General features: G+C 46.0%; 10 protein-coding genes and 1 non-coding gene across 12 annotated transcripts; 5 read left to right on the top strand and 6 right to left on the bottom strand.

Moving 5' to 3' along the window:
* Window positions 1-16,946: 16,946 nt before the first annotated feature.
* LOC8029458 (ragulator complex protein LAMTOR3) lies at window positions 16,947-23,525 on the bottom strand. The gene is made up of 6 exons (XM_029980304.4): window positions 23,496-23,525; window positions 23,185-23,219; window positions 23,037-23,095; window positions 20,574-20,707; window positions 17,906-17,969; window positions 16,947-17,073 (listed from the first exon to the last, which is right to left on the bottom strand). The coding sequence occupies exons 1-6, from the start codon at window positions 23,502-23,504 to the stop codon at window positions 17,000-17,002; spliced, it is 375 nt and encodes a 124-aa protein (XP_029836164.1). The 5' UTR covers window positions 23,505-23,525; the 3' UTR covers window positions 16,947-16,999.
* A 12,217-nt stretch (window positions 23,526-35,742) lies between these two features.
* Window positions 35,743-59,323, top strand: LOC115320196 (protein spaetzle 4). Its single transcript, XM_040498604.2, has 6 exons — window positions 35,743-36,187; window positions 52,541-52,671; window positions 53,547-53,864; window positions 55,577-55,972; window positions 57,401-57,523; window positions 59,052-59,323. Exons 1-6 carry the CDS (start codon window positions 36,131-36,133, stop codon window positions 59,248-59,250), a joined length of 1,224 nt encoding a protein of 407 aa, XP_040354538.2. The 5' UTR covers window positions 35,743-36,130; the 3' UTR covers window positions 59,251-59,323.
* Window positions 59,324-84,774: 25,451 nt separating this feature from the next.
* LOC115324963 (piwi-like protein 1) lies at window positions 84,775-133,203 on the bottom strand. The gene is made up of 18 exons (XM_040222929.3): window positions 133,017-133,203; window positions 132,551-132,670; window positions 130,067-130,289; window positions 123,789-123,939; window positions 121,803-121,874; window positions 120,628-120,832; window positions 119,677-119,876; window positions 118,852-118,965; window positions 116,235-116,423; window positions 115,564-115,642; window positions 111,581-111,676; window positions 110,823-110,963; window positions 110,226-110,339; window positions 102,358-102,546; window positions 101,091-101,690; window positions 96,484-96,554; window positions 90,920-91,097; window positions 84,775-85,181 (listed from the first exon to the last, which is right to left on the bottom strand). The coding sequence occupies exons 1-18, from the start codon at window positions 133,017-133,019 to the stop codon at window positions 85,095-85,097; spliced, it is 2,832 nt and encodes a 943-aa protein (XP_040078863.2). The 5' UTR covers window positions 133,020-133,203; the 3' UTR covers window positions 84,775-85,094.
* Window positions 133,204-133,368: 165 nt separating this feature from the next.
* On the top strand, window positions 133,369-137,697 carry LOC115320194 (cytochrome c oxidase assembly protein COX18, mitochondrial). Its single transcript, XM_029980306.4, has 5 exons — window positions 133,369-133,829; window positions 134,573-134,720; window positions 134,790-134,914; window positions 135,003-135,113; window positions 137,409-137,697. The coding sequence occupies exons 1-5, from the start codon at window positions 133,392-133,394 to the stop codon at window positions 137,589-137,591; spliced, it is 1,005 nt and encodes a 334-aa protein (XP_029836166.3). The 5' UTR covers window positions 133,369-133,391; the 3' UTR covers window positions 137,592-137,697.
* A 2,806-nt stretch (window positions 137,698-140,503) lies between these two features.
* Window positions 140,504-147,439, top strand: LOC8050965 (H/ACA ribonucleoprotein complex subunit 1). Its single transcript, XM_029980311.3, has 6 exons — window positions 140,504-140,865; window positions 141,929-142,194; window positions 144,173-144,321; window positions 144,395-144,454; window positions 145,752-145,842; window positions 147,143-147,439. The coding sequence occupies exons 2-6, from the start codon at window positions 141,933-141,935 to the stop codon at window positions 147,346-147,348; spliced, it is 768 nt and encodes a 255-aa protein (XP_029836171.2). The 5' UTR covers window positions 140,504-140,865; window positions 141,929-141,932; the 3' UTR covers window positions 147,349-147,439.
* Window positions 147,440-149,635: 2,196 nt separating this feature from the next.
* On the bottom strand, window positions 149,636-159,274 carry LOC115324960 (la-related protein 7). The gene is made up of 10 exons (XM_040222927.3): window positions 158,988-159,274; window positions 158,723-158,801; window positions 158,543-158,643; window positions 157,704-157,949; window positions 154,499-154,598; window positions 153,273-153,507; window positions 151,914-152,214; window positions 150,865-151,015; window positions 150,287-150,381; window positions 149,636-149,788 (listed from the first exon to the last, which is right to left on the bottom strand). The coding sequence occupies exons 1-10, from the start codon at window positions 159,111-159,113 to the stop codon at window positions 149,723-149,725; spliced, it is 1,500 nt and encodes a 499-aa protein (XP_040078861.2). The 5' UTR covers window positions 159,114-159,274; the 3' UTR covers window positions 149,636-149,722.
* A 4,969-nt stretch (window positions 159,275-164,243) lies between these two features.
* On the bottom strand, window positions 164,244-176,607 carry LOC8051070 (dynactin subunit 4). The gene is made up of 14 exons (XM_040222925.3): window positions 176,460-176,607; window positions 175,889-175,959; window positions 174,445-174,623; window positions 173,922-173,965; window positions 173,297-173,398; window positions 172,495-172,553; window positions 171,531-171,643; window positions 170,786-170,895; window positions 168,390-168,463; window positions 168,198-168,252; window positions 167,815-167,913; window positions 166,180-166,274; window positions 165,526-165,601; window positions 164,244-164,505 (listed from the first exon to the last, which is right to left on the bottom strand). Exons 1-14 carry the CDS (start codon window positions 176,586-176,588, stop codon window positions 164,362-164,364), a joined length of 1,350 nt encoding a protein of 449 aa, XP_040078859.2. The 5' UTR covers window positions 176,589-176,607; the 3' UTR covers window positions 164,244-164,361.
* Window positions 169,732-169,813, top strand: Trnac-aca. The gene has a single exon. It is a non-coding gene; the product is annotated as a tRNA-Cys (tRNA).
* Window positions 176,608-176,770: 163 nt separating the features above from the next.
* On the top strand, window positions 176,771-179,230 carry LOC115324964 (putative bolA-like protein K11H12.1). Of its 2 annotated transcripts, none has more exons than XM_029985659.3 (7): window positions 176,771-176,832; window positions 177,009-177,135; window positions 177,224-177,274; window positions 177,373-177,424; window positions 177,516-177,580; window positions 178,268-178,336; window positions 179,074-179,230. In XM_029985659.3, the coding sequence occupies exons 2-7, from the start codon at window positions 177,043-177,045 to the stop codon at window positions 179,161-179,163; spliced, it is 420 nt and encodes a 139-aa protein (XP_029841519.3). In that variant the 5' UTR covers window positions 176,771-176,832; window positions 177,009-177,042; the 3' UTR covers window positions 179,164-179,230. The 2 variants fall into 2 exon arrangements, with proteins under 2 accessions (XP_029841519.3, XP_029841520.3); XM_029985660.3 differs by having other exon boundaries at window positions 176,822-176,903.
* Window positions 179,231-211,666: 32,436 nt separating this feature from the next.
* LOC8052364 lies at window positions 211,667-224,953 on the bottom strand. Its single transcript, XM_042292581.1, has 5 exons — window positions 224,688-224,953; window positions 222,842-223,080; window positions 220,945-221,067; window positions 217,170-217,430; window positions 211,667-211,834 (listed from the first exon to the last, which is right to left on the bottom strand). The coding sequence occupies exons 1-5, from the start codon at window positions 224,752-224,754 to the stop codon at window positions 211,667-211,669; spliced, it is 858 nt and encodes a 285-aa protein (XP_042148515.1). The 5' UTR covers window positions 224,755-224,953.
* Window positions 224,954-246,148: 21,195 nt separating this feature from the next.
* On the bottom strand, window positions 246,149-264,206 carry LOC121837115 (barH-like 1 homeobox protein). The gene is made up of 3 exons (XM_042292584.1): window positions 264,141-264,206; window positions 247,323-247,438; window positions 246,149-246,497 (listed from the first exon to the last, which is right to left on the bottom strand). Exons 1-3 carry the CDS (start codon window positions 264,204-264,206, stop codon window positions 246,149-246,151), a joined length of 531 nt encoding a protein of 176 aa, XP_042148518.1.
* Between the last annotated feature and the right edge of the window lie 4,524 nt (window positions 264,207-268,730).

Raw genomic sequence — 268,730 nt, forward strand, 5'->3', positions numbered from 1 at the left:
AGCCGGAAATGGGCGCCTAAGAGCTGCGCTCTAAAAAAATTAAAGGAAGGTTCCCTGATGGATCCTTAGGGAATGCGTTAACATGACCCTTGAGAAACGCCAGGCACGTCCTCCTTTGGGAAACGCTAACCTGACCCCTTCTCTGCCCTGTTTTGACTTTCTCTTTCCTCTATTTTTTGCTGCCTTTTTTTGGCTTCGTTACGGGGTCGGTGTTAAGCGCCGTTCACACTCTTGCGACCGAGTACGACCGAGAGAGACCAGACCGGTTTTTAAGCCTTTTGGGACTTTTTAGGACCGGATGGGCTGCAGCGGAGCTGGTCCTTAGAGATCGCAAGAGGCTTAAAAACCGGTCTGCATGGTCTCTCTCGGTCGTACTCGGTTGCAAGAGTGTGAACGGGCCTTTGGCGTTTCCCAAAGGGGACGTGTGTGGCATTCCCCGAGGGTCATGCTAACGCATTCCCTAAGGATCCACCAATGGACCTTTCTTCCATTTTTTTTCCGGCCTTGGGTGTTCCCGTTTGCCCGCCTTGCACACTTAGCAGCGGCATCCGCTGCCTGGCGCTGCTTTAACTGTTAACCGGTTTCGGCAGCCCGCCTTCTTCGTTCACCATCCTTCTTTTGCCGCCTACTTGGACCAGCGCTAGTACTTGGTTCACACTCCATTCTGTAGCACATACCAAGGCATACGAGCTCCGCACACCTGCCAGTTACGACTCGCCCCAGCATCCGCACGCGCATCGGCTTCCGCCCAGTCACGTCGCCTCCCTCTCGCCTTTGTCCTTCAGTACTCTTCTCCTCTATACACGGAGCGCTTCCCTTTCCATTGTTTTGTCCACAGACGGACGCAGACAGCGTTTCCCTGTCATGTATGTACGAATTCTAACGCATGGATAAAGATGGCTATGCGGAGATCAAGTCGTCTGCTTCTTGCACAGGGGTTGCGGTGACGTCAGAACGACGTCGAGCTCTGATTGGCTTTGATTGAAAGGATAGTGGGTAGACCTGAATGCTAGATGCCTTGGGGTCTACCCACTATATGTTTATTGATCTAATTAGAGCTTAGCATTCGGACATCCTCGCAACCTCTGTGCAAGAAGCAGACGAGCTTGCGCTCCGCATACTTAGTTTCAGCTTAAAGCGCGAAACACATGTACGACGAAACCTTCCGATCCGACGTGCGGACTGCCGGAATGACCTTGGAGGGGAGAGGGTTTTCGTAGCATCGGAGAGCGTTGAAAACCCTCGCCTTTGACCGTCGTATTGCGCGGTCGGACGTCGGACCGGGGACGGTTTCGTCGTACATGTGTTTCGCGCTTTAAGCGCGAAACACATGTACGACGGTCGGAGGCGAGAGTTTTCAACGCTCTCCGATGCTACGAACACCCTCTCCCCCCAAGGTCATTCCGGCAGTCCGCACGTCGGATCGGAAGGTTTCGTCGTACATGTGTTTCTCGCTTAAAACGCGAAACACATGTACGACGAAACCGTCCGATCCGACGTCCGACCGCGCAATACGACGGTCGGGGGCGAGAGTTTTCAACGCTCTCCGATGCTACGAACGCCCTCTCCCCCCAAGGTCATTCCGGCAGTCCGCACGTCGGATCGGACGGTTTCGTCGTACATGTGTTTCGCGCTGTAGTCCAGACGCAGCCGATGCGAGCTCCGGGCTTTCAGCGTTCCTGTAAAGCACGCGCGCTCGTGTAGTGCAGGCACTGTTCATTGCCACATGCTCACGCTTGTAGCCTTGGCTGCGACTTAAAACCGTCATGAAATGAGTTTTTCAGTTTCGCTAACTACTACTCAGAATCACTACCTAACGTTAATAAACAAATAAGCTTGTCTTATAGTTTTTCTTTCTAAGCAATGGCAGTCGGCAAATAAATTCGAGAAATATGAGCATCGTTCACCACCTTAACTCGGAGCCAGAACAAGCGGCCACTTGGCCTGGGGGGCTAAGCTCGGCGCGGCGAGATCGAGGCGAGTTCTCCGCCAAACTCGCCGACCACCGCGATTGGTCGGCGCCGTGCATGACGACACGCGCCGACACTCCCTAGATCGTGACGTTAAATGGAGGGTTTGAGGCGGTCGGAGAGTTGCATATTCGGAACTCGCGGCGAGATGCGGTGACGTCATTGTGACGTGGCCGAAGCCGCCGCGGATGGGAAAAGCTTGCCGGCTCCGACCTAGGCGAGTTTGGGCGAGTTGGGCGCGAGATCAGGGAGAAGCGTCCAAAATGGCAGCGTTTTCGTTCGTGTTTTGCCGTCGGCATAGGTATTTAAACCACGCCAATGTGTTGGACATGGACGACGTTCATTTTCAACAGCACTATCGCCTCTCGAAAGACGTGCTAAGGTGGCTGTGCGATGAACTGCGTGGCGAACCGGGCTTGAGGCGATGGAGCGTTGAATAGACCGTCGTCCCCGTCGTGAATCCCACATACAAATTCTACAAAGTGAATCCTAAAAACAAATGTGTTTTTACGGCAATCTGCAACCAGGAACGCAATTTAACATTACCTACAGGCTTTTACAATTATTTTGATGGGTTGCTGCGCTGCGTAGATGCAACATAAACGCACTTGATAAAATTCAAACTTAAACAGATGATAGAAGAAAAGCAATACATGAATGGCGCAGACTAACAACTGTGTAATTTCTTTCTCATCTTTCTTCTTCCACACCGTATTTTGACAAACAAATTGGCCGTTAGTTGTTTATACAGCAGGAGAACACGCCAGAACATTGCGACATTGTCACCTACTGTAGATAAGCAATTTAGCCAGTGCAGTATGACTGCTAGCCTAGGGTCTTTAACGTGCACCACGTATTAGTGATACACGACCGCATGCCGGTACGATGCTCATCAACATCGAAAAGGGCAAGGGTGGGGGTGAATCCACGATCCTGGGTTCTGCAGCGCGAGCTTTCGCTCCACGTGCACCCAATTCTGAAAAAAAAATAAAAAAATATTGCGGCTGTGTGGCGGTGTGGGGGGAGAAAGATGAGAAAGAAATTACACAGTTGTTAGTCTGCGCCATTCCTGTATGTTGTTTTTCGTCTATACTCTGCTTCAGTTTATACCTTTATCAAGAGCGTTTTTCTTGCATCTACGTGGCGCAGCAAACCATCACAATGTCTAGTCAACTAGCCCACATCCAAGCAATGTTTGTATAATTAGCATCCCTGCTGTTACCTATTCTTGTTTGTCATTTACGATTTAAATTTAAAAAAAATTGGGCTCTATGTACAGGGTGTCACAAAAGAAAATTTACACGGTCTTTTTTGCCGCAAAAATAAACTAGGCATCGCCGAGCGCTCATTCTCCGCCCAAAGGTAGAGCTAGAGGTCACAACCTGATGCTAAAGTTTCAGCCCAATCCGATAAATTAATAAAAAGTTATAAATGATTTTATGAAAATTTCAATGGAAAAATGGAGCCCATTTTTGCCCGTTTTCGGTTTCTGGTGCCATAGAGCCCCATGTGTTTGAAAACTCCGTCGGCCGCCATTTTCCCATTGACATTTTCAGAAAATCACTTATAACGTTTGATTAAGTTATCGGATCGGGCTGAAACTTTGGCATTTGGTTGTGACCTCTAGCTCTACCTTTGGGCGGAGAAGGAGCGTTCGGCGATGCCTAGTTTATTTTTGCGGTAAAAAAGACCGTGTAAATTTTCTTTTGTGACACCCTGTATATTGATACTGCCTAAAACTTGGTCTGCCTCAACGGGGAAGATTTTCCTAGCTGTAGATGAGAAATTTAGCGATGCAGTGCCGTACAACCGCTAGCCTGGGGTCTTTAACTTAAAAAAGAAGAAGAAGCCACCTGGGCGTAAGACGTGTCTTTTCGATCGTCAGAGAGCCAGCCAAACCGGTGCCACAGACCATGTCTTCGATCGACAGGGGGTTCTCCCGCTGCCCAGTTACAAGCTGGACCGCAAGCTGGGACACTCCAAGGCCCGCTTTCGTAAAGACCGCCGCCTGGCCAACACCGGCGCCAACCCCTGCGGGGGTGCTGGACTCCCTGCGCCGCCGGTAATTCGGCCGGCTCGTATGCATGTATGGCACGCGAAGAGCCCTCTCCAGGCGCTTGAGACCGGCCTACCAGAAGTAAGCAGCCCATGGCAGCACCGCGAAGATTGCTGCTAGGCCTAACACACCATAACTTTCATCTGTACATTACATCATCACATAATCACCATTACTAGACACGGCACCGCGGGCCTCCTTGGTACGGGCTCTTGCCTTTCTGCGGTGCCGCGGCTCTCCTGAGCAAATAAAACATTACATTACATTAACTTCCATCCCGCAGTAGTGTTACACGACTGCACGCCGGTACGATGCCCATCAACATCGAAACGGGCAGGGGTGGGGATTGAACCCAGCATCCTGGGTTCTGCAACGAACCTTTCGCTCGACGTGCTCCGAGCTGGTGTGCGCTAGCCCAGCCGGCCACTGATCCCCCATTTAAATAAAATAAAAACCCTTCATTGCGGAGCGTAGGGAAAAATCGGAGCTACGCTGGGGAACTCGCCGCCGCCGGGGGGGTCGGAAATGTAAGAGGGGGAGTGGGAAACTCGCCGGGGCGGAGTCAAAAGAAGCTCCTCCCCTTGCTCGTGACGTGGCATCGGAGAGATTCCCGCCGGAGGCGAGCTTAGCCCCCCTGGTGCCTATTATGTGCCGCCAACGTTAGCCATAGTCACGCGCTGGGGTTAGTAGAAAACGCGCGCTGAGCTCCTTGCATTGTTGAAGTTTGGCTATTCTCATCGCTGCAGTGGTTGGACACGACCCCCAACCCGAGTGTCCGCCGAGGCATTGATCGTTACGAGCCGAAGTCGAGTGCTCACGGAGTTCTCGCGTCCAGCCCATGAGCCGCGCTCGACTGTCGTGAGGCGGGTGGTTTCGATCCCACAATTACGTCTTCAAGCTTTGCGAAGGCAAGACTGAAAGAAGTAGTCCCCTTTTATTCTCGCAATTTCACCGCAGCAAAGAAGCATCTGAATCAGTGGCGGTTTGTGCGAGTATATTTGGATCGTACTAGGACCAGTACGCCTCTGCAAAGTCATGAACTTTCCAACCCGATATCGTTTCATGACCCCTTTAAGCTGAAAAGAGCGTGTGGCCTATCTGAAATGCCAATCACAGCGCCCCTTTGGGAACGCACGTCGCCATATCGCTGAATAAACGAGTTAAAGGCAAGGAATTATTGACAACGACAAATATTGCAAGCGGCTACTGCTTAAGAAAAACGATACATTCAGAGTAACGAGAAAATAACGCGTTACTTTCAAGCTGAGGTAACGATTTCCTTCCGAATTGCACTTACGATAACGGACTTCGTTTCTTTTCGAGCGAGTAACGAGTAAAAGTATTTAGTTGCTGTGTTTCAGTAACGCGTGATTCTCTACCCCAGGGTACCTCGCTGTCCTTCTGTTTAGGGTGATTCATAAAAGCCTGGTCGCAGAGTGACCGGTCGCAGATTTGGAGCGCGAGGATCTAGTAGCACAGAGCATCAAAGAACTATCATTCGGGAAACCTGGACGTCAGCGCACAGCTTTTGCAGCGACGAGGACCCGAAACACACTAGTTCGCTCGAGAGAAGTATGTTTCGGCGTCTCGCCGCAGCGGGGCACCAGTCGCGTGGCTCTTCTCTCATCCGTTGTCTGCCGCTCCACCTTTTCCATTTCGGCGGCCGCTTCCCGTGGCGACCTGCCAGGCTTTGGGATTATTAGCGGTGAGAGGTTTCGGTGGCGCCCTCGTTCGGTTACCTTTCGTGACGTCATTACCTTGTGAACAACTAACTCGATGGTGTTTGAAATGAGCATTCTGGAAGCCTGAAATCATAGCGGTCTCAAAGCAACACTGCCAACACCGTCAAAAATTGAAGTTCTTACATTCCTCTTATTTCCGTCGATGAGTCATCCTTTGCTGACTTCATAGTCAGCATTCGGTCTATTGCGGTGGGCCGACCACAGCGACACTTTCGATCGCTCACGGCGCCAATAGAGAACATTATGGGTGATGATATCCTTTGTAGTACCCGGTGCCGACAGCTCGCGCTAACAGCAAAAAAAAATGCAGAAAATAAAATGCCGTCATAGCACAGTCAACGCCAAGAGCGCGTGCAGGGAGACGCTTTTTCAAGTGCTCCAGAACAAAAGAAAGAAAAGAAGCGGTCGGAACAAACTGGCGCTATGTCATCACCCTAAGCAAAGCGCACATGAATGCAGCTATAGTCTGCCCACGCGCGGAGAGCTAGGTCAGCTGTTGAAGTGGAGGCGGTCGATTGGACCGGCGAGCGCGTAGTTCCCACCGCGCTGTCGGCTTAGGGGTGATCGGTGTATTTTTTTAGAGCCTGGATCCTCTCTCTGAAAAGATTAATCATTTCGAGAGCTGATTCCCGACGCGGGGCTATGAGCTTGTCGTTCCGACCACCATTGCCCGAGAGACTTTGCAAATCAGTTCGAGGAATGTTGGGAGGGTACCTGAAATATCCACGTTATGAAATCGCCATTCAGCGCCATTGTAAACAAAAAAAAATATAAAAAAGTAAAAAGAGATTGCTTTTTTTTACGTACTGATGCTTGAATTGAAGGGGTAACTGACATTTGATCAATTAAGCTCTAATGGACAATCTATTAAGCGCCGTTCCATCGAATGACGTGTCTACGTTTTATCGAATCGGTTGTCAACGTTTAATTTAATTTGTTCTGCCTACTGTTAAAACATTACCTTGCTTCTTAAGTTAGTCCAGAGAGCCTACCAAATAAAAATAAAGGTATATATATATATATGTTTAGAATGTGTTACACAGCATATAGGGAGGTTCAAAGAAAGAAGTGCAGTTCAGCGACTTGCAGTACTTGCCATCATTCACTTATTGGGTGTAGTTATCGTGTGGGTGACGCTTTAGTCCGGCCTCGCTGAGTATCTTCTCACCGGTGGTCCCGGAGCAGAGCCACAGCAGATGATGAGCATCCACCGTATATAGCCACAGGGGCCGGACAGCTAGGGCAGGTTCCCGGGTGGGCAGGTGTGTGTCCCCAGGTCCAGGTAACGGAAGGTGTTTGGACCGCCCAGTGATTTTCCTAGTCACCCCCTATGGTGTACAATCCCCCAACCCTTGTTCTTCTGAAGGCACCCCGTTAATTCGCAGCGACTCCTCTATTCTTAATGCCCCCCCCCCCCCCCCCCCCCCTCTTAACCCCCACCGCCCTAAAAATGTAGACACGTCCCCTAATTTCAAATCCTGGGAAAACTCCTGGGGCCGCCCCAGCATGAAGCCTCCGGAGAGAAACTTCCTGCACCCGCGAAAGGCTACGGGGAAGAGAGTGGACACACGGGTGAATTAACGCGCGTGTGTCCCGTCGGAGAAGGTTTTTCTGGACTATGAGGTCGCACCGGGGATCAGAGGGGAGGGAAGCGGGTGGGAGGTCAAGTAAGGGCCGATTGTGGTGGGCATGGTGGTCAGACAAGAGGTTTGAATACTCCCGGCTATGCCCGTGCACCCAGTGAACTTTTATGTTGATGGTTGTCTTCTGGTGTAGTATGTGTATGTGCTGACGTATTTGTAGCGTCTGGGTAACTTGTTATTTTTTTGTTTATTGTAATTTTATTTATTATAAATTTATTTTTCATATTAATACACAGGAATCACACCTTTTTGCCAGGTCTGTGTATATTTTGACAAAACGCCTGATAACAACTTAAGACGCCGAGTGGGGGCCTCTTTGCCAGATGCAAGCGTGCCATGCTCTACTTTTGCTATACAGTGCCATGACCCGACGTAGCAAATTAAGTAACGCTAGAAATGTATCGTCATGACGCTCGTCGTCTTTGTTTTTTAAACTTAGGCTAGATGGCGCAAGCTACCGCCTGTTACAAAGGGTAGAGCCATTAACCTCCATCAGAGACTTATATGTAGAAATTTTGGCCATTCGTTGGGATGTATACACGTTTGCAAGTCCGGTCTCAGGGCGCCGCCATCTTCCTCAGTGGGGTGCGCTCTCGGGAGCGGCCATAATCCGATTACGACGCCTTAGCAAGGCTTCGTAATCGGATTATGAGTGGGCCAAGCGCACCCCAGACAGGCAAGATGGCAGCGCCCTGAAGCCGGACTTGCAAACGTGTATAGGAGACAAATTAGGAGGCGCCATTAGCCGAAAGCGGGTTGGGCGTGTTCCAGGGAGGTCTTCACAAATTCGAATGTGGCCAACCAGAAGCCAGAAATAATAACCTGGCGGTGGTCGCGAGAAACAAACTTAATAAGTGCATCGGAGTAACTTTCGGTGACTGAAAATATGGTGCACGTGATGTTTCAATCATGTTCATTCAAAATCATGGTGCAATACTGCGAATAGGGGAACGGTCGACATAATCCGTACGCCAAGCACCAAGGGCCGGAAATCGGCCGTCCGAGCGGTCACACACTGTCCGAGCAAAACAGAGTTGAGCGGCACATTCGTTTCTAAAGGCCCGTTCACACTCTTGCGACTGCTTGCGACCTCTTAAACCTGGGTTCCTTAAAACTTCTTAAACCAGAGAACACACTGGCGCCATCTATTGGGAAGCAGTGTAAACTCGGCGGTCCGGCATATTTTTTTTTTTATTTCTCGCGCAATATCCTTTCTTTTTTGGCTCGAAAAGCTTTTGTCAATGTTATAAACGAGCCTTTCTATGGGTATTACGCACATTTGACCTCGGAAATCCCGCAAAACCTTCGCTTTTGTGAAATGCAATTCTAGGGTCACCGCATAGATGGCGCCACAATGTCAGTGCGTTCCCTCATTCTAGAAACATTTAAGAAGTTGTAAGAGATCTCGTCTCTCTCAGTCGTACTCGGTCGCAAGAGTGTGAACGGGCCTTTACATCTTTCTGCATGATCATGATCGAAACATCACCTGCACCCTATTTTCAGATTAAAACCATATGCTAACATATACCTTTGATTAAAACTGTTTCTCGCTACAACCGCTAGGGGATTCTTTTAAACTTCTGGGTGACCAAGAGAGCATGTCAAGCCCACTTTCTGCGTCTGGTGCAGGCCCTGCCTTTGCCCGCACCTTCCATTGTCCAAACTCTCTCTATACACGGCTCTGACCTCCATTCATCCATTGATCCTTTGTGTGTTTGCCTTCACCGGTTAAACCAACCGTGTGTTTGTGTGTGTGTGGGAGCGCGCGCGCGCGCGTGTGTGTGTGTGTGTGTGTGTGTTTGTGTGAGAGAGAGAGAGGGTTGGGCAGAAACACTCAAAAATGTATATGGAAATTTAAATACTGGGATACATTAAAATAGTAGCTGATATACTGATACTGAAATAGCCGCCTCGGAAGCTCCGAGGCGAGAGCGCTGGCCTACGGATCCCCATCTGGCGGGCTCGAACCCCGGCCAAGGTGCCCGCAATCTGACGGAGGCTTATTGCGGGAAAGGAGCCGTGTAACCGAGCTTTCGGTTGCACGTCAAAAGATCCCCAGGTGTTCCAAATTAACCCTCAGTCCTCCGCTGGGGCGTGCCAGATGCCCGTCGTTGGTTTGGCACGTAAAAACACCAAATTTGACTTTGATTTGATTGATACTGAAATATATCTGTAAAAGTGTTTCACCACCCTCGGAGGCGATACCGGCGGTTCAAATGCGAACAGCGAATCGTCTAAAATCTGCTACAAATCCTTAAAAAAAGCATATGTTGCTAATTTGTTTGACTAAGCCAAGCGTGATGACTCATATTTAATTATCTCCCACGGACGATCGCGACAGCCTTCTTACTTATTCCTACGCTGGGCGAAACAGGATCAAGCTGCCCATGTGCTCATGTTTATATATCTGAGGTCTCAACAAGATGGCGGATCAGTAAAGTTGCAGGTTAGTTTCGGTCATATCGTATTTCTGCGATTAACAATTATAATAAAATTTAAAAAAAAATCCTTTGGGAAATCTGTTTAGCGTTTTAGGCTTAGTTTCTCGTGCTCTTTTAGAAAATACCTCAAGAACCGCAGTAAAAAAAAGTGCGGCTCTTCGCGGAGCATTACTAATTTCCTCCTTCATGCTGATAATTAAGATATGGGTAGGTACAATTTAGTTTAGATACATGTTATCTTATCAAAACGTACAAGCTCTAAACTGCAAAAGCATCGCTTTTTCCTCCGACAAACAAAACAAGTAAGAACTGCCTCGCACCGCGTATGAACAATGCGCTAAACTTGCTTTTTTTCTTGAGGTGAAAGCGGGTATAGTTGAAAACGTTTAAATTAACGCCTCTAATTCAGCGGAGAAACTTAATCGGTGATTGCATATCGCTAAATTTAGCGGACGATCATGTGACACTTCCAAGCTCCTCCGTCTGGAAAAGTACCGTGAACCTCCTCTCCACACGGAGTCTTGGCTCAATGAAGACTTGTTTCTGAATACTACCGCATTAGTTTTGCTTTGCAGCGTTAGATATCTACCGCCTCACGTATCTTTATTTTATCTGAAAAGTTCCAGCACTTCTTTCGAAAGAATAGTTTCATCATAAGCAGGAATAGAATCAGGTTCCAATAGAACTGTTTGCGACGAACGCGCGTAAACAGACATAATTTAGACGGGATAGGAAACGATTACGGCATAAGCTGTGACAGTGACACATCCGAAGAATAAAGATGGATTTTCCTTACAATTGGGTGTTCATCTCCAGAAGCTGAGCAAAAGGTTTTGAGATTCGTTTGTTTTGCGCACTACTTTTACGAATATCTCACTCCATCACTGTCATGACTGCTAATATGTGCATCTTTGGACAAGGTCATGCAGTCATAAGATTATCAAATGACAAGAAATTGAAAAAAAATTTCCTGGCAGGTTTTTTTTTTTTTTTTTTGTAAATATGTAATATTACACGGGTGGATTAGTCACCTAGCCCAACATAAAGAGACCTACCCCTCTCTCTGGGTGTAAGCACTTGATGCCAACAATGTCACAGGAACATAATCCCCCTTCCCTCCCTCTTCTCCCCTTTCCTATTAGGTCAAAGAGCCCTTTCTTTCGAAGTAAATTTCATCATCATCATCATCACGATTCACTTAAAGGAGCTGTGCAACAGTTTCAGGGCTTTGCTTAAATAATTTGGGAGTTGGTGTCTCGACCTTTCTGAAGAATAACAAACCTCTTTTGCCTGCATGTCCTAGTTTTTATTTTAAAAATGGACCCCCAAAGATCACCTCTCAACTCCTTCGCCATCTTCCGAGTCACGTGCGCTGTGACGTCAATGGGGGTTGCGCGGGGTTCCGGTGAAGCTCTTTCTCTGGAGCCATCAGTGAGCAGCGAGAACTCATCCGCTTGAGACCGCGTGACCACGCGCTGGCGGGCGCATCGCGAACAATATGGTGAAAGGAGGAAAGTCTCATCCGGGTCCGGCCATTCCCGTCCGGCCAGTCCGGCGCTGTCCCCCTCCTCCTCCGGCTTCTGGCGGCTGTTCGCTGTAGCAGATAGAGCTGACGGTTTTGTGGGCCTATGATAGATGGCGCCACTAAAACTCCGTATAATAAACGTTTCGTCGATGATACCAGGTTTTTGACGCATTTATATTTATGTTGGAACAAGATTTATAGAAAAGTTACCTTTTATCGAGCAGGTATTTGCACAACTTGCTATCTTTCTACAAGACCCCCATTTACGTCACGCCACGTGTTTCTCATGGCCGCTCGCGGCTGCAGGTCGGGGAATATTCGAATTTTTGCCTCGCAATTACGCGGCGGAATCGCAACATTTCGAAGAAGGAGGTATGTTTTCTGTCGTCTGTATCAAGATAAACAATGTCAAAAGTAGAAGATGCCAATTCTTTCAACGTTAAAATCGTTGCAAAGCTCCTTCAACAACTCGAGCTTCTTGGCAAAGTTCCAAGCGTACCACTAAATAAGAGAATGCATTGGTACGCAGCAGTGACGAGAAAATCTACTCGCAACTTCACTGTCAACAGATTTGTCACTATTGAACGCGTGCTCCCAATTGGCTCCAAACAAGAACAAAGTGTCTGGGAAAATTATTTTTTTTTTTAAATTCTCGACTTTTCCAGGTTTTTCCTGATAATTTCAGGTGAAATTCCCTGACCACTGTAGGGACAGTTAAATATATAATACAATTATAACACAAGGCATTGAGCATTTAGCACTGTGAGGATCATTTTGCACGGGCTTAATCCAACTGGAATATTCCGAAATATTCGGGTTCGTCCAGTCCGGATTAAACGAGCGCTTTCTTGCTACCAACATCATCAGTGAGGAGGCCACTCCTGGAAAGGAAACACGACAAAAACACAGCGCTCAAGCCCACATGTCAATAACCGAATGACAGCATGGCCGCCAGATGCACACTTTCGGCTTAAGGCTTGGATTGGGGTCTGCGGCTTTCTTATTTGTTACTAAATCTAGTGGCTCTAACTAGATCTAACCTAGTGTCGTGCCCTCAATCTAATCCAAGGCTTGGACTGGATTTTTCGGCTGTTCCCTTTGCATCCTGTAGCACATTCGCCATCAGGTGAGCAGAGCCCGTGCTCCACTCTAAGCAGAATTTATTGCCTATTTTTCTGCCGCCAAGTCCTCAAGTCTTCGCTCAGGGCACTCGATGGCATTTCCGGCTCATTTTCCCCGACTGGGCTCGCTTTTTGACAACATCCCTGACAATTCCTTGATTTTTTATGTTAATGAATATTTTCCTGACAATTCCACGTCACTAGACACCCTGAAGAAAGATGCTGGGCTGCAGATAACGACGCAGTGTACCACCGCCATGCGACAGGTCGACCGGCGGTTGCAAACTACGACACTTGCCAAGATATTCAATTTAAAGAAAGAGTATTTCCAACAAGACTCCCTTTTTTTCTTTTTCTTTTTTTTTTACTAGAATGAGAGTGAGTTTGCAGCCATACCTATGGTGTAGTAATGTTATATTTTTGTTCTAGAATGGTTGCTGTCAACTCTGCCCAGACAATCTGATGAGTACATTACAAGACCGTACAAACTTTTTCCTTGTTTTTTTTTTTGGGGGGGGGGAGATAGAGGGGGGGGGGGGGGTTCAAGATTACTTATAGCTGTGCGAGCTGTTATCGCATTTTATCAAGATGAAAATGCAATTCCCGAAAGATGGCGATAGCTAATACCCAGAGGTACTCTGGGACCAAGATTTGTCAAATTTATCTCTGCAATGTTTGATTTCTAACAGGTGTAACATCCAGGTAAGACATCAGCATTTGTTACGCATCTTCAAGCAGACTGACAAAAGGAAAGCATTCCCCTCCACCGTCCCTGAGCACACATGTAACATGTTTTCCAAGTATGAAGCAAAGAGTGAAAGCAACCACTGCCATCACACCTCATGCATTATCAGTGTTGTCAAGGGTAGAAATGCAGACATCTGTGAAAACTAAAAATTTATGTTCACTAAGACAAACTTGTGCCTAAAACTTAAAAATGAATGATATTTCGCGTTCTACATCAAAGACAGGTCCGAAGCAGTGCATTACATTTGCTTTTATGCGCACATTACATTCAGAAAGGTTCTGTACCAGAACATACGATGGCAGTCAAGAAAAAAATTGCAAGCAAAGATTGATAAAAAAAAAGAAACAGGTCAAGCGAGATTACAACTCCTTTCCTGAGAATGGCAGCCATGTGCATTGCCTGCCCTGCCACGCACGCAATAATATTCAGACACGAGAGCAACTTGTTAAAAGAAGTTAGACACACACAACATTTATTGCAGTTATTTTGTACAAGCAAAGGTAAGGCCTTGGAAAAGAAATGTGCACTGCCCTTTCTGCAACAAAGAGAAGAAAACAGTTGTGCGGGTGAGCAGAATTACGAAAAGAGCATGAGTATTCAGCATGACATTGTCCACCATGTACTACTGAACGTCGGCTTCCATGGTGATATATAATTTAAGGGGGGGTTTCATCTCAACTCAGGCATGGATCTGGGGCCGAATTTTTAATTTTGACAAAAAAAAAAATGTCTTGGGGAAAAGCCTTCTCTGACAGGGAGTGGCAACTGCAAGTTCGAGCAATTTTTAGAGCGCAGCTCTTAGGCGCCCGTTTCCGGCCTGAGCGGCGTGGGCGTCGCCGTCGGCTAACCGTGAGGTCACGTGACCCCCCCCCCCCCCAAGGTTACTTGACCCACCTCCCCAATACCGTTCCCTCCTCCTCTTCAAGAGCTCACTCTAATTCGGCGTTACAGGGAGTTGTAAACGGCTTTTGTGTTCTCGAGTTAGGGACATCTTAAGCAGCCCAGTGCAAACTGACCTTTTTCTCGCCTGTCGGAGGTGTCATGTTTCACCCCTTTCTACTTTCTGCCTTTTTTCGGTAGTGCAATACAACTTTTTTCGGCCCCTCTCAGAATAGAGATTATTTATGGTCAATAATTTTATCGTGATTATTTATCTTCCCTCTTGTTTTAAATATTGTCAAAGTGTGTCCCTTTGAGAATATTTGTCAAAATTTGATCAGCTCTTCTGTGTGACCTATTTAAGATATAGTAACATATTTAGTATTTTCAGAAAGCTGAGTATACTCTTTATATTGATAACAAGTTTAATGTCGTGCATAAAAGAGAAAGGGCAGTGTATTCTAGTAAAGCAAGGACTACGTATTTCAAATTTTTTGCAAATTGGAGGTTGATTTTCTAAAAAAACTTACCTTTTATTTGGCTGACTTTTTTTCCCTAGCTAGCTATTGCAGTGCTTTATAAGGTAATATAGATAGAAAATGTAATATTTTTTGTATGGCGGCTATAAAAGCTTGAAATCTGATTTTGTTTGACTGTTTTGGCAGTAAATAAACTTACTCGTAAAAATACATTAATTCAAAATTGGTGCCTCTTATTTTTTTAATAGATACCTGTGAACACACTCATTCTCTGATAAATAGTTTTAACGCGATTATAGATATGAAATAAATTTGAGAAAATTTGCCAATATGACGCTTTTGGACGATGTTTACCAGCTCTTCCGTATGACCTATATGAAGTGTCTTAACATATTTAGTATTTTCAGAAAGCTTAGAGTATACTCCTTCTAATGATAACAAATTTGATGTGTACAAAAGAGAAAGAGAAAGGGCAGTATCAGTGACGTCACTAGGGCCAGCAGCACCCAAAGCGGTGGCCCTCGGCGACACCCCTCCCCGCTCGCCGCCTGCCGCGACACCACCCGGAGCGTTGCATCCAGGGCGGTGAACCCCGTTGCAATAAAATCATACTCAAAAGAAAGAGCTTAATTGGAGCTTTACGGTGATGTAAAGAGCATAAAAATATGTTGAATAGGTCACACAACACAGCTTGCTGAACTTCGTCAAATATTGTCACAGAGAGGCGCTTTGACAATTAAAACAAAAAACATTAAGGATCTTATGACCTAGACGCTTAACTAGCATAAATAAGCATACCTCAAGAGTGTTCCCAAAAAGTTATATTGATGTAGCGTAAAAAGTAGGGAAAAGGGATGGGGTGAAATATGGCACCCCGATAAGCTGGAAAAACGTCAGTTTCCACCTTGGCCGCTTCAACGGCCCATAACTTGAGAACAAAAAATTCGACGAACTCGCCGTTTGCGTTTTCTTTTATTATGCGGAGGGCAAGTTCGTCTGCTTCTTGCGCAGGAGGCAGCGGTGACGTCAGAACGCCGAGCCCTGATTGACTGATCGCGACCCCCCTATCTGAGCGTCGTCTGCTCCTTCGCAATGTCGTCTCCTCGCAACGTCGTCTGCGCCTGTCTTACCTTTCCTGCGACTTTCGGAAGTGCAGAGGCCAGATTCACGAAACAATCTTACGCCAACAATGTGCGTAAGACAAAACTTAAGAACAAATTCGTATTCACAAAACGAAATTTTCGTAAGTTTTGCGCAGGTTACAACGAAATCCTACGACAGCTCCGAAGCTGTCTTACGCACTTCTTACGATCAAATCAACACGGCCGACAGCGTCGCGGTCGCGACGACCCACGGACGTTTATTTTTCTATGTGCGCTTCTCACGCATCCCGATTTCAAGCAGCAAGAAAAAAGTAAAAAGTACTTGAAACAGACCACGACGAACCAGAACGCTGGATCCACAAACACCCGGGAAATGCTCCAACGGCCACGATTCCACCGAACGCGACCAAGCGAGTTCCACAGTTAGGCCTAGCAGGCACTCCGCGACTCGGCGACCGTCTGCCCACGACCGGCTGGCGTGCTGAATGGAAGATGCCCGCGCGACCCTTGTGAACCTTCCCGTATTATACTTTGATCGCTGACCTCAATTTTAGATTAAGAAGTCAATTTCTTCCTCTTGTTATCTCCTTGTTTCCGAAGGCAACGGTGACTCTCGCCGGTGAAAAAGCGGTGAATCTCCGACAGACGCAGGAAAGGTAAAGCAGCCATCGCTTTGACTAGCAGACGTAAAGCAGACGACGTTAACTGCGCCAACCCGCCGACGCCGTTAAAGAATGAGGGGTTTCACCGCACATGAAAGGAGGAAAAAAGTATTTGGGAGGGAACTTGCGGACACTAACACGCTCACTCTCGGTTCTTAGCAAACAAACCTCGGCGCCTCGGGACACCTTGCCAGTGAGACCTTTGACTTCCCTCCTTGATGCGCGTCTGCTAGTTGTTAGACAAAAACAATGTACCGATAGAGTTATTTCGTCTGCCCTCTCTGAAAGGCGAAGTCGAGCTCGCTCGTAAAGACCTGCACTTCCGAAAGTCGCAGGAAAGGTAAGACAGAGGCAGACAACGTTGCAAGCAGACGATGTTGCAAAGGAGCAGACGACGCTGAGATAGGGGGTCGCGATCAGCCAATCAGGGCTCGGCGTTCTGACATCACCGCTACTTCCTTTCTCATGCGCAAAAGGCGAAAATGAGCCCACTTGCGAGGCGTATAGGGATTGTCCCAGAAGATGTATATTTTTTTAAGAAAATTAAAAATTCGACCCAAAATTCATGCTCGAGTTGAGATGATATCACCAATAAACAATTCTCGTCAGTCACCTGTTTCTGCACAGGTGCTATGAAGTCTCCACCACACTCCGCAGGCTCTGTGAGATGGTAGTAAGGTCCTCTTCAAGGTTCAGAATCATGCCTAGCAACCAAGTGGTAAAAGACCTTGGTTAGACATAAATTACATGTTCCAGTTCATATACACAAGCTATAACAAACTCTGATGAAGCCAGGCAGTGCAAGCAGGCAAGATTTTAGTAACCATAACATCACCCCTCTACACATAATGGAGGTCTATTGATGCACGATACTTGTAACACAAAAATTATGGGGTTTATCTGATTCATGTGGTCAATCCTAGAATCTTGTGCACTAAAAGTAAGTATAAATAAAATTCTAAAGAATAAGCTCCTACCAAAACATACGCCTCACCCATGATATTGTTCAATCATGATTACTGACAAGGTACTGCTGACTACACTTAGTTATTGTCCAGTTTGAAAGACAAGTTCCGCAAATTCGGTAAGGAAACTCAAATGAGTATGAGTTACGACTCTTGTACAAGTCATCTATTGATGTCCATCATGTCCCTTGCAACAGATTATAACACCCAACAGAAGACACCAGAAAAGCCATTGACCTTTGCTGCCTAGTAGTATTAGTCCTGAAAGTACCAACGCTACAACAAGACGACAGCTCACATAGCCAAATAATAACACACTTTAGAATGAGATTGGGTCCAGATGGTAATCATGCAGGCATAAGGAGTGTGCTTATAACTGAAGGTGTAAACACCATAAAGAATTCATGTAGAAACCTGGGCCCACTGACAGCCACCCTTTGCTCCTTTTAAAGCAGCAGAAATCACTCTAAGCAAGTCAAGCGCCCAGAGCAGTCGTGTTTCTGCTAATCTCAAGATGAACTGAGACGGGACATAGCTCAGCAAGATAGCAGAGCAAAGCTGAGTTTCTCACCTGTATTTGCAGTACTGCTGGCGACAAGGGTAATCGTTAATGGGTGCCTGTTGAAGCTGACGACCTGTAAAATGTTCAAAAGGAAAGAGAAAATACATCCTAACATTATAGCAGAAAAACAATTTTGGATTTGCCAATGCCACCAGTGAGCACAGTGGAAGATTTTGGGAATAATGACATGCTTTCCATCCTTGCTCACGAATGCAAAGAGAATAAAAGAGACCCGCATACTGCTTGCTTCATGAAAGACGTATCTAACGAGAACAGTTTGAAAATCATATGCATGCTTCATGCAACACCTCCACTGGTTCTTAATCTTTGTGCAAGCTCAAAAGTCTAGTTTTTAGTTAAGACTAACTGGGGCTGCATTAGCCAAGGTAACGATATGACAAACAGTAAATGCCATTGCCCCTCAATGCACTCCAGATCACTCAAAAAGCCTATGAAAAGATTGTTCACGTGACCCAGACAGCACACTATTTTCTTGCTAATCACGCGTCATCTGCTACAGGCATCAAATTTCCCCACCCGCAAACTTCTCATAAGTGTCCAACTTTGCCTAGCTTTTTTCAAAGTGTTACTGACTTATTGTTCTATCAACTTCAACTAAAGATAGCTGTGAAAGCATAAGGGCCACTTCACTCCAAGGCTGCCCCATGCACGCCGCCAAAGGGCATTGTTTTGTGACTGGTTACACGGGGATTCGACCACCTTGCAAAATCGTCTATTCACCATGTAACCAATATTCACAGAATTCTATAAGGCTCACCATAGCAATGTCGTCGAATACCTTTTGCTTCTGACAGCCAATCAAGCATCTGACACTTCTTTGCAGAGAAGGAAACCTTTGGTTTTGCATGTGCGAATCTGGGCCTTTGAAAGGTGCTGTTTTTTTATCACAACTTTTGATGGGGCTAGTTGGTTTGTATTAGGCATGATTAAAATACCGCGTTGGTTTGTATTAGACATGATTCAAATAGCGTGAACTTGGAGAGCAAAGCACAAGACAGAGAGGGAAATTACAGAGACGTTATTTATCAAAAAAAGCAAGAGACAAGTGCGTCAGCATGCCATCAATGTGTCTCAGTGACAAAGGATTATCCTTTCTTGATGCTTTTTATCTGAAGATAAGCATGTGGTATATATGTAATCTTAATGTATAACTATTTTTGTGTTTTTTATATTTGCAGGCGATGGTATATACTGCTTGGTTGGATGATGCAATTAACTTAGTTGGAAGTCAGCTCCAGTCCTGCCATATGTGTGCTTTTTTGTCCTTGTCAAGCTCGCGCTATTTTAATCATGTCTGTTTTTTTTTTATTTTAGCTTACGTTCATACACAGTGCCAGCACCAAAGACACAAATAGTTGCGTGTCTTTGGTGCTGGGTCGCAGCAATAACTTGCAACATAGCTTTCTATGCATATTTAATGCTATGGTAATGGTATGAAATCATTACTATGAGAACACAAGACGAATGCATGTGGCTTGTACCAGCTGCTCGGCCGTAAGCCGAGAAAAATTTGGGACATGGGCCGCCCCCCCCTCTAAGGCCTGCCCTTTTCTTTCTAAGATGGCCTGTAGACTGCAACACCTTCAGCCAGCATGTAAGCAGTACGAAAAAAGAAAAAAATCCACATAATAAACAGTATAGACGACATGGTGTCATCTGCGTTGGCTTCTATATGCCTCTATAGTTTTAGTATTGTAGACACCAACACACTCAACCATCCAAATAGATGCCAGGGTTATGTGCAATTTCTATTGTCCTTTTTAATAATGTTTGTTGGTTTGTACGGTAACAAAGAGCTTCAATTAAAGAACCTCTCTTTTACTTCCAGTGGCAGTTTTGGGGAACAAAGGCTCTCCAAAACTAAGCACAGAACGAAGCACTTACATGGAAGTGCCTAAAGGTGCAACCGAATATTGCCGCGAGCGCAGCTGACCAAGCAGGCAGCGCGCTCGTGGCCTAACGGTTATCGTGCTTGCCTTGCAAGCAAAAAGCCAAGGTTCATTTCCTGGCCGCGGTTACACATTTTTGTTGACTCTGTCATGTGATGTTGAAATTCAAGAACTGTGTTGATGATTCGAGGTTAGAATGTTCTACGCGCCAAACCTTCTACACCGATTGTTCCAGATGCCCACGCGTGTACAAAAGGGGCTCCGCGAGGCAAGCCGCAGTCAGTCTTGCTCCAGCGCTCGATCCTGCTGTTTCGCCAACATTGACGCCTGCGACGCTAGTCTTTCTCCATTTTGTTTTGGGAACAAGTTCACCTCATTAAACGTTTGGTTTCTTCAGTTATTTGAAGCCTCATCCTTTGTCACTTGTGACAATATCAAAGATCAGACAGAATTGAGCGACGGCTTGTTGAATTGACTTCCACCGACGCTGTGGACCACATTAATATCAACAATTATTGGCTAGCTTGACTAAATGAGGTAGAACCCATTGGACTGATTATTGGAATAAGTATGCCTAAACACGAACATACTGTTTACAAACAGGCCCGCATTTGCCCACACCAGGCGCGGGCACTACGCATGCGCAGAAACCAGATCCGCAGTACCAACAGAAGCCCGACCGCAGTGGCGTGCATCACTGAGTGGAGTTGGTATATAGGTGCACTCATTCTAAGAATGCTCAGAAGATTTTCAGTGTGCATATGTACCTGGTAATTTCCATAGGAGGACACCATTTTGTTGCACTTCCCGAGGCCAAGCTTGTTGCCCTGTGACATCGCCATGCCCACCGTGGCCAAGAAACTCCCCCTCAGTGCATGTTCTGGAGCACTTTCAGTACAAGCTGTAACGGAATCGTCGAAGCTGAACGCTCAGAACACATCCACAGTCTCTGCGAGCAACGAAAACGACATTTACGATTTTCAGTCAGGAGGGTATTTTAAGGGCACAAACAATGCACTAGCATTTAACACCAATTATGAAAAAAGACATTGCAATGGCCAAGTCTAGCAGTCCTATATGAGCATATAGGGGGATTGTTTTAGTTTTGTCTTTTTTATTTTTTTTTCGGACACTACTGCCAACGTGCGAGACCAAAGGCGTCATTGCGATTGGCTTTCAATGATTAACCAAATGCTCGCTATGACGTCTTTGGTGGGAGTAATTCTACTTTCATCAACGAAAATAAGAGTGATGTCGACTGTTAACTGTGAAAGTGTTGGTTTAAACATGGGACATTTACAAGACCACTGGACATTACATTTACATTAATAAGACCATTACATTTATATTTACAACACTGGCCATTGAACTCGTCGTCCCCAACTATGATAAGCAGCCAGGATCACAACTCGTGACATCCCGGCGAAGTAAATCTGGATCATGACGTCCCAAATAAAAACCTTAAAAAGCCCCTGTAAAAAAAAAAAATTTTTAAACAACCTGGTTGGGACACGCATGTCAAAAAAAAAATTATGCAAAAAAAAATATCTTTTTTTTTTAAGAGCAATATTGACGGCGAGAAATTTATTTGAAATTCCGCACGCAAAGTTCATAACGTCGCACAATGGTCATTCGCTCAACGAGATGGTCATTCGTTCTATCCACTTCAACGTGAAGGCAAAGCCGATCCATTTCTCCTCCACGCGCCCGAAATGTCGACAAAGGAAACAAGAGGAAAGGAGGTGACTAACAACTAAATCGCATCTCGTGCCGTCAATATTGCTCTAAAGAATTTTTTTTTTTCACATAAAGCTAATTTTTTGACACACGTGTCCCAACCAGACTATCTAAAACATTTTTTTTTTTTTTTTTTTTTTCAAGGGCCCTTTAAGGTGTCACCGAAACCTTTTGACACAGGCAGTCACCGACAGGATGGGTCACCAAGAGGATAAAAAATGCTTGGTTTGTCTTCAACTCATGTGGAACGCAAGTTCGCCTGCTTCTTGAGCTGGGGCTGCGGCGTGGCAGCTAGCATTGAGGTCTACCCACTATCCATTCATCAAAGCCAAACCGAAGCTCAGTGTTCCGACGTCAGTGCGCAAGAAGCAGACGAACTTGCGCTCCGCATCGTTACTGGTGTGTTTACCGGACCCTCAAAAGTGGTCCCTCGATTTCCACCCGATCACGTCATAGCAGTGTCATGCTGTCGCCGACCGCAACCCTGGCGGTGTCGTGGATGTGACAGACGCCCGTTCTGCTCCAAGTCTGTCTCCAGCTTGACAGTCCACGGAAGTTTCAACAGCCAGGACGTTGCGACAACTGCGGCACTCACGCTTTTTTGCTAGAACTTCTACGGCTAACTGTTACGCCCAGGTCCCACTTGAGCGACAAACAGAAACAACCGAGAGCGACAAGCCGCAAACCAGATTCTTTCACGATTTGATAGGCCTTGTAGAATAAAGGAGGCAATGCTCAAACACGAGCATCGTGCACCCGAGAGTATCTTTTGCAGGCTTGCAATTACTCGTACATACTTCGCAAGCACCGAACGACTAAAAGCCTGCCATTGCGAGCATGCTGCATGTGTTGGAGGCTTGTCGGTGTCGGTTGTTTGTGTTTGCCGCTCTAGTGAGACTCGGGCATTAGGACTGTGACATTTGTCGCAGTCCTAATGCCAGAGTCTCCTAATGCGAATGTTTTGTTGTATTTCTAATGCCTAGTGCGAATGTTTTGTTGTATATTTCTAATGCCTAATGCGAATGTTTTGTTGTATTTCTTATACGAGAGTGGCTTTGTGCAATGTATGTTTTTCCTGTGGGTGCATTTCATGTGTTTGCATTCGAAAACACTGCGGCTCGACTTTGTTTTTAATATACGTGCAAATGATTCTTCCGTGTAAAAATAATGTTAATTTTCTTTTCTCATCTTTTTTTTTCTCTCTTTTTTTTCGCTGATCTGCCGCTGCTGATGTCGTGATGTCGTGGGGGCTTGGGACCAGTCAAGCTGTGCTAACAGCTTTTTTTCCAAGCCGCCCTCCAACCTGTACTTTGTTGGAAAATAAACTCCTATTATTATTATTATTATCTAACAGCATGACACGCCGGTGACGCCATTTCTTGCCACTTCGGGACCATTTCCGATACATGGCCGGAATAGGGCGACAAAAACGCCAGTCGTAGACGCCAGTTAGGCACAGCGATAGAGCCGACATGGCCAAACAAAACATGCACCTTTTATCAGAGGTACGCCCTCGCGGTCCGTGAAAACGATGGCTTGAAGGCCTTGAACTCTGGAACGAATCGCCAATGAAGCAAAATTAACCGCACGATCACCGGCACCACTTTCTGGCATGAAGATTCAAACCGAAAAATACCGTACCGAGACATCAGCTGAACAAGGTGCTTCTTCATTTCCTGTTATAGCAGAAAGAATATTAGCATTTGGAACTGTGTATTCACAGAAAACCCGATAATCGCAACGACGATCCACACTGCGTGCGAAATGACACTCCCAAGATGTCCCGATAAATCGCTCGTAGCGGACAATAAATGTGAACGCTTGTTCCATTTGGCTGGTACAATTCCATAGTGATATTATTTAATTACTTAAAATCGGCTAATCGTACTAGCTGTGGTGAGTAATGCATCAGGAAACCAGAGATAGGGAGGTGAGACAATCATATGACTTACGTCCGCCATGATGTTTACAGTTGTTTTGGGCCTTTTTTGTTTTTTTTCTCTCACTATGCGCTCGAGACACCGCCAAGCGGTTTTTACGAGTACTAGCTCCTGAGAAAAATGTCTTCTGTTGTTTCTTCAGTCCTTTTCTGTTTGGCTCTGCTCGTTCTGCTGGTTGCATGATCGTAGCTATTTATCGTCGGTGACATGTTCAGAATAAAGTGGAAGCTCCTCCCAGCTCTTTCCACTTTAGCAGAGCGAACGCTAGAAAGGAGGGGACCTCCTCTCCAGCGTACTCTCTGTTAGAGGACAGTGTAGTGTCGCTAAAGTGGAAAGAGGTGGGAGGAGCTTCACTTTACTTTAGTAAATCATTGAAATTATCTAATCAGTAATAATTTTAGTATAGATTTTCTGAGTTAACGACAAATTCTAGTGACTCTAAATTAATTATATTTGGCAGAAACCTGTGACTCAGATCCATATCTTGCATGATAATCACTTTCATCGCTCTGTTTTTCAACATGACAGATTAATTGATCAATCCGTTCGATCACGGAAAACAATACGGAAGGGAGGGTAACTTTACAGTTGAGCTTTTTTAAAGTACAGTTTAATTTGCAACTTTTTTTATTGATGTTAATCCGACAAACTAGAACAAAATCTGCATTTGTTTGTTTTTCGCGTTTTGATTTGTTTGCAATAGAACATCAGTTTTCTTGATGTTTTGCTGTTGCCTTTTTTTTTTTTTTGCCTTTATATTTGTTTGCAGGAGCTACATTACGTAGCTGACAAACAAATTGGGACGCAGAAAAAAAAAATAAAAGCTAAACGCTTTCATTTCCGCCAAAGGATTGTGTAAGTGTACTACGTACTTTTTTTTTTTTTAGCTTGACAATGTTCTTGTTTAAATACAAAAAAAAACAAAAAAACAAGGGCATATAGAAAGTATCAAATAATAGACAAGCTGTAAATAAATAAAGTATTTCGGGGATTATCTTTGTGGGAAAGGCTCGATTTAAATCATCATAGTAAAACCGGAGTAATTTAAGTCAGAATTTAAAGGGACAATGAAGACGATTTTATTTAATTTTTTTAAATGGTGTTTTTATGCTTCTTGGGAGCATAGCATGCTGCCCAATTTTTTGTAGCCATTTGTGACGCTTATTTCTGTGCCTACGAGAAAAGTAAAGAAACCGAAACTGAACCATCTCCATTCTCGTTTCTCGGCCTTCAAAAACGGAGGTGACGTAGGGAGTGACGTCAAGTGTGAATAGTCGGTATCGGTAGTATTTATGAGATCGAGATTCTGGTTACCGCGGTGGGTGGCGCGGTGGCGCGTTCGTTTCGTCGAATCTGTCAACATGGACGGCAATGCCGCTATCGCGAGCGAGTTCGAGCTTCCGTTCAGTAACCCAACACAAACGGAACGGGAGTACGTGTGTGGCGGCCTCCGCCGTCACCCGACGGAGACCACCCAGCCGGTAACGAGCGGCTCGTTGGCCGTTTCGCTTCCAGCGTAGCAAAGAAAAAAACAATTATGCTGCTTTATTTACGGGTTAGTAATTCTTTTCGGTCCGATTTATACTTTTCATGATTATTCAAGCGGAAATTAGAACAGTATTCCTAAAAATCGAGAACCAAAACGTGACCTAGGGCGCGTCTCTCGTTTCGACCAATCGCTGAAGCGTCTCTTGTGACGTCACGCTTCTTGGCCTCGCATCGGTCACGTGAGCTCCGCTTCTCCTGGCTTCTCCCGCAACTCTCGGAGCGTCGCCCCAGTCGATTCCGGTATGATTATTACCGCGACTGATTAATTGATTTGCGCGGCACACAAGCGCCGGTTTCGGATGAAATTTGGGCAACGTGGCCTGAGACGTGCCTGGAACCCAGTTCAATCGCCAAAAAGATGTCCGAAATTGCCTTCATTGTCCCTTTAAATCATTTTTTATATTCTTCCCCCGTAGTCCGCAGATATTTCTGTCATCATGCCTGCAGCGAACGCTGTCTTTTGTATGATGTGTGGGCAGTGGGACTGCGGCTTTAGCAGTTTCACATTCTGAATTACGCTGACCCGAAACATGTTTTAGTCAATGTAATAAAACTGATCAATGCCGTTTACAGCGAGCCTCCTCATGGCTAGGGTTCCGTGGATTTTTCGTGTGCGTCAACAAAGACTCAAGTCCCGAATTTGATGCAAAATCGCTTCATTCTACGCAAAAGTTTATACGTCTCATCACTTGGATGTGCATTTCCAGTAGATCTGTTATCTATCTAGGCTACATTTCTAAGATCAGCAGACTCTCAGGTAGATAATAAAGGTTTCCCAAAGATATGCCGCTGTGCGACCCGCGTCGGCCATGTCACGGCCGCTGGATCTTCTTTCCGCGCGCTCCCTTCTCCGGCCTCCCACTCCGGTTCGAATACAATAGGAGGACCGTGAAGACAAAGTTTCTCGACCCGGCCGCTTTTTTCCCGGGCGGCGCCACAAAGCGCGACGCCCCGCGTCCCGTGTCCCCTCCGTATCGGCGAGCTCTTCCTTGCTCTCCCGTCGTGCTGACCTCTCAGCGCCGCTTTTCCTTGTTTTTCTCCCGCGCCCACGGGCTGCTGTCATCGTTGTTTTTACTCAATGTTCAGATGTTATTATTTATTCTGCTATTACGCCCTGTTTACGTGACTGTATCTTCAACGCCGTGAAGGATCGTCCGTCGTCGCATCAACGTGCTACTATCATCGTTGTGTTGTGCGCCTTCAGGTGCAAGGTTAGTCACGTTTTTTACTGACATCTGCAATGTCGTGAAGGAACTGTAGAGCCTCTTCGGTTCATGTGCGCACATCATGCCTAAAAGTTGTTGTGTCCCCCTTTGCCCGTCGACTGACCGAAACAGCCCCAGCGACCACTATTTTGAAATACCAAGCAACGTGGAGCGGCGAGCGGCTTGGCTGAAGCGAATATCAAGGCAAGGCACCGCTAAAGGTAGCCCGTGGCAACCTGCTTCGAGGTCGGTCGTGTGCTCGCGCCATTTTACTGATAAAGACTACCGAGAAGGCTGCAAGAGAAAGCTCCTCCGGTCAAGCGCTATTCCCACAGTGTTTCCGGAATACCCCTCCTACTTGCAGGGCGGTGACTGTCCCAAACGAAGAAAGCTAAGTCGGCAAGAAAACGACGAAACACAATCAGATCGACGTTCCAACCAGGAGCGTGCCAATGAGAATGACAGCCAACATGCAGATGACAGGTCTGATCGAGTGGATGAGCCCCCGGCTGAAACTGATCCCGAGACGGAATCATCGGAAGAGACGACAACAACTGATCAAGAAAGCCAAACCGTGCTGAACGTTGCCGCAATGCTTGAAGAAAACAAAAGGAACACGCACCGCTTGCAGGTGAAGGTGAACAGACTAAATTGCTCGATGCAGAAACTTCAAGAAAAGTGCGATGAGTTGAGCAGAAAAGTTCAAGAGTTTGAGCAGAATAAAGCGGTACAAGCTCTCAAGAACATCTTCGCTGCAGCAGACCGAGGGGACAAAACTGCCACTTTTGTGAGACACCAAATAATGTCGTTTGGAAAAACAAGGCCCAGCTATGAGGAGCATGTTCTCCGTGAGTGCGTCCTTTGGAAGGCATGCTCAAGCAAGGGATATGAGCACGTCAAGGCTCGGAAACTGTTCAAGCTGCCATGCCGTAGCACCCTCCAAAAGTTTGTTGGGCGTTCCACCGGAGAAGTGGGCGTCACAACTCTAATCAAAGACCGTCTACGTGCCGAATTTCGGGCATTGAAAATTGACCAAGAAAGGCACTGCTCTCTCATTATTGATGAGATGGCGATACAGCAGAAAGTCGTGTATGACCGTCAAGTGGACAAGATTTTCGGACTAGTTGACATGGGTATAGACTCGTCCGAAGCATCCAGTTCAGGCACGCCCCAAGTAGCAAACAGGCTGCTATGTTTTGTAATTCGTGGGCTTTCGACAGCCTACATTATCCCTGTCGGTTATTTTTTCACAAGATGCCTGAGGAACGACGAACTGAAAAAAATGACATTGAGTGTCATGCAGGCCATTGAGAACGCTGGATTTCACGTCACGAGGATTGTCACGGATAACCACAAGACGAATGCCGCGCTCTTCACGAGCATGTCAGAAGACAAGACACTGCAGCATGTAATCGCACATCCTTTTCGGGAAGACGACCCTTTATTCTTATCGTTTGATCCCAACCATCTGATCAAAAATTTGAGAACTAATCTGCTGGAGAGAAGCATGTTTGATGGAGATGAGGAGATCCAAGGGGGTCTTTTCCTCAAAGAACTATACGACATCCAGAGTGGCCTTTTGGTGAAGCCGGTAAGGTTTCTGACACGGGCACACGTCGACCCCAGCAACCTCGAGAAAATGAAGGTGTCTAGAGCAACACTCCTATTTTCTCCAGTGGTTATTGGGACTCTTGAGTACCTCAAAGAAAACCCCAGCTGCCATGAAAGGGCGCCTATTTTCGAAGGCTGTGGAGCGACCGTCCGCTTCATGAGAGCCATAGGGAAGTGGTATGCTTTGCACAACATTGCTGGGTGGACCGATCGACATGACCAGGAGCAGCCCTTCATAACTACAGATGATGAGAGACTGTCGTGGCTCGAAGTGGACTTCGTTGAGTACATGGAACATCTAAGAACTTCCGGCGATGGTGCACGCACTCGCTGTATGACGAAAGAAACATATGAGGCGACTATGATGACGACAAGGTCCACAGTGGCCCTCGCCGAGTACCTTCTTGACAACATAAAGTAAGTCTATTATTCACATATAAAATTTATAGCAATATTAGTAACCGTATGCATAATCTCAATCCCTTTCATATTCTTTCCACAGCTTCCGGTACGTCCTAACACGCTGCTTGAACAGCGACCCCGTGGAGTCTCTTTTTAGCTGTTTCCGGCAGTTCAACGGTGGAAACGACAAGGTGGACGCAAGGACCGCTGTGTTCACTGCAGAGAGGTTGTTGAAGGTATTTGAGCGTGACTACGTTCAACAAGTACTAGATCATTAAAACACTTTTTTTTTTTTTGTCAGGTCGGAATCATCGAGGCAGCAAAATCTGGAAATGCGCCAACAAGCTACGATGCCCAGACTTCAGTGCGATCGTCCGCTCCCCAACGTCCTGGCGACAACCTTCCACCAGTCATAGAGATGGCAGCGAGGAGGCTCATGAAGGAGCTGAGGTCACCGGACGTTTGTGATCAAGTGTCAGAAAGCCTGGAACTCGCTCCACTAGCCTACGTGGCAGGCTACATAGCGCTTGCTTGTGATGAAAAGGTGAGCCACGTGTTAATATAGTCAGCACCACTAGAAAAGATAAAAAAAGTTCAGTGAATATGTTGAGTGGCCACATATTTTATTCACGTGAAGAGGCGAAGTGTTTACTTGAGCGCTTTCTAAAGTTTCTTTAATTTGTCTCAGGTCACCTGTCCTTCTTGCAAGACACTACTTCATCAGCCTCGCACAACGGACAGCCCCTTCAACTTGCTTAGAATTCTCGATCGTGGAGGACTAACGTATCCGACGTTAGATGCTCTCTGGGTGTGCAAGATCACCTGCAGGTTTGTGCAGGACGTGCTGCAGTCCTCTGATGTCAGGCGAAGCAGTCAAATATCGAAGATGTTACTCGCCGCGTTGATTCCTTGCATGATGTCGTGCCCACTGATGTGGTGCAAAGAAAGGGATTCCCAAGAACATAGCAGGGAACTTTGTGAATTGTTTCTGCGGAAGCTGCTCAGGCCACTCTTGGCTAACTGGACTGGAAACGTCAACGACTCCCTCGACAGATATGTGAAGCTTTATCACAAGCCACTCTCACGAAAGGTCTTACGGTTGTAAGGTTGTGTTTAGTGTTTTAACGAACACAATTCTCGCAACGTTATTGCGGTGATTACGTTAAAGTTTTCTGCATAATAAACAGATATTTTCATTTCTGATCTGTTTTCCTCTCAATAACTGCATCCTCACGGAGCACACGAGAGCTGAAGTGGCTCCGAAAGACGGGGCCAGGCACGACACGCTAGTACGATCAGATAAGGCACTGGGGGTAGAACAGGCGCGCGAAAAATCCGCGCCTTTAAAAAAAAAGAGGACGAGGCTGCTTTTTTTTTTTTTTTTTTTGCAGGGTGACACAAGAATAGAAGAGTAATGGCCCATAAAAATGTCGCGTGGAATGGGTCTACCGAAATCGAACCAAGAACTGGGAAGGGCACTGACGTGTCGTGCCGACTCAACCCGCAAAGCACGCAGCCGTCGGCCAAACGCGGGCGGACATAGCCGCGAGCGGCCGGGAGGATCTCCTGGTACCTCTGCCCGTCACGCTCTCCAGCGCCCTCACCAGTAACGCGGCGAATAACGCAACTAGCTCGGTATCTTCATGGCCTCCGAGATCCCGAAGCGCGCGAACGCCTTCGCGCGCGCGCTTCGGGATCTCGGAGGCCATGGTATCTTCCTCCGGAGGGCGCATCGGCAGGCCGGAGAAGGGAGCGCGCAGAAAGAGGATCCAGCGGCCGTGGCCATGTCTACGCTCGCACCGACCTCTCTTTAGGGAGTTTTCGTAGATCGTTTTCGCCGTCCCGCAAGGCCCTCCGCAATCCGCTACGATAGCGGGAACTCCACAGTCAAGGCTATCGGCGCGCAGGCGCAGTAGCGACTTCTTCGTTGCGGAACGCTTAGCGGAGGGGGTAGCGCGGTCTACGAAAACTCCCTAATGTCTTCAAAATCCAAGTCCGTTGCAACCTAAGAACGAAGGGCGAGGGTAAGACGAGCCGGGGAGGAGAGAGCAGACGGAACGCTGCAGAAGAGAGAGGGAAACCTCCTTCCCTCTTCAGCGTTCCGTCTGGTGAGGGTAAGACGGGCCGGGGAGGAGAGAGCAGACGGAACGCTGCAGAAGAAAGAGGGAAACCTCCTTCACTCTTTAGCGTTCCGTCTGCTTCCTCCTCCCCGGCTCGTCTTACCCTCGCCCTTCGGTCTTAGGTTCCAACGGACTATAGTTTCCTTTCCTTCCGCTTTTCCGGGGTGGCGGTCCCCTCGCGCGTGTCTACTTTCCGCCGGGTAGCGGTTCCGTCGCGCGTGTCTAGTTTCCTCCGACTCCTCGGGGCGGGTCTGTGTCGTGTGCTAAACAGCTTCGCTGGTCATCCACCCTCACAAAATAAAATGACCAACGCATGATTTTTTTTTTTTAGTTAGCAAGTAATGTGACAGTCTCGCTGGAGCCCCGTTTTATTTATCCCGTGTGGTTTCATGGATATGGAAGGAAAACCTCCGATATGGTTGAGTAAGGAGAATTGATAGGTAGCGTTAGGCCGGGGCACGTTGGCCGGGGTCACACTGTTCATACATCATGCAAAAGACAGTCTGCAAACACGAGTGATTGCAATATCCGTGGTTCGAATGCCGTGTGCCAAGTTCCCACCTTGAACTGAATGCCATGCGGCATTGGAAGCACGGATCTCGCGGTGACTCGCGCTCGAATATGTATGCAGACTGTCTTTATGATGTATAAGCAGTGCGACCCCGGCTTTACTCCTAGATATAAGCTGCCATAAAATGTGTCACATCCTGCGACTCATTTGATGTACTTTACGAAGGTTCAAATTGAAACAAGCAGCGAGAAGACGCCCGAAGGCGTTCACTACATGCGCTTACGTTTGTTTATTTTATTATTTTTTTTTTATATCGCGTTTCGTGATGAGCTATGAGCTAAAAAACTTCTCCGGCGTTCTTTCAAACGCAACACGCGGTGAGTCGTTGTGATCCAGACCCCGCCTCCCCCCCCCCCCCCCCTTTTTTTTCCCCTAAAAAAATGGCATGTGTATGCGAAACCATGACATCGAGTATGACGCTTCATACTGACGTCAGTGTGGTTAGTGTCGCGTCGAAGAGTTATGTGAGGATCGCGTACATGGGTCCAAGCACTGAGTCCAAGCGTATAGTCCTCCGGTACATTCGCTATGCTCCCTTCGCCAATGGCATTCGATCTGTCCCTGGAAAAACGGCCAGATTACAGCCGTCATTGCTGACCATCTGTCGTCTCACCGAGATACCGAGCCACTGAAACGGGCGTTGACGGGCCTCCACAAAGGCCAATGCTGGGGACAAGGACACATGAAGAGGAAAGAAAAACTGAAGGTCGGTCTTGGCGGCGCCTAAGCAGCTGCTTAAAAGCTTATATATTGTTTTTTATTTACTTGGTCGATAAGTACGGCGTCATGTTCGTCGAAATCTTAATTCGCTACAAAGAAGACCAGCTACGCAATGTTTAATGTGCCTAAAAGAAGAGGTCTGGGTTCTGAATACATTGATGCATGAAACTATACTCCGTGTCACATAAGGAAAAAAGAAAAAAAGGTTTTGAGGCATTACTCATGCGCAGCGCGAAGTAGCCATTACAAGATTGGGTTGTCAAAGAAAAGAAAAACGATGGTTTTGGCGTTTGAAAGCTGTATGTATCGGTTGGTGCTTAGCACCAAGTAAAGAGAGTTACGATCGTTGACAAGGCGGACAAGGCTCGAACTGGTTGTGCCGGTCGATGCGCCACTTATTGGTCCCGTACTCATTGGTGAATGCGCTCCTGCAGACGATGCTGTTGCTAGCCAATTACCGATACATCCCCTTTTTTGTATCTTTAAACAAATAATAAACAGGATAATAAAGTTGCGCGAAAGTCCTCGACTTTTCGCGCTGTTTTTAATTCCGAAGTATAAACAGGATACACACGCAACACACAAACACACCCACTCACCTAGTATATAGAATAGTTTTTCTCAGTCCTTTGGTGCGATACAATCACCCCTCTTGTTTCTCATCATAAGTCAAGCGCTGTGGCGGGATGATCACCTGAGCAAAGGTGGTGATGGTGGCGATCTCGTATTCTGACTGCGGTAGTGCTACTGGTACTGTTACCTTGAACTGCTTGTTTCGCTGGTGTTCCTACATTATCAGTGGCACTGTGTCCCGGCAGTGAGGATGCGGAAGGTGGCACACCTTCGCCGGCCGTGTAATATACCATCAGTGTCGAACTTATCGAGAAAGCGGATGCCTCTTCTGTCTTCAAAAGATGCTAGCGGTTCCTGTGCATTTCTCGCCCCTGATCTGTGCGAATTCGATATTATATCGGACCTTCGCCACCCACAACTTGCGCTTCTGTGTCCCAGGATTTCACCCCTCTTAATCGAACGCTGTCGCCTGTTTGTAACGGAATGATCGAGTTGATGTGCACGATCCAGGTTCTGGGCGTGCTTGCGTACGGAACGTGCTGAACGGGTCGCAAAGTCTGGCAGAAGAGCACGGGGCCTACGACCCATAAGTAGCTTTGCTTGAGCTGTCTCATACTCGAACGGCGTCGCACGGTAGTTAAAGAGGCCAAGCCAAAAGTCTTCGCCCGAGTGTTCGCATTTTTTTCAGGAGCCTTTCGACAACCTGCACACCTTTCTCGGCGAGGCCCTTGGATCTGGGGAAGTATGAACTGGAGGTCACAGGAACAAAATCAAGACGCGCAGCGAAATCTGAAAAGTCTCGTGTCGAGAACTGTGGTTCACCATCACCGCATACTTCAGTGGGTATCCCATGTCTAGAGAAAATGCCTTCCATCGCGCTGATGATCGCCTTTGAGGTCGTGTCCTGCAGTTCCAAAACTTCTGAAAAATTTGAATAAGAGTCATAGATAACCAGATAGTTTTTTTCCCGCAAATTGACGAAGGTCTGCTCCCACTCTTGCTCAGGGCTGCTTGGGCGTCTCTCAGAGCAACAGCGGTTCCTTGGGATGACGACATGTGAAGTGATGTCTGCGGTAATTCCTGGCCAGAACGTTAATTGTCGCGCGCAATACGTTTTTCCCGTCCCAGATGCCCGCAATGTACGCTCTTGAGTCTTGAGGAGTATACCGTCGACGGAGTTCCGATTGGGATGGCTTAAACTTGCCTTGCGGCACCGCTTCTCTCATCAGGCCATGAATGACGTTATGAAGTTCACTGTCTAGTGCTGTTTCTTTCACGAGACGTCTTTTGGTCTTATCGCTGACTATAGGGTAGACAGAACAGCTGTTACATGGACATCGTTAGTAGCTGAAGCACTGCTCCTGATCCTTATGCGGGACTTCGCATCCGCCAGTACCAGTCGCTTACCGGGGACGAACTGCAAGTTGAATTCGTACCGCATTAGACGCAAAAAGAGTCTCTGGAGCCGCGGTGGCATGTCCCCAATAGCATTTGTAACGTGAGCTACACTGGCCGAGGTTGAGCAGTTTCGCGTGGCTCGCATAATGAGCCGTGCTCCGTGCTGTGCAGGCGCGGGGAGCAGTGGCGTCACACGGCGCACAACTGGCGCGCCGGAGCCGCCGCCGCCGCGCCCACCTCGCCGGTCTGCGCATTCAAGAGGAGTGACGTCATAGCCGCGGCAGACGCACTGGCGCCGCCGCGTGCTTAGCTGTGCGCCTCCGTTGCGCAGTAGCCAAGTCTGACGCTGCACCGGAGCCGCTTGATAGCGCCTCTCATCCTGGCATAGCCGAGCTAAGCCACCACATTTTTTTTTTTTTCTTCGGCTGACGCCAATCGCTTCTTGCCCGGCTACATAGAGGAAAATCGCAGCCTTCTGCTCTTTTGTTCTCGTACCTTTAGTATTTCTGTAGCATTAGGAAATCACACATATATCTTGACTAGGGACTAGTCAAGTCGTTCGCCTGGGTTGGGACAGTACTCCGTTCCACCTTACGTCCGGACACAGCGGACGCTACGAGCTATCCTAGCCAATCCCGATCCGTGGACGTAGCCCGTGATAAGCTTTCCGCGCATCGCTGTGCACCCTCTCTAAGGTCACGTGTCACTCACACGGCTTTAGATTGGCTCCGATGGCTCGTAGCATCCGCTGAGCCCGAACGTAAGGTGAAACGGAGTATCATTAAGCTATTTTCAGCAGTTTTTTTTTTTGTCCCCACTGTCTCTACCAATCTTCTATTGTTTCGCTCGAAAATAAAGGGTGTCATTGTTACTATTATTTATATTATTATTATAATTAATCCGTGGGGAGAGGAGTACCGCGGACAAAAGTAATTGAGTATCCCCTACCCAAAAGTGTCCCCTCATATTAGAGTTTTAGTAGATCGTTCCGATACCTCCGATAGCCCCGATAACGATTCTATGTATGCGCAAGGGAGGCGGTGGCGGAGTATCGGGTATCGTTATCGGAGACATAGGAACGATCTACTAAAACTCTCTATTGTTGTCATCTTTAGTGGAATGATCAAGGCAGTGAAAAGCATCGTCTCCCCAATGAAAGCAGCGTACTTTCGGTGTAAATAAAACATGTTTTTTTTTTATTTTGTTGAAAATTAGGCAAGGTCGTTATGCATAGGTACGAAGAGGGAAACAGTGCCAAAAGTACGCAGGACCAAGAACGTGGAACACACAGAACGAGCACTGTCTGTTCCTCGTTCTTTGTCCTCCGTACTTTTGGCGCTGTTTCCCTCTTCGTAACTATGTTTTTCATTCCTTTATTTGATTTTTTTTTAAATTCGAAGTGCCCCGTGATTTTCAGCCTTGCGGTCATGCGCCTTCATCCTTTCCCTTAAAAGAAAGAGGGGAGAGAAAAACGCATCTTACGCCACAGAAATACGATCAGTTACGTAGATCTACGCCATAAATTACGATTATAAAGAACGAAAGACTGGAGACAAAATAACACGTTACGCCACGAATTACGTCAGAGATGTTTTCATGCTCTCGTTGATCTGAAAATAAAAATAAAGAATAGGCGAAGAGGATGGACACAGACATGGGGCAGAGATGAGGCAAGTCGCTCCTCGAAACTTTTCGCGTCACACCGATGTCGCACCGTGCCAAATCGTGCGCCCAATACAACCAACAGCAAAAACCAATCCTCATCCATAGTAAATCCGAGACAGAGGAATAAATAAATCAAAAAGAAAAACGATCAGAACGACTAAGACTTATTGAAACTTCATTGTTCTGACTGCTTTTTTTTATACTTTTTTTTTTTTCTGGTTTACTACAGATGTTACTTGCCAGACCAGCTCGCTTGCGTTTTTTTTTTTTTTTTTTCTTTTTTTTAGTTTTTATGCTGATAACAACCCTTTCCCTCAAAATCGCTTCGTCCCGCTGCGCAGCCGTCATCGCCATCAGCAAAAGAGTGTTATCAGCAGGTCCTTTGGCTGCTCGACTAATCCGGGGGTCGAAAAAAAGGGGGAGGGCACACGCGACGTTAGACCGGGAAAGGGATGGGTCCGGCCGAAAACAGGGTCACCAGCGGCGCTGGGCCGATGCGGACGTCCCCTTTCTGGCACCGTTTCTTCCTCCTCCCGCTGCTGAATCAACCTCCTCGCCGTCCGCGGCCGGCCCTTGCTCATCCACGGGCGACGCCGAAGCATCGGGAGGCCACCAGCCCTAGCGAACGGTTACTGGGTTGCCGCCGCCCGAAGCCGACTGACCGAGTAGCCCGGAGAAGCCGCGTGCGTCGTCGCTAAGCCGTCGTCGTCGAAGTCAATCGCCCGCGGAGACCCCAGTATCCTCGCCCCATGTCCACCTCGGTCGGGGTTCGGACGCCGGGTCGCTGTTGCGTCGTCGGCCGCTGCTGAATCGGATCTTGTTCCTGGCCCAAGGATGTTGCCCGAGTTCCACCATGCTTCGTCCTGGACTGTGCTGGGTGTCTTGCTCTGGGTGAGTGGGGAGGTTTCAGCATGTTCAGCTTTTTGGGTGGGACTGGTAGTACGGTCGTGTTTGGCTGAATGGCTGGTCGGGTGAAATGTTTCGAGACCAGATGGTTATGCGCATGCCGCTGGGGGTTTGGATGGCGTCGCATAAGGAGGAATCTAGGAGGTTGTTGAGTTGACGAAAGTAGACTCCTGAGATGTGTCAAAAAGGTAACAGCGAACACGACTCAAAGAGGTGTCAGCTTTCTCTGCCCGTGGGAAAGAAAAATTGACAGACTTGAGGTGTTTGAACTTGATGCACGCTAGTTGACACTGTCACACCTAGATAATTTGGAAGATAGGTTGCTCATCGCTTCTTCGACATTCCCTATTCTAATGCCCTCAAAAAAGTTGTTTAAAAATTCGTTTAAATGTTCCTAATTTCTGACGTCTTTAATATATAAATCAGCTATACCCCGGACGACTTTTGTCCCCAACGAGAAATAGGCACTCGGGTGTCGCGAAAAAGGTCCCGTTGTGTTTCGCCCTGTACCCGCTCCGTCTGCAACAATGCGACCTTTCCGCTTGCGGTCCCAAGGTCGTTTCGCGGGCGGCCCACCTTGTTTTTCCCGATCTATCTCGGTTGTCTTGTTTCTAACTGGGCCAGTGCGGTAACGACGCCAGATAAGCTTCCAAACTTCCTCCTCGCGGTTGTCGCGTGCGCGGGGAGCAAGGGCCTTCCCTTTCCGGCTTCCACGGCAGTGTTCGTCCTCGCCCTCTTCCGTGTCCTAGTCGTCCTGCGTTCGTGCACGTCCGCACATGTTTGATCTGTTCGATGCAATCGAAACGCCAATGTCAAGTCGCGCGTCTTTTCCTTGTGCGCGCATTTTCTGGCTAGAGGAAGTGCCGTTTTCAGTCGTCCGTACTGTGGTTGAAGTTCGCTGGACTTCATTGATGTCCGTTTCGAAAGGCAGCTGCAAAATCCTAATATTCGACGTTTCAAAGCTGCCGGAATCGGCTGAAGGACGTAATAGACCATTGCAGAATGCAGGGATTAGGTGTTCCACACGCGCACGCCTTTCCCGTATAAAAGATTTGAAGTAAATAACCAAAATAAAGCCTTGATGAACGCGCGTGCAAGATGCCATTTGTTTTAGGTATTTGCTTTAGAAAAGTTACTACTGCTGAGGCCAGCACGTGCGGCGCGTGGAACACCAATCCCGGCATTCTCCTTGATGCTTGGTTAATAAAGCAATAAGTCTATTTTCTTCCGCTAAAAAGGAGCGTGCAAGCGAAAAAGTGGAGGCACGCGCAATGCCGACAAACAATGCAGGCAGAAACGCGTCCGACACGTATTGGCGACGTGCGCGACCGAAAGCGTCGCTGTGGTCAGCCTTCCACGATTGGCCCAAAAGCTGACTATGACGTCAAAAAGGGTATACCATCGACGAAAATAAGAGGAATGAAAGAACTTTAATTTCGACAGTGTTGGCCGTGTTGCTTTGAGAGCGCAATGATTTCAGGCTTCCCCCATGCTATTTACGAACACCATCTAACTTGTTGTTCGCAAGGTAATGACGTCACAAGGGGGAACCATAGGAGGGCGCCACCAAAACATCTCGCCGCTGATGCTTTCATATGTCGTCTGCTGGGCCATTCAAAGACATGTGCTACAGCAGTTTCCATGTGTATTTTGCTTTTATTTAGTTTATATATGTACCAATGCAAGTTTTGCACGTGACTTGGCGCATGCTGACGGTGGTTATTCTCGAGAAAAGCATATATGATGGTATCCAATGTAGCACGCCGAAAAGGTACGTAGTACGCGCTCAGCGGTATGGCCGCTGAAGCGAAGTTCGTGCAAGCAGTTCGTTCCTTCTGTGATTTACCATTATCAATTGGTAACAGCAATTCGACGCCACGTTCTCCCTGTCGGTACATTTCAGTGTCGGGTACTGACCCGTCGCGCGCCCGTGCCGCGGCAGGCCGGTGGCGAGCTTGCGCAGCGACCTTCCGATAGCCGGTCAGGAAGCCCATCACCGACGTCTCGAGGCGGTCCGCTTCATACGGGCCATTAACGTGAGGAGTGCGGGGACCATAAAAGCATGATTGCGACCCGCGACGTTCGTCCCCGCACGTGGAGCGATGCCACTCTCCAACCCGTGGGGTCAGCCGGTACTTGCTGCGCTTTGCTTGCACGGCCTTTTTGTTCCCGGCCTCGAACCGCGAGGAATTTGTGACCCGACCGCGCTCCGGGGACGGATGGAGGGCTCCCGGTACCGTTTCAGAGAGCAAGATTACCCAAAGCGCCAGAGAACAAGGACTTGAGCGAAGAACCGCTTAAGTCCCACCGGAGCAAACTCCATGTTCTGAGGCAGCCAATCAACTGCTGCGCTCTTTCAGGCATCTGCGTTCGAGGTTGACTGACTGGAAATCAACGCGTTCAAAAGGCTCGTCCGATCCATTTGTACATTCGCAGCATTTCTCGTCGCAAATCTTCGAGATGAGTAAATCTGTTTCGCGTGTGTGGCGGACCACGGAGTCTTCATTTCCCAAACCGCGTGAACCTCCCTCCCAGGACCGCAGAACTTTCAGACAAACCTTGCGTTGCTGCGGCACGGGTCCATAGGGTGTATTGACTAAGGGCCATAGTGGAACTCATTCAGTCAGATCGGTCGACGGCGGCCTGTGCACGCTCATTTTGAGGACGGCTACCTCGCTTTGCACGTGCAAAGTGCTTCCGATGTCTGCAAACTTAGATCTCACTGAGTTACTCCCAAACTGCTCTCCATACGCGTCAGAGAGCAGAGACTCCAGACGCCCATTGGGACTAACTTCCATCTGTCTAAACGTGCACTCAACACACTTATTACACTGAAGAGGTACAGTGACAGTCCGCCAATCGCTTCATGTATGTGTACACTCTTCACGTCTCGTAATGTCCACTCAATTTTTTTTTTTTTTTTTTTTTTTTGGTGCTTGCTCCATCGGTCATGCAGGGACAGCTGAGTCAGGGAAGGGAAGTCTGCAACAAAGCGAAGCCTGAAAAGTGGGACACTTCTTTATTGTGGTCCTCCATTATGTGTCGCGAGAGCGAAACGCCAAAATGTCAGCACTCGCTCATGCCCCAGTCATCGCGAGGAATGTTCGGGCGTGTCCTTCAGAGAGACCAACCAGCGCGATGACCAAGCCGTTCCAGTTTCATTTTTAGGCTTCGCTGATTCACCGATTCGGGTGCAATCGCGCACATCCGAAATACAAGAAAAAAAAAGGGGGGGGGGGGGGGGGAGCAGCTTTCAGTGACAGGCGTCAGGACGATGCAAAGCGACAAGAAAAAAGTAAAAAAAAAAAAAAAAAAACCAGGATGGAGAGCCAGCTGGGTCAGTCGCGGATTCGTCACTGCCAAAGTTCGTGTGAATGCCACCCCCAGTTCTTTGTGTTTTGCTGTGTTTTCCTCTGATCGTTGAGATTGTGCAAGGGTTGCGTCACTTATTCAAATCGTAAAATGGGTTGCGTCTCGAAGTGTTTCGTTTTCATTGACGTATATTTTCTCTAGGCTATCGCTTTTATTCCGTCTGGATTACTTGGCACGTGAGCAGTTTTTCAGAACACGGTGATTTTAATTCAAGTGGACATATGGGGCGACACTGCCTTGAGTCCTGCGTGGGGTAAACGCAGAGCACCTTTTTAGAAACATGGGCTTGTAAGTAAATGGGTTTGGTACCCTCACTCTATCCCTGCTGGCCAAGCAGACAGCGTAGATGGCTCCTTTGTATCTACTTTGGGAACAAATATAAGCCGCAAAGGCAACAAAAGTGATGTTTGGGGGGCCGTATCTCGTCTCAATCTGCTGATAAGATGTAGCTAATGTTTTCGGATACAAATAGCGTGGTTGAACAAATCAGAGAAGCCTTTCAAGCACGTTGTTTTCTATCCACACTATTGGCTCTCTCCTTTCCCCCCCAACCTCTATTACAGCGCTTCTCCTCCTCCTCCCAATCTGGAACTTAAGTGGCAGCACTTGTTTGGAGAAATGGTGGATTCTTCGTAAAGCGGAACCGATTGTGGGATGAGAAACTTGGCCCATTTGCACGGCCAGCACACGGTCCTTCGCAATCCGCGAATCAGCCAGCGTTCTTGGGACGCGAGCACATGTCACGTGCGCAAAATCGCCAGCTCATTCGCCGCAGACTATGAAGGTTTCTTAGCTAAAGAACCCTTTACGATTTTGTAAATAAGGTAACGTCGCTTTTTAGAGGCGAAGTTCCTAGCCATGTCCGTCCGATGTACGGCGTCGGGTGCTCGTGCTCACGAGCACGTGCTCCCGTGCTCGTGTATGACAAAAAAACAACCGCATCTCTAGGTGGTGAATGATGTTGATTGGGGCAAAGCTCTGGTGGTGCTTGTCTGCGTAGACGGTGAGCCGCAGCATGCCGAGCCTTTCGTTCGTTTTCATCCATGTCAGAAAGAGAATGTGTGATATGGAACGTGGTTATATAGACCCGTAGCTCTGAAGTTTTGAGCAGCGCTCCAAGCGAGCAAAATAGAATATTCGGTTCGCGCTTCGAACATGCGTCAATAGGTTTCCCCACTACAGTTTTTTATACTCCGTTCCATTGTAAGTGCCAGCGTAGCAGAGGCTACCAGAGCGAGCTCCGAGCTTTCAGTGTCCCTGCTAAGCACGCGCGCTCGTGCGGTGCGAGCATCGTTCAGGGGAACATGCTTTAGCAAGTATAGCTTCGGCTTCGCTATCAAGTAAAGTGAAACCTACGGGCTCACGGACGCTATGAAAGAGAGTTGTTATCGCGCGTCTATAGATGCTGACAGATGTTTGCCATAGCGTTATTATAATGTACGCTAGAGGTTCAACTGGCGCTAGCGTCTATGCGACTTCCGGGAGGCAAATTGAAGCAGACAGCAAATAGTCTACTTTTGCGGTGCTCCCGTGCATTCCTATGGGAAAACGGGCGTGAAATTTGTCTCTTCGCCGGAAAATAACATGAATAACTTTTATTATTTCGGTTGTACCGGATAGTATGTACATTTATTAATATTGTAAAAGTATAATTGATTTAATTACAGCCTTTTTTCCTTTATCACTGAACGATGCTAAACTTCGCTGTATTTCAGGCCCAAACCTATGTTCCATGGCAGGAATGTAAAAACGAGCGACGATTCTAAGCAAACTAACGATCGAAAAGATTCGCTAGCATTGCGGTGGCGCTTATATATATTGCTAATATGCCCGTTTTGTCACTCTATGAAAATGACTCCTGCGTGCATTCTTACGATCGGTTAAAAAACATTTGAATGTAAGAAATAAAGTGCGTGGACTACGAAAGGTGCGCCTTTTTATTATTTCCTATGTCGGGCAGTTCTTATCGGGCACCTTTTCTCTGACTTCTGCCTATTTGCAAAGATTTGGAGCGTGCGGTTGATGATTTGAACCCAGAACATGTATCTTAGCACATATTCATGAGCAGAAAGAATAAAGCAGTACTTATTTATTGCAGATCGGACTATATTACGTGGCATTCAATTTATTTTGATCGCCTGAATGCACAAGGAGTTACTTGTCCAGTGTTTCTGCGTAGTTTTTGCCGTCTCTTTTGGTTTTCCACATGGCCTTCGTTCGTTTGACACGTATATCCCCCATTGTGGAAAGCGCCGATGCCGTGTTCGCGCTAACAGTGTCCGACAGTGGACGTAAATACATGTACAAAGCGGTTTTAGCATCGTTTTTCATGCCACGAATTTTAAATAAAAACGCCGTAACTGACCAATTATTTCGTCTGCGTGACTGAGAAATGTTCCAATGTGCCAGTACGTACGAAATATTCGTGATATTTGCTCTTATAATCGAGCGCAGCGAGAAAATGCACTCGCTTTTCACCATAGAAATGCATTACCGGAAGTTAATTTCCGACTGGTTGCTGTCTGCTTTAGTTTGCAGCAGCACACTAGCGCCACTTGAACCTCTAGCGTACATTGTAATAACTCTATGATGTTTGCACTCGAACGTGGCACGTGCAAAATCGAACGTTACAGCGCCGCCTGGATGGTGTTGCCAGCATAACATGGCAGCGTCTTGCGTAAAGCCCCTTGATAAAGGTGTTTTCACAAGTACCGCCAACCATTGTTGTGGAAATGCGCAAGACACGTGCCACGAGCGGGTGCTCCGCCGCCATTCGCTTCCAAGGGCGGCTCATTTCAGTGCTGCGCCGCCATTTGCTTCCAAGGGCCGCTCGAGACCTGGGCCACGTGCGCTCGCGCATTTGGCGCTACTTGCAAAGACAAACGAAAACATATCGAGGGGCTTTAGTCTTGCGGACGCGCTCGCGCCCCCTGCCCGAGAGCAACGGGTCTATACGCAATTTGAGCATTCGACCGCAGCGTGACATGGATAAAAACGAACGAAAGGCTCGGCATGCTGCGGCTCAGCGTCTACGCAGACAAGCGCTACCAGAGCTTCACCCCAATCAACATCATTCACTACGTGGAGATGCGTTTTTTTTTTTTTTTCCGACCGCTTCTTCGGTAAATATAGTAGAATCCTCCAAAACCGGTGACGACAGAAAAATTGTACCAGCTCACTTACACCCTGCCGTTTAATTTGTTTCTGCTGCCGGAATTATAGTCGCATCACGCACTCATGGTCGAAATATCGTTCTATAATTTAGAAGTCCGTTAAAATACCCTCCGTGTTGATCGCAGTCGTATTCTTTGTTACTGTATTCTCGATCCTTGGAACACTAAAGTGAACTTTCAGGTCCTGTTTAGCAGCGACTTCTAGATTGTGTGCCTCCCCGGGCGCGTGGAAAAAGCAGTTCGTTCAAGGGGACACATAACCAAACATCGACATCGGTGTTATAGACCCGTAAAATCTATATTTGTGCGTCTGCCTCATGCTGGTACTCTATGATGGCAAATTTAATTAAAAGAAGACCTTGTTCAGAGCCTCCACTTCCACTAAGATTGTACAGGCCGCAGAATTTGAGAAGCATCTCTGGATCCCGATAGCGGAATTGTCACGGCCGCGTGACTCGGCCTTTATTCGAACGCACGCTCCCGTCGACGTGTAACCCGAAGAGCCAGACCGGTCTTGCGTAAAACCAGAATCGTCGAGCAACCACCGCCGAAGGAAGGAGGAAGGCCAGCCCGCCCCCGCTGTCATTTCCAAAATGGAGGTCAACGAGGCTGCACTCCCTGACGTTTCGCGTGCTCTCTCCAGAATTTTCGCCGACCTTGACATACTGGCCGCCACCCCGCAAAGCGAGGGACTGCGCCAAGACGGGTCAACGCCCGGCCAGCGATCGCCTCTCCCTGCGACATCGATCTGAAGAACCGTAGCCCTTTGGACTCCGTTGCGCCTCGACGAACCGCAGCGGGCGCTACGGGCCATCTCAGCCAATCAAGCGCTGTGAACGTTGCACGCGACTACGCGTCACTGCGCCCCTCCCCGAAAGCCTCGTGACACTCAAGGCGTCGAATTGACTTTGTTAGAGTGCCTCAGTGCAGCTTGCTGACTGCGCCAGCCCAGCAACATTGAGGAGGAGAAAGCAGCCATATTGCGGCGCCAAGAGGCATCTATACTTCGTTTCAGCTTAGGTCCGAGCGCGGCAGATGTTATGAGCCGAAGGGCCAATCAATGGAGGCGGCCACAAGAGAATGGGATAAGGCAGAAAGTAAGGTTCCAGCAAGTACAGCGACGGGTTCGTGGAACTCATAAAGACACTAGGAAAAACAAGCAAACTGAAGCTATAGCATGTGATTAATCAAATAATTGTGGGAGAAGAGGTACCAAATGATTGGAAACTAAGTAAAATGAGACTAATATATAAATGCAGAGGAAACAGACAACTTTAAGTCATATCGCCCAATAACGCTAACTTCAGTTCTATACAGACTACCTAGTAAAAAACCTAATATGTACAAGCAATTTTTATGTCCAATAAATGCATTTGATCATATAAGAACATACAAGAACCTTATAATATTATATAAGAAGTTATAAGAAACTTCTTATCAGTTTCTTATATACTGTATTTATTATATTGTTGTGTGTTCATATAAGTTTCTTGCATGTTCTCATATGTCTTATCTGATCTTATGCGTTTATTGGACAAAATTTCTTATAAATATAAGATTTTTTACTATGGTTAGCTATGCAGATAGTAAAGCGGAGGAGGGGGAAATGGGCAGAAGATATGCAAATACTGGGCGAGCTCCAAAATGGATTCCGAAAAGGTAGAAGACTGGAAGATAACTTATTCGTCGCCAGACAAGGCATAGAAATACAATAAAAAAACCAAACTCCTTTGTGGCTATAGCTTATTTAAACATCAAGGGGGCATACGATAATGTAAGCCAGGAAAAACTCTGGGGTCCGCTGAAGAAGTATAGTTTAGAAGCAAATTCGGTTAGGTTTCTTCAGAAATTTTTTTTTACTATTTGCAGGTTGATATGTTCTAACACGTTTTCGCCGCCCATACCGGATATGCCTGCCAGGTGGTTGGGGACGTAAGTAATCGAAAAAGGTCTATAGCACAGCAGAGGGACAGGTGGGACAAAGAAAAATTGGGACTCCCTCCCGCATGGCTCCGGCCCATGAAATCTCAGCACTGTGCCTCAATAGGTCTTGTGTTAGGTGACGCTGACTACGTTTGACCAGAGGAAAATTGGCGATTCCCTCGCCGGAAGAAGAAAGCGGAGGGTGATTTGTTTCCCCCGATCTGCACTGCTTAAAATGTCAATAGAAAACAATTAAAACAAAAGAAAAATACAAGCTGGTTGTGAGGTTAGACTCCCGGATACGAACAGTGGCTCTACGACGAATAAGCTGTGCATTCTCGTCACTGCAGAGAATCTGGAATTAGTAAAGTGGTTTGGCATTAGGGCTTACAGAAGGATTGATTCACAATAGGGTAACCACCAACCAGACATTTGCTCGCTTTCTTTTTTTTTTTAACATTATTACGATTGGGAACTTGACTCACACTAAACCGCCAGATACAGACAAAAAATAGATCATCCCGATGCGTGAGCAATGGACCCTTTACTGGTTGAAGAAGTACGGCGGTCACGTCACGTTGACTCGCTGTGTTGCAGTGACTGAGATAGAGCTTCCCTAAAATAGCTGGTGTCCCCATCGTGTATTTTCTTCGACCGGACTTTAATGGGAAACTTTCTTCCCTGAGGGGGTAAACCACAAAGAGGCTGGTGAAGTATCTTGATAATAAACCTTAGCCTAGGAAAGCCAAAAATAGACAAGCGGACAATCTCCTTTTGAGATGCATAGACCGTTTACTAACAGTGGGCGAGAGAGGAGGGGAATGGCTACTGGCATTTCCCCCTGGCTGGTGCGTTTGAAAGAGTGAATGTCCCGACTCCCCGATGAGAGGCTTCGCCGGCGTTGGGAGGATGCAAGCACGATACTTATTGTAAACAATACCCTTTCAGAGCCCATTCATATCAAATCTTCAGTTAGGTAGGGCTGCACTTCCGGTCTGTGGCTGTGGGCGGAAGCCGCCATGGCGCACGTGTATTCCTGTGTTAATTTGGAAGAAACCGGACAAAAACCTGCCTTCTCGTCGAAACGCCGCGACTGGTGCTTTACCACGGTGGGCTTTACCAAAAGAGTCGGGAAAGGTTTGAGGGTCAGTTTGCATGCGTTTTCTGCCTGCTCACGGTTCGTCCGACAACGTGAATAGGGGCCGTGAAAAAGGAAAAACAGACGCCGTCGGACCACGATAGCTTGGGCGGGAAAGCACTTTGGATCGAATTCACGGATACTTGTGGTCGTCAGATTTATTTGTTTTGTTCCAACATGAACGCGGGAAAACCGCCAAGTTGCACGGACCACCAGCGGACTGCGTTCAGTGCGTCATCACGTTCAAACGACAGCGGCCCGTAGACCAAACGTTGACCCGGTAATTGCGATAAGAAGTGCAGATCTCAAAAGACGTCTAAGTTTGAAGGTTGCTTCAGGTAAGTAGGCTCGGTGTAAACAGTGGATATCAGGAGCCATCACCGACTTGTTATGCTTGATTCGCTCGGTCTGATTCTGCTTGCGATTTTCAGTATCGACGTCGACATCTCAGCTACAGTTCAGAGGCCAGATTCACGAAACGATCTTTCGCCAAAAATGTGCGTAAGACAAAACTTAAGAACAAGTTCGTATTCACGAAACGAAATTTTCTAAGTTTTGCGCAGGTTACGACGAAATCCTACGACAGCTCCGAAGCTGTCTTACGCACTTCTTACGATCAAATCAGCATGGCCGACAGCGTCGCTCAGTTGGTCGCGACAACCAACGGATGTTTATTTTTCTACGTGCGCTTCTCACGCGTCCCGACTTCAAGCAGCAAGAAACAAGTAAAAAGTACTTAAAACAGACCACGACGAACGAACAAGAACGCTGTATCCACAGACACCCGGGAAAAACTCCAAGGGCCACGAGTACGGACTCCGACCGATCGGCAGATAGGCCTAGCAGCTAGGCACTCCGACTCGGAGCAGCGATGATCTGACGGTCCTTGTGGAAGTCCGTCTGCCCACGACCGGCTGCCGTGCTGAGTGGAATACGCCCGCGCGATTCTTGTGAACCCTTCCCGTATTATAGTTTGATCGCTGACCTCAATTCTAGATTAAGAGGTCAATCTCTTCCTCTTGTCATCTCCTTGTTTTCCGAGGCAACGGTGACGAACGCTGTCGTCGAAAAGGGGCTCTCATCGATTCTATCTCTGTTTTGTGTGATATCAAGCTCAAATAAACGCCGTATGGATTACCTTCGCAACACGGTATGTACACTTTGTTATTAGTATTCCATTTTATTCTGACACGACTGCACCTCACTGTCGATCGCTGTAACAGTTCGTGGGTCGCAATGCCGGTACAACCTTTCTTCGCCGGGTGTTACGTCAGCATCGAGTTGCAATTGTAAAGGATCGGTCCCGAAGCGCTTATCAATTCGCGGTCCAACAGCGAAATCCAGCACTTCGATCAAACGCGCGCGTCCGCTTCGTAGTGTGAACAGGCATTTACGTGGCTCTTGGTTACACTGTCGTAGTTCAAACGTATCTTTTTTAACGTCGGCTCGCTCCTGCATCTACGAGGCCGTGAAAAACGCCGCGGCAATTTGATCCCATCTACGTCGCTTTGCAAACGACTGCGGGCCGTCTTTTACCAACGATGACAGTTCTGTTGACTTGGTAGCGATCGAGTTCGTAGCAGTCAATGGGGGTGGTTACGCATCCCGGCCTCGGCATTCGGGCGAGTTTAAATCGTGTTAGCGTCGACATATCACTGCACGGATACGAACCCCAGACCAGCGGTGGCAGAAAGGCCGCCTGTGTTTGTTATGAAAAATCCACGTGCTCCGAACGGCTCCGAACAAATGCCGAGCTCTCCGATTGGTTGTTCGTGCTGCCGAAGACGCCGTCGCCATAGCAACAGCACCGGTAAGTTTTGGTTTTTCCGTACGACAACGTCGCTTTCCTCCTCTCACTTAAGAACGCGTTCGTGAATACCGATTTCTCCTCTTCTTACGATGTTCTTAACTTACGAACTTCTTAGCTAAGTTGTCGTAAACTAAGAAGCTCTTCATGAATCTGGCCTCTGGCTTTTGCAGCCCGAGCGACGTCATGACTGAAAACAGCGAGCAGAACCTCACCATGTGAACCAGGCTTTAGCGTCCCTTCTGCAGCGTTTATGCGGAATGAATCGTCGCACGTTACATTATTCACGTCGAGTTTTGCGGTGTAACAAGCCTCGTTAATTTCGCTGAGGCCGCTCAAGTAGTCACACATTTCATGTTGGAATCAACAATTCCAACATGAAAAAGAGCGCGGGGATTCGCACCGACACCGACAACATCCCATTCCAATGGTTTGTTTATGGGTGACGGCGAGCTTCTTGCCCACACCCCCATCGCGCATGCGCGGCGTCGGTGGCGTCCGCTAGGGGCGCTCCGGTTTTTTTGTAAACATGAGTTGGTGTATACATTTAACATTTCTGCCTTAGCATTATTACAAATGACAATATTCATGGCTATAGCCTTTGCTTCACAGAGGCAAAATTACTAGAATATGCGAATGACGTGGCGTTTTTCTGTTCGAATAAGAAAAGTACGGAGAAAGACCGTCATGTAACAAGGAGGTATTGTAAACTAACTGGAGCGAGGTTGAATACCGACAAATCTAATGACTTCTGGATATGTGCGTGGGCAACCATGTTAGGACACTTTGCTGAGCTATCGTGGAATTGTACTCCCTTCAAATATCTTGGCGTTCCTCTGGATCAAACACGATCTAATAATCTATACTTGGATTCTTTCGTAGCCAATATTAATCGAAAAATCATTGGCATGGAGAGCGCGAGATCTTTCAATTTTCGCAAAAGCAACAGTGTGTAACATTTTTTTTAATATAAGTATGTATGTTTTAGAAGTAATATATTGTGGCCGTTCAAATGTACAAGCCTTTCACATAATGTGTGCGACCTTTATCTGGAGCTCCCCTTGGGAACGGATGAAGCAATCCTAAACTGGAGGCTTGGGTCCGGCAAGTCTATTCGTCCGGCAGCTGGTTTCCTGACCGTTTTTCTTAGGGATTTATCCCATCCTTTTCTGCTTACACTCGTTCAAAAAAAGCTAGCACATCACTTGCCCTTCTTGATTATTTGAACTACGCAGATTCTACCCCACAAACTCTGGAGCTTTTGAGAAGAGTTAATAGATACCTTCATGCTTCTAAAAGTCCGCTTCTCAGAGTATTTATTTGAGGTACCACGAAAAAGACTAACACAAGCCCTAATTGAAAGTTTATTCCCTATCCGTTATATAGGACACGGCTTAGTGACTATGAAGGACACGATGTTTTAAAACGTGTAAAGCGAATGTGCAATCTCCAAGTGCTAAAACATTTTTTCTTTAAATTTCAGAGATCCGCACTTCCAGTAAAATTATAACTCCAAGAGCGTTTCTTTTTTTGTTTTTGTTTTGTACTGTGGTTAGTTGGCTGCCGCTGGTGTCAACGACTAGAAACAATAGAACACTGCTTCAACTACTGCCCAGATTCCGTTGTCTTCCCGGATGTCCTCCAACGATCACTTAAATAAGATAAAGATTACCGACCATAGTATTTGCTTTTTACACGTCTCCACGGAAACACACATTCCATATGATTTATTCATGCTGATAGGCCTCCACGGCCTTTGGAGATGCCGAATGATTGAAGGAAATACCGACACACCACGCAGCACTAAATCCATTTTTCAAGAAGAAATTTCGAAAGTAAGAAGTGTTTATGAAGCTCATCCACCAGGACTGAATGATGCCTGCTTAAGACTACCAGATTTGTAATATCTGAAAATAGTAGAGATTGTGGCGTGCTTAGAAACGTAGTCTGTGTGTATGTGATGTGCCGTGAGTGAATATGTGCTCCTGGACTGTGGCTCAAAAAAACAATCCTCTAAACGTCTAACCTCATTAATACCACTGTGTGTATAACCATATTTTTACCTTCTAACCTAAATTACGAGCTAAATTTTCCATGCCATAAAAAAAAGTGTCAACGAAAAAAAAAAGGGTGTGTGTATGTTTATACAGCCTAGAACTTAGTCTGCCTCAACGGGCGACTTGTCTCCCAGCTGTAGACGAGCACTTTATCCAGTGCAGTACAACCGCTAGCCTGGTGTCTTTAACGTGCATAACGCAGTAGTGATACACGACCGCACGCCGGCACGATGCTCATCCAGGTAAAAAAAAAGCGTCTGCGAGCTTTAGTCGCTAGTGGGTGTGGCTCGCAACCGAATCGTGGGTTCGAATCCCGCGTCCGCCTAAAATTCCTCGGATTCTTTTTTTTCTTTATACAAATGAATTACTTTACAAAGTGAAATGATTTGAGATATGCGGTGAACTTTAATTCGCATTACATGTCTGGTTTAATCACTTTAATTCCATACGTCACGTGGCGTTTCACGTGAGCGTTGTGACTTGGTTTGAAATTCCCGCGCGAGGGCATGTGGCTGTGACGTCATAAACCTTTTGACCAATCACGATTTTTCCATCCGACACCGACGCCGGTTTTTGTGCGACACGAGCACCTTAAAGCTGTCGCTTTAATATCGTTTCTTCTTATTGGGGGAACAACGAGTACTAACCTTGACGTGGTGTTCCTCTTGCAAAAGCAGCGGTAAGATGTATCGACAATTTAGGCTATACTGAGCACACAGCGCCCTCATTAGGAAAGTACAAGCTTTTGCCCAATAAACACGTTCTCTTTATAAAACCGGCCAACGCAATTTTTCAACAAATAAAGCAAGATGAGGCGTACCTCTTCTACACTTGCCTTCACAGGCTTGCGGGTTACACTCTGACACTTATTTAATAAAACCAAGCGTTAGAACAAGCTATGGAACTCAAACTTAGTTACCAATTATTTGATCTTCTAAACAACCATTCCAATACAGTTATAATAGCCCGCCAAAGTCGAACAATCCGCATGTTCAAGAAAATAGTAAAAGCGTATATTTTTAGCCACCGACTGACGTGTTCCGTGAAATTTTTTTTTTTTTTTTGTGATTGTGATATTTTTTTTAATTTTTGTGTCTGCTGATAATTGGATTGCTGAAAAAGAAATGTACTAATGTTTCATACTTTTTTTTTCGTTCGAATACTGCAAAAGTGGATTATTCTAGATTAAAGGCCCGTTCACACTCTTGCGACCTCTTAAACCTAGGTTCCTTAAAACTTCTTAAACCAGAGAACACACTGGCGCCATCTATTGGGAAGCAGTGTAAACTCGGCGGTCCGGCATATTTTGTTTTATTTCTCGCGCATTATCCTTTCTTTCTTGGCTCGAAAAACTTTTGTCAATGTTATAAACGAGCCTTTCTATGGTTATTACGCACATTTGACCTCGGAAATCCCGCAAAACCTTCGCTCTTGTGAAATGCAGTTCCAGGGTCACCGCATAGATGGCGCCACAATACCAGTGTGTTCCCTCATTCTAAAAACATTTAAGAAGTTTTAAGAGATCCTCGTCTCTCTCAGTCGTACTCGGTCGTACTCGGTCGCAAGAGTGTGAACGGGCCTTAAAGCGTACACCGACATTGTACGGTAATGAATGCAATCTCAATGATGTTGATCTGAATAATTTCGACTTGAAAAGTTTGATGACGTTGATGTTAATTATTTCGACTACGGTGCCTAGCTAATCCCGATTTGATAATTTTTGTATATTTGTTTTTATGCTCACACAAGTTGACTGCTGTAAAAAAAACGGGGGGGGGGGGGGGGGGGTATGCCTGGAAATAAAGGCTATTACTAAGTCTTGGGGTGATCGCATTGTTGATGTTGTGTGTGTGAACAGTGCGGTACCCAGGATTTTGTCAAGCTTTGCGATCTCCACGATATGACAATATTGGGCACTCCGAGGATTTTTTTCATGGTCGCTGATTTTCCTAAAAATAGGCTCAGCACACCAATAGACACGGCTGGTTCCCCAAGTATTGCGTGAAAAGGAAAACATTTCGCGAAGTTATTGAATTTTCGAATTTCGTTTTCATCGTGTTTCTCAAACTGGCAACATTGAAGTGTGACGACAGAAATGATACAAAGTGGGCAGTAAGCCATCTTCCTTACTGATTATAATGCGTTTCATGGTGGGAAAAAAATGCTTAATAACTAATTCACCAAAAATCACGCAAAAAAACAAAAAAAAAAAACTTGACATATTCTGTTTAAGACTACCTGCACGACCTGAAAGTCTGTACCATGTGTGACGTCACACCACTGGAGAGCGCTCGGAAATTTGAATGCTGGTTTCGGCATCATCTTCATTTAGAGTTTTCTCAATTGCTATTTTAAATTTCGACAAAACTAAATGGCGTACCGTGAAGACTAAAGTCCGGGTAGTCAGAAAATGCAATTTGTATGGGTAGCTAAAAAACGGCCGGAGTACTCTTTTTAATACGGCTCGTACTGTGGACACGAGCACTACGTGAGCAGTCGAGTTCGACTTGCGTCAATCAATGCCTGGACATGCATTCGGGGCTCGTGACCGATCGCTGTGATCAATGTAGAACTCGGAGCGTGCCCTGTGCTTTGATAGTCCTAGCGCGTGGCTATGGTAAACATTGACAGCATATAATCGACTCTAGATCACGCGGACCCTTCTTCTGGCTGCGAGCCGAGAGAATAAACGTTGCACGTTTTCATTTTTTTTTTTTTTCTCGTCAGTTATTGCCCGGAAAAGGGATTCCTTTTAATTACGAAACTGTATTTGCGCCAAGTACAAAAGTCGTTGCACCGAGCCTTTAGTGCAGGATTTACTTGGGGGTGTCGCGGGTCTGTTTTCTTACCGCGCCCTTCTGGCCCCAGGCGTGGACGGACACTCGAGGCGTCCTGGGCCAGAGCTGCGGACCTCGGGTGTCGGCGCGATTCCTGCGCGACATTCCCTGCGACATGAGCAAGAGCGACTTCTGCAACGTGCCCGGGAGCGGATACCCCTGGTGAGATAAACACGCGCGCCTTTTTTGCGTCGCCGAAATGCCACTGAAGCGGTTATTGCAAGTCAGAGGCCTAGGCTGGAAAGAATGACATTGTAGCATCAGCATCTAAGAAGGGAATTACCCGTACTTTTGTCAAAGAAATTAAGTGAACACATTGAGTGAAAACTGAAGGTTCCGTTACAGCAGCGCACACGCACATTTATTGACATTCTTAATACGAGGGGGTGTCTTCCTTTGCGCTATTCGAGAGTAACAAAAATCGTATAAATAGACAAATTAGCGGAGGGCATTGAAACATTTCACAGATGCCTTTAGGTAGTTCACTTGTCATACTCAAATTTTATAAGCGCAAGTTTCACGGAAAAAAAATGGTAAAAGCCGCCTAGTTGACGCTGCTGCTTACAGATGGTACCACACACGGTAAGAACTGCTGGATCTGCTCTCAGGTGCTCATCTCAAAGCACCATTCACGTTTTAGTTTTATGCTGTTCCATCTAGTGATTAGCAGCTCAACCAGAGGCAGCATCCACATTAGCAGCTCAAACGAAAAAGAAAGCAGATTTGTTTTAGGTTTATTTTTTTTTTAAAGCTTACACTTATAAAGTTTGAATACAATAAATGCACCACAAAAATAGCTTTCGTGAAAGGTTTCATTGCACTTCGTTAATTCGTTTATTCGTACGAATTTGTTCGCTCCTGAACATAGCGCTCAGAAACGCCGTATACACATTCCTAAAGCAATCTGCACAACATGCGTACCCTATTTTTAGATGCTAAGCCACTCGGCCAGCAGTTTAACGTGGCATGTCCAACGCCAAGTGCGCGCGACCGGTGCCCTTTTTGTTTTTCTTTTTTTTTTTGTTTTCGATTCGCAGGCATGCGGTGCGGCGGTACATCTTCGAAAATCAGGGCCTGGTGCGGCGGATGTACGGCGACCAGCGGCACAGTCTGATCGTCGTCAGCGAGCTCGAGGCCCGCAGACTGCGCTACGACGACGAACCGAATCGAGCGTTCCGTACGGACGGAGGGCGGAATCCGCATCGTGTGCGACCGAACAGTCGCTACGCGGCCAGGCTCAAGACGCCGCCGGCGGCCTCTCACGAGGCCGAGGACTCCGCAGAGACTACCACGGTGCCCATCACCCCGACGGAGGCCACGCCGACGACAGTTCGCGTTCCCGTTCGCACACCAGGGTTGGTAGGCCGCCAGGCCAAGAAAAAGTAAAATGTGTTGTATGTGAAGAAAGTAGCTCCACCTCGGCAAGTCACGCACAACGCTATCTCTGTCATGTGATTTGTGCCACTATACGTCACGCGATCACGTGACCCACTCCGGCACAATGCCGTGACCCATAGTGGCACAACCACGTGACCCAAAGTGGCACTACCACGTGACCCATAGTGGCTCAACCACGTGACCCATAATGGCACAACTACGTGACATGACAACCACAGTGTTTTCTTTTTTTTTCTGCTGATTTTGTATTGTTATATTGATAGTGCGTTTCGCCATCAGTCCGAGGTGAGACCCGATCATGTTCAGCTCCTCCCGTCGTGATGAGTCGCGGCGTGACACCCGGGTGTAGGAAAAAATGTTCCCGGGAGAAAAGTCCCCGGACAATATCTTTCTGGAAAAAAAGGGCCCCAGGTGGGTAAGTAGGAAAAAATATCCCCAAAGGATTCTCTATCTCTGGGTTTCCCGGATCCTCATGGCCTCGGGCGGTCCGGTCATCCTGTGGCAAGTAGGAAAAACCGGCCCCCATAAATAAGGACATATACGATTCCCCGTACACATCGCGACACTGTTAGCGCGAACACGACATCAGCGCATTTTCTCATTTTACTTAGAAAGAGTATAAAGGCCTGTTCACACATGCAGCGGAGCGCTACAAGCATAGCGTTGACCTCGCGCTAAGCGCGTGCTGACGGGAGCGTTCAACAGCTCTGTATTGCACCGTCAAAATGGTAGCCCATGGCAGGCGATAAGGAGCTGACGACACGCGAGGAGCGCCTGCATTATATCCCCAAATGAGCACTTTCAGAACCTCTACATATCTGGGGAACACGGGATCGCTTGCTGCTTTTACGGGGTTGCGGTGGCGTCGGGGCGCCGGGTCCTGGTCGGCTCTGGTTTGGGGGTTGTGGGTGGACCTTGGGACGACATGCCCTGAGGTTTGCCCGCTGGCCTTCGGTTGGGACCGGGCGGGGGTCGGCGCTCTGGTGGTGCCGCGGCCTCTGTGGTCGGGCTAAATCCTAGTTTGGTAATTAACTGTTCTCTGTAATTTGTCCTTGTCTCAGCTGTTTGTATATATTTGTGCCTTATAATTTTGTGCTTCTCGTCAATAAATTTCTCTTTCCAGTAATAACTTTGATGACAACCTTTCATTTCTAAGAGAAAAATAGAAAAAAAAACAAAAAAACTAGCGATCGCTTGTTCCTGCTAACAGTGTCGCGGGTTTTGCCTATTTTGAATTGGTACACAAGTACCTCTCAAATTTCCCCAAACACAATAATTTGGTTTTGGCTAAAAGTGTTATAAATGTTTATTTCACAATAGAAAAAAAAAACTCGCAAAAATACAATAATTTGGTTTGGGCAAACACAATGTTTTGGTTTTCAAAATACCCCACAATAGATTACTTCGGTTTCTTTATGTGACTTCCAGTCTCCGTTTCTACCTTTAGGTGGGTCAGGTCATTTGTGACCGGGTAATGACAGGACCGCCCGAAGGTCATGAGAATCGGGGAAAACCAAGCGATATAGGGAACCCTTTGGGAACATTTTTGCTATTTTCCACGTGGGGCCTCTTTTTCCGGGGACATTTCTTCCGAAACCCGTGACACCCGTAACCTGCCGATTCTGGTCTCGCTCATTTTCAGTGAATGCCGCGTTTGCATGCGTTTCAGGATTATGACGCAAGTTGTGTACCACGACGAACCCGCCGACGAGCCTTCGCCGGAGCTGGCCACGGACGCGAGAGAAAGGCCGGACGAGACCGAAGCTAACAACGCCACCCAGGACGTTCCCCGACCGACGACGGAGAGCTTTCAAAGCACAGCCACGACGGTGGCCCAGCCGGCGAGCGACTTCGGGCCTTCCTACGCTGCCGGCGAAGCCTTCACGCACGAGCCCCAGGCACTCCTGTACGCGGAGTCTACAGACCACACAACGAGTCACCTTCACATCAGCGTCCTGGACCACAACAGCATTGATGCAGCAGACGCCGTGAGACCAAGCACGGAGAGCACCGAAGCGCCCGAAGTGTTGATCACGACCACGGAAACACCGTCCAAGAAGGGCATGTGAGTACGGCCCTGAGGTCAGGCAACAATGAGCTTGAGACTCGGGCGGACAACATACTATTTGGGGAGTTTTAGTAGATCGTTTTACTAGCCCCGATAACGATACTATTAACATGCGCGTGCAGAGCACCGGCGGAGTATCGTTATTGGAACCATAAAGTTGAGTTCAGGGCGAGGGTATGGAAGGCTGCAGGGAGGAGGAGGCAGGCGGACTGCTGGAGCGAGGGGGATGTTTCCTCCTCTCGTCTCCGGCCATCCATCACCTTCCTCCTCACCAGCCTTCATTTCCCTCGAATTAACCTGTCGCCGACTATAATAAGAGGCCTATACGGTTAAAAACAAGATTACGAAAAAAATAGTTCGAAAAAAGAAAAGAAAAACCCTCAGAGGAACCTTATTCGCATTTATGCAAAAGACAGTCTGAGACACTGTCCAAGGAGTGTCCTGTACCATTGGTCATACACGACAACAAAAAAATAAAGCTAAGCACACACGCTGATCTCTATTGTAGTAGGCTGGATCGAGGCTTCTCTTGCTGGGGTCAAGTGGCACCGCCGACCGCCATGACACGACACCAGCTAACGCATGGGACTCTATGGAAAAAAACGAGAAAAAGTTCCGCTTCTCCCGCTTCTAAGCTGCTGTCGGCACTGAAACGTTTTTTAATGCTTTCCGGAAAGCATGCCAAATAGCTTGTGCACAAACATTAAAACTGACAGCCCTCGAATTTCGTATAAATGAGTGTTTTGTGGTCGAGAGCGACTCCGCTGGGGCGAAAGGTGTAGTGCAGCTCAATGAGACGAGAGTTAGCGCGGAGTCGGTGGTGGTTTCGATAAGTTGGGTGTAACAGACAAGCTCAAAGACTTTGCTACGCGGAATTTGCGCACTCCCGGAATGCCGCTGTCAGCGTGGAACATTTACGACATTCATAAACTTTGGGGCTTCCTCGAGGACGCACGTTTCTTTGTTTACTCCACGAGAACGAGCTTGCCAGCGCAGCCGTGGGTGCTCCGGCACGTTTGATTTTTTATTTTTTTTATTTTTTTTAATGTAGGTTTTAACGCTTAACAAATACCGATTCGATCTTCAAATACCCGATATAATGATCGCAGCACATCATAAAATACTCGCCTTCGAGCACCACGTAGAAGCTTCAATATTCCTAGCTTTGTTTCTCCCAGACTTGCGTGTTTTGCCAGGTGTCAAGTAATGGCCGCCGGTGGTGCCACCGACGGGCTCTGCGACGAACACCGTTAGTTCGTATGAGCAGCGCATGTGACTGGGGCTTTAGCAACACGGGGGCTACCATTCCAGGTTTCTCTTCCTGTACTTCGCACCTAAAATCTTTTTTTTTTTTTTTCATACAATGGACGGGAAAGGTTTCGGCACGCGTCATTTGTCATTTCGTAATTTCCTCTCTACCCTCAGAAATGCCTGTCCCGTGAAGCAAGAGGTGCTGGCCCCGTACTGGGCCAACAACACCCGGGGCGACGTCCTCGCTCTTCTCAACGTGTACCCTTTCGAGCAGTACATCCACGCTGAAAAGTGCGCGTAAGTGATCCAAACCTCGAGTTCTTTCTCACAAATATGACGACCGCTTTGGACGTTCCTGGAAGCGAGTAACGATACATTCGTTAGTTTGCAACTTCCGATAATCACATTCCATCGCAATAGAATATATCTTGACCAGCAGAGCAGGCAACATTCCATGTGCAATGACCCGTGCGTGCGCGCGTGTGTGTGTGTGTGTGTGCGCGCGCAAGCATACGTATCACTTATATCTCGAGGCGAGCAAATCCTTCCCGTAGAAAAAGTACGGTAGTACTCAAATTGTTTTTTTACACTACAATATTCGATTTGTTTTTCACAGGAAAGCTATTAAAGCATTTTCCGCGTGCGCGGATTCAAATATTTGCTTCTTAAAAAAATTAAAATTTTGAATACAGGCAAGAACACTTGATTCAGACGCATGAAAAAAAAATTGCGGTAGCTTAGCTCGGCTATGCCAGGATGTACGTAGCGTGAGCTTATGCGCACAAAATGAGGCGCTATCAAGCGGCTCCGGTGCAGCATCAGACTTGGCTACTGCGCAACGGAGGCGCAAAGCTGGGCACGCGGCGGCGCCAATGCGTCTGCCGCGGCTATGACGTCACTCCTCTGGAATGCGCAGACCGGCGAGGCGCGCGCGGCGGCAGCGGCTCCGACGCGCCAGCTGTGCGCAGTGTGAGGTCACTGCTCCTCGCGCATGCGCAGACCGGCTCTTTGACAGCCACGCGAAACTGCTCAATCTCGGCAAGTGTAGCTCACGCTACAAAATGGGCCGAAATCGCCGCTGCCGCCACGTTGATTCTCGAAGAAATGCGAAAGCATTTCGCGCGGCGTAGCAGCAAAGCAGGATGAATGCAATTTCTCGGCACTTTTCCGCGAAGTGAACATTCCCAAAACCCCTCTTGTCCCTGGTGCAAGCAGGTCAGGTCACTTAGCGTGTGCATGAAGGACGGTGACCGCACAGGATTACGGCGTGACGCAACACCTAGCAACCGAGGTGCAGTGGGACAGCGGGGCTAATGCGCGAGACACATGTACGACGAAACCTTCCGATCCGACGTGCGGACTGCCGGAATGACCTTGGGGGGGAGAGGGTTTTCGTAGCATCGGAGAGCGTTGAAAACCCTCGCCTCCGACCGTCGTATTGCGCGGTCGGACGTCGAATCGGACGGTTTCGTCGTACATGTGTTTCGCGCTTAAGGCTTACTTAGGCCACCTGCGGGGCGCCACGAGGCGGCGTGTACGAGTGGCCGAAGGTGGGTTAATATTTTGTATGGAGCCATCCGCCGACTGTCGCCCCAGTGATTCACCGGTCATCCCTCACTGCGCGGTGCCGAAAGTGACGAAGGGGGACGTCGCTTCAAGTTCAGCGCATGTACCAGGACACAAATGCTAACGCTTTAAAACTTTGTCTACTACGTGTCCTTTGTTTCACCGCTTTTTTCTACGTTTTACTAATTACCGAAATTAATGCTATAATACATATATGTAGTCGTTCTATGCGCCCATTGGACTTCTGTTCGTTTTGCAGATTTGAAAACCACCAGATGTTCTGCCGCGATGGGTGTCGGTGTGAGCAACAGTTTCGCCTGCACCGCCTGCTGGCCTTCGATCCGCGCAACGAATGCCGAGGCATCTTCTCCGACTGGTTTCGGTTCCCGTCCTGTTGCGTCTGCATCTGCTACGACCTCGGAGCGGCGGGTTTTCGAGCTGGAAGGTTCAAGTCATGAACAACACCACTGAGCGTCGAGTGCCATGTAAATTTGTATTTATTTGGAGAATAAAAGTGTAAATGTGTGTGTATTTGGAGAACCGAAAGATAGCTTCCAATGTAGACCTACACATAACTCAATGAAGAATTATGGCTTTGAGATCGAACAATCGAATAAGTGCAGAAAATTATAAAATGCCCCACTGTGCTTGTAGTGGTAAACACCCGACGCGTATCGTAGTGTGGGCAGCGAAAAGTTGCGCATTTCTCGGACAAAACAAGTGCCTGTTCCACTGTTCTGTTTGAATTCGAAAAGATTCGCCTCGTTCGTAAGGAGCGTCATCTTTTCAATTGTAGCAGCGTCGTCGCTCTGCTCCCTGTCCAGCAACATAGGCGGCCGTAGTACGGACGCCCCCGCAGCGTCCGTACTACGGCCTCGGTATGTATACGTCGCACTTCCTGCCAGTGAGCACGAAGTGCGGCGGACATGTCTGTAGCGTGTCTGGCTCGCAACCGAAGGGTCGTGGATTCGAATAATGCCGAAAACAAATTTTTCTTTAAATTAATTATTTCACTGAGATATGCGGAGACCTTTAATTCGCATTAAATCACTTTTATCCAACGCGGAAAGTCACGTTTCACGTGAGTGTTGTTGAAATTCCCGCGCAAAGTCTGTGACGTCATGACCTTATCGACCAATCAGGATTTTCCCGTCACGACGCCACCGACAGCGGCTTTTCCGAGACACAAGCTCCGTTAAAAATCCGGCACCACGGCCGTTGCGCGTTGTAACTACCTATTCGACTCCTGGGTCTGCTAGTTCGGTCTAGGGTGCCTTCATGTGCGCTCTGCTTAGGGTGGTGGCATCTCGCCATTTTGTCACACACGTTTATTTTAATTTTTTGTTCAGAAGCGCGTGAAAGAGCGTTCTGAGCGCTTGTGGCGCTGACTGTGCTATGGCGACATTTTGTTTTCGTCGATTTCTTTGTATTTTTCCCGTGAGCGCGTGCTGTCGGCATGTGGTACTATAAAGGGTGGCATCACCCTAAACAGAATGACATTGAGGCACCCTAGTTCGGTCCTCCTTTTTGAGCGCCGTTTTAATGCGAAAGCATTAAAGGGATAATGAGCCAAATATTGCAGTGTCCATAATAAGTGGCGCACAATCTTTCCACGAGCCAGCGGACACCGGTGTGCGCGAGCTCACGCAACGAAATTGACGTCAGTGGCGTACTAACTTGTTCTTGAATAGGGAGGCAAACCAACCCAACCCCCCCCCCCCTCCTCTCCCCAGGCGGTCAGTGTTTGCTCTGCCCAGTGGCGGCTGTTTCAGGGGGGGAGGGGACACATGCCTTACCTACCCCCCCCCCCCCCCCCCCCCCCCCGGGTTGGTACGCCCATGATTGATGTCATAGACTTCCATTCACGCTTAAGATGACAGTGAAACGTATGGTATCCGAGTAAAAGGAGAATAAAGACAGGTTTTTCATCCCCGCAAGTGAAAGACCGCTATGTGCTTGTTAGACCAATTAATCGCCTACCTTTTACACCAAACTCCAATGTGAAGATGTGAAGACTGTCTATTCTTTTTTTCCCCAGAGCCCGCACATTTCACTGTCATCGTAAGCATGAACAGGGCACTACGACGTCAATTTCCTTGCGTGTGCTGGCTCGTGGAAAGATTATCCGCCACGTATTATAGACACTGAAATGTTTGGTTCAGCATCCTTTAAACTATCCCATGGGGCGGAACCGGCAGCGTCTGTAACCGCAAGAAAAAAAAAAAGAGTAAGAAATGCCCATTTTCTCATTGGCTAAGCAAAACGGCTCCTAAATGGCCATTGGCGGCCGCTTTTCTTTCGGAGTAAGGGTAGCTGACATCGGGTGCAAAGGGCGCAACGGGCCTGCTATACAGTGGTGGCACGTACCACAATTATCACACGATAACCGCCGTTGTTTGCATTGTTGCCAAAAAGAAGGACGAGTGGAAGCGGCTGTGGCAGACTGCGGCGCATCTTTAGCTGTAAACAGTGACTGTATACGCAACTCAACTCATCGAGCTGAGCCCCCTGCGAAAATCAAACTTCAGGCCAGCAATTGCCTTGCGTGCGCGCAGAGTTACTCAGCTCTCGCGTCAGGTGGCGTGTTGTGCGGTGAAGTGGCGCTAAGAAACAATGCCAGGTTGCGACGCGGAAGCTCAACTTCAATATTTTCTTCTCGATTTAGACAAAAACCATTTTGATTAAAATTTCAGAAACGAAAGACAATAGACTCTTCGTATAAAGCTGTTTTGTTTCGTATTTTTACTTGGACCACCTCAGGGTAGAATAGACGGCTGTTCAGGCAATAAAATGGACTTTTTCTACAACTTTAAAATTAGTTTCATCTGTGAGGTATTTTCTTTTACAGCTTCAAACATTTTTTATTTGTAATACATCTACGAGGCTTCCAAAAAAATTATAATTACCAGTTGCAAAGTTGCGAATGACAAAAGTGCTATGACAAAAGTGCTAATTTTTTAGCACTTTTGACAAAAGTGTTATTTGCAAATGACAAAAAGTTGCAAATGACAAAAGTGCTAATCAATTATCACACCATGGCAAGCTAAAAGCCGTATTTCAAGAGTAAATTGTGAAGCGTTTAAAAAAAATTGATTATTACTAAATTATTGGTTGATGCCTAGTTTTACGCCCACTTTAGCCATTCTTTTTTTTCGGCGAAACGTTTTTATGGGAAATGGGAAAGTTTAAGGACCCTGGGGTATTATTTCTTTAGCCATTAATTTTGTTTGAAAGATCGAAGATGGTCGAGCGCAGCGTCTGGGACGTTTGAGATGGAATGACCCCTGGCTGAGAAATGGTTGTGCTATGTGCCATTCTCAAAAGACAGTAATTGCACTTTCTGAAAGTGATCCCCAATTGCAATAAATTACTTTTGTGCCATAGTAATTATATCTGCAATGAACTTTTTGGAGCAAAGTACCTTCATCAAATTTCCGAAGTAATTTGCCCATACAACGCAGTGCATTTTCAGTTGCGGAACCGTAACATCTGGTGGTGTTACGGCTCGGGTGTTTTTTTCTCATATGTAAAACTGCTTCAGCTGGGCACATCGCAAGTCCGGCTTCAGAGCGCTGCCATCTTGATCGGCTGCGGTGCGCTTGGGCGTGTCATAATCCACTTACGAAGCCTTGCTACGGCGTTGTAATCAGATCATGACCGTGCCCAAGCGCACCCCAGAAGCAAGATGGCGGTGCCTTGAGACCGAACTTGAAAACCTGTATACTCCCCGTGCATTTTATGCCATGTTGAATAACATTTTTCTCGGTAGATTATTAGTATTCCTGTCGTACATATATCATTTTGTTCCAAATTTTGTGTATTTTTATACTTTTTTTTCTATCTTAGCGTCGGGTAAAGTCACTATATGTTTAGCTTTCTCTAATGCTTATTGGGCACTCACACGTTTCTGCTGGCGGAGTTTTGTCGACAAATGTTGAATTTTTCACCCACACACGGATGGCGATAAAGATCTCGGGGGCCGCTGATGCGTTTTTTCTGAGCGCTTCTTTAAAGGGGCAATGCAACGATTTTTGTACTTTGCGCAAATACCGCTTAGAGCGGATCCCTGACGTTGATGACTAATGAAACACCCGTTCGTTTTTTCACCCCACGCAATAGAAGTCCCAGAAAAAAATTGAAGAAAAACGAGCAGCGTTCACCCCCTCAACTCGCAGCCAGAAGAAACGGCCACGTGATCTGGAGCCGATTATATGCCCCCAATGTTGATCATAGCCACGAGCTGGGGTTGGCAAAGCACAAGACACGCGCTGAGTTCCAGACATCGTTATGGCTCGGCTATTGTCGTCGTTGCAGCGATTGGACACGGGCCACTACCCGAATGCTTCTCGAGCTAGTAATTATCACGAGCCCAAATCGAGTGCCCACGCAGTGCTCGGGTCCAATCTATGAACCGCATTCAAATATCGTCATCGGGGTGTACTGCGCTCTTCACGTTACGTCATGAAATTTTGCAAAGGAGAGATTGAATGAAAATTATCGCTTTTGTCCTTGAAATTACACCGCAACAAAGGCGTTTCTTGGCCAGTGGCGTTGCGTGCGAGTATCCTTGATCCCCACTAGTGCCAGTAAGCTCGTGTAAAGTGAAAGACATTCCAATTGAATATAGTTGCACCGCTCCTTTAAGGGGTATTCACACGAGGGAGAAATCCCGGGGATTTCTCCACGGCACGGCGCATCCAGCGACGAAAACGTCAGGCTTTGTGATGTGCAAAAGCCTCGCGTTTTCGTCTCGTGATGCACGCGTGCCGGGGACAAATCCCCGGGGTTTCTCTCTCGTGTGAAGATCCCTTTACGCGCTGGTATATTTCAGCGTCTGTACGGCAACAGAGCGACTTAAAACCCGCAAATAAAGCACGGTTTGTCAATTGCTTCCTTCATAAAACTGCAGACGCTCACAATTCAAGGTCGCGTTCGATTTCGTTGCCCGCGGGACGCGATTTCTATCAGAAAATCTACCTTCTTTTCCTTTCGGAGCCGCGACACATCGTAGCAGGAGAACCCTCGTCGCCTGCTCCCGTCCTCGCCGGAGCGAGGCATGACGGGATTGCATTTTGGCGCACTCCCGATTTCCTCGGTGCAGCGAGCGCATGCACGCGTGGGGTGCCAGCGCTGAAGCGAACTCTGAGAGTGCAACCACTCGTGGAAAGCCGGCTGAAACGAACCTGCTCCACGCTGCGAGTGGGCACGCGTGGGCACGAGTGCCGTGAAACGAACTCGCTACAAGATATATTTAGGTGCATTTCAGAGTAGAAATATGGTTATCTCATCAAGACGTACACGGTGTCACAAAAGAAAATTTACAAGGTTTCTTCTTTTTTACCGCAAAAATAAACTAGGCATCGCTGAACGCTCATCTTCCGCTCGAAGGTAGCGCTAGAGGTCACAACCAGATGCCAAAGTTTCAGCCCGATCCGACAACTTAATCAAAAGTTATGTGATTTTCTGAAAATTTCAATGAGAAAATGGAGCCTATTTTTGCCCGCTTTCGGTTTCTGGTGCCCATAGAGCCCCCTGTATTCAAAAACTCCGTCGGCGGCCATTTTCCCATTGAACTTTTCAGAAAATCGCTGGTAACTTTTGAATAAGGTAGCGGTTCGGGCTGGAACTTTGGCATTTGGTTGTGACCTTTAGCGCTACCTTTGGGCGGAGAATGAGCGTTCGGCGATGCCTAGTTAATTTTCGCGGTAAAAAAAAAAAAAAAAATCTCAATATTTTTTCTGAGACACCCTGTACAAGTTTCAAACGCCAAAAGCGTCGCTTCTTCCTCCCACAACAAAGCCTTGTAACTTCGCGCGGCGTATGAACGCGCAAAAAAATCCGGCAGAGTCTGCTTACGTGTAGGAATGCAAACGCATTCTAAACGCAGCGCATTCCTACAAGCAGTGAGCCACATCCTCCTTTTTCACACGGCGCGCCGACGGTTACAACACGCTCTCCCACTGCGCAGGCGCGGCGAACCCCACCGGTTTCACGACGGCTTCCATGACGATGCATCTGCATTGCTGTGCTTTTCTTTGCGTTTTATTTCCGAGGCGCGTCCGCTTTGACCTTGAGCGCCCCGCCGGCTTCCGCGACTAAGCATCTGATCTGACGCATCGCAATGGGAATTCAGCTTGTGGCTGCCGTTTTTCTGCTACGGACGGTTATACACAACGCCGACTTCGGTCCATGGGACAGTTAATGCTTTCGAATTAAAATACTTTTTTTTTTGGTGAAAACGAGCAGAGATTTATTAACGTCGTTGACACCGTGACGTAACATGGCCTCAAGACTTTGCACAGTCACGTCACACCACGACGTACGCGATTTCCATAACTCCGAGTCGTGTGCTCGGGTTCATGACAAATAGCATCGCCAAACATTCGGGCAACGGCACGTGTTCAATCTAAGATGACTACCCAACTCTAACAATATCTGAAGCTCAGCCCATCCCCAGCGCATGAATAGGATGAACATCGACTGTATATAATAAGCGCCAGATGGCGTGGCCGTTTCTTCTAATTGACCCCGTAAGTGATGACGTCACAACTTGGCGTCTGGGTCCAAACAAACCGTTGCTAGGGGCGTTGCTATGGACTAATGCATGGAGACTCCACACGAGGCTAGATTTTCGCTTGTAAGTAAATCATTTTTTGTAAGCAACCTAACTTCTTGATATCTAATTATGAAGATGTTCTTGTCATCTCAGTGTCGTATTGCAACGATGAAAGCCATTTCTGAAGTACTCCACTCCGCTTTGCTTTGGTAGCAGACGACACGAAAGATTTGCTGGCCTCCGTTGCAGCGGGCGTCCGCAGAAGCCTCCGCAATGTGCGTCTTTTTTGCTGTGAAGAACCCAGCTTAGTTCAGAGGGGCGAAAATTCCGTAAAATCAAACCACGTCATGCAGATCAGTTACGACGACGACCTGAAGTGCATTACCGGCGTAGTGCAGGCCAGCATGAGAAACAAATCGTTCGCCGTCGAGGTAAGTCGTTTGTTGTTATTATTGAGGTTGTCAGGTTATTAAAATATTGCATGTCTATCGCAATTTCGCTTTTTTTTTTTTTTTTGGCATTAAATTTAGTGGATGTTCTTTTTCGGTGAACATCTCCATCGAACCCGCGATGAGAGTACAATCTGTAATAAACTCACCTTATGTTTTTTATCCAGTTCTTTCGCGTTTAGGGGTTTTGCGGAAATCTGAAGAAACTGCAAGAATCTTTCTCCACGCGATGGTTACAACCAGGTACGAAGCTCCCTCCCATAGCGCGAGTCCGCAAACAAAATTTGGGATCTCTACCGATCGTCTGAAGTGCCTTTCTCACGGGAGCATTGCGATCTTTTAGCAGACGATCATCTCGATCGACGCCCGGACTTCCGATAAACCATATTTTGCATCGCACCCCACTATGAATTATTATAAGTGTCTGAAACTCCTTATATTAAAAAAAAAAAAAATGCAATATCAGAATATCGTCTTTATTCAACCGATTCAGTCGCCGGCGCGGGCTTGGCCGGCGGGCGTGTGGCAGACGGCATTCTTGCATTCGTCGTCTGCTGCAGGCATCTTGAGGACCGGAAGTTGCAGTCGTAAATATTTCAGAAACAAGCGATTACCGGCACACTTCTGTCGAAACATGTATGACATTCAAGCTTTCTATATCTGTGATTTTTAGAAGTTTAAATTCTACTCCCGATTTTTAAACGGTCGGGTTTTCGTAGCGAAACCTAGCCGCATGTATTTGTCCATAACAACGACCCTAGCAACGGTTTGTTTGGACCCAGAAGCTATCATCAATGTCAGGGATTACTTCTTAGTGGTGTTTACTGAAAGTACAAAAATGTTCAATGATCCATTTTACATAATTGAGGCACCCAAAACATGTTTTCGTTGTTGCTGAACTGCCTCAAAAAGTTCTCCCCAAGACTGAAAGGGCCAAATGCGTCTTATTAATACGACATTACATATAACTACGTGTGTACGGGAGGAATACCTGAAAAGAACCTGGTGGCCTCAGAGGGACAGCCGAAGGTTGGCAGCCGCTCTACGCCTCACATTAGCGTCGTTCAAGTTCTTCCCCAAGTTTCAACCACCTCTGTATTTTGTTTAAACTACACAGTTCGGTGCAAAATGAAAGCAATGGAGGCTTACTGTTAACACGTGACAAATATGATTGTCGAACTAACACCCCCAAACGGAGCAGGCAGTCCTCAGGAATATAAAGTACACTCTGGAGGAGCAACAAAAAAATTTAAAAAAAAAGGGGGGGGGGGGGGGTGTTTTAAAAACATACTGTGTTGTAAAGGTACCTCAGCGTCGTATTTTCGGCGCAGACAAGAAAGTGTGACCCCGGAAACTACTAAGTTTGCAAAAATACTCTTGCCAGAAAATGTTTTCGTTGTGCCAGACGCTCGCGCCGTTCCCCACGACGATGCACTAATAATTTGTGCCTTTCAAATACTTGGCTTACACTGAGTGCGAACATCCTGCAGCGTGTGTTTTGAACCACCAGATTTGACTTTCTCAGGAAGAAAAAAATCGCAGACCACCAGCATATGATGATGCCACGTGCATAATGCATGTTACAACAGTTCAGCATTCTGGTGAAACGCGATGTTCGCAACACTAGCATAGATGTCCAAACAGCAAAGTTTTGCAGTATTTATAGCAGTATTACAGTGATATAAGGCAGCCTAATAAAATGTTAGTGCGGATTACGGGTGAAAGTAGGGTGGTAAAGTGAGGGCAGAAAACAAGCGCTTGCAAGACCAAAATAAAATCAGCCTCTCGAGGCAGTATTTCGCGAAGTTTCGAGCTCATGGATTTTGATGAAATGTGATTTATATTAGGATTTTAAAATCTTTGTCTGTCCCTCACACTATTCATGTATAATTAGAAATTTCATTGCATGCATCACTATGCATTTTTTTTTTTGTAGTAAGGTGTTGTGTGACGGATTATTTAGAAAAATAAAACGTCCCTGTCTGCCCTGTCTGCCCATTTCATGTAATCATGTAATAATAAGTCATTTTTGGCATACCTTGCAACCCATGTATCACACTGCGAAGCAGCAAAAAAACGTTTTTGCAGATTTAATTGGCGTAGTTTCAAGTATCGTCCTCCCGTGCCGGTCTCAAACGGTTATTTGAACTTCATAAAATCAAATTTATTGGTGATAATAAAATATACTTATTGCTGACTAAAGATTTAACAACATATATAAACATTCAGCCTAAAGACATACATCAGGTAAATGCACCCCCAAATTATCTGAACGATGCCCTGCAAATATTTTCCGGCGTTTTTATCCCCGACATGCATGTTATAAGCGATTGGGGAGAGCCTTACACAGATTTCTGATTTTGAAGCTAATTCAAATATCTATGTGTTGCTGACACATCTAACTTCCCAAATATATTGAAAATTGTTTTTGCCGCTTTTATGTGGTGAACAAAAACGAAGCACACGGGGCTGCATGGCAGAACTATGATGATTACGCATGTAAACCACCAGAAAGTGTCAAATACTTGGTTTAATTTAACATAAATTAGAAAGGGCAATTCTTAATAGACTACTTGCATAAAGCCCTGCATGCAACACGGCGCGCGTTGCACTCTGGGAACTAGTTGGCCAGGGAGGAGGGTGGCATGGTTTCGGTTTCGATCGACACGTCGACAAGAGATTGTTTTCTGGTCCCGAGAGCGTCATTTGTGGTCTCTAAACTAACCTAAATGGTCAGACCTCGAAGCTTTAGCACAATCCCGAGACGTATAGCCTGCAGTATTTTTTTTACTTTAGCCTTCCTGTTAGCGTTGCAATCGAGGTATGTGGACGAGCCAGTGCTGGGAGTCTCGAAGCTGCGAAGCTCGGGGATCTTGCTTGTGTACGAATCAACAAGCTGTAGCAAACAATAAGTATGCATACATCGAGCTCGCGCCTTTACATTAGTGTTGATCAAGAAGTTTGTTTGTTTCGTGCGTTCATAGACAAAATGTTACTTTTTGCAATTACTGTATTTCTTAATGTGCCTGAGTATGCGAGGTAAAACTCGGAGGCTCCATTGAAAAGCTTAATTTTAACACACTTCTTATCCCTTATCTGTACTGACCCGCAGTACTGCACGAAGTGAAGTCCCCGCCCGATTGCATTCCACTAATATTTAACATTGCGTATGCGCATAAAGTTATCCTGCAACCATATAGGCAAATTCGCGCATACAGACCGTTTTAAGAATGCAAAAGTCGAGCACTTGTGTGAAGAATGTCGCACCGTTCGCCGGAAGTGCGTCAGACGGGCATAAACCCCTATGCGCACCGCACCGCATTGGGGTTCATGCCCGTCCGGCGCACGGTGCGACATTCTTCACACAAGTGCTCGAACAAATTCAAAGCGCATTTGACGGTTGCTAATGGCCATAATATTTGTTATGTGTTTGCTTTCTTCCTGCCTGAGCATGCCGAGATAATTTCAGACACACCGTTCCCGGCACAGATCTCGGGCGTTAGTAAAAGCTCGTCCAAAAAGGCTTAGCGAGTAGGGGACGCTTGTTAGGGCCTCCGTCGTAGCTAGCCGATCTCAGCGTTTGCGAAAAGTTAATCTTCTATCAGCCTAAAATTTTAGTGGGAGATATATGATGACACGAGGAAGACATCATAGTAACTTTTGTGCAGTAGTGAGGTCGAATTTATTGCGTTTCCTTAAAGGTTCATACGTAAACGCTGGCCTCAACTTTGATACTCCTGTGAGGATGTGGCTAGCTTTTCGCCCAATGAACAAGAAGCGGACGTTTGGCAAACAAAATGCGTGTAAGGCTCCAGACGAACAAATTTCAGTTGTAGTTCACTGGTACTGGACGGGATTACTGACATTGAGCTCAAAGATGCACTCGTCGGGTGAGGTGGCTAAGCCACGACTTACTACGTTCGCACAATATCCGGTGTATCGGGAACCAAGGAAAGTGCCCCGGTCTTCGTTTTGTATCGCTCAAGAATGAGTGTATTGTACGTTCGTGAAAAGTCAGATAATTGAAAACGCAAACAGCGCGTTCGGTCGCGGCGTGATAGCATGAGATGAAGCTGCTCAGTCGAAACCGAAACTGAGTGGCCAACTAGTTCCCAGAGTGCACTGCGTGGTATTTTGCCGCGATGGGGCGCGTCGGTTTTGGAAGAAGTCCATTGCAAATTGAATTTGCCAGTATCTTGTGAAGAACAAACCTCAACAGGTAGGCAGGCCAGTCTCTCCTGTACAAGAAAACATGCACTCGGGCAAGCCATAGCCTCCTCTATACGGAGAAAGCCTGGCACATCGACGGCAGAGCCATAGGGAGCGCGGCCGCAGAGAAAAGGAGAGGAGGAGCGCGCGAAGCGGCGACCAATATGGTAGCGCAGAGCAGAATGGGCAGAGATAGTCCGCGAGCGCTTGGGTAGTGAGCGGCCGCTCCCCGAACCACGTTTGTTTTCGTGTTTTCGTCACCGTCGTTTTCGTGCTCCCGGAGAAGGGTGATTTCAGATAAGATCGAACAGGGGGTGGCTGGTCGACCTTTTTAATTTGCTTCATAATTTTATATGTTGTTTCCCGATGTCTAAAATAAACATAATCAGAATTATTTTCACCCAGAAAAAAAATTGTCGAACGCAAAAAATCGTACATCACGTAGAGGTGGAAAGTCGCATTTGCTTGCATAGCCGGAGGGGGCAACTTTGGTGATTAATAACTAAAGTTATACTTCTTATGTGAGTTTCATAATATTTTAGTATAATCTGTATGTATTTAGCAATGCGAAAAAAAATATTGTTATTGTTTAGTATGTTTTAAAAAATTAATAAAAAACATCAATTTCGGCTCCTTGACCGTTTTTTCCCCAAATTTGCAGGCCTGTATCTTAGGAAATAATTTAGTCAGAAACGTCATATTTTCATTTAATACGCTACTCATAAATGGAAGTACATTCGCTAAAATTCAAATTTATTTAGGTGCGGGTTGGGGAGATTTTGGCAAGCAAACACGAGACAAGCACCAAAATAAAAAAAAAATCTTAAGGGCGATTTAAAAAAAAAACCCGTTCTCGATTTTTTTTAAACTCTGACCGGTCAGTCTACTCTATTTGGGGGTTAATATCCATTAAAAACATGTTGCATTATATTGATGGTGTAATAGATACAGCACCTCTACCGAGCCACTTCTGCGAAGCTCGGCACGGTGTACCCCTGTGGTGCGACGCAGTTATTGCGACTTCTTACTTTGAGAGAAAAGTAATTTTTTTATTCATTCGAGTATAGCCAGTAATAGTTTGTCACATCTTTTGCACGTTATAATAAATTGCGCATTATATAGAATAAATTACACAACAAATACAGGGTGATTTTAGACACGATCGAAACGAGGGTGGCTGGTCGACCTTTTCAATTTGGGTCATAATTGTATATGTTTTTTCTCGATGTCCGAAATAAAATAAAAAAATAAGATTATTTTCACCCAGAAAAAAAAATCGTCGGACGCAAAATGTCGCACATTACGTAGAAGTGGAAAGTCTCATTTGCTTGCGTAGCCGGAGGGGTAAAATTTGGTGATTAATAACGGAAGTTATACTTCTTAGGTGAGTTTCACAATTTTTAGGCACAATCTATGTGTACTTAGAAATAGAAGTACAAAAGAAATATTGTTATTGTTTATTATGTTTAAAAAAATCACAAAAAAACATCAATTTCGGCTGTTTGACTGTTTTCCCCAACTTTGCAGGCCTGTATCTTAGGAAATACTTTAGCCAGAAGAGTCATACTTTAAATCAATACGACACTTATAAATGGAAGTAAATTACCTAACATTCAAATCTGTATTGCGTGGGTTGGGGGAATTTCGGCAAGCAAACACGAAACAAGCACCACAATAAAAATATTTTCAGTGCGACTTAAGCAAAAAAAAAAAAAGGTTCTTTATTTTTTTTTTAACTCTACTCAGCCATTCTACTCTATCTAGCGGTTAATATCCATTAAAAACATGTTGCATCATATTGATGGTGCAGTGGATACAGCTCCTCTACCGAGCCCCTTATCCGAAGCTCGGCACAGGGTGTCCCTGTGTTGCGACGCAATGATTGCAACTTCTTATTTTGTGAAAAGAGAGAATATATATATATATATATATATATATATATATATATATATATATATATATTCGACGTTCATGTGTTTTTAAAGGGAAGCTACGGAGCTTCTTGAAAAAAAATGAGTTAGAAGTGAATTCTAGTGTATTCTTACCTCGTGAACCCGAATACCAAAACCATTTTCCGCGCAAGTATTGTTAAACGCGAGAAAAACGCGAAAGACAGTCGCTGTCCGTGACGTCATCGACGGATCTTTTGGCTTGCCAAGGCTAGGGAGGCGGGGCTTCAGCCCTATTTTCAAATTGCTCTTATGGCTCTCCGGCGCGTCGCATTGAAATATAATTGTGATATCTGTTATTCTGAAGGTCAAATGAACGCAATTCAAGCGTTTTTTCTCAAATGTAGAAGTGCCCCATCTTCCCTTTAACCTTTGGGCATCCACTCTTTGGCGGGGATTATGTGGGGTGTTGCTTGGTTTTGTGGACGCAGGAGGGTCAACATGTGTTTGCTTAGATGTAAATCTGGTTAAACGTTTCGTTTTCTTTTTTTTCTTTTTGCTTTTCTTCAGTGCCGTAAAGTGTAAAAAAATGTAAAATGAAAAAAAAAAACGACAAAAAAAAATTAAAGCATACAAAAATGTGTTGTTGTTATCGCAGAGAGGGTGAATTATTTCCAGATATCCGGTGTCGGTATTTTCTTGGAAGGGCAAGTTGGGAGGTGGGGAAGGACTTTAGGCTGCCTGTGTATGTCGGGAAACTGTTTTGGGGACGGGGAGGGAAAGGGGTTGGCCAGCTTGCTTAGTGATGGGCGTCTTGGCATGTGGAGAGCCAGCAAAGGGGAAGGGGGGGGGGGGGGGGGGGGGGAGGCGAGGCTATCTATCGGGCGTCTGAAGGTCGGTGGTTAGGGCTTCCTAATAAACTGGAAGAGACAACAATCTTTCGGCGCTGAGTTGGTGATCGTTCTGTGTTGCCCTCTTCGTCCTCCATCTGGAGTCTACCAAAATGTTGGGAAGCAATAAGCGTTGCCGCCAAGTTGGACGGCGGTGATTAGGATCTGCTTGGATGTGGACAAACCCTCAAAGTAAAAGGGATTAGTGGGAAGCAGGGTTTTGGGCAGATAGCGAAAAGGCGGCGTTTCTTTTGGGGAACCGATACGAGTGACGGTGTGACTCAAGGACGCCTTTCAGCAGAAAACATAGATATCTGCATTCGACCCTGAATAGTTTCGCCGCTGTCTATTTCCTTTGCCCGGAGACTTTCTCTCTTTCTTTCTTTGCGACGATTGGAGCTTCGTTGCGGGAGTAATTTGTGTAGTTCTGTGTATAATTGTGTGCTTCGAACGAAGGAGCCTCCCTGTTTCAACTTGTCACTAACCTGCGTTACTCCAGCTCAGCCACAGTTTAAACCCGCAATTTTGTTCCTTTACTTCGTGTTGACTTTTTATTCATAATGAGCTCGTTATGGCGACAACACAGCTTGGAGCGAGTGTTTTGCGCAGATTACCTTGCAAAGCACAAAAAGAAGATCCCGATGCAGCGAAATTTTCGCAGTGTGAGAGAGCTCGATGTGGACTGTTTGAAGCGAATTCTCCCGTCTGGCAGCTCCATGGAAGCGAGCAAGCTGGACTACCTGTGCTACAATTGCTTTACGCATTTCACCAAGCAAATATCTTTGCGAAGCTCAGAGTTGGGCGGTGACAGCTTTATGCCTCCTGAGGAGGCCATTGAAGACCTCAACCGCAGCGTACGTTCAACGTTTGTGTCACCACTAAGACCACCAAGTGAAGTAAGAAGTCGAGACAGGCCTGCCTATGTAAAGAGGAAACAGACGGAGTTGGAGCAGGTTGTGACTGAGAATTTGCGCTCCAGGATGCGTCTTGCGTACGATGAAAACGTGGCATCGGGGTCGTCGGAGCAAAAGTGCTCCACATGCACCGAGTGGGCGGACAACATTCGCTGCGCCTTTGCGACCACAGCCTCTCCCCGGGAACGCTGTCAATTGCTGACCCTCCTGCCATCAACCTTGACAAGAAATGAAGTCCAGAAAATCATCCCAGAGGCATCGATCTACATCATTAATAGGTCCCGGAAGCTGAGGGAGGACCACGGCGTGTGGTATGTGCCCGATCCCTATTAGCCCCGAGAAGTTCGCGTGGCGCCCCCTTACGGCAAACCGGGGTGACGTCACGGCGAGGAGTGAATTTTTCCCCGACTCGCGCCGCTCGCCCTGTGTAGCCTGTGACGACTCTAGCTGTCGGCGCGCTCGTTTCTATATTTTTTTTTTTTCTGGCATGTTTTTCGTAGGAAGTATAACCGTTTATATGTGCCTTTATTGAGGTATGGCTTGTAGCTACAGGTGAAACTTCAACCAACATTTTAAGCATGGTAGACAGGGCAGGCAACGCATGAATCGGAGCTGGTATATGAAAATACAGAAATATGGCCACAATTGCAGGAGCATCACTATAGATTTACATCTCACACAATAAACGCTGCTGATGGTTTGGATGAATTGGCAGGTTACGTATACTATTTTTTTTTTGTGTCTCCATTTTTAAACAAGATCGCCGAAGCAGAAAAGCTGCATGCTGCTCGAGCAACATGCTAAATACAGTCTGGGCCATGGGGAGAGAATCACAAGTAAGACAGCCCAAGTGCAGGGGCAAAGGAAAAAAAAACAAGGAACATTTATTATATACATTGCTCGCATTTGACCTTTGCTGGATTTGGATAGTATTTCAATGGAATACACGGGTGGTATCTGTGGACTTGTTTATATCAACCCTCAGGTAATGTATAACAAACGTAGGCGAAGGTGTCTAGCTCGTTATTAGTCCATTAAGTCCTAAAATTGAGATTTTACTTAAATCGAAATGTACTGAAGCTAAAATACCAGAAGCTTTTCTCACGCAGACTGTCGCCCTTCACAGGTTCCACATTTTATGCTACTAGTACTGCATCTACCACTGGACAGACGTTCGAATCCTTGCTTTTACTCCTGCTTTCCTCTGTTGTCAGAGAGTCCAGCTGTAGGGAGTTTGGAGGCTGAGGAAGCTTTTGGAGACCTGCAGCAGTGTCTCTTTTAATTGGAAATGACAATTCAGACTAAACGGTGTATTTTCTGAATACCCAAGGCTGGAATAAAAATGTCAGGAAAAAATATAAACATTCCAAATTACGGCACTATTGCTGTGCATTTTTTGGGCAGTTCAATACATAGCATACAAGCAACTGGAGGCAATTCGGCCGTCTTTGCTGCTACCATACAAACTAATTTCCAGTAATTGGGAATCTTTTAAGAAATATGCCTGCATACATGTATAAACTATATAATTAATTCACGAAGAAGCTACATTTATGTAAGACAACCCTGTTCCATGAGCACTTCAAAGATAATCAGACACAGGGCCTTTGAAACATCTGCGAACCAGCGCATGCAGAGTGGCAGCGCAAAGTCGGAGTCGCGAGCTCATTTGCCGACCACCCAAAGGCCCATTATATAAATGCCACTTCAAATGCCTTGAAAGCGGGATGTGATATCGTCCTAAATGATGAACGTGCAAGGAACAGAATTCCAGCGTCTGAAACACTTGCGGCACCGCTTCACCGATCCCTCGCAAAATTGCCTCCGTCGATTGCTTTCGGGATTTGTAACCCAATTTTAAAGGTAAAAGGGACGAGCAGGCTTATAAAATGTACGGGAGCACGTCAATATCGGCCTAACTTAACGTCTTGTACACCGGGGAAAACGATGTCCAGCTCCTCGAAGAGCTTGCGGCGCACATCGCCAAACCAAGAAACCGGTGCTGGGAAGCGAGCCGATGCGAGATCGCGGAGCGGGGTACTCGCCCTGACGTCACGGTACGCCTCACCCAATCAGAGCGCGGCGACCGCAGCGACGCTTGTGTTCGCTCTCGGGGCTAATACAAGGTGTAAGGTGAGCCCTGAAAACATATCTGCAGCGGTTGAGTACTACATGAAAGACGAGTTAGAGTGTTCTAGGCAGAGTCCCAATCAGAAAGACGTCATTTCCGTTGTGCTCGATGGCCAGAAAACGCTCAAGCCGAAACGTTTTATGACACGGTCAATCAGAGAAGCGTTTCGTGTATTGAGGAGTTTCAGCGACGGTGTCACCGCCCTGGCGGCCGGTCGCCGAAAGAGAACGAGGGGGATAGGTTCGCTGGGCGTTGGCTTTGTGTAAATGCGTTGGCCGCGAACGTAGGCTTATAAACTTCGGCAGCAAGAATATTACGCGGCTCTAGTGTTCCGGTACGGGCAACAGAGATGACACGAACTGCTACGACGAGCTACGACCACCCGCCGCAGCGATGCAGGCGTCGAAGGAGCGCAACCTGTGTACTACGCAGTCAATCGCCGTCGCCCGACGCAGGTCGTTTGGCATTCAGGACTTTCCGTCCCGGGTTCTTCGCTTACACTTGGAACCGAGTATTATTCCCTGTGCTTCTGTATGTGCTCAGTGGCTGGATGTGGACCTCATAGAGCAGAGTTCTTCAGGCTCGACAGCGACTCAAAGTTGACGGCGGAGGGGCTTGCAGCAACGCTTTCGGTTGGTGCACGGGTGCGACGACTACACGGATAAATTTTAAGATTGCTGCTAGCAAGGTGGGCCATAGTCGCGTTATGTTGACACGATTTTGAGTGTAAGTACTCCGTGCAAAGGCGAATCTATCGCGTTTCTAATCCACCTTTGTTTTTGCGCTCGCACGACCGATTGAAAATGCTTCTGTACCAATCACGGAGTGAATGTCTTCGGCCTACATTGCGGAACGCCCAATAAAAAGTCATATTCGTACAGCGAGCAAACTTCCCTTTCGAGTGACCTTCTTTGATTGATGATTTCGCCCGTACTTGAGTGCTTTAATCAAAACGATCGATGAAGTTTGCTTCCCTAGTTGGGACATTTTTTGTGCCACATGCGGCACTAATGCTTGGCACGATGTATTCTACTGGTGGTATTGTGAATTGGTTTACTTCCAAAGCTAACAGTATGACAGGTGGGACCATTCAATTTGCTAAAAATGTGATATGGGAATGTCGTTGCATAACTAGCGTTTTACGTTTAAGATTGATAAGAAACATGCTCATGTGATGACGCACGTCTACAGCATAAGCTTTGCAGATCCAGAATGGATGTGCTACAGGCTCAAGACTTTTAATGGACCAAATTGGTGATTACATGGCAATAAATATTGTGGAAAACTGCCCATTGACTCGGTGAGTTTTGATCGTGACCATTGGCGTGCTGTTGGCAAATTAAAGGGACGTTGCATCTAGATGTGCTTAAATATCTATTTCAAGGTTCAGTGGACCCCTCTGCATCATTACAGGAAGGCACTCTCAAGCCACAACAAACAGCAGTGAATATACAATGCATAATAACGGGCACCAGTGTCCAGGCGTATAGTCCGCAGAAGCCAATTTGAGCCTAAAAATGTTTTTGTTTTGTTTAGATAGTTTGCATTTGGTGTATAATTCGCAGGGCCCGATTTCCGCGCCCAGTGCATAGTCCGCCAAGCTGGTGCGTTGCGTCTTTGTGCTTTTTTTCCTGGGTGGCATTTTCTTCAGAAGTTCTTCGGCGAACGCTATTGAGCCTGAAGAACTGCTCTTGAGGCCCATATCTAGGCACTCGGCACACACGCAAGCACAGAAAATAACACTCGGTGCCAAGTACAAACGAAGCACCTGGGCGGAAAGCCGTGAATGCCAAACGAGCAGCGTCCGGTGACGGCGACTGACTGCGTTGCGCCCCTTCGGTGCCTGCATCGCTGCGGTGGGTGGTCGTAGCTAGTCGTAGCGAGATGATCTTCACTTCAAGCAAGAAATCTTGCCATACCATAGTCAAGATATGTGTGCAAGTGTTCGACGACGTGGGCTCTCTCACGTTGGTGCAGTTGTCATCAAGAAAGGTACATAACAATGTTGAGTGTTTGAGGCTGAAACTATGACGCATACTTATCTAAACCTAAATTTATCGGTCTGTGGCTACAAACATTTTCGTTGACGTTGCTTAGATCATGTAACCATTCAGGCCTCAAATTAAATGGTGTTTCGAACTCTTCGGTTGTGTATGAAAACCTATTTGCTCTAATAAAAGACATTTTGAAAAGGACACATGTCTTCTGCTGATACATATCTTCCAATTTACAATGCAGAAGCAAACAGAAAATCAACTGCATACATCTACCACTTGGCATAAGCACCTTTTGCAATTCCTTCTTGAGCACACTCAAATATCAGCTAAGGTTGCTCTTGTTTTAGAAGCTTTGCCCTGTTCTGTAAAAAGAAAACAGTTAAAAAAGCTTTACCTTCGTTCTCCTCCTCGCATTTAATAGACTTGTTTGTCAGCAGATCACACACAGCAGATATCACCGTGGCACATACAACTCGAATGACCGATGAGACTATTGCTATTACAATAAAGTTTTCCACAAGAGCCGAAATGAGGCTTGTAGGGGTGCACAAGCACATGGAAATGAGATTGGCGCTTCCGGGGCTTGTTTACATTATGCGTAAAAACAGGACGATCGGCGACCAGCTGATCGCAATATAACACCAAGGATACCGATGTTTCGATACATAGAACGCAGGATAAAGACCTCAATCGTCCCTTGTATGCTGTAGTTGTCATACTTTCCATCCAACCGCTTTTTAGCACAATTAACTAGAACAACCGAAAAGTTCGCAACACCTTCTAATGCGAGGCCTGAATGGTTACATCATCTAAGCCACGTCAACAAAAATGTTCGTAGCCGCAGACCGATAAGTTTAGTTTGAGATAAAGTACGCGTCATAGTTTGAACGCGCGAACATTGTTGACATGTACCTTTCTTTGGACCCGCGTACATTCGGTTCAACTTGATGACAGCTGCACCAGCGTGAGAGCTCACGTCGAACACTTGCACATATATCTTGACTATGGCAAGATTTCTTGCCTTCGACTGGCTTGAACACTTTATCTGTAGCATCACGGTAGGTCTTGGTTGAAATGATGATCGTCTCGCACACGGCAACAAACAGAGAACGACACGCTTTGTTCTATTTATACGCTACCGGTCTACGGGCGTCGCAAATCTATCCCCCTCTTGTCCGCCATGTTGGATCTATCGGAGCGCCCCCTATATTCGCTGAAACTCCTCAATATAAAAGTGACCATCCCGACTCCGGCATCGGATTGACGAAGTTTTACTCCCTGCGACCCCGATGGGTTAAATGCAATCCCCAGCAAGAAGCGTGCGTTTGTGTGTACTGCACGAACTACAACCTCTGTGTCGCCTGTCTACAAAACGCTTCTGGCTCACAACTTGACGCAGCGGAATTGAACTCTGCATTCATTTGCAACCCGCCATCGCGCCAGTGCCTTTTAGGCGAATGTGACCATTGTCCCAAAGGCCAGTCTCTCACACTCGAAAAACTCAACATTTCCGAGGATGAAGAGATAGTTTTGGCAGCATGGGAGTCAGGCGAGCTCGTGAAAAAGACTTTAGATCCGGTCACTTTTCTGGAGGAGCTTCGTGTGTCTGTCTCAAGGTGGATCATTCACAACCATATCAGACAGACGCAAGGCAAAGCCATCTATGAAGCAAAGCAGTGCGCGCAGCGTGGTAGCATTGTCTTCCACTTCGACTTCGCTGAAAACTGGACTGTTATCCTTCCTGACGAGATTCAAGCGTACCATTGGAAAAAAAAACAGGTCTCAATATTCACGTGTGTGGTGACTACTAGAAAGTCGACATACAGTTTTGCCGTCATCAGTGACGACTTGCACCATGACTCCGCTCATGCCTGTCTGGCTGTACAAAAAGTGAGAGAGTGGGTCGATGACAACCTTGCTGTGTACTCCCATTTGACTTATGTAAGTGACGGTGCCGCCAGTCACTTCAAGAATCGCTTCCAACTTCATGAATTCCAAAAAAATGTTTTTCCCAAAGCACAATGGCTATTCTCAGCCACTGGGCACGGAAAAAAACGCGTGTGACGGAGTTGGAGGACTCGTCAAACACCAAGCAACGCTTCACAACTTGAGACAGCTCCCAGGAAAGGCCATACAGTCTGCAAAATGCATGGTGAACAGTCTTTCCCAAAAACTAAAAGGAGTGAATTTCACACTATTGGACAAAGACGAGGTTGCTGAATTCCGTCAGCGCAAAAATGAAGAGTGGGTGGGAGTGCGCGCCTTTCCTGGTATTCAGTCGTGGAATGTGTGGCTATGCAAAACATCAGAAGCTTCGACCTGCGACTTGCAAGTGGCACGGACTGTCGGATCCCCTTGGAAGAAACTCTAGGTGCACACCGTCAGAAAATGTTTGCGCCAAAATCTGTTCATTTTGAAACCTATGAAGGCAGGAATCTGTTGTATATTATGTGCAATTTATTATATTTAATGTTCAATTTATTATAACGTGACAAAGATGTGACAAACTATTACTGGCTATACTCGAATGAATAAAAAAATTACTTTTCTCTTGAAGTAAGAAGTCGCAATAACTGCGTCGCACCACAGGGGTACACCGTGCCGAGCTTCGCAGAAGGGGCTCGGTAGAGGTGCTGTATCTATTACACCATCAATATAATGCAACATGTTTTTAATGGATATTAACCCCCAAATAGAGTAGACTGACCGGTCAGAGTTTAAAAAAAAATCGAGAACGAATTTTTTTTTTAAATCGCCCTTAACTTTTTTTTTTTATTTTGGTGCTCGTCTCGTGTTTGCTTGCCAAAATCTCCCCAACCCGCACCTAAATAAATTTGAATTTTAGTGAATGTACTTCCATTTAAGAGTAGCGTATTAAATGAAAATATGACGTTTGTGACTCAATTATTTCCTAAGATACAGGCCTGCAAAGTTGGGGGAAAAACGGTCAAGGAGCCGAAATTGATGTTTTTTATTAATTCTTTTAAACATACTAAACAATAAAACTATTTTTTTTCGCATTGCTAAGTACATACAGATTACACTAAAATATTATGAAACTCACCTAAGAAGTATAACTTTAGTTATTAATCACCAAAGTTGCCCCCTCCGGCTATGCAAGCAAATGCGACTTTCCACCTCTACGTGATGTACAATTTTTTGCGTTCGACAATTTTTTTTCTGGGTGAAAATAATTCTGATTTTGTTCATTTTGGACATCGGGAAACAACATATAAAATTATGAAGCAAATTAAAAAGGTCGACCAGCCACCCCCTGTTCGATCTTATCTGAAATCACCCAGAAACGGCTGCGGCGCAGAGACGGCGAAGGGAAAGGGTTGACGTCGAGTTTCTCCTCTCCGCAATTCCGAAAAAAAAAAAACAAAAAAAAAAAAAAACTGTTTCTGCGTTTGTCCGCTTGCTCTTGTGTGGCGCTAGCAAAGAAGGTTCCTCCGCTCCCGATTCCCCGCCCCTCCTCTCCTACTCTCGGCGGCCACTTTTTTTAGCGACGTGCCAGGCTCTTCCGTACAGAGGCGGCTATGGGCAAGCGCTATCTTAGGCCAGACTCGATCCGAGTACAAAGGTGCTTGTAAATTAAAGTGAACAATTTTTATCATTCCTTTATGCATGATTTGTCGCCTGCATCATGGTACTAAGTGCAAATAATGTTTGGTCAGAAAAACAAACATTGCAATTGCCGCTCAGGTGTGTCAACATAAATATATATATATATTGTAAAACATATTTCGTAAACCATAGTTCATGATATATATAGCGACAAGGTGCCCATTGAATGATTTCACACACTGCAGTTATTTCCTTAGTTCAAGGGCAAACCTGCGATTTAGCTTTTAATACTGCAACGCAAAGCTGTACCAATTATTGGTATTTTAGGGGACCTACCACACTTCGCATCGACATTTTGATACTTTAGGCGACCTACCACACTCCGCATCAACATTTTAATACTTCTAAGTATATCAGCTTGAACTTTAGAACAGTACTTAAACAGGAGGAAAGGACAGGAGATGGCAGCACAGTTTCAAAGTTGAAGCTGTATCTACAAACAAGCTCAACCCTTTACTGTCGCTTAAATATATTGATTCGGGCAAAATATGATTCTGGCAAACAAAGGGATGTTGAATTCTATAAGTAATTTTCTATGTTTATGTACGTTTTTTTGTTTTGTTTAATGTTTGCGTTGAATTTAAATAACGGGTTTTCACATTTTTGGTAGCTGAAAATAAAAGTGAATTCTATGGATGATAGAAAAAAAAACTATATAGTTGTTTCACGGCATAAATAGTGCCTATTGTCAGAACACAAAAAATATATTCCCAATTTAGCAGTTCAAACCGGTTTGAACAGCTATTTTTGCTCCCCGGAACTGAGCCAGAACAGAACCAAAAGCCTCGAACCCGAAGAGATAAAACTTTCGGTTCGACACTCTGGTCAGTAAAAAAAAAAAACAAAAAAACAGGTGAATAACAAATTGTTATTGGCACAACTTTGGTGTCATTTCTTCAATAGCCGCCAGCTTGGTAGTATGTCTTTGCTTTTCGGCTTGACGCCTTGCTTGCCGGGCCTCTTTTGTGATCTGTCGTGTTGCGCAGTCCGCAAAGTATATACGACTGTGGTCAGGCTCTCTCAGCCACTTGATGGTGTTCCACCCAGGGTTCAATCCACAGGACTTCAAAAGATTCGCTCGTGCAAGGCTATCAGCCTATCACGATTGAATGAAAGAACAGCATCCAACGACGCCATTTTGTCGTTCACAAATGCAGACGTTTGAAAGTACAGTCAGCACGGAATGAAACCTGAACGCCAGAACGCGTGGCCATCGACACAGGCTGCTCCACCTGAGGGCTGGAGAACTAATGATAATGCGCCGGGGTGCGAGTCCTACTAAGATGTGCTCGACCCTCGCACGGTGCGTCTTGGACTTCAGCATTTCACCGGTGGTCACTCGGAGTGCTTTTGTGATGCCGCACTGTCGCCCGGTCGACACTGCGGCTTGCACACGGCGCGAGAAGGTCGATGCTAGAAGCAGCAGCAGGCTGCCTGCGCGCGCACCAGCATAGCACGCCCATGGTATCTTCTCCTCCTGGCATGCAGTTTTCATTGTTATACGTATCGTAATTTTATAATTAGCAGTACTAATAGCAAAACAGCACGACATAAAAGACAGAACAAGTTGGGACACATAACAATTGCTGACACCCAACTGAAGGTTGCTACTACAAATATTTAGTAAACAAAATACGAGCACATCCATACGTCCACTCCCAGAGCTCGTTCATTAATTTCTCGTTCTTCAGGCTCGTATGCCTTGCTGTGAATGCCATAATGCAGGTCTGTCTACCAACTCGCGCACTCAGCAAACATTCCCTTGAACAATACGTCATTCTGTGCAGATTCTGGTCCGATCTGTCCAGCGCACCCATTAATTATCGCTTTGCGTATCGGATGCCCAACGATATCTCTTCAGCGCTGTCATTAATTATTGATGCGTACATGGTAAGGGTGAAATGAAAGTTGCAACATTTCAAGCACAGAAGACCTGTAGTGCTTGATGACGTGTCACCAAAACCATGCAAAGGCTCCGGTAAACAATGTGGCACACGCGATTTCTGAGAAATAGTGAAACATCATAGATGCAAAATAAATTTATTGGCACAACCATACTATTTATGAAAAAAAAAAAAAGAAAACGCTGCAACAGACTGACGCGTATGCCTCGGTTTTTATAAGCAATGTGCATGTTTTCGAGCAAGGTTATCAGTCGATTCTTATAAAAAGCAAGGACTTGCTCGCTGCCGCCCTCTTTAGTAACCACCAATATGCCAGGCGTGTCAATTCTGAAGCGTAATAAATTTGTCACCCTGTCTGAGCAGGGCCTATAGCAAAGCGCTGTTTTGCTACGAGTACTGCTAAATATAAAAATATGATACATATAACAACTGATAAAAACTGCGCATGTCAGGAGAAGACACCATGGGCATGCTCTGCTGGCGCGTGCGCAAGCAGCTTGCTGTTGCTTTCAGCATCGACCTTCTCGCGCAGCGCACAAGCCGCAGGTGTCGACCGGGCACTTACAGCGCACCACCGGCGAAACGCGGAAGTCCTAGACGCGCTGCACGAGGGTCGAGCACATCTTGGGAGGATCCGCACCCTCGCACCCCCGTGCATTTTCATTAGTTCTCAGGGGCCCTCCTGGTGGAGCAGCCGGTGTCGATGGCTATGCATTCCGCCCTTCTGGTTTCATTCCGTGCAGACTGTACACACATGGAAAAAAATAAAACGTGCAAAACGTGTCGGGATTGTCTTGGTTAAAAAAGAACTATGGAGTAGTTGCCAGAGATTTTTTAAGATGTAACTCATTCCAGACATGCTGTTAGATCCGGTGAATTTTTTTTGTTGGAAAATTTATTGATAAACAGGAAGCATATCCCACAAGGGGACGTGGTCACCCGGTACTTGCTATCGGAAAAAGTGTTTTTCAGCCCGAAATATGACTTGATGAAAACAGTACGACACTGGAAGATGTGCAGAAATAAACTGCTCAAACTGCAAAAAAAATTGAATTCAATTATTTTTTGTCTTTTAACTTGTGCAGTAATATTTGTGAAAAGGATCTAGCTTTATTGCCCAAATGCAGTGAAATCACACATTTTTAGACAATTATGAAAAATTTCAATGGATTGTGGTGAAACGAACGTCTAACCTCGTGCCTTTCTCCCGTTTTCTGTCCCCCTTGCATTCTTTTCTTTAGGATCACAGATTACAGGCTAACAGTTTCCCCCTCTCCACTACCTTCTTTGCTCCCCTCCGTCAGACATTACAACCAGCAAGGATGAGCCATCTTCCAGGACTGATCGCGACTCCCAGCATGTTTGTATTAATCTGATGTTTCAGCAAATCAAACAAGGAGTGATCCCGACATCTAATTAACTCTGAAAGGGTGGAATTTATTTGCACTTTCATGACCTTACAATGCCAATTATCAGGTAAAAAAACGAAAAGATGTTCAATGCTTAAGAGAAGAAAAGAAAACACAGCATTTTACATTGGTTTTAGCTCAAAACCTTTGTACTGCACTTTCAAGAGCATGACATGAATAAAACGTAAGCATAAACAAAAAAAGTGCCAGCTTTGGCAAAAGAACAATGTTCTTCATATAGAAAAACAGGAGACCAGACATAAAAAAAAAGGAAACTTTAAGCAACACTGGATGCGTAAAAACAAGAGGCAGTGAACAAGCAAACAATTATAAATAAAAGAGCCGATCAGAAAGCAAAGGACTGGGCTCTTTATGTATGCTGTCGCCCACCAGGTTGGCCAGCTTGTGGGCATACTGGAACAAAACATACCATTTTAGCAGACTTCGTTGCATGAAGCATGTTCACGACAGAAATTCAAATAAATGCTCGGTTAAATTACTGAGCACTAATCAGTTGCCTTTTTTTTTTTTTTTATTAAATGCACCGACTTTCCTGCTACACTAATTCTCAGTAATTCAAAGCAGGTGTGCCGTCCCGACAATCACACATACAATGTGAAAAAATGCACGATAATTTGAAGTTTGGCATCTAAACCTAGTTAATTTGAAAGATTCTTTTTATGTGCTCAAGAAGTCCGGCAACTCTGGGAGCATGAAAAAGCCTAAAGGCCCGTTCACACTCTTGCAACCGAGTACGACCGAGAGAGACCAGACCAGTTTTTAAGCCTCTTGCAATCTCTTAGGACCAGCTCCGCTGCCTCGCATCTGGTCCTAAGAAGTCGCTCTCAGTCGTACTCAGTCGCAAGAGTGTGAACGGGCCTTAAAGCTTGATCAGCGTAAAAGATAATGCTGATAAAGCTTAAATCATACCCATGCACACTTCATCGCTTTTATCTCCTATTAAAATCGGCAAAAAGAGGGAGGGAACGAGCATGGCGCACGACCAACCGCAAGGGGGCAAGCCAATTAAGCGGCAATCCCAAGTCAAGCCAGCATGGCTGCAGGCACGCGCATCATAACACCGTTCACATGGAAATTTCTAAAGCGATCGCTGCCGTGCGATACGTACAGTCAACAAAGCTTGGTTTGAGGTATTACCCAGCCCTAAGAGATATTTTGTTCACAGACTATATTAACGACCAGAAACCCGCCGTGATCTGTGGTTTGTTCTGGGACAGTGACATTGTGCAAGTAGTTAAGCCTAAAAAACAAGCAGTCCCGTGTTAATCCACAGCATGTGGGTTCAATTGGCTTTTTCTCACAGGCATGCACCTCACAGTCTTCTCTGCAAAAAATGGCTAGACGCGTCTGCGTCGCTGCCAGTGAGTCTTTCAGCATCTCACAACAAGCGCGATGCTAGCACGTGGATGGCCACACCAAGACAGCCGCGTCTGCCACTTTGCGCTGTACTCTTGTCGAGTTTCAGCGCACTTGCTGTTTGGAACTGCTCAGGAATACACTAATGATGCCTTTCTTTTAGGTAGTATTGGACAGAATGGATATGGCTGAACCCTTTTAAATCTGGCGGCGGCTTGCACCATTCAGAGCCGTATATGTAGGGAGTTTGGTCATTAACTGGTAAGAATAGGGCAAAAATTAAGGACATATTGGCCGAAATTGATTCAATGGCGCCGCCGCTTTCGCTGCTTCACCCTGGTTTCCGCCAGCTCCACCCACCAATGACCACTCTCTCTATACACGGCTCTGGCGCCGCCTAGCCAAAGCTCTTAATTTCAACAACTACAATTAAGATTGGAATTAATTAAGAATTACAAATAACTTTCTACCCTGACGTCACAGCAACAGTGGCCATCTAGTAGGCACTACACAACTCATACTCTATTATAATGCAATTAAATGCAAAGGTGTAAGTGAGCTGGACAAGAATGACGAAAATAATCCCTGGAGAAGGAGAAGAGGGACAAAGGACAAACACAAATCTCCAAACACAGCTAGGTGACTGGTGAGCGACCGAAAAAAATCTGCCTGGTCCGGGTATAGAACCCGGGACCTCTCCATTACAGGTGGAGCGCTCTACCAACTGAGCTAACCAGGGGTTAGACGTCAGTAGAGCAAACGCATACCTGCCAACCTGTGGACTTTCAAATTCGTAAAAGTTCCGCAAAGCGATGTGCAGCTTAATGTCAGCCTGGCCAGCGTGCAAAACGCTTACATCACACGTGCACGTGCTACAGAATCCAAACTTCTCTCGCATTTTGGGCGGCACGAAGCACGGAAATTTCGACGTGTAGGACTTAAGGGGGGATATGGCCTGGGAGGGTCAACTTTTGAACCGTTCCCTTAAATTGATTCAAACTTACAGGGTGAATTGAACCCCATTAGGATTGATGACATCTAAAGTTTCAGTCTTGTAGACCAATTCTACTACACACAGTGCTTAAAAAGCTCCAGAAAAAAGTTACTTAAGGAGGAAATGTATTTAAATATTATAATAATTGCAATCCACAAAACATTTGTTTTAATGTGAAGTAGAATACCCATAGTGCAAGTTAAGGTAAAAATTAATTGTAGAAAATGCAATTCTAAAGGAAAACAATAACACCCAAAAAGTGCAAAAGATTTAAACAAATTTCCGTGTTTTAAAATATTCAGTTTTTGTCTTGAAGAAGTTGGCTTTTTCAGAATATCAGTACCTTAACTTGTTCCTCAGGAAATTTCAGTCCAGGACACCACTGAATGAAATCTTTACACTTTCAAAATGTCAAATGATACATTTCCTCATACCACATTTCCTGCCGAAAAGTGGAACTGAGAAAAATACACTTGAAGTTTAAACTTTAGGTTTCTTTCCTTTCTATGAGCCCGAGGTAGGCGAAATTCACCCGGGACATTGTTAGCACCTTCCTCTTTGAGACTTAGTTGTTCCCCTGGCAATAGCTACCAGTTTGTGTCGTTTGTAGGCAAGCTAACTTTTGTAGCAGGCATTCCTTGACAGATAAACTGGCAAGAACAAAGAGGCAAATCATACTAAGGAGGAGCAGCAAAGCAGGAATATGATCTGAAGTGGAAGATACTGTGAAAGGGTGTCACTGAAGATGACACAATATCACATCACTGGGCACGACCAATCGTAAACCCTCTTTCGGGTCTCAACCAATAAGATTGCTCATATTAAATTTTCAGGATTTCTTCAGTTTGGATGTAAAGGCTGGCATTGATACTTGTAAACTTTGAAAGTCTCTACGGGCTAAATCTAGAGTAAATGGCGCTTCCAATGAGGGTGAGATGTTCTGGCTAGGTTAAACGAGTATGAAGCAGCGCTAAATAAAAAACACAAAACTTGCTCCCTGCTGACTCAAAGGGCTGCTGATATGTCGAAAATAATTTATTGTGAGATAAATCTTGCATGTATAAAAATGAAATTTTCTGAAACAATTCTTTGCAAGTTAATAACCATAAAAATATACTTTTTGAAAAAAACATTATTTCTGAAAATTTGGAATTCCAAGGCCATGTCCCCCCAAGGGGAAACACGGCTCCTTGAAACAAAAAAATGAAAAAAAAAAAATCACATTTTTGAAATTATGTTTTTTAATATCTACAGTTATTTTCGCATCTTTTCTCAAAGTATTATCGCAAAATACGCTCTATTTATCTTGGGGTATTGATTTGAAGTATCTAAACAGAAATGCTTCCTCCGAAAAAAGCAAAAAAAAAGGTACAATTTGACCGCCGGTAGCTCGAGAACAACGCGATAGAAGGGGGGCATCTTGGTCTCATTTGAAAGCTCCGCTCCCGCTCTTTCTTCTCCCACCATTCACGATGCTAGACGGCGATTGGCCGCCGAGAACGAAGCACAAATAAAAAACTAAATTTTGCCACGCGGTTTGCTGTTTCGGATCACGTGTGCAAATGGTGCTTTCTCATTGGCCGTTAGGGTTACGAAGCGTCTGCTCGTTGTTTCCAATCCGCCATCTTGTTTGATTCTCGTGCGCGTCTCTGACCATGCCGATCACAACAACTCCATGGAGAAAGTTTCGCACAGCCCACAAGTTCAGAAAAAAACGAAAAAGGGCCCAAGGAAGCTAATCCACGGCGCAGTTCAACTTCCTGCGAGCCCGAACGTCGACGACGAGGTGCGGGAGCCCGAACACGAAGATGTCGCATCAACGGCGCCGTCGACATCCTGACTTCAAGCGAGCGAGTGCGGCTCGACACGGTGATGCTCAGCGCTTCCGAGATCGACGAGAAAGAAAAAAAGCCGAGGAAAAACTCGAAGAACTTTCGTCGACGTCCGCTACGACGCGGAAAGCTGCCCTAATGGCCGGCGTCTCGGGCGCCGATCAAGAAGCTCTGAGAGTACAGAGAGTTTAATTGTCATAAGCCTCGACGTCGTGAACTCGCTTCTTCAACTCTCAAAGTTGCGGCGATGTCGAACCCATAAAATGCGATCACGAGTATGGACTTGCAGTAGAACTCAAGGTATGTTGCAAGATCTGCGGGGATGTCGCATCCAAGCGGAGTTCGCCGCGGGTAGCAGTAAAAATCTGTCAGTGAACGTTTTTTGCTGTTTTCTCGAAATTAACTTTTTGCGCAGTTTGCTATTTTGCGGAAGCTGTATCTCGGCCTGTAAACAACCAATCTTCCTAATTCTTTCTTTCTTTGGTAGGTGTATAAGTGGGGTATCCAATCAGGGGTCTAATTGCATCAACCTAGGCATCAGTAGTTTTTGTTAGCACCTCCAATATAGATTGTAAAAATTAATTTATAAACTGAAAATTTCGAAATGCCGTAAAAATGATATAAATAATCATGGAGCCTTCATTTATACCTTATTGAATTCTGTAGACCTTCTAGTTTACAGAGATATATTCCTTTTTGAGTTTTGTCTTCATAATTTTTTGGAATCTCGCCCATAAAACGTTCAAATAAAATAGTTAATTTTATCAAAACTAACCAAGCTATCTTAAAACAAGGTACATATTTGTCATCTAAATGGAAAGATGATTATGCTCCATAAATTTCATTTGGATTGGACCATAAATAAAAAAAAAAAAGCTTAAGAAGCAGTGTTTCCCCTTAAGGAACACCTGAAAGTACCTCTTTTGAGGTTTGGAGTTTGGCATTGCGCCGCAAAGCCACAGTGACCAGGAGAATGCTACAGTGACACGTGCAACAAACACAGACGCCATACTTCTCGCCTCGAAACTGGCCGAAGCAACGAGGCCCAACAACGTCCGAGCACGCGAGCACGTCGAACCAACGTGCACCCATGCACCGCCGAAAACACGAACAAAGGCTTTGAGCTCTGGATCGGTTTTCGATCCGTGGCCACCGGATAGACGGGTAGTAAAAACCACGACGCTGCTGTGGACGGTACCTACCGTCCTCTTGTGGCGGTGCAAGATACCGCCAACAACAAAGTTACAAAAACGACAAAAAAAAATATATATGTTTTTCGTAAGATTTGAAGCAAGGTTCGTAAAATCAAAAAAATTACTCCCAATTCATACATTTTACAAAAAATTCGGAAGAGCTGGCAGGTATGCAAACGGGTTATATCAGCCGCCACCAGTCTAACACCAACAAGGGTGAGGCTTGCAATTTAAGGTTATAATTATAATGCAATTAAATGCAAAGGTGCAAGCGAGCTGGACAAGAATGACGAAAATAATCCCTGGAGAAGGAGAACAAGAGGGTCTAACACCCCTGTCGGTGTTAGACTGGTGGCGGCTGATAAAAACCGTCTGTTCTACCGACGTCTAACCCCTGGTTAGCTCAGTTGGTAGAGTGCTCCACCTGTAATGGAGAGGTCCCGGGTTCGATACCCAAACCAGGCGGTTTTTTTTTCAGTCGCTCACCAGTCACCTAGCTGTGTTTGGACATTTGTGTTATTTTCGTCACTTGCACTCATGTTTGTTCCCCAAAAACCCTATAACAAAGCGTAGCACCGTGGTAATGCACCCCTTCACTCGCAACGAACCCAGGTTTGATTCTCGAGAGCGGCAGGCAATCTTTTTTTCTAGCAGTTTCTCGCAAACAATTGCTCCATAGTGCACACGCCAGACGAGAGGTCTATATTCTGCAAGTGTTACTTTGCGTGAGATAGACATGCCGGGAGCGGGACCCACCTGGCAGGGGGCCGGCACCCGGATGGTGCCAGGCCAGTTGTAGTAGAGGTGCGTGAGCTTGTAGGCCAGCCGCTGCATTTGGTCTGGCGACAGCTCTGTGGTGTTGCGCACCACAATGTAGTGCGTCGGCGACACCGTGCCCTGACGAACCTTCTGCGAAACTAAAAAAAAGTCACACCTGCAAAAAAAAAAGAAAAGAAAGGCAGGTTTTTGAAAAGTCGTTTACCAGACAGCTAGTAACATCCGGAGCCCTTAGGTAACTCGGACACTGCTTCCCAAATATCAAAGAGGGCACAGCAGAGTGGGCCAGAATAGCCAAAATAGCTTCAAACTGCTAACTTAGTATTGCCAACAGCATTTAAAATGTGCAGTTACGACAGGACAGTGTTTTTAACTATTTCGATCGGAATCACATGGAGTATGGGTCGTATCTGCAATACGAGCTGCAAAGAGGTGAAGAGCGCGTCAATTGTTTGCAAGCGTGTCCACCTTTCCGCCCCTTTTCCTCACCACAAAATGACGCAACGCACAAGTGACCAATCTGCGCAAGCACCTACCATTAAATTGCAAATGCTCTCCATGGTTTGAGCTGGCCCCTCCCTTAAAGGGGTACGGAAACAAAAATTGAAATATTCAGATTTCGTTCGGAAATGAGTCAAGCATGACGTATAATAACCGTAAATGATAATCGCGCGTTTGTATTTTGAATGGTTGGCCATATTTTTCGTTCCAAACAATGCACTCGAGCAAGTGCTCGAAGAGAAGCGAACGGAGAGCGCGATGCGTTATGGGATTTCCGGCGCAAACAAAAACAAAAAGAAAAGATTTCCCGCGTTCGTGGAGTAGCAAGGCAGGCGTGGTTATGAGCTTTGCCCTTGGTGGCGTTGTTAGCGTTGTGATGGTGTCAATAGCGTCGGCGCGTTACAACCGAGCCGCTCGAAGTGCCCGTGGGGCGACGAGCGTGTGGCTGGCCCAAGGAGCACGTAGCTTCCACAACACTGTCAGCTTAGGGCTGAACGAGGTGGGGAAAGCAACTTTTGTTCGAGTTTTGAGCGACGTGCTAATCTTCTAGGGGGAGAATGGCTATGTCCGGTTGCACAAAGGAGGGTCCGAGAAAGAGGGGAGTCCTTCCTATCCATCTTCTTGAACCGTTTGGTACAATGCGCGACTTGTGAGTTGAGGAGGAAAGCTAAGAAGGAAAATGTTGAAATACCAAAGAGCGGCGCTGCTCCGAAGGAAACTGCTACGTCACGACTACGTAGCAGTTTCCACAACGTTGCTAGACTACCTCCCAAATAGGCTCCGCATGCATCCACCAGGTGCACATTGAAGATCGTTTATTTAGCTTTAAAATTAGTTTTCTTGTGCTTTTCAACGGAAGACTGGTGTTTTTCGGGTTAGAGTGCAACATGCAACACATTAAAGCCAGAAAATGAGCGCTGAAATTTCGTTTCCCTACCCCTTTAAATGTAGACTCTCTCTGGGATAGGAGATGTTAATACTTCGTACAGGCAGCATCAGTAAGGCAACTTAAATTTTTACTGCCCGAGGGTGACACATATACAGCTGAACCTCGATGTAACAAACTTCAATGTAGTGAAATCCACGATTTAACAAAGTACCGTATTTTTCATAACTTCGTGGGCATAGAACACAATGTATTTTAGCCTCATTTAACGAAATCATTTTTGCAGCTATTTCAATATAATGAAGTGCCATCGCCGTAAAATACCAAAAAAGGAGGCCCTAAAGGAATATTTCGCAAAAGGAGTGAAGAATGTAAAACCAATTTTACCGCGACCGCGAGTGCTTGAATGTAGGGAGTTTTCGTAGACCGTGTTTCCCCCTCTGCTAAGCCCCCCGCAACGTTGAAGCCGTTACTGTGCCTGTGCGCCGATGGCTTTGACTGTAGAGTTCCGGGTACCGTAGCGGGCAGTGGATAGAATTGTAGGAAGACAAAAACAATCTACGAAAACTCCCTAATGTTACTTCAAGCGGACGGACCTCCGAGCGTGGCGCGGGCAGCACCGAGAGCTCCTTGACCGGGAGGCGAAGTCGCGGAAAGCGCCACCGCGGAGAATACCCGCGAGGTGCTCTCTGCTGAGTGTGGCATGCGTGGTGTTGAGTGAAGGCAAGTGTAAACTGCGCGTGTGTGTGCATTTAGTGCGTCTGCATGCATTCCGTGCAGGCCCGGGCATTCCAGTCAGTCTTAAGGCCTTGTTTCGTTGCTTTGCTTTGCTCGTCCGACTGTACATACTTTGTCCGCTCTCACATGCTTTGTCACCATTAATGGTGGTAAACGCAAAGTGCTTTCACTTTAAGAGAAGTAAAAAATCCTGCGAGCCATTTCAATTGGCGAAAAGAAGGAGGATGTCGCAGCCCGATTCGAGATAGTGCAGAGCTCGCTTTCGACGATTTTAAAAGCAAAAGAGTATCCTCGGTGCTCTGAAGAATGGCATAAGTGCCCAGCGAAAACGGCTGAAGCCCACCACGTACCCAGATATGGAGAAGGCAGACTTCTCCTGGTTTATGAATACCCGGGCACGAGACGCTCCATTGAGTGGTGCTGTCGTAAAGTAGAAGGCGAAGGACTTTGTTGAGTGGTGCTGTCGTAAAGTAGAAGGCAAAGGACTTCGGAAGCCTGTTGTACCCCAATGACCTCAAAGCAAGCAGTGGATGGCTCCATCGGTTCAAGGCTCGGCACGAGATCGTCGGGAAGATAATGAGCGGCGAGTCGGTGTCGGCCGGTGCACCTGAAGCTGCTGCTTGGCTCGAGAAAGAGATGACAGGAATCCTGACGCGCTATCAGCTGGCAGACGTCTACCGCACAGACGGGATGGGATTCTTCTACCAAATGCTCCCGAACCGGATTCTGGCTCTCAAAAGAGACCGCTGCCACAAAGAAAAAGAGAGCAGGGATCCCAGTTCTGCTGCGTGTGAACATGGACGCCAGTGACAAGCGGTTGCGTTTATTATTGGAAACAGCAAGAAGCCATGATGCTTCACAGGAGCTCAAGAGCTCGAGATCGAGTACACTTCGAACTTGAAGGCATGGATGACCCGCGACATCTTCCGCAGTTGGCTCCAGATGTTCGACGAGAAGATGAAGGATGACAACCGCAGAGTGTGCCTGGTGCTGGACAACTGTTCTGCCCATCACATTGAGGATCTGGAACTTAGCAACAGGGAGCTGAAGTTCCTTCCACCCAACTGCACGTCGCTGATCCAGCCGCTCAACCAGGGCATCATAAACAGCGTTAAATGCTCGTATCGGCGGCGGCTGATCGACAAGCTTCTGCTCGATCTTCGCTTACAGTGCGAAACGAAAGTGGACATCTTTCAAGCCCTTGAGACGCTCTCTGCTTCATGGAAGGTCACATCGAAGGAGGTCATCAAGAACTGCTTCAGGAAAGCTGGATTCAAAACACCTGCAGTCAGTGCCCCTGAGGAAGTGGACAGCGAGGAACCAAACAAAGGGGCTTCGTCCTCCTCTACCATTCCCAGAGAAAGTGAGTGCGGTGAAAGCCAAGAAGCTCTCCTGAAAGGAGATGAGCAAGACTAAGAGGCTCTTTCGGGAGCATGGCAGTTCCTTCACAGCGACGGAGTCGTTCTGGATGGTGTCACTCTGGAGGACTTTCTCTATGGGGACTCGATCGTGTGTCGCCGCAACAGAAGTTACCGATGATTCCATTGTGTAGGACATCTTTGGCAAATCAGAAGACGATGACAGCGAGGCGGAAGCCAAAGACTCTTGCGAGGTGCTGAGCAGCCGTGAAGTGCTCGACGCGATTGACGCGCAGGAAGGTACACCAGTGCACATGAGCAACAAGATGCGATGCATGCACTGTGGGCGTTCGAATGTCGTGTGACGGACATAGTAATGTCGCAGAAGTCGCAGGCTTCTGACGAGTGTTTGCACCCCTAACACATCTCAATTTTTTACGTGCTAGGCACCAAATATTGATGTAATGACATTTCAATGTAACAAAGAAATTTGCGGATTTTACCGACTTCGTTAAAGAAGTACTCCGGCCGTTTTTTTGAGCTACCTAAACAAATTGCATTTTCCGACTACCCGGACTTCAGTCGTCATGGTATGCTATTTATTTTCTCGAAATTCAAAATAGCAATTGAGAAAACTGTAAATGAAGATGATTCCAAAACCAGCATACAAATTTTCACGCGCTCTTCAGTGGTGTGACGTCACACATGGTACAGACTTTCAGGTCTTGCATGTAGTCTTAAACAGAGCATGTCGAGTGTTTTTTGCGTGCTTCTCAATGATTCAGTTACCAAACATTCTTTTCCCACCATCAAACGTCTTGCAATCAGTTGAGAACGTGGCTTACTGCCCACTTTGTACCATTTCTGTCGTCACACTTCAATGTTGCCAATAGGGGCTCCCTCCCGGTTTGAGAAACACGATGAAAACGAAATTAGAAAATTCAACAACTTTGCGAATATTTTTTCTTTTCACACAATACTTGGGGAACTCGTAGAGCAATGTCTATCGGTGTGTTGAGCCAATTTTGAGGCAAATCAGCGACCATGAAAAAATCGCCGGAGTACGCCTTTAAATCAATGTTCAACTGTACTCCGTTTCATGATAACTTGGCGAACTGTGGAGGCTAGGGCTCCGACACCCAATAAAAGCGGCGGAGTGAGGCACGTGACCAGACATCACGAGAGCATTCCTGTCACCACGCCAAATGCGTGGTGAACGGAACAACAACAACAAAAGACGCGAGGCTCCGAGGTATTGGCTGCAGTCTGCTAGCCCAAGAGTCGTCTCCTCCGAGACCAACCAACTTCGGATGAACGTTCACCGCAGCAACATATCTGTCCACCAGAATAGTGAGCACTTCAGGAACAGTTCATGAGACGGCCATAAGCTCAATTTAGCCGCGAATCTGTGATAGGTGCTAATGCCAGGGCACAGTGCGATGTATTAATTGGAAATGTCCCATTACACAGCTGTAATTGCCGGCGTATAAAGCGCCGGCAATTGCCACAGCGATGGAAGGGGAAAAAAATCGAGCAGATACGGATGTGGCGTCACTTTTTTGGTTTAAATATAATTAAAACTCAATAACTTGTAATTATTTATTCATCATATCTTCTCGTTATAAATGGAATCTCGCGAGTTTAATCACCGTTAAAAGAAGCAGCAGCCTAGAAGTACTTTTTGTCGTGGAGGGCTCCGTTGCTGTGGCGATAACGAAGCCCCGGTGACCTTGACCATGGAGTGTTATCATGTGCCTTGCTCCGGCGCCCTTATTGAATCGCAGTGGCTGCCGCCTCCACATTTCACCAAGTTATCGTGAAACAGAGTATAATATATCCGACGTGAAACAAAAGAAACATGGTCATGAAGGAGGTAGCTGTCCAGCAGCAATCTACCTTAATTACCCGGGTCGTCTACGAACCCCAAAAGATCCCTGCATGTGTTTTCGGGGACAGCCTGCATGCTTCAGCTGTCCCTAAACATTTTCGCGCAACACATCTCAACAAACCAAACAAGCCCCGAGCAACATTGGTCCCTTAATTCCAGGACTCCACCTCACCAGTCACGCCTTGTGACCTCGTGATCCACAACAGTTCCTGGAGTCGGGTTGTCCAACTCTCGTCCTCCGTTCTGGCAAGTGAAAGAGTGAAGACAAATGGTTAGGCCAGACAGAACTGTTGGGCAACGAGGCAAATTTTCACATCATGTTGGTGCCTGCCATTGTTACTTACTGGAGGTTAAGGAATTTTCTAAAGGCTACCTTTCGAAAATTCTTTGATATAGTATTTTAATGCCTAGGGCAGTCAGTTACACAAAATAAGAATTCAAAATGAATCTCCTGGCAGTTCTTATGTGCATTTTAAGGGCCACACACGTAAAAAAGCAATTTCCCTTTCCCTGCAAAGCCCTAGAATTTTTGCTGTCAAAACTGGCGTAGAAGAATGAGATGTCTGACATTGAAAGTCATGCAAGTTATCTGACACCCTGGAATTATGCATTCAAGCCTCTTTAACGTATATATATAAAAAAAGCATAATCATAAATTAGTTTTTTTTTTATAATTGGCTTTTTGCACATTTGAGTTTTGGTAAAAAAAATCTAGGCAAACCTAAATATAAGACAAAGTAACAGGCAAGTTGGGTCTAGGCCCATACATTTCAAACTGGATGACGACAGACAACACACATGTATCATAACAACTAGGTAAGTACCGTATTTGCACGAATATAACGCGAGTTTTCCTTCGAAATTACGTGCTCTAAACGCACCTCGCGTTATATTCGGAATAGAGTTCAGCCACGAGGCGCGCGAGTCTGGAGAAAGCCAGAGGAGAGAGCCATTCCTCCGGCTCAATGCAAAATATCCGGTGGAAAAAGTGGGGGTGTGGAAGGGAATTTATTGGCTATTGGGCCACGTGAAGGGGCGAATAGAAAACATAAAAACACATTTTTATCACTTTTGTGTTTGTACAATGCGCAGAAGCCGCAAAAACTCAGCGCGCGCGCGCCATGGGGGAATGCGGACACTGGTCAATTCGAGCCAAGCCAAGTTGGGCCAAGTCAACACAAGCCAAGCCAAGACCACCAACCGCATTTACGCAATGGTGCAACACGAGGCATTTGTTTATGCAGAGGGACCAGAACAAGAAGTGTGATAGTGTATCGAATTCAGCACTCTTTTTTCTGCCTGCGAATTGTTTAGTTTCTGCTCCAGAGTGATCTCGTGTTTGCTTCTACTTTGTGCCTTGTTTGGATTGTGGGCTGCCGAGGCGCTCACACAGAAGAAAAGGGAACTACCAGACAAGCAGGTGCCGTGCTGCTGCTTATCTGGGTAGTCCCCAAGTGGATTGTAAACGGACCGACCTGAGCAGTGAGGATGAGTGCAGTCAAAAGACAAAACTGATATTTCTTCTATTTCCATTGACTTTTCACATCTGCTATGCCCCCCGAGTGCGAGAAATTGAGGCGGTCTCGGTTCGCGTTATAATAGTAATAAATTTTTTTTTCTTTTCGAGGGCCTCAAAACCTGCCCTCGCGTTATATTCGTGGTCGCAATATATTCGTGTAGATACGGTATTAGTGACACAACTAGTATATATGCCACTCTCGTGCGGTACCATCCCAATACTGTGCAAGTTCCTGTGGCCCAGGGACATGACATTCCATCGTCATGCCCCCAACACTCATACTACCAACCAGACCACTTTGTACAACAGCAGTGACAAATACATTTCACAGCTCAGATGACGACAGCCAATGAACTCAAGACAGCATACAATATACAAAAGCAAAAACTTCCAGGCTGCCACGTAAAAACCCTGACAAACTTAAAAAAACGTGGTTAGGAGACCTTACCAAGAACAAAACCTTGCATCCGGTGATTCACATGGCATATGCATCCTTTCTCTACCCATCCAAGGACCAGATTTCCGGAAGCAACTTCCAGTCACATTTTCCTATGTGCATACTCAATATTTAATCTGTATTCATTTCGGTTTGTTAGTTTATTTGCTTTCAATTCACATCAGGAAAATGTGCCATTTGCATATTCATAATTATTTTGTTTGGTGGTTAGTGGAAAACTAATACTGACAAGATTTCAATCACTAAAAACTTACCAATCAATGAAATTTTGTTGCCTCAGTCAAAATGCAAGGGCAGGAAAGTTTAACCTCATTTACAGTGTGGAGAAAACCAGCAACAACTCCACAACTTTTTTAGGGCTCAACAGGGTTGCGGCCACATTAGATTTTTTCGACAGGTACACTCCCTCAGAACAAGATAAATATAGAAGCTATGTACGCCTTCCTTGCTTGCCAAACCAGTGACAAAAAGAAGTTTTCTATAGTCATAGCAGTGATAACAAAAGTCTGGGTAGTCACATTAAATAATTCACTAAGCATCTATACTCACAGTCGCAACATCTGGTATTTGGCCACGAACACACTCGACAAATGTAGGCTAAATGGGAATATAAACTGTTTGATGTAAAACAAGAAGCAAGAGTTGTACAATAGACCACTCGGTGCCTAGTATTATTATTTTGACAGATTATACTTCGTTTCAGCTTCCGTCCGAGCGCAGCCAAAGGCTGAGGGACGGTTCGCAACTTCGAGAAGAGCATTCCTACGCACCACAAAGTAGTTCACAAAAGTAATTTATTTTAAAATAACTGCTTTGTGCGTAAAAACTGCACAATGCTCCAGATGTGTACTGCTGAGAATGATTTGCAACTAAAGGAATCAAATCTCTGTGAAGTTTATATTTCTATTAATGTACGTAAATGCATGTGGTTTGGTGAAAACATGTATATCTGCTGGCAACACGGCTGCAGCGCTCGGTTTTTCTGTGTGATTTCGTTCCCGTATTCGCCGAATCATGTGCTTCGCTGCTTTCCTCACCGAGTCGCTTCAAAACGTCCTTTCGCAAAGGCACCTTTGGGCGTCAGGCGCGAGAAGTCGTGATGAATGTCTACTTTCAAATTCGGCAGGAGACTCCGGCCGCGTCGTACCGACGCGTTGTAAACAAGCAAAACGTCTGGGCCACTGCAATTCAGATACGCGGCGAAATCAGGGAACCCCTTTACCTGCCGATCACATTGAACGCCGAGAAGCTGGTGGAAAGGACTGCACCTCGAGCCCTGGTATATCCAAACAATACAAGGAAACATCGACGGCCGGGTCATCGGGGATCTTGCAACGTGTACTTACAACTCGAAACTACGCCGAACAGGTGGAAAACTCGGACACAGATGCCAGCGGCCAGCCTACGTGCTTTCATCCCCTGTGACTAAGCTTCAGAACGTGAAAAGGCACCTTTTAGACCTGTAGCAGACGATATCGTTGATACACCCGTAGCAGACGAAATACTCGGCGAGCGCGGGCGGCGCGGCCGACCGGCGGCGCAGCGGAGTGATACAAAAGTGCAGGCGAGATCGCGTGACCTATTGCCGGCATGTGATTGGCTCCGGCCGCACGTAGCTTTGGCTGCGCTCGGACGGAAGCTGAAACGAAGTATAGTGGTTTAGCCCCATGTTGTAATACAAGAAACTTTATCCAAAGTGCTGGCTAAAACCACTTTCGTGTAAAGCTCATAGAAATATTAGGTGTTGGAGGATATTAGTTATTTCAAACTCTTTGTTCACATTCCACCCATTGAAAAACACGGCAAGAGAGCCCAGGTACGCACCTGATCTCGCCACCGTGCAATCTCCTTTCGCACAATGAAGTCCCTCTGCTATGGTCAACGTCACTGTGGCAACAAAGCACCTACAACATAGAGGAACGCGACAACGCAGAGTCTAAAGCCAGCAACGGAAGCTGACATCTTCCGAAGGTCGCCGGCTAACATGAAGGCCAAGACGCTATACTACGTTTCAGCTCGCATCCGGACGCAGCGGAAGCTACGAGCTATCCTAGCCAATCCTGCTCTGTGGACGCAGCCAGTGATACACTTTCCCTGCGCCGCTGTGCCCCCTCTCCAAGGTCACGGGACACTCATAAGGCCTTGGATTGGCTCCAATGGCCCGTAGCATTCGCTGCGGCTGGACGTAAGGTGAAATGGAGTATAGCCAAAGTTGGACGCTGGAAGTGGAAAGCGGTCGCCTGGCAAACCCTTGGCGGTTCCAACGAGGCTTGGCGCATGCTCAGGCCTAAATTAGATTAACCTTCCCCACGCGAAGCGAGGGCTGATCGTGTACAATCTGTTTGGCAGCCTAGCTTGGAGCCAAAGCTAGCGTTGTCACGCTGGTAGCAGACGGCGTTCGGAAGATGGCACGGCTGTAGCTAACTTCAGACGCTGCATTCGCGTGTGCGTTTATTGACGTTCGTTGAGCGTAGAAGACGGACTTTATTGTGCAGAAGACGGTGGTGTAGCAAGACCAGATGCATACTTGGGCTCTTTCACCGTGCTTTCCAATGGGTGGAACGTGAACAAAAGGTATTTGTGATAAGAACTTAATGCAGATGGCCGGATTTCTTTGTCGCCTAATATTTTTGCGAGACTTAAAGAAACATGCTTTTTTTACCGTAGTAGGGCTGGTTTTTATCCCCTGGAACATGGAGTTAAAGTGTCAAAAAGCCATAATTTTATTCTGATACTGCGTACACAAGTACCACACAGTTGATTGTGGGCACCAGTCTCCGTTAGAAAAAGACAAACCGCTTACCAGCCGTGCAAAGATGCGAGTGTTGATCCGCTTCTGGACCACCACGACTGCTATCGACGGCTTGTAGTCGGGACTGACGTTGACGAACGACTGCACAAGTTGCTCGATCTCATAGTCGCTCACGTAGCTAAGCTGGCCGTCCCCGACGCCATCCCGGAACACGAAGATGCGGTCTGGGTGCTTGTGGTTCACCTCATAGTACTTGACGATCGCTTCCAGCATTGCAATCTTGATGCAGTTCACAAGCTCCTTCCCCGGTTCCTGAAAGGCACACTTGCTGAACCAGCGGGTCAGGCTCTGGTTCATGCTGGCCACGAAGCCCATTACGCTCTGCCGGCCACGAGTGATATCGTGGTACACGTCGATGCCGATCACCATGACGTTGTGCATCGGTATCTCCACCTTCCACAGCTCGCCACCAAGCTTGCAGTTGATCTGCAGCGCCACCTTCTGGGTGACGCTCCGCAGCTTCTGCTGCTGGCCGATCGTGTTGGAAATGATGACCTGGGAGGGCACAGGCATGTCCACGCAGCAGAGCCGCTTCACCGCGCTGTAGCGGTCGTCCCGCGACGTGGGGAAGATGAGGACTATCACCTGGACCTGCGCGGCGGAGAGGCAGACTCATAATTGCGCTGCGAGAGGTGCGTTGACCGAGCCTTCACTTTCGCGATCCCGGCACCACCAAGCTGCTGCTCCTCGTTCTAAACGTGCAGCGCTTGAAACTGCGTGTGCAGCCAACATAGTTTCTCGCACGCTAGAACGACGCAAAATTAAAGAGAAAAGTTTTACAGGAATTCGGCAGCAATCTAGGGTAAGCACAAATAGGTTGAAGTTACCAAAGCAGCATCTGACGACAATCGGGTAATTGGCCCTCAACTTTCGTCCATTGCTACGCTCATTTGTCTTCAACCCCTCTACACTAGACGGTGACCCCTCTACACTCGTCGGTGCACGGTGGTGGCGTCTCTTTCTAAAGTTTAAATATTCGAAACATGTTTATCCATTTTTTATTTCAACTCTGTTCTTTTATTTGATCTTATTAAACATTAATATCTTAAAAAATAAATGTTTTAAGATATTTTTCTATATCTCATCAATAAGGTGTTAACACATTTGTTGCGACGATAAGCCTCCTATATTATGTTTCCCCCCCCGTCATAGAACTGACCTCCATAGAGCATTAGTGTAGCTGTAGCGGCTTTTCTCAAACAAATTTGTAAACCCTAGAAAAACACGCCGTACAGAGGAACAACGAGTGGGGCCTCACGTTCTGGTTGAGGACCTCCTTGATGGCCCGCACGTAGCTCTCCGTGGAGTCGCTCGGCAGCTCCCGCATGATGGGCGGCTGCACCTGGATGCCCATCGAGGGGCACACCTTGGACATCATCGAGGTGAAGCCCCGCGTACGCTCGCCGTCCCTCCTTGTGTGCATCACCACCCAGTTCTGGAGGTGCACCTGCACACCCCGCCGGCCGGGAATAGCCACATGAGGCAAACCTACACACCTCGATCGAGGCAACATGTGCGCCGTATAGCTAGGGTTCCGTGTAGGGATGGACGAATATTTGGCTATTACGAATAGCCAATAAAATCCTGTTCTATTCGGCATTCGCTTCGAATCGAATTTAAGTATTCAACAATATTGAATTATTCGACAATAGAGAATTATTCTACCTTTCTAAATACAGTCAAACCAGACTATATCAAACCCGATTACATGAAATTATTCCTATATCAAACAACTTTTGTGTACAGTAATGTTACAGTGATAACATGTAGCAAAAACTATGGTTACATCGAACAAAATTAGCAGCCGCTCTCGATATATCGAACTGTTAAGAGCGCCGTTTCGCTCTGCAAGCTGGCTTTCCCCCAACGCGAGTGGTTGCATTGGGGGAAAGCCAGCTTGCAGAGTAGGCTAACTTTCTTTTTTTTTTTTTTTTTCGGGCGGCCGCGATCGCTTGGAAGAAAAGAAAAAAAAAAATCTTTTGCGGAGGGAGCGGAGAGAGAGTGCTCCTTGCTCCATCCGCAGAAGAGAATATTGTTTTTTCTTCCAAATGGTTGACTCAACCGCTCGAGAAGAAAAAAAAAAAAAAAGAAGGAAGTTAGCTTGCTTTGTTAGTTGGCTACCCCCAAAGCAGCCGCCTGTCTTAGGGGAAAGCCAACTTGCAGAGCCGAACGGTGCCCTGCAGGAGAAGGTGCTCCTGCTCGGACGTACTCAGTACTCTCGGCATACTTCGGCGCTAATGCGCGAATATAGAAGGCAGCGGCCTCATCATTTTGGAGTCCATCGATAGCGTAGAAAAATATCATTATTGCGGATGCAATGAAGAAAAAACAGCAGAAGATGCAAGACTACTTCATTGTGTAATATTTCAGCAGAATGGATTTTTGAGAGTAAAATTCATTAAAACTGTTACATCGAATTACCCGCTATATTGAACTAGTAGACCTTTCTTTACGAGTTCGAAATAAACGGGTTTGACTTACTCTGGCTTGGATTTCCAGCCAGGTGGCGCAAGCTTCCGACCATTTCGTGCTCCCGAACTCAATACACTTGAAATTAACAATTACAGTACTTCTAATACCAAATAAGAACAAATATAAAACTATAGTTTAAATATATCTTGTGATATTTGTTGCTTGTCCTATTCAAACTATTCTATTCGAAATTATTCGGCCAAAATTACTATTCGCTTCAAATTCGATTCGGACCCAAAATCCTCTATTCACCCATGCCTAGTTCCGTGCTTTCGGTAAACGCCGATAAACCCTGAACTGGAGCTACCCCGAAATAAAAACAACAACAAAAGCTTTGCGGAAAGAAAAGTTTTGTCTACAGCTTTATCTTGTGTTCTCATGGTGTGCAGCGGCCAATGAACTGTTCACGAGGCTTGTTCTTGCTTCAGAACCACTCAACTTAAGCCAGATTCACGAAGAGTACCTCAGGCTACGACCATTTAGCTAAGAAGTATGCAAGTTAAGAACATTGTAAGAACAGGAGAAATCGGCACACACGAACGCACTAAGTGAGAGGAAGAAATTGACATTCTCGTACGGAAAAACCAAACTTTCGGTGTCCCGCAAGCTCCCGACCTTTGCAAGAGCAAGCTGTTGCTATGGCAACAGCGTCTTCAGCAACACGAACAACCAATCGGAGAGCACGGCATAAATCAGAACACGTGGATTTTGAATAGCAAAAGCAGGCAGCCTTTCCGCCAATGCTCGTCTGGGGATAGTGTCCGTGCAGTGAAATGTTGACGCTACCACGATTTAAACGGGCCCGAATGACGAGGCTGGAATAACCGCCTTGGTCAGCTCCAACAAACTTGATTGCTACGAAGTCAACAGAACTGTCAACAATGCTGAAAAAAGACAGCCCGCACCACTTGTTAGCAAGGCGGCGTAGAGCAAAAAAAATGGATCCATCTCCACGTGGTGAATGATGTTGATTGGGGCGAAGCTCTGGTGGTGCTGATGATACTGATTTTATTGTTCATAGGTAGTGCTGATAGTGCTGATTTTTTTCTATTGCTCATAGGTAGTGCTGAGTTCCGGGTTGCCTTTCAACTTCATTATTACTGCTTTATGGCCGATGAAGTGAAGAGCCAGTGGTTCTTCTAGCGGATCAGTTTTGATCCGCTAAAAGTCATGGAAACGCATCCCCACCGCTTAAGTCAACGGTCCATGTCAGAAAGACAATGTGTGGTATGGATTGTGGTTATATACGCAGTTGAGCATTTGACCGCAGCGCCCTCTCGTCTATAAACGTTGAGCCAATGCGTGCAAAGTTGAACGCGATTATATACGCATTTGACCGCAGCACCCTCTCCTGTATAGACGTTGAGCGGCTACATGCAATGTTGGAGTGTAGCGTAGTGGTTAAGACGTCTGCCTCGTAAGCAATCAGTCTTGAGTTCAAACCCCTGTGCGGGCGTACATTTTTTTTTAAAGTGGGTTGATCCCGGAGGCAGTGCAATCGATGTGAGCACGGATGCTGGACAAGGGTAGACCATAAGGAGCTTCGCCCCTAAAAAAATCGCCGCGGCGTTTTTTGCGGCTTTGAAGACGAAAGAGCGAGCCGACACCCAAGGAGGCAAGTCTTAACTATGAGAGTGTCAGCAAGAGCCACATAAATACCTGTCCACACTTAGAGTGGACGTGTGCATTTGATCGAAGTGCTGGATTCGCACTGCTGGACCACGCCTTGATAATCGCTTCGGGGCGACGTGAAACCCGGCAAAGGAAGGCTGGACCGGCTTTCTTTGCATGACCTAACACCGCGGCATCACGCAGTAGTGATTGCACGAACACACTGTTTTACGAGACTCATCCAGTTCGAAAGGTTAGGGGCGAGCAGGAGGTTGAGGCTCAGAAAAACCTTGAAGCGACCTGGCAAACTACCTCGCCACCCCTTGCACGCTGGTAGTAATCCGATCCGGTGAAGTTTATAATTGTCCTGGAGGTTTATTTTCTGGGACGGAGGATTCGCCTCGCAAAAAGCAGAAAAGCCGACACAACTCGAGGTCGAGGAGCGTTCTACCATACAAGTGGCGTCGGAAGAGGAAAAACGGGGGGAAAGAGGGTAGTAGGGGGGGGGGAGGGGGCTTTTGCCTCCTTTTCGCCCTTGCAGGTATTTCGAACTGTTAAAGAAAATAATACGGGGAAAGAGGGCGTGGTCGAGCTTATTTGAATCTGAAACTATGCATATGTATAGCTACTGTCGCTCTTCACTGCATAATAGGTTGCGTAGATGGTCATTGTTAGAAACTCGTTGTCAGAAGGCACTGCTAGTCACATGCTTAGTGGTTTGGAAGTTCAAAGCTGTCTTTTCGACCTAAACACCTGTGCCGATAGTAACAAAAAAAAAAAAAAAAAAGAATAAATGCGGGAATAAAAAGCAGGAAAAAAAAAAAACTATCAAGAATTCGTCGGAAGTGTTCTATTCTTGCATATTCAGAGGTTCAGAACTTCGAAACAAGTTTCTTTTACCAAAATGTGTACAGGCTAAAAGAAACACGTCCCAAGAATGTGAAGCGAAAAAAAAAAGTTTTCTTTTAATGACGTGCTGAACTTGAGCACTATTAGAAATCATCTCCCATGAGTTAATTTATTCCTTAACGTGAAAAAACAATAAATATATTATTTCGTATGCTGCAGATGGCAATGATATGTACTGTCTGTGGTGTTAACCCATATGTGCCTGAACTTGGGGAAATTAAGAAAAGTGATTTATTTTCCCGTAATATTTGCTTCTGGGACCTCAGAAAGCGGAATCAACATTTTATTAAAAAAAATAATTTTTCGAACTGTGTTTTTGTAGCCGTCCTACATATAGGACACTAGGCACATGTACTACTCATTTGAATGGTACATTTTGAAGCATTTGATATGGACTCCGATGTCGCATTTTTCACACTATGTGGTGGTCTTTCCATGGCAATGAGCACACCTTGTTTGCTTGTCTTGAGGGATCACTGTGTGGTCAATGCGGTCAAATCGGCTTTGGGCTTCCAGTAAAGATTGCCGGCTTTTTCCACGCAATGGCTTGGAGCCATACTTCTTCATCTATGACATCGCTATCGTCCTTCGAAATGTGAGGAGTTCTGTTTTGTCCGTTCCCATTCTGTATAATTGGAATGCATTATTCACACATGCATCAACCAGATACGTCAGGAGTGAAGAATACCACTTCTTTCCTCTAATGCCTGTGCGGTACTTGGAAATATTTTGGTCTAGTCTATCAACTCCTCCCATGTTGCTATTGTATCTCAAAATCAAGAATGGCTGCTCCACTATGACTTTGGACCTGTTATCTCTTAAATATCTTTTTACCATTTGCGTTGGTTCGATGCCGTGAGCATTTGAGACGACGGTCACTGTGCTGTTGTCCTTCCAGCGACATACGATAACTTCAGATTCGGCGTCGACTCTGTAATCGTAGGAGCCTCGAGTAATACTTTTCATTTGTTTCTACTGTACGTCCATATGTCTTTTATTAGGTTACCTCAACGCTACGCAGGCAACGCATCGCGCGTTCCAAAGTGACACAACGATGACCCCCGATCTGCCTAGCGTCCTACATATAGGACACCGTTATTTGACAGACCGCGAACAAAAAACGTTTGCAAATATCACGATGATATTGTTTTCAGAGCATATTCAATTACTCAGAAATAACTGACAAAAATCTCGACAACATCAAAAATCATTTGAATTTATAATAAATACGTTTTTTTCCTCGGCATGGCGTTCGTCGAAGCTCACGCGGAACGAGAAATTTGAGATTGCAAGCACGTGGCGAGGTGCGCTCCCACGCTAACCAAGACTTGCACGCGAGAAGGTGTAGGGCCTTAGAAATACCCGCGAGGGGGCGCTTGCTTTTTTACAAAAATATTTTCGAGATATTTGAAAATTTTTCAGCGTCCTACATATAGGACACTAGGCATATATGGGTTAATTTAAATGCGATACCTCAAACAACTTAGACGAAAATAAATATCAAGTTTAGGTTATAATTGCATGCAGATACATGTTTGGACATTTCTTCGAAACTCACGTTGAATAACAATAATCACATCTTAAGACGGCACTTACCTAGGCTATACATAGATCATTCTTAAAAGAAGTATAACATATCTACCATAAATAGCTCCGGCTGCAGCGTGCTTCAAATCTGGCACAAGCGATAATCGTCAAAAACCCGTCGTCCTTCCTCGCCCCTTCGGGGATTTATTTCTTTAAACCTAAGCATGCCAGAACATTTGTCTTTCGTAAGGAACGCCAGCACCGCGTGTAAAAGTTCGAGAAAAAAAAAATTACGAATGTACCCCACTACTTGAAATCAAATGAAACCGTCCGCCGGTCTTTCAAAGTTCGACGAACGTCGAACTTTTACCCTAAAAGTTCGAAGTTCGTCGAGCTTCTGACTTTTCAGAATCCGAAAGTTCGAAACTTTTCGAATTCTCTTGATAAATAAGTTCGAAAGTTCGAAATTCATCGAATTTTTTGGTCAGTCAAGTTCGAAAGTTCGACAAGCATCGAACCTCGCAGCGCAATAAATTCGAAAGTTAGAAAAAGATCGAATTTTTTAGCGTAGTAAGTTCGACGGTTCGAAAAGCGTCGAACTTCTTAGCTTAACAAGTTCGAAAATTCAACCTCCGTCGAATTTTACGATATAGACAATTCGAAAAATCGAAATCTTTCGAACTGCTCGATTCGATCATCGAAACTTCGATTCGAAAAAAGTTCGCGGCATCCCTAAATCTGATGCAAGAAAAACATGTTAGGTGGCGCAAATCGCTGTCCAACTGCCGACATGCATCCATTCCTCCGTCCATCTATCCTGTTTTAGAGACCCTAGATTTAAAAAGGGAGCAAGCAAACCTGAAACCACAGAGATGACTCCTGCGTAGATTGGTCGTAAGTGCGCATGTACTGCGTTGTCGCGTGGAAAGAAGGCAAGCGCGAGCTAACAGAAGAGCGACGACACCTGCACGATCGACGCTTTAGTCACCTTGTCACAGTTTGTAATTCAAACGCGGCTATCAAACGGTTGGAAACCCTCTTAAATATAGGCACACTATTCTTCCGTTCCATTCCGAATCGGAATTTGCAGTTCCAAAAGAACGACAACGACAAATCGGCTGGTTTCATTGGTGTGGTTAACGTGGTATTCTTTTTGTGATCTTGCAGCCGCTGATTTCTGTGAATGTGGCAGTGTGTTCTACATCGGCGCTTCAATTTAAAATGAGGGGCTTTACTCGTGAAAAAAATTAGGCATGGCGCGGATTCCCAGCCTCCCAACAATTCCTCTCTGGAAGCGGCACAAATGGGATGTTTCGGTTGTGATTCAAGGCTAGATTGTGTCACGGTGATGAGTAAATCTATGTGCTATAAAGTTTGTGGCGTTCGTTACTTTTCTTTTTTCTAACCTGCGAGTTAAGGTTTTTGTGGAATGGTAGGACCAACAGGTGTAATTTGCATCGTCTGTTCACGGAGTTAACATCAGGAGAAAAAACGCCTTTTTAGTCAGCTACGCGCCGACTGTGCATCTTTGGCCGAATATATTAATATTACAGTGACCGAATACTAGGAATTCGATTTGCAAATCAAATTATTCGGGAACTTGCTATTCGATTTAAATTCGTATATTCGAGTATGCACACACCACTAGTTAATACGCCTTCCACAGGCACATCATATTTTTTTTTTATTACATTTTAAAACCTTTTTTTTACATTATACCAACCTCAGTTTCTTTTCAAAGAACTAATTGGTCACATTTTGACGTGTCATATTTCTGCATACGCAAATTAGAAAAATAAAAGCGGTTGCAAGGATCCTTTGAAAATTGCTGCTTTTCCCGCGTTCAGGAAAGAGTTAAGACACCTCCAGAGCTGTCATAGGATTCCATCGTAACTCATAATTTCATTTCTTGAATATGAATTGTCCTTGCGTTTTGTCGTATGCACATTTCTGGCGTAAGATTGTTCTGTGAATTTAGACTCTTACCTCTTTATTTATTTTTCCTTACAGGTACGGAGACGTTTCTTAAGTATTTAAATTACACGGGGGTTCCCTGGGGAGAGGTAGGATCCCCATACCTGTCTTGCTTTTTTAAACTAAAGCCTCGATAAACCTCAATTTTTCATCGGACACTGCAAATGGACACCGCTCTTGTCTGTTTACTTCCTCGTCCTTGTATTTTTTGCACTTCTTTAGGGGACTGCAAATGGATAGGGAAAAACACAGAATTTGTGGGAAAAGATAAATCCTGAGGAAACTCTCCCCAAATTAGAGGGAAGATAAACCCGAAAACATCGAACCCTGCATGTAACAAATCGCAGGGGAAAACATTACAGACAGTTGCGTATGGAAGAGGCAAAGTCCGGTTAGATGCGAACTGGTCAAATTTGCTCGGAAGGACATCCCCACAAAATCATTTGAGCCTGCCCTTGCGCAGAGCTTAGCTATAAGCCAAGGAGGGGTGATTTGACGTTGGTACCTTTGACCTTTACGCAAGAGGGCATGTTGCAAAAATCAGCTAGATGATTTGCAACTCCTACCACTGCTGCAAATTGGCACGGGGACCCGCAGACCCCACAAAACGAAAGAATGCAAGGGGACCCTCACCGGTCGGATGACGCTGTCTTGGGAGAGCAGGCGTCCCCAGTCGGCAGTGCCGTTATGTTGGTAGGACTTCTTGCTCATCATGACCTTCTCTTCCGGCAGGATCCTCCCATCGAGCTGAGAGAAACGCACAGTACAATGAGCCACGGCACCAACGAGACCCTCCAAAGCAGACGTTCTCAAACTTTTCAGTCTCGAGGAATACCAGTCTCTCTAGCCCCCCCCCACCCCGTCTCCCTAGCTGAGACGACCCTTCCCATCTCTGCACTGATGCAGTGAAACAGTGGGGAAGTCTACGGACATTATAAACAGTAACACACTTTACTAGGAAATTTTTGGGGCATAACTGTGTCAATTCAAGGCCCCGGCGCCCCGGCCCCCCACCCCCCAAAAAAAAGTGCCTAATCGTTAAATATTTTATTTAGGGATAGGAACACCACAGAGATTAGGGAGCTCAAAGGAGCCCTCGAGGGAATTCTAAAGACCCCAGTTTGAGAGCCCCTTCTCCGGAGCAACCTCACAAAGAGTCAACAGAAACGGAAGGGTTCGGGGTCGGCAAGAGTCCGACGGTGCCACGGAAGGGATGCCAGGAGTGCTTACGGTCACAGCCCCGGCCTGCAACCTGACGCCCCAGTCATTGAGAACCTTCATGGCCTCCGGGCAGGCCTGCACGTTCTTCACAAACTGCTGGAGGGCCAGCTGTCTCTGGTTCGGGTTGACCCTGGTGTGGCCCGCAATGTCCTTTGGGGGGAGAGCAAGGAACGAAAGATGAAACAAATGTTTAGAGAAAGTGGGGCAATGCATAAAACAAAAGAGGAACATGAAGCACAATATATGAAGGACGAGTATCACTGCTAATTCTGCACAATGGATACATATCCGAATCTCCCCAATTTTTTTTTACAAAGTTCTGCATCAACAGTTTAGCAAACAGGAAATGTGCCTCAATGCAAACAAAAAACTACCTCGACATGAGCGGACGCACGTGGCAAAGATAATGTGCAATTAAATATTCCGATTTTATCTCCAAAACTTTACGACAATGCTCTACCATCTATACGTTTTCCTTCTTAGTAGCAGACACATAAGGAAATACCCCATTCCTTCAATACCAAGAAACAAAAGATAGACACAGAGCTTGAAAATAGTATACTAGAGTGTTTGGTGTTTGGCACGTGGTCATGCACCAGTGAATGGATGTATCTTTCAAAATAGCGTTTAAAGAGTAAGAACACTTCACTTCGGGGCAGGGACAACGGAGGATATTTGAGAACTTGGGTAACCCCTGGGATCATAGGTACCCAGTTTGAGAACTCACAGCCCAGAGGGTCGAGTCTCAACAGGTCCTGTGGACTGACCTTCATGATCCTGAAGTCGCTGCGCATCTCGTCCGTGAGGCCGGTCAGAACGCACAGCTCGGGCACAAGGCACACCAGGCGGGGCTCCTCCCCTTCCTGAAAAACAACCGCAACAACAGTTGCATGTCTGAATGCAAAATATGTTTTATGGGGGGGGGGGGGGGGGGGGGGGGGGGGTTTATGGGAAAATTGTTATGAACAAGCATCATGAACAAAGTGATGACACGCTGGCAGCTATTATATATAAAGCTATATTTAAAGTTCGAGCCCCGGTGGGGTGGCAGTCGGATGCTATAGTTACTGAGCTACTAACTCAGCTGATCTGGAAGAATGGTTTTATTTGGATGCAAACGTGCCGGCGACAGCGGCAGCCACTCTCACTGGCAGTAAGTAAATAAAAGTAATACAATAAGTAAGAAATATAATAAATAAATAAAATAAAAAGAATGAATAAATGAAATGCAAAAAATAGATGATAAAAAGAATGAAATTTAACACAAACCACACAAGCAGTGTGGTTTATCTGGGACATATTCTGCACTGCCTGGTCTTTGTCACCATGATTAAGCCTGTATTTCTATAATTTACCAAAATGTCTGACTGGAGAGCCCTCTTGAGAAACCAGTTCGAACTAGACTGTCTACCAAAAGGAAGCAGAGTCATAGAGCCCTGCGCGGATAACAGTTCGATCATCCGCATCCGCAGACTTCATATCCGCGTCCTAATTGCATCCTTAAATAATTGTGTCCGCATCCAAACCGCAGCCGCAAAATTCAGAGCCACATCTATGTCTCATTCCGCGCATATAATAAAATCATTCATTAAAAAAAAATTTCGAAAAGGCATATTGATGATGATGCTGTCTGCCTACTTTTCCACAAAGAACTCTTTGTGCAAGAACACTGTGAAAATCATTTTATCGTATTGTTTATCATATTTATATGAGAAGCAATCATCCTTCCAGGGACATTTCACATCGTTGGAAAGATGCTCGCAGTTATGAGATCGTCTTGGGAGTCCGTGGCATTGACACTGTCCAGTAGGTGCGTTTAAAGGAAGGAAATTTATATTTATTTTCCTTTTTGCTTTGTGAAACCCACTTTAAGCAGGAGCATATTTTATGAACATGAAAACTGACAAATGACAGACTATTAACATTGTGTCATTTTTTTTAGGCCAAACAATAAAAAGTGGGAGGAGAGGCGCATACCCGCCACAGCAAAATACTTGTTTTATATGTGGTAAGGCGCAAGTACACCACTGGGAAAATATCACAATATTCAATAATAGAAACACCTCCTATCCAATACAGTTTTAAACACAAACCCTCACCTGCATGCTCGGAACCATATACTTAAGACAACTTAGTGCCAACTGTCAAAAAACAGAAAACGCAAACCCACACGCAGCGTTTTGCTTGTCGAGGTTGCTGTGTAGAAGAAACAGAATATTGTCAACATGGACGGATTCAGACTGTTTCGCCTTTCTTAAATTAATACTTGCTAATAAGAAGTCTCCCTCTGTTGATGCACTTGATGCTACTGCAGTGGCGTACACGAACTGCGCTACAGGGATGAGGTGCGGAAACTCGAGCTGGCGCAAGTTCCACCACTGCAGAAGATCGAATTCAGTCTCTTTGATCTACTTGTAGGCGAAGAGGCCACTTGCAGGTTTCTTATATTTTCTTGCGGCTTGTAGGGTTTGGGTTCTCCTTGCACAAAGAATGTTTTCTGCTCTTTCCCTGCCAAACAAGAACACGCTTCCCGAGACAACTGACAGTTCTGCATTTGTTTTTTCTAGTGAGAGTATTTTTGGCGAGATAGAACTGTCTAAAGCGATCCTTGGTAAGAATCGAGTCTTTTTTGACATAAAGAACAATTTTCTCCCAATTGGCACCTTTTATCAGAGAGTAGTTTGCCCCCGTAATACATTTGATGATGCACTTCATAGTATCGCTCACTTATTCACTCTATAGACCCTTTTCACAAGGGCGCCGCCATCTTGAATTGTCGTCACTTCCAGTATGGGCAAAAACATTGTTCCGCCATCACCACGCCAGTACAAGACATTTAGGATATCAGCGTAACCGTCACTCATTCTTGTTTCCCTCCCCTCTATTTGTTTACTATATACCGGCTAAAATGTTTTATTATTTTTTTAAGTCACCCATACCTGGTCCCCAGCCTATTAAGTGGCTGGGAACGAGAGTACACAAAAAAGGTAGATAGACTGTACGGTCGCATACGTTAATGGGCCGCCTCGGCAAAATTGGATCCGTACCAGCGGATATTCGCATCTAATCCGCATCTGAAGCCCCTGCTATCTGCATCCGATTCGCAAACCACCAAATCTGATTCATTTTTATCCGAATCTGCCAGTTTACTGTGGATATCCACGGATATGCAGGGCTCTAGTCATGGTTTTCCTAACCTGTCTCAATCTCTCATAACTAAGTCTAGTGCACTAATCTCGGCCCATCAGCAAGATCCCCAAAAATACAGCTTTAAAGCGGTCAATGGCAAAAAAGTAGTAAAATAAAAATCAGAATGTGCAAACCTTCTTTTTTATCCGAATATTTTCCATCATTTTCTCCTACTGGCTCAGTAGGAGAAAGGGATGGGTAATATTCTCGTAAAAGATAAGAATCAAGCTTTCCCTCTCGCAAACCTAACAAGAACATGAACAATATACAACACTCCCCAACTAAAAACGCCGCCACTTACCAACTACCATATCTACACATTGATTCAATGTACACGATTGTGCATTGTTACACAATGTATTTACACATTGTACTTCAGCAAGAAAACAAAACAAAAAAACTTTAGGGTCGCAGTTTACGGCAAACAGGTGAGAGCGCAGCAAAGCGTCTTTCAAAAGCACGGCCTTCAGCGTGCGCTCTATGCCTTCCGGCGTGCTTTGGCTGGGCATGCACGTGCAAGGTGCACGAGATGCTGAAGCGTTATTGAAGCTGCGAAGCTCGTATTGAAGCAAGACAACTGAAGCTGCTTCCTGCTATTCTCTGTACTAGTGCTGTCATTCCCGTCTTCATCACTGCTACGTTCCTAATGCACGTTGGCGGCGGCGACGAGGAAAATCTCATAATTTGCGGGTTGTGCACCTTCCCCGCGTGCTCGGTGATCGCGTCGCAGGTAGGGACTGATCGCGCACTTCCGAGACGTACGATGCAAACCCGGCCTCTGACTCAGGAAGGCATTCGGATCTATTCAGATTTTGGACCGTGGAAGCCTCTTCGTTTTCCATCACAGTTAAGATGCTGCGCCGTTGCAGACACCACTGGAACACCACCTGCTTCGACGGGTCAATCTCGGGTCCAGCGGTGCAGCTGTTGGTAGCTTTCGAATGAAGAATGGCAGTAAACGAACACTGAGAACCTTAACTCCTCGGACCGCTCGTGTCGATACAGGGAAACTCAGCTAACACTCCAGTGCAGTCGCACGACCACGACAGTCAATGAAACGACGTGCAACCAGGCATCGTGCGAAAAAAAGCAGCTGGGAGTGAGTCCGTTCCAGCGGCCGTTCCAGAGCGGCTCTAAAATCAAGTGCCGCCACCCCCAAGACTCGAGCGCACCATTCACAGCTGTACATTGGACGTGATTTGCGAATTGCCCTCAATAATACTCGTTCGCGTGGATAAAAGAAAAATAAAAGTAACTTGTTAAATGAGTGCACAGGATGGCGCAATGCTACGGGTACCACCGACTGAGTTCATAAAAAGCTGAGGTGTTCTTGATACTGCAATTGTTTCATTTATGTTAGTATTGGAATGCTTTGGTTCGATAAGTTGACTTGAGTTTCCCTGTTTCAAAAATTGAAAAATGGATCGACCTACAGTCGTGTAAATAAATAAGTAAGAAGTGGTTATTTATGGCAGATACATTAACCTGAGATGATCTAGCATTGAAAACAGTGTAGATCGAAACACAAATAACAGTACATGTAAACACAATCGAAACTCACCGGGGCATCCCTCCTGGGCTTGTCCCTGTGAAGCAGCAGGGGCTGTTCTGTGTCCTGAATGTCGATGTTGTAGATGCGCCTACCAGGAATAACGATGGGACGAATCAATACCCATCGCTCGGCCTCCAAAGTGTGCAAATTTTAACCGAGGCATGATTAGGTCGATGCTACTGACCCGAATCGTACGGCGGATAGCTACCGCAGCTAACCGCTCGCAGCAATCAGTCACGACAAACTTCACAATAAAATGCTCGGCATAAAAAAAAATTTCAGACTGTGCTTTGATCAATCAATCAAGCAGTCATGCAAATTTGTATTTTATGAAAAACGCAGCTAAAGCTCCATTCGATATCCGTCATCAAGACGCAGGCTGACGCTGCGCCTCTCCAAAACTTTGGCTGTCATTCATTTTTTTTGTTTTTGCGAAGATACCGAGAATGCCCAGACTGAGGCGAGGGAGACCTACAAGCAGACTTATGATGTATCGTGAATGCACGGAGCCTGCAACCAGGTACAGTTGGTTCGCGGCACAAAAATTTGGCGGCTGGTCAACTGAGCCAACTCTCCTAGCTTCCACCGTGCTAGACAAGAGCGTGAAAAAGACGCTCATAAAATCACAGCGTCGGTAAGAACAAAATTCTGCGTTTAGAAATGAGCCGTCTCGTACGCACTTGTAATAGTCCATGTAAGCAATCTCCTCGCCAGTGTGGTAGGTGAAGGTGCTGGTGGGCTTCAGGTCCCAGCTGATGTCGTCCACCCGGTAGGTCTTGTTGTTGTAGCGGGTCAGCACGATGTTGCCCACGATGGCCTGCAGCGCCTTGGTCTTGTACTCCTGGCGGTAGGCGTTGAACACGTCATACCTGCACAACAAGACCGAAACAGGCTTTCCTCAACGAATGCGTGCTTCTGGGTCCACGCAACAAACAAAAATGGCATAATAACAGGGTTCGACGGGAATGTTACAGATTTTGTTTTGATCCATTACGTTGTGGTCTAGTTTTGCGAGATCCTGGAATTTGTTTGTTTTACGAGCGCTTAAAAAATGACTGCCGAGGACGGCAGCAGTGAGGTGTGATCAGGGTTCTCCCCAGGAACTTTTGTAAGGGTGGACATAATTACCACGCGAGCAGCGGAAAGGGGAGGAGAGAGGGGGGTGGGGGGTAGTTTGCAATGCGGCATGATCTGGCTTGCCGATATAACACACTGTGCGTAGGCCCTCTAACTTTGCAGATCTGTGAGTGGTGCTATGCCGCAGTGATAAAGGAAGAACCAAAAGGCCTTGGAAAAAATAAAGAAGCGGGGAAGGAAAGGCGGGGAGCGAGCGAAGAGGCGAAGATAAAGCAAGCCACAGCGCAGGCAAGCATTGAGCAGTAAAAGAAAAGCCCTCTCGACTTCCTGCTCTCTGCCACTCACCGCGTGCAGAAAGAACTGCTGCGCGGTGCGCGTTTGTCGAGTCTGTTTATTCGTGTTCTCCTCAGCCAAACCAACCCCCCCCCCCCCCCCCCCCCCCCCCCCCACCCTTCCCGCAGGGCCGGCGGGTAGGCGGCGCTCTGCGGCTCCGCTCTCCTTGTTTGAAAGGGTGGCGGCAGTCAGGCCTGCTGAGTATGACGGCCTGCAGCAATGTGCACGGGCAAAATCACATTGTCATCCTATGGCACAATCGAGCGGTGGGCGGACAGTCAGTGCAATGGGCGGTCAGTCGGAGTGGTGGGCGGCAAAGCCACTGCCGCCCACCGTGGGGAGGACCCTGGGTATGATGATCTAAGTCAGCAGGATTGAGAATCATTAATTATGCCAACCGGCAGCCCATAGATTAACAAAACTGAAAAAGAAATGGAGGTTCAAAGGCAGGTGATTGGGTAGATGCCTTTAAAAAAAATAACAGCGGTCCCAGTTTTTTTTTTTGGTTCTTTTTTTTTTACGTTATTTTATTTAAGTAGGGAGAGTGAGCGATTTCTTTCAGAAAAGTCAAGCCCAAAAGACATCGCAAGTTCACTTGAAATGGACACATCACATTCCGAAATGTTGCCTGTAAAGCGCAGTTCACACTCTTGCGACCGAGAGACCGAGAGAGACAAGAGCGATTTTTAAGCCTTTTGCAACTTCTTAGGACCGAAAGCGCTGCAGCGGAGCTGGTCCTAAGAGATCGCAAGAGGCTTAAAAACCGGTCTGGTGTCTCTCGGTCTTACTTGGTCGCAAGAGTGTGTGAACGGGCCTGAACTCATTTTCTAAACTTTCCAACAGTCCCAGTTTTAGCAAAATTCCCCGACAAATGCAAAACGAGACTAACGACCACAATAGCTTGATGAACTTGGGAATGGTGAAGCCAAATACCAATTAGAATCTTATCTGCTGACTTAATCGGTATTCTTGCACTAATGCTTGACTGGCCGGTAATGCCCCAGCGATATCTTCTACATATTAATCCAATTTAGGAAGTCTTCAAAGTTACCATGGAATAGAAAAGGGTCACCCACTAATATAAAAAAAGAAGCACTGCAAGGTGAAAAGACTCTATTAAGATTGAAAGGTGGGCTAGTTGGCACATCAATGGACGCAAGCGCCGAAGAAACGGGGACTAAGACGCAGACAGATGTGGCGCACCATAACTGAAGGTTTATTGAAAGAAAACATACAATACCGCCTATCCAGCTGCTCGCATAGAGAGAAAAACTATAACTGAAGGTTTATTGAAAGAAAACATACAATTAATACCGCCTATCCAGCTGCTCGCATAGAGAGAAAAACTATAACTGAAGGTTTATTGAAAGAAAACATACAATTAATACCGCCTATCCAGCTGCTCGCATAGAGAGAAAAACTATCTGCAAGGTGTGGTGACGGTGCACTGACACACATGCTCTCGCCTTGCCATCTAATGCAAAAGGCCTCAAAAATTTTTTGAACGGCTTTGTCTGCGTGACTTGCAAGAACTGTTGTTCTTTCCAATTCCGGGTCGCATGGGCACCTATTGCAGTGCACTCCAAGATTGCCCTACGAGAACTGCCAAATCATGCATGTTTTCTCACCCTCTTGTTGATGCATCTGCCTGTCTGCCCAACATACAATTTGCCACAACTCATGGGAATGTTGTACACCACAGATACTACACACCCCATCAAATGCTTTGCATGCTTCTTGTGGCAGCTTGGCATCTCCTATCTCTTTATTTATTTTTGCAGATTGATTAGACAGTTTATTTGGGGTAGAAAATTCAAGCGGCGTAGGCGTGGAATCTTTCATTGAGCTGCTGAGAGAGAGTACAACACATTTCTGCCAACCACTCACAGGACATCCCTGGCAGTAACAGTGCGCAGGACCCTGAAGGAAGCGTCGCAGTTCAAGAGCAGGCCACCCTCGAACTCTCCCACCGACTGGACGTAACCAGGCCATACCTCCAACCTGGTAGGAAAAGAATTACAAAAGTGAAGGTTGTGCAAGTTCAGCGAGACTCCTTGGCACAGACCACATTCGACGTTATAACAAACGCCCGCTTAGATGTTGTTAGACTTCTAGTGAACCTTGCCACGGGCGAGCTTTAGCTATGCACAGTGAGGCACAAACTTAGCAACAGTAAAGCCCGATATAGTGAAGCAAACTGAAAAAAAACTCATCTTACTATAGACGCTCCACTGTTACACAATTCAAAACAGGAAATATTGTAAATCAGTCTTAGAATTAAGTGCCAATGGTTTTACAAAAAACCGAAAAAATGTTCAAAGAAACCTAGACACCTTCCAAAACCTGATGCAGGTTGGACATCAAATGGTAGATAGTAAGCTCTTGCAACTAAATATGCAAGAGCCCAAATAGAACTCAACATTCGAGAATGTAACTGTTGCATATAAAAATATCAACTAATAATATTACAAAAACGGGCTTTTAACTATTAACAAAACTTTTGTCCCCGGTTTAAAGCCCCGTGTCCTCTGCGTCCCCCTTCTTCGTCTTCGTAATTTAGACACCAAAGTGCTCAACTGTCCACGTTTAAATTTCAATCTCCTTTCCGATTCTCCAGTTTGGCCAGTCATTTTTCACTAAATTGCCAAACAGCAGCAGCTAAAGGGGTTTGCGGCAGGCGTTCCTCGTCGGCTAGCCTGCAGCCACGCTCACTTGTGCTGGGGGATGAGGATCTTGCCCTTGTGGTCGAAGTAGTTGCGGCCGATCTGGGTAAGCTGGAGGCAGTGCATCACCTTCTTGAAGAGCACGTTGTACAGGTGCACGCACTGGGATGGGGGGGTGACCTTTACAAACTTCACCTGCACCGTCACCGGCGTGCCGTCCGTCGGCAGGGGGGCGACGACGCTCGTGACCTGCAACCAACGAGCAAAGGGATTCACTCAAGGCTGGTTCACACGCCTGCAATCTCTTGAAGCCGAGTGCAATGCATTTTCTTATAACCGACACCATCCATCGGGCAGCTCCACAACACTTCCAGCGTGCGTGTACATATTTTTATCGTTTCGTAAGCATTGTTATTTCGGTTACTACTGCAGGCCCCAAATATTAACCCTAGTGTCGGTTTTATCAAAATCGGGGGGCGGGGGGGGGGGGGGGGGGGCGCAAAAATTTTAAACTAAAGCTAACCCCAAAATTAAAATAAAAAAAACAAAGTTTTGTGGGAAACCTCAAGCGTTGCCCTGAACCGCCCCAAGCGTTGCCCCGCAAGTGGATTATTTATCGCCACAGTGTAATCCTTTCCCGCTTGTTCCATTAAAGGCCGCCAAGCTGCCAGAAAGGAGGATCCTTTCCCTCCGTTCCTTCTTTTCATTCAGGAAAGACGGTGGCCCTCCTCCTTTACGCTAGGAGTAGCCGAGAGACCAGATCCCTGGGAAGACGAGGAGAGACGGGTGAGAGAGGGAACGATGGGAAAAAAGCTGGGAACCAGTTTTCTTCCTGGCGGAAGACGATTCTGCAGGTCGGACATTCGGTGGGGAGAAAAACGGGGAGTAGATAAGAAAAAGTCCGTATAAACAAAAATGAATTCCCCTCTCTCACCTTCTCTAATGTGAACAGTTGAGCAAAACTAGAAATGTTGTGTCGTGGTCCCTTTAAATGTCTCACCTTGTCCGGCAGTTGATGGGGCAAATACAGTTTTGCCCCATCAAACACCCGTATGCAGCCAATGCGCTCCACAACGGGGTCGCTGCGCACCAGCTGGAAGCGTGCCTTCTTGGAGTCGATCACGGGGACAAAGTTGACGTGGTACTCAAACACCCCCATGCCAGGCGCAGTCTCCAGTCGCACATAGTTCACCTCCACCGACACCCTGCGTTGTGGAAAAGGAGAAAAAAACAAAAAAATCAAAACAAAATTTAATGTTTCTTGCCCCCCTTAACCTTGCGAAAGTATTCAATTCTCCACGGCAAAACTAAGTTCAAAAGGAGCGCGAATGGAGAATAGTTGACATTAAATGTTTATTTTGTTGGGGGGGGGGGGGGGGGGGAGAACCTGGTTTATTTTCATGCACCTATGAAATCACACATTTATGCGGAGTCAACAACTCCATTTTTCTTTTTTTCAGGCCACAAATGAGGAGAGAACATGAATCAGGTGGCAAAAGCACACTTAAAGGCCGACATACACTTAGCGCTTTTTACTTTTGCTCACCTCCCCTTGCCTATATCCTCTCCACTTTTTTACCTTGCCCCAACTTGGCTTCCCTTGGAGCTTAGGAAAGGAAAGCGCTAAGAGGATTATCTTCCCTGCAGTAAATTGAGGTTCTACAAAACTTAAAAAAAAAAACAAAGAAAACAATTACTACTAAAAAAAAAGTTGGTATATGGTTACATTTTTATGAGAACAAAACATAGTGTCAGCTAGTTTGATACCTGAAGCAACATTAGGGCACGATTTCGGATAACTTCCAAGTTTTGTTCAAAAAAGAGAATGCACCATGTTTAATATAATAAAGAAATAAGCACATTCACCCTCAGTACAGTATCTAAAAACTGTAACTCTCCCTTGTAAAAAATGTATTCAATTCACTAGGCATACTGCTCAAAATCATAATCTCACTTGAATCAATTCAAAGTATTCAGCAACCATTGATTTGTCTTTTTTTCCCCCCTTTTAATTTGTCAGTTTCATTCAAGAATGCACACACTTGAAACACAGCAAAATTTGAATGACAAAAAAAAAATGTTTTAAGGAAAAACCAATCCACCCCGTAAGCAGCATTCCGAAGTTTGCGAGTTAAAATTTATCAAGACACGAAGAGGGCCCAGATGCACACTCACTGTTTCCCAGCCTTGCCCCGGTACTGTCTCACGGTGAGCTCCTGCATCTCTTCAACGGGGGGCTCCAGAGGGCTGCAACAAAAAAAAAAACACGACACACAGCCAAACTGTGAGCTACCACCACGGACAAAACGAGGGGGGAAAAATGATCCCTAGGAGCCCTTGAAATGGTTGAGCCCTTGAGTTCTATCATACCTAGGGGTAACAGTTGGCTGGCTAGAATTTAAAGTAAAAAAAAAAAAAAAAAAAAAAGGTAAAAGCCAGACATTTTTAGGCCCTAACGGGAAGGTGTCAAAAATATTCATAGAAACCAAAGCAAGAGGTATAGCATAAACCCCCAAAAAACACAAGTTCCCAAAAATATGCTGCCTCTAAAATGAGGTAATAACCGCCGTTTTAAAGGAGCTGCGCAACAATTTCAGGGGTTTGCTTACATAATTGTGGAAGTTGATGCCTGACACTTCTGCAGTGAACTACAGAAAACAGATTTTGCCTGGATGCCCTAGTTTTTATTTAAAAAATGAAAAAGATCCAGGTTTTTGCCGCCTCTCAACTCGTACATCGTCTTCCGGGTCACATGCGCAGTGACGTCACTTGAGTAGGCGCGGGGTTCCGGAAAAGTTCTCTCTTTAGAGCGATCAGCGAGCAGGGAGAACTCATCCGCTCGCAACCGCGTGACCACGTGCTGGCAGGTGCCCCGCGAAATATACGGTAAAAGGAGGAAAGTCTCATCCGGGTCCGGCCATACCCGTCCGGCGCTGTCCCCCTCCCCCTCCGGCTTCTGGCGGCTATTCGCGGTTTTGTGGACCTAGGATAGATGGCGCCACTAAAACTCCGTATAATAAAAGTTTTGTTGATGACACCAGGGTTTTGACGCATTTATATATATGTTGGAACGACAAGATTTATAGAAAAGCTACCTTTTATAGAGCAGGTATTCGCACAACTTGCTATCTTTTTTACAACTACCCAAGTGACGTCACACCGCTTGTTTCTCATGGCTGCCGCTCGTGGCTGCAGGTCGGGAAATATTCAAAGTTTTGCCTCGCTATTACGCGGCGGAATGGCAACATTTCGATGAAAGGAGGTGTGTTTTCTGCCATTTGTGACACAGTGAACAATATCAAAAGCAGAAAATGCCAATTCTTTCAACAATAAAATCGTCGCACAGCTCCTTTAACGGAAGCACCACCATTTTACGGCTTCCAGGCCACAATTAGATTGAAATATTTGTGAGACATGACTTCTCTAAAATTCAATCCAACCATTTTGATTGCTATCATCAATTAAGCATAGGACATCTGTGGCGTACAAATGGCAGCCTTCGGTAGCTAATGAAAGAAGTTAAAGATGCACCCAACCAATGAGACGGGGCACGCACATTTGAGGCATTAGAAAATGCAACGCACAAATTGGGACGCAAACGCTGTATTGGCATTCACTTCAGGCTCCTGTACAATCAATTCATTAACCCGCAATTAAGTCAAAAACCTCTTGCCGTAGAAAATTTTAACTGTGGCTTTTATTCGAGTCAAAGCATTGACCGATTGTTTCTCCGTCACCATCGAAACTAAAACGAATCGAGAGCTTCACGGCAAGGAAACCACCTCATCTACCACAAACATATGGAAGTGACCATACCCAACGAAATACTTTATCGTCATTACTACCATAAAAGCGGCAAACAATAAGCTGCCATTAGAGTCACTAGGTGGCACTGAATTTCAAGCTATTTTTAGCCGAGCTTCCACAGGCACATGCGGCCGGCACCGTGCAGAGGTGAACTTCTCCGCGCGTTGCCGTTTTATGAGACGATCTACAGAATCATCCCATAAAACGGACGATTCTGTAGATTAGGCAGAAGTTATCTGTCGAAACTAAAACCTCACCTAGATGGTGCAAGGTGGCATGCTAGTTTTAAAGGGTGTAGTTACACGCATCCATCCAACCATCAATCTAGAAAACGAAAAGCCAAGGAGCGCATACCTGGGGGGAGCAGCAACCGGTGGAGGAGCGGTGGGCTCTTCTGGCCTGCCCACTGCCGCAGTCGGGGGCTGGAGTCTGGACAGGACGCCCCTGCCGGCGGGCGTGTGAGCAATGCTGCGCCCAAGGGCTGTGAGCAGACCCCTGCCAGCCACTGTTTGCCCCCAGGGAGGGGGAAAGGACGACGAAAAGCCGTTAAAGAACGCTCGGAGGGACCTTCTCGAGAAAGTTGGCACCGGGTAGCCAAACGACAACTCTTCTGTCCCTTGCGTGATTACTCCGATGGGACGTCGCAGTTAACCCTAGCATGACGGGACCCGTTACCAAATGGCTATTGGCTGCAACGCGTCCTAGCCTCCCTTATCCGTGACCAATTCATTTATCGCCTAAGTTAATCCTCATCTCAATTGTTTAGATAAGAAAGTGCGATCAGCATACGCACACGCAAAACCCAAATCGTCAAAGATGTCCGATTGTTGCCCCGTACCAGTGACCTCGTTTGTTTTGAGTAACGATTCAGCTGGGTGGCGTCGTATCCACCGGGCCGCCACATTATGCTACCCTATGCCTTCAAAAGCGCTTTACAACACATACAAAACATGACACTTATAGGAATAAGCCATTGTTGGTTTTTCCTGCTTTTCTCTCGTAACTAAAAAGCCGAGATCAAAACTCTGTGTGGTGAAAAGGCATAACTGCAGCACCAATTAAAGAGATACCCAAGTCTTAAAAAAAAGAAAAATAAGTTGTTTCTTTTTGTTAGTAATTTTTTAAGCTACATTTTCAACAATTATCACACCAGGAAAGTTTGTATTTACTTAGTTACATTGATTCAAAGCCACATATCCAACTGGTTGCGTGTGACAAACCCCGGGAAAAAAAATCATTTTCAGCTGGATCCTGCGGTTGTGGAATGCCGCCATTTTGGTATCATTTGCAAGCTGTTTTCTTCAGCTATTCGTTTTTTGCGGAATATATTCCCTTTGTCTGCCAACAATTAACATATTAGTAGAGAAAAAAAAATTGAATACCTACTGCTTTGCCATTGCAGTTTTTTTTTGTCACATGTGGGAAATGCATACCAACGAACCTGTGGACTCTTCAAATTCATTAAACTTCTGCAGCCGTGGGAGGCGGAAGGGGGGGGGGGGGGGGGGGCAAGGGGTGCTTAAGGGGAGACACTGCCCAGAAAAAAAAATGTCTGCAAAAAAAGTTGATTTTGAAAAATGACATCTTTACATCCACCAACATCTAGAGAGTATTCTCAAAATGTTTCATTAATTTTCACTGAATAGTTAATTTTTTATAAATTATTTTCCGTCCACCAAAGCTATAGAAAAGGTAGGGTTTGGAGCACTTTGAACACATTTTTCTCCGTTCCACTTTTTGGTATAAATTCCATTTTAGTCAATCTATCGTTTGATAATGGCAAAACAGGGAAAGCGCATTCTTCCCTTATCCTGACTAAAATTTAATAAGGAGTGCGGCTATGGAACTTTTTTGTCCCTTTACGGATGTCTTTTGTAAAAAATGTTGACATTTTGGCGAAGGCACAGAAGACCAAAAAGTTGACCAATTTTGCAGAAGAGAAAATTTATAGAAATGAATTACTTTTTAGAAAAAAGTGTTCCATAGCCGCACCCTCTAGGCATTCTGCTACATATCTAGCAAATGAAAATCTTTAATATCGCAATAGTTTTCTGACGATAGATTAACTAAACAACGTAGGCGTGTTGCTGATAGAAGCTACTCTTATTTCCTTCTCATTTAACCGACAGACCTGAAATTTTGTCATACACCCTCTAGCATGACCACCAGCCTACCCTGTAAATTTCGTTAATTTTAAAACAAGGATTCAAAAGTTGACCCCCCTAGGGGGTGTGCCCCCTTAAAGCGATGTGCAGCTTAATGTCAGTTTTACCACCGTGCGAAACGCTTACACCACACAGCATGCGCTACAGAATCCAAACTTCTCTCCCTTTTTGGATGGCACGAAGCACGGGAATTCCGACGTGTAGGACTTCAGGAACACCTGAAAGAACCTCTTTTGAGGTGTGGAGTTCGCCATTGCGCTGCGAAGCCACCGCAACTAGGGGAATGCTATGATTACCTGTGCAACAAACACAGACGCCGCACTTCTCACCTCGAAACTGGCCGAAACAGCAAGGCCCAACCACGGCTGAACATGCCAAACCAATGTGCGCCGTCGAACACACGAACAAAGGCTTTGGGCTTTGGATTGGATTTGGATCCGTGGCCATCGGGTAGTAAGAACCACGACTCTGCCGCGGATGGTACCTATCGCCCCCTTCTGGCGGTGCAAGGTACCGCAAGCAGCAATCTTTTTTTTAGCCTTTTTTCGTAATTTGTTTTTGTAAAATTTGGAGCAAGATTTGTCAAATTAGTCCCAACTCATACCTTTTACAAAAGATTGGGAAGAGTTGGAAGGTATGAAAATTGTGCATTCTCATTGGATGCTATGAAATTACGGCTGCTAGACACGTTCGCCATCTTAGATAAGTTGCACGAACATGGCTGGCGGTCAACGAAAGTTTAGAACTGCTCACAAAAAAGTTTGAAAAATGGCGAAAAAGACGACCCGTAGTTGATGAAGTGTCATCCAGAACTTCAAAGCCATCGGCGTCTGGCTCTGTCAGCGTGCCAAATTGCACCGTGCCAAGCTGTGCCGCTCGCGAGAGTGTGGCCGCACATTCTACCGTTTCTGTGGCCGAAAGCGGAATGGCACGCGTGGACACGATTCCAACCTCTGAACCAGAGCAGGTGGAGAAAATGCATCACGCAACCGAGGCACGAAAAAAGCTGTCGTCTGTGTCGGCTACACATCGGAGGTCTTCTCTCCTCGACGAAAACGCATATCTGCCGGAGATCGGCACCACCCAAACTGTTCTAAGCTTAACGACTGTGAAAGCAAAGTTTACGGCGGTACTGTAAACATCTCAAAAGGAGACTGGGAGTACAGGAGTGCGGTGAAGCTGGTTCTAAGCTGTGCCAAGCGCGTTGAAATGAAATCTAAGTGGAGTTCTGCAAGGCGGAAGGGAAACGCAACATGCAACCCCTTCCAGATAAACATTCTCGCATCGCTTGCTTTTGTGAGTACCGGAAACGGACAATCAGAGCTGAAAATCTTTTCTCCGAGATGAACATTTCAAAAAGAGGTCTGCACAAGAGGACATTTTGAATATGCCTAAAGAGAAGATCAATCCGGCAGCCCAGAAGGCAGCTAGAACTACAATGAGCGAATGCACGGGAGCAGTAAAACGCTCTACAGAAACCTGAACTTCGAAAATCCTGGAAACAGCTGTTTCATTCAATGGAACCTGGGTGTCCCAGGGTCACTCGTTGCACATAGGCGCTGGAAGCGTTATTGAACAGTTCTCCGGCTATGTGCTTGACTTTGTTGTCCTGTCCAATTCTGCCTGGGCTGTGATATGGGACCAAAGGAAAGTGATCTTACATACCAAGAGTGGAAGGACACTCACCTCTGCCAGAGGAACAGCTCAAGCAGACCACGGCAAATGGGGGTTGAAGCTGCAACTATCCTCTACAAGCGTTCGCTTGCAAGGCATGTACTACGTTACACGACAATGTTGGGTGACGGCGATAGTCGGTCGTACAATGCACTTCAGGATGCGGAAGTAGAAATAGGACTGTGTCAATCACGTCCACAAGAGAATGGGCACTACACTACGTAACCTTGTGCAGAAACTAAAATGTGAAGGCAAGCCAAGTCCTGGTGGCGAAGGGAAACTGACTGCTGATCTCATCACTAAGCTCACAATGTATTATGGATCGGCAATGAAAAAATGCAAAAAGCAGTGATGGTATTGTATCATTACATCACATTGAATGATGCAAAGCCCAAACATGCACTTTACCCCACAGGGAAAACCGTCTGGTGCAAGCAAAGTGCTGTTTTTGCCAGATATGAAACTGCGCCAAAGATTCATTAAAATCTGCCAGACTGCGTAAGTGATGCCCTGCTGCCCGTCTATACACGCCTGTCTGACCAAAAGCTCTTAAAAAGGTTGCCAAACTACAAAAAAGCAGAATGCCAACGAAAGCCTCCTCTTGATTATATGGTCGCCTTCCTCAAAGAAGCAGCATGCCTCCTTGTTCAGCGTGGAATGTGCAGTTGCACAAGCTGTGCCCAGATTCAACTGTGGCAAACAGTGTGCCACCAGTGCAATCATGAAGGTGCTCCATCTACACCAAGGCACAGCAAGTGCTCAGAGGTCAAGTGGAAAGGACCACTAGCGACAGACTGCTTCCAACAGGAAACATACCCATGCAAACCTTCACACAAGCTATGAAAAAAAAGCGTGGACAAGAGAATTAACAGGACTATATTCCTGGTGGTTTCTTGGCACTGTCCTATACATTCTTCATGTATATTTTGCTGCAAATAAAGTACATGCATTGTTTGAAACCTTTTTGCTTGTTGTCACAGAATTTGTTTTTTCATCGCAACACTTTTGCCCATCGTATCTTGGGATCTAGAACATGAATCGGAATTATTTTCTTTCGGTTTGATCACTCAGAAATCAGAGAGTGTAACAAGACTCAACCTTCTAAAGAATCTGTAACATAATTGTTTAAAATTTGTTAATACATATAATGATTTATTTCTAATTGTCAGTAAGAAAAATTCAGTGTTTTTACTTTCTGTCAGAATTGAAACGAAAAAATGGTTTTGTTGCACTCTATTTTTTTGTTCAGTGTATAGACATAATTTAGAAAAGTTGGGCAAAGGATCTGCCATAAATTAAAGATTTTCTCTCAAAGTATTAGAGATAGGTGAATAAAACCCTTAGATCAGTATTCAGCAGTCAAAGTCACACTAGGTAAATGAATTTCATCCAAATCAAATCAGAATTGACTGAGTATCCTCAAACTACAGGTTGTCCCCTTTAGGCAATAAAACCTCACCAAAGTGCAAAAAAGTGCCGATGTCGTCTTGGCACTAACTGTGCTGCACAGAGTACTTTGTCAAAGGATGGCGTCCTCTAGAGCCCGTAACAGAATGCCCCACTTTTTGTACTAATTACACAAAGGCCCCAAAGATTCACCTCGGCACGTTACAATAGGTGCTGCTGCCCAATTAATACCAAAGAAGTGAGGACTTCCACGAAGTGCAATGCTCTCACAATTCGAGACGGCTGTAGTGTTGCGATAACACCCCGAGGCCATACAAGAGGGCCTATAATATTACAGTAACAAAGATGAAGCAGGCGTCACAAATCACCGACTACACTGGACATCAACTATGTTGCAACATACTGTCAAGGCTAGCATAGCTTCTGCAGTGCTCTATTGGCATCAAAGCTACTTGCAAGAAAGCATGGCTTCATTTGGTGTGTCCTCTGCACAAGGGCACGTGCAAACGAAATGCACGAGGAAGCCACAGGTTCACATAGCAGTGCAGGGCTTGTGGGGATTCCTGTGGTCTCCCTTCCCCGATGGCTGCGATAACGGCCGCAGGTCGGAGGAACACTCGACCTCCTTCGCCGTGAACTCCGACCTGTTCGTGAGGCGGAGGGCCGCCTGGCTTGGGGGGCTCTACTCTCACTCTCTCCCAAGGGGACCTCTTTCCGTCCCCCAGCTCAAATGCGAATCACTGCTGACAGGCAAGGAGGCTTTTGCCTCTACTTTTCCCGCTTTCCGGAGGGGGACTCGTTTGGTGAGCACGAAAGAAATAGGACGTGTGTCAGCGACTTCTCCTATGCTTCCCCATCTTGGCTCTCCGGAACCCCGCGTCTGGCAGGTAAGCACCTTTTCTTACCTTGCCGGCGCAGGGGGGGGGGGGGCAATTTGGATTGAGACATCGTAGTTCATTTAGAAGACTGTTATAATAAATGCTCTTGGACTCTGTCCTTACTCTGGTATGTGTGTCTTTTCTTCCGCTATATTCGAGAGTGAGAAAAGACAGTCGATTATTGGCACCAACGGAGGCTATTTATCGAACCGACCCGCGGTAATATGGCTTTAAACGTCTATATTGCCGCGGAGATGTGGGGACCGCGCTACTAGGTTTGACATCTCCTTTGAGATTGCCGCCGCTGTTGAGATAATCCTTTGGTTACTCTATCGGTACCTGTGTAGGTAGCAAGCGATATCCCGCAGGCTGCAGCACTGTGGAAGCTGCGCTAGTCTCAACAATGAAGCTCAAGATAGTCGATGCCAAGTCTAAGCCAGAACAACAATCCAACAAGGGCCTGTTCCAAATGATGCACACAAAAGAGAGGCAAGACAAAAAGGCCCACCAGGCTTGGACGAGAGGGGGGCGGTGGGGGACGGTATCTCTCCGGATGAGCTGGAGCTCGTGCTTGCACGAGACTGCAACATGAGCCTCTCCAGCAGGGCTCCCCTGCCTGCCCCGACAGGTGGGGCCGGGGATGGGCTCGGACCAGAAGGACTCGACACAGACGTGCTGGTACCAGATGGCAGCGCGAGGCCGCTGGCAGGCCGCGATTCTTCCGACGGCGACTGCAACAAAAATGAACAAGGCGCCTCTCGTTAAATCGTCGAGCCCATCAATTTTGAGTCATAGCACGCTTCTCTAGACCTTTTCCACCAATCTTCTAACCTGCTCTTTGTGAATGCAATCCTTTTTTCCCTTCGTTCTTACTTCTTTGCCAGCAAAAACCAGCACTCACATCAGATCCATTAGGCCCGCTTCAGACGGGGCAACTTTTCCAGCAATTTAGAGGTTGCTGACGGGTTGTTCCCTAGCTTTCCCTAGATCGACACGAATTGCTGAGATCGGGTATGGCTTGAACAAGCGAGCAACTCAAAGCAATTCGAAGAAGTTTGAAGCGGCCGCAGCCAATCAGGGACGCGATATTTTCACGTGACACCCCTGTGGTGGTGATGACAGCTAAAGACTTGGTTCTGGTTTGAAATGGATCGTTTTTGGAAATAAACCTTTTCAGAAAGATGAGTTAGTATTCTCAACACCATTCGAAGATATAAAAACATGTTTTTAGGGCTTAGCTGTATGTCTAAATAGTGCAAGAAAAATCTAATTTCATGATGATGATGGCAAGTCGTAGCAATTCAGTTGCTGCGTGCGTGTGAACGCGGACGGCTCGTGTTGTGACGTCAAGTTGCTGGGCAAATTTGCCACGTCTGAAGCGGGCCTTACCTCCTCTGGGTGGGCCGGACATAGCCCCGCGCTTCAAAATCACGAGCCTCACCCTCACTATGACATATAGCCAGGGTTGCCAGGTTGGGCTATTAATAGCCAAATTGGGCTACTTTGTCCTACATTTGGCGTCGAAATTTGGCGGTTGGCTATGTGGCTATTTATGGGCTATTTCAAATACTAATGTGGCTTCTTTTTTTTTGTTTTTTTGCTTGGTTTAGAGTAGATGTACAAAAGATATTTCAACATGAACACAAAGAGACAGTCCACCCTTTCTGGATTCCCGCTTTCAGGCATTTTCCGCCTGAAGATTTGTGGGTGTGATGTCAGAAGCTATTAGCGCAACTGAGCTACCTTGACCCAGATACAGCTCCGACGACATCGCTTTTGTATTAATTATGGCTTATTTTGTGCTCCCAAGTTCTTTCTACTTCCTACTGGCGTCTCTTATTTCCTCGAGTTTCCTACCATCTTCCTACAGGACGCACCTCATCCGAGGAAAATTGATACTAAAAGCAACTCAAGACATCCTGCAGAATTTGATGTCACCCGATAACACTTGCTGTACCGGATTTAACAAAAGGAGGCTTTTCTGCGAAACATGGAAGTTTCTTAAAGCACAGTGAGCCACAACAAAAGACAACAGATTTGGGACAATGAATATTTCAAACAAGGCCAAGATCAATGCGCAGGAGCAGCCCTGTTTCCGTTGCTATCCGAGCTTGCCATCGCGCTCCCGACACTGCCCATGTCTAATGCCGTCGTGGAGAGAGTATTCAGTCACGTGTCCCTCACAAAGTCAGGCCTAAGGAAGAACATGTCCCTTCCCAACTCTTCAAAACGTCCTCTATGTAAAGTTCGCTTTCCTTGGGAAGAACGAGTTCTGTAAGGACATCAACCGTACTGAAGAAGTTTTTGCCCGTTTTAACAAGGAAATCATGTATGAGGCGAGTAAGCCGGGCACGAGCGAGTGCTTCATAACTATGCGACTGCAAAAACGCATTTGAAAACTTTTTGCAGTTTTGTGTTTGAAATAAAACGTTCAACACATTTCAAGCTGCCATAGATCTTGCAAGCGACTCCTAAACCCCCGATACGCAGACACGGTGCCTTCGAATTGAGCTCGCACATTCGAGCGCACAATTTTTTGGGCACTGCAAAATATGGCTACTTTAGGGCTACACCGTCTGGCTTTTGGCGGTTTGAGGTAGAAACTACCTGGCAACCCTACATATAGCATACAATGCATGTGTGAATCTCTTGAAATGTAGGTCTTTATCTTTAACGCACCCGTCCAAGTCTCAAACAATGAACAGATCCCCCGTGGATTTCCATACACCTGTACCTTTCTTTTAACCTGTTTTCGTGGCTTTTACATATACAATCCGTGACACTTAGCAGGAACAAGCCATTGGTGTTCCAATGTGCTGATCACTTTACCAGTAGCAGACACGACACGAAAAAGCCAACAGCCAATTTATGCCTGAATGCATTCAACGTTTCGTTGCTTACGACATAGCTATTATCTCCCGCGCTGACAGTACAGGGTCGGACGAAGACATCCTTCATGAGCCAAGGTGGCCGCGCAAACACGCGTACTCACGGTGGCATCGCCCGAGCTGTCGCCGGAACCCCCAGTGCCAGGACGCCTCGTCTGTTTCTGAAGGGCGGCAAGCAGGAGGGCTCCTCTGCCTCCCCTCCCGCACCCTAAAAACTCTTCTTCCTGAACGAAACAAAGGTAATGAGGTGAAAACGTTAGGGAAGTCACCACGCAAAATGCTCGTTTGACAATACCGACTCAGTTAAGCCTACTTTCAGTTTTACAGCTTGCCTCGCGTGCAGTTGCCGAAGAAAATGTACTCACATAAATAACACGAGCCAAAAGTGTTAGCTACCATTCACGCTCTGTATCCCAATAAAAGACGAGGAACGTTAGCGGAAGATTTAAGTCCAGCGTTTGATAGCTTGTCACCGCGTACCGAACACGCCGACATGTTTACGTTCCACAAGGAAGCGTTCTAGCACGTCATGTTCAAAATACGAGGCTAGTAAAACCCTTTGCCACTCACCATTAGTTTAAACTTTCAAAATCCAGCTTTGTGCCCAAGTTCAACATCAAATAGTGCTTTAGAATTTACTGTTTACACGTTAGTTCAATAGCAGAAAAGACTACAACACAATAGAACGACGTGCAGACGGCGCCTGCGGTCGGCGCAGTGCTTTGGTTTGGCACACTTCACAAACTTATGAATATTTAAAAAAAAGAAAAAGAGGCGCTGTCAGCTGCCTATTTGTTTATATATAATTTGTTGTTTGTAATATAAACTTACAATTATTTTTTAAAAATTTACAGTATTTAATAAGAACGTAACTTAGGTGTAACAATAAAATAAAAATTATAATATTTTTTTATACATAATAACACGCCTGTATACGGGAAAGACATGTTTCGATTTCGGGAAGTTCAACTTGTGCGACGAGCATGGGTCGCAAACCGGCAGTTTTGTGTACTCGTTCGACAAGAGCCAGTTTTGCTAAGGACACAAACTCAAAAGACAACCAAGTACCGCCACTTTTCCTTCGAATCATGGGGAATGGCGCTGTCCCGATCGGCTCCCGTCGCCTACGCGCAGGAGTTCCTCGAAACGGTGCACATGAACAGTGGACTTTCGTGGTGCACGACCATCGTCACTACGTCGCTGGCACTTCGGATCGTGGTCACACTTCCCCTGGCTCTCTATCAGAGTCACATCATCGCAAGACTCGCCAACTTGGACAAGGAGATCGCTCAGATAGCCCACGAGCTGAGAGGTGAAACAGCCCGCGCCGTCAGGATGTACAACCTGGACGAAAAACAGGCCAAGTACTTGTACAGAAGAAGCGTACGTATCGAGTTCCGTGTTGCTGGCTAAAGTGATTTTAGTTTCTGCCAGCGATCTTGGGAAAAATTGTGTGCTGTTACACTTTCCCGAAGCCAGCAGGTGTGAAAGAAAGGGAACATACTCAACATGATAACTGAGTGATGAAAATAATCCCTGGAGAAGGGGAAACAAGAGGGAAAAGGACAAACACAAATCTCCAAACACAGCTAGGTGACTGGTGCGCGACCGAAAAAATCCGCCTGGTCCGGGTATCGAACCCGGGACCTCTCCATTACAGGTGGAGCGCTCTACCAATTGAGCTAACCAGGGGTTAGACATCAGTAGAGCAAACAGGTTTTATCAGCCGCCAGCAGTCTAACACCAACAAGGGTGAAGCTTGCAATTTAAGGTTATGATTATAATGCAATAAAATGCAAAGGTGCAAGCGAGCTGGACAGTAATGATGAAAATAATCCCTGGAGAAGGGGAACAAGAGGGACAAAGGACAAACAGGGATTATTTTCATCATTACTGTCCAGCTCGCTTGCACCTTTGCATTTTATTGCATTATAATGATAACTGAGTGTCGCGTGCAGTGGGAAACATATGACACTTATATCAACTACCACATTGCTTAGGCGGTTGCTTAACTTAATTGGCTTTCGAAAAGAGATAGATCGGAGCTTGCAGCTCAGCAAAAAGCATTTCTTCAGTATTGCTCACTAGCCGCTGCTGTGCACTAATGTGGTCAAATTGCATTGCAGTTGAAGAAACAGATCAACAACTTGATCGTCAGAGACAACTGTCACCCATTCAAGTCCTCCCTGGTCATTTGGTTCCAGCTTCCGCTGTGGATCAGCCTCTCTGTCGCGCTTCGGAACATGGCATACATGATGCCTTACCAGGACATGGGTATAACAATCACTAACTGCACAATTTTTTTGGATATAGGTATATGAATCTTTAACACGTTGCTTGCAGCTGCCCAGGCCCTGTTTCTTGAACTCTCCGTTGGAGGTGCACTGTGGTTCCCGAACCTCACGTTGCCAGATCCGCTCTTCGTGATGCCTCTGCTTCTAGGGATCACCAACCTCCTAAACATTGAGGTGTGTGGTGTTTGTGCACTGTGCCATGTTTGGGACATCGTGGGGTATGAGTAGTTGTTACACATGGTCCCGCATTTATCTCTTTCAGTTTCACGCACTGCAACATACAAAACAGCTGACGAAAGTCAGGAAAGTGTTGACGTACACCCTCCGTGGGATGAGCGTCCTCATGATACCCATTGCAAGTATAATGCCGACTGTAAGTGAATGTCAATTTCCTTTCTTGTCATGCAGCACAGCCGGACAATATTTTGTGCATATTATTAGTCTTTATAGGTGAATTGCCTAGTTCCCCAGAGGTGCACATGGGCATGATATGCGGGAGGATGTGTCCAGAGGTCATGTTGTGTGAAACAGAATTACCGCCTGGATTTGGTCGTCGACATTTGGGTTTGCTTGAGGTGTATGCGGAGGGCAAGTTCGTCTGCTCCTTGCGCAGGGGGTAGCGGTGACGTCAGAACGCCGAGCCCTGATTGGCTGATCGCGCCCCCCTATCTGAGCGTCGTCTGCTTCTTTGCAACGTCGTCTGCTCGCAACGTCGTCTGCGTCTGTCTTACGTTTCCTGCGACTTTCGGAAGTGCAGAGGCCAGATTCACGAAACGATCTTACGCCAAAAATGTGCATAAGACAAAACTTAAGAACAAATTCGTATTCACGAAACGAAATTTTCGCAAGTTTTGCGCAGGTTACGGCGAAATCCTACAACAGCTCCGAAGCTGTCTTACGCACTTCTTACGATCAACTCAGCATGGCCGACAGCGTCGCGGTCGCGACGACCCACGGACGTTTATTTTTCTACGTGAGCTTCTCACGCGTCCTGACTTCAAGCAGCAAGAAAAAAGTAAAAATTACTTGAAACAGAGCACGACGAACAAGAACGCTGGATCCACAGACGCCGGGGAAAAGCTCCAACGGCCACGATTTCACCGAACGCGACCAAACGAGCTGGGCAGTTAGGCCTAGCTGGCACTCCGCGACTCGGCGACCGTCTGTCTGCCCACGACCGGCTGACGTGCTGAATGGAATATGCCCGCGCGACCCTTGTGAACCCTTCCCGTGTTATACTTTGATCGCTGACCTCAATTTTAGATTAAGAGGTCAATTTCTTCTTGTTATTTCCTTGTTTACCGAGGCAACGATGACTCTCGCCGGTTAAAAAGCGGTGAATCTCCGACAGACGCAGGAAAGGTAAAGCAGCCATCGCTTTGACTAGCAGACGTAAAGCAGACGACGTTAACTGCGCCAACCCGCCGGCGCCGTTAGAGAGTGAGGGGTCTCGCCGCACATGAATGGAGGGAAAAAGTGTTTGGGAGGGAACTTGCGGACACTAACACGCTCACTCTCGGTTCTAAGCAAACAAACCTCGGCGCCCCGGGACACCTCGCGACCTCGCCTGTGAGTCCTTTGACTTCCCTCCTTGATGCGCGTCTGCTAGTTGTTAGACGAAAACAACGTACCGCTCGAGTTATTTCGTCTGCCCTCTCTTAAAGGCGAAGTCGAGTTCGCTCCGAAAGTCGCAGGAAAGGTAAGACAGACGCAGACGATGTTGCGAGCAGACGACGTTCCAAAGGAGCAGACGACGCTCAATAGGGGGTCGCGATCAGCCAATCAGGACTCAGCGTTCTGACGTCACCACTACTTCCTTTCTCATGCGCAGAAGACGAAAATGAGCCCACTTGCGAGGCGTATAAGGAGCACTTGTGTATTAGAGCATATACTTGCGAGACCAGAAAGTTTTATATATGATTTTTGTAGCAGGAAGCATGAAGTTGAGGGAAGAGATTGTCACTTGCACGTGACTTTAGGAGTAAGATAAGGCAACTTAAAATCCTAGCTGTGTATTTAACAGGCCTTTATAAATATACTTAGCAGCTTCCTAAATCTAACTCAATAAAAAGAAATATACATATATATATACCGTAAAATCCAGAGAAATAGCCCACCTAAAATTCAGAGAAAATAAGGAGGGGTAACCTTTTGTGTGCAATCAAGTAAAGTTAAAAAAATGCTATTTTTAGATTATGTGTCTGTCAAACTTGTTATCGTGGCAAGGGTCATTGAAGCAAAGTCGACTGTATACTTCACAGTCACCAATGTTCTCTTATATCCCGCCATAGCTAAATAGATGCATTTACGCTGAGGTCATCATTGATCCGAACACAACGATTAACTAGGAGTGGGCTATCTTTCAGTGTTTAAAAGAAAATAGCAAATCAAACAAAAATAGGGGTGGATTAAATTTCGGGGGTGGGGCGTCTCTCGAGATTTTGCGGAATATAGATATATTTTATATTTAGGGCCAAGTACATTCATAATTATATTTTCTGCGTTCTGTGAAAGTGGGTCGCTAACATCCGACGATGCCATGTCATTCCTCTCAGCACTTAGCATTATTTAATTTATTCTGCCTTACATCCTAAAGGTCTTGGGCAGTAATGAAGGGTGTGTATGCTATTCCGTTTACTGGTCTCATCTGCTGCACTATTTCTTGCAGGATGTTACTCTCTACTGGCTCTGCTCAAGTGGGTTTGCATTGGGACAAAACCTGCTGATGATCAATCCCAAATTTAGGCGTGCCTGCAGAATACCTCGGACTGCAAACGAAAGTCAAACACCGTTCAGGGACCTTTCAGATAGGCTCAAAAAACGTTTCGAGTTCAATAAAACCGGCACGTGAAATCCTCAAATATGAAAACAGTAAAACTCTGATTTAGAATCTGTGGACTTGCTTTTTAGTCATAGTTTCATCCATAAAATAAAGAAATAAAGATAGTTTTTCACTTCGTGCGTTTTTTCTGCGCTGGGTATTCTTCGGTTCAACAAACTTGTGGTGTAGAGAGGATCTGCAGTAATGCCAATGCGGAGGGCAAGTTCGTCTGCTCCTTGCACAGGGTTTAGCGGTGACGTCAGAACGCCGAGCCCTGATTGGCTGATCACGACCCCCTATCTGAGCGTCGTCTGCTCCTTTGCAACGTTGTCTGCTCGCAGCGTCGTCTGCATCTGTCTTACCTTTCCTGCGACTTTCGAAAGTGCAGAGGGTTCACAAAACAATCTTGTGCCAAAAATATGCGCAAGACAAAACTTGAGAACAAATTTGTATTGACGAAACAAAATTTTCTTAAGTTTTGCGCAGGTTACGACGAAATCCTATGGACAGCTCCGAAGCTGTCTTACGCACTTCTTACGATCAAATCAGCATGGCCGACAGCGTCGCGGTCGCGACGACCAACGTATGTTTATTTTTTTATGTGCGCTTCTCATGCGTCGCAACTTCAAGCAGCAAGAAAAAAGTAAAAAGTACTTGAAACAGACCACGACAAACAAGAACGCTGGATCCACAAACACCCGTGAAAAGCTCCAACGGCCACGATTCCACCGACAACGACCAAGCGAGCACGGCAGATAGGCCTAGCAGGCACTCCGACTCGGAGACCGTCTGCCCACGACCGGCTGGCGTGCTGAATGGAATATGCCCGCGCGACCCTTGTGAACCCTTCCGATCTTACACTTTGATCGCTGACCTCAATTTTAAAATAAGAGGTCAATCTCCTCCTCTTGTCATCTGTTTTCCGAGGTGACGGTGAGATCTCGCCGGTAAAAAAGCGGTGAATCTCCGACAGACGCAGGAAAGGTAAAGCAGCCATCGCTTTGACTAGCAGACGTAAAGCAGACGACATTAACTGTGCCAACCCGCCGACGCCGTTAAAGAGTGAGGAGTCTCGCCGCACACGAGAGGAGGGAAAAAGTATTTGGGAGGGAACTTGCGGACACTAACCACCCTCACTCTTGGTCCTTAGCAAAGCAACCTCGGCGCCTCGGAACACCTCGCCAGTGAGTCCTCTGACTTCGCTCCTTGATGTGCGTCTGCTAGTTGTTAGACAAAAACAACGTACTGCTCAAGTTATTTCGTCTGCCCTCTCTGAAAGGCGAAGTCGAGCTCCGAAAGTCGCAGGAAAGGTAAGACAGACACAGACGACGTTGCGAGCAGACGACGTTGTAAAGGAGCAGACGACGCTCAGATGGGTCGCGATCAGCCAATCGGGGCTCGGCGTTCTGACGACACCGCTACTTTCTTTCTCATGCACAGAAGACGAAAATGAGCCCATTTGCGAGGCGTATACCGATGCGGTAAAAATACTTTGGTGTAATATTATTTTCTAAATTAGCAGAAAAAAAACGCCAGAGTGTTTATGCCAGGGTGTAAGATAGACGGGTGGGGAAACGGCCCATCGAAGTCTACCGCAGCGCCGTGACCGGATTGTGTACTCGTCTGCTTGCGGGTACCCCCGATTTGCGACAGATGGCGCTGCGGCGAGAGGAAAAAAATCGGAATTCGTATTTGCACGAAACTTTATGGGAAAGTGCGCAAAATAAACTGAGAGCACGACAGTCCTTCATTGAAAATCCACGAGAAACTATCTCCGTCAATTTAGCCGGTGGCTACCGGTCGCCCACCCAGAGTGAGAGTTCGCGGTGCTCCACATAGATGGCGCCACAAAAAAAGAGAAACCCGTAGGGAGGAACCCGAGGGGGACACCAGAGCCGTATATGTAGAGAGTTTGGTCAATGGGAGGCGCGGGCAGAGCCAGGGTGTGCGGCAGACTCGGAAAGAGGGCTTGGCATGCTCTCTTGACCAACCAGAAGCCGAAAAGAATCCCCTAGCGGTGGTAGCGAGAAACAATTCTGAGCCGATCGATCATCGAAGGTCTATGTTCGTATATGGTTTTACTAAGTGCGTAAGAGTGAAGTGTAGTAACTCTTTCTGGTTAAAAATAGGGTGCATGTGTTGTTTCATCATGATCATGCAGAAAGATGTAAGAAACGAATGCGCCGCTCAACTCTGTTTTGCGCGGACAGAGTGTGACCGCTCTGACGGCAGATTCCCGGCGCTCGGCGTTTGGCGTAAGGATTATGTCGATCTTTCCGCTAGTCGCACTCTTCCACCATCATTTCAGATGAGTGTGATTGAAACATCACGTGTACCATATTTTCAGCCATCGAGAGTTACTCCAATGCAGTTATCAGGTTTGTTTCTTGCGACCACCGCCAGGGTATTATTTCCGGCTTCTGGTTGGTCACATTCGAATTTCTGAAGACGCCCTGGAACACGCCCAGCCCACTTTCGGCCAATGGCGCCGCTTCATTTGTCTCCTATACTTCCCAACGAATGGCCAAACTCTCTACATATACGGCTCTGGGGGACACAATCCGGTCCAGGGTGTAAGATAGACAGGTGGGGAAACGGCCCATAGAAACCTACCGCAGCGCCGTGACCGGATTGTGTACTCGTCTGCTTGCGGGAGGCTTGCGGGTACCCCCGATTTGCGACAGATGGCGCTGCGGCGAGAAGAAAAAAATTAGAATCGAATTTGCATGGAACTCTATGGGAGAGTGCGCAAAATAAACTGAGAGCACGACAGTCCTCCATTGAAAATACACGAGAAACTTTCTCCGTCAGTTTAACCGGTCGCCAGCGTTCGCCCAGCTGGAGTGAGAGTTCGCGGTGCTCCACATAGATGGCGCCACAGAAAAAGAGAAAACCGAGGGGGACACAATCTGGTCGCTCACTTGGCTCTCGTTTCACCACCTGTCTATCTTACACCCTGATCCGGTCGCTCATTTCGCTCTCGTTTCCCCACCTGTCTATCTTACACCCTGGTTTATGCAATGCCTAAACCGAAAGTGTATCACATTTTAGGTGCATGTCTGTGTAACGTTGTGTAGTCCTACGTCGGGTACTGCAACAGTGAAAACTGTCGAAGCTTTTTGTTCCCCTGGCGTTTAGACAATTTAGCGGTTTAACCGGTTTAGCGCCAGCAAACGGCTAAACAAGGCGACGGAAATAAGTCCATCTGGCAACGTTGGGCACCTCCCTCTTGTTTTGGCACGTGTTAGCCGCGCTGTTTCCTCGTAAATAGGAATATTTAGCTACTGTTCATCTAACATACAAGGTATGTATTTAGTGTCTTGGGAATTGAAGCTCACTATGCGACAATTCCAGATTTGTTACATTGTGTGTCGGTGTGGATCGCGCAGTAGGATCTGCCGGTGCGGTGTAGTACCTATCGGTGACAAAATATCTTGGAACCAGCTTCAGCATGCAAAAGTTTCGAAAACGCTTTGATCGGCATATCAGCGTACGAAATAGGATAACACAGCAATTAATTCTTTAAGAGTGTTGAAGAACCACACGCATAAACCGAGCTCGCAATACAACCATTCGTAGCATCGGCCGATGTGATTGAAGTAGGGTTTAGTGATCGTGACGTTTCAAAAGTTGCACAGGTCCCATATGATGTCTTTGCCGGGCTTATGCGAAATGTTTGTTTCAAGGACTGAACACCATTTCTTGCATGCATGTGTATGCTCAGTTTGGAATAGAACAATTATATATATATATATATAAATAAACTTTGAAAAGGTTCATATTTAGGTCAAAATTAACGAACTTTTTATGCCATGAGAAACCTTTATGTTCGATTTTCTGCCTCTTTGTTTTCATGTGATCAGTTCTGTATACTAGCCTTGAAGTGTGCTGCTTTTACATGCATGAAGTGAGGTGTTCAGCCCTTTGGGTGTTGCTCACAAATAGCTGAATGAACTTCTCTCCAATATGCAAGACTGGGCACCAAACAAGTTCACTAAATATTTTTACTAGCGTGAATAAAATGCACTGTGCTCAGTTCACCCCTCAGTTAACAGTGTGGTGGATGCTATGTGCTCGCTGTACCAATTAGCCACCTCCCCTTCATCCATTAACCTTTTTGTTCCTTTTAGTTATGAGTGTGATCACATGGTGAAAGATAGGCGTACTACTGGTCCAACGAGCCCGTAGCTTCCACCGCACTGTCGGCTTAGGGGTGAACCGGGAATGGTGCTTTCCTAAACCCTCCACATAAGCATCTGGTAGAAAAACCCAGTTCTTTTCCAAAACCCGAGGCATTAGCCCCAACTTTGATTGTGGGACCTAGAATGTCTTCCATTTTCATGTCAAACTGTGCCACCTCTCTGCAGAGGGATGAGCAGAGGTGGCTACGGTGGGGGTGGCTACGGCGGAGGCGGCGGCTACGGAGGCGGGGGCGGAGGCTTCAGAGGCCGCGGTGGTGGCGGCGACCGTGGCGGAGGATTCAGGGGAAGAGGTGGCGGAGATCGCGGTGGATTTGGTGGTCGTGGCCGTGGAGGAGACAGGGGTGGCTTTGGAGGTCGTGGCAGGGGCCGCGGTGGCGGCGGCGGAGGCTTCAGGAGCAACTACGACCAGGGGCCTCCTGAGGAAGTTGTTGGTAGGTAACTTGCTTCCGTCCCGACCAGTCTTGGCCATGCGACTGTTTGTGACGAGTGTGACGACTCCAAAGCTCGTACTCCGTGTTGCTTGGCAGTGTGAGTGTGAGTGAACGTCAGTGGCATGTGGCGTCACCTGATGTGCCGTTATAGGATCTTTTCCCCCTCTTAGATCTTGAAAATTGCCTTGCTGCGAGCTTGTCAAAGGACGATGATGTCAAAGCCCTTTGGCAGTCAATTAGGCATAGGAGCTACTCCCCTGTCACACCTTCGACACAATGTGTCCATCAGTGTCCTTGTAAAGACTTAATGTTTTGCGACTGCTACACGATCAACAGTCTCATTAAAGGTTAGGCAACTATGATTGTTTTCAGCTCGAGGAAAAAGGAAGTTTTGTGCATCGTTTGTACGCCGCACAAAATAGTTCTTGCAAGATTTTGTTGTCGGAAGAAAAAGCAATGCTTTTGGCGTTTGAAATGTACAAGTCTTGATAAGGTAACATATATCTAATCTAAAATACACCTACATATAGTATTTTAGTTCTCCACATAAGGTAGGAAATTAGTAATGCTTTGCGAGGAGCCGGACTTTTTTTTACTACTATTCTCGAGGTGAAAACAAGTACAGATTTCCTTTTCTCTCTACTCTCTTATTACTTTTAGTAACTGAGTGATCGGTTAACTTCTTATACTTTGCAGTTAACGTGACTCTTTCTTCGTTACTGTAAATGACTTTATTTTCGTGAGCTCAATATTTTCTTGAATTTTGTGGAGTGTTGATTTCGGAAATATTTTGCAAGCACAGAGATCAATTTTTTGCAGTATTTTTCAATTCACAGAATTCATAAAAATTGGGCCCTCGTGAAAATTTTAAGTTTTTTACAGTATATGAATTCTACTTGTGGACGAAAACATAATTTAATTGATAAACTAGAACACTTTTCTGATTTAGTACCTATTTTTTGTTGGAGCATTGGACATGCCACGAGCGATTCCCATCTTTCTGCATATAAGACGTTGGGGTTTGGGGCCCTCTTTTTGTACATGTAGACATAAGTCCTTAGTAAACCTTTCCCTATTTTTTATTTAAAAACAAAAATTATGCACAACAGCCGTCCGTTAGCTTCGTCCAAGCAGCTACTGCTGCAAGACCTTAAGCACTTATGGTTAGAGCAGACATCAGCTGGGTACCAAAAAAAACCATTCAGTGTCTTTTAGGCTACCAAATTCTGCCATCTGTAAATGACTGCTATTAGCAGTGAGTACCTGTATTAAAGGAATACTACAACAAAATTTCGGCGCTTATTTTATGGTCTATATGGTGTTCAAAGGAGCAGTATCACATCGAACACACCAATATCTTCTTAAAAAAGTCTTGAAAATGAATTTTAAAACAAATTAAACGACTAGCAAAGAGCACCTGGTGGGTGTCGCTAACGCCTCGTTTGTAATGCCCGTCTAGGAACCTCGACAGCTAGTGACGGTGAGTGTCTCGCCTCCGACGAGAGAAGAGGGGAAGGAGGAACTCCCTTCTTCCCGAGAATCCCTTTTGTGTGTTCCAGAAGTAGCTATTGTCCCCCTACAAGATTATAAAAGATTAACCCATCACTCAAAATTTGTACAAAAGCAGCCGCTTCGGTGGCTGGAACAACTAGGCCATCCCCTCGACGTCAGCCTCTCCGTAGCTTTGCTCGTCCCGAGACGACCTATGTCATGATTGCGTCATGTCACGTGCTCTAGGCTGGGCCTTCTCCGAGCGCTTACTAGAGCGGGCCGTTTATAACAAAAAATACAGCCACCAGGCTCAAAATACAAACATGCTATTGTCATTTACGGACATTGTGGATCATATTCAACCTATTTTTGAACACGACGGATATATTTTAAATTTCTTTGGAAGTTTCCCTTTAATATTTTGAGTTTATTCAATGATCTTTTGCCTGTATCCTTTTTCATCCCTGCTGCTTGTTACCAACTGCAGAGTTTGCCTTCCTGAGTCACCCGTGCCAAGATGACCTGGTGTGCAAGGTGACAGAGGAGAGGGTACCTTTCTTCAATGCCCCGCTGTACTTGGAGAACAAGCAGCAGATCGGCAAAGTGGACGAAATCTTCGGCCCCATCAAAGACTTTGTATCCTTTTCTGCTGTTGGTGTACATTGTATTACTGTCCGTGATTGACGCCATTTCTTAACAAAAGCCATAGTATGTGTCTGTCAAGCTTCAGGAGGATGTCAAGGCCAGCTCCTTCAATTCAAAACAGAAGGCAAGTGTTGGCTCGGCTAACAAAAAAAACAACAGTGTGGCTATGTCTTCCAGCTGCAACATACTGCAGAATCCATTAAAGGGAAGCTGAAACACTTCCTGAAAAAAACGAGTTAGAGGTGACATCTGGCGTATTTTTATCACATGAATCTGAATATCACATTAGTTTTCCCCGAAGATGTAACTAAACGTGAGAAAACACGAAAAACCTCCGATCAGTCGCGACGTCGTACTGGGATCTTTGGGCCGCCAAGCGTGTGTCCCTCACGTGGGCAGCACATAATTGCAAGCTTGTCAGGCTTTGCCTCGTTTCTGACCTTTTTGAAAATAGCAAGAGTGCACGTGCATAGCTTCGATCAGCGCTGAAGATGCGCGACAGCGGAGATTCCGAAAACTCCCAATATGACGTCACGCGCCGGGAAGGAGGGGCTTCAGTGGTACTTTGAAAATTACTTTCTGCAGCCTCCAGGCACCAAATCGAAAAATAATCTCGATATTCGTGATCCTGGAGGCCAAATGAAGACGATTTCAGTATTTTTCCTTAAATACGGAACAGCTTCAGTTTCCCTTTAAGGTGTAACTTTTTGGACAAATGGAGCTTTGCGTGATGATTGTTTGCTGTCATGTCTTCAGAGCACTCTTATGATAAGCAGAAAAAGTTTTGCCTGGTTTCTTGTGGAGTTCTATTCTAGCTAGTTGTGGAAGTATATTTTACAATGAACCATCCAAAGTGGAACATATAGGTAATGTGGTGTCCCATAGGCCTGTTGCACTCAGCCAGAGGGCGCGAGTGCGTCCACAAGACGCGACCATGTAATGTTGGCTTCGGCATCTGCAAGGTGCGACCATAAAGGCAGCGTTGTAGCATTCAATCGTGTATGAGCCAAGTTCAAATGCCAGCATGTCAGTGTCTGTTCATGTGCGTTACAAAAAAAAAATGTACAGTTTGTGGCTTTGGCATTTATCGAAATGCCAAGAATGCATTCCTCTCGGCTGTTTTGTTCACACTTCCTTTCATAGCACCTTTCAGCAACGTGAGGAAGGGTAAGAACACTCAATCGAAACGAGACCTAAAGATATTCAGCTTCCCTCGCAAGGGGCACCGTTCAAAACTTGAAAGCTACAGAGGCCTATTGTCTGGTAGCCTGCAGAAAAAGCAGGAGAGAGTTAGGTGTGTTTCTGTGCAAAGGAGCTTTCATGCTAAGGTGCACCCAAAGATGTTTTACCTTATTCTGCAATGGCAGCAGTCCACTGTTTGGACGTCGAGCTAAGCTGACCGTCGTCTCAAATGCTTGCAGTTCTTCATTGACCCAAACAAGCTGATGCCACTGCAGCGTTTCCTTCCTGGAAACCAAAACCGGGTTGGCAAGCGAGGAGCTGGAGGCAGAGGTACGAGCCCCAATGAACCTTTTTCTGTAGTGGCCCGAGATGGTACAAGACTCCAACTAGTTACTTTGCATTTGGAGGTTCTACTTGTTGCCTGCAACCAGATACGACAGTGGTGGACAAAAACATCTGCGTCAGCTAGCTAGTTTGAAGATGGACCTGGGAGATTGGGTAACCAAAGTTGGCGCAGGAAGCAGAAAGAAAACTTGATCTTTGGTCTGCATGTCGGTCCAGCCAGTGCAATTGTGCTTGGGACTGGTTATGCAGGGCATTTTATGCGGGCCTTATGGCAAGATTTTTTTAATGATCCTATTAAAATCTGGCAAATAGTTGTTGTGTTGTGCTGTAGTTTGAGTCATTGGATGGTGGCAGGGTAAAGAACCTTGCAATCCTTCGTTTAGGTTTCCCGAAAGCCTGTGCATCGAGTTGACATTAGAACGAGACCAATGCATGCTGCTTCGCATGTCCTGGCACATGTCCAACCTAGCAAGCTAGAAGGATGCCAGTGAAGCTGACTGAGCTGATGATGTCGGTGTTGCTGCAGTTGAAAACAGATTATTATTGAATTTCCAGGCACCAAATACAATAAAATGTACCTTGTATGCTACATTCTGTTTCAGCAGAACTAGGCAAAGGTGAAAGCTCCGACCCCAATAAGCCAGTCGGTGTCAAAACGCGTCGTGCGACAGTTTACTGTTCGAATATTCCTCAAAATCCCAGCAGACCTTGCAAAGAGGGGAATGGTGGGGCTGTTCGGATGTACGCTCGTGCCGGCTCGAACGCTTTATGTATCCTGGTGACGTTTTCATTCATTCTTCCTTATCGTTAGGAGCTCACAGTACATAAAAAAAATTAAGCGAACGGAAAAGAAAGTTATTACATACTCTGTTTTGCTTTCCTTCCACCTTCTCTGCATTCTGAAGTCAAAAACTGTTCACACCAATGTCAACTTCATCTTTGCTTATATAATTTCACGTGCGATACATCTGAAAGTCACAATCCGTAAAGTAGATGCTGGGGACACCACATATTTCCAGAGAGGTCTATTGGCTTACGGGGGCCATAGGCCCCATCCTCCTGAAACAGAGCATAGGCTTCACTGCTCGGACGGCTCCATTGGCATCAGCATGTTTAACTGTACATTTAGCCCGAGCAGATGATGTACTAGAGCTTTGGGAATATATTTATCTTGTATTCTCAAAGTTCATTTATAACCATACTAAGATCTGTAATAGGTTGCCAACATCGAGAGAGATGTGCCTTCTATCTTTAGAGGTCTGATCCATTCTTGTCTCTCCAACAGGTGGCAGAGGCGGATTTGGAAGAGGTGGTGGAGGAGGCTTCCGTGGCGGCAGGGGTGGCTTTGGAGGAAGAGGGGGAGGGGGTGGCTTTGGAGGCAGGGGAGGTGGAGGAAGAGGAGGGGGTGGCTTTGGGGGCAGTGGAGGGGGATTCGGGAGAGGAGGTGGAGGAGGATTCAGGGGCCGCGGAGGCCGTTCTTTCAGGTCCTGATTGTGCATTCTACCAGAGCCACTGCCATTGTATAAAACCCTGCCTGTGTCACGCGTTTTTATATAGTATAAAAGAACTTTTGACAGTGTCAGTTTCTATATCTGCTTCCTTGCAAAATGCCGGCGAGGCCAATCTTTTGACATTTTGTAGCGGATGGATGGACCAATCTATGGTATTGGCTGCAATAAATGGTAGCTTGTGCCACACATCACAAATCTTAGATACCCCTTAACTTCACTCAAATTTTTTTTTCCTTACGTATATTTCTGTAGCAGCACTGGCAAAAAAGTCATCTTTTGCAAAAAAAAAAAAAAAAATGTATCTTTAGGCTAATGGGGGAAATGGTATTACAGTTAAACATGACTATATCGAACCCGTTTAGATCGAATTCTCCCTTATATCAAACAACTTTTGTGCACAGTAATGTTACAGTGGTAATATATAGCAAAAACTATGGTTACATCGAACAAAAATAGCAGCCGCTACCGATATATCAAACTGCCAAGAGCGCCGTTTTGCTTTGCAAGCTGGCTTTCCCTAACACGTGCGGCCGCATTGGGGGAAAGCCAGCTTGCTCTGCTAGCTCACTTTCCCCCAACGCACCCGCCTGCCTTAGGGGAAAGCCAACTTGCAGAGTAAAACGGCGCTCTGCAGGAGAAGGTGCTCCTGTCCGGACATGCTCCGTGCTCTGGGCATAGTTCGGCGCTAATGCGCAAATATAGAAGGCGCCGGTCTCAGCATTTCGGAGTCCGTCGAAAGTGTAGAAAAATATCATTATCGCGGATGCAATGAAGGAAATGCAGCATTGTGTAATATGTCGGCAGAAAGTGGATTTTTGAGTCAAATTCATCAAAACATTTATATCGATTTACTCGCTATATCAAACTGGTAGACTTTTTTTTTTTTTTTTTTTTTTGCGAATTTGATATAAACAGATTTGACTGTAGTACAGGTAATTATGAAACAGTTATTTCGAGGCTGGTAAAGCTCAGATACAACTTTCAGTCTACATATGAAGGTGGCATATGGTCTACATAACTTGCATACCAATTTGGATTTGCATTCAAAATTGATTGATCTATGAAGCTGCAGGCTAGCGTCTATTAGTCGAATCTCGTTAATTCAAACTAACATGCAGGTCTCATCCTATGAGTCTCTATGGAAGGAAACTCCCGGTAATTCAAACTTTGCTGCTTTCAAACAAATTTTCGGTCCCTCTCGAGTTTGAATTAATTGAGATTAGACTGTACTATGCAAGCAAGTGTGGTTATTGTGGCAACACCATAAACATTGTTCATTAATGGGAACCTCTCAGATTTCAGTCGCCGAGAAAAGTGTATAGGAAATGGTCCGAAACATTACTTGTGCAATCAAGTTAAGGGAAATAGGAAACTAACTTATCAAGCTGAAATTTTCCTTAGAAGTGGGGTTTAGTAACCAATTTCATTTGGCAAGTAATGGATTGCTGGAGTAGAGCTACGAAGAAAATATTTACTTGATCTGTTAAGTCTGCAATAGGTAATGAAAGAGAGGGAAAATGAATTATTGTTTTGAAAGAATGGATTATTTGGCACACATTATTGGCAGCTCTTTCAAAACCTTTACCAACCTTCTCGTAGCTTTATGTTCTAAATGGTAGGCGCTGTGAATTTATTCTACAGGCAGAAACAAACTGCCTACGTTCACATCATCTCGCCGAAGTCACTCGATGGATGCCATTAGCTTTGCTGGAGTTATCAGTACGTTCCAAAAAAAAAACTAGCCAGTAGCTTGAGATAGCCTAAGCTCGTCATAACAGACCTTGATTTTGACCAGATTTTGGTCTGTTGTAAAAGGAGTATGCTTTATGCAGATATGAAGTTGAGTCAATGGTACATAGAGGGGAACCAACCAAACTTCACAAATGGGTCTGTTATATCCAAATGTCTGTTGTAATGAGCTTAGACTGTATGCATTATTCTTTCGCGACTGTTAGCCATAACCTAGAAAACAAGGAGCTTATCAGCTTAGCCATGTACACTGCAACACTCAATAAAACAAGAACATTTTTTTTTTTTTTTGAATGGAAAGGGTGGCAGAACTACTAATGTGATGGAAAGTGTTAATTCTGGGGCCTCAGTTCGGTGCCCGCCATTGTAACCTCTTCAGAGGATGAACGATTTATTTCAGCGAGAGCTGCGTTAAACCATGTCCAGCCATCGGGACATTCGATGAGCCAACGCTCGAGACATGAGAGTTTGTGGTTGATGGTGGTTTCGTACCCTAGAATGAAACTGAGCAACTTGGAGCAGAGGTCTCAGAATATGTGTACTTAGTTACAGAAATGCACAAAAATTTACACTGGAAGCACGGCCGGGTGACGCCAAACCCACGGTCACAGGTCGTCGAAACGCAAATGTTGGTTTTTCTTTTCCATGAGCTTCTGGGCTTTTGCAATCACCTGCAAATAACAAGAACCGAGAGACATTACGAGAGATTCACTGTGATCTACAATAATTCATGAGGCTGAGTTAAAACCTATTTAACGGTAGTCCTCACATGTTATTATGTTGCACGTAATCTGCTGAAGCCCTTGATTCATTTAACACATCCCTAAAATCCACACATGTAATCACAATTTGATTATGTATTAATGAAGTTACATATTATGGGGGATGTCTCGCGGAAGGGTTGAGTGAGGTCGCTTGTTAAACAGTGAACTCCCTACCCATTAATTTCCACAATCTGCACCAGTTAGTTGACAAATTTTGTGTTGGCTTGTCGGCTGCTAATCGTTTTCGGCACCACAGAACTCCGTCAGCATTGTCTGGGACACCTTGTTACACGTTTCAATCGTAAAATTAAACTTTGAAATATGATTTCAGAATCTCCCTCATGCAAAGGCACAAACGATGAAACACTTGCTATATTCTTATTGGTGCTCTAGCACTAAACTCGCCTTCTCCACACCCCTCTTCTTTTGTCTTGTTTTCTGGCTCCGCCGTGTCTCCCTGTCTTGGTTGATTTTTTCCCAGTAAGCCTTTTCTTCTTCTCCTGCAACAGTCAGAATCGGCTGATTAAGGATTGAAGGATGTGACGCAAAAATTGGTTTCTACGGTCTGCTTTAGGATAGGAATAATCTTCCTTTAAACATTTGCAACTGAGAACTGTCCACCGTAATATCCCAATCCAATGCCCATTCCGAAAACATCCAAGTTTATTTCCAAAAGAACACGGAAAAATTGTCTATCCATTAGAAGTCTGCCACAAGCTGCCTGAAGTCCAAAAAGACCTGGTGGTGGAAAAAAGTTCTCAAATATCCAGAAATAATTAAAAAGAAAACATGCATGGCCACTTAGATCAAGAAAGCTAGATTAGATCCTTCGACATCCGTAAATTACTCTTTTTCTTTCTTGTTTGGCAAGTAAGGACTAGCACATTGTGAGGAGTGAGGACTACTACAATGACTCCTAGGGCCCTAATAGGGCTTGCACATTTGCATTTCCCAACGAAAAATAAGTGGCAATGAGGGCCGACCTCCCAGCAAAGACAGCGATCCGCAGAAAGACTCCTTTTCGGTGCTGACAAACTTCTGCGCACTCTCTGCGTCGGCGCAGCGCACGTAGGCCACGCTGTCCCCCTCCATGACGTCCACGTAGGCCACGTTGGCCAAATGGCGGATGTTGTTCTGGAAAAGTAGACAAAGATCCAGCCATCGGTCGGGCTGCTTTGGGGGCCCACGTCGGTGCGCCTAGAGCCGCGGTCACACTGCGAGTACGTCATACAAAAGACGGTCTGCAGAAGACACTGTCCGAGGTGCCTTTCTTCGTAGAACGGTCCCGTCACATTGGTCACATGAATACTGTCTGCAAACATGTTCGAAGCATGTGTGAAGCGAACATGCTCCGAATGTGCCTGAGGCGTGTCCACAGGTAATTTTGTCATAATGTCTGCAGCAACACTGTGTGTTTGGTACAATGTACGAGCGTTGTGACTGAAGCTTTAATGCATGTACATGTCTCAAGGCGGGGGCATCGAACCATTTTATGTTGTTTTGTGACCCTTCGTCTTCTTTGGTCTGGAGCACGTGAAAGAGAGCCTGTCGGTTCGAGAACCTAGACCAGTGTTACGGCGGCATTTGGTTCACGCCCTTTCTTTGTATGTTTTCCGCGATCGCGTGCTGTCGACATCACAAGCTACAAAAGAGCGGCACCACCTTGAGAACAAAAACACTGGGGCACCCTGGTCCACGTCGTACTTTGAGATGCATTCTAATAGGCTTTGGAAACGCAGACAACGAAAGACTGAGCGAAAAAATGTGAGAGGAGTCTGAAAGAGATCTGTCGCTTCCTGCTGAAAAACGGGCAGCAATGAACCAAACCTTTTGGTGGGGATACATAGAAAAAAAAAATGGTCGCTTCCCTGCCCCCTCGAAATTGTCTCAGAGGGAGGTGGATTAGTTAGTGATCTACGATTGTGTCTCCCATCCAAAAGCAAGCCTTGGCTACCAAACGGCACCTTCCAGTCCATGCCGCATCGCAACGAGCAAAACGGCGGCACGCCTTGTGGGACGGCGGGCGTCTCACCTTGAACTCCGTGGCATTAGAAACGGGCTTCTCGGTAGAGAGCTTCACGATGACGCCCGGCCGAAACTCCAGGGTGGCCGGAGCAGTCTGCGGTGGCGCTTCCGCGTCCATTGCTTCCCCGCCTCGCTCTGGCGCCTCTCTGGGGACCGTTAATGCACCAGGGCTCCTGCCTCCGGGAGAGTGGCACTGCCTTGGAGAGTATGCGACGGCAGAGTGGCTGGGCAGCAGTGAGCGCTTTATCTGCGCCATGGTGGCCTTCTGCAGCGCCAGGTACTTGTTGCGCAGTCGTTTCCATTCGGCCCTGACGAAAGCATAAAAGTTTTGAAGCTCTCAAATCGCTGCTCACAAAGGAAACCTAACAGCTGCACCGTTTACAAGGGTAAGGCATAAAAATGCACGATTATGTGGAGACCAGAGACAAAATGTTTGCCCCTTTCCCACACTACCGCGGCAAAGGCGGTGGTGACACGAAATTTATTGTTTGTTGCCTTGTGGACAGGGCCGTAACCAGGGGGGGGGTTAGGGGGTTCTGACCCCCCCCCGGAATTTTTTTCTGTGTACGACCCTGGTCGGTGCACTTGCAGCCAGCCGATTTTAATCTCCACCTCTGCGCACGCACAGTGGCGCCGGTCGGCTACCGGGTACCAAACCGGGACCGGTTCTCCGGTTTGCTATAACTCTCCATTATATGCCACCGATGCACATGATTCATAGGCGAAAATAAGACAATAGACATTTTCAAAATGGCCGCCGTTGTCCCCGAAACCCCCCCCCCCCCCCCCCCCCGAAATTTTTTTCTGGGTACGGCCCTGCTTGTGGATATGTTGCAGAGAGGAACTTTGTACAGGCTTTACGGCTGAACGGCGCAAACATCGATCTCTGAAAAAAAGCCCTGCCACCCGCAGGAGTGGAACGCAAAGCCCTTGCGGTCGCATGTCCAAACTTTGACCCTGTCTCGTGTCCTCCAAGGTGTGTGTTGGTTCTTTTCCCTTCTTGTCTCCTGCACGCTCTCTCATATGTGCATTCAATGTCCCCCAGATAAAAGGGTGATGGTGTCGGACTTTCTTTGTTGCCTACCGGAGGTCAGTGCAAGTCCCAGCGTTCGGCCGGGACCTGTGTTCCGTCGGCAAGGACACAAGCTCTAGCCGAGCACTGACGCAGTGCTCATGTGACGCTCATCTACAGGAGCCAGCCATATGAAGCATTCTGTATTAACAAATTTGTAACTTCTCGGTTTTTAGCTGGAGTGCAGGGGTTGTGTGGTCACATTGTCCTAATGTGCTTCCCCAGCCAATCAACCGTGCTTCCTCAATCCTTTGAGTTGCTTTGACGTCCCACGCATTACAAACGGGTACTTACTTTGGCATGACCAGAAGGGTTTGTTTTTCCTTCGCTTCCGACTGTCGAGGCTTTTTCTTACGCTTGCGCTTCTTTTTCTTGGTGGATTGTACACTTGCTGCGGCTTCCTTGTTCTCTTCGACGTCCGAGCTCTCCGCCTCAGTCGTGGACTTCTCTTCCGGTGCCTCTGCCTCCGCGGGCCGAGGCTCGGACTTGGGAGCGTCGCCCTTGTCTAGTTTTCTCTTCTTTGCGGGCACTGGGTAGCAAATGAAAAACGACTCCTAACAATCTGGAACACTGTCATCCCACACCAAACCGCCCAAACAATGTGGCGGTGTCACCTCGGATCTTTATGATAAAAGTCACAGGGGCCCACAAATGTGCCTGAGAAGAAATTTGCCAGAGACATTTCACTTGGGTGTGATTTGTTCAATGACAGCTATGGTTTACAGAGTTTCAGAAAACAGTCCTTATTTTGGGACACAAACAGGACTCTGTAAAAATGTGTGTTTCTGTCAAAACTAGGAGCTTTGATAGGAACAGGAGTCCAAGTTTTCTGATCAAGCCGAATTCGAAAATTTCCATCTGTTTGGGACAATAGGGGAAACGCTGCTGTATTCCTGGACCGTGACATACGCATGCGACTGTGTTAGCCACTGCTCTGTTCTTGAGTTTAAACAACACTACACCATTGGATATGGCTCCTCGCAATAACAGTGGAAGTTATATCCGACAGATTATCTATAAAGATTGCTCACAATAAAATATGGCTTCCTGTGGCCATTGGTGCGCTCGACTTGGAGATTTCAGAATTTGACAGAAAGAATCTCGGATAATAGCCAAGTTTACAATAAAAAAATGATATCCACAGGAAAATTCCTCCAAATTTCACCAAAAATGGACTGAAATCCTGAAACCTTATTTATAAAATGTCTTTTTAAGAGTTTCAACAATATTTTGAAGCAATTATATTTTATATATATTTTTAAAAGGCCAGCAATGTTACAGCTGATACTCAGCTCTGTCCAAATAGCCATTTCTTTTCTTATTTTTCTATTTTTTGTCCTACAATTTAATTCACATTTAATTTTGTATGCACTCAATCATTAAACTAAAAACATTACACTGTGACCAACATCCGCTTTTTAATCTGTAGAAACCTGCTTGCTTTAGCTTAAAAGGGAACTTATTCTGTCGAGTCAGTACAACAACAGGCAAGTTGACCAATGCACAAGTCAGCAACAAACCTTCTTCTTGCTCTACGTCTTGCTGGCTTTCACTTGCACAGTCTTTGATTGGAGCACTTTCATCTTCCCCTTCTTTCTTTGTACTTTGGTAGCCAAAATGCTGAAAAGAATTGAAGGAATGAAACACAATCAATTTGAGCATCAGTTGCGTTATCAACAAATCTAGCTTTTCTAGGCGATTTATATATCTATTTCAATACCTTCAGGGCCAACGGCATTACGGGTAACCCGCTGTTCAGGGGACTATGCGATGCACCTTAGAATTAGTGGTCATAGTGCACTGGGCAAATTACCTGTAGTGTTCCATGCTTAGTAGCCAATTAGTGGTACTGTAAAGGAGTATTTACACAGGCTCAATATTCTGCCAATTTCAGAAAGTGGGGGTTTCGGAAATATTTTGCGCATACAAAAATGTTGCGATTTTGGGTAATAGGCTATTTGTTGTTCATTAGAGTGGGGTGATACATTTGCAAGACCAATTTTTTACAATATTTTTAAGTTGTAGCAAAATTTAGGTCCTCGCAAAAAGTAAGATGTATACGGTATGTGGCTGGCAACTGTTTGGGAAGCAATGGCAGAATAAAAGGAGTGTTACTCTGTACCTCAAATTTCTAAATCCAAACCATTGGAACTCTAAGAGAACACCATATTACTTTTCTGCAATGCAGACACTAGATGCCAATTCAAGGCCAACTAACTTCTTGCAGTGCAGACACTAGATGCCAATTCAAGGCCAACTAACTTCTTGCAGTCCAGATACCGATGCACATTTTTCCCAAGTGAAGAAAGCTTGCCCGATAAGAAAAATGTGTAAAGTGACATTACTCCAAATTTAATCAGGTTCCGAGCTTCAGGGCCTCGATTCCACATTTGAAAGGGATACTGCAATGAAATTCTAGCGCCTATTTTATTGTCTAAATGTCAACCACGTTCTGGCCACACCACGGAGACACCAAAAATACTTGAAAAGACACCAAAACATTATTTAAAAGAAAATAAACCGAACGTCGTTACGTCAGTATACACTTAAAAGCAGCGCCGCTCCGCAGAAATACGATGCCAAACTGCGTGCGTGCGAGCCCCGTCGAACCAGATTTGCCATTTCTCCTGGCTTGTTCAACACTTGCAAGGAGCAGGGAGGGGCAAACAAAAACAGCCAGGTTGTAATGTGCTGACGACGCCGAGTGGCAGAGCTTCTGGCCACAACAGCCCCCAAGCAGCTTTGCCCGTGCTGGACCAAGTGACACGACGCCTGCAACGTCAGTTGGCCCAGCTCCCATGATGCATCACACTCTTCAATGGCTGATCTCCGAGCTCTTGCTGGAATCGATACTTTAAAACGAAAAATATAGCCATCAATTCAAAATACAAGCGTGCAACTGTCATTATCAGATTGAGTTGATAACGTTCCACTTATTTCGAAGCATGGTTTTGATTCAGTATCCCTTTAAAGGGGTAAGGAAACCAAATTCTTGAGCTTATTTCTTTCCTCCAACATGACGTATGTAGCAGTAGAACTTCAAAAACATCAATAATTTATTGGAAAAAGTAAGAACATATTTTAAACCGAGTTAGACGATTACCAGAAACCACCTGGTTGTTGGGTATGAAGCTTCTACAGAATGTTGTGACGGCATTGGACTGCAACGGCAGCGCCACTAATGGGAACTACGCTCACAAGTATGAATTACCTAGGCCAGAACGTAATGCCGAAGGTTTGGTGAAGAAAGCCAAAGCAAGGTTGGCCACCTTGGATTCACTCCGCTAGCCAATTGCTGCCACTCATTCTTTGACATCACTGACACCGGGGGTTGATAAACTATTTTTTCAACATGGAGCTGATGGCGAGCGCTGCCGTCAACATCATACTGGCCGAGGGACTCCGGCATCTCAAGGCGACCCAGGTTTACGTAGCAGAGCTGTGCCGGTATCCGCTTTTGTGCACGGTAGTTTCTGCGCGATGATCTGAAAATTCAGCGATCTTCTTGCCATCGACGTGCCGCCCCGCTTGGACGACCGCATGAGCCTCGTTGGACGAGACCAGCAAAAGCAATGCCAATCGCGTATCTTTATTCGTTTAGTGTTCGCCTCCAAGAAAATTTGCATTGCAAAATCGTGTTGATGAGAGCGTTTGTTCGTGATCGTTTTTGAGTGACGATGTGAGAATTGTACAGTTACTTTCCCTGTGCTCAGTGCCTTCGCTTGAAAAATCGCTTCCCATTGAGACTAGCGCAAGCTTCCTCTGTGCCGATGATTTCCCTTTGTTCGTTTAGTGAACGTTGCAAAATCATTGTTGAGTATATGTTTCTTTGTGGTGGCATGACAATACTGCAGTCAAACCACTATCGATGTGATACGCCGCATGAAATACTAGAGCGATGCCACCGCCGTGCTGCCCCACTAGACTCTGCCTGCTTCCCTGCTCGTTTTAATAAATGAAGGATGCCAACTGGTATGGCACCGTCAAAACAATATTTATTTATCCGTGAAGTTAGTGCCCTCACAGAGTCTGGTCATTGTGATCAGTCAGTGGTAAATCAAGCAAGTAGCAATTGCCTTGTCCTACTATTGTCACACATTATCCTGCCATCACCTTAGACAGTATGAGGTAGGAAATCTACCAGCATCTTGCCTTGTACGATATAATGGAGGTATCGTAGCCCCCTCGTGACGATGTCGCTGCCTCGCTGAGCTCGCTGCTGAAACAGACGTTGCAGATGTCTCTATATTGGCCAAGTCGCGGAGCAGACGATGCACTACGTGTTGTGGCAGCGCGCACAACTCCGCCGGCTCCACTATCTCCCGGTGATATTTTGCAGCCCTTGAGCACTCTGAATGAGTGAAGTAGTAACGCATTGACGCCACCAAGTGTCAACACTCACAACTACAGTACGCTTGGCCCTAGAGAGGCCGATGACGTTAAGAGCAAGTCACGGGAGCAACGGATATTCCGAGACGCACCGTGCTCTACGATGGCCAATTTTGAGTGCTCGAAAAATTTAAAACGAAAAATACAGCCATCCGTATAAACAAGCGTGCAATTGTCATTAGCAGATAGAGCTGATAATTTTTAACTTATTTTTGAACGTGAGAGGTATCTATTAAGTTTCGATCCAGTACCCCTTTAAAACTATTCACAATAGTGATTTGTTCGATGCTCAAAAATTTGTGGGCACAGTTTAATCATGCAAGTGTGTATGGATACCTGGCAGACTTTGTCGACTTCTTCGGGGGACGAGAACTCCACGAAGGCAAATCCCTTGATCTTGCCATTGTGCCGGTAACGTGGCAAGCTCACGTACAGCACCTGCCCATGCTTGCTGAAGGCAGTTTTCAGCCAGTTGTGATCGGCATTCAGCGGAATCCGCTCGACGTACAGGGTGCAGTCATCCACGTCGTGCTTGTATTCAAGCTTAGTGACGCGTTTTACTCTCGTCTTTTCCTCGTTCAGCTGAAACGACAACAATGCACCAAGCAGCACCTTTTTTGAAAATAGAAAATGCGAGTGAGCCGCACAGATCGTTCGTATGGAAATCCAAGCTGCAATTTCGGTCCCAAGCACAATTTACTGGTCCCACAACAACAGGATAAAACCTGAGAAGTTAGATTGAATTATAACGGAAACAACCTCAACAACAGCACTTACATCCTGTAGGAAACATTTTCCAGTGATGGCAGATGTCAGCTAGCTAACTAATAAGGCATATTACCTTATTGACAAAGTTCTAGCAATTAACGTGCATCTTGAGTGCTCCATCTTTAGAATGTCCAGCAATGCTGTTAGTGCCAGTGAATTTTCTCTGGTATCTTAAGCAGTAAACTGAAATAAGTAATTTAAATGGCCAGCAAAATGCCAGCCTGCCACGTTATGTCGGCGACTTTTGTGGCTTATTCCCCTTGGGGTTCTACAATCGCAAAACCCTGTGGATGAGACCTTCCCTAGTTGTAAAACTGCATGTTCGTTTTTTCTCGAAACCTTTTTACGCATTCCTGTTGCTCGATGGTGCTGCATGTGAAACACTGGTAATGAGAATGACAAATCACCTTGAGAATTTCCGACGACTCTAGCGCTGTCGCGATCACCTTAGCGTCATTGGTGAAGCCTTGGATCTTGTGAAACGTGAGGAAGACCTCCAGATCCACATCTGAAGAAGAAACCCGAATTAAATCAGTAAACTCGCCACTGGCTCCTACGCGGACTTTGGTGGATAATCTTATACTTACAGCCTTCTTCATTTTCTTGCACCAGTTCGCCCATGAATCTGTCCTTGCGAAGGTTTGCGTCGCTGAAGTAGAATTCCATCTACAAAGCGAAAGGTAGGGCGCAAGTTACGAGGATCGGTCCGGAGAGTACGTAAGGGTGCGAGGATGAGATCGCAAGCAGTTTCTCCTAGTACCACAAAAGTGACATTTCTCAATGGCACATCAGGATTACAAAGCGATGATCCGATAACGGTAACGACATAACCATTAAGATATGCGTAATTACCTGTTCTCGAATGCCGTTGAAAAGCTTCTTTTTTCGCCTGCGCAACTTTCTCTTTTCCATTTTGCCGGCCGGGCTCTTCGTGTCGGTTAACATCACAGCGGAGTTGTCCTTCGGCTTTTCACCCATATTCTGCGGTCAGTTCATCCCCATTTGTAAAGGATATTATGATATTATGGTAACTCAGCAGAGCACAAACAGCACAAGCGATCCAACCGACTCAAGCGCCAAGCGCAATCCTGCTCTCCTTGGCTACCATGTTGGCTATGCTTGGCCAAGCGAGACAAGTTGGCCCAATAGACATAGAGATCAGTGAGTTGGCCAAGCCATGCTGGTTGAGCTAGCCAAGCCCAAGCCGCTAACTAGCCAACGGTTTCGCTTTCGCGCTCTCTCCGATCGCTTTTTGAACGGCCGTGCCGTACGACGCCGGATAGCCGGCGAGCGGCGCGATATTGGCGCGTAATTCAAAGTTGGGAAATCCCCTTGGTGGATTTAGAGCACTCAGAGATATCCGAAAGGCGCTCGATGCGCGCATTTTTCTAGGCCTTCTACCTCCAAAAACAACCATTTTTTCTCTCTCTACACCAAAGGAATACCCCTTCGACTCCCCAGTTCTAGTGTCGATCATTTATTGGCAACCCTTCATAGCGCAGTTCACTTCAAGTCCTACCTCAGGTCAGCCTGGTGGTGGTCGATTTCCACCGGCCGGGTGATGGTGATGGTTGCAGAAATACAGAGGGAAGGAAATTGAAGGGGAGAAGGTATAAAGATAGTCTAGGCTAGGTGGCGCAAGCTACCACCCAATACAAAGGGTACAGCCGCTAACATTCGTCCATCCATCTCTTTTTACGTACAGTCCCCTGCATTATGAAAGACCCACTGGGAGCACGTGGCCGAGGCAGTGGCTGGCAGGGGCGCTGCGTCCTCCCCTCGAAGCAGAATTCCATTCTGCTTCGAGGGGAGGACGCTCGCTCAGGGCTCAGCACAAACCGGTAAGTGCGTTGCGCTTTATCCGAGCTCCAAGTTAGTGTCCTTCCCTCGAAGCAGAATGGAATTGCCTGGAGCACTCCCAGTCCCCCCGTCAGCCACCGCCTCGGCCACGCACTCTCAGTGGGTCTTTCATATTGCAGTGGACTGTACAATCACGGTCACTCGATCTGAAACGTTTTGACCAAACAAGCGTAATGGAACCTCTCATTGGAGCTCTGCCGACCGCCATTTTCCCATTGAAAAAGTCAGAAACGGTTAGTGCAGTTAGGGCTGAAACCTCTGGTTCGGACCGTGAACGTTAGGCGATGCGTTGTTTCGTTTTACGGCAAAAAAAAAAAACGTTCATGTGCCGATACCTTCTGCAGCATACATTTGGCATTGTCAAATTTGTTCTCGCCAAGGCTTGCAAAGAAGAACCGATTCGATGGTGCAAAATGTAGGCTGCCAAAAGTATGGGTGCAGGAGCATGGTACAGAGCAATGGCAGCTTGTACGGTGCCATATCAACTGATATGTTCTAGATTTTTACTTTATCTTTCTGCATTTTGTTAATTGGCAATGGTTAGGGTGACTAGCGAAAATTTTTGGAGTGCGAGGTAAATTTATGAGTTATTAGTCTTATTAAATCGTTCCAATACCTCCAATAACGATACCCCATAACGATACAATGCACAAAGCGTTGGCGGAGTATTGGGTAACGTTATCGAAGTCATCAGAATGACCTTGCCCAACTAGGTATGCGTGCCAAACTCCACTTGCAAAAAAAGAATATATATAATGTAAACGACTTAATTTTTGCAGGCTTAAATTTTCGCGAATCGGGTCAAAGTTGAAAATTTCAAATTATTCGCGGGTTCTAATTTTCGCAAATCAAGTGTAGCTTCCATAGCGTTTACATATTGCCCGAATTGTTCGCGGGACGTATTTTTCGCGAATTGTAGGCGATTCGCGAAACTTAGGTCTTCGCGAAAATTTAGTGTTTTACAGTGTATATTGTTTTTGAGCAAGTGCAAAAAAAAAATATTCTTTTTTTTATATGTTTCCTATGAGATTGGACACCAAAGTTTCTGTCGGGTATTGGGCGTGACAAGCACATGCAACACCTCGCTCTAGAAGTTTGCATTTCCCTACTCATGTGGCTGCTAGGCTACAAAGATTGCAATGTTCATTCAGCGAGTGTCGCTTTTCTGCACTGCACCTGTGCGTGATAAGAAGTCCACTCAACAGAGCTAACTAACCCACCCATATACACCAACTCATGTTTACAAACAAACCGGAGCGCCCCTAGTGGACGCCACCGGCGCCGCGCATGCGCGGTGGATGGTGGGCAAGAAGCCCGCCGTCGCCCATAAACAAACCATTGAATTGCGTTGTTGTCGGCGTCGGTGGGAGTCCCCATGCTCTTTTTAGCGTTGGAATCGTTGATTCTTCGTCCTCCTAACAATGTCTGACTACTTGAGCGGCTTCAGTAAAACTAACGAGGCAAAACTTTGCGTTAATAATGTGACGTGCGGCGATTCATTTCACGTGGATGCCACAGAATGGGCGCTAAAGCCTGACTCCCACGATGAGATTCTGCCCGCTATTTTCAGTCGCGACGTCGCTCGGGCTGAAAAAGCATGGACCGTAGCTGAGATGGTGCACGTCGATACTGAAAACCGCAAGTATAATCGGGCATTACAAGTCGGTGATAGCCACTGATAATGATCAACATCGTCTTGTATCTGTTTACACTTAGCCTACTTACCCCAACCAACCTTCAAAAATGTTTTGATGCCTGCACTTAGTTCTTATCGCAATTACCGGGTCAAAGTTTGGTCTATGGGCCGCTTTTGTTTGAACGAGCAGACGACAAAAAGCAGACAAGTTTGAAAGAGCAGACGAAAGTTCGAACGATCAGGCGGCCGTGTGTATTTGAAGACGCACTGAACCCTTGGGTGGTCCGGACAACTTGCCGGTTTTCTCTCGTTCATGTTGGAACAAAGCAAATGCATCTGGCGACCACAAAGTGTTGTCTGCACAGGCAGTCGTAGTTCGACAGCGTCTGGTTTGCCCTTTTCACGGCTACTATCCACGTTCTCGGACGAACGGAGGGGGCAGAAACACGTGAAAACTGATCTTCAAACCTTTCCAGACTCTTGGTACAGCCCCCGTCGCAGCATTTTGACGAGAAGGCAGGTTTTTTGTCTGGTTTCTTCCAAAAGAACACAGGATTGCATGTCTCGCACGGCGACTTTTGCCCACCACCCCAAACCGGAAGTGCGCCCGACGCGCCACCACCGCGGCGTGACGTAGGAGAGTTGAGTTCGTGTATAGACACAAACAAAAAGAAATTTTAAGGAAAATTAAAGTAGCGTCAGTGTTCAACACAAATTTAGAATCGAAAAGTATGTTAATCAAAGAGATATGTGAAAGTTTAAAAACTTCTCACGAGCTAGTCGCAATAAGTCAGCACGTAGTGCTGCGGGACTCCAAGCTTTCGGTGTTGATAAAGTGAAATTAACTTTGCTGCAAATTCCTCATATTTTAGTGAAATGTAGCAGGATGTAGCAGGGCACAGTTTGGCACAGCAATCACATCCTTGGATGCCGCTATGCATGGAGTGAAAAGAAAGACAGGATTGTGTTTCAATAATTGTAAAAATGTGAGGGCTGGGTGGAGATTAAGAATTTTAACCCGAATAATCACCGCCCTTTAATCGATTAATTGGTTCCATTCATTCCTATGCAGAATATTAAAATTTAAAAAAAAAGCCAAAATTACATATTTTTTTCTAGCTGAATTATATGGTAAACCGTCAATATATACAATTTTGATCATGAATCAAAGCCGATGTGTGGTTGAAAACAGTTCAAAGATACACTCACATATTATTACTTCAGCTGCATGAGGCAAAGAGGTTTGCTGATATTATATGTCAAGAGCAAACTCCTTTGTTTACAATAGACTCTGCTGCACTAAACGGACACTCGTAGGGCATTGCAAAAATTACTAATCTCGCCCCAAGTTTTCTTTGGATTAAAATTTCTGCTAAAGTTTGCCCTTCATAGAGATGTACTCATCCACGTCTGTGTGGTGAAAGCATTTAATTTTTAGTTTCCTTTGGTTCCTCAAAAGTTTACCGATTAACCAGTTAAGACTTAATTGAAATTAAAGCATTACTTGATTAATTGGTAATTTAATCGATCAATTGCCCAGCCCTGAAAAGTATCAATAGTAACATCGCAATAATAACCTGCAAATAAGCACCATAAAATATGAATACTTAAAATTTCAAGTATTTCTATCTATTTACCAACATGCTCATTTTCAAATATTACACCATAAAATGTAGGGCAAAGTTTCTTTTGCAAGCGTTTTACACCTAAAAACAGGCAGAGAATATGTGTGTAATTATCAAGATGCCAATCTATGCATTTTTTAGTTCTCGCGCTTGTCCCCATAAATTGCAGACACCCAATTCACCAGAACAGGGAATTTCATTTTATTTATTTTTATTATAACCGGGACAGTACCTGGGAATGCCAACTTCTGAACCGCTTACTCAACCGACGTGATATTTGCATCTGATGTTTGCAGGCATATAGATGGAGAGCATGCAAAGTCTCAGCCCTGTGAACCAATTTATGAGATACTATACCCTCAGAACATGGAATCTGCTCAATGGATCTATTGTTGAGAAATGGTGTCGATAACCACATATCTTTTGGTGGAATGCATACTGGAATATCTGTTGCCAGTTACTATAAAAAAAGAATTTCAGAAAATATGCATTTTACAACTACAAAAGTTACAATCTTTTTTTACATTTACCACATTTTGCAATTTACAATTTTTCCTAATAAAAGAACATGAAAATGCAAAATCTAAGTTCATAGTAACCGGCTCCATAAAACTTCGGCATATAAGCTGCAAATATTAAGTAGTTTCATACTGAAATAATTGTTTTATTAAGGTGGGATTTGCTGCCAAAAAGCTGAACCAAAAAAAATGTGTTCAAAGTGCTCTCTCACATCTTTCGCATCAATAGACCGAACAAAATTTATAAAAAAAATAACTATGTTGTGTAAACAAATGAAACTTTCTGTAAATACTCACTAGATGTTAGTGGATAGAAACATTGCATTTTTCAAGATCAACTTTTTTTTTGTAGAAATTTATTTTTTCTGGGGTGTGTCCCCCTTAAGAATCGTAATGTCGGGGCACTGCGTAACATAAAATTATTAAATAATTAAAAATGAAACACGACATCACACAAGGATGCCAAAGGTCCACGCACAAAATACTTTATGCAAAAAGAAAAGTATAGACAAGCGTGCCAAAAGAAGCTTAAGCACCCGATCGCTCCAAAGCGGCGGAACGAAAGTGGTGCGGCTAATTGAGAGGGGTTAGGATGAGCCCGCCGGCTTGTAGTTCCTGGACCCGAGATTCAGAAGTAGCTTGTGGTTCATCCACACCACCTGGGGCTCACGATGCTCGGTTTGCAACTGGACCACCATGTTGGTAAAGTCGTGACGCATCTGAAAACCCACCTAAAAAAAAAGAATAAAGAATACCGGGAAGATGTGGTTTTCATTCAAAAGAAAACAAGAAAGATAAGAACAAAGCAACAATTATTGAAAAACCAATGTGCCACATTTATTTCTCAATACCGTGCTATCTAGAATATGCCTCGGACTGGCGTCGGTTGGTGGCCTATACTGCCCCGTGCATCAGCATTCCTGGATTGCCGGCAGACCGCATTGCAGGAGCCTTTGGGGAATGCTAAGAGCCATTGCAATTAAGGGTGCCGGTTAAAGAAGTGCTGGCAAAGAAGACGGGCGGATGCGGGAGTTTTGGTCAACTGGCCAGATGTAGCACCACTAAACCAGCTATGCTTGGACTATTGGCACGGCACTCCATTCCCCCCGTTGTCTTGCGAGCACCACTATTTCGGTACCAAGCGAAGAGCGGGTGCTATCGGCGGCCGTCAGGATTTGAAAATGTGACTTCTTGAGCCTTAGACGCGGCATAGAAAAGCTTGGGCGATACCATCTTGCTTTGTCGCACACTCTTTCGACATTTCTAGAGGGCGAGAAAATCGTTTCCCGTGATTTCGGATAATGCTTCGGATAACTAAAAACAATGATTGTAAGCTCCGAGACGGCCTAAATGTCGCAACTCTGAAACGTGGGTTATATGGCGGCTCTAGCCGGATCTAGAGCCAGCCACTGCGGAACAGTGTCGTAAATCTATCTTTGCCGAAGTGCCAACACCGGGACCACAGCAAACGGCAGCTGGGCACGGTTGTGACGTCCCCAAGTGGAAGTCGAGAAAAATAAAATTAATGACGCAGTAGACACGCATGTTTGACGTGCGTCCCAGCTACGGCACGGATGCTACCGAGCGCTCATGGGAGCTGTGATGTCAGATAGTGTAAATTGGAGTTTCTGACAAAGTCGGGAACCACTGGTGGGAAAATATTTTATCTTTGGACACTAATCAAACAGTAACTAAGGAAATGAAAGGAAGGTAGGTCACGAAGCAGAGGTGACGAGATCGCCGCAACTCACAATGACCGCGTCGTGTTCCGACGGAATCACCCGCACGTAGAACCCCAGCTTGTTTGCTTTCCGGAATGTGACGATGCTGAAAGAAATACCCAGTTGCATGAACTTTATTAATGCTACACACGCAATGTGAATTACGTTAAATAATCAACCCCTAGGAAGAGGGACTTTTATTACAGTAATGCAAGAATGGTGACTTCAAAAGTTAAAATTTTTTTTAATGTTCTAGTCGTATAGTGAACTACTAGGTATGTGTATTAATAAATGTGGGCATTGTGCAGGACTACTATCCGTTCGCTGTTGCACATAACTATGCAAGCAAAATTTAGTTTTCCATTTCAAGTTAAATCCCCGGGCAATTTTTCTAGATTGAAAGAACAGTGTTTCTCTCAATCAAATTACGAAATTGTTGCCATCATAATCAACTGAGAATTCACTAGACGTGCAGTTTAGAGGCAAAAACATGATGCCCCATGGATAGACTCAACACCTTTAGCTTTCACTTGATTCGTAAAGAGGATAATATGCAAGAAACTTGTGTTTGCAGTCTAGTACCTAGTCATGTTTTGCATCCCAAAAAACTTGCCGCACTCGTTTAAAAATGCTACGAAAGCCGCATAACAAGCAGATCAAAAGTGAGATCGAAAGTCCACGAACTTGGGGTCGTCTGCAAAAGTGGAGTCACTGTTGTCGTCAAACTCGGCTGTGTCGTCTCTTGCAGGAAGCGTGAACTCGATGCTTGGCAAGAGGATCTGCAATCACGCATAAACAAAGGTCAAGATGGTGTCCACACTAGCAATGGACAGATTAGCAAATGGATCTCCAGCCAAGGTGCTTCAAAGGAATGCTTTAGCTAAACATAACAGTTGCACTTGGCCGTTCGAGCTCCTCAGATCAATCTGACCTAAGAACTGTCAGATATGTTATTGAATGATCAGATATGATCTTTTCCATACGAACCATCGCACATCTTTAAGCCCTTCACACAGCCCTTATTGAGTGTTCATATAGGTTGTCTAGCCTGTCAAAAGCACAAAATCCGACACACTTTCCAGGCATATGTTTACCTAAAATACCGTTGGCTAGACTATACAGTAAACTTTCTTAGTTCAACCTTGGATAATTCGACTTTTCGTTTAATTTGATAGTGTTCAAAGGTCCCGGCAAGCGCCCATACATTTCTATGGGGGGGAAAGTTTGATAGTTCGAACTCGGGAAGACTCCGCATCGGATAATTTGTCCCGAGCGAATGTGTGCGGGCTCGCATTGCACGGCACCATGGCAGAAACACCACCAACGTACGGCAAAACACGGGCCCTCTGCTGCAAAGCCGAACGTGCGCAAATATGCGCCTGCTCTTCTACGCTGTTGAGATGGACTGTAGCGAATGACACGAGCCAGCGCAACCAATCTGGCGTGGAGTAGTGCAGAGTGCATAGCACGTGGTCAAGCGCGCACGGTGCGCGCTTTCAATGCGTTTTTTGTAGCATCGTGTGCGGTCCATCTTGCGCGCCGGAACGGTTTATCTTGCGTGCCAGAAAGCGCAAGTTCTCTCTTTTTTTTTTTTTTTTGTTGTCGACAGTCTGGTTCTTGGCGCCAAAGTCGGCTCGTAAAGCTTTCTCAGCGCGTGCTCTGAAAACGCGTTTCTGAAGCATCGTGTGCGGTCCATCTTGCGCATCAGAAAGCGCCAGTTCTCTTTTTATTTATTTTTTTTTGTTGTTGTTGCCGGAGGACTGGCTGCCGGACGCCAAAGTCGGCTCGTAAAACTTACATTTTACATTTTTTTAATATTATTTTTTTTTTTTCTTTTAGTCTGCAATGATTTTGAGATGCAACGTTTAGTTACGCTGCTCTCCGGAGCATGATTTTGGAAACACATTTTAAGTGCAGACGGGAGCAGACCATCCGTGAGTATTTCAGACAATAAAAGGAACTTTAATTTAGACTGGTTTTCTGTCATTTTTTTTTTTTATTCGATCATTCAGGTAATTTGACCAAATTTCAAGGTCTCGTCGAGGTTGAATTAACGAAAGTTTAGTGAATACCATTTCACGGAATGCGATATCTGAATCCTGCTAAAAAAAATGTCGCGTGCAGAAAGCCGAAGCACCCTCGGGGTACGAAAATAAGTCTTCTATTGCAGCCGACAAAAAACATGTAGTATGTAATGCAGTCTGAATCGACTTGACAGGCATTGCTTGAGGAACCCTACGGGTGAACCACAACACACTCCTGTATCGAGAGGATGGCAAAACATGTGCAACCGACAAAAATACCGCGAGAGTGGCTTACCGCTGCCGTGGTTCCATTCATTGGCTCCTCAAGAGGAAGAAAAGTCACATGAGTCACGTGCGGCGTCGGGTTGTGAACGCATAGCTCGACGTAGCACTCCTGAAGAGATGCAAAGTACCCATTAGAAAATCTTGACAAAGCAACAAATCGATTTCATGGGCGCCAGTCTCTAGTTGTGACATGTTGTTTGACTGGAGCTGCAGCTCTTGTAGCGACTACTACTTTACATTGTGTAGTTTACAACATGCGATACATAAAGTGAAGAGAAACACTTAAATGCAGGATTGGAGGTGACTGACGTCCCATGCAAGGCACACCTAACCAGTCGTGTTGTAAACGTGTGTGCATCATACAGATAAGCTGACGCAAGACAAGGCACTCACTTCTCCCGTTTTGAACTCGGTCACAGACTTGATCTTGATGTCCGGAATGTGATGACTGCAACAAGGTGAGAGGGCAGAGTAAGCTCAAGAGAGAAATAGCTCTGAGCATGTTTTCACTAAATGTTTTCACCGACAACAATAACGAATACGTATTTTCGGCGACCGACGTGGAGCAAGAGAGCTGCTACTCACAAAGCTGCCAGTTGGATCTTGAACTTGATGCTGGATGGATTAAACTCGGGCTTGCTCAAGTTGTGCTCACATTCCTGCGAAAGATGAGAACACTGTCAATTTCTTTTGCTAGCTATAATGAAATTCCTGAAAATGCCACTCAAGATAAATTCTACATTAGTTACTCTAATATTTTGATTGACTCATAATTAGGAAACAGAAAGCCTTTGAAATAAAAAAAACTGAAAGCCGTTTACAACTCCCTGTAACACGGAATTAGAGCGCAGCTCTTGAGGAGGAGGAGGGAAGGGTACTGGCGGGGTGAAGTGACCTGGGGGGGGAGTCACGTGACGTTGGGGGGTCACGTGACGATGCCGATGATGTCATCAGTGACTTCACTGATGACGTCATCAGTGACGATGACGATGCGGACTCCGATGACGTCATCAGCGATGATGACGATGACGATGCGGATGTCGGTGACGTCATCAGTGATGATGACGATGCGGATGCCGGTGACGTCATCAGTGACGATGACGTCATCGGGGAGGTTACATGACCTCGGCGGGGGGGGTCACGTGAACCTGGGGGTGGTCACGTGACCTCGGGGGGGGGGGGGGGGGGGGGTCACGTGACCCGAGGGAGGGGTCGCGTGACCTCGAGGGGTGTCTTGGACCTCGAGGGGGGTCACGTGACTTTGGATGTCACGTGACCCTGGGGGAGGGGTCACGTGACCTCTGGGGGTCACGTGACCTTGGGGTGACCTTGGGATGACCTTGGTTACGCCGACGGCGACGGCGACGCCGACGCCGCTCAAGCCGGGAACGGGCCCCTAAGAGCTGCGCTCTAAAAAATGGCCTCAACTCCACGTGGTAAATGATGTTGATTGGGGCGAAGCTCTGGTAGCGCTGATGATACTGATTTCATCGTTCATAGGTAGTGCTGATTGTGCTGATTTTTTTTTATCGCTTATAGGTAGTGCTGAGTTCCGGGTTGCGTTTTGACTTCTTTATTACTGCTTTATGGTAGGTGAAATGCACAGCCAGTGGATCTTCTAGCGGATCAGCTTGGATCCGCTAGAAGCCGTGGGAACGCATCTCCACCGCTTAAGTCAACAGTCCATGTCAGAAAAAGAATGTGTGGTATGGAACGTGGTTATATACGCATTTGAGCATTTGACCGCAGCGTCCTCTCGTCTATAAATGTTGAGCCAATGAATGCAAAGTTTAATGCGATTATATACGCATGTGACCGCAGAGCCCTCTCCTGTATAGACGTTGAGCGGCTACATGCAACGTTTCATCCATGACAGAAACCCCAGCTCTTGAGTTACTACCACACCTCAGAGCCCCCTACTCGTCCCGCAGTTGTGCCCAAGTGGTTAAGGCGATGGACTACAAATCCATTGGGGTCTCCCCGCACAGGTTCAAATCCTGTCGACTGCGCAAACATTTTTTCTTTTTATGTGAGCACAGACGCCGGCCGGACAGACGGACAAGGCTAGACCTCAAAGAGCTTCGCCCCTAAAACAAGAGGCACAAGCAAGTGTGTTAGCGAGCAATCTTTGGTCCTTTTTGACAACGAATTGGTATTTTGGCCGAAAAATACTAGGGCAATGACGTGGTGTGTTACGAATTGTATATAAGTGTTTTTCAAATTACCAACATATTGTCCCTTCTTCTTCCTGTCCTTGTTTTTTAGGCGTTCCGTTCAGATGGAAAACAAACTAGCCCAACTTATCATTTTGCTACATTTAACTCTTATATGCTTATTAAAACTGTTTCTCGCTACCATTGCTAGGGGATTATTTTCAGCTTTGGTAGGCCAAAGAGAGCATGTCAAGCCGTCTATCTGCATCTGGTGCATGCACTGGCTCTGCCCGCTCCTCCCATTGACCAAACTCTCTATATACGGCTCTGCTCTTCTTTAGCCACGTTGAGCGTGCTTCTTACCGAGCACCGGTGCGATGCGGAGAAAGTGCATCTGCGGAAGCGAGCTCCACGGGTGCTGGTTCGCCGCAGTGCATCGACGCTCGGAACGAAGCACACTCATTGGGGCCGCAAGAACAAGAAGTATGAACTATGCGAAAACGCCGTTCAAATTAAGCGGCTTATCATGAATACATTGAATGTAGCGGGACAGCGCAAATCTTGAAATTTGTTTGAATTAATCAGAAGTATGAAATATCCGAGTTTGAATTATCGTGAGCCTACCGTACAGTACATTTGATTTGGTCGGCAATATTTTCAAAATAACAAAGTAATAAACTGCGATTGTAGATCAATCTTGGTACTAGCAAGCTGTAGCTTGGTGACTGAGAAAACTGTGCCTCCAGCAGACATCACTGCAGCTGGTTTCTTTTTTAAACAGACGGCGTTATGAAAAAAAAAAAAAATGCCGAGGAAGCCTGAGATTACCCTGCAACGCTGAGAGCGCTTGATGAGCAGGTGCTTGCGCTTTGGAAAGAGTTCCGACGTAACAGTGGGCTGAAACTCGGGCTGCATCAATCGCTGCATGATGGTGCACACTGCAGAAAAAAAGGGACAGGATCCAAACAACAGTGAAACTGTTTTCACCGCAGACATTTCCTGTGCAGCAAATTCAGTCGAAAAAAGTTGGCAACGAAACGTGGAGAGCCAGGGTTTTAGTTGAAGGGGTGGCTCCTGTGAAAGCTTTAGCCAGCGAGATTTTGAATTAAAGCTCCTTCGTCTCAGCTAAAAGTTAATGCTCAACACGCTTTCTGCTCAAACAGTCAGATAGTGCTTGTAAATGCAGAGAGTTTGTTCAAGATAGACTAACCAGAAAACTGATGCAGGTCAAAATACTATATGTGATGCTAATTTCTCCATTTTTTGTCGTATAAATTCAAACCTGCTATTTCCGATGGAAGTCGGTTCATGTTTATCTGAAGAGGATGTCTCGACACCACCCGAGTTCCGGAACGAGCCCTAAAATCTCAATTACATGCCAAGTCTTAAAAGAAAAAATTACATGACATCCAATGTTGATACTGTTTCTCCCTGCCCTAATTTTGCAAAATGTAAAACTAGACAAACAGAGAACCCTATAACAAGTAAAAGTGCCTGTTTGAGACTCAAATTTGGTATCCTGACGATCTATTTGCAGCAAGCTTTGATGAAGACTATGTGTAGAGTGACGCACCTTTAGCAACATTCACAGGTTCGGTAAAAAAACTCTCAGGAAGTGGTTCAATTTCCTCGGTGGCAGTGGCCGGCGTCATTTCTTCTGCCACCTTTGCGTCTTCATCTTTCTTCCTGAATTGTAAAACAATTTGCACACAGTCGGGGAGAATTCGCACAAGCAAGGTGAAACCAAAGCCCAACAGTAATGCAACCAACTTCTGCCATATGTATCTAACATTAATATTGGCTATGTACTGAAAGAAAAGCACTAACTTGCCAGTTAATAGGTTTTAGTTTACATATGGTTTCATTAGCATAGATCTCTAGGTATAGAATTCTAGGAAACAGAAACAGAGAACCTACAGGTACGAAGACGGACAACGTTTATTTCGGAATGCCGGAATTTCACTTCTCGGTTGGGTAACAGAGGGAGAGAAAATAATATTTCCGCACTTGGAGTACCTTTACCAAACTGAGGATTGCTAGAGTGGAGTGTTAACTAAAAAATAAATGTTGTAAGCTGAAAGCCTGTGCTTGTATGTCTTCATAACCCATATGTTTCATGCTTCCATCTCGTAGAATCATCTTACAAAGTCGTCGTCACGATGAACAAATGATGCCATACTAAAGCTAAAAGTGAACTTATACTCTTAGTATTTTTCGTTAGCTTTAACATCACAAAGAGCAGGATCATGACAATTCGGCAAAAATTTAACTGAAAGAGTCATGCCAACCATCTTTCATAAAATGCTGAGCCGTGAAATGTGGTATAGACGCATGAAACCGGACTGCCCTCAGAGGAACTTATGCACGTTCACTGCAATGAGGCACAACAACACATTTTCTGAAAGTGCCCCAATTCAGTGTAGCATTGCCTATTGTTAGTTTAGCTCCTTCTAAGGTCCTAGAAACGAGTTCCGCACGTTCATTGCCAAGGTCGCCGCTTCAACGAGACAAATCCGTAAATCGGGCTGCACGCTTACCCTGGACCCACGAGTCCAGCAAACTTCTTGGCAACCACCGTTGAAACGCCGTATCGGTCCTGGAAAAAAAAAGAATCTACCTTTCAGACACTCGAGTCTTGGCAGATTTTAAAAAGAACAGTGTATTATGGGGATCGCCCATCACAGATAGTGATCCCGTTATTTGCATCCGTGGACTTTGTGTCCTTGTCCGAACGAAGTTGTTCCAAATCTGACTTTTAGTTATATACCGGCCGCTCAATAAACCTCGCCTATATTCGTATATGACCTGCAATGTACTTAATTTTCCTTTTTTTTCTTAATTAATTAAACATTTATAATTTTAAGTGCTCTAAATGTGATTCTGTCAGTGCAAACTTGGAACTTCCACAAGAGCAAGCGCATTACACTTTCAACGTAGTATCAAAATATTGATGCCAATTGTGCACAAATGTTATGTCTAACTTGGCAGACGGGCAACAGGATTATTCGAAGATCATTGAAGTCAGTGTTGTGATCTAAGTTGCAACGTGATAAACTGGTGTAAAAGCAGCATTTAAAGTTGTCAAATATTCAAACTATAATCACCGCAAATATATTGTTTGTGGAGACACCCTTTCTAAATTTTTCTACACAGAAGCAATAAAGCCACAGTCGATTTACACAAACTAAGCGCATAGAACTGACATAACATTTTTTTCTGGGTAGTCACCTTTTCTTAAGTTTAGTATTCGTAATGTTAAAAAAGATTCATGTAAGTGCCCCTTCAAGATATAGTATGCTACAACAAGCCCTGAAAGGCTCAGCAAAAGCATGTGCTCACGGAGTAATGAAGGTAGCCCGATCGCTGACCAGTCTTCTTGCGGTCTCGCTCCTGCTTGTCCTTTTGGGCCACAATCCGGTAGTGCTCAAACAGCGAACTTACCTGCGAATAAATTCACTCATGAAAACAAAGTGCATCTGCTTAGCTACAATTCAATACAACCAAGCTCGTCTCAACAGAACCATAGTAGTCCACCAATGTCACCTAATAAAATTAACCTGCTCCAGCCTTACCTCGCTAATTGCAACTGTACCAGTGGCGTAGTCAGGAATTTTTTTTTTTTTTTTCGAAGGGAAGGGAGGGGTGGGGGCTAAGGTGGCTGGAATGTCCATGACTTAGGGTGTGGAGGGGAAGAGGGGGGGGGGGGGGGTTTAAATGCATGCATATATAACAGGATCAGCTGGATTAATTGGGGGGGAGCGGGCTGAAGCACCATAACCCCTCCCCCTGGCTACACCCCTGAACTCTAGAGATGTTTTTCAAAACATCAGCCCTGAGAGAGCTATAGCCGAGTTTACGTCAGGCATGCACTTGCATACTTCCTTCAACTAAAAGAGTTGAAATATGCTAACAAAATTATATTTGCAAAACAAACGAAACATGGAATAAGCAAAACTGAACTTGCCCGTTTGGTCCAGGGATTTTCAAACTCCGGCCATCCTCCACTGGCTGTTGAGTGAACAGAAAGGTTTCATGGCATTAATGGTGTGGACAGGCAATGGAGAAAACAATGCAGTCATGTCAGCCCACAACATGCAAACGCTGCTCCACAAACTGAGCGGGCGGAAATTCCGTGACTTAGTTCAGTGTCATGTTCCTCTTCCAAAAATTTATTTATTTACCGATACTAGGCGCATCATCAAAGCTGTAGCACGAGCGGTATGCACAAAAAAAAGAAGGAAGCTAGCAAGATAGAAAAATTAAAAGAGTCATCACACAAATCCAACAACCTTGGCAGCATTCTGCTGCACTGCAATGCAGACAAATGATTGCTATTCATTTTTGCACTTCTTTCTGTGTTGAAAACTTTGAGCGCTACATTTGATATTACGAGAGTTAATCAAAAAGTAAGCTGTGCATGTAATATGCCGACATTCTTTCTGCGAGTTGTAAAAGATAGCACAAAAATGAATTTGAACTGCCTTTACCGACGGGTTGGTCAGCCATGCCAACATCTTTGGTGGTCCAACGACAAAATCCGCAAGCGAGGTAGTACACTTTTTTGGCCACGGTCTTGTTCGGGTCTTCCGGCGTCTGCACCTGGACGCTGGTCGCCCGCACGGACAGCGCGTGCATGCAGCTCGGACAGTCGAAGCAGCTCTGACACCTGTTGGATTGGATGCGGACTTGACTACCGATTTAGCTTGTGGGCGCGGTTTGAGCGTGACCACAAAGAAGTCTGAGGATGCAGTTTGGCTCAATACCACCTAGAAGACAAGGTCTGAGCATCACGCCGTCCTTTGTGTACTACTGACACGTCCCAAGCGGCATACACGCTAAAACTCGACGAGAGTAGCTGCAAAGCAGCAGACGCGTTCGTCTTGGCGTTGCTACGTGCTAGCGTCTCGGTCGTTGAGAGACGCTGCAAGATACGCCGACGGCGATGTTGACGCAAGCTGGGTGGCACTGCGTGAATCCACTGGTGATGGCGTTTGAGTGGTTAAAGGGGCAGGTTTTGTCTACTAGACAGTATTGGTTGGGTCCGGATAACCGAAATGACATTTGCATGGGGTGGCGAGGTGGCAGACGTGGGAGTTCTCGAGAAATTAAGGTCTTGAAAAATATCAAACACGTACCAAGCAAATGCGTTTTGTTTCACAAAAAAAAAAAAAAATCTGACAAAAAATAAAATATTAGATACTTGTGGATAATGTTGATGTCACTTTCTGTATGCAAATTGTGACTGAACCGTCTTAGTGTCACGTCCCATTTGGGACCAGGCTACTGTTGGTGCTCGTTCAGTTGCGTCTAAAAGCGGATCTCGGAATTTGGCCAATGAAAAGTGTGCAAAGGATTCCAGTCACAAAATTGGTGTCTCTTTCTAAATGCCGGTAGCCGAAAAGAAGCAGTCAACTCACCAAGCTGCAAAAATAGAAATAAGCATTTGATTAAAGAGCACAAATTAATTTAAGCCTCATTGTTCCATGTTGTCACAGAAATTTACATAGCATACATTGTTGTGCTGCTGGTTATTGTTGACAGCACACTGTCCCACAGAATGGTTCATGAAATTCGTAGCAGTGAAATGTTACTGTAGCTGTCCCCAAAAGCCAGCAATGTGCAAGTATCAAAAGTAAAATTTCTGGGTTTTACACGCAAAAAGGAGGACCGCGTAACCGAAATCGTTTACACGGTGTCTTCTCTGCAAAGAAGCCTCCGTCAGGTTGCGGGTACTACGGCTGGGTTTCGAACCCATTACCAGGGGATACGTAGGCCGGCGCTTTGCCTTGGAACCACCGAGAAAGCAGCCAGCGAAGTGCGAGCGTGCGAAATGATCGAACACCTTAGGAGAAAGTGCATGTGTCCCCTGAGGAAGAGGACACTCCCACAAACACAGGAATCGGAAACAAGTTTTAGGCGATGTGACACTACCTGTTTTTCTTTATCCTGGCTTCAGGTGACGGCATGTACTCGAGGCAGTTGGAGCAGTAGTTCGAGTCCACCTGGAAAGAATCGAGGGTTTCTAGCACACATTTCTGTGCCGATATCCCTTTGCCTGGCGTTGATGCTGTTCAATGTGCTATATGCACGGCCTCAAACGCGTTGATTTTACAAGTCATATTTCTAAACCAGCAAACTGTCAAATCAAACCTCAAATTAAACAGCCTTTTTTTTTTTTACAACATAAAATTTATTTGTTTATTTTTGTGTGTGGATTTTAATGCGGAAGAAACGTCTGTCTCGCATGCGTTATCGAGTAAAAGATACCCTAGCAGACATCTACGCCTAATGCGCCCAAATGCAGGGATTTATATCGTGTAAGGCGTGCTTCGGCACAGTTAGACAGTCAGGTGAAAACACGCGGTTAAGTGAAATATAGCGAAAAATTACGAAGAACGACCCGGTGCAATGCTAGGCTTACATGTCAGAATCGAGCATCAAGATCGAGTCTTTCTTTTTGGTTTTCTTCTGTCGCTTACGGAGAGGGAACGACAATACTAACCTCGTGGGAGACGCAATCGCCACATCTCAGTTTCGAGCAGTGCCTGCAAAAATATATCCTAGCGATGGGACGCTTCGATCCACAGCTGCAGATGTAAAACACCCTCTCGTTCGTGAATATCTCCGCCATCTTTGGTGCGAATCGAAACCTGACGGATTACGAAACTGTTTTCAGCCTGCCGGTATTCTTTCTGAAACAAAACCATGAACTTAAGACCTAAAATAACCAAGTTTGTTAATACAATTTTATTAAATTTACTTCTGTGTTATTCACTGTCCAAAGAAAAGTCTTTCTAGCAAAACAAAAATAGGTCTCACTTAAAAGTCAGAAACCTCGAAGGTCATCGTCATATCAAGATGGAAGCGGTCTGATGGTAAATTTTGTCTTCATACATTTCAAATTGAATTATTGACTATACCTAAGCGCCTATTTACCTCATAAGAGGTACGTAGCAAGGTTCGAAATGTTTGAAGGCTATAGGGCTACATGCGGTCATTAATTTATTGTTAAATAATATAACTATCTTGAATCCACGTTCGGCATCTACAGCGATCGAGGCTCGCAGCTTTCGTTCATCGGGAAAATGACAATGCCTCTCACTGTTGCTGGGCAAAGGATGTTTCGCTGGACAGTGCCTTTTATTGCTAGGCAATACTGCAGCCAGTCATCGCAGGCGGTGAGTGGTATTTAACGTCGTTGGTCCAGTGAACCTCGTTTAACCTCGTGTGACGTCCGCCTCGTTGATCCATTGATTCTGTGAACAGAGAGGGCAAGTACAGAGAAGTATTGAGGAGAAACTTTCGAAGGCGTTAAACGTAAGCTCACTTTTACCTGTATGTGTGCGCGCGCGCGTTCCCACCAGGCGAAAATAAATGTGCCTAATCTTACCGAGTGTATTCTGTCTCACGCTCAGCCCACGGAACTATTGGTGGAAAATGAAAGCCACATGCATAATGTGCCGAAAGGTAACTAGACCGAGCCAACGGTTGAACGGTGGCAGTGTCAGCAGATATCACCATCTTCTTTCTTTCTGTCTCTCTCTCTATTCTTTTTTAGGCTCTGAAACACATTTTCGAGTAACTGTTGTGTCAGCTTCGTTTGAAGGCAAGAGTCTAGTTCAGGTAAGGCAATGCCCAACCCAATACCCTTATGTCGGTCGGAGGCCACATCTTTAGGCACCAAGGAGTTAATTCTAGATGCTTAAAATAGGTACCAAAAGTTCCGTGGTAAGGGGGGGGGGGGGGGGGGGGGCACAGAATGGCACGATCGATGACCATCTTCTGATTGTTGTGGAAATGGTGAGGTTATAAAGTGATTGCCGCTTGTAGCAGGAGGTATTTATCATAGAAGTTTTGCTACCTATTTGAAAAGTCCCAAATAAATTTGTTTATTGGTGTGCATGTGTGTTCAAGTATTTTGGATAAGCATTCAATCAAATCTGTTCACACTGCAGGTCTGTCTGAAAATGTTATAAAAGCAGATATGGACATGATATTTCTATTTTTTTTCTCCTTCCAAATGTAACCAACATAATGAGAATAAATAAAACAGCACAAAAATGACACAGTGAAAAGTGGAAGACTCAGCCAAACAGTGCTGTTTTATTTATTCTCATTGGGAACTGACTCGTCCAATTGAACACCTTGCTTTATTCAGCAAAGATTTAAATCTGTTAAATTTGAAATGCATGATAACTGCATTAGATGGCGGAGGGCTAAACATAGTCTGAACATGTGGTACTCGAGACTGAGATAACTTTTGTCTGCGGTGACAACATGCTAGAGTGCTCATGTCCCGTATCTTTACAGCAACACGCACTAGTGTATGGCGCTGTGAAAGAAGAACTTCAAAATCCCGTCCACGCACTGGCAATTGAAGTAAGCAGAGCAATGTCTCAGAAATAACAACCCTCTCCCCCTTGCTGGGAAGCATGTCTAATGAAATCGCTGCTGCCAGCATAGGGACGAATATTGTTTTACTCTTGGAATTAATGTCCTTATTATAATTAGTGTAACTGCTCTGTAAGCTTTGTTGTCCCAGTATAAATATGTCCACAGTAATCAATAGTGCAAGCAGAGTGGTTGACTGCCAGTCACAGTGTAACACAATACGTGAGTAATTGCATACTGAGAAAGGTGGGTTTGTGCAGTGACGTACCAACTTGTTTCTAAGTGGTGGGGGGGGGGGGGGGGGAATTAGACCCCCCCCCCCCTTCCCCCGGGGCGGGGGTGGTGCCCTTGGTATCCCTGTGGCGCCGCCGACTAGTGTTTGCTCTGCCCAAAGGCAGCTGTTTAAGGGTGGAGGGGGGGGGGGGGAGGCAAAACACATGCCTTGTTCCCCCACTTTGAGAACTGGGGGGGCAGCTACCCACCCCCCTTGCCCCCTCGGTGGGTACGCCCATGGGTTTGTGTTCTCAACGGCGCAGTCTGACTGGCCTAAATATCCTGAGAGTGAAAGTAGTTGAATTCCTGATTTCCAGAATGTATTAGTTTATTAGTTTGAAATGTGGTTTAAAGTGGTTTGATTATTAGTACTATTTTTTGTTAGTGTCGTCTGCACTCTCATCTTTCTCTCTTTACTCTGAGGCATGCCACATCGCAAATTGTTTGTGCAGACGTCAACTCCTGCCAAGTGGAAAGGACAGACCAAGCAGTCGCCACCCTGCTTAGGAGGAATGAAGTCAGAAACAAAGCACAGGACGTGAGCCAAACAGCTATGTTCACTCGCAGATATGTGCCACACTAGTTGAAATAAAACCGTGTTCACTTGCAGTGGACTGAGTATGGTTTTATAATTTATTATAAATCAATGTTGGTATTATTGGCCCTAAATTTGTTGACAGTTATGTTTTGGCTTTTTTAGGCTACATTGTAAGGCACCTGATAGATAAGTTGCATCCACTGTAACCTATATATTTCTTTTTATCCGACGTTCCTTAGTCGGTGTCTTTTGAGTAAATGTTTATTATACTTAATATAAAAACTTGTCTCTCCTTCACGATTGTGTTAGGTGGAACTTAATTTTATGCTTGTAAAACGTGGGGGATTTAAATCAAACTACACTGACCAAGTTTTTTATTCATACATATTACATTTTCTCTTTTAAAGTGATAACAGAGGGAACAGAAACGCGCCAAGACACGCGTGTCACTGCCCCCTGTGGGCTTTGTAACCTTTGCTGCCCTGAAATTTATTTATTTATGAGTACTACTAATCCTCACATAAGGATTTTAGTAGGGTGGTTCCAAATGCAGGATATATACAAAATAAGACCGTTAGACACAGTTTACATATCTGTGTAAAGCACAGAAGAAATAATTCATATCAGGAGCACTTCAACATCATTCATAATTTGCGATAGTGAGCTCGCGTGGGACATCATGTTGTGGCAGCTTATTCCACTCTTCGATGGCAAGAGGAAAAAAGGAAAATTTTAAGCAATTATTTTTGGAATGAAATTTTTCAAATAGTTTCCCATGGTTTGAGCGTGTCGTTCTATCATCAGCAGTAAGGTATTCAGACTTATCTATGTTAGTCACATTACTAGCAATTCGGAATAATAATTTTAGCCTGGAAAGCTTGGCTTTTTTTTTTGCTTTTTTTTTTTTTTTAGTGATTGGATTTTTTGTCTGCGGCTAAGTTCGGTAGGCAAGTTAGACTAGCTAAACCTATTGGTAATGAAGCGAACAGGAAGCTTTTGTGCATCCAATATATGAATGTTGTTGAGAAAGAAAAACAGACGGGAGAAGCATATTCAAGCAGAGGCCTAATAAATGTAGTATATGCTACGAGTTTAGTGACGCGTGATGCATTCTTTAGCCGTCTTCGCAGACACCACACTTTTGTTATGGCTTTCTGAGTTAGCGCTTCTATGTGCACATTCCAGTTAAGATCACTTGTGCGATGTTAGCCCCAGGTACTTATATATTCGTTGATGTTTTTTGTAACGTTTCCGTCAATCTCGTATGGGTAGCTCATTTTAGTTAGTTTTCTTTTTTTTTTTTCTACTTATCGTCATGGCAACTGTTTTACTTATGTGTATTTGCATTTGAAATGGGGGAGAGAGGAAGTGACATTTCAATCGGCAAGTTCGATTGGGTCGTCACATCCGGTTCTCGGAATCGTGGTGGTCATCATTTGTTATCGCGTCCTCTCTTGTGAGAGAAAGGTGTTTATGCAAAAATTCCAAAAGCAAGAAGGAAAGAGAAAAAACAAAAACAAAAAAAAAAACATGGCGATACATTGCTTTTTAATAAAAAATAAATAAAAAAAGAGAGAAGAGAACATAGAAATTACAGAGAAAATACAAGCGAGCTGGTGAACTTTCAACATTGTAAAACCCGAGACGTAGGACAAAAAAAGAAAAGAAAAAGGGAGACACTGTGTTGTCCCCTTTCTTTTCTCTTTTTGTTCTACGTCTCGGGTTTTACAATGTTGAAGATAACTCTTTTTTTTATTATTAAAAATTATTCCTGTATACGCATTTCGTAACGCGAAATCAGCAAAAGGTAAAGAAAAAAAAAACACTTTTTTAGGTTTGAAACAGCTTAGAAAGCGTAAAAGCACCGAAAGATGCAGACGAGAATCACAGTCACACAACCCCAAACGTTTCCCTTTTATTTTTATGTAAAAAAGAAAAGGAGTGTCTTACCTTACGATGGACTGTAGAGTACGCTACGAGCCATCGAAGCCAATCCAGTGCCGCGTTAGTGTCACGTGACCTTGGGGATCGCGGTGCAGATCGCGTAGCCACGCGATACGTTCATAGCGCTGGATTGACTCTGGGAGGGGCTCGTAGCATCCGCAGCGGTCCATCGTAAGGCGAAGCGGAGTAACGATCGAGATTCCGATTTCTCCCAACCAAAGTAAAGGGAAGCGCATGAGCCTGGCCGAAGAAAAGAGCGCCCGCACCGGAAGAAGAAAGGCGTCCTATGTTGTCACCTCAATAAAAAAAAAATAAAAAAAAGTGTGTGCGCGTGTGTGTGTGTGGGGAGGGGGGGGGGGGGGTCGAGTGGCTGAGGCCTTTTCACGGTGCCGCGTACCTTACTTACGGTGCCGCGTACCTTATCACCGCCAGCGACTCTCGTAGCGTGACCAGGCGTGACGCTAGCACTCGGTGTTGCCAAGCTTCAGCGTGGGTCGGGGGAAGGGAGGGGAGAGGGGGGGGGGGGGGGGGGGGTCCAGTGACGATGACGTAACGCGCTGGCCATGTTCCTCTATGTGGCAATAGGGAGTTTTCGTAGATCGTTTTCGCCGTCCCGCAACGCTTTCCGCAACCCGCTACGATACCCGGAACAATACAGCCAAGGCCATCGGCGCGCAAGCGCATTAGCGGCTTCTTCGTTGCGGAGGGCTCAGCGGTGGAGAAAACGCGGTCTACGAAAACTCCCTATTGCTCGGGGGGACCCGACCGGTGGGGCGGGAGGGACGCGGTTCCGCCCCGAAGGGGGTGGCGCGGGTTGGCGCCCGAAACCGGGGAAGCGACCCAGAATGGCGTTTTCGGGGCCGTGCGCCGACCTCGAAAGGCGCCCCGGCGTCCTTGAAGACGGAACCCCGAGACGACGGCCGGCCGCCTAGCCCCGTTTCGCGGTCCCCTGACCGTGGACCCCCGCCGCCTCTGGAGCCGTTGCCCCTCCGCTCGGCCTGGTCCCGATTGTGTTCGCGGCACGTCTTCTTTCGGGGGCAGGGCACTCCCCCCTGCGCGAGCACGGACGCAACAATGCTGCTTCTTTATCGAGGAGTCCGTGTCGCGCTCGATCCGCCTCACTGTCAGAAACAGTTCAAATCGCCGAGCAAAAAATGAATGGACTGAAGCTGCAGTTTACTGCTCATACATCATACGAGGGACACGGTGTTCCTTGTAAGCATGATGAGAGAATTAGTTGCGCACACTCCTCAAGCACCTTCGAAGCACGTTCGCTTCATACACGTTTCGAACATGCCTGCAGAGAGTTTGTAACAAGAGCGTCATACCAAGCAAAAAATACGCTTCCTCCAACAGTGTCTGGACCGTCTCTTGTATGATGGATGGGCAGTGTTACCGCGGCTTAACAACTTTTCCCAACTTTTCAAAGCTGAAAAGTGAAAAGCAAAATCTTTCTTTGCTCCTTGGATTTCCGCAAGTAGGTGTGGTGAGCTGCTCAGACTTAGTAACAACGCAAAAGAGACAAAAAAAAAAAAAAAACACGCAAAACATTTTTTTTTTTTTTTTAACGCGCACTGAGTACTTGGATTGCACGCCCACGGAGAAAATAATGTAAAAAATTCGCGACAAAAATTAGTTTATTTTTCGGTATATGCATCGTTACCGTCTTTAGTGTGTTCATGCATAGCCTCATCTCATGATAAATTCGTGCTTTAAATTTCCCTCGAGATAAAACACGCCGCTCTTTTTGTGGCATTTACTCGTTGCTTCAGCGTGCATTTTTTTCTCGGTCTTTATATTGTGTTAATTTGGAGTTTTGCACATGATCAACGCTAATAATCTCCTCACTAAAAAAAAAAAAAAAAAAAAAGAATCGGAGAAAGGAGTTTAGTTTGGTAAGTAATAATATCTGGCATTTCTCCGTGAAGATTGAATTCGTTACATTTATATTGACATATGTATATACTTAACTTTAGTATGTTATTTATGATATGCTATAAATATAAACAAATCTTTCTGATATTTGATATGTATGGTCGACTCTGCATAGAAAAAGCCACCTTTCTATTTTTCCTTGTGTGTGTGTGTTTTTGTTTTTTTTTAATCTGTGTTAGGTAGTTCGTAGTGTTTCTGTTTCGGTGTACCAACACCAGACAGTATTCTCGTTCCCGGGCACCGAATAAATTTTACTGTTATAATATTGTTGATTATAATTAATAATTATTGACACAACAGTGACAAAGAAAGAAGTTGGTTGCGCTGGCCGGCACGATATACTAATGCAGCACACAGTCATATATCAGATGCTCAATAAAAGTGAGATAAAACCTCGATAAAAGTCTCGTAAGCAATACCGGACTGATGATCATCATAATAATAATTGCTCTCCTTCTTGACTGTGTCTCTTTCTCCTCTCGACCATACCGACGAACGGTGCCGAGAGAGTCCTCCGAGTTGCAGCTTTCCTCCCCCGCACAGCATTTCCGGGGTCTTTGCAGCTAAGTTCCCGTTCCCACCCCTCTCGTCGCCACCGTGCGGCTGCGCAAGCAACGGCGGCACGGCGCAGCACGGCCATGGGCGGCGGTGGCCCCGTGCCCGTGTGTCCGCGCGTTCTCGCCGTGTCGGGGTTGACCGGGTCGCGTCCCTCGCGATCTGGAGCAGCCCAGGTCCCCTCGAGGCCGCCCGGGCGGCCAAGTGGGGCGCCCTCAAAGGCGGACCCGGCTGCCGAGCAGCGAGTCCAGAAGGACAACGACCGGCGCCGCCATTGTCCGATCTGGAACGACCGGAAGAGGAGAAAGCGGCCCCCGCCGCCCCTGACCGAGAGCCCCACTGACATTGAACTAGTTCGCGCGCACGGCTGGCTCCGACCGCCACCGCTGCCTTCGCGGAACCCCCGTCCTCCGAGGTGCGCGCGCGGTCGTCACCCGGCCAGCAGAAGAGGCCAAGCGGTCGCAGCTGCTTCTACTTTCAGATTGGGAGCGACGCAGTGGAAGGCCAGTCTGGCTGTCGACCGCGTTGCTGCGAGCGTGGACAGACCCTTTCCCGAACGATACGAGTTTCGAGCACTCGATCTGGTCATTTGATAGACACCTGCGGCTCTCGTGCTCTCAAATATCTCCCCGATTTGTTATGGTTCAGAGACATGGGACCTAACCTCCGAACTCTAGCTCTAGTCTGAACAGGAGGTTTTGAATAAAATTGGCAGACAGTAGGACAAAGAAGCAAGAAGCAGGTGGTCACGCTCATATTGTTCGTGATACCATATTTCGAAACAAGCACTTGCCGTCCGCGCCGTTCGGACTGTCCGACTTGTGTCCAGGGGACAGAGTGAACATGGTAAAACGGTGGAACACGTACCCAATTGTCTGTGTCTAGCGCGAGCAGGAGGTTGAAAGCGTCTCACCAAACATGTACCAAGGTTATGTTAGTATTCCGGTACCTAGATATGCGGTCCCCAGCTCATAGGCATGCTCTGGTTAGGGGATCGTTCCGGTGGGCTCGTATCAAAACTATCTACTCCGGCTGCAGGAGACATAAAAGATTTTGGCGATTTTGTATCTTCGAGGCCTCAAATAGCGCGGGCGAATCTTTCCTTTTGTCGCATTTCCACTTCTCCGCTTCCGCAAATTATGAATGTGGTAGGTTGGTCCACTGGCTTAGAGCTCACTTTTTGAAACGAACCGACAATAAAAACGGACCAGTACAAGCTGAACTATGCCAGATGCTTGAAGAGAGCCTGTCGTAATGAAAATGAACTGCTCTAATGTGGTAAGTCGGGTCAGTGGGTTCACAATTTTTCATCCCCTTCCAAAAGCCTCTGAAAAAAAAAAAAAAAAAAAAAAAAAAAACAGGGCAAGCTAAGTGACGCAAGTCGCCTCATATTGTTCAGGTTGTCCCGGTTTTTTATGTCCTTTCGGCGCTCCTCAAAACATACAATGTTCGGTTTCTAAACGTGTTTTTATTTTCGCACAGAAATAAGACAAAAATACGTAATAATTTTTCACAACAGCGCAATGCAATGAGAGACTTCTATTTCCAGCAAGCTGCTTTCCGCCATGCTTCCATGTCAACCTCCAGGCCACGAATGTTTGTGCTCAGTGATTAAACTATTTACATCTAAATTGACATGCACTATAAATCTCGTGCTCTCTCTTAGAAGCAGCTAGTGTGCCTCAATGCCCTTCTGTTTAGAGTGGTGCCATCGTTTGTAGTACCCGATGCCGACAGCACGCGCTCACAGGGAAAATACCAAGAAATCGCAGGAAACAAAATGTCGCCGTAACACAGTCAGCGCCACGAGCGCGTGCAGGGACACGCCCTTTCACGCGCTTCAGAACAAAAAATAAAAATAAACGTTCGAAACAAAATGGCCAGATGTCATCACCTCAAGCAAAGCGCACATGAAGGCACCCTAGAAGCAGCATGTTAGTGCACATGATTTCCCCCAGCGTCTTGCCTTCTAATCGCGTGGAAGGAAAATACAAATATCCCGGGCACGATTTGTGCAGAAGGCTAGATTCAATGGTACAAAACTCCCTGACACGTTTACAAACAAACCGGAGCGCCCCCTAGCTGCCCTAGCGGACACCACCGGCGTCGCGCATGTGCGATGGAGTGTGGTCAAGAAGCTCGCGGTCGCACATAAACCATTGAAATACGATGTTGTCGGCGTCGGTGTGAGTCCCCCTGCCCTTTTTCGCGTTCGAATTGTTGATTCTACGTCTTCCTGGCAATGTCCGATTACTTGAGCAGCCTCAGCGAAATTACCGAAGCTTGTTACACCGCAAAACTTCGCGTGAATAATGTGACATGCGGCGATTCATTCCACGTGGACCCCACTGAATGTACGCTAAAGCCTGATTCGCATGGTAAGATTTCGCTCGCAATTTTCAGTCGCGACGTCGCTCGGGCTGCAAAAGCGGGAACCGTAGCTGAGATAGTCGGCGACGATACTGAAAATCGCAAGCAGAATCGGACCAAGTGAATTAGGCATAACAAGTCGGTGATGGCCACTGGTAACAATGATCAACGTCTCCTTGTATCTACTGTTTACATCAAGTCTGCTAACCAACCTTCAAACTTAAGTCTTTTGAGACCTACACTTACTCCTTTTCGGAAGTACCGGGCCAAAATTTGGTCTACGGGCCGATGTCGTCTAAAAGAGCAGACGACAGCAGAAGCGTTTGAAAGAGCAGACGGCAGTTCGAACGATCAGGCGGCCGTAGAACTTGAGGACACACTGAACGTAGTCCGCACGTGATCCGTACAACTTGACGGTTTTCCGGCGTTCACGCTGGAACAAAACAAATAAATTTAATGACCAGAAGTATCCGTAACCCAAAGTGCTTCCCGCCCAAGCAATCGTGGTCCGACGACGTCTGGTTTTCCCTTTTCACGGTACATATCCACGTTCTCGGACGAACTGCCGAGCACATGAAAACTGATCTTCACACCTTTCTCGACTCTTTTGGTACAGCCCTAGTCTCAGCGTTTTGACGAGAAGGCAGGTTTTCGTCAGGTTCCTTAGGGGCACTAACACATCAAAATCATATTTTATTTTATTATCCGAAACGATTGAAAATAATGCCGGGACATTACCCTCAAAATTCGAAACTTGAAAATTCAGTACTTCTGAAAAAAAAATAAATAAATCTGAATGCCGAATTTGAAGTTTCCGCGCGATCCGCGCCATTGCAGTGAGTCAAATTTCGCGGTCTCCTGAGACTCGACTTTCTTTCGGACCTCTGCTCAACTCCGCTCCACGCTGTGAAGCAAAGCGCCGTTGCTACCACGACCCGAAGCGGAGGAGGAGGTGAGCAGGCGGGACAAAAAGGTTGCCGGCGCGGGAAAAAACCGGTTTCTTCCTCGACTCGCCGATAATCCTCCACTCGAGCGCCGCCAAGTTTTCCGAGGGAGGATACAACTCCAGGATGCGACATCACACTTAACTCTGATTTTTGGTATTTCAAAAAGAAAGGCCGTAGCGCGTTCGCAATTGCGTTAAATAACATGCTTTACGATTGCCGTTATTAAATCTTATAAAAATGTAGCCTACAAAGCTTCTAAATTTCCTGATTTTTGACGTCACCGATCAAAAGAAGCAAGGAGGTGAGCGCGTGAAATATAAACGTCAAAAATAAAAAGGCGCGCGCGCGCGCGGAAAAGTTTTTTTTCGCGATGCGTTTTTTTTTTTTTTTTTTTACGTGTCGTTTTAGACAATAAAAAAATAATACGACCTTTGGGGTGTGGTCAGTGCCCCTTTCAAAATAACGCAGGAATACGCGTCTCACATGGGGACGTCCGCATACAGCCCCAGACCGGAAGTGCGCCCGACGCGCCACCGGCGCCACCACCGCGCCATGACGCAACCTGGAGTTCTTTCTCTAATAAGCGAGGTTTTGGTGGATATTCGTTGCTCGGCCACTATTTGATTAATGGCGCGGGAAAAAAGAGAGATACAGAGAGAAGAGAGAGAGAGGAGAAAAGCAACAATTTCCGCAGGCTGATGTTTCTTTTTTTCTTTTTTTTTTTTTTGCTATTGCGACATTTTGTTTTGTTTAAGTATGGTTTTGTTTAGGGTGCTACAATATGGTGTGAACAATTTTACGCACTTCCCACAAATATTTCATCGTCAACGACAGTTGTAAAGTTTTACGCACTGCCTCGGGTCCTTTGACCGTACGCACGGGAGCGTCACAGGAGCGAGTATTTCCGCAAGATAAATACGAGGACCCATTTCTCCTTTTGAATCGATCACTTCTGTGGCATCACGACGAACACACTTTCACCATGAAATTATAACAAATATTGATTGATGATAAAACTGGGCGTCGTTCATGCAATGCGTTTACTTCCACGCTCGAATGTGTTGAGATTGAGTAGCCAAAAAGCGCAGTCTGCAGGCTGATATCTCCCCAACTCGGAGGGGGGGGGGGGGGGGGGGGGGGGGGCGGGAGGAGAGAGAGAGAGAGAAAGGAGTGGTTGTTGTGGGATGGTGATAACATTTATTCTCACTCAGGGGAGTCGCCGGTCATTAAAAAGTCGACCCGCTCATAACGGGAAGGCAGTAAAATGTGGTATACAGCTACGTTGCTGAGAAGTTGTGACAGTGCAAACGATGGGGCGCTGTGGAGGCGGATGAAACAAAGACCTATCTTACGACCTCGCCGTCTTCTTTAGAAGCCAGAATTTCGGTTTGCTTCTTCCACCCTCCTGACGCCAATCTTTCCAATATTGGATAAATCCGGTACAGCGCTGATCGCGCGAGCCCGCGTCAATATTTAAAGGCCTATCAAGTTATAAAACAGTCATCACGCAGAAGTAAGGAAGAATAAATACACAATATAGTGCAAACTGGGATGAAAAACATATGAGGGGGATATAGGTTTCGAATAAAATGAACAGATAAGGGAAAGACACTTGATTTATATGTTTCGGAAAGAAATGTGTTATAGACGACCTGAACCCTTTATTGCGCAAGCCAATCCTTGTGCAGACACGGAAATGGTTCCAGCAGCCGCGCGATCTCCAGAGGGCGGCTGCTGCAACGACCCCAGCATACCGCGGCCCCTCGATCTCCACCGAGCGAGCGGCCTCGAGCCTACAGCTCATGGAAAAAAGCGTTCGGTCGCGCTGAGTCTCGCGGATTGAGCGTGCCCGCTTCAACGAGGGAAGACACCTGGAAGTCTCAAGGTCGTTGTGGCGCTCGCAGCTAGCCGCTTATTTTGCGCTTTTTGAGGATTATCCCTACAGGAAAAGCCGACACAAAAGAAGCTCCTGCCGTTACGTTACTTTTAGGAGAGGGTAAAAAGAGGAGGGGAGCAGTTCCGCAGTTCCCTAACCGGCTCCGAATTTCCGATGTGACATTTCCGCTACCGTAGCGCCGATAATAGGGAGTTTTCGTAGACCGCACTACCCACTCCGCTAAGCGTTCCGCAACGAAGAAGTCGCTACTGCGCCTGCGCGCCGATAGCCTTGACTGTGGAGTTCCCGCTATCGTAGCGGATTGCGGAGGGCCTTGCGGGACGGCGAAAACGTTCTACGAAAACTCCCTAGTAGGGAGTTTTCGTAGATCGTTTTCGCCGTCCCGCAAGGCCCTCCGCAACCCGCTACGATAGCGGGAACTCCACAGTCAAGGCTATCGGCGCGCAGGCGCAGTAGCAACTGCTTCGTTGCGGAAAGCTTAGCGGAGGGGGCAACGCGGTCTACGAAAACTCCCTAATGGGGAGTTTTCGTAGACCGCGTTGCCCCCTCCGCTAAGCTTTCCGCAACGAAGAAGTTGCTACTGCGCCTGCGCGCCGATAGCCTTGACTGTGGAGTTCCCGCTATCGTAGCGGGTTGCGGAGGGCCTTGCGGGACGGCGAAAACGATCTACGAAAACTCCCTAGTCTTGACTTTGGAGTTCCCGCTATCGTAGCGGATTGCGGAGGGCCTTGCGGGACGGCGAAAACGATCTACGAAAACTCCCTATTGCAGTAGACCGTTTCCGCAGCCCGCTAAGCACCCGGATAGCGCTCCGTAATCCGCCACAGGACCTTGAACTATGCAGATAAGACTGGAGGCGCGCATGCGCAGCTGCGGCGTTTTCTTCAGGGATACCGTAGCGGAGGAGCAAAACGGTCTGCTACAATTCCTTATTGGGAAATTGTAGTAGACCGTTTCCGCAGCCCGCTAAGCACCCGGATAGCGCTCCGTAATCCGCCAGAAGACCTTGAACTATGCAGATAAGACTGGAGGCGCGCATGCGCAGCTGCGGCGTTTTCTTCAGGGATACCGTACACTGTTAGCAAGTCCCGTGTATTTGGCGAATATTTGGGGTGAAAAACACGCCTTTTACACAAATTACTATAAATTTACACGATGAGTAACGGATAATTCGTTCAGAAATCATGCGAGGTTGTAAAAACGTGTTTTGGTTCGGTCATACACGCATAACCGTGTAGCCGACCTCGAAAACACGCATCGCCCCCGGCGACGACCGCGGCATTGCCGTCTATCGAAGCACCGGAATGCTTGGGGACACACTTAGAAAGGACCGTCGAGACAAATGCCGCGGAAAGAAACATGTCTCGGAGACAGATATGCACCAAAAGGTATATTGCGCCATGTCGCAGGACGTTGGCGAAACCCACGCTTACCGGGCTCGCCGCCATCTTCTGGTCGATGGCAATGCGGCTTGCTTCATGTCGCCCATGTTTGTATTTAGTTTAGGGGTCCTGATAACAGTTTCTTAGACACCACAAATAAAGTTATGGGTCTAATTATTCGTACCAAACAGTTAAAATGGATATAAAAAGCGTGTCCTCGATGTGAACACGTGACATTGCAGTTGGTTTCGTTCTTGCTTCAACCTTCAACTGCTTCAACTGCAAGCGATCTGGCGATCTGGCCACGGCGCAAGCGCAACGCCGATGTACGCTGGAAGCAAGCGCCGGTTGGCTTTCGTTGTTTTTGTTTGACCGGAGAAAATCTCGCAAGTACGCATGGCGCCGCTGCTGTTTTGGTTTGACGGGACGCGAGAAGCTTCGCATAGAGCTTCGGAGTTTGCGAGCACATAGTGAAGACGTGACCGGAGAAGTGCCCCTGTGATGTTCCTGGAAGACGGAAAGTAGCATTCGTAATCGTCGTGTGTGCTTTGAAAGCGGAGGGAGTCACAGGGTCCACGAGTTCGCAACCACAAGCCAAGGTTCACGACAGCGCGGCGTTGACTTCGGCGATCTCGTTCTGTTTGGTGCAACCCGGCGATGCGAAAAAGAGCTGAAACATTCGTCGTGTGTGGTGAGGTGCTTTGTATTCCGGGTCTGTTTGAACCACGCTTTTAACACGGAGCGCAAATTGTTTGTGGCGTGGTGGAGGTTCAACGGGTACAGTCCCGTCGTCGTCAGCAGATCTGGTCCAGCTGGTCCGGGAGGCCGCAGCGAGCGTTTTTAAAAGTAAATGTTCCCTCGTTCCGTTTAAAACTGTGGAAGTATCCCGACACATACCGTGAGTAAGAAGCAGCGGGCGTTTTCAACAAAATTACGTTGTTTTAATTGAATAATGGACTCCGGATTGTCGTCTTAAATCTCCGTTTTTTATGCTTCGTGTTGGACTGCGTTTGCATAGCGACGCACACCGCTCGAGTAGATGATTCGGTCCTGCAACGAGTTTGTTGCGGCAATCATGCGGCGTGAATAAATAAGGGCAAGGTTTCCTACCTGCCCACAGATGCATGTACTGAGACCATTTTTTTATGTTGTGAACGTGGTGCTCTTTCTTTATTTTGGAAGACGCGTTGGTGCATTTATTGTGGTACAATCACTTGAGAGTTGAGAAATTAGAGAGCGAGCAAGCTTTCTCAACTTTGTCTCTTTCTTTCTGGCACTGCCCTGTTTCAGTTTCAGTAGGCATATCTACTAGCAGGTACAAACTGCTCTAAAGCAGGTAAAAAACGGGAAGCTTAGGACGGTGCGGACTCCGTGTTTCGCGCTTTTCGCAAGGTGACAGGGTAAATGCTTTTGTGAGATATGCGGAATATGCAAGCGATTTTGTTATGCCCGTCGTTTGCGTCTCTCCAGCAAAACGGATAAGATGATCTACTACAAAGGCGCAATCACAAGCCAAGATTTAAGATAGCAGTCGTTTGCTTCGGTGATCCGTGTAGCTGTATTTTACCCTGCTCTCTGCAACACCGTGTCATGACGAAGAGCTGGAATGGTCACGGTTTGTGCTGGCCTCCCGGTTGACAGAAACCCGCGTCGCCCGCATCGGCACCGAGTGCGCTTGGGCTGTTGATGCTCCAGCCTTTCATCCGCGGCTTGTCGCCAGCTCATCCTGCTGCTCAACGGTGAGGAAGCGGCGAGAGTAACCTCGGAAGTGAATGTAAATCCTCGTTCATTCAGTTATCCGGTGTCAAAGTGTGGAAGATGTCCAACGTGTACTGAGGGCGGGAACTACGAGCGTTTTGCCTTGCTTTTATAACCGAAACCAGACCAACGAGATAACTGCCTTGCGTACTCTAAAATGACGGAAGCAATAAGTTTCAACAGGTCGAGTACGTCACCGGGGATGTAGGCGAGATGGTGCACACTGTTTAAACGCTTGCAGTATCCACGAGTGGTACCAGGAAAGCGACGTCAACAGAGAAGGAGCTCGCGATTCAGCATAATGCACTGCTACGGGCCCGTGTATCTTCAAAGTTCGGAGTGGTGGCAGTATAAAAAAAAAGACGCATCAGCGCCCCACACCAGTGTTCACGAATAACACCGGTCACAAACTCCCAAGCCCCACCGCTCTTCTCGACACCGACACGACATACGACAACAAACTGCATCAAAACGCCCCAAAAGTGAAGGCGTCTGCTCCCGTACTGCAACTGCTGCAACTAGCGGAAGTGAAGTGTTGGGCGGATGTCCGGATGTCCTTCACAAAAATATATAAAAAATGCTTTGCGCAAGGATCATTTTCATTTATTATTGTATACGTAATGACAAAATCCCAATAATTTGTTTTTCTATCTGATTCATGCTAGTCGAACTGCTCATAACACTGGTCAAGCAAGAAAATAACAAAAATTTGAACTTTTTCATGACCGGTTTAAGATTTATTGTTAACATATCATTATTTATTGCAACGGACTAACATTATAGATTTTGCCTCAATACTTTTTAAATGCAAACAGTTCTAACACACGGCTGTCCATTGCGCCGTGTTTTCTGTATTCTTCTATAAATCTGTAATGGTCAGTGACCAAGGAGCTCCCCCGCACATGTCAAGCTTATATGCGCCGCGGGGAGAAATGGATATCGAGTAGGAAGTGTCGGGCATTGTGTCGGTTGTTGTGTTTGTGTATATGTCGGTGCCGTGTAGCTGTGTGCTGTGTTACCTGCGTTGTATGTAGGGTTGCTGTGTGGCCGTGGTCGTTCACAGTGTTAACAGACTCGTCTTTTTCTTTTTTAAACAGGCTGCTAGAAATCTCGATAGGTGGCGCAAGTTACCGCCCGATTCTAAATAGTTTGCTCAAGTTATTTATCCATGTGAGTTCGGCATTCGTTTTTTTCTTTTTTTTTTTTTTTTGTCTAGCGGCTCGTTGAAGCTATTGACGCCGCCGACCGCCGACAACTAGGGGTGTCGCGAACCGGCCGAGGTTCGAGTTCGACCAGGTTCGACTTTCTCGAACTTTTAGTGCAAAATTCGACGAACCTTTTATTGAGGTTCGACTCGTGTGCGCATGCGCGACAAGCTGGCCAGTTGGCTCCGGATTGGATGGTGATGGCTAAGGGATGAATGAAGGGCAGCGCTGATTGATTATTTCAGTTAATACAGTACAAAAAAATAAGGTATTAACCTCTTCAAGGATTATAATTGGTTTATTTTAATTGTAACTGTTCATAAAGTAAAATAACCCTTTGCACCTAGACATGCTTGTGTCAAGGTCTGGCCACACTCTCCACAAAGCCGAACCGGTCGAATTTGTTAAAAAGTTCGAATGTTCGTCGAACCGGTTCGACCCAGTCGAACCCCGAAAGTTCGACGTAAAAATCCGGTTCGACAAAAGTTCGCGACACCCCTACCGACAACACACGTACGTACATTTGCAAGTAGCTACGTCCGCCGCTTGGAGACTTTCGAACGAGAACTAACGCGCCCTGTGTGCTTTCAATTCGCCTGAAAGGCGCGCGGCTCGCTGGGCTCGTCTCTCGCCTGTTCTCGGCCGCTGGCCGCCATGCTTCATAAGGAACACGCTCGAAACGGTTTTGCGGAAGGCAGACACGGTGTAGCGTGTTAAGTTTACACAGCAACTCATGTGTAGACGAAAAACACAGATGGCCTCGTGTAAAACGAACACGTTTCGACGTGTCCGCTATGGGACAACGGTTTACACGTCTGGGCGTGTTATTTTTGCTAACAGTGTAGCGGGGGAGAAAAACGGTCTGCTACAATTCCTTATTGGGAAATTAGGGAGTTTTCGTAGACCGCGCTACCCCCTCCGCTAAGCGTTCCGCAACGAAGAAGTCGCTACTGCGCCTGCGCGCCGATAGCCTTGACTGTGGAGTTCCCGCTATCGTAGCGGATTGCGGAGGGCCTTGCGGGACGGCGAAAACGATCTACGAAAACTCCCTATTGCAGTAGACCGTTTCCGCAGCCCGCTAAGCACCCGGATAGCGCTCCGTAATCCGCCACAGGACCTTGAACTATGCAGATAAGACTGGAGGCGCGCATGCGCAGCTGCGGCGTTTTCTTCAGGGATACTGTAGCGGAGGAGAAAAACGGTCTGCTACAATTCCTTATTGGGAAATTGTAGTAGACCGTTTCCGCAGCCCGCTAAGCACCCGGATAGCGCTCCGTAATCCGCCAGAAGACCTTGAACTATGCAGATAAGACTGGAGGCGCGCATGCGCAGCTGCGGCGTTTTCTTCAGGGATACCGTAGCGGGGGAGAAAAACGGTCTGCTACAATTCCTTATTGGGAAATTGTAGTGGACCGTTTCCGCAGCCCGCTAAGCACCCGGATAGCGCTCCGTAATCCGCCACAGGACCTTGAACTATGCAAATAAGACTGGAGGCGCGCATGCGCAGCTGCGGCGTTTTCTTCAGGGATACCGTAGCGGGGGAGAAAAACGGTCTGCTGCAATTCCTTATTGGGAAATTGTAGTGGTCCGTTTCCGCAGCCCGCTAAGCACCCGGATAGCGCTCCGTAATCCGCCAGAAGACCTTGAACTATGCAGATAAGACTGGAGGCGCGCATGCGCAGCTGCGGCGTTTTCTTCAGGGATACCGTAGCGGGGGAGAAAAACGGTCTGCTACAATTCCTTATTGGGAAATTGTAGTGGACCGTTTCCGCAGCCCGCTAAGCACCCGGATAGCGCTCCGTAATCCGCCACAGGACCTTGAACTATGCAGATAAGACTGGAGGCGCGCATGCGCAGCTGCGACGTTTTCTTCAGGGATACCGTAGCGGAGGAGAAAAACGGTCTGCTACAATTCCTTATTGGGAAATTATGGAGTTTTCGTAGATCGTTTCCGCTGTCCCGCAACGCTCTCCGCAACCAGATACGCTAGCCGGAACTCTACAGTCAAGGCCATCGGCGCGCCGGCGCAGTAGCGGCTGCTTCGTTGCGGAGGGCTTAGCGGAGGACGAAACGCGGTCTACGAAAACTCCCTATTGTAGTAGACCGTTTCCGCAGCCCGCTAAGCACCCGGATAGCGTTCCGTAATCCGCCAGAAGACCTTGAACTATGCAGAGAAGGCTGGCGGCGCGCATGCGCAGCTGCGGCGTTTTCTTGACGGATACCGTAGCGGAGGAGAAAAACGGTCTACTACAATTCCCTATTATCTTCCCTTGTACGGGCTCCGATTCTGGTAAATTTACGTTGTGTGTGAGCTGCTGACTGTGTGCAAAGGAACGCTGAGACATAAAAAAAAAAAAAGAAACTAAAAAAAAAAAAATTAACAACAACCGCATTTCCACGTGGTGAATGATGTTGATTGGGGCGAAGCTCTGGTAGTGCTTGTCTGCGACGCTGAGCCGCAGCATGCCGAGCCTTTCGTTCGTTTTCATCCATGCCACACGTTCCATACCACACATTCTCTTTCTGACATGGATGAAAACGAACGAAAGGGTCGGCATGCTGCGGCTCACCGTCTACGCAGACAAGCACCACCAGAGCTTCGCCCCAATCAACATCATTCACCACGTGGAGATGAGGTTGTTTTCTTGTGCTTTTATTGTTTTTTTTTTTGCCCTACGCGAGCACGGGGGCACGTGCTCACGTGCTCGTGAGCACGTGAGCGTGTGAGCTCACGAGCAGGAGCACGTGCGCCCGACGGCGGACGGACATACAGACACGGATTGGCGACGTGCGCGACCGAAAGCGTCGCTGTGGTCGGCCTTCCACGATTGGCCGAACGCTGACTATGACGTCGGAAAGGGGATTTATCATCGACGAAATAAGAGGAATGAAAGAACTTTAATTTTGACGGTGTTGGCAGTGTTCCTTTCAGAGCGCAATGATTTCAAGCTTCCACCATGCTATTTACAAACCCCATCGAACTTGTTGTTTGCAAGCTAATGACGTCACGAGGGGGAACCGTAGCCCCTAAAACATTTTAGAGCTATATTTACGGCGCAAAACGAATTTGTTGTTGGCACCTGTGGGAGCCGCCGCGGGTCACGTGTTAGACCTGTGCGCCGTCGCGTCCGTCGCGGCCCTCAGTCACGCCGCCACCCGTTGCCGCCATCGCACGCGCACGCTGAGCCGGTGCGCCGCCGGTTCACCACGTTTCTCCACGCCACCGCCGCGGTTGCCGCGCAAGTTCGTCTGTTCCGGGCACCGCCGCCGTCACCTGACCGGCGCACAGGTCTATCACGTGTGGTCGCGCTTTTTCAGGAGCTTCCTTTGGGCTCTAAAAGTTACCTATTAATCCTCGTTTCTTGTTGCACTTCAAACGAAGATAAATAAGCAACTTATAGAGACCATAGGAAGCTTCCGAAAGAGCGGAAGCACCACGTGACAACTAGCGGCCAGTCACGTGATAAATAGCGGCCACTTTTCCGCGGCGCCCGTGGCAGCCAACTACAAATTCGTATTGCACCGTAAATATATCTCAAACATTTTTTTTTCCTTTTTCGTTGTAAATTTGTTTTATGACTTTCTTTTTCCAACCAGGCTGTTGAAAAGTTTTTTTTTCTCTGCATGTCTCTTTTAAGAAATTTATGATATGTAAATGAAGCCACTAAGCACCATTTTGACTGCTAGAATATAAAGTGGGGGATGTGGGACTTCGGGCTATCTAGCTTTTATAACTCAAAATGTAAAGATTTCAGGGAGAGGGACTGCCTCAAAATATAAGAGACATATCTGTCCTATGCCAATTTTTGAAAACAGTGATGTTCAATGATTACAAACTTAAAGTAAAATAAAGTAGATAGCCCGATTCCCCAGTGAATTTCAGTTCAGAAACATTTTGATTGTGGTATCGGAATACTTTTACTTTCGAATAAGATTCCTTCGTATAAAATTTGCAGCAAAAGGTGGAACTCAAAAAAAATGCATTCAAACATCCCTTCCTTTTCCTTCCTTTACTCTGCTACTGCCTCACAATGTGTTGAAAATATTTTTCATCAATGTAACTATTTGGCTTAGGGTTATCAAATTTAGTGCAAGGCTGCATAATTAGTTTCTAAAACCAAACGCCTAAAAAAATAGCTTGTCTTTCATTGAGGGTGAATGACTGGAAAACTTTCAGTGCGTTCTATCTTTAATAAATGATTCCTTCAAATCGGGAATGATGCCAACTGGATGAAGCAGGCTCGTTGTTAAAGCAATATTCACCTAGCGTGGCCACACTTAATTTGTTGCGCGACTTTTAGTGATGAATTATTTTAGTGTCGACTCTTTGTCTTTCTCATTGGGAGCGATTTTCTTTTTGCTTTGTTTCCATGCAGGCTAAAGCTCCAAACTTGCCTAAGTCTAGAATGCGGAATGGCAACATTTTTACTGGAGATCTAACCTTTAGCTATTATTACTCAAACTTGGGCAACGCCTTTTTTCCTTGACCCGATAGATGCGTCTTTTTCGGAAGATTAAAGGGCTCATCTTTCAGTACTTGCCCTTGTACACCTTGCTTGTCTGTATTTGTTTGCCCATTAGAACGAGACTTCTACATCAATTTTTCTGTGTGCTGCCTTACAAGTCTTGTCTCCCTTCTGACTTCAGGTGGAGGTGCTCATAAAGGACAACTCGGAGCTGCAAGTGCAGCTAGAGCATGTCAAGAGGCTGAAACTCGAAAACGGCTCTCTGAAGGAACAGCTCAGGTAAGGATTCGAAAGTGCTTAATCGAGGCTCCGCTCTTACAGTTTCACTTTGGGTGCTAATGTTGCTGTAGTAAAAGGTCCATTTGTAATTGGGAAAAGTTTATTCCTATAGCAGCGGCACTTGAGAAGACTCCAGTTCCTGTCATATTTGTTTTTATGCTGCCACAATGTCGGCAGTGTTTGGTATGTTCAGTCAAACCGCAGCAATTTATCGCTGCTTTTACTGAGAGGGATGACGTCCAAGGGGAAACTTTTCAATAAAAAAATACTTATTTTCTCGGTTTCTCTACACAGTGCACTTTGTTGCCTGAGGTCATGCTAAAATAAAGTTGTAAACTAATGTGTGCTTTCACCCGATCCTGATCCTCTGCCTCTGAACCAGTGACATTTTCAAAAGTAACCATGCACACAACAGTGAAATTAATATATAATGTAACTTCCATACGCAAATTGTAAATGAATGTGGAACACAATGTTTATGTTGTACAATGTCCGATGTGTCTGTCCTTTTTATCCTAACAAGTACAAGGTCTGCAGAAACGGGGTTCTTGGGCTCTCAAAAAGGGGTTCTTCGGCTGTTGGGAGATGCTTATAGTACTGGTGTTGTCATTTGTCAAAAATGTTCTCTATTCCTTGTCCGAGCCCCTTTCCCTCTTGACAATCTTCCATGTCCCCAGCAATGACATGACATATTTTATTAAATGTGTTGACGTTAGTTAGCCTTACTAACTAGGCACCAGTGTTTAAAGTTATATAGCTTCCACATCTTCAAAGATGTAATTGCCTGTGCTTAATATAGCTGGGGCACTGAAAAAAAAAAAATGGGTAGACAGCAAGCCTTGTAGGAGATAGCTACCATGTGTTCTTACCGTCTTTCTCTTCTGTTTGTAGGTGAACCAGTGTGACATTGGTACCGCGCATCGGAGAGCGCCGGCCTCTTCCTGCTGCTTTTTTATATTTTTGTCAACAACTGGGCAATGCCCAAAGAATGTTTTATTTAGCACTTTGACAAAAGAATGATGTCAAGGGTTGATTTTTTTCTCCCCCCTTTCCATATCTTTACAAGTGTATTTCTTTGTGTAGTGCATGTACATACTGGCAGTTTATGTATAGCGTGTATTTATGGATTTTATGGAGTGTTATGTACTGTAACCTCATGTACGTACTACGTGTGTCGGGATTTTATCAAGTACTCATTGTGTCGGGATTTTATCAAGTACTGATTATATTTGACTTGGTGACATTCTCAATTTTACAAGGCCAGTGTTGGGCACTTTTTCTTGCGAACACATCTTGGGCAGATGGCACAGTGTTTTCTGTTTATCGTGAGACCTGCAGACACCGGCAAAATTATTACCTTCTTGCTTTGTTTTGAGAAGGTGTGTGGGACAAGAAAGTTAAGAAAAGTGGTCATTGCTTTGCCATGACAGACCTCTCAGCAAGACTGTCCGAAGGTGTTAGAACCTTGATAAAACTGTTTTATTGCAGCCAACTGGCACTGTCAGTAAGTAAATGCCCCCCCCCCCCCCCCCCCCTTTTTTTCCGAAATCTGATCAGAATGATGCACCCAGCTTGTGGAACTAACAGACGTTGCTTCCTAAAGGCCCGTTCACACTCTTGCGGCCAAGTTAGACCGAGAGAGACCAGGCCGGTTTTTAAACCTCTTGCGACTTCTTAGGACCAGCTCCGCTGCATCGCATCCGGTCCTAAGAAGTCGCAAAAGGCTTAAAAGCCGGTCTGGTCTCTCTCGATCGAAGTCAGTCGCAAGAGTGTGAACGGGGATTCAGGTGCAAACGCTAACCACTAATTTGAATGTTTTTAATAGAGTCTGTAGAGATGCGTGCCAACCACCAAAACAATTTTCCTTCAAGATTGGGTCTTCGCCCTCTCGCAGGATCTCGACGCTGACAGCAATGTAACATGCATTGAGAGAATGTTGTACATGTGGGCCAGGTGTTTCTTTCTAGGGGTAAAACTGTATAGATTAGAATTTGGTTCATGTGGTTCATTTATATTGTGTAGAACCTTTCGGATTTACATATCAAACTTATTTACAACCAGTAACAACGCGTCAGAAGTGAGCATTGCTAACAATATTATATATTTGTTGTAAAACTAATTTAGCTCCTTTATTAAAAAAAAAAAAAAAGAAACGAATAATGCCGTTTAATACGTTAGAGGCCGACGTACCCTTCGCGATTTACTCTTTTTGCCTGCCTCCTTTTTTTCTTTATCCTCTCCACGTTTTACCTTGCCCCAACTTCGCTCCCCTCTCAGCTTAGGAGAGGGGGAGCGCTAAGAAGATGTTCTTCCCTGCAGATAACAGAGGTTGCACGTCGGCCTTTATGAGACTACAAAACACTAATTCAAATAAGTATTATTTCAATGAATAATACGCCACCTCCATCCTCTGTATTTATACAATCAGTTAGTCATGAGAGACGTTATAGTAAATAATTTTAATACTCCACCCCACAACAACGGATATCGTAAGCGGTTAATATAGTATACGGGTACAAAACTCAGGAGCTCCATTAAGAACATAAAAGAAAAAAGATAATTTATGCCTATTAAAAAAAAAATCTATCTAGAAATATGAAAAGTAAATACAATGATGTCTCGTTAATATGGGCACCTCCGTTCCCGTAAGAAAGTCATGCATAATGTGAGTTGTCCATCATAACGAGACAAAAAGGCAAGCATTTTCTCAGTTTGTCCCCCGAAAGTGGTGTCCATATAGCGGGGTATCCATATTAACGGGGTCCATATTAACGAGGGTGACTGTATAATTAGTTGAATTTTATTTGTGCGGCACAAGCATGCGTGTCAGGACAAACCTGCATTCCTTATTTGTGTATATCGGTATGAAACCATGACCTGCCAAATAGGCTAAGGATCCAGGTGCGTCTGCAGCATTTTCAATGTTTTATTGAAGCCGAATAAAGACTGATTGTTTGCTTGATTATTTGATGAATACTGACGTTATATAGTTAGCGTCAGATCACGCAATCGCTCGCTCTAATTGTGAGTTGAGGAGGGGAAGGCCGTTTCTGTCTACTTTTTCTGCTTCTGCCATTGCGCAGAGAGAAAAACTAATGGGTGTTTTTGCAAGTTATCAAGTCGGGGATTAGTTCTTAGCGGGATTTACTGGAAGTACGAATATTGTTGCACGACCCATTTTACATGTGCACATCATTGGGGCACCCAAATATCTATTCGTTATGGTAATGCAATTATTGCAAAGGTGCCAGCAAACTGGACATTCTTGTCCAGCTCGCTTGCACTTTCGCATTAATTTCATTATCATCCTATTCTTCGTTTCAGCTTCGGTCCAGGCGCAGCCGATGCTACAAGCGCGAGCATGTGGCCCAGAACAGTGCTTGCACTGCACGAGCGCGTGTGCTTGGCAGAGATGCTGAAAGCCTGGAGCTCACGCTTGTAGCTTTGGCTGGGTATGGACCGAAGCTGAAACGAAGTATAACTGTAAGGATCAGAGGGTCTGTTTTCCTTGAATAGCCTTTTATATTTAGCCGCCCGCCGGCATTGCTGAGAAAGCTTCGAAAAGAAGGGGGCTGCTGATGCACGTACAGGAAAGGTCAAATGACCTTTTCGCGAACGCGCGCGGCGTCGCCACGCGGATGGAATGTGCTCTTTGGGGACGGACCATGGCCGGGGTCTCGGGAGCTGTGGACGGAACCCCGGAGGAAAGGGTCGGGAGAGTTTGGGGGGAGAAGTCCCGAAGTTCAGTCGCAGACTTGTGACGTCGGCCGGCCCTTTGTAAATCAACTCGTCGTCGCTGCCACTGCCTCGCCATCAGTCACCAGCAGTCTTGGGCAGTAGTGTTACGATAGGCCTTGATCAAGGCCACGTCCCTTCTATAAAATAAAGCAACACAGATTTTAATGAAAAGCACGGCAATGTGTTGCAGTATACTTTAGCTAAACTTACAAAAACAAATCAGCTTGTTTTGTTTTTTAGCTGCATGTTGAATTTTTTTTTGTAAAGTAACGACGAAGTAACTGCGTTACTTTAGCGAAGTAACTGTATGTTACTCTTTCAATTTTGTAACTAACTGTAACAGGGTTACTTTTTTGTCTGAGTAACTGTAACTGTAACACTGTTGCATTTTAGCAATAACGTGCACATGACTGGTCACCAGCCGCGATCGGGGAGAGGAGCTTCGACAACTGACGCCTTTCCTTACCGCAACAAGACTGATAGTAGCTGAGAAAACCCGTTTGCTCTACTGACGTTTGCTCTACTGGTACAGCGCTCCACTGGACCCCAGGACCAGGCGGATTTTTTCGGTCGCGCACGAGTCACAGCTGTGTTTGGAGATTTAGGTTGGTCCTTTGTCCCCTTTGTTCCCCTTCTCCAGGGATTATTAGCGTCATTCGTGCTTTCGTTATTGCTGAACAGCCCCAGTATGTTGTCCCCGAGATTAGAAGCATTGAAAGGACTAAATGTGACTTACTAATCTAACGTTACATACATGACTACAATGTGTACGAAAGTACCTGGGGAAAAAATCAGTTTTTTTTTTTCTTTTCAGAGGAACAGTCGAACGTTGACAGCCGTACACCCGCAAACGGAAAAAGCAAACCCTCAGAAAAAAAAAAAAAAAGTATTCTTTGGAGGAGCAACGGAAAAAGGAAAAAAAAAAAAAAAAATGAAGGTAAAAACGCAGTCCGTTGTAAAGGTCCTTTTTTTCCCGCATCTTTGGCACAGACCAGAAAACGTAGCTCCGGGACTACTTTGTTTGCGAAGACACTCTTTCCACTGCCAGAAAGTGCGTTTTCGTGGCGGCAGCTAGACACTCGCGCCGTTCCTCACGACGCTGCACCAAGGAAGCATCATTTGTGTCTCTCAAGTACATGGCTTTCACTGAGCGCGAACCTTCTGCAGCGTGCAATTTGTACCACCGAGTCAACTTTCCGAGGGAGAGGGGCCGGTCAGGATGGTGACGACCGATGATGATGTTCGCCCGAATCAAGTTTCCCGAGAAGCCGAATAAGAAAAAAAAAAAAAAACCGACACTAAAAGTTGTTCGATCCCGCTGAACACATTGCGACGTTGGTTGACTTTACGGTGGCCAGTGTGGGCCACGTTTATTATGAAACAAAACAACTCAACATTGAGTTAAAATCCCAAAATTAAACTCCGTACTTTTGTTCCCAGTCTCCCAAAATCGAATCGAAGCCAATCCTCCAGAATCCTCGCGGGGATCCTTTTGTAGACTCGCAAGGGCCTCCTTTCCTTTCAGGAATCGACCGATCTCTTCAAATTCCACCACTCACACGTGGTACACTGTTCTCCAATGATCGGCGAGCTGTCATCCTGGCGCTCCAACCGCCAAACCTAAATTCCCTGTAGAGTTGTTCTCTGCAATTTTCCCAGTCTGACTTGCGCCAACCGCTAAGTTATTGCATCGGGCAAAGAGCGACAAGTTTACACTAAGCGGCAAAACCCTCTATATACAGGCACATTCGGCTAAAAGCCACAAGCAGCTGCAAGAACGGGCTGTCCCAGGGATCTGTCCGAGCAAACTCCCGAAACCCGAGACGCTTCTTAACGACCGCGGGGGAACCCCTCCCGCACTGCGGCCGCGATGCGTCCGCACATGCTCCCCCCAAAGCGCCGACACCAACATAGAAAGTTAAAAAAAAAAAAAAAAGCAACAATGCCGACGCAACTTTGGAAAGAGCAACTTTTCTAACAAATATCACCTTAACTAATAAGCAGGATTTCTACATACTTAATACATCGGATTTGATTTTTTCAGCAAGAACAAATCGCAATGACCACCAACATATAGTGAGATGGCGTCACGTGCAAACCTGGTTAAATTCGATGTTCGCAACCCTAGCAAAAGTAGATGTACAAATTGTAAAGTTGTGCAGTATACCTTTCCTTCTCTGGACCTCACAAGAAGAAGAAGAAGAAGTACATAGAAGTCTCGTGATGATATGCGGATGCCTCATCAAGTGTTAAAGTGCATGACTGATAATGCACAGAGTGGTAACGTGAATGCTCAAAAAAAAAAAAAAAAGTGCACGTAAAACCGGATATAAGATTAGCATCCCGAGACAGTATTTCTCGAAGTTTCGAGCTCGTGCAAACCGATGCCCGAATATGATTTATGTTAAGATTACACAAATCTTTGCGCTATATCAATACATCTCCATATGTTTGTTTTTTTTTTTTTTCGGTAAACGGTTGTGTAGGGGATCATTTAGACAAACGCTAGTATCTCTCTCTTCCTGCACGTTCCGTGTATTTGCCTTCCGATCTATCATGTGAGCACAAAGTCCTTCTTAGCATACCCCCCTCTCGGTGTTTCACACTGCCAAAAAGCGAACAAAAAAGCACGTTTCCACCTATCGGCCCGAACCCGATCCGAACTGATAAAAATTGCGGTTCGACACTCTGCATAGGAGTAGTTTATTTGACTTCCTTTAAAAGCAAGCCCCAAGAGGGAGATAATATATACATACAACAGTGACAAGAAAGACATGTACAAATTAAAAACAGCACAAAAAAAAAAAGAAATAAAGAAAAAGAAAACAACCCAGCCCAGAAACACCATAACCTTGGCCTTGTTCGAGAGAGAAAAGCGAAACGCGGAAGTTTGGGGTGGTGGTCCCCCTCCGAGCCAACAACCAGCCGCCAACCCCGTCTGCCGAAAGCGAAAGTGCTGCGGAAGGCCGAAGTGGTTCAATGCCAGCCGAGATCGTAGACCCGGGAAGAGGAACAGCGGCTTCGCTTTCACCGGGGGAGACCGAGGCCAACGACAGAGCGCTCCACTTCTCCGGCCAGGTCGTTGGCTCCCCCCCACCGTACGCCAGGAGCTTCAACCGAACACCCCTCGTGCGCGAATGGGCCCTGCCCCCCCACGTCTCGCCCCGCAATGCTTCGCAAGGGGAGAACGCTTTTGCCTGGACGAGCTCATTGCTCCCTCCGGGGAGGGGGGAGCTATTGTCACCGATCGCGGAAAGCGAGCGGCGTGTATGTATGGACCAGTCATCGAGGGCTCCCCTGCTGGTGCGGGAAGTGGAAGGTTCCATTTTCTCGCTCGAGGAAGATTTTGTTCGTTTTAGACTACTTATCCGTCGCCCCCTTTTCCCGAACTGTGGTCTGGGAGAAGTAGACTCGCCCGCAGTTTTGCTTGTGTTTACGCCAGTTCTATTTTAGAATAGACCTGGCGCATAGAGACCGACGCCCTCCCTCGGCTACAAAGACCGTAATATTTTTTTTTGGTACCCCCTGCCCCCCAAAAGAAAAAAAGAGGGGGGATGTTTTTTTTTTTTTTTTTTCTTTTTTTCATATCTGTGGTAAGAAGGATGTACCCAGTGAAATTTTGGTCTTATCTTCATTTTCGGGTAATATTAAAATATAATATTTATGTTTGAATTTGAATTTGTGTAGGTTCTGTCCTTCCTTTATATATTCTGTATTTGTATAGTTCGTGCCACAATATGACCACAGATTGTTTACTACGAAATAAAGAAATGTTTATTGCTACTACTTTTAGTTCTTTGGTGTAACTTCTATTCTATAAAATTTCACTTCAGCAATATTTCAGTTTGACTGAAGTTTCAGTTCAGCTCAAAGTTTGAATTTTGGGGAAGCAATCCAGTTTGGCTGACAGGTTCAGTGAACTTAAAAAGAGAAAACACTACTTGAAAAAAAAATAATGTATGCCTGAAGTTTTTTTTTTTTTTTTTTGGCATGTGTTTTGTGGATTGCTTGCTTCTGTACAGGGTCAAAGGAAAGCGTGTTTCGCAATGTTTACGACTGTGGATGTCGTAGACGGGGCCGTCTGCCGCTCATGGCTTCGGGAGTAACCCGAGTCTCTGGTAGGGCAGTTTAGAAGCGAGAAATGTACGCGTTCCCTCACCAAGCCGGAACAGGCGAGGTGAGGGGAAGGCAACCACCGAGCGATGTGCCCCCGCACGCATTGGTCGAGGAATTCGAGGACGGTGTAGCATTCCGGGAAACTTGGCAGCGCGCGGGAGGAGGAAGAGAGAGTCTACGCTGAACATCAGAGGGGGCAGGACGCCACCAGAACTCCGAGAGGTCTCGCGTGGCTCCAAAGATCTGTAACTCACTTTGAATATGACGCCGTTGCTAAGGAGCCACATGACGCGTCGCAGCCAATGGGAATTTAGGTGCCATTTTTCGCTGCTACAGGCGTCTACAGAAAACGCCGGCTTCGCTCCATGGGACAGTTGATGCTTTCGCATTAAAAGTATACTTGAAGTACAAAGTAATCTAGTGGTTATGTTGGTACTCCAAGTACTATAAAACAGTGTACGTTCAAAATAAAGTACAAACACTTTAAACAGTACATCTTTCATGATTCCATTCTACTCCCTTATAATGTTTTTTTTTTTTACTTGTATGCATTTTTAGGGGTAATCGGGGGAGCATTGGTTATTTTCGGAAATGGCGGCGAATATTGGATAAAGTCAAGTGAATTCAGAATTCGCAAAGCACGATTTTGTAATTCAAATTTAACAAGCTCCAAATTTGGGGAATGTACTTTAAAGTTGGGAGTTCTACTTTCATCGGAAAATACCAGAAAAAATGTAGAGAATGTACCTCAAGTGAAGTACAGGTGTTCTAAACCTCCTTGAAGTAGAACTTTGGGTGCTTCCCAACACTGGGTTAATGTCATGATAAGCCAAGTCCACCATTTGCAGCGATAACCACATTATATTATAGCTTAAATCACTCATATATATTTCGAGAAGTCATAGCCGCACTTTTCGTCTTGCACTTTTTTTTTTTTCATTGGAGTTGTTAAGGGCTAGTTTCTCCCAGTCCGCCAGAAAAGAAATGACACAAAACTCTGGACAGCTACCACCTTATATGAGTGGCGGCAAAAAAAAAAAGAAAAAAAAAAAAACCGGTTTGCCCGGTGTCTGGTTGCGCCGTTGCTCTTAGATGGAGGCAACCTTTCCACTCTGCCTTGCCGACTTGCGGCCGGCCATTACTTCATTCCCACCATAGTACAGCTTTGCTGGGCTTCCGTCTTCACCAGAATGGAAAAGCTGGAAGTCTTTTTTTTTTTTAAATTATGAATGATAATAATTTTGCAAAGTAATCATACTGTGTACTGATAAACATTTTGTTCCAATAATCGTTTATAGCTGGTATTTTATCGAATAAAACAAGTTTTGGCTATCAAACGTCGGTCATACAGTGGTTTCTCCACGCTAGGAGGATCGTCCTTTTCGTCATACCACGAGGCGCTTGCTCGCCTTCTGCGCGGCAGAATATGTTTTACAGATTGATTTTTATGCACGTTTCTGTCCGCTAAAACTCGTTCGTACGACTGCAAATCTACGCGATTCGTTCACTTTCATACTGTCCCGCGGTGTACTTCAGCCAACGGCCGAGACGTCACCGGAGGAGCACTGCGGCTTGCTGTGACCTCCACTTAAATTCCGTCTAACAAAATAAATATTGCGCGATTTTTTTTTTCGTGGAAAAAATTTTCATTTATGCCCTAAAGTACACATTTTTAATTCGTTTCTTTAATTTCTATATTTGTGTTAATTATAAGTTTCAAACTTCTCAGATTCTACATTCAAAAAATTATGTTACTACCAATTATCCAGGATGACTGCTTTCGAGATGCATTTATTGTTTTCACAGTAGACTGCTGTATTCATTTTCTATACGACGGCGCACAACAAACTAAAAACATGCTGTAGTTACCCATACGATTATTTAACAACTCATAGTAGTAGCATTGTACTGTCAGATGGGTGTATTTCAAAACGTCCCATTCGCATTTGAACCTTGCACATGTGGACCCATTCTCATTTGGTCCTCCTCGTTTGAACCTTCTCATAAGATCCGAATCGTGTTTTTCGCAACTGGACCCATTCTCATTTCGCCCGTCCGCGCTACGACTGAATGTCACTATAGTTCGGCATGCTTCTAACGTCGTTATGCCTTCGCAACTTTGTTGATGAGCCTTAGCTTGCTTGGATCAGATATATGTTATGTGTGGAGGTACGCATCGAGAATCGTACATGGACGCCTGTTTTTCTTCCTCTACGCAAATTAAAAAAAAAAAAAAAAAAAAACTATGACTGGGGTGCGCCTTTTTAAACGAGTGTCTGACAAATAAACGTTCAGCTGTGTACGAGACGTTGTGTTGTGTTCGTCCCCTTCTGTGTTCCCGAGTCTCGGGTTTTATTACCATGAATCATCACCAGCTCGCTTGTTCTTTTTTAAGTATTATTGCAGTTAATTTGGAAACTTTGATTGAATTACAGAAATAGCATACATAACAGCAGTGGTTCTCAACCATTGATGTTTGGCGGACCCCTTGTAGAAAGGCGGAAATGATGGAGGATCCTGTTCGGGGTGAGGGGAATAGAAAGGTATGGGTTATTATGATAATGATTTAATAAATGGATATAACTAATTGCTAGTGTGAAATAGACTTATCTCATTGACATACACATGAGAGTGCTCTCCCGAAAATTGGAACGTTTCTCCTCAAGGTGAAGAAAGACAACTAATATTGCCGTGCCTGACTGATGAGACAGGGCTTCGCAGAGACCCGTAGGATGCCCTCGCAGACCCCCATTTGGGAACCACTGCATTATAGAAGCGGTGACGTTGTCCCAAGTCGAGAGACCTCAAACAACGTGACATTTGGGAATATGGTCTGGCTGCGATAAATAGTTGGTCTGTTTTATTGCCAGCTAGTAGCTTTTCACGACGACCTTGACGCATTGTTAAAATCCTTAACAGAGAGAGTATGCCTGTAGTGTGGCACACACACACACACAAATTGTATCAATGCATTAATATTACCCTAAAAACACGATTCAAGTGCGAAGGGTCAAAGCGAGATATTTTTGAGAATGGCTTTTTTGAAAAGGGCAAGGTGAAAAGGGTGAAACGCGAACGGGCCCAAAAGAGGAGGGTTGGAATGCGAAGGACGAAACGGGAAAGGACCAAATGCGACAGGTCCAGGAGAGATCTTTTTGAGAATGGTTGTTTTGAGAAGGGCCAAGTGAGAAGGTCGAAACAAGAACGGGCTCAAATGATAACCACCCCTGTCAGATCGCGTAAAATCCCGAGATGCCCCACCCCCGAAAGATAGCCCATCCCTATTTTTGGCTTGGTTTGCTATATCTTTTTAAACACCGAAAGATAGCCCATTCCTATTAATCGTAGTGCTGGGATCAGTGATGGCCTCGGCGTAAATGCTGTAGTTAGCTATGGTAGGATATACACGAACATTGCTGACTGGGAAGTACAGATATCTTTGCTTCGTTGCCAGAAGGTACACGACCTTAAAATAGCAATTGTTTTTAACTTTTCTTGATTGTACATTGAAAGTTAGCCCACCCCATATTTTCACCCGATTTGCTCTTGATGTCAGGTGGGCTATCTCTCGGGATCTTACGGGAATGACAAAACTACTTGCATCTAGCAAAAATTTGGACAAGATAAGGCACCCTTGAATATGGCCCAACATGCAGAAGTAACAAGTAATTAAGAGGAGGTCTTCTCCTCGTCTTCCTGTTATGAGGTCCAGAGAAGGAAAGGGAAAGCAGGGAATGATGTCTTTAACATTGCCCTGCAAGTCTGAAAACTGTCAGTTTGATTCAAACCAGTGGCGTGCGTAGCTATTTGCTGTTCAAATTACGCCTTACAAATCTGCAAAACAAAAAAAGGCTCAGTGCACACCCTGCCTGGTCACATAAGGAGGCAATTTGGAGCTAGATCCAAGAGCATAGATGTCAAAGCAAACACTTCTAGGGGCAAACAAATGAAGTGGGCCATGGAATTAATATGAACACAACTAAAGATGAGTAACTTATGAAACACAGCAGAAGTCAGCACAAAGTTTCCCGAATGTATAGCACTGGTACAGTATGACGAGTGAAAATCCTAAAAACTAATGCGTGTAGAAATTTCACTTAGCATACATATACAGCTATATAGGTGAAAATACAATCATTTATGCTATGAATCTTGCGGAAAGATAAGGCACTTTTTTCTGTTATTTAAGTATTCAAAACAGTAGGCATTAGCCACAATTCAGTACCTTAATGTCTTGAATCTACAGGGTGATAAGGCACTTCTTCCTTGTCTGTTCATTATTTGCAATAAGTAGGCATTAGTCTTAGCCATAATTCAGTCTTGAACCTACAGAGTAATAAGGCACTTTGTCTACTATTCTTGATCAATTATTTGCAAATATTAGGCACTAAACATAATTCAGTAGTTCAGCACAGTTCCAGTAAACACGGTCACAAAAGAATTTCAGGAAAAGTTATAATAAAGGACAAAAATGATTTCACTGCAAGCCACAAGTTCTACAAACAGGACACTGATGAAAAAATTACTTTGTAGCATTGACATCTTCTCAAAATAAACAAGAAATTCAGCAGCCAAAGCAAACATATAGCAGTAGTACCTCCATCTTGTTACAAAAAAAAAAAAAAAAAATATAACAAGGGAAACGAAAAATAGAAAATTTTACTACTACAAAAGCCAGGCTGGTACATATTTAATTATAAAGCTATATTTTACATGTAACTATAGATTTAGGGCACAATAGAAAGAAGGCTTGCACTTTCTTTCACAGGGTGTTGTAAAAAGGAGTTGAATGGGAACGAAGGTATAATGAAATGTTTTCGAGCACACTTTCCTTGAGGCAAAGGCACAACATGAAACCGGCAAACAGGATACCTTGCGGGAAGAGCCGGTGTAGGTCTTTTTGTTTTTCTCTATCTACATTTTTTATTTTTTGGATGTACTGTGCAAATCCCCAGGGTATCAAAAGGCAAAGGTCTCATTAGTAGCTGTTTCAACAGTTGTTGATACAACACATACACAGTTATCTCGTACCAAGCATCAAGAACTGACCACACCAGAATGATGTGTCGGTGCAAGACATTGCTCACCTTAGCATGGGCACTTGCCCTTGACGAAAGAAAAATGATGAAACCATTGCTGCACACCGAAAAAAGTTATAGAAGTAAATGATACTCGATTCAATCGAGAAAACTTGTCCAATCTTAAAAATCAAAAGAGTGCAATGACAAAGACAAGGTAAAACTTCTTTCCAACTTGTTTTGAAGTTGTACATGTAGTACTTATACTCAGTCTCAACACCAATAATGTTCAATTCTAAGTCAGTGCTGTTGTCTCAGCCCTCTGTTACTCTGACTGTGTCTTTGCACTCTTTCTAGTTTCAAGGATGAACCACCAAGTAGTCAAATCGCTAACATTATTCAACCTTTCTGATTTTGAGCATAAGCAAAAATTGTCTCTGCACATTAAAGACTAGAGGTAGGCAGAACCGAGGTGCATAAGCCACAAATGATGGGAGTTCTAATACTACTCTCAACATTAAAATGACAAAAAGGGATGGCTTCTAAATCATGACCATGCAACCAAACATTAGCTCATTAGTGAATGCACGTCAGATATTTCTATGTTCACAATGACTGAAAATCAATGTGAACACTAGAATTTTCTCGTGTAACATTAAAGAGAAAAAATCTTAATCGGAAAATGACAAAATCACTTTACCAACCTGAAAAACAGTTTTGTCAAAGGACTCCATGGAATCACCCACACTCTAGCTAGCAGCAAGCAATCACTAGCCCAAAGCAGCAGTTTGCTAGGCGGACTTTACGAAATCCATTTTGTCCTAGAGCAGAAGGTGAGACCAGTACGAAACAATGATTTGACACTTAGCGGTGTACAGAGGTGCAAGATCTTTGCTCTCAAAGCGTGTCCATAAGGGAGTCGAGCTCCAGCGGGTGTTCGATGGACTCCTGAAGCTCCAGCAGTCGGAGCAGCTGCTTTTCCGAAATGGGATGGTCCTTGCTCATCACTGTCTGGATGATCTGTTCCGTGTCGGGGTCTAGCTGAAGTTTCTCATCCGAAAGGATCTGAAACAAGTGCCCAAAGAATTCCTGCATGAGCAAAGCCCTGCTCATACCTGTCTTGCTGAGCATGGCACAGCGGTGGAGACCACGCTAGTGTACAAGGTCCAGATTTGAGGGCAACTAGATTTTCAGGCTTTTCAAAACCCGAATTAGTGTGGGTCAAATTTGTTGTGCGGACATCTACACAGTGCAAAAACAGTCTGCTTCAAAATATAAAGTACCGGGCATTTCTGACTCCTGAGAAAAGAGAACTATGTCTTTGGGCCTGTGTAAATAAACTATAAATCACAAAAAGCTCAAACTCCATGAGAATGTGACGGTGGCAGTTGGGATAGAATGCAAGAGTTTGAGAACATGATGTTTCCTGTGATGCACCTGCTTATGCTATCAGCTGTTGGCACATGGCGAGAGCATTTGGTTAAAAAAGCACAAGACTTTGGATACCACAATTAAAAAAGGGACGAGCCGAGCGACTGACAGCCACTACTGCGTCTACCCCTGCGATTTATCACACTTTTGGCGACGAAGTCGATGATTGGACAGTACAACGGCGACTGAACTATGGTTACGCAAGGGAAGCTTGAAGAATTTGAGGAAACAGCGTGGACATCTTGGGCAGAACGACTCATAAACAAAAAAAATCTGTGTTTTTCGGAACGTGTAAATGAACTATACATCACACAAACAACAAATTTTGTGAGAATGTGACGCTAGCAGTTGGGATAGAATGCAAGAGTTTGAGAAAATTATGTTTTCTGGATCAAAAGATAGTTGAGAAAGACGAAAGTTCTCCAGGAGCCGATGTCCACCTAAGCCTAATATTGTCAAAACAAGAACTGATATTGTGGATGCTTATGAAATGTTTCAGTGAAACAACACTTTTCAGCAAGAGAATATTGTTTTCTTTTCTTGCTGATATGTGTTTTTCACTGGAATAGATGCTACAGGGGCCAACAATGTCATTTTGTTTTGTTATGACGATATTAGACTTAGGTGAGCATTATTATTATTACTTGTGAAGTAAAAAAACAATTTCCAAATGCCAAATTTAAAGTTCCCACACAATCCGGACCAGTGCAGCGACGTTAAATATTGAGCCATCCTGCGAGTCGAGTATCTCCGATGCCTCCGAAATGTCGTGTTCGCTGGCGTCCCGCGAACAACCGGCTGCGAGCAGACGACGCTTGACTTTCGAGTGTGAAGTTCTTTTAGAGCCCTTCAGCGATTTCAAATTCTTTGAAACAGTATGAGGTCGAAGAGAACGCGCAGTGGACTTTTGTGACCAACGTGAGGGGCCACGTCGTGCCGATTTTGCATGAAAGGCTGCCCCGGTGGAGCCACAACCAAAACTACAGTACACAGACACCAAACTGAGTTGTTTTGACCGTTTGACGATTTTTTTTTTCGAAGTCTGGGAAGTCGTTAGGCGCCTAAAAACGACCAGTTCATCCGGTTCCCCCACTCACCAGCCATCCTGTGCTACATGCGGCGAGCACCGCCATGCTTTTCGAGGGACGATAAAAAGCTAGGAGGCGACATCACACCGAACTCAGATTTTCGGTCAAAAAGAAGGGCGGAGTGTGTTCACAATTGTGTTAAAAAACATGCCCGACATGATTTCCCCAAGCTGTCAATGGCAGCGTTGATTGTTGGCTACCAGGCTGCGTTTCATATTCTTGCGCGGCATCTATCTATGCCAAAATGGCCTTCATGCAGAATGCAAAGAGTTGCATCTTGGAACTTTTTCGGGATGATGATTCTGGTGCCATGCATAAGAACGTCTTTGACTTCGGTAACATGGTCTTTATGCGGCCAGAACTCCTCTAGGCAAGGCTGAAGATCACAACAACTTGGCCAGCCTTTTTGTGTCAAAGAGCGGAGTTGGAGGCAGAACTTATCTTCTTCTTGTTCCCTTTTCAGCTCTTGCAGTGAAGGGGGTGAAACTGGCAGCATTGAAAACAGCTGCTTTATGTAGCCTTCAATCTCGTTTTTCCAGCTCGCTGTCCTCGATCTTGCCTTGGAGCAAAGACCTTGACAAAGCATCAGTTGCGGTGATGTCTTTGTCCAAGATGTACATGATTTCATAAGCATACCACATTACAGACATGCACATCCTCTGCAGTCGAGATGTTAGGTCGTCTATCGCTTTCGGCCCAAACAGCGAGACAAGAGGTTTGTGGCTTGTTTCCAGGCAAAACTTAGTTCCGCAGACGTAGTCGTGAAACTTCTCACAGGCCCCGATGAGAGCAAGGCCTTCCTTTTTGATCTGAGCGTAACGGCGTTCAGTCCCGGTCAGCACTCGGAAAGCATAGGCAATGACAGCGTAGCGGCCTTCGTCTTGCTGCTGACGTAGGAAAGTGCATAGGCCATAGGAGGAGGCATCTGCTGTGACTTTCGTTGGTCTCTTTGGGGAGTACATTGCGAGGACTGGATCTGATGAGAGTAGTCCTTTCCAGTTTAAGAATGCTTGTTCCTGCGTGCACTCCCAGACAAACTTTTGTTTTGATGACAACATGCTTGACAGTGGTTGTAGCACCTTTGCCATGTTAGGTACAAAACGACCTAAGTAGGTGGCCATTCCCATCAATCGTCGGAGTTCAGTCTTGGAGGTTGACTTCGGCATCTCAGTGACTGCTTTTATTTTGTTCTCGTCAGGTCGTACATGGTTGTTCTCGATGATGTGCTTAAGTACTATACCTTTGTGACGCCAAACTGGCATTTTCTCTGTTCAGGGTTCTGCCTGCGTCTCAAACTCGCTTGAGGGTAACGCAGAGTCGTTGTTCATACTGTTCTTTCAATGATCCCCAGACAAAAATATTGTCCATGTGGCAAGCAATACCTTCATGACCCTGGAGAATGTCACTCATGCGCCATTGGAAGTGTTTCGGGGCATAGCAGATTTCAAACGGTAGGCGATTAAAGCAAAAGCGACCGAAGGGTGTGATGAAAGTGGTCAGCGCTTTACTTTTCTCACTTAAAGGAATTTACCAAATTCCTGATCTGACATCCATTTTTGAGAACCAGGTGTGTTCCACCGCCGGAATTGGATGCCATTAGCGTAGGACAAACTTGTTGAGCTCTGTGTAGTCTACACAGATCCGCCGTGTTCCTGACGGTTTGGGTACCACCGCCATCGGAGCACACCAAGAGGTGCGTTCTGTTACGGGGGTGATGACGCCGATTTCTTGCATACGTAGAAGCTCCTCTTTTGACTTCTCATAAACGGGTAGAGGCGCCCGACGAGGAGATGTGAGAGCATGCGGTGTGGCGTCCGGTCAAAGCAGTGTGTCACACTCTTGTTGTAACTTGTCAAGACCTTGAAACCTCTGGGAAGTCTCTGTCGACGCTCAACACCGAAACCGAGTTGAGGGAGCTCAACAGTCTCAAGCGATTGATGGCTGGCTTGCCGAGGAGTGCGGTGGGGAGGAGCGGAAGGATGTAAACAACTTCTATGCTTCCTCGGCCGTTCAACTTGAAATCGAGCCTGGCCACTCTTGATATGCGAAGAGCTTTTCCATCAGGTCCCTGAAGTCGACGCGTCATGAGGTTTCGAGGGATATGCTTGAAATGCTGATGGTACTGTCGTTCTGAAATGACAGTCTTGTCTACCCCTGTGTCAATCTTAAAGATCAGTCGTTTCGCTTCTACTTGCAGAGGAACTTCCCAAGTTAACAAGGTAGTTTCACCCACCAAACCGAGGAATCCTGGATCTTTTTCGATTGTCTGCAGCATTTACACCGACCGGCAAACAGTCAGAAAGTGACCTTTCTTTCCACACTTCTGGCACTTGCCACTCTGCTGGGCAGAGAGCTTGTGTGTGCCGCTCTTTACCGCACCAGCCACATGAATGGACTTGATTTTTCTTGCTATTGCCTTTTGTGGGATGATGCTGTGCCTTAGATGGTGGCTTGGCGTCGGAGTTATGTCTAGCAGGCTTGTTCTTTCTAGCGTGCATGCATCCACGGCTAGAGTTTCTTTGGGATAGCCTTGACGGAGTTCTGCCTGTTATAGCTAAACAGATTTGTTCTGACGCGCTACGATTTGTGCCTTCAAGAGATTGAGGTCGGGGTCTAACTGAAGAGTTTGCGACACCTTGTAATTCTTGAGGCTTACGACTAGCGTGTCTTGGATCAGGTCCTCGTAGAGCTCTCCGAAGTTGCAGGTGTCTGCTGGAGCATGGAGAGCTGTAGCAGCTGTAGCAGGGTCCAGCTGGACTCTGGGGTCGAATTTTGCCCGTTCGAAGATGAAGTTTCTTCGAGGAATGAAGTAGTTGCCGTAGCTCTTGAGCACCACGTCAAAGTTTTTCTGCTCATTGGACGTCAGCTTGAACGTGTTAAAAACGTCCTCTGCCTGGGGGCCCCATGAGGTACACCAGCATGTCGACTTGATTCTCCCTTGGACGGTCAGAAAGCCCCGAACCAGCGCGGTAGCGCAGGAACCGCTTCTTCCATTAAGGTCAGTCTGTACAGCGACGAAAACGTGAACGGGTCAGGCGGTGTAATCTGGAACGAAGTAACGTTGACTGGCATTTGGCTTGGACGTTCCATCCGGTTACGAGGGAGTCAGGTCCGTCAACAGTTAAAGAGCATAGGTCCGTAGTGGAGGCCTTAGAGGTTGAAGCCCGGTTAAGGTTCCAGGATAAGGTCCATTAGGGCGTGCCAACGTGTCATTCAGGAGGAGAGCAGTGGACAGCACATCCCACTTCTGACAGCATGTTGGACGGAATGTCTAGCCCAGCGCGAAGCGCAAGGTGAGGGCTCCTTATTCTTTTCTTCTACGAGCTCTACATATATACAATGAGACTACAGTGCTATATAAGAGTCTGTGTTTCACAGCTTTTGGTGCACACATGCACTAGTATAACTTGAGCACTTCCCAAGGCTACACATAACATATATTTTTTTGCTTCACCAAATGTTGAAAGAAAGCACTGATACCAAAGCAGGGACGGCAGGTTTTATCGAAGAAATCATGGGAGGCCCAACTGACGGCTGAACAATAATGTGCTGAATAAGGACGTGGTGAGACAAGGATATGCAGGAACAAAGCCATACTAAGACAAGGACATACTAAACCCATGCAGGGACGAGGACATACTGAGACAAGGGCATGAAGGGACAAAGAGGTGCAGGGGCAAGGACATGCCGGGGCAAAAAAAAAGGTGAGAGAAGAAGATACAAAGGCAGTGATATGTTGAGACATCAGCCTCTTAAGACAATGGCATTCTGAGACAAGGAATTGCTAAGAAATGGATGTGCCAGGAGAAGCATGTGCTGGGAGAAGGACATGCTGGGAGAAGGATGTGCTGGGAGAAGGACGTGCTGGGAGAAGGACGTGCTGGGAGAAGGTAATGCTGAGATGAAGACATGCTGGGACAACACTGAGGAAAGAATGGGGCAGGCCGTACCTTCTCCAGCCCCGTTTGTGGAATTGTCTTTGAGAGGTCCGTTGTGATGCGTTCTACGAGCTTTCTCACGGTCACCACGAACCCTTCGAGGTCCTTAGAATCGCTCTCCAGTTTCTTCTTCTTGATCACCAAATTCATCACATACTGGCGGGACTTCTTGCAGGTGTCCATCAGCCACTCCAAGGACTTGCCCTGCTAGCCAAAAGGTCAGGGTGAGAACTCCTGAACAGAGAACAAGGCCAAAAATGGGAACAGCACTGAGACCTTACATGTGCATACACTGAGCTGCAGTGTGTTAACACGCTTGACCACCTTGAATTCTGCAATCGCTTCCCGAATAACCTATTAGTAGTATAAACAAAACACCAAGGGGAGCGAAGCTGACAGAAGAACGTGGAGAGGGACCTTCAGGTAAACCTCAGAATGGTGTGCCGACATTTCACTAAAAGACCTAGACACTAGAGTTTCACTAGGAGGCCCTGAAGAAGCTAGGTCTCCTAGTGAAATGTCGGCATGCCGTTCCAAGTTTTACCAGAAGCTCCCTCCTCACACCCTAATAGTAGTACAGAAGAGTTCCTCCTCATGCACTTCGGCACACTCGGTTGCAAACAAATGAGTGCCTCCATTTGTTCAGCTTCTCACTAACTTTCATGTCAAGTAGTACTATACATTTAAAAAAATGTTAATACACCTTCACGACGAGCGTCCCCAATGATGTTTGTAGGTGGATGCCTCTCCAGGACAAAATAGTCCCAGGGCTGTTTGGTCACGTTTCAGAGCGATGCAACGCCGAAAATTGTTCACTATGCGAACAAAAGGAGGAATATTATTCGAACGGTGAAGCCTTGCGAGTAAATTGATTTATTAGCAGGAGCCTCAGTCGATCATCTGGGAACTCTTATTAGCGGTGGTTAAGAAATGGCACGGCCAACAAGCAAGCGAAGATGCACAAGCCAAGAGCACACGGCTGCTTGTTTGGAACATGATGTTTCGGCGTGTCTGAAAACTATGAAAAATACTAGGACATGTGAAGCGGTTCTGCTTGCTTAGCCACCGTTCCTTCTTGGACTGTATAGAAACGAGATATTGTGCCATATGTCCAGCAACGGTTTGTTCATATGTTGGTGGTACTTCGGGCCTGCAAAGCTTGGCAGGTTGATGGTCAGTGAAGTTCTCAGAAGGTGATAGAAACTTTGCGAGTTCTTTGGCAAACCAATTTATTTTACGAAATATGTACAGTTGAACAAATTAGGGGACGTTGGCATATTCGGATTGAACAAGTCTAACAGATGTCCAAATCAGTCCAAAATCACCCTCCCTCACCTAGTCCGAGGCTTTTGAAGGAACTCATTTCCTCGCCCTCAGGGAAGTTTCAATTAATATTTTCAAATTGGAAGAACCCAGTGGCCCAGCTTTGGCTCTTCGTTCGATTTTGAGCTGTTCTCTTTTACCTCAGTTCAAGCAACTGCCAACTGCTATTTGTTGCATTTTCTCTTTGCTGCTGTTTGTCCTCTACGTCGTCACGAGAGCTCCGGGTCCGAGTGGCTTTCGGCGCTCGTTCCCAGCAATATTCAAAAGGAATGTTATTCTTTATGCCGAAGAAACAAACAACTGCGCAGCATGCCGCAAGTTTGACGTTTCGGAACAAGTGGTGTGCCAGTGGCGGCTGCAACGATCCCAGATCTTCAGCTGTGATGGCAAACAAAGAGGTTCCCGTGGGCCGAAGTCGGAACGCTTTCCGGAGTTGGGAGGCCTAGCTCGCAGTATACGTCGCAGAAGTATGTGATTGCTCCCTGCTGGTGACGTGCGACATGGTTACAGATCAAGTGCGGATCATCGCTTCGAAAGCGGGAATACCCAGGATGCAGCTCAAGGCCAGCAGGGCTTGGGCATCCTAATTCATGAAGAGGGCTGGCTTCTCTCTCTGTCGGCGGACCAGCATGGGCAAAAGCTGCCAGGTACATACGAGGAGAAAGTGCTCTCCTTTCATAGGTACATCCGCAAGCTTTGCGACTACGGGCAATACTTGATTGGCCAAATCGGCAATCCTGATTAAACTCCAGTCTATTTTGATACGATTAGCAACACGACGGCAAACGTGAGAGGAGCTCAGGAGGTGAAGCTCCTATCAACCGGCTATGAAAAACTCTGGTTCACAGTGATGCTGTCATGCTTGGCGAACGGTGTGAAGCTCCGTCCGTACATTGTTTTCAAGAGGAAGACGATGCCATCAGTCTTTCCTGAAGGTGTGGCTGTGCGTGTCCACGAAAAGGAATACATGACAAAAGACATTGTGATGGAATGGTACCACCTGGTGTGGCTTCTGCAACCGGGAGCATCCCTCAAAGACCACACCTCCAACCTTCTAGTGTTGGACTCCTTTTGAGGCCATCCGACAGCCAAGGTGAAAGCGGAGTTGCGAAAAGAGCACAGGGGACATGCTTGCGATCCCCTGAGGTTCGACAGGGCAGCTGCAACCACTCAACGTCGGTGTCAATAAGCCTTTTAAGGACCTGCTCCGACGGAAATACAATGAGTGGTTGGCAGCAGAAGGCCACGAACTTACGCCGACCGGGCGGGTGAAAAGGGCCTCCCTAATGGCTGTGTGCAATTGGGTGCTTTCGGCATGGGCAGCTGTGCCAAGGGAAGTCATGATGCGGCCGCTCACGAAGTGCGGGATTTCGCTGGACGACGTGCACTCGGACCAAAGCAGCGACGACGAGGACGACGACAGCATTAGCGAAGACGAGTAGACCAGTGGCTGATGAGTAGTCCTGAGAGTAACAAATTTTTGCTCTGGAGTGCGCCCACAAATGATTTTTTTTTACATGCAATTAACGTTTGAGTCGACCTACAATCATGTAAATACGGTACCCTGTGGGACACTGGAGGACACAACAAAATGCACAAACACAATACAAAACACCTCCCTTCGCGGATGAGACAATGTTTTCGCTGGGGGGTGCCTGCTCGGGAGGACCGTGGTTACCCGTCGAAAGTAAAGAAAACAAAGACAGCTGGGCTGCGTCCACTTCCCCGCTTCGCCACATCACCGTGCGGCTCTGGAAGGACCACCCTGGAAAGGGGGGCCCGTGCGACTCCTTTACATGTCCGAATGGAATTGAAATAAAAATATTAAATTGTGAATTACAACAAGCGTATCACTTACAGAAGGAAAATCACATTAATTAAGGTAGCTCCGAAGTCCTCTGTAGTCAATTACAGGTTAAGAAAAGTTTTCGAGGGAAAAGAAGGCTGGGCAGGAGGAAGTAGATGGAACGCTGGAGGGGAGAGGAGCAAACCTACTCCTCTCTCCAGTGTTTCATCTGCTTCCTCCTCCCCAGCCTTCCTTTCTCTCGAAAATTATTCTTAACCTGTAACTGACTATAGTGAAACCGGCAGAAAATGCAAACATTTGCAACCTGACTTTGCAAAAACACAACCCCAGCTGAAAATCATAAGTTCTCAAACAGTAAGAGGCTAATCTTTTTTTTTTTTTTTTTATAATTTTAGTTTATCAGTTTTAGCAGCACAAGAAAGCAATAGGAGACCTTAGTCACCAGCACTCTATGTCAAATCTGTCAGGCCCTGAGCCCATGGAATTTTCCATTTATGCCATAGCACAACAGCCTAGAATGGTTCGAAGCTGGCGAGCAGTTCGGAAAGTCATTGTCTACGAGCACAGCAGCCAAGCAAAGAGTCTTACCTTGAGCGAATACTTCTGGGCAAAGTCGTTCCAGGCACTTTCATCGGGCTGCGGAAAGTAAGAATCCAACTTCTCAAGCACAAAACCAGGGGGCAGCGACTTCTCGGCGTACACAATGATCTCCTGGAAAACAGAGCCAAAAAAAAAGTCATAAAGATATTTAGACGTGCTTAGTTAGGCATTTCTGGAAGGAATGTGACGAGACATGTTCAGCCCTTCTATGCACTAATGAGTGATACATTGGAACTCAACATCAAAGACACTCCTAAACTGCACAAACTGTGCTTGTGCATGGCTGTTATTATGTCGCCAAATGTTGCAGCGACTCACCAAGTAGAAAGCAGAAGCGAGCTCTCTTGCCCTCCCCCCATCCTTGGAATAGGAGAAGCAAGACGATAAGGTGCGCATATGTCTATGCCCCACATACATGGTTGGGGTGACAGGAGGGGCACAGCATTGTATCATGTGGCTTCCATCTACAGTTCCTGTGCCTGCTTCATAGTACTCATAGATGCTCCAGAAATGTTAGTTTTGTTCTGGCTGTAATTAGTAACTGCATTGCAGTGGTGCAGCCTCCCTCCCCTCCCCTCCTCTCCTCTCCCCCCCCCCCCCCCCCCTGGAAACCCAGCCCTTTAAATATACACATGGATTTTGAGCCTCCCTTCCACCCCTCCCCACCCCAAATCATAGATATCCCAGCCCCCTCAGCCCTCGCCACTATATTCGACAAGGTCAAAGTGCAGTTTATGGCCATGCGAACACCTGCTGTTTGTCACTCATGACAGCCTCTTGTTTGAGCAATAATGGTTAATTACCATCCAACTATCTTCCCTATTTTTGACATTCTTTCTCGTAAGAGCACACTTATTCTCCTTTCTCAGCTGACAGGAGAGGGAGATACCAATGAACAGACTGGTCAATTAAATAATAGAGAGGGGGAGGAGCAGAAGGCTAAACCATTTGGAACTGAATAAGGTGTAAAAGACTTTTGTGCCAAACAAGGAAAAGGAGTGAACAAAAACACGAAGTTGTCTCGAATTGCGTTCCGCTTTTCTTTTTAATTTCTTCTATGCAACACAGAACAAAAGACTTGACCGCAAATCATGGGCCCACGGCCCCTGGGAAAAAGTAAGTCAACCAGTAGAAACATTGTCTGTGGCCCCGGTCAGACAGTGCCTACTGGTGGCTACTCGCTTTAGCAAAAGAAAGCTATCGCCGCGACTGCTGCGGAACCGACGACGGAGGCTCTCATTCGGCATTAATCAGATCACCATTAGGTGTCCATGCATTGAGTGTTTCTGTGAGGTGGCTCTTTTCCGTGCAATGTAAAAAGAAAAACAGAAGTAGAAAAACATCTGCCCTCTGCTCCGGCACTTTGCTCCAACGAAAAAAGTTCTGAGTTAATCTTGTTCTATTTTGTCACGTCTAATGTGGTGCCCGACCTCCGCGCATAGTGGAACCTGCCGTAGTTTTCCCAGAATAGTGTAAGTATTTTCACGAAAAGTACCTGTATCTTTGCAGATACTTTTTAGCTACTTTTTGAAAAAAAGTATACAAAATATCATTACAGATACTTAAAAAAAATTTATGGAGTTACAGTTAAAAGTTACCAAAAAAAAGTAACGAGTTAGAGCATTGCGGTACTACCTAAGACTGCGTCCAGCTGTCGACCGGTGGTTTGCTTGCAGGAAATAAAGAAGATTTTGAGTTGTAAATATTTTTTCTTGGTTGTTAAGCTCAGATGGATTGAGTTTCTATACAAATCTAGGCATGCTTAAATGCTGTTGCTCTTCGAGGCTAAACCAGTACACCAATCGAGTATAGCTCGTTCCCTACGAAAAAAAACCAAGCATGCCCGAGATGGAAGTAAGATGGAAGGGATAGACACGATACGCACCAGCAGCCTTGCCCTCAAGATGAGTGGGACGAGGACCTTCTCGGAGGTGAACTTCTCCCGGGAGTACATGTCCTGGAAGACGTCCACCAGGATTTTGAGCACGGCGGGATCCCAGGTTGAGATGGTCTTGTACGTTGACGTCAGGTAGCCGTTGAAGATGTGGATCAGGTACATCAGGCAGATGTATGGAGAGCTCAGGTTGTAAACTATTGTCTGCTTGTTGCCGCGGCCACGAAGTGCTGCAACGGAATGCGAGAAAGCCAGTTTTAGCGGGGTCGAGAGGTGCGTCCTCTTAAATTAAGATTGCTACAAGGTCACCTAATCGCAAACTTATTAAGGCCCATACGCACACTCGCGTTTGAGCGCAGTGCGTTCCGGAGCGGCAAGCGGACGCGTTGCGTTGCGAAGACCGCTTGCACCAAACTTGTACGCACAGTTGCCTTGACACGCAGTCAACCACAGTCAAGAGCCAATAAGAACGTGCTATCGTCGCTAGTGGCTCACCAGTAGTGAGCGAAATCCAAGGCAACATGGCGGCGCACGGCGACAGCGTCGAAGAGTTCGATCTTGGGAGAATCTCGCCGGCTTCCCCGACGTTTTGTTAAGCTTGAACCATCGCAGCCTTGGAAAATACAGTCCCCACCGCTCCCCAAAATGAAAAAGCAAGCACTGCGACCGGCGAACCGGATACGTCTCGCCGAGTCAGCCGGGTGGGGCGGGCGCTCCCTTCTTCTCTTTTGGCTTCTGATTGGTCGAACGCACCCGAACGCACCGCAACGCTTCGGAAAGTTGGGCGAGTCTCTACTCGCTTGCGTCGCGCTACCGAGCGTTGCGGGAAGGCGCGTGCCACTCCGCAAGCGACCGCGCCTGGCCGCAAGGACTCCGCAACGCACTCAAACGCGTTCAAACGCGAATGTGCATATGGACCTTTAGGGCCCCGGGCGAGAAAAACAAGCTGCTTTGTTCATGCTGCTGAAATAAGCTTCCACAAGATCAGACTTTGCCAGGACTCCTAATGCAACAGCTGGATAAGAGCTCTGCTAGCTGGCAATATCGGAGGCCGTGACTACATCTGTTTCTGCTGCTTGACGGCGTCCTCTTGTAGACTAAATCTGTTTTTCATTCGTAATTTTTACTGTGGTCACCACAATTTTGAAACTTTGGCACCTGATCCAGAAAGCTACATTGTGGCAGAAACCAAGCTTTCGGCAATGGATAGTTTATATATTTTTTTCGATATGAACAACATCGTGCTTACCTCACCTGACATCCTATACTTTGGACATGTAGCTCATACTCCTGGCTATAATTCTTATTCTAAAGTAGCCAACCAGTAGTTCCCACCACATTCCCAAAATGCAGTGAGTAGCCAGCTACGACAGTAGTACCTAAAATAGCCCATCTCCAGCATTACCACAGCACTGAAATTCTGCAAAAGTGAATGTTAGACGAAATGTAGGGACTCTAACCAAACAGTTACTGTTTATTGAACTTGGTTAGAGTCCCCATTTTTCGCCTAATGTCTGTGCCTAACCGGGCAGAGAGCTCCCGAAAGTTTTTCTTGAGGTCAAAGTAGATGTTAAAAAGTATGTTGGCCATCCGGCAGACACGAGTGAAGCAAGCTGTTCAAACAGCCTACACCAAACGACACACGCTAAGAAGGGAAGCATAGAGATAGGCGATTTGTGCAGGAAAACATAAAAAGCATGATAGGTTTTAAAGGAATAACCACACTTTTATGCATGTAATGAACATAGTGCAGCGCGTTTTCATGCATTGCTTGCAGTTACAGTAACTAAAATATTGATTAGCAGAACTTATGCCAAACGACCAAAAACAAGATCACCTTTGACAGCGTTTCCCATCTGATACTTCAGTGCATGTTCCAAAACAAATATCTCAACAGGCCGCATTGCTGCGTCAGCGGAGTTTTCTGTACTTCTTGCACAAATGAGCAACCTGTGAATTCTAACTGCAGACACCGTTGTCTAACGTCATTTACACACGAAAATTAAACGCTTCCTTTTGATGTAGCGCGCTCGGCGAACGCAAGTTGCGCAAGTCTCAAACGATATGTTTGTCTGCGAACGGATTGGCTACGGCTAGGCGGATAGTGTTGGCTGTTCACTGGATTGAAAAAAAAAAAAAAGCTTTACCCTTTGTATTTGGCGGTAGCTTACGCCACCTACCCCAGAAATATTAACATACCAACAGGAAAGTAGTGTTGCCAGATCTCTGAAGCGCTTGCTTCGCCTGTCAGGAGATGGCGCCACACACCAACGACCGCTAGAACCCATTCAGGTACCGCAAGGTGGCCGTGGGTCATTCCATGTCAAACGTCGCAGGCCTTCCGCTTGTTGCTTGCGCTCGACCCCCTTCCGATTTCTAAAAAAAAAAAAAAAATTCACGGCCTTTTGCCGCAACGTCCGTAGTCATGTCCTGAAATAGTTTTGGCGAAACAAATTTTTGATGACGTGAGCGCGGTTTTAACTTTTAAAAACAGCGTGAAACTAGGCATCGCTCAATCATTGATGAAAAATCAGCTTTTTAGTGAAACACGTCAACAATATATATTTTTTTAATTTGTACGGCTTTCGACTTACATAGCGGTTGGGATTGTGACGTTTTGTTTAATTTAAATATTTTTTTTTTTTAAAACAAAAACTTTTTGAAAATTTTATCATTTTTGTTATTTTATTAAAAAAGTGAAAGCCGTTTACAACTCCCTGTAACGCCGAATTAGAGCGCAGCTCTTGAGGAGGAGGAGGGAATGGTACTGGGGGGGGGGGGGGTCAACTGACTGGAGGGGGGAGGGGTCACGTGACCTTGGGGGGTCACGTGACAATGGCAATGCCGATGATGTCATCAGTGACAATGACGATGCGGATACTGATGACGTCATTAGTGACGTCACTGATGACGTCACCAGTGATGATGACGATGACGATGCGGATGTTGGTGACGTCATCAGTGATGATGACGATGCGGATGCCGGTGATGACATCAGTGACGTCACTGATGACGTCATCAGTGATGATGACGATGACGATGCGGATATCGGCACTGATGACGATGACAATCCGAATGCCGCTGACGTCATTAGTGACGTCACTGGCAACGTCAACAGTGACGATGACAATGCGGATGCCGGTGACGTCATCAGTGACGATGACGTCATCAGTGATGATGACGATGCGGATGCCGGTGACGTCATCAGTGACGATGACGTCATCGGGGGGCACGTGACCTCGGCGGGGGGGGTCACGTGACCTCAGGGGAGTCACGTGACTTCGGGGGGTCACGTGACCTTAGAAGGGGTCACATGACCTGGGGGTGACCTTGGTTACGCCGACGGCGACGGCGACGCCGCTCAAGCCGGAAACGGGCGCCTAAGAGCTGCGCTCTAAAAAATATTAATTACTCCTGGGACTCAATAAAACTTTTTACCGGCTGCCCCCCCCCCCCCTCCCCCACCCCCCCCCCCACCCCCCCTGCAGGTATATAATCTATAAAAAACATTTAAAACCGCTCAATTAAATATCTCGCAGTAAACATAAATCCTGAATTTGCAAAAAAGTGCGTTTTGACGCATGAACCGTCAGCGAATGCATCGACTCCAAAGGAGCCTTAGGTTTTCAAAACACCTGTGGCATACCCAGTTGCGTCTTTCCTAGAGCTTTTGAAGTTTTATTTGTGCTCGACGTTTGTCACTTTTTCAGGAGAAACTTACATACAGAAAAAAGGAATATGCATCGGGTCATCCGCAGCTCCCATTTTGTGTGACATTTTTCTTTCAAAGCGTGACAGGGGCATATTCCAGGGTTTGACGTCCTATCCAGTCGCACGCATATTCAGATACGTTGACGACTATCTTGTGCTCATGACAAGAATACCTGACGCAAATGACATCACCATCATCAAGAACATATTTCTAGGTCAGGCCCAAGGATTGAACTTCACCCAGGAGACTCCGACTAACAACCTCCAGTTTCTTGATACGCGACTCACCTTTCAAAATGACCACGTCTGTTGGATGTATTCACCTAGATCCAAGAAACGAATACTTCAATACGAATCTGCACACTCAAAACTAGTCAAAAGGAGCATTGTGTCTAGTTGTTTGAGCGCTGCCCTGAAAAAGTCTTACATTCATTCAGCAAGGGAAAGCTTTGACGCGCAAGTATCAAGGCTCAAGGCGTCAGGCTACCCCACCTCCATCCTGTCTGACGTTGTTGAATGCATGATAAAACCAAACAGAACAAGCAAGAGAAGTAGAGAAAGAAGAAGTCGACCGGCGGTCGTCTTTTATATACACCGCATCTCTCGTAACTTCAAGAGAATTGCCTCTAAATACGAAGTGCCGGTTGTGTTTTCAGCCCCTGACAAGCTTAAAAAGCTCTGCCCCAAAGTCAACACCCCACGCACAAAGCCTGACAAATGCAGTGTTAGGCACGGCAACAAATACGTCAACTGTTGCAGCGGGGTAGTGTATTTGATCCCGTTCACCTGTGGGAAGGTATATGTGGGACAGTCGGGAAGATGCATCAACGTAAGGCTCAGAGAACATGCGCTATCTCTAAAATCCTCTCCGTCGGGGCGTCTCGCTCTACATGTGAGGGACTGTAGATGCGCCCCGCTACTGTCCAGCACAAGGATCCTGAGGAGGTGTCCAGATAAGCGAACTCGAGAAATCCTTGAGGCTGAAGTCATTGCGACCAAAGGAGACGCCTGCATCAGTACTCCTTCGATGACTTTGTCATCAAAAGAATTAGAGTACATGAAATATTTTCCTTAGATATTCTTAATTTGCTTTACCTTCCTCTTTCTTTTTCTTAATATGTTTACTGTCATTTCTCTCACTGTTACTTTAATCATGCCCACCATTTCCTATTGTTTTTACTAAGCTTTTTTTTTTTTTCAATTCTCAGTCTTTTCAGATTCTTTCACTCCTTTCTCATAAATATTTCTAACATTTAACGTTAGGGTTCTTCATCTTCCTCATCTTCCGAATTAAAACGTCAGTTGCGAGTAAGCGCTTGTCCTGTGTTGTCTCCCTCTTGTCCTTGTCTTTTGCGCTTTTTAATTTTCGTAATGTTTAACCAACTAGGCCAACAAATCATTTTGCTGCATAAACAGCCGTTTATTTCACCCTGAGGAGGTCCAAGTAAAAATACAAAATATGGTGGGTTTGGAAAAACAATCGATAATCTCTTGATCCTGAATGTTTAATCAAAGTAATTTTTGTTTAAAGTGAGAAAAAAATGTTTGAAGTTGAACTCTCACACCGCAACCCGGCGTCACTTCTTAAAGGGATCCTTCAACGAAATTTGAAATACTCCCCTCGTGTTCAAAAATAGGTTCAATATGATCCACAATATCCGTAAATGACAATCGCACGTTTGTGTTTTGAGCCTGGTGGCTGTATTTTTTGTTATAAACGGCCCACTCTGGCAAGCGCTCGGAGAAGGCCCAGCGGAGACCACGTGACATCCAACGCAATCGTGACGTAGGTCGTCTCGGGACGAGCAAAGTTACGGCGAGGCTGACGTCGAGAGGATGGCCTAGTCGATCCAGCCACCGAAGCGGCTGCTTTTGTACGAATTTTGAGTGACGGGTTAATCTTTTATAATCTTGTAGGGGGACAATAGCGACTTCTGCGACACACAAAAGGCATTCTCGGGAAGAGGGGAGCTCCTCTTCCCCTCTTCTCTCGTCGTGGCCGGAGGCGAGACACTCAACGTCACTAGCTGTCAAGGTTCCTAGACGGGCATTATACAAGCGAGGCGTTAGCGACACCCACCAGGTGCTCTTTGCTAATCGTTTAATTCGTTTTAAAATTCCTTTTCAAGACTTTTTAAACAAGATATTGGTATGTTCGATGTGATACTGCTCTTTTGAACACATATCGACCAAAAAAGGAGCGCCGAAATTTCGTTGTAGTATCCCTTTAAAAGTACATTCTATTTATAGTACTTTACTTCATTCCACTCAGAGTACTTACTACTTTACTTGAAGTACATCACCACCTGTGACGATAGCTGACCACCTGCGACGCCACCTGCGACGAAAACTGATAGTGACACGATTGGTCCAAAGAAAGAACGGAGTTTTCTTCCGCTTCCCCTTGTCCGTCTGTCCGGCTGAAAGTGAAGAAACGGCGGGTATCGTGTAATAATCGGAGGTGCAGCCAGCGCGTAGCAATAGAGCCTTTCCGAAATTCAGTCTGGGCACTTTGATCACTATCATCATCTGTGGTACGGCATCTGTGCCATACCAATGGCGGCCTTCTAGTGACTGATAAAGGAAGACGTTGAAGATGCTTCTAAGCGGATGATGCGAAGCCTGTACATTCGGGGCATCAGTACGACGCGACGTAGGAATGGAACACAAGAGCTACGTAAGCGTTTATTTATAATAACTCAGATTCAATAAATCTGTGGGCGGCACACAATCGGCTTTAAAGCACTTTGGTGTACATACCTTTCCGAGGCATCTGAGTGGGTTGGAGCTTTGTTCTGAATGCAGGTTCTTGGTCACCATCGAACTGAAAGTGATCGAGAAAGAACTCGCACTAAAAAATTCATCGCGTGCTGTTGACTTGCGAAAGTGACGGTACCGATGCAAGTTCATTTCCGCCATTGATATGGCAAAACTTAAACTGCTTTACGAACCACCAGATGGCACTGAATTTCGAAAAGGGTCTATAGCAGGCTGTGATGGGTGATCCACCACGAAGACAAGGAAGAAAAGAGATGCGCGAGGAACGGCGCGGTTTTTGAAAAATGGCTCTTGAGGAGCGCAAGCACATGTCGGACTCGGAAGGCGAAGCTGCCAACAGCTGTTCGGACCTCGGTAGACGTGACCAGGCGTCAGAGGCCCGACTGTGTCCCCGTCTCCTCTCGTGGTCAAGGAGCCGACCTGCCTGAGGCCGACTGGACTACCTGAGGCGCTGAAGACAACTCCAGCGACCGGGTTCAAAAACATCTCCGGGAACGAGACGCTCCAGGCTAACAACGACTGCCGCCTAGTTCGTCAACAAGCCCTCCACCATCCTCCTTTGGCGCTTCCCCTCCATGTGAACGGGGAAAAAAAACTGAGAGAGACAACACGTACAATGACATTCTGTAAATAGCCGCGGTGTAAATATTTGGTTTTTCTTTTCTTCTGATGTCTATGTCGCAATAGCGAAATATTCCCTAACGCATCCTGTGTCTTCCGTACTTCTATTTAACACCCTCAACACACGAACCACGTACCATCACAAGGCCCGTTGTGCCCTTTGTACCCGAGGGTGTCCTAACCATCACAAACCAGCATTTTAAAAATTAAAGACAAGATGTTGCAAATATCGGAAGCACACTCTCACGCAAAGCTGAAGGGACTAGAATAGAAAAACATGCATATTTACAATAGTATTGTCATCTCTTCTAGTGAAGGCTGAGCAGTCGTTGCATTCATTTTCGCGCACGAAACGGTGACTCGCAGAGGAAGTAAGGACGCAGTGTTACCGCCTTTATTTCAACAATACACACTTGCAGGCTTGCGCTGATGGGACTTCAAAACCATAACTCGTGTATGATTGCAAACATTACACTATGTGACACCGGTCTAGCCATGGGCGTACCAACCAGGGGGGGGGGGGGGGGGGGGGGGGCAAAGGAGGCGCTTGTCCACTCCCCCTCCCCTCCCCCCCCCTCCCTAGGGTGACCACCCGTCCCGCGACTCGCGGGACTGTCCCGCATTGGGGGCTGGTGTCCCGCGTCCCGCGAGAAATTCCCAATTCTTCAAAATGTCCCGCAGTTCACACTGTCGTTAAATTCGCCCTGCAACTCATGGTGCTGCCCAACAACGGGGCACGGGGAAGTGCGGGGGTCGCTGGGAATCGTATGAATCGCAATGGTACGCCATTTTCTATCCAACCGATAGCGCTACATTTAGGCGGAGAATGAGCGATCGGCGATGCGTAATTTATTTTTGAGGTAAAAACAATTGAGGAAAGAAAACTTTACATTTTCTTTTTCTAAGGGGCGGGGTCCGTTTGTATGATAAAAATGAGTGCAGCCGCGTATCCCCAAACAAAGAAGATTTTCCCCTCAGCGGGGAAGCAGCAGTGTTGGGGGAATTCACACCATCCCTATTTTCTCAGACACGCACAAGATCGACGCAGTTTTTATATGTTGAGAGATTGGTACTGAATCCTGGCACATAAATAAAACTATACTCAGGTGGCATGATTACCCAGAGGTGGTGTATTCCTGGAGCTTTCCTGTGCTTCAAGGCCACCCCCCCCCCCCCCCCCCCCCTTTCCCTCGCGTGCGCTTATCTGAGTAAGCGCGTCAGCGATGTGGGAAAGCGCACTTGACTGTAACTCATTAGATGGAGCACAATAATTCTCATATGGAGGCGACGTCGATGGTTTCTCACCTATTTATTTAAGAAGCGCTAGTATTTTGAACTAAAGACTACGTTCAACCAAAAAAAAAACAAAAAAACAACAAAACAACAACAACATAAGACATGCACTGTTAAAAAAGAAAAAAAGATTACGGAGAAAAGACGAATGGAACATGTTCCGTCGTTCGGAATTGCATCCAATGTACTGTGTTCGTTCACAAACAAGAATAGTACCGTAGAAACGCAAATGAGATATTTAGGTAAAATGAGCGTCAATTTCTACCATGACTTTAAAGAGGACCTTACAGAAGAGCCTCTATGTGCTTGTTACAACTTACCTGCTCATTGAGCGTGTCTAAAAGCGCCAAACTTGTTAATTTGTGTCGAACTTTACCACTCCGCGAGAGCACACCCCTCCGCGAGAGCACACCACTACGCGAACCGCAGCACGCAGCGCGCAAAGCGCGGAGGACGACAGACCCAACATCACGGCGCTCAAGCGAGTTGAAACAGTTCCTGGGCCGCCCGTTGGAAAACACATCAAATACGGCTTGCTCCGTAAATCCACCATTTTAATGAGACAGCACTCTGCATGTGAACCTCTCTTCTGCAGAGCGAGCGCTCGCATGCTGAACGACAGCCGTACTTGGGCTCTAAGAAATCACCCTTTTTGACATTTTATGACCACTAACACCCGCATACAACCCGATACAAGAAGCTAAGCGATTACCCCAATGAGTTTTTCGAAACTCCACCCAAATTTTTTGCTGGGCTTACACGGACTACCACGCCGGATGCATATCTAAGCATAACAGGCTCGGCGAGCTTGGCGTGAGCAAGCATCATGGCAACAACAACGCTCACAGATTACAACCGCAAGCTGGAAGATCCCAGGGGTCTCGGCATGGCCTTCGGTCATCTCGGAGACGCCCGAACCCCTTTTCGGCCTATCAAGGAGCTTCAACCTAGAAGACAACCTGGTAACTATACCGAACCCAAGTCGCATTCACTCTGTGCGCACCGGATGTACTGACCCTCTCTTTGCGTTGGGTCCCAAAGAGAGGATCGGTGTCAGCTCGTCGAGCGACGTTTCATCGAAAGATCGTTTAGACGGCATGTTGAGTCTACTGCGGCACGGCGCAAGCATATCACCAAGGTTTTGCAGACGCTTTAAAGAAACAGTCAACGCCCGTTTATGAAACCAGGACACGGCGCAAGTAGGAAAGCATGCATGGTCTTCGAATATGAGAAATCAATCATGAAACGTGCACTTATATTAAAGAGGTCGTGCAAAAATGTTTGTACTTCGCGCGAATACCGCTTAGAACGAATCCATGTCGTTTATGACCAATGAAATATGCTTTCGTTCTTCTCACGCAGTAAACGTCGCACAAAAAATTAAAGAAAAACCAGCAGCGTTCACCCCTTCAACTTCCAGCCTGAACAAGCGGCCACGTGATCTGGAGCCGATTATATGCCCCCATGCAATGTTGATCATAGCCACGCGCTGATTTTGGCGAAGCACAGGGCACGCGCTGAGTTCCAGACATTGTCAGGGTTCGGCTATTATCGTCATTGCCGCAATTTGACACAGGTCCCAAATGGTTATCACGAGCCCAAATTAACTGCTCACGGAATGCTCGCGTCAAATCTATGAGCCGCATTCAAATACCATCACTGGGGAATACTGTGACCCCCAGGCAGTGGCGTACCTACTTGTTTATAAGGGGGGGGGGGGGGGGGGGGGCAAACCAGGACACCCTCCCCCCCGTGCCCTTGGTATCCCTTGGGTGCCGCCGGCACCCAAGGGGTACCAAGGACATTTAAGTCCGACTGGTACATACCAGCTTTGCGTGGTTGGAGAACAGTGTGTCTTCAAACTCTGCTTTTTGTTTCTCCTGTTGGGTGTTTTCTGCTAGTAACAGACAGAACGGTGAAGGTGCTGTATTTTGACAGAATCACAGAGGGCTATTGAAACCGGAAGGAAGCTTGAAGGCGGACTACAACGCCACTCCAGCATCGCGAGACACAAGACGTCCCAAGCATCGGTTTCCTTCAAGCGGGTGAGGAAAAGTGGCCCGGATAAATCAATCACCGTAAACATTAACCAGGCGTATTCAGCAAAGGTAAGGAAGAACCGTCACTGCACCTCCGTGATCACTGACGTGCTCCAGTTTTCCTCAGCGCAGGGGACTGCGAGCAGATGATGAGTGACGCGTCACTGACGTCACGCTTCTGGTGCTTCACATTGCTGCCCGTCATAACAGACAAATTCGCCTTCAGCGATCGCTGAATCACGACGACCATGAACGTGCTTATTGAGTATTGCGGAATGTAAATATGTCCGAATATTTTGCATGTGATTAACATTAACCAGAGTTGTAGATACATTGTAAAATAATAAAAGAAACTGAGCTAATGATATATATTAGAAAACTCTCCAAGCTACTTGGTGCCCGCCGTTGATATTGCCGGGAGTGACCAGAGCTCTATCAAGTAATTGTCCCTAAATATTTTTTCAAGCCCACGCCTCCCCCAAAAAATTCATGCGCCTCCAAGGTAAACCCACTGCGGGTCCCACGAGGGCCGACCATGTGGGCTGCCCATGTGGGCTACCCAAGTGGACCGCTGTCAGTCCCCCGAGGGAGCCCAGGTTGACTGCCCAAGTGGGCTCCACTTGGGCCCGACCTGCAAACCCGACGTGGGACCCACGTGGGGGGCAGAAGTGGGGCCCACTTCGGCCCCTTTTTTAGAGCCCACTTTGTGCAACATGGGATATGTAAGTGCATCTTAGAGTAGGTATATGTTATCGTTCAAGACGCTCCCGTTTCAAACACCGAAAGCACCATTTCCTCCGACGACCAAACCTTGTAAGAACTCCCTTACGCGGCGTACGAACAATGTTGTTGTTCGTACGCCGCGCAAATAAAGATTTAAAACAAAAAATGTTAAGGCATTAAATACATGGTTTTCTTCTACGATCTTTTTACTATAATAGTTTTCTACAATCAGGACCCAAAAATTTGTATTCCACCTCTTTTTAAACCTTTACGAATTTAGAAGTGTATTTTCTCATCGGTACATGCTCATATTGCAGGCACCAACCGAAGCACCTTACACAAGGGAAGCATCATTCATTCCACGGGGAACTTCGGCTTCACGTGCTGTACGTGTATGAATATGTGACACAACAGGGAATATACAAATACTATAATGAAATGGTAGGTGTTAGGGAACTGGACCTGGAAATAAATCTATCGAATGATACAGCGTGTCCCCTGAGAACATTTACAGTGTTTCTTCGCAGCAAAATTAAACTATGCCGTGCCATACGCTCAGTCTCCCCCCAAATGTATAGCGCGAGCAGTCCTGAAGAGATAGGGAATGCTTCAGAACTTGCCGTCTTATTCGAAAGATATAAGTAATTTTCGGTAAGTTTTAGTGAACAATAAGGCTCGTTCCTGTAAGAATGCCAGTGATCTCTGTGTATTCGTGGGCAGCCATTCCCCTGCATAAAAATTTTCGAACATCACTTATAACGTTTAAATCAAATAACGACAAGCTCTAAAATTTGATTAATTTCACATGCGTATTTTTTTCATGCAATTTTGTTTTTTACTGTTTGCGCTGAATTTCGGTGCACATTGAGCGTTCGGCAACGCATAATTTCCTTTTGCAGTAAAAAAAAAATAAAAAAAAAATTGGGGGAGACATTTTGTTCAAAATGGTGTGTGTACAGTCCGATGTAAAGACGGAACATCTCCTGACATTGTTTTTAACCATTTTTTTTTATTATGATGGTAAATTTCCCTTGGCTTGCAGCAAACAACACTTGTACCATCATAGCGGTACGGGACTCATTCATGCTAACCTTGTTGCCACAACATGTCCCGTATTAAGGAATTATGGTACTAGATGTTCTGTAATCAGTGGCGTACTATAGGGGTGACGGCGCCCACGGCAAATATCTCTTTCGCGTCCTTAATGATGCTGATTTTGTGCAAAATCCTGCGTGTTCACAAAAGCGGACTGTCTGGGTCTCAGCGCATTCATTCCATTGCATTGCACAGAACAGACATGAAAGAAAAACTCACCAAACAAAATAAGCTTCTGTCAAACCACCTTTTAATCCTCGCGCCCATATTTTGTGGTAAACTAGAAATGTAGACCTTTAAAAACTGAGTTGGTTTTAAATAACTTTGAACCAGACGAAAGGGAAGTCATACCTTGCATACGCATGCTGTACGGAGACAAAAAATGAAACACAACCACCCGCAGTCCTTTCCGGAGGCAGGGGGCTTCGGTTGCGATCGGTTTTCGCTTTTTGCAGAACCACTAGCAACGATGTTGTTCTGGCCTTCCCTGACTATACATTTGTGCGGACTTTTCACTACCTTTTCTACAAAGCTTCTCAAAACAATGCAGCCGGGCAGCCACTACAGTCTCCCCTGTGGTGGTGCCAGCGTAGAGAAACATTGCGGCACCCATGGACAGAGAAACTTCTGGTCTTATATGAAAGTAGAAAACATCAGAGCGGTCAGAGCGCGTTTCCCCCTCTGCTAAGTTCTCCACAACGAAGAAGCCACTACTGCGCCTGCGCGCCGATGGCTTTAAAGTTCCGGTTATCGTCGCGGGTTCCGGAGATCTCTGCGGGACGGAGAAAACAATCTACAGAAACTCCCTAATGTTGCAGCCTGGCGTACCTAAGATTTGAGGCCCCTGCGGCCTCCGTATTTCGGAGCGAGGGTGTGCGGGCTCTGCACTACCCGCTCTGGCAGAGAGATTTCGGCCCGCGGTGCCCTTTGTCAGATGCTAATTCAGGGCTTCATCCTCGGGTACTCGTCATCCGGGCGACATCGTGATCTTATGCTGGGGCACGTGCCCGTACGCCACTGTCTGTAATTCAGCAATATGCAACAAGCGGAACATCTGTATCTTGCTTCCCCGCGTTACATCTATGCCACGCAGGAAGCTCGCTCAAGGTAGGCTGCGCGTTAAGTCCGTCGCGCGAGTTCAATATGGTTTCTATCCTAACTGTCTAGAACCAGGAGTTTCGACCTACGGGAATTACTTTAGAAGTAACATTTACTACGGATGTGGGTAATATAAAGTAAAAAGACAAACATTTAAAAACAAAATTGGGACGGAGAACTTGAAAACAAGCTTATTTGGAAACCTTAGATTGTCAGCTTTTGCTCTAAAAAAGTGCTTTACGGTCACAGAAGGGAAGCGAATGTTTTAGCGAACCATTGGCTACCATTTGATGGCCCACAGTTGATTTCGTTTGGAGTAGTGAAAAGTACAAACAAATTACTCACATCCTGAGCTGTTAAGTAACAAACTAAATGCGCCGAAAGTACATCAGTTTATTACAATCTTGGCAACCGAATACTTCGTATATTACAAATAGAATTTAGCTATTCGTATATTCTAAATTGGTTAGATTTATTAGTATCTTGTAACTTGAATCAAATACAGTTACTTTCAACATTATCTAAAGAAACGCAGATTAACATGGATCTATTCCTAGCATCGGAGATTGGTGAATCGAGTCGCTGACTCAGGCTCTATTATGCATATGGAAAACAAATACTACATGGACCGCATTGGCGCCACATTGGTGACCACATTGGGTTTGTAGTCCGCGTTGTAAATTAAACCAAATACCGTGGAAGCCAATACTGGCAACTCCCGCGGAAAACGGGCGAAAAGTGATTGCAGCGCCCCTGGCGAGCTCGGAGTCTCCGCTGGCAGACAAATTCTCCGAAATGCATTGGTTTTGCCTATCTCCGTGCGAGGTAACCAACGAAAAAAAATTGTCACGGACATTCGCTGCTTTGAAAGTTAAAAAATGGGTGCCAGCTCATGAGTGAAAGACATTCTCTTCCCGTGGGAAAGATGTTACAGCTTTCTGAGTGCAATTTCAGAGTTCTCCCGAAGAAAACATTCTGTCACAACTTATGTAAGCCAAGCAAAACACGAATGTATGCCTTCGCGCTGTTTCGTGAAAAAGGGAAATGTACAAACATTTCAGAACATAGCTTCGTTTCAACTTTATTGTTCTTATCACTCAATTCGTTTTGTCGTTGCAATTCCCATTTCTCATGAGTGTCTTGCTTATAACCGTTTCGTCGAACAGGCGAGCTGGCTAATCCCGTTAAGATCGTCTCCGGATGAAGAAGCAGAAGTCAATTTCGAACCACGTACTTTACGGCGATGTCACTATGCTCCGAAAGAAGGCGTTGTGCATATGCAAAGCTGACGCGATTATAGATTAACAAAAGCGGAGTTACGAAAAAAGCAGACTTCTCGCGCTTGCAAAGAAAGAAGGGGAGAGCGTCGTAGCCCCGCGAAAAAAGATGATTTCAGTCACGTTATTTACAGTGCACAAATTCCGATTGTTAGCGCGGGGACGACCAACATCTGCTTCGCTGCTTCTTTACTTCTACGATAAAGGCCGACACCCGTTGAACCGTCGCCACTCTTTTTATTTTTGAGTCTTCTTTCTTTTATATTTTTGAGGCGACGGCACTCTGCCGCGTTATTTCTTCCTTCTGCTTATATGTTGCTGTGTATATTTTTTGTTTGCTTTTTGCTTTTTTTTGCCCGACGTGTAAACCATCGCGTATCCTTGCTTTGTTTGGCTTAGTTTTTACGCCCTTTCCTTCGCTTCGATTCCGAGTCAGAACATCCAACGCGTCAGAACATCCATCGAGTCAAAACATCCATTAGTGGATGTTTTGTCTCGGTGGATGTTCTGACTCGATGGATGTTTTGACTCGGATGGATGTTCTGACTCGATGGATGTTTTGACCCCATGGATGTTTAGGCTCGGATGGATGTTCTGACTCGATGGATGTTTTGAGTCGATGTATGTTTTGATTCGGATGGCTCTGATGAATATTTTGACGAGTTGAATGTTCTATCGTTTTTTGCCGGAAAGGAGAGAGCTGTTCTGTAAACAACTTTTGACGTTATGTTAAGCAAGGACTGTTTGCATACGCTCCTAGATAAAATTTAATAATTTATCGAGGACACAATTGAGTATGGTATTTGACGGAAGTGGATAGAATATGTTCTTATTTCTTTACTATTATTTCAGCTGTGAACTGCCTTTACGATTTCATTATCTTACTGAGACCTTGTCAGTTATTTAGGCTATTAATAAACGTGGGTTTTTATATATATTTTGTGATTCCGATTTCTTCAATTTTTCTCTACCAGTGCTAGTTACTTTTTGTTTATTTTTTTTCCGCAAGAATTGCTGTTGTTTTTCTTGGTCTCTTCTTGAACCACTCATGGTCTGTCGTTTTTATTAATAAATATATAAACAAAATATTAAAGTTAATATCGTCAGAGGCATGTAAACGGGCCTAAATAATTTTTCTTTTGTTTTATCACATATTAGGAGGTGTACGCTCGTCAGTGGCCCTGTGCCTTTCTTGTAGCATAACGGAGCGTAAAATAAGAAAGTATTTTGGTGGTCCATTCCGTAATAAAATCAGGTAGGACACGACGGCGCAGTGGCAATGGCTCTCGACAGCGGCCATCGGTAATGTTACGTGATCACGCGACGTGGTTTAAGATTGTAATTTACTTGCATTACCGGTAAAATACGCTGCTTTGACGTCTTGGTGGCGTTTTATTTGCTGTCGTATGACCCGTGCAGCTCGAGAGCACGCTACTCTGCGATTCGTGGCAGCTACGTGACCCACAAGCAATGGACAAGGCCTTTTGAATCCATATAAAAATGATAGGTATTTAGATCGCCTTTGAAAAAACCAGTGTGACAGCCATTCCTTAATTTTAGCTTGGTGTATGTCAATGCGTTCCTAAGAGGTTCGGAAAGAAAAGTGTATTTTTTCCAGGCAATGTGGGGTAACATTGCCTGAAAAAAATGATAAAAATGATCTAAATGAAATGAACTATATTATGAAATGAAACATTGATAAAAATTATTTAAATGAAAAGAACTATATTATCATTCACATGAAAAGTTAGAGTACTCTCAAGCTTGTGATGGTGAAACATTTCTCAAAACAGAATGGCTCTGTTTTAAAAGTATTTTGCTTCGCCGCATTCATTAAAAAACTTTTTTTTTTTTGTACATATGGGTTGGAGCAGCTGATTGCGCGATGGGCTGGCTCCGAGCCTGCGCGATTGCTCGAGGGACCAAAATACTGTTGTCGGTGAATTATGTTGCGTAAGCCCTTCAGCAAAATTAATTTCACCTCGCCAGTCAATTGCTTCCATTTTTGTGTTAAGCCTCTGAATTGTTTTAAGACGCTCTTGTCCCAGACGTTCGCCGTGATCAGTAACGTTATTCCAAGAGAACCGTAGCTTTAGTTCGTGTTTTTTTAAAGTCAGTCTCACTCTCAGACAAAGCACTCTACATGGATTTGCTCAATTGTATATAAATAGTAGTTTTTAATTTACGGAAGCACTATTGGAACAAAATTTAGTTTTTTTTTTTTTCATGTATTACAACTTCCTAGGTATTTGTACCCTGTCGTAGTGTCGCTACACTCATTTTCGGCACGATTACTACTACCAGACGCAACGTAGTGCATATCGTTCGCATAAAGTCATTTGGTTGAATAAGACACAAAGACATCGTGAGGCATTCAAAGAGTTTTATTCAAGGAAACTGGCCCATGTGTGCTGTTCAGTTCATTCTGCGAAGAAACTACAAGGATTGTAATTCTGTCCAGATCGTTAAGAACATCCTGAAATGTCGGGACTGCAGATGACAAATAGTCAAATATACTCAGTGACAAAAATAAAACACGAACACGAGGGACCCTACATCCAGGACACTGACCAAAGTAATTGATCAGGTGTATGCCCGAAACGGGCACTTGGCAAAATTCGCAGTCTGGAGCCGAAAAAAAAATTATATATATTGTTTTCTTTTCTTTTCAATTCAAATAATTGTTTTGAATCAGATGGATGTTTTGAATCTGATGTATGTTGTTACTCAATGGATGTTTTGACTCAGATGGATGTTTCGACTCTGATGGATGTTCTGACTCGATGGATATTTTGATTCGATGGATGTTTAGGCTCGGATGGATGTTCTGACTCGATGGATGTCTTGACTCGATGGATGTTTCGACTCGGATGGATGTCCTGACTCGTTGGATGTTCCGACTCTGGTGTCACGTGACCTGTTGGATGTTTTGACTCGATGGATGTTCTGACCCAATGGATGTTCTGGCCATAAGCGCTTCGCTTCGGCGCTTACTACCTCCGGTTCGTCTGCTCTAGGCCCGGGCATTTTGAGGGCCGTCTGCAACTTTGCTGTTGTGTTTGTTGTTTTCTTCCACTGTCGTCTCCGATAACCTCCTATTTTCGCCTTCGATTGAGTTTCTAATCCAAAATCGTCATACGTGCTTTTTTATATTTATTAAATATATTAAGAGGTGTAAGCTCGTTACCCATTTTTATTCGAATTTTATTTGTGTACTCCGGCCGGCACGTCTGCTACGGGTCATCGTTTGTTGATCAACCGGCCGCATTCAAGAACAAGTTTGTGCGATGTGGTGGAAAATCTTTCTTCTGCTTCCTACGTCGACCTACGGACACCTACGTCAACAAGTACTTGAATGCACTTTTAAACTGCTTCGTCAAGCGAGCGAACGAACAACCCGCCAAAGTCACTGGAAAAAGAAATTCGAAAGCAAAAAAAGGTTACTCACTGCTAGCATATATAGAAGATTGCTGCCTGCGACCAAAACATTTCTGCGACTCTTTTTTACCGGGCAGTGTGAGCTGCACTATGTTATTTATTTCCCCTGTTTTGTTTTTAGTTCGTACCTACGCCGCGAAAGCAAATAAAGAAATGTACAACAAGCAGCTGAAAAAAAAAAAAGGTCGCTTTCTTCTTTTTTCATTAGTTTCGTCTGTTGCTTCCGCTTTGTTTGTCGTGAACTCAACACCGGTGGCGACCACCAGCTATTCATTTGCTGCTTTCCATTTTTCTTTCTTTTTTTCTATAAGCGCCGCAACGATCGTCGTCGTTGAAATAGTTTTTTGCTAGCTTCTTTGTTTTATTCGCCGTTGTTCGCTTCTCTTTCCCGTTTCTTCTTATTTTCGTCGGGAATGGCGACACCATTTTTTCTGCAAAGTTCGGTAAGTGTTTGCACGTTCATTTTTATCCTCACTTTTTGTTTTGTTTTTATGCTCCAGCAGCTCGTGCGCTTGCTCTGAAAGTATTAACATGTCGTTTTTGCATGTTTCAACGATTACAACGTAGTTCGAGTAGCTAAACGCCTTTTTTCCGCTTCCCAGACGCGTTTCAAACGCGTGTGATCCCCTGAGAGGCGTTTGAGACCGCTAAATAAACTGCTCTATCTTTGTTTATGCGCGTGTTGTTATTCGATTGTCGTTGCAGTTGCGATCAGTGGATTCCGCTTTGCAAGCGGATTGACCGTAATAAATTGTTTCTGCTGTTAGGGTGACGATACGGGGCTTGTAAAGCTCGAGGACGTCGCGGAGCCTATACTTTTCCATTGCGACGACTGCTTCCGTAGACTCCGAGTCCGCTAGAGGCGCCACTGTCACGTTCGCCGCCGCTCCTATTTGTTTTCGGAGGAGTTTCCAGTATTGGCGAAGCTATATTGTATTTGATTAAACCCTTGATCAGTAATCGCTGCATGGGTAATTTTAAAACTGAAGGGTGCGTGACTTAGTACGTTTGGTGAGTAGCTGTAGACTTAACTGAATGCTTTGTAAGAATGAGAGTGGATTTCTAACTTATCACATTGTAACTCTATTAAATCCCATATTAAAGCGATTTCTTTTTTTTTTTTCTTTTTTACATTCTGCTAGCATTTTTTGAATGCGGGAAGGCCTCGTGACTTTACAAGTATGACTTCTCGAGGGATATTTGATTAGTAGAAATAGTTACGCTGATGACTCGAGTATACATTAGTGAGTTCTTTGGCCGTTACCTATGGGCGCCGTATGACGTTGCGCCCTACGTGTCTACTCTTGGTCGACAACGGTTCTTGAAAAAGGTGTTTTTTACGTTTTTGTTTATGGGCACAGCGAAAACGCGTCCGCAGCCATGTCGAATGGATCTGTCCGCCTCCACCCCTATCCATGCTTAAAACGGCTGCTCTAAAAAAAAAAAAAAAAAAGAAAGCGATGGCAAAAAAGCAGGAATACGTCCGGCTTCGGGGGCAGCAACTCTCCGTCTCCGGCGCGATTCGCACGAACACGAGCGATTATTTTAAATAACCGGGAGCCATCGTTCCATCCACTTGTCCACGCGATTACTCCGTGCCCGAGCGGCAAACAATGACACCTCGCCGAAAATCGGCGGCGCCAGTCGGAAATGGCCGACGTCGCGTATCGCAGACCGGCGCATTTCGACTCGTCGTTTGCTTGTTTTCTGGCGCTTGTTGCCGCCGCCGGCCGTGAGTGGGCGCTGAATGCCTATTCGACTGGTGGCGCCGCCGCCCGACCGCTGACTAGGTTTGGGACGGCGGCGATTTTCGTTTAAATGAGAAGAAAAAGAAGGTGTTTGGAGGCTACCTTGCGCTTTGTGCGAACGTCTTATTCTCTTTTCTTTGTAGTGCCGCTGTAGTTCGTTTTCTTTCGATATTTCTTTAACGCCGGCTACCGTAGCTGCCCGATATTTCGCGAAGCCGGCGCTGGAGGTGTATGTGTGCGTGCGTCCGTGCGTTCGAGTCCATGCGGAGCGCTGAGCCGTGTATCGGCGACGCGTTCGATCATCATCAGCGCAGGAAATTGGGCAAAATCGGCAAGCCTGATCACGCCAACTTCTTCATCGTGACTCTGCGGTGTTTCTGCCGCCACTCGGCTTCTCCGTTTTGGACGAACCAATGGTACGGACTCTGCGGTATCTGCTGCGCTGTCTCTTCTCGTTTTCTCTTTGTCTCTTTTTCTGTCTCTTTTTCTTTGCTTTGTACTATGTTCAGCACACATTCTGCTTGTCTATCGCGGTTGCGGTTAAATTGCACCCGCGGGAAATCGCGCATCCTTTACGTCTGCTTTCTCTCTTCGTTGACTGTTTATACCCAAGTCTTGGTCGTTTTGTTTGTGCTGAGACTAGAATGGCAATGTAGTGGCGCCGCCTTTGCAAGATCCGTGTCGTGGGGAGACCAGACGAAGATGTACGTTTGTTCTTCAACTCGGGTCCGCGATTCGATATTCTCAAAGATAGCTATGGGAGTCTGAATAACACAACGCATTGTATGCAACTGTATCCGCATATATGTCTCCATTGCCAGAAAGGATTCTATTTGTACTTCTAAAATATGTGTGGCTTCAGTGACGGATGGTGCGATAGGCTGACGTAGGTGACAACAGAGATTTAACATATCAGTTTGAATATCATTAGAATGTACTACAAGGGAAAAGGGTTAAAGATTTGATAGGACGTTCCAAACACCAATAAAGGTTAGACCCATTTCCTCTCTACTTGATTTTTCTTTCGTTGACACTATAGCTTAGTGGGAACGCATAAACTAACTTAAAGGGGTACTCCGGCCGTTTTTTGAGCTACCTAAACAAATTGCATTTTCTGACTACCCGGACTTCAGTCGTCATGGTATGCTATTCATTTTCTCGAAATTCAAAATAGCAATTGAGAAAACCGTAAATGAAGATGATACTGAAACCAGCATTCAAATTTTCGCGCGCTCTTCAGTGGTGTGACGTCACACATGGTACAGACTTTCAGGTCGTGCGTGTAGTCTTAAACAGAATATGTCGAGTATTTTTTGCGTGCTTCTCAGTGAGTCAGTTACTAAGCATTCTTTTCTCACCACCAAACATCTTGTAATCAGTTGGGAACATGGTTTACTGTCCACTTTGTACCATTTCTGTCGTCACACTTCAATGTTGCCAGTAGGGGCTCCCGGTTTGAGAAGAAACACGATGAAAACGAGATTAAAAAATTCAGTAACTTCGCGATTTTTTTTTTTTTTTTCACACAATACTTGGGGAATTCCTAGAGCCGTGTCTATCTGTGTGTTGAGCCAATTTTGAGGCAAATCAGCGACCATGAAAAAATCGCCGGAGTACCCCTTTAAAGGTTATCATTTGAGTCTTCTATTTGTTTCAACTTTCTCATTTAGATTTTCTCAAATTAAGCATTAAAAAAAAACATGTTTGGTTTCGCATTGAGCATTTGCATGTGGTACGTTTGTGTCTCATCCTTCGCATTTGAGCCTTCCTGGAAGTACGAAGAATACAGCGTAACGGTGTATGTTTTGCAGGGAGGTCGATCGTGACAGATATATATAGCCAAACGCTCAAAGGGTTCAAAGCTACATTCACATTAGCTGCACCTCCCCGTCCCTCCAAAACAAACAAACAAACAAAACAACAACAACAAACAAACAAAAAACAGTTGTATTTTGTTTAGTGTAATACTTTGAATGAGATAAATGCGGTATCAAAAAGGATTTATACCAACAACAATGAAACGTTCAAGATTCTGGATGTTGTAGAAATTTATTCGAAGTTTGGAAGCGCAATGGACGTTCAGGCCTTGTTTGGCAGTCGGTTTTAAGGCAATATTCTTAGTGTATCATAATTTACGAAAAAAACTAATAATGTATCCCTGTTCAACTTTAAGAATGGCATATAGTTACGAACAAAACAGCAATACGTGTTCTTATTAATGTTGAAAAAGCTTTGATGAAATTTCCATCATCTTCTCGAATGAGGTAAAGAAGAAAAAGAGAACACGCGTTGCAATCTTATTTTGCAAGTCCCTAACCTGGAGCCGATATTTGATTATACAGTAAGAAACCCAGGGCTCCTCGCAGAGTCGGGCGTTCGAACGCGTGGAGCAGGCGACGCTCTTTGCTCTGATTGTAGGGGAGATAGAGGGTAGCGACAAACGCAGCTATAGCCTTTGCTTCTACCCACTAGTCCTTCCAATCAAAGCTCGTCGTTCTGACGTCACTGCACGTCCTCATCTCTTCCTTTGCCTTTGTTTCTTACCGTATACAGTCGACTGCATCACTTCGGTCATTTACCACGAACATAAATTGCGAACGTGGACTTCGCGACACTGCCAATTCAAACGCGACATCGGCGCTTTCCTTTTTTTTTTTTTTTGCATTTTATTTGTGAATGGTATAGGCGGGCGCCAAATTCTATCGCTCAAGTCATCGCTCAATATGAGCCTTCTCATCATGCAAGAAGATTCAATAACATAATTTTGCTTCTAAAAAAAAAAAAAAAAGAAAACGAAGAAAACAATGGTTGCGTGTTCGCGTCAGCAGACACGCGCTGTGTTCAACTTTTTTCCACTAAACTGGCAATTTAAAGACGAACGCTTGCATGTTCCTGTCTTGATTTTTTTTTTTTTTAGCATAGAAGGCCTTGACGTTTAGATGTATGCAAACTTACAATGAACTTAAACACAAACAAACGATAAACAACATCATACACGCACGCACGCAAAGCAAAGTTTTTTTTTTTTTTTTTGCTTTGCTTGGACAGTGTGAAATGCGCGCACACGCTTCGCGAACCACGACGGGTGATTCGATGGAACCTTTGGCATCTAAGATGAGGTCCTGGAGCACATCCCCCACACGCTGTCGTCACAGACACCAACACAACCTCACTCGCTCGTGCCTGCTGCTAATCGCTGCCGCCACGCGCGTGTGCACCGGGCATTCCTTGTCAACACCTCCCAGATAGAAGGCTTTAGTGCTCAATTTTTGACGTTATCTACTGAGGACCAGAGCCGGGTGCAATTGCACGCGAGTGTTACGTCAATGTTTGGCCGGAACTCGCGTTTAATCAGTCAACACACGAGTCGCAATTGAATGGGACACAGCACTCGTATCCGATATCTTACCCGCGCTGGCCCTCAGTAGATGATGTAGGAAATTGAGCACTACAGACTTCTACTTGGGTGGTGTTTCCCTAGTTAAGCTCTGTTTCGGTCGTGGAGGGTAGTTCCCGAACCATCACAGAGGAGGAGTCTGCAGGGACGGAAGGAGCCACAGCACGGAAGAACTGTTCTCGGCCCAGGAAGGCCTGGACGCCGCGCCGGTGGTAGAGGTCGAGGGCCCTCTGGAAGCCGTCCAAGCCCATCGCGGCTCCTTGCGGAGCCGCCGAGAGGCCGCTGATGGTGGTCAGGTAGTTGCTGTACGAGTAGGGCCAGAAGCTGGGAACCGCAGAACCGAGACCCGCGCCCGGCCAGAGCCCCGGCATCGCACCCATCCCGGGCAGGAGTTCGAGTCCCACCATGGCTTGCCGTTTCCATTTGGTCCTGGACAACGGTGTGATGGTGGTCAATGAGAAAGAAGGTAGGATAAAAAATGGACCATTGAGTCATGCCGCAGACAAAGATCTGTGCGTCACTGACGCTTACGAGACGTCCAATATGGTAACGCTCGAAGATAAGGACAGGAGGATTGGACACCGCGAGTGCACAGTGGTGTCCAGTTCTGCTCCCTTTTGTCAGTCTGGAAACGCTACAATGTATTCCTAAATTCAGCACTCACTCACCCAACAATCAGTACTGTGTAATTAAGCTAGCCCTACGTGTCAGGATAAATTAAAACTTACGAAAATAAACCCACTCGTAGACAGCAGACACTGCATGCAGAACTACCTCACAACAAAATCGTCTCAGAAGCTTCTGTAAGGAAAAACCCAATAATCGCTTTTAGCATGTAGCTATATTTGTCTGCTGGACTGTATATCTCGTTCTGAGCATGCGCAAAAGCTTTCTTTTTTTAAATACCTTGCAGTATGCGTGAGTTCACAGCCAAGTGACTAGGCCAGTTTCACTCGGGTAATAGGCTTTGGAAGGCTCAATTGTACATCCTAATAAATGTAAAAAAAGGTATATTGTGCTGTAAATTATATAACGATGAGTTAGTCAGCCGTAAAATGTATCTAGTTGATAGCAAATTGGCCACAAAAGTGACAAATTAGTAAACGATGACCAGCTACGTTTTGTTGAGCTTATGTATATAGAAACAAAAGACGTCTTGAGTTTTTCAGTGTAGAGAGGTGGCTCTTTGCGCTGTCTTATAGCCTCTTGTCTTTGTCCCTAATAATAAACTCGTACTCGAGGACGCCACCGTACCTTCTGTTCTGGTACCAGGTCTTGACCTGGGTGTCGGTGAGGTTGAGCTTGGCGGCCAGTTCCATTCGGTCCTGGACGCTCAGGTACTTCTGACGCTCGAAGCTCTTCTCCAGGGTCTAGAACATGAGGTCGAAAAAGGGCACGTTGAGACTCGTTTACGCAGATTCGGAGATGAAGCCCCGGCGACTTTTTATAAAAATAAGGCGCGCTCATAGCTCTGTTTGTGTGTTTTGCAATTTCGAACTGATCGCAGTTTCGAACGCACGTTGGCTGGGCTGTGACCTAGTACGTTTGGACAGCGACTTTTGTGGCCAGTAGAATCGTCTATAAGCCTTACATAGAATCTACAGAAGGAAGTCAGCTCCCAAAATCCCGGAGAAAAATGCCCACCACTATAAAAACGCGCTTTTCTATTCTATAGCTCGCTAAATGGGACACTACTAAACATGCACCTTTAGAACCACACGCGGTTCCATGCAAATTTAAAATGATAAATTCTGTGCAATTGTGAGATCGATGCTGCTTAGGCGCCACCAATGTCCTGTCCTATGTGGGACTCTTCTGCAGAGCGATATAGGTCGTTCGATTTTAGCTCAATCACGGCCGAAAGATTCGTGTCTACGAACCGTGTACATACATACATACGTACACACATACATACATACATACATACATACATACATACATACAAACAGATGATACATACATACCTTGATACATATGATACCCTGATACATACCATGATACATATGAGGGTATGAAACATAGATAGATAGATACATACATACATACATACATACATACAGTAGATACATAATACCCTTTGAAAAAAGTGCATACATGTGTTTTTGTTGAAAGTATCAAACTAAGATTTTGCATATAGGTCGTCGAAGAGGGTGCCTTTTTTGTATCAAAGTTTAAAAGAATGAGCTTACCCGAGTAAGGAGTAACAAGCGAAGAGCGTGAATTTGGTACCTACGGCGGCCGCATGGTGCGCCAGCTATCAGTTCGTCACGTCCCATAGACTCTTGCTTGTGGAAGCCGAAACTCTCCATTCCCCTTGTTAGGTTCCTCACCACTCGATTGCAGCGCCACGTTTTTGCATGCTACTGCTACTCCCTGAACTGTGGTTGCGGACACGCTCCACTGCGTGGATAAAAGGTTCTTGTAACGTCGCACGAAACGGTAATTTACTATGGCAGCTTTGTGTTGCTTCCTTTTTCTAGGAGTGATTTTATCGGTTTATTTTCTTCTCGTTGGACTGCACTACTTATACAGTTTTTTCACGGATTCAAAGGATTTTAGGAGATATATTTATTCGTAATTTGATGTGCCGCTGGTTATCTCGCTCCGTCACGCTGAACGCTCGCGTGAGAAGAGTGCACATAAATTAGCACGCATGGCGGCAGAAAACAAAACAAAATGCATACACACAAACAAGGAATGAAGAAAAAAGAACCGGACAGATTTTGACCTAAACGATGCAAAACATCGCAATTTTAGGCCATCATAATCAAAGCTGTCTCGCACCTCTCTTTATCTCATCCTCCCACTCCCTCCCCCTTTCCACCAAATAAAAACGGCAAAGCTCAAGAGAGCGTGAAATCTGCGTGCGTCCTTTGGTTCCGTTTTATTTTGGTTGATCTTCAAGACGCAACACGTCCCGCAGCCTCATTTAGCGCCCTCAAGTCGTCTAGGAAGTAGCAGGAAAAATATAATCGTGGCATTAAAGGGGGATAGCAAAAGTCATTTGTAATAATAGGCTGCGGAGATGCGTGCGTTAGGCTGGGCTTTTATCTAATCAACGAGACGTTTCCCGTCGGCCGCGTCTCAGCCAGCGCCGCAATGCCGTACGCATACGAACGCAGTTGCCCGCCTGCAGGATGCGGGAGGCAATGAACCTTCTTGAGAGAATCGCGACCGAGACGACGCGTGTGCGAGTGGTCTCTGCGCAGACTCCGACAGAGACACAAGACGATTTTGATAGTCCCAGCAGCGTTTTTTCGAGAAAGCAAACCATCCAGTGGTGTACCAACTTGTTTTCGAGTGTGGGGGGGGGGGGGGGGGGGGGGGCAAACCAGGCAACCCCCCCGGTACCCTTGGGCGCCGCCGGCCAGTGTTTGCACTGCCCAGTGGCGGCTGTTTCAGGGGGGGGGGGGGGGGGGCAAAACACATGCCTTGCCCCCGCACTCTGAGAACTGGGGGTCAAGCGCCCCCCTTGACCCCCCCCTCCCCCCCCCCGGGTTGGTACGCCCATGAAACCATTTAACCTAAAGAGACCAGGGGTATGAACTTCGTAAACCCTGAAAGATGTACTGACAGCAGCGACGGATCGTTAATAGGAACCCCTTAGTACCCGCTATAAAAGGGCCCGTAATGTGAGTTGTCCATAAAAAAGAGACATTATTTCAGTTCGAATCCCCCAAGACAATTTTGGCAGCAACACTTAAGACTACTTACGTGCGGGAATGCGAAAGCATGACGCACGCACTAGTCACAACTATGGTCAGCCGAAACCGTGGAGTTGCCGTGGCGTCGGGGAAGCGCGCTCGTCTTGCACCCCGGAGGCCCGGGTTCGATTCCCACCCAGATAGAGTTCAAAGCCATTCATTCACTTTGTTTACAGGAACCTCCCTGAGGAATTTTTGACGTGTTCGGCTGGCTCCTTAGCAACGATGACGCCGTTGCTGTGGACCCACATGACGCGTCGGGGCCAGCGAGAATTTATTGCTCGTTTCGCTGCTACAGACATCGCCGGCTTCGTTCCATGGCACAGTTAATGTTTTCGCATTAAAAAATGTTGACTATGTATCGAGGGATTCATATTAACGTCATCCGTATTGACGAGATATAAAAGTCTTTTGTAAAACCGCGATTACACTGCTAAAACATCATACAAAAAACTGTCTGCAGACATGTCTGAAGCACACATATGCATGAAGAAAACATGCTTCGAATACACTTAAGGCGTGTTCGCCGATAATTCTGTTAACATGCCTGCAGCGAATACCGTGTCTTTCGTGTGATGTGGGAGCAACCCAAGAATCACCCGACTTCACTTTGCCACACGAAACTTACACAAGTTGCAGGGGTCGCATGATGCAGAAAAAATCTCCATTACGAAATGGAAGTGAAATGGCTTGGATAGCAAACAAACACAATTGCCTGTTGCCAGCCATCAAGTCAACAGTACAGCAAAAGGCACAGCCACGTAAGAACTACATGCCCGAGCTTGCTGCATTGACGCAGATAACTACCAGGAAAATTTGCGGATTAGAAGCCAGCCCTGCAGCTTCAGTGCATTAAATGTCAGTGGCCGCACATGACGTATGATTACAAGACGGCATCTGTCGGTCAAAGTTGCCACTCGACCAAACTGAACACCGACGTGCCAGGAGCGTCATCCGACAACACGGAGCACAGGTTCTACGACTGAACGCCTGACAGGAGACTGTCGCAGAAAGAACTCGTTATGGAACCATTTCCTAAGAATCAATAATTATGTAATTAAGTGGAAATAAACATATTTGATACACTAACCATATAAACATATTTCCGCCCGCCTTTACGCCTTCAGGGTGTCTACACAAAGAATTATGTTCACCGCACGTGCTGGACCTTTTGAGGACATCCGCATCTCTGACCCCTCAATAATAATTGATGGGACATACAAGACTGACAGACTGGTTGCAATGGGCTGCACTCGTTCCACTTCTGCTGAACACCTGGCGCATCCGAAAAACAACTCCAGTGATGTGAAAATGTTGTTTATTAATTTATTCCCTCCAAAGGGCCTCTGTAGGCATTGCAGATATGATACTTAAAGCTACATACGTGATAACATCAAAGCACACGGACATTGATGAGCACAAACCGGGCCCAGCTACCGAAAATAAATATTACGCTCGTAAGAAACAATTATTGCTGCAACTTGTTGAGTGCAAAAACAAACACACCTCTGAGCATCTAGTTTAATAGTATAAATGCGTTGTTATATAGCAGGACACTTTCTATACGTACGACCCAATAGACCGTTTGCAAAACCCCATCAAACAACACATCTGTGACCAATTTTTTTCGGCGTAAAGCACACGAATAGGCCCCAGTTGACGTCGAAGACTAATGCAGTATTCGAGTCCAATAGGCGCTGAGCCAAGTTCACAGTGATGGCTGATATAACATTCTTGTCGAACAAATGCCCAAAAGTATGAATGCCTTGGGTAATTGAAGTAGTAGTTACTGTAATCCGCTTCATCACAATTTGGCAAACAGCGAAGGCTACAGTCGGTCAGTCAGTATGTACGTTGGAGAGAAGCACATGACAACATATCATCACAGTGCTCATCTGCACACATTTTTCACACACCTTCACTCCGTCTCTCCGATTGGGTTGAGGGGGCTGTGGCGGTTGCCCTTTTCAAGTTCTGGTGAAACAAAGTAGAGGCGGCCCACACTTCTGAAAAAAAGTCTATTGAAGAGATTGAAAGGGATGGTAGTCAACATTTTTCAACTTTCTCAGGAGCTTCCTCGCTAAAAGCTGCCGTGATTATGCAGTTGCTTAGGGCTGAAACAAATTTCCCTGGGCCCTACGTCCGACGCATACATTTCGCGTCGATTCTCAGACATTCCAACGTTCAAACAAAGCTAAGAGAATGCGAAAATTTCATGCTAAAAGTACTCAAACTTCTATCGTTCCTCGAACAGATCCGGGAATCCGAGCACCGGTACGGCGATACGGCTAATGCTGTCTCATAGGTGTTAATATCCAGATTATCCAGAGCGACCTTACGCAAAAAAGGTATAAAGTCTCATTCCTTCATATTTTCAAATTATACCTGCGTCAGCGAGCACGGAGAAGCCCGATGTCGTTGGAAAGCAGCTGCACATCGCGGCTACCGCGCACCGAACAAACCCGCATCCGCCAGCTCTGGGCGCTGCCATCTTACCGGTGACGTCACGGCTCTTGGGAGGTCAGGTGACGAGTGGTCACATTTGCGTACAACATGGCGGCAACCGGGGGGGGGGGGGGGGGGGGGGGGAAGGGGGGTGCCTTTTCCGAACTTCCGGTTTATCACTCTAAGCCCCTCTCAACGAGGTAGAGGGGCTTAGAGCGATAAACCGGGGTTCCGGTCTGCACTCGAAAGTGACCCCCATAAGGCGGCTGCCATGTACGCAAATTTGACCACTCGTCACATGACAAAACCAAATGCGTGACGTCACAGGAAAGATGGTAGCGCCCATGCAGCGGCTGGCCCCAGCTGGGCCGGAGCTTGTCGGATGCTTTGTTGGTTGTCGTTCGTCTCGGCGAGTTGATTTCAGGCGCAGAAGCCGTCATATGAGGCCGGTCGAAAGCGACTTCAGAGTTTAGCGTGGTGTCTGACGTAGGTACAAGGTGAAAATACGGGGGAACGGTGTGCATTTCGCTGGTGACCGACGGCGATATTGCCACGGAAGAGACAATCTGCCCTACGTTACTCGCACCTCGAATTGATTCGGATAAAGCGCGAAACACATGTATGACGAAACCGTCCGATCCGACGTCCGACCGCGCAATACGACGGTCGGAGGCGAGGGTTTTCAACGCTCTCCGATGCTACGAAAACCCTCACCCCCCATGGTCATTCCGGCAGTCCGCACGTCGGATCGGACGGTTTCGTCGTACATGTGTTTCGCGCCATACACAGTTTAGCGACGGAAATTGCGTGAGTCGTGTTTGGCAGTGTGCAATCGTGGTGTCGCTTCGTCCAAATGCCCGAAGGCTCACTTTGGTTGTGCGGTGCACCGGAGAGCTGCCTTGCCGCTTTTAGTTCCCGTGCCGTGCTAAGTGATACGTTTACCGAAGCAATTCAATGAAGACGCCCGCTGCAACAGAGGCCAGCAAATCTATCGTGTCGTCTGCTACCAAAGCAAAGCGGAGTGTAATACTTCAGAAATGGCTTTCATCGTTGCAATACGACACTGAGACGACAAGAACATCTTCATAATTAGATATGGAGAAGTGAGGCTCCTTACAAAAATTATTTACTTACTTGTAAGCAAAAACCTAGCTTCATGTGGAGTCTCCATGCATTAGTCCATAGCAACGTCCCTAGCAACGGTCTGTTTGGACCCAGACGCCATGTTGCGACGTAGTCACTTACGGGGTCAATTCGCTCTTTCTCGCGTGATTTGAAACGCGGTGGCGCCAGTGCGCAAATAGCTCCCAACCACTTCGGGTTCTGAACTATAGACGGCGGGTTTCGCAGTATTTACGAAATCAAATATACAGGCTATCTTCTTAAAACATAATTCACTCTTGCGATAAAAGAATGACCAGTAAAAAAAAGATAGAAAATTTACGTGCAACGGAAGTGTGCCGGGGGGCCACCCAATAGATAGCGCCACCGAGCTTGTTGCCAAACAATAAAGGGCGAATAAAGAAGTCGCCGGAGTACCCCTTCAATACAAGAGTCAACTGGCTGCGGCAACAAACTCGGTGAGCCAAGCTTGTCGCTTGTATAAGTAGACGCAAAACAAGGAATTATGTCATTGTTGATAGCAGTATTGTGATTATATATAGTATAATGTAATCAAACGATACAAACGCGTATCAGTGTATTATGTACGCACGAGAAACTGCTGGGAGCATGTCTAACAGCCAACACTCGCTCTTAAAGCGCCCATGAGAAGTAATTGCATGATTGTGCAGTGGTGAAACAAGCACAATTGATTGTAAAGATAACGACCCGGATCCAGTTGTAAAAAAAAAAAAAATTCAATATTAAGTTGAAGGTAATTGTTTGAAGACTTTATCGTTATTCATCCTCAGTCCCCCCCCCCCCCCCCCCTCACACACACACACACACACACACTCCCCAAGAACCGTTCTCGGGGAGGAGGGGGGGGGGGGGGGGGGGTGTTGATTAGTAACGCCGTCCTAATCGCACGAAAACATTCCTCCATCAGAAATTGCCGTTTTCGATTTTGCTTTATGTAGAGGAGGTCCAGCAACTTTACGTTCTGAAACGCAAAGTTCACTCTCGCAAGGCATTCTGCGGTTTGTAACTCGAAGAAACAGCTGTGTTTACGACGGCGGAGTAACGGACAATTTCAAAATTATCGCAACATCCCGCCTTCAACATTACGCGTTTGGGAAGTAATTTTTATTTGTATTTTTTGTTTTGTGTTGCGCACTGTTTACGTTTACAATTTAATCTTCTCTATCTTCAAAACATACGCTGTAAGAACGCAGAGAAGTGGAGTAGAACCATAGCGAAAGAAAAGACTATATGCAACAATATCAAGAAAACATTTGTTATTATCGGCCGTGGAATCATATAGTCGTATCCGTCAGACACTGAAATTATGTTTTTTACTTCGTATTCCCGTAGTGCTAGTTGTTACTTTTCTTATTTATTCCATCAACACGTTGCGTAGCACGGGAGAGAGATTTTGCAGGATGTCATGGGGTGTCAGGTCTTTAACGGCGGCTCCTCAGAAAAGTACGCAAATCGTTCGTCTCCTATGTGCTTCACCTCCATGGTTTTTGCCGCTAGACGTTGATGGAGCTTTCGTTATTTGAGCGTCTCATGCGAGCAGGAAGGACGCACCGACAGGCTATGAACGCAAAGAATACGATACATAATTGAATGCCGCAGCGCGACTTTAGTGCAGTCGACAGACCGGTTTGTTGGCGCGGTAGCCTGCGCTGGTTTTGAGCGGTGAGAGCGCAGTCGGCTCGCTGATGGAGTTTGGGAATACTGCGTGCACGGTCTGGATAATTTTAAACCTGCGATGAAATGTAATAGCTGCGAATATCCAAAGCGAAAATGGGCGATGCTTTGAACGATCGCTTCCACTCAAAGCATCTGTCTCGTTCCGAAAGAAAGCTCGACCGTTTGCACGACGCGTTCTTTTACCCTCGTTACATTTACTCTAATGTCGAACAAAACGCACTCTCCGCGGGTTGAGCGATTAGCCCTTGACCTGGTCGCGTGCTGCTCCACACGTCCGATCTGCGCGAAAGTTTCACAGTAGTGAAGGTAGGTCCTAAAAACAAGCATATATGTCACGCTTATCACCAGGGCGGAAGATGCCTAATGACTGGCTACGGGTGCACGTGCACTCTACGTCAGATTCCACACTAAAGTCACAGAATTCTGGGAAAGTAGAGCCATATTGCCTTCTGTGCCTGCTAGCCGGGCAGAAACATATACTAACATACGGACGACCAAGCCTCGCGAGGTGAATATTGGCTGATCGGCCTCAGCTGCCACGACAATTGCCATTTCGGTTTATTCAAATTTTCGAAGCTTCAAGATTGCTGTTCTGAACCAATCGCGTGACGTCACAGGTGGGAACCGTAAGAGGGGAGCCACCGAAACATCTCAGGACCAATAGTCACCGAAGGGGTGAGATTGGCGGGAAGGGCTTCCAGTTGTCCCATCTCCAACGCGATCTTACTCCCTTCGACACTGCTTCGACATCTCGCGAGCCTTGAGCGCACGTACACATGCTCAGCCAAAGCACGGAGGAAGGCAATATGCGCATGCTGGAGGCCGGGTAACCGAAGCACCCCCCCCCCCCCCCCCCCCCCGCCCCATATTTCTCATTTTGTTAGAAACTATAGATTACACTGAATGTGCACCTCTCTCAAAATGAAGACACGCTTTTGTCTCCCCGAGTGCCGCGAGGTATGTGTGCAGAGTAACTCCTCTTCTACCCCCAAAAAGCAGCTTCGACGGTGCAAGATGAATATGGCTAAGGCTTGCTGTTAGCCAGCACTCAACAGCGACGAACAAACCTGTGGAAGTAATACCGAGACTGCAAGCAATCTGAAACGAGCCGAAAGTGTCTAGCTACAGAACGTTTTATTTTTTTTTAAAATTATTTTCGAGTGTTTGAATACAATGACGCGCAGCTGATACACTGACCTAAACTTACAAAAACGCCACTATCGTTACCACTTTATTTGGGCGTCACATCACCGATAACAAGGTAAAAGTATATTAAAGAATCAAACAAACCAATACTGGAAAAAAATAGAAAAGAAAGAAGGTTCCTAAAATAAACATACGCATCTATAGAACCAGGGTATGTATTCGGTGCGAATCGACAGAGCGGCTCGCCCCACTGATCTTTTCACCCCGAGAGACACAATAGTTCCATTGAAATCTCAGCTGCCCCCTCCGGCCCCGCTCCGTGTGTCGCCCCGGGAGAAGAGACCCCCCGGCGTGCAAGCCACTCGTTACGGACTCGAGAGAGCAGAAACAACGAGGCTGCTGCGGGTGCAATTCGTGAGCCGAGTCCTCGTAGTTATACGGTCGGATTAGCATACATCGCCCCGCCATTTCCTCTTCCTCGAATTCTCCCCTCCCATGCAGACGGGACAGTAGCATGTCTATAACTTCCCCCCCCCCTTTCTCCTCCCCCCTCCAAAAAAAAAGAAACCGTGGAATATTTTTATTTTCCGAGCAAGCAGGAAGAACGGCGAAGGAAGAGAGACATACACATCTGACACTCCCTCCCGTTTTACTATCTTGCTGTTTTATGTTTACCTGCTCAGGTGCTTTAACGACCCCAATGTAGCGCACGTCATCTTTGAACGACCACATTGACAATATTTTTTTTTTCTCTAACATGGGATAACGAATACGAGTTGGAGGAAATCAGTTTTTTTCTTTACGCGCCTGGCCGCGCCAACTTTAGAAATACAACTTTCCTTGTAGGCGTTAACAATGCTTAAAGTGACATTCTTTCCTTTTTCGCACATGAATAACACGTATATGAATGTGCGTGTGTGTGTGTGCGTGTTGTGTGTTTGGGGGGGGGGGGGAGGGGGGGGGGGAGTGGTATTCACGCCAGATACCAGCACCTGTCCTGCCTGTTGGCTTTTTATCAATCGAACATCTCGAAGAAGATGATAAGTCACTCATCAAAATGTAGTGACCAGGCTGCGAGTTTACCCTAAGAATGGTTTCTAAACTTTGATTACAAACATTAAATTTTTTTTTAAGTAAGCTTTAGGCGGTTTTTTTTTTTAAACGGTGCTGTACTTGAAAAAAAAATTTTTTTTTCACGCCAAAGGATGGTAGTTGAACTATTATTATTATCACTAATATTTTTGAATGAATAACGCCTAATCGGGTTAAACGCCAACCAAAAGCCGCCGCTGTAAGTGAGGCTTTATGCCGGATTCACAAGGTGCGATCTTTAGATGCGATTAAACAATTGCAACATATTGCTTGTGCGAAAAAAAAAAAAGAAGAAAAAATAAAGAGGTGGAAGTTGCTGTGGTTAACGCCGCAGCTGCGAAATGGCGAGCAAACTCGCACCCTATGAACCAGGCTTTATGTTGGCACCCGTGACAGCAGTGAAGGTCACGACGGGCCATCGCTGCCGTAATATCACGGTAACACTGATTACACATCCCGCAAAGTACAGTCTGCAGTGCACACAATGTCCGAGGCGTGCTTCTTCCTTGTATGACGGTCACATTGGTCGTGGACATGTACGTATAAAGTGCACATGTATGTATAAAGCAAAACATGCTTCAAACATGCTTGAGGCTGTCCGCGAATAATTCTGGCATCGTGTCTGTAGCGAAGGATATGTCGAGACCGGTTATAACGAAGTCAACGGGAAACAGAAATCACTTCGCTATATCCACTGTTTCGTTATAACCGACTTCGGTTATAACGAAGTGCAAAAGGGAATGGGAAATCGTGATCGCTTCGCTGTAGCCGCTATTTCGTTATAACCGATTTCGTTATAACCAGTCTCGACTATTCGTGTTCGTTGTGGACACGATGACAGAATGATCTGCGAACACACGCCTCAGGCATGTTTGTAAGCATGTTACCTTCGTACAGATATGTATTTTCCCAAACATGTCTGCCGACGTTTTTTTGTACATCTAATGGGACAAGACAGTGTCCGCGGACTGTATTTTGTTTTATGAATATCAGCAGCGTGACGGCGGCTTAACATGACGACACGCGACAGCGACGGTATGCCTTGCCGAGGTGAGACACGTATACCCTGCTTGCTCTGTCCCAAAGCTCCTCGTCGTGAAACTTGCGCTACACCAAGTTAGTCGCGGCCGATGAAATTCAAGTTCAAGTTCGTCAAAACATTTTTCTTTTTAACTTGAAACGGTCAAAAACGAAGTTTGCTTCAGTATTCTCATAGAGATTGGGCAGGGAATTCCATTCGAGCTGCTTGAAAGCAGATACGGGTCTGCTTGGAAGGCTCCCTATCCAGTTACTCTTGTGCTCATTCCAAACATGAATTCTTTCGCTCATAGAGCCGAAAAGTAAATATCTCCGGATACCGTAGAAAGGTCCGTAAAAACGAGGAGAGATAATTTATCCGTCGGAATTACGGATATCTCATACGTAATCTCCGTAGCGTTAACGGAGAAGCTCTATTGGCCTCGAGATCGACCTTGAGGTGGCGCTACGGTCGCGCTATCATCATCATCAAAGCGGGGATAGGAGAACGGCCGCCCCATAGGCTCTCCACGGTCGCGCGCGGGAAGGCGTATATTCTTGCGTTTATTTTGTCGGATACTATCGGTGGGAAAACAATTCCAGCGGAAAAGGATTCGGTAATGTTCAGTGCTTCAGTGAAGATCGAATTGTGTTGCCAGCGTGCGGCCTAAATTTATATAATCGCTTCTGTGGGTGCGTCGTCTGCTCTAGGCGGACGTTGGAAAGCATGGATCACCACGACTGATGCCTGTCTCCGGCTGAACTGGAGTATTTATGTTAAATATTTGTTTCGTTTAAAATGGATGAATCGCTTCATCAACGTGGCAATTAAACAAAGCAATAAATTCCAACCCAGATAACATAATACTGGTGCTGTGGGCTGTGCAATTGCAGCTTCTATGTTTTTGTTTAACTTCTAGCTTTTGCAGTAATATAAATATTTAGAATGAAGATAGCGCTGTATTGAAAATTACCGTGCCATAGAGTTCCTCTGCCCTTTTACTGTACCATAGTGTGGGTAAGTTTTTTGGAGTCTGAACAAATCTACTGCGTTGCGATGAGGAGAGAGTGTCTCTTCTAGTAAAGATCGGCAAACTGCACGGTTGGCAGGACAACTAAAACAAGTGACACAAACCGTTCTAATATATCTGCTGTGATTGTAATAAACGGGTGTAACCAAACAACGCAGCAATGTCCCTGTTATTAAATGCTTTTCTTGGTAGTGTGGGTTCACCCGCTTCAATTTTCTTGGTGAGGGCCATGGATGTCAAGAGGCTAATGCTATAAATTTCTGGCTAAATAATATTGTATTCAGACACAGTAGACTCTGCAACCCCAACAAACGACGCGCACCACGACACAGACAGCATCGGCCGCAGTGATATTCTTTTACTGATGAGGGCTAGCGACCTTCACGAGACTTTCCGATCACCCTCCGCCCTCACCTAACGTATATCGGGACTGGGCAGTTAGTTCATCGAATAACTTTCAGATTATTCAAGTGATGCTTTAATTGCAATGTTGTTTTTTTTCCGGTTAATTGGAGTCTTGTGCTGGAGAAAGTCAACAAGGAGTAAACAATGCCTGCTTTAATATTTTTTACGTCTTTATTTCTTTTGTGACACTGGCTTGCACGGTAAACCACTTCAGCGTGCTTGTCATTTCACCGAGGGTGATTATACTGTTTAAATAATAACTTCATGTAGGACTCACAACGTGAAGTTTAGAATGGGAATGTAATCTGTCACTTATGACATAGTAAAACCAGTAAACAAATGTGTAGTTTTAACGTCTTTCACGCAATTCGACCGGCGAAAAATCAACATACGGATTTATTAATTAATTAGTCTATTAAAGGATAGCGATCAGTCGGGTTAAGTTTCTAATCAAACCACAGACCCACTCAACATTCAATGCTTTATGAAAGCCACGGTTTGCGTGAGATAACAAAAATACGTGGGACCAGCGATTGTGTGCAAACCAACACACTACGATTATGGACGCACGGGAAACGATACAACACAACCTTTCGTAAGAAGAAACGGCAACAAAAACATAAAACATTTAATAAGGAATGTCAAGCTCAGCCTGAAACGGGCTTGCGTCGTCGAGATCCATGCTTCTGAGCGTGCCCGTAGCAGACGACGCACGGCGGTATCCCCGCTTTCGCACGTTTCCAATTCCGGCCGCTCGGTGGCGACACGGTTCGATCTCGAGGCGAATACCTTTATTTACTGAATCGTCGTTCAGTGACGCGCGTGTGGTCACGGGAGGTGCGCTCTATGGGCACCATGCATGCGGATGCGCAGGAACCAGCCTGTCGAAAAACGATACATCTGTCGGCCAACTTGAGGTTCCGAACGACTCGAAGTCGTTCGGTATCTCAAGTTGGCCAACAGAGAAAGAGGTGCCAGAAAGGGGCGGGGCACTTACACCGACCGATGTTTGGGTATGCAAATGCAGGAGTGGGTTCGGTTTGAAAGCGCGCTCCGTCCGCTCGACGCTGCTACGTGCGCGCCCTTAGTTACATCGTGCCATTGTGCGGGACCCGCGCCCTTTTGTATCGACGCGGTCCCGAAGCAACACTATAGAGCGACGACAAAGCTCGAGTTACTTTCGTGAAGTGTATTAACGGAGCGTTAGAAGCTTATTAGCGGCGCTTGAATAACATCTGACCCTGGGGGGGCTCGATATAGATTTTCTTTTCCTTTTCCAATGGCGCGAGAAATGCAAGCGAGTGAAGGAACTTGATTTTCGATGTCAACGAAACAGGAATTGCGTGGAGCGTTGTTCGAGGACACTGGCAACCGACGGGTTGGACTTTCTCGTTGACTTGACGAGACGTTCAAGGATACCGCTGTGAAACTTAAAAAAAAAAGAAGAGTAAAAAAAAGTGTCCAAGAACGTTTCTCTGTCTAACGAGAAACGTGGTTTTATATTCCTTACTTCTTTCTATTTTTAACTTCGTAAAAAGAAAAGCAATATGTATTTTATTAGAGTTCGTTTGCGCATTAAAAAAACACAAAAGACACAGCGCGTGCTTTTTTTTTTTTAGACACAATGGTCTTGCACGTTTTCCGTTCCACAGTCAGGACATCGCCGAGGCGTGATGCCAGAGCAGTGAATTGGTGTCTAAAGCTGCGCTTCCATGAATTGCAGCTTACCACGTTCTCAAGATGTAGATTCTCTTTTCATTCCCAGTGTGGGGGTTCCGCTACCTCCTCACCTGCGTCGACAGGTTTACCCGTTGGCCGGAGGCACTTCCAATCCAAGACATCCGAGCGGACACCGTGGCTCGCACCTTCATCCAGGGCTGGATTTCCCGATTCGGCGTCCCATCCACTATCACAACCGACCGGGGACGTCAGTTTGAGTCTGCACTTTTCCACCAACTACTCTCACTTTTAGGAACAAACCGCATTCGAACAACAGCTTACCACCCCATGGCAAACGGCCTCGTCGAACGCTTCCATCGTTCACTTAAAGCGGCCCTAATGGCGCAACCTGAACCAAACAGATGGCATACAAGCTTGCCCATCGTACTTCTCGGATTACGAACAGCTTTGAAGAAGGACCTTGGCTACAGCCCAGCCGAGCTGGTATATGGTTCAACTCTTCGCCTACCAGGCGAATTTTTTGCATCCGCCTTACAAGAACCAGCTCCCGATCCCATGACATACACAAACCAGCTTAGAACGATAATGAAAAACCTCCGGCCCACGCTCCCACGCACACAAGATCGAACTGCAGTTTACGTCTCGAACGACCTCGACAACTGCAGTCACATATTTCTGCGAAGAGACGGAACCAAGAGGTCCCTCCAACCACCGTACTCTGGGCCTCACAAAGTACTTTCCAGGGCAGCTAAAACTTTTACCATCGACTACAATGGACGGCAAGAAACCGTTTCTGTTGACCGTCTGAAGCCAGCTCACCTAGAATTTCTTCCTAATGCAAACGACGCTGCCCATCCTCATATCCTCACCGCTCGCCCAACCACTGACCCCTGCTGCCTCCCTTCAAGTCAATTCCCCCGAAGTCATTCGATGCGAACTAATATACTGCCCTACAACTTCAACCGCCACGAGCCCTGCGCGCCATTTCAGGTCAACCGATATGGCTCCAGACACTTAGGAGCCAAAACGTCTGCGCCTGCCCTCGCTCGCGCCACGAGCGTGATACAGCGCAAACGAAAAGGACCTCGACAAGTTTCGTGGTGTTTAGCACCTACTCACATATGGGACTAGCACAAATAAATGTCTATCTTCGTCTGTCGCGGCGCAGCGAAGGGAGGGGAAGGTGAGTATTTGTGGGCATTGGCATACATTGACCGCCCACAGATGAAAAAGAAGATGCGATGCAGGAGCTCGGGACACGAGAGATCAACGGGCTCTCAAGCCGCGCGCTCGACCGTTCCGGCAAGCAGTGAACATCACCGACCCGTTTATCCTTGTAAATAATGTACATAAATATGTAGTGCCAAGACTTTGGCTCCTACACCAGGCTCGTCACCCTTTCTTAGTGGCCACGATAGTTGGTCCGCTACATTTTGTTTTCCCCCGTCATGGTATGTGTCAAAGTATAATTCATATGGCTCGAATCAATTTAGTCAAAGAATGGAAGTGGGAAAAAAATATTATTTTGGTGTGGGTTCCCAACTGTTTTTGTTTTAAAGGGATCATGAAATGATTTTTTGAACTTATTCCTCCTTAGCTTTAATCCTCAGCTCAAAAACGAAATGAGAAATCACGCGGTCGTGACGTGCTTCGGCACCCGAGGCGATGAGTCGAAGCTTCCACCGTGTTTTGAGAGCGTTGCTCTTAGGCGCCCGTTTCCGGCGTGAGGTCACGTGACCCTCCCCCCCCCCCCGAGGTCACGTGACACCCCCGCGAGGTCACGTGACCCCCCCCCCCCCCCCCCAAGAACACGTGACCCCCAGTACCCTTCCCTCCTCCTCCTCAAGAGCTGCGCTCTAATTCGGCGTTACAGGGATTTGTAAACGGCTTTAACTTTTGTTAAACACACCATGGAATTTTTCATTCTCAAGTGATGGTAAGTGCCGACAAAGAATAGCGAGTTGCCGCTATTTTCAGGTATGTTGACGATTTTAATATTCGTCGACGGATTGATTGTTGACGAGTGCATACGTCCGAGTGACGTAGTTCTCGTGTCCAATGAGGGAGCTGGGTTCGGACGGATGCATCACGACGGATGCATCACAGTGAAAAGGCGGAGAGCTTCCGAAGGAGAGGTGGTACAAAATAGTCCGCTGTATTCACAAATTTGCGTTCCGAAATGCAGGCTTTAGGCTTTCTACGCTCGTGTTCTAGTTTTATTTTGGCGTACTAAAATATATGCGGTTAGTAATATACCAATTTATACCCACCAAAAACTCGTTTCATGGTCCCTTTAATGATAAATAGAGACAGAGATAGATAAAGAGAGTGAAATAGAGCAAGAGAAAGGGAAAGAGAGTGCACAGGATGGGGAGTGATAAGGAGATAAAAAAAAATTAAGGTCAAATTGTTAAGTCATAATAATATTAAAAAGAAAATGAATAATACCAAGAGTACGTAAAGCTGACAAAGGAGATTTCGTATCAGTGATAAAATCTTGTTCGAGGATTTCTTATGCTTAACTAAAGTTTGCGCTAAATCTCTTAGAGACATTGAAAAAAAAAATTGTGCATTTTTGTTACAAATGCAAAAAAAGGTTTTTGGGCGTATGGATGCTATTTATCATGAGAAATCTCGGAAAGATATAATTACGAAATCAGTAATAATCGTGGTATTATATTTATTGCTACGATAGCTTTTCTTCCATTTCATGATGAAATTTTGATTCTGACCTTGAGTTGATGCTCCGTGAAGGCCGTCCGCGCCTTGCGTGGTTTTTTGGATGATCTCAGAGACATTGAAGGCATGGAATCCTCGTCTACAAGAAAAAAAAGAAACAAAAAATGTCGCCAGTAAATCACAATTTTTTTCTCATGTATTTCACATACAACGCAGTCTGACTTAGAATGACTGAGACAATGACTGAGAATAATGGGGAAAAAGAAAGATACTTCAAATAAATGATTTTTTTTTATTATAGTATCAACCGCGCAGACGCCAGGTTACGACTGCAAAGCGATAATTATCAAATTAATTAGCTAAAATCAAGGCATTAACTATTCAGATGTTATTCTTAGATGAATATGTTTGCCTTAGCTAGGCTACCTGCAATGCTGTTTGGTTTGGCGCTATCTAGCGGACTGAAGCAAGAAACATTGGGTATGCCTGGAAGTGGCGGCTACGTTGTTCAAACATGAGCTATTACTCTGGTGGCACTGCTTAGCCTAGTCTCTGAATCAAGAAATACTGGGTAGGCCAGGGAAGCCGTGATCGCATAAAATGTCAGTACTGCGGAAAACTACGGCCCCTGGGCGGCAAATCGGAACGTGACTACATATCATCGGAGTGCGCTTCTGCGATGAAGTATCAGGCCTTTAGCTGCGTCACGCTCCAATACGTGGGCGTTGCGCTCGTATACACGTAGCGCATATCGAAACCGTCGGCCACACAATGCGGGGACTTATCGTTCCACCCTTTGCTCAATTACAACGAGACAGGGTATAACCATGGGCCCTCACTCTGCTGGCGCCGCCTGGCTGTTGACGGCTGGCTCTAGTCCCCGAAGTGCACGACAGGCTGTGCGAAAGCTTCCACTGACAGCGGTTTGGTGTCGCAATGAGCGCGAGATACTAGGGAGTTTTAGTGGACCGTGTTTCCCCCCTACGCTAGCCCACTGCTACAAAGAAACCGCCACTGCGCCTGCGCGCCGATGGCCTTGGCTGTAGAGTTCAGGGTAGCGGAGAGGCTTAGTGGAGGGGGGAAACACGGTCTACTAAATCTCACTACTGTCGCACAGTCGTTCGCGTTTCTCTTGGTCGGGACTATACAAATGAAAATATTCTACGAAGCGCAGAGGTTTCAAGGAAATCAGTGCTAGTTTTTAAATACCCCCCCCCCCCCCCCTTTCCCTCTGAAAGTGACGACGTGATGACGTGACGACGTGACATCGGGACATCGGCGGCAGCTGATGGTCGTGCCTGCAGCGCGTAAAATATTCGCGGCAACCCCTAGTTGCAAGTGGCCTGCGCATGGGCCACCGAAAGGTGCCGACGGCTACAGGCTCGTCCGACGGAAAAGAGCAAGCCACCATCGGTAGCCTGTGCAAGTAGTAAGCTGTCTACAGTCCCGAGAACCCCAAGACTAAAGGCACTTTCTGTTTCAGGCCTTCATTCGGCCACCCAATGTGACAATATTAAAAAAAAAAAAATGCCTAACACCGTAAAAACAAAAACAAAAAACAACGTTTATATGCATTAAGTTTGAAACGCGAAAGGTACTTTTCGTTACGCATTGCTTTGAACGAAGACCTTGAAAGTTTAACGTTTGAAAACGTTTGGTAAATGGCCTCCTTTTCGGCCAATTTTTGGTGCTGTACGGAGTAACAAAAAATCACCGAAATCGTTGCGCCAAACTATTCCGCCTAAATGAATTGTACAGTGTTTATCAAAACGCCCGTGGTTTGAGTAGAGGCTAATCTGTTTTTCAACAATGCAGTTTTATGTGTCTATGATATTATTTCGTTAAGTGAAACATTGTTAAATGGTTCCTTTGGGTCAACTGATTATTTTCCCCTGAATTATTCAGTGTTTCGTCGAGACCGAGAATATAAAATTATGGATGTCAATTTTGTAGGTGGAGTACTTGTTGCAGTTGAGAAAAACTTGCGGGGCTCTTTGACGGTGCGTTCTTGAACTCAGCTGCAATTGGCACCTCTAATTTCTGTTAAGCCTTACTGGCTTTGACGTTTTTTGGGAAATCGGATATGCTAGGTGATCAGGGCTTTCCGCAGGATTCTAATCAAGGGGGGGGGGGGGGGGGGGGGGGAGGTGTTGCGAGGCGAGGCTTGATAAAATATAAAACTGTTTCTTTTTTAGTCCACTAGCTAAATTACAGACGTCTATTAACCAAATGCTCATACCCGTAATGCATGGTTCCCTTTCTCTACATATACACCTGAGAGGTGGTGTTTTCTACTTAATCTGAAAAAAAGAATTTTCTTTTTTTCTTTTAGATTCAAGGGCGGGTGTCCAGGAAAACTAGGGGGGTCTCAACCCCCCCTAGGGAAGGTCTAGAAAAATCCCTGTAGGTGATAGACTGAACGTAGAACGATATCGTATTCATATACTGGAAAATATTAAAGTTCCTGATATAAATTGGAACTTGAAACAGTCTATTTTGTTAACTTATCAATTTTTGTCAATTTGAACGACGACGATGAAGATATACGACCAGCGTCTACGCGGTCTGGTCCCCCGACGACGTACAGGAGCGGCACGCCAACCGGTGTCCTCTAAGTTTTGCCGCTGATGTTCAGGAGACTATGCCCGGACACGAATGCCTTAGGGGTGGCAGCCGTGTACTAAGGCTAGGCGACCTCCTGATGGAGCCCGATAACACCAATCCGCTAGGGCTTTTCCATCCACGACGCATGGTGAACCACCGGACACCACTTTGGAGGGCTCGCCCGCTTACTTTTCCGGGTTCAGCCAGTCGTGAAACCAGCCGGGCAGAAGACCGGACCAGCGAACAGCTCAGTAAAAAACACTGGGCCCTTATCACCCGTAAGCCCATTCCGTTACTCTCGCCTACAAGCTTCATTTAAACACATAGTTTAAACAGTTCAAACATAGTCAGAAGTATTGTACGTTACCAATAAATCATCATTAGACTCGGTGCCACAGGCCTTTATGATATGGCCAACTTGCCTTTTTGCGGCACCGCGGCTCTCCTGAGCTATAATAAATATCACATAATCCTATCTTTATCATATCAACTGATATTGCTTTATCTAAAGATAATTTTCTTTTGTCATTTGTTAACTTCTTTTCAGTTTCACGGTCCGATGGAATAGTTTCCGAAGCCCCGTGCAAACTGTGCTGGTTTATCCTTAACCAACTTTATTATGAATAATCTCGTATCTTTTTCGGATCCACTTCTTTCACCTGATACATGGCACGTTCCTCTTTAATCTACCTTCAAGGATTTTGTAGAGAAATTGAAGCAAACTGTGACTCGTTTGTCTTCTTGAGAGGATAATATTTAGGCCTTTTACAATACCTAACTAATGCAGATTGGGCACCCAAATATGACAGGACTGATGTAAATTGTGCTGTGGAAGCATTTACGACGTATACTGTATCTGCATTGGAACGTTTTGTTCTTAAAAGCATCATCATCATTGCCGTTATCCGCACTAATACTAAGATCTGCTAGCATCAGTTCGAAAAAACAAAAACAAATCCGAGTCTCGTGCCGTAGTTAAGTATCTATTAAAGCGTAATAAAATATTGTACCGCGACTCAGTAAAACCAAATACGATATAGCTTCGCCAATACTGGAAACATACTTGGGTAGTAATTCAATTACAGTAATTAAATTACTGTAATTTAATTACTTTTCCTGGTAATTTGTAATTGTAATAATTACTTTTGGCTAAAAGGAATTGTAATTGTAATTTAATTACTTTCTAGCGTCAGTAATTGCTAAATTTCAGGCACAATTACAATTACTTTTGCAAGATTTTGTGGCGGCGGCGCTTTTCCCCCCTGGCCACGGAGACGACAGCACAGTCAAAGCGACAGGGGAGAGAGCGTCTCCCAACCTGCTAAAAAAATATGGAAAAGAGGGATGGGAAAGAAAGGCTGGGATAGAACGGAATGAAGGATTTTGTAGACTGTAAAACGATTTAATGAAGAATTTGAAAAATAATTTGATAAATGAGGGCTACATTCGCGTCTGTTTTCGTTCCTGTCGTAGTTGAATCTGACTCTTCGTCTCGTTTGCTTCCTGTTGCTCCTGCTTCTAGGGGTCTTTCTTATTTCTCATTCCCACACGGTGGCATCGGAGGTCGAAGTCGAACTGGTTGGCTCCGATCACATCATTCGGTCGAGGCGGGGAGGTTCGAGGTTCTCCTTACGCGCCTTCGCCGCTAGCATATTCGCTTACATATTTCAGTCAAGTTCGGAACTTTTTTGTTCATGAAATTATTCTCTTTTCTTTACGAGTTTTTCACGTCCTTCTCCTCTATCTCGTATGTTGATACCACTAACAGTAAGTCGTGCTACTCTAACATCGAGGCGAAGAAGCAAAGAAGCAGCAGGTCTCATTAACACGACTCACTCTGCCTTACTTCCAACTGTTATTGCTACACTGCTCTTCCTTCTCCCAATCCTCGTCTACCTTTTTGTATAAATCTTCATTATTTAGTGTTCGCTCTACCTAACCCTTTCAACCGTTTGTCAGCCTGATTGGACGAGATTCCAAAACTTACAAACCGCGGCTTTAGCTGTGGGGAGCTTGTTTTTACATTTGTTGTTCGTTGA

This window comes from Ixodes scapularis, unplaced genomic scaffold, assembly GCF_016920785.2.
Source record: "Ixodes scapularis isolate PalLabHiFi unplaced genomic scaffold, ASM1692078v2 PGA_scaffold3__209_contigs__length_174095766, whole genome shotgun sequence".
Taxonomy (NCBI): domain Eukaryota; kingdom Metazoa; phylum Arthropoda; class Arachnida; order Ixodida; family Ixodidae; genus Ixodes; species Ixodes scapularis.

What these genes read in the sequence shown, in the direction of transcription:
- LOC8029458 (XM_029980304.4), bottom strand. An exon ending in CTTGTTCAGCTGATGTCTCG is followed by an intron (nt 23,096 to 23,184) that starts GTACGGTATTTT and finishes GATTCGTTCCAG; the next exon opens with AGTTCAAGGCCTTCAAGCCA. An exon ending in GGGCGTACCTCTGATAAAAG is followed by an intron (nt 20,708 to 23,036) that starts GTGCATGTTTTG and finishes ATTCCGTTACAG; the next exon opens with CTTGTACTGAAAGTGCTCCA.
- LOC115320196 (XM_040498604.2), top strand. Translation starts at nt 36,131, where the DNA reads ATGTTGCCCGAGTTCCACCATGCTTCGTCCTGGACTGTGCTGGGTGTC. An exon ending in GTTCCCGTTCGCACACCAGG is followed by an intron (nt 53,865 to 55,576) that starts GTTGGTAGGCCG and finishes CATGCGTTTCAG; the next exon opens with GATTATGACGCAAGTTGTGT. An exon ending in ATCCACGCTGAAAAGTGCGC is followed by an intron (nt 57,524 to 59,051) that starts GTAAGTGATCCA and finishes TTCGTTTTGCAG; the next exon opens with ATTTGAAAACCACCAGATGT.
- LOC115324963 (XM_040222929.3), bottom strand. An exon ending in CCCCCTCTCGTCCAAGCCTG is followed by an intron (nt 123,940 to 130,066) that starts GTGGGCCTTTTT and finishes GGGGGCAAACAG; the next exon opens with TGGCTGGCAGGGGTCTGCTC. An exon ending in AAGACAGCGTCATCCGACCG is followed by an intron (nt 102,547 to 110,225) that starts GTGAGGGTCCCC and finishes CGGGGTGTGCAG; the next exon opens with GTGCACCTCCAGAACTGGGT.
- LOC115320194 (XM_029980306.4), top strand. Translation starts at nt 133,392, where the DNA reads ATGTTTCGATTTCGGGAAGTTCAACTTGTGCGACGAGCATGGGTCGCA. An exon ending in AGTACTTGTACAGAAGAAGC is followed by an intron (nt 133,830 to 134,572) that starts GTACGTATCGAG and finishes ATTGCATTGCAG; the next exon opens with TTGAAGAAACAGATCAACAA. An exon ending in GATGCCTTACCAGGACATGG is followed by an intron (nt 134,721 to 134,789) that starts GTATAACAATCA and finishes CGTTGCTTGCAG; the next exon opens with CTGCCCAGGCCCTGTTTCTT.
- LOC8050965 (XM_029980311.3), top strand. Translation starts at nt 141,933, where the DNA reads ATGAGCAGAGGTGGCTACGGTGGGGGTGGCTACGGCGGAGGCGGCGGC. An exon ending in TCGGCCCCATCAAAGACTTT is followed by an intron (nt 144,322 to 144,394) that starts GTATCCTTTTCT and finishes CAAAAGCCATAG; the next exon opens with TATGTGTCTGTCAAGCTTCA. An exon ending in GCGAGGAGCTGGAGGCAGAG is followed by an intron (nt 145,843 to 147,142) that starts GTACGAGCCCCA and finishes TCTCTCCAACAG; the next exon opens with GTGGCAGAGGCGGATTTGGA.
- LOC115324960 (XM_040222927.3), bottom strand. Translation starts at nt 159,113, where the DNA reads ATGGGTGAAAAGCCGAAGGACAACTCCGCTGTGATGTTAACCGACACG. An exon ending in AGTCGTCGGAAATTCTCAAG is followed by an intron (nt 157,950 to 158,542) that starts GTGATTTGTCAT and finishes TTGTCGTTTCAG; the next exon opens with CTGAACGAGGAAAAGACGAG. An exon ending in ACCCTTCTGGTCATGCCAAA is followed by an intron (nt 152,215 to 153,272) that starts GTAAGTACCCGT and finishes TGCTTTCGTCAG; the next exon opens with GGCCGAATGGAAACGACTGC.
- LOC8051070 (XM_040222925.3), bottom strand. Translation starts at nt 176,588, where the DNA reads ATGGCGGAGATATTCACGAACGAGAGGGTGTTTTACATCTGCAGCTGT. An exon ending in GCTGGACTCGTGGGTCCAGG is followed by an intron (nt 171,644 to 172,494) that starts GTAAGCGTGCAG and finishes TTTACAATTCAG; the next exon opens with GAAGAAAGATGAAGACGCAA. An exon ending in ACTTTTGCAGACGACCCCAA is followed by an intron (nt 165,602 to 166,179) that starts GTTCGTGGACTT and finishes TATTTCTTTCAG; the next exon opens with CATCGTCACATTCCGGAAAG.
- LOC115324964 (XM_029985659.3), top strand. Translation starts at nt 177,043, where the DNA reads ATGACAATGCCTCTCACTGTTGCTGGGCAAAGGATGTTTCGCTGGACA. An exon ending in CATGCATAATGTGCCGAAAG is followed by an intron (nt 177,425 to 177,515) that starts GTAACTAGACCG and finishes ATTCTTTTTTAG; the next exon opens with GCTCTGAAACACATTTTCGA. An exon ending in AAGGCAAGAGTCTAGTTCAG is followed by an intron (nt 177,581 to 178,267) that starts GTAAGGCAATGC and finishes GTATCTTTACAG; the next exon opens with CAACACGCACTAGTGTATGG.
- LOC8052364 (XM_042292581.1), bottom strand. Translation starts at nt 224,754, where the DNA reads ATGCGGCCTGTTGAGATATTTGTTTTGGAACATGCACTGAAGTATCAG. An exon ending in GATGGGAAACGCTGTCAAAG is followed by an intron (nt 223,081 to 224,687) that starts GTGATCTTGTTT and finishes ATTCCGTTGCAG; the next exon opens with CACTTCGTGGCCGCGGCAAC. An exon ending in CCCAGAAGTATTCGCTCAAG is followed by an intron (nt 217,431 to 220,944) that starts GTAAGACTCTTT and finishes TTTGGCTAGCAG; the next exon opens with GGCAAGTCCTTGGAGTGGCT.
- LOC121837115 (XM_042292584.1), bottom strand. Translation starts at nt 264,206, where the DNA reads ATGTCTCTGAGATCATCCAAAAAACCACGCAAGGCGCGGACGGCCTTC. An exon ending in TCACGGAGCATCAACTCAAG is followed by an intron (nt 247,439 to 264,140) that starts GTCAGAATCAAA and finishes CTCATGTTCTAG; the next exon opens with ACCCTGGAGAAGAGCTTCGA. An exon ending in ACCTGGTACCAGAACAGAAG is followed by an intron (nt 246,498 to 247,322) that starts GTACGGTGGCGT and finishes ACCGTTGTCCAG; the next exon opens with GACCAAATGGAAACGGCAAG.